Genomic DNA, 288,358 nt, shown 5'->3' with positions numbered 1-288,358 from the left:
TGGTGGCTAAGGAGCGTTTTGCAATATTAATTCACATGGCTATGACATTTGGTTGTTGGCTGAATTTATAATGTTTAAGTAGGTAGGCCTCCTTTTGCATGCTTGGCCTGGGCCCCACAAACATAAAGTGCAGGCCTGGACAATGGTACCCTAGTTACCAAGCAGAAGTGAACCGAAGGATCCATGTAAATTGGGCCACAGTTCTTGAAAACATTCCCACGATGGATCATTAGCCATGATGATAATCACAGCAGAGGTTCCGTGAATATACCAGGGGCACTAGTCCTGTACATTTTGCTCTCGTAATCAGCTCTTTGCCCTGTTCTGTGAAGTATCCCTGTATGCTGCAGAGCAAGTGCTGTGAGGAGCAGCCCTCGTGACTCGTCTTGGCAGCCCTCTAGTTGCAAAGGAAGGACCACTTCTTGTTCTACCCCAGCCCTTGCCCTCTCAATGCAGGGAATCTGTTCTCTCTGAAGGTCTACTCCCTGTAAACATCAGGGTGCCGTCTTTTGTGGGCTCTGGAGCCAAGCCTGAGAGAAGCTTCCAGACAGTCTCCTCACTCATCCTCGGCCACAGCAGTGCTGCCCCTTCTGCCCAATGTTCTTGTGAGGGCATCTCTCTGCTGGTGGCTGGGCTGAGCCCTGCCAGAGCCCTGTTGCAGGCCCCCCCACCTGAAGACCTGGCTCTCCCACTGGCCTTTTATTCCATGAGCAGGATCTCTCCTCCACTCCTGCTCCATGCATCTCCTTGGAGAGTTCCCAGGCTCCGCCCTTCTGCAGAGTGATGCTGGCTTCTCCTGGTTCCAGATATCCTCCAAGGACAGGGTCCTCTTGGGCATCCTCCATCTGGCTGTTCACCCTCACCTGACCCAATGCCTAGGATTCTCCTTGGCACACAACACCCTCAGCCCAGAGAGAAGAGGTCTTTCTCTTCCCACACCACCAGTGGGAGTACCGAGTGGTCTCTTTCAAAATAGACATTTAGTGTGCCCCTAATATAACTCTTTCAAAGTAGCCATTTTTCTCAGTTTTAAAGGAAAAGAAAGAAAAGGCCATGCTAATGTCTAATTCGACCGAATACTTTGTGACACATCTAACAAGCCACCTGACATCTTCTCAGCCCCAAAGTTCTCCATTTCCAACCTGCCCCTCACAGTTGGGCACACTCGGTAGGGGAGGTCAGAGGCAACACCCACCAGACCTCACACATCTCCGAGGGGAAGTCTTAGAGCCTAGCTCTGGAGCCTTCTTAAAGGAATGCAGGGCTGCCTTCACTTGTCCAGACTGTCAGAAATAGAGGACCATGCAGCTTGGTCCCCTAATTTTACAGGTGGGGAAATTGGGTGCATACAAGAGAAGCAACTGACCCAGGTCACTGTGGGAGTTGGTGGCAAGGCAAGAACTCTGACCCATGGCACTTTTCATCACAGAAAGGCTGTGGGTTCTGTTCACAGGAGACAAGCCCATGCTTCCCCCATAGATAGGAAGGGACTTCCAGGGTCTTTTTCATCACCCGGAAGGAGGATTGTGTCCAGGAAGTATAAGCAGAAGACCTTGAACAGTCACCAACTGAGATTCTGAGTAGAACAAGGATAAGGTGAGAAGATGCTCAGGAAAATAAAAGAAGGTGTTGGTAAGTAGGTGAGATACACATCTGATAGTGATACAGTGAGAGCACTTGCTACAGCTCCCCAAGGAGAAAGATCGACAGCCCCCAGGCTGGCTGTGCAGCACACTGGAGCAGTGGTTTTCAACCTTGGCAACATACTGAAATTACCTAAGGAGCTTTAAAAAATACAGATGCCTGGGCCCACTCCAGAGACTGATGGACTTTTTCACTACAGCCTAAGCATCAGGATTTGTAAAAGCTCTCTCGATATTCTAATACCTAACCAAGACTGAGACCCAGTTCTTAGAAGAAAAGGCCCTGGTCCATCTCATATTGGGTTCCCTGCTTCAAAAAGAAGCAAATAATGTTTAAATAGAAAATACTCAAATTCTTTTCCCATCCTATTCTCAGCCCACACAGCAGAAATTATAATTATTCTAGCCTGAACTGTCAGATTTTCTGTGGAGATCTCTTTCCTGTTTCCTCCATCCTGCTTTCACTTCTACAACCACTGTCAGATCTCCACACCTCAGATTCTACAAAGTCCTTTCCAGTTCCCAACGTCCCTTGGTATGTGGCTCTATGAAAAATATTTAGAGTCACTACTGCTGAGAATGTCATCTTTAAAAAAAGAAAAATCTTTCTCTTCTAGTCACGTTAGAGTAACCAGTACCAGACTTGTCTTCCCACTATAAAAAAATGAGAAAATTGGACAAAATATATGAAACAGCTGTTTTCAAGTACTGGACAATAAACAAGGCAGGACTATGATCGAGCCTTACAGTTGCCCTGGCTTTCTGCCAGGAGCCACTTTTCCAGACAGTGGCGTGGAAGAAAAAACACGAGCATAGCATTAAAATTTTGCCAAGTGAAGCCAAGATCAGAGTTCAGAGAGGCAGAAGCAGCTGGAATCTATGGGATAGAGTACTGGATAGGAAAGCACTATGCAGAGAAAGAATTCCAGAAATTCACATAGGGGTCTCCTTGATTCTATTGTTGTCAATTTCAGTGTATGCTCAGGGTAAAACTCCAAGAGGCTATGGAAGAAGCACTGGGAATCTGTGCAGAACAACCTCCAAAGTTTACACATGGCTGTGAGATAGCAGGGATCCAGCCAAAGAGGAGGGGTTTCATTGGACAGCTGGGGCGCTTAGTAAACTCGAAGGGTTACATCTTAGTAGTAGGGCTAAAATCTATAGTAGGGCTGCCTTAACAAGATTTGCCTTAACAAAGTTTAAAAGCAAACCTTCAAAAAACTGAGCTGATCCTAAGTTCCTTAAGTGATCCTAAGTTCCAAAACAAAGTACCATATTCTTTAAAGAGAAAAACAAAAACCATCCACTCAAAAAGGTAACTGTGACAATGCCTAAAACCCAATAAAAAATTACTAGGCATACAAAGATGCAGGAAAACATGATCCATAACTAGGAAAAAAATCAGTCAAATAGAAACATACCCAGAAATGACAGAGATTTTGAAACAAACAAATAGGCGTCTTAAAGCAGTATTATAAATATATTAATAGAAATAGAAATTCAGAGAAAAGAAACAGAAGATATAAAAGAAAACAGAAACTCTAGGGATAAAAAATACAGTATCTGAAATGAAAAGTTTAGTGGATGGAATTACCAGCAGAATAAACACGGCAGAAGAAAAGACAAATGAATTTGAAGATATAACAATAGAAATTTTCTAAATGGACATATAGAGAAAAAAAAGTGAAAAAAATTAATAGAACCTGGAATCATGGAAACCATGAGTGAACCACGGAAACATGTCAAGTAGCTGAGCATATGCATAAGGGCGTGGGGAGCAGAAACATACTTGGAGAAATAATGTCTGAAATGTTTCCAAATTTGATAAAATTTTCAAACCAGGTATCTAATAAACTCAACTAATCCCAAGAATGGTATACACAAATAAAACTACGTGAGGGCACATTGCTGAAAACCAAGGATAAGGAGAAAAACTTCAAGTTAGCAGACAAAAAAAAGAGACACACGTCATTAAGGAAACAAAATGAGAATTACCATAGATTTAGCATCAGGAAAAATGCGAGCAAGAACACAATGCAGTGGCATCTTTAAAATGCTGAAAGGTGCCTGGGTGGCTCAGGCAGTTAAGCCTCCAACTCTTTTTTTTTTTTTTTTAAAGATTTTATTTATTTATTAGACAGAGATAGAGACAGCCAGCGAGAGAGGGAACACAAGCAGGGGGAGTGGGAGAGAAAGAAGCAGGCTCATAGCGGAGGAGCCTGACATGGGGCTCCATCCCATAACGCCGGGATCACGCCCTGAGCCGAAGGCAGACTTTTAACCGCTGTGCCACCCAGGCGCCCCAAGCCTCCAACTCTTGACTTTGGCTCAGGTCATGATCTCAGGGTCATGAGACTGAGCCCCATGTAGGGGCCCCGGTCTGCTTCTCTCTCTCTCCCCTGGCCACTCACCCCAATCTCTCCCTCTAATAAATAAATAAATCTTTAAAAATAAAATAAAATGCTGAAAGGAAAAACAAATTAATCTAGAATTCTAGAAGAAATGAAAATATGCTTCAAAACTGAAAATGGAGTAAAGGTGTTTTTCAGACAACAAAGCTGAAAGAATTCATTATAGATAGACCTGTTCTACAAAATAATATTTCTTACAAATACAAATGGAAAAATTTTATAAATATAAATAGAACTTTTTCAAGCTGGAGAAAAAAGACTCTGATGGAATCTTGTACTTACATAAGGGAACAAAATGTGCTTTAAATAGTAAATATTTTAAATATTTAAATATTTTAAATAAAAAGAAGAAAATCAACCAATACAGGGGTGTCTGGGTGGTGCAGCTGGTTGAGCATCCAGCTCTTGGTTTAGGGTCCTGAGATTGAGCCCCTTGTTGGACTCCATGCTCAGCGGGGAGTCTGCTTGAGATTCTTTCCCCCCACCCCCCACCTCCCTCCTCCTCTGCCCCTCCCCCCGCAAAAAATCAACGAGTACAATTCACCATTTTAACAGCATAAAAGAGAAAAACTATATGATCATCTCAGGAAATGAAAAAAATGGAGAAAAAGGCAAAAAATAAAAAACATTTGACGAAATTCTACATGTATTCATGGTAGAAGCACTCAACTAAGAACAGAGAGGAATTCCTCAACTTATAAATGGCACCAATGAAAACCCTACAGCTAACTCCATAGCTAGTGGTAAAAGATGGACTGCTTTCTACCTGAGATCAGGGACAAGGCAAAAATGTCAGCTCTCGCCATTTCTGTCCAGCATTGTACAGGAGGTCGTAGCCAGTGACAGAACAAATAAAAGGCAGACAGATTGGAAAGTAAGAAGTAAAACTACATTGTTTAATGCTAGAGAGTTTCCGTTGAGCAAGATAGAAAAGTTCTGGAGATGGATGGTGGTAATGGTTGCACAGCAATGTGAATGTACTTAACGGCACAGGAATGCACACTTAATGATTAAAATGGTAAATTTTATGTTATATGTATTTTACCACAATACAAAATTCATAAAAAATTTTTAAAAGTAGAACTGTACTTATCTTCCGATGACATGTGTGCATAGAAAATCCCAGTGAGTCTACAAAATGCTCCTAGAAGTAATAAGTTCTAGATCACACAATTCAAAGTCAATATACAAAAATCAAATGTATTTCTATATTGTAGCAATAAATAATTAGAAAGGAAATTTTATAATACTATTTACAATACCATCAAAAAAGCATTATATATTTAGGGATAAATATAGCCCCCAAAATGTGCAAGACTTATGCACTGAGAATCACAAAACGTTAATGACAAAAATTAAAGAATAAATGGAGAGGGAGCACATGAATTGGAAGACTCAGTATTGTTAAGAATTCAACTCTCCCCAGATTGATCTACAGAGTCAGTGTGATTCTACAATTTAAACAAGACTGCAAAGGACCTGAAACAGTTAAGACAATCTTATAAACAACAAATGTGGAGTACTTACCCTACTGGATTTCAAGACTTACTAAATACTATAATTTATCAAGACACGGTGGTATTAGCATAAGGATAGAACATATAAATCAGTGGGACAAGACAGAGAATCCAGAAATGGATCCACACATACATGGCAATTGTTTTTTGATGGAAGTGAAAAGGTAATTCAATGGTGGAAGAAAAGTTTTTGGAAAAATGGTGCTGGAACATCTGGATATGATAGAGGAAGGAAGGAAGGAAGGAAGGAAGGAAGGAAGGAAGGAAGGAAGGAAGGAAGGAAGGAAGGAAGGAAGGAAGGAAGATTGGGAGGGAGGGAAGAAGGGAGGGAGGAAGGGAGGGAAAAAAGAAGAAGAAGGAAGGAGGGGAGGGAGAGAAGGAGGGTGGGCAAAAGAACCTTTGCTCTTATCTCATATGATACATAAAAACTGACTCAAAATGTATCATAGACCTAAGATAAAGAATAACTACAAAACTTCCAAAAGAAAACTTAGGAGCAAATTTTTGTAAACTTGGGGTAAGTGAAATTTCTTAGATAGGATACCAAAAGCAAAAACCATAAAAATTAAAGATATTAAATTGCACTTCATCAAAGTTAAAAATACTTCTATTTTTTAAAGACACTAGAAAATGACAAGGCAATCCACAGAATGGGAGAAAATATGTCTGATTAATACACACACACGGCTGACAAAGGACCTACATCCGGAATATATCTTAACACTCAATAATAAGGAAAGGCACGAATATGGGCAAACATTTGGACAGAAACCACAAAAGAAGACATACAAATGGTTGAAAGCCATGAAGTGATGCTCTTCATCATTATACCCAGGAAATGCAGAGTAAAACCGTAAGACCTGGAGCCTGCCCTTATAAATGGCTCAAATTAAGCAGACGGACCGTACAAGGCGCTAACAAAAATGTGGAGCGTCTGGGACTCATACCTCGCTGGTAGGAATGTTCAATGGAACAAACACTCAAGAAAACAATTTGAGAGTTTCTGGAAGTTAGCCATACACTTGTTCTACAACCCAGCCATCCCATCCTCAGGTAGTCGCCCAAGAGAAATGAAAACCTATGTCCACACAAAGACTTGTACACACGAGTTTATAACACCTTTGTTCATAATAGACAAATACTGTAACCAACCTAAATGTGCATCCGCAAGTGGACGGATAAAGTCCCGCGGTGTATCCACACAACAGACTACTCCTCGGTAATAAAAAAGGGACAGACTACTATTAACGCCCCCCCCCCCCCGCGCGAGTCGCAAGAGCACCATCCTAAAAGAAGTCACACTTGAAGGAGTACCTCATACTTTACAAGTCCATTTTATACGGAACTCTAAAAAAGGCTAATTTAACCTACAGCAGCAAAGCAGATCAGTGGTTGCCTGGGGTTGGGATGGTGAAAAGGAGTACTAGTAGCACAGGCTACGTAATTTTCGGGGCCCAGTGCAAAATGAAAACAGGGAGCCCCTTGTTCACAAAGTAAGAATTTCAAGGCAGCGGCAGCCGAGTGGTCAAGCAAGTGTGGGGCCCCACCGAGCACGAGTGCCCCGGGACCGCGCTGCTTGCACACCCGTGAAACCAACCCCGGCTACAAGGGGACTTTTTGTGGTGATGAAAATGTTCTGTATCTTGATTTTCATAGTGGTTACACATTTGTGTACATTTGTCAAAATGCATCGAACTGGGGTTAAAATGGCAGGAATTCCCAAGGCCACTGAGGAGAACAAAACTGCAGACGAACCAGCCAACAATTCCCTGTGATTTTCTGTATCCATTCATCTACCGAAAAGAGCCCTTTAGTGTTCAGATTTCAGCCATGCCCTCTCTAGAAACTTCCAGAACTTCCTCACCTTTGGCCATTGCTTATTCATCAAATCTCTGCTTATGGGCATTATACAAGGAGCTGGAGATACAAAGATTTTTTTAAAATACAGTGACAGCTCTCAAAGAATAGTCTAGTGCTGTGCTGGACAATATAGTGGACTTTGGCTGCATGCGGCTAAATTACACCAGTAAAAATTAACTAAAATAAAGAATTCAGTCCCTCAGTCACACTAGCCACATGGCAAGTGCTTAATAGCCACCTGTGGCTCATTGCTATTAGTCCGGATCGCAGAGAACATTTCCATCACTGCAGAAAGTTCTGTTGGATTGTGCTGGGCATGGAGACAGGCAGGGAGAGATAGACATAAACGAGATAGTTCCGCATTTCTCCTGGTTTTAAATACTTGCTGACACCGCAGTCTTTTGTAGTCTATCACCTACAACCCAGAAGCAGCCCCGCAACCCGGCGAGGTGGTTTCAGGTGCTCTGGAGACCTGCTTGCAAGGAGAACAGCCGCCTTAGAAAGTCTGCTTTTCGCCAACGTGAGCTCAGCTGGTGTTTCTGGGCTGAAATCCTCCTAGAAAGCTCTGGCTCAATATTTCTCTAGTCCATTACAGTTACCCAAGGATTTGTTGTTGCTCCCAGTACCCGAGGTGGGAGGGTCAGTCCAGAGGTCCTCAACCTGTCCTCCCCAAGAGCGGGAGGCACACGCTTGCCCACTGGCTTCCGCTACACTGGGTCTCAGATCTGAGGAGGGACAGAGCAGTGGCTCTGGAAGACAACAGTAATTTTCTGCCTCCTCCACCCTCAGATTTGGAATCTACCCCCCCCTTCCTGATGAGAATACCTTATCTGTTTTGATCCCCCATCTGCTGCGCGAAGCCCCTCTGCTGCGCGAAGCCCCTCTGCAGCATGCCTGTCAAGGAGTGGCCCCAGTAACGAGGAGCACCCCTGCCACAGCCCATTCTATCATTAGTGGCATTCTTTCTTCGGTGGAGTCAGACTGAAGGTGACTGTGGGGACTCCGCCCATTGCTCCCCGTCCTTGAGTCCTTTTTTTCAAAGTTCTTTGTATCTGTGAGGAGGACTCAGGTCCCCCACCCAGGCTTAGCCTTTCCTCCCTAACAGGTGCTGCCCTCAGTGGGAGACCTGGCAGGGCCAGCTCCTGCACTCTTTGTTATAGGAAGTGCTCGGAAATGAACGCTCACGGTGGCTCCACAGAATCCCTGATCTGGAGCCTCACCCAAGGTCTTCTGTTGTTGGTGACATCCGCAAAAAATCACTAAAAATCCACCTCTGTATCCGTGGCAAAACCATTATTAAAGATGCAAGTCACTTAGGGTTCTCTGCATAAATCGCACATGAGACATTCTTTTTAAATGAAGCTGTTTTTTAAAAATTGTCCCAGAAATGTTTGCTCCTTTATTATGAGAAGTCTGTGGGCACGTGTCCGGGTATTGGCTTATGTAGCCTAGCCCATCAGGCTGCTCTGAGGCTGTGAGCCAACAGGGCCCCCTGGCTTCACCCCTCCTCCGCAGCCGCCCCTTCTCTTACCTGGCGCTGCGTCCTGGGCGACACCAGCACGTCCGTGTGCTGCTGCTGCATCTTGTCTAGGGAAGCTCAGGGAGAGTGGGGACCCAGGAATCTCCTTAGGTCCATCCTCCCGGCTCCATTTCCTCCCACCTCAGCCCTCCTCTTCGTTGCTCCCCTGCAAGGGACTCTGCAGGGGCTACGGGACTGGGACCCGCCTGATAGAGACAAGAAAAGTGAGCCAACTGACAGCAAAGTCACACCCCAGGATTCTGAAATGTGTTTTGAAAAGAGGGGGAGTGGCTTTGCAGGTGGGCCTAATTGAATGGGTCCTTTACAAAGATTGCCATCAAAAATGTTTTCATTATTGGCTCTGTTTCAAAGTATCATTTCATCCAGGAGGATGGCTTTCCCTAGGGCTTCTCTCCTTCTTCATTCATTTCACATCCTAAGTCCAGTGGAACCAGCCTGGACGTGTAATCCCCACTCTCCCTCCCCAGGCATACTCCAGCTCCCCCCTCCCCAGGCATACCCAGCTCCCCCCTCCCCAGGCGTACCCTGGCTCCCCCTTCCCCAGGCATACCCCAGCCCCCCCTCCCCAGGCATACCCCAGCTCCCCCCTCCCCAGGCATACCCCAGCTCCCCCCTCCCCAGGCATACCCCAGCCCCCCCTCCCCAGGCATACCCCAGCCTCCCCTCCCCAGGCATACCCCAGCTCCCCCCTCCCCAGGCATACCCCAGCCCCCCCTCCCCAGGCATACCCCAGCCCCTCCTCCCCAGGCGTACCCCAGCCCCCCCTCCCCAGGCGTACCCCAGCTCCCCCCTCCCCAGGCGTACCCCAGCCCCCCCTCCCCAGGCGTACCCCAGCTCCCCCCTCCCCAGGCGTACCCCAGCCCCCCCCTCCCCAGGCATACCCAGCCCCCCCCCCCAGGCATACCCAGCCCCCCCCTCCCCAGGCATACCCACACAAAGAGCTGCAGCTTTCCTTGGAGCATCTGGGGCTCTTACTTGCACCTCTGCAGCACAGGCAGAGACTCACCATCAGGCAGCCTTCCGAACATTCATTTTCAATGGTCCCTGGGGGGGGGAGGGCAGACCGATGCCAAAACGCCAGGGGCCCAGTGTGTTTCAGAATCCTAAACGTTTTGGACTCTAGGTAGGCAATCAAGTGCACATTAGCCACGTTGTATAAGCCCCAGTGGAGTCGGCAGGCAGTACTCAGTAGTCAAATGCATCCGTGTTTCTGCACCAAAACATTTCCACTACGTGGGATAAAGATGACAAAGAACTTCAGGTCAACTCAGGTCAGGTTGTGCGGCCGCATGACTTTTTTAAAACCTTAAAGCTTTCAGGGGTGGCTGGCTGGCTCAATTGGGAGAGCATGCAACCACTGATCTCGGGGTTTTAAGTTCAAGCCCCACACTGGATGTAGAGATACTTACAAATAAGAACTTAACTTAAACGTTTTCAGAGCTCTTTTACCTTTTGCAATTGCAGGTAAGGGTCGATAGGTCTCCTTTCTCTTCTTTTTATTGCTTGAGATGTTTTCCAAGCTAATCTGCCGCAGAAAGATTCCAACTGTGTTTGTGGGCAAAGTTTGAAAGGCAGTTAATAAATAGTGATGAAATCCTTCTGCTCAGCTCAAATTTAAATAGAAAAAAAATCTGTTTCACCTGGGCAAACTCCTTTCACAATGACCCAGCATCTGCCCATCTGTCATCCTGTGGGTTCCCTAATTTGTCTTCAGAGGACCAAACCATCTGCCACTTTGCAGCCCGGCTACCTTGCACCTGCACTATCCAGATGGCCACCTTTTCTTCAAAAGCAATAGATCTCCTCCTTAAATCCCCTGCCGTCCAGAGTCCTTGTGTGTCAATCACAGAGTTAAGGGGTAGCTTCCTCCTTGGAAGAAAGATTATAGGGACCAATCATCTGAGGGCCACTCAGAGACTCCTCTTAAATATAATCGGTGTGGGGAAATCTCTTGATGAACTGCAGAGAAAGTTCCTGGAGGACTTCCCTCGAGATATACCCCACACTGCCTTCAAGCGGACCACAACACAGCTGTCCCTCTGCCCCACATCCACTTTTCACCGAGCCTTCCCTTACCAGACCCACACAATTCCCGCACCCCTCCCTCCAGCCTCCCTTAGCAGGTGGGGATATTATTTTAAAGAGAGCTGGACATAAGTGCTCATATTTCTGCTGCTTAGCATCTGGAAGTTGCCCACCCAGAGGGTCCTGCACCCCCAGCCATTGCAATGGCTCCAACACCTATCTTATGATGGTATCTTCCAGCGGCCTCGGGTCTCTTCCCTCTCTCCTGATCTACTGGCTCTAATTCCTGCTCCAGCTGAATTCCACCTCTCTCATCTCTTGCCTCTGAGTGTGGCCAGTGGCACCTTAAGTCAGATGTGGGACATAGCCCCCTTTCTTTGATCATCTCCAAACACCTGTCACATCTGGTGCTGCTAGCAAAACACCTTCCACTGAAGAGTCAGAGGTGGGTGGGTCTACACCGCAGGCCCAGCCATCAGAAAGCTTAAAAGACGCTATCTGCCCTGTTTAGAAGAGGCTTTGACCTCTTGGGTCCAGCTTCCTGCCTCTCCGCACACCATCCCTCTCTCCCTGGCCTCCCCCTCCATGCTCCATCTCAAAACCCTGCTCATTTGAATGTACAGAGCAATTTCGTTCCCTTGGCTGCGGTGAGGCTGAAATAACTCAGGTGAGCCCTACCACACAGGCCACCAGTGGGCTTCCCTTGGATGGGCATCTGCACATTCTGTCTGTGGGCAGACGTGGGGTATATGTGCCCCCGGGATCTGATCCGCTGGATCTGGGCATCTTTGTGTTCCCCTAGCTGTCTGTGCCCCTTGAGGATTTCCAGCTGTACTAGATCACAGCTGGCAGAAACCGAGTGCTCACTCTGGGCCAGGCAGCGTTCCACAGCCCACTGCCGGACAGATCAAGGCAGATGGGGTCCAGCCGCCGTACCGACAGACAAAAGGTAGGGTGTCCTAGCAGTGACAGCTTGACTCCCAAAGCACTGTTATAGCGCACTGATGGCAGATGAGGCTTCTCCTTTTTCAGAATACAAGTGAAATCCACCTCTCTAGGAAGGTTTAAACATTTCCTACCTCGGCCAAATACTGAAGCACGACTTCCGCTGTGCTGAACATCTCACAAACCCCATCAGTGATCCTGGTACAACAGGATGAGGGTAGCTTGTTGCAGTAGTTACAGATGAGCACATGAGGCTCACAGAGGCCAAGTGATTTGTCCAAAGCCACACAGCTAGTGGCAGATCCAGAGTGCACGTCCAAGTCTTTCTGTCTCCAAAGCCTGGACTCCTTCCACTGTATCACAGTATCTGTGAACTTCTTGATTCTTCTTTGGGATTTTCCCATTCCTAGCATAAGGTGCCATGTCACAATGAACAGGCTGCTATGTTACTGTGACCCCAGGGTTTTCTGGCTTGGGGGGGGGGCAGTGAGCAGCCTCCGTCTAGGCCTGGACTGTCCATTTAAAAAAGCAAAAGTCTCCCTGACAGGCACTACGATTGTTCATCCTTAGAAACAGTGAGGGGAAGAGAAAGCACCTGCCAGAGTCAGCCATGGTGGGTCTGGGCAGGATAACGCCTAGAAGCCAGCCTTCTAGAGCTCCCTGACCTTACGTGGTATGACTGCTGGTGGGGGGATCAGAACACTCCATGAGCAGAATCTCACAAGTCCTGCTGGGCGCCTGGGGACCAATCCTCCACCCATCTCTGCCTAAGAAGGGCTCTGAGGATAGAGCCCCGGATCGTCAACCCAGATCCCCAGCCCGGGCTGACCTGAATCCTGCCTCAGCCCATCACTCCCTACCCCGTCCTGCTCAGGTCACACTTACTACCCTGTTTCTCAAAGTCATCGAGCTCTCCACTTCCTCCAACCCCCCCCCGCTTGGAATGCTCTTCCCTGGTGAACTTCCCAGCTTCCCTGTCTCATCCTAACTGCACTGTCCTCACTGAAGTCCTCCCTGTCCCTCCAAGTCCTGTCAAGTCCTCTGTTAGGTGCATTCAGAGCCCCTGGACTAGGTTCAAATTGCAGGGAATCATTTGTGATTGTTTGGTATCTTCTGCCACCCTAGACTACAGGACACATGACAGCAGAGACCATCTGTGTCTCATTCACCACTGTGTCCCCAGTCCACGCTGCTTGGCACATAGTAGTTGTCTAGTAAATATTTGTGAGATGAATATAGACGTGCTGGGAGGAAGGCAGAAAGGCAGGAGGGAAGGAAGGGGAGGAGGAAAGAAGAACGGAAGGAAGGAAGGAAGGAAGGAAGGAAGGAAGGAAGGAAGGAAGGAAGGAAGGAAGGAAGGAAACAAGAAAGGGAGGGAGGGAGGGAGGGAGCGAGGGAGGGAGGGAGGGAGGGAGGAAGGAAGGAAGGAAGGGAGGGAGGGAGGGAGGAAGGGAGGGAGGGAGGGAGGGGGGAAGGAAGGAAGGAAGGAAGGAAGGAAGGAAGGAAGGAAGGAAGGAAGGAAGGAAGGGAGGGAGGGAGGAAGGAAGGAAGGAAGGAAGGAAGGAAGGGAGGAGAGGGAGACAGAAAGGAAAGGAGGGAAAGAGAGAAGGGCTGTCAGCCTCCGCAGCCCCCAGCCCCCACCCTTTGGAACTCTGAGACACACTAGCTCATTTTGCCATAGAAACGTCAACTGCAAAGCTGTCATTCCTTTGAGGTCACTCGGGGGAGAAAACCTATCAGAACCAGGCAGTAAGAGGAAGCCTTCCCCGGGAATGCAGAGACCTCTGTTCTGTGGTTCCCTGATTCACCTTCCAGACACGTCAGTGACGTTGTCTTTCCTCAAGGTGCTCATCACTCACAGGCATGACTACCCTGGACTCTGCCGTGCTGAGATGACTCAGTCTACACTCCAGCCAGACTTCCTGCCATCTCCTGCTGGCCATGCCAGCTGGGCTCCCAGGCCTGACACTACGCATGGTCAGGCTGAGGTCACCGCCCCTCCCCAACTGACCTTCACCACCACTGTCTCGGTCACAGGGCGCTGTCCTTTCTCTCCCTCACCAAGGATGGCTCATTTGTCACCTCTTTCTGGAAGGAGGAAATGGTAGGCTAGAGGGGAACCAGAAGGAGAAGGAAGGGAACCAAAGATGAACGCTGCCTGCTCCGACAGCCCTGCCCCTCTTCCAGTTCTAGAAGCTGGAAGATGTCCTTGCCAGTGACCCTGACACGGGCCCCCACTGGGCGAGGCAGACCCGCCCCTCCATGGTATAGTCTGAGCTTCACAGTGACTCTCACTTGCCCCAGAGGATTCTGGCGAAACGGGGAGAGGGTGTGAGAAAGGCCAGGATGAGGCCCCCTGTGAGGCAGCAGTGGAACGCCCGCTTGCTCATGGCTGCGGCCGCACCGGCAGAGGCTGGAACCCAGACGTGTCTGCCCACTAACCACGGGCCTGCAGAGAAGTCAGCTGGAGCCGCTCCGTGGGGGCGGCATGCGACCACAGGCCACAGGTCCGAGAGGGCGCTCAGACCCTCACCTCCCCGGGTGGTGTTCTCGTATCCCAAGCCTCGCTGATGTGAAAAGCCTTTAGAAGCCCACAGCTGGCTCTTCCCAGAAAGCTGCCTGAGGCAACCCAGCAGTGAAGGGCCCTGTGGCCCCGCCAGGGCAGGTGGCCCTGGGCCAGGTGCAATGCAGTGCCGCTCACCTCTCCCCCCCACACACCACCCCCACTCCCCACAGGCCTTCCCCGATTGGTCCTAGAGGCATCAGCAGCTGGCAAGCTTACTGTGCTTACCATTGTCCCCAGACCATCTCATGGGACTGCTGTCCATGGATAACGTTTGGGGGAACGCTGATCTGTGCCAGCCCCCGCAGTTTACAAATGGAGAAACTGAGGTCTGGGTCATACTGGTGGGAAAAGGCTGAGCTGGACCTGACAGTAGAGCTTTTGGTTGCAAGTCTCCCTGCGAACTCCCTGTCGCATGACCTCCAGAGGTCCCTCCATGACCTCCAGGGCCAGCTCCCAGCCTTGTTCAGAGGTGGACGGTAGGTGCCTGCCCCAGAGAGGGTGTTTGAGATGGGAGTTCTAGAGGGAAGAAAAAGGCAAAAAGGAGGCTTTGCGGTAGAAGGGAGGTTGGTTTAGACTCCTGTCCTTCTGAAACCTCAAGCAGAACTAATCAAGGACATGCCTGACCTAGAACTCCAAACAGACGAGACAAGCAACTCACAGCTGGAGCTGTTCATAATGAAGTGACAGAGTGCAATGAAACAAAGCACATATTTACAAGTAAAAAAAATATATAATTTTCTTACATTTTCTTTCCTTGTTGTTTTTTAAAGATTTTATTTATTTATGTGTCAGAGAGAGAGCACACAAGCAGGGGGAGCGGCAGGCAGAGGGAGAAGCAGGCTCCCCAGTGAGCAAGGTGGGGCTCGATCCCAGGACCCCAGGATCATGACCTGAGCCAAACGCAGCTGCTTAACTGACTGAGCCATCCAGGCATCCCTCCTTGTGATTTTTTAATAAAAAACTGTTTTTCTTGTCCTTGCTCTATATTTTGGAACTGCTTTTTTTACTCTTTGGTGGGTAAGAGAAATTAATGATGTTAAGTTTCATTATTACAAAGAAATTTGGGAATGAGGCTTGATCCTGGATCCTCAGTGTGGTATTTTCAGAGAAATTTTTTTTTCTAAATTGCAAGCTCTGTCCAGGAGGCGCTCCCCCTCCTGCAAAGACAAGGCCCCCACAAGGAGGCAGCTGCCCCACACCCAGGGGATGCCTCACAGTTGTGTTTTATATGCACCTCTCTCCTTGCCTTCCCTCTGCCGGGCTTCTTACTGCTGTTAATACCCTGCTATTGCTGGCCCGCAAGGCGTGGAACGTGAGGACAACACAGCATGGCCGGACAGACGGCCGAAGGACATGGCGAGCAATCTCAAAGAGGGGTCATGGGCACCCTGAGAGTAACGGGGAGCATGGAATTGTCTGAGGAAGGGGGCAATAAGAAATATAGACGAGAAGAGAAGGCAGTTAGCACTTCTCGAGCAACCTCTAAGTGCCAGGCAGTTTTTTGGTGCTGTATAATTTACCAAGTGCTTTCCTTCAATCAATCTCTCCTCTCTCTCTCTCTCTCATTTTTTATAGCCCTATCATTTCTGAATATTAGCTTATATATGTACCTATTGATTTGCTTATTAACTGTCTCCCCCAGTAGAATACAAGTCCCATGATGACAGATCCTGGATTTCTTATTTGTTCATTGTCATTTTCCTAGCATCTAGAACGGAGCTTGGCATACAGTTCATAATTTCATAAATGTTTGTTCAATGAATCCATGAATAAAATTATCAGGGTAGCAACCATTTCTGACAGGGATTATTATCCCCATTTTTTACGGATCAGTATGCTGAGGTCATGGAGGCTAATAGCTTTGTCCAAGGTCCGACACCGGCGGTGTGGGTACCCCAGACTGGGCCCCGTGCTAGCGGCCTGGCCAGCCCAGATGGGGCTGGGAGAAGTTCCGCAGTGTTAGGTGAGCACACGATGCTGGAACGTGAAGATCTGGGGGAGGCTGTGAGCCCCAATCTTCTTGTCTGTAAAATGAAGCCTTCAAGGGACGCCTGGGTGGCTCAGTCAGTTAAGCATCCAACTCTTGGTTTCGGCTCAGGTCATGACCTCAGGGTCATGAGATCAAGCCCCACGTCGGGCTCTGTGCTCAGCGAGGAATCTGCTTGAGATTCTTTCCCTCCCTCTACCCCTCCCCCAGCTCACTCTCTAAATAAATAAATAAATAAAATCTTAAAAAAAAAAAAAGAACTCTTCAAGTAGATGATGGCTCAAATCTCTTCTGGTTCTGCGGCGCTAAAACAGTGTCCTTCACAACAGCTGGACCTTATCTGGAGGGCATGGGCACCAAATTCTATCTTCCCCCATTGTCTGCATGAAGTGGCAGGAATATTCTGGTCCAAAGTCCAGCTCATCAGGATCTTTGTCACATGGGGCACTGTGGGCTTGGATAGGCTAAATCAGGGGCTGAGATTCATAAGAGCTAAGCAATGGAAACAACCTAAATATCCTCTGACAGATGAGTGGATAAAGAAAATGCGGCATATACGTACAATGGAATATTATTTGGCCTTAAAAGAAAAAAAAGAAGGAAATCCTGCCATTTGCAGCAACATGTATGGATGTAATGGTTACTTTTATGTGTCCACTTGACTGGGTTAAGGGATGCCCAGATGGTTGGTAAAACATTATTTCTGGATGTGCCTGTGAGAGGGTTTCCAGAAGAGATTAGCATTTGATTCAGTAGACTGGGTAAAGAGGTCAACCCTCACCCATGTGGGCAGGCATCATTCAATCCATCGAGGGCCCAGTTGGAACAAAAAGGTGAAGGAAAGGCCAATATGCTCTCTCTTCTTGAGCCGAGACATCCATCTTCTCCTGCCCTCAGACATGGGAGCTCCTGGTTCTCCGAGCTTACACCAGTGCTCCCCTGGTTCTCAGCCCTTTAGACTTGAACTGAATTACACCACCAGCTTTCCCAGTTTCTGCCTTGCAAATGGCAGATGTGGGACTTCTCAGCCTCCCTAACAGTGTGAGTCAGTTCCTATAATAAGTGTCCTCTTATCTCTCTCTCTCTCTCTCTCTCTCTCTCTCTCTATATATATATATATATATATATGTATATCACGTTGGTATATCTATAGATATAGATATACCATGTTGGTTCTGTTTCTCTGAAGAACCCTAACACAATGAACTTTGAGGTTATTATAACTGAAATAAGTCAAACACAAGAAGACAAATACTGCATGATCTCACTTCTATATAGAATCTAAAATAGTCAAACTCATAGAAGCAGAAAATCAAATGATGGTTGCCAAGGATGGGGGGGGGCAGAGGTAATGAGGAAGAGATGGTCAAAGGGTACAAAGTGTCAGGTATGCAAGATAAGTAAATTTTGGAGATGTACTGTATAGCATAGCACCTCCAGCTAACAATACTGTACTGCTTAAAACTTTTAAGAGGCAGATCTAATGTTAAGTGTTCTGACCACACACATAAGAGTAACAACAACAACAACAACAATAGTAGCAATAATAAAGAGGCAAGAGGAAACTTTGGAAGGTGATGGACATGTCTATGGCCTTGGTAAACTTACCCCCAGACTCACTGAGGTGTATATGTTAAATACATTAAATTACATGTCAATCACACCTCACTGAAGTGTTTCAAAGAAAATCAGGGACTGAGGGGTGGGACCACAGTGGGCAAGGGTGAGTGTCAAGGCAAGAGCACCTAGGGGGCATAGCAGGAACGAAGGGGCTGCAAACAGGAGGGAAGAGTCGTGGCCAGAGGGGCTCTGGGTGGCCAAGAGTGGCCTCCTGTCCTCTCTCAGGTTCTCTCCAAGTCCCTGCAGGGAGCTCTCCCACACGGTGCAATGCCTTCTTACTTATGTACCTTCTGGGAGGTGAGCCAGGGGTGAGCAGGGATACGTGAGGCTGGCGCCCTGCAAACACTGTCAGGACCCGCCCAGCAAGTGTCAAGAGCGGCTTTTTCACACTGTGGGTCGCCATTCCCTAGGTGTTCATCAAATCAACTGGAAGAATTTTCAAGCATTTTTCAAAAGGAAATAAGAGAACAAAATAGCCTAGAATAGAAAACAGCAAAGTGTTTTGCACATAATGAATGTAAGTTATGTCATTAAATTTTTGTATCAGGTGTGTGTGTGTGTGTCTAATTATACTACACTGGGTTACGATATAAAATGCTTTTTTTTTATTATTATTATTATAGATTGCGGTCAACAAGTTTGAAGAAACCAAACCACTGGTCTAGAGATCTTTCTTCGTTTATTATCTTTGCTTTTCAGAAATGTGGGAAAGTCCCAGCTGAACGTAAGCACATTTTATTCTATTAGTCAAGTGAGCATGCACCGAGCAGCTGTTACTGTCGGAGACTCAGAAGGGGCGCCTGCCCCTAAGGAGGTTATCCTGGGGCTGGACCAAGAACCAATGCAGAAGGCAATACGACAGAAGGGCTGCCACGTAGGGGGGCAAGAGTGGGGCGAGATGAGAAGCTGGATGTTTTAATGTGGCCACTGTGATGCCACCTTCTTGACACTTTTTAAAATCATCCATTTGCTAAACAGAATCTTATCACGCCTACTCCATTCCTGATTCTCCCCCCAGCCAAGGAGGCTCGGGAATAGGATAGGAATGTCTGTGTACTTGACTTTTTTTTTTTTTCTAAGCCTAAAGTTTAATGGCTGGGTTTTAGACGGAGTCAAAATGTCCCCACACCAAGACAACTGTATGCAACAGCTGGTGTTGTTGCCGTTAAGATGCCGCAGGAAAATTCCACGGACCTTCCCTGTGGGCCCCCCTCGCACAGACTCGCATTTCTCCACTCTGCCAATTTGAGGTCAGTATGCCTTAAAAAGGGTGGCATTTGTGTCAGCCAGTCCTGGCCTCCTGGGCGAGAGCTAAGTAAACAGGAGTCCTGGGGAAGACCATTTCTTCCCGAGGGCCCACGGTGGATTTTTCCAGGGGAATGAAAGGTTGCCTTTGTACAGAGGAGAGGGGAAACAGAATCTGCTATTTCACGGCTGCCCATTCTCCATGACCTCATCGGTGTTGACTTTCTCGCCATTTCATCTCTCTTGGAGCCACAGAGAAGGCAGGGAGGAGCCTGACGAACAGTGCCACCTTCACTATAGAGAGCGGTCGGGGGAGGTGGAGAAGTCACGGACAGCTGCCCCTCCCGCCAGGTGACATGGGCTGCAGGAAGGAGGGGGGCAGCCGGGAGTCCCTGAAACAAAGCTGCCTTGCCTCGGACAAGGTGTGTACAGGTTTCAAATGCTTACCAGCCAGACATCGATTTTTTGGCTTGCATTATTTTCCTCAGGAGGAAGCAACATGGAAATGACAGCTGCCCTGTAATTTGGGCACTTCCTGGAAAACCGTAATTACCCATCACATTATAATTACCCGCCACTGCTCTCTTCCATTTGGAACCCTTGCTTCCGTGAGTTCTATTCTTAAATTCCTTCCCCGCCCCGAGAGACAAGACAAAGCATTTGAAATGGTTTCTTGGTGCATATTTGTCTCCTCCTCGGACCTTTATATACTCCATGCTACCCCTTGAACATCTATTTTAATTTTCATATAAATGAGCCTATTTTTCTAAGTGACTGAAAGGAAAAGAGCAAGCGGTTATTTTCCACGACCAGCAAAGAATAGAACTGAACGTCATCTCCTGAGTTTGTTTCTTCTTGAAAACGTCTCGAGAGAATCCTGCTTCTCCCGGCAGAACAGCCTGGCGCGGCAGTAAGGACACACTACCACCCAGCTGCTTGACCTTGCACGGGGCACCCATCTTTCCAGTGGTCGGCTTTCCGGTGGGAGAAACGAGGTTTAGACTAAACCAGCACTTCTCAAGGGCTGCAGTTCCAACACAAGCTTTTTTAGGTGTTTAGGTGACACAAGAGCAGAGAATCAAAGGACATCGAAGCAGGCACTGAAAGAGTGCTTTCCTTTGCAGCGACCTCTTGGTTCTTTAATCCTGTAGAAGAGAAGGTCTCCATTTGGGGCTGGTGGGCCTTTAACGCTTCTCTAATGACTTTGATCTTCCTTTACGACAAAGTGAGCAGGTCTTGGGGCCGAGCCATCTGCTGGCAATGGCAGCGGGGATTTAATCACTTCATTTTGATTTGATTTAGTTTTCCTGCTACCTTCTACTTATTTTAACTATATCTAATTTTCTATTTATGGTGCGTGTATAGCTTCCTTTTAGTTTTTATTATCTTGTTGAAAAAGGGCTTCCCATTTTAACATGGGTGGGGGAAGCAGGGCTTGAGGTAGGGAGGTGCTTTAAGTAAACCTGTCAGGATTAAGCTCTCCAAATATTAGAAAAGACCAATGAAAAATATACAAAGAGGTTTGTTTTTTTTTTAAAGATTTTATTTATTTATGTTAGAGAGAGAGACAGAGAGTGCGAGTGTGGGGAAGGGCAGAGGGAGAGAATCTCAAGCAGGCTCCCTGGTGAGCGCAGAGCCCATGTGGGGCTCAATCCCACAACCCATGAGGTCCGAACCTGAGATGAAAACAAGAGTCAGACGCTCAACCGACTGAGCCATTCAGGCACCCCAGAAAGAGTTTTTATATACCTCTTGTCTCCCTAAACACACAGCCTCCCCCACTATCAACATCTGGCATGACAGTTCCATATTCGCTACAAGAGATGTACTTAAATTGACACATCATTGTCGTCCTAAGTCCATAGTTCACATTGGGGCTCACATTCTGTGGGCTTGGACAAATATATAATAACATGTATCCACCATTACAGTATCAGACAGAGTGGTTTCACTGCCCCCAAAATTCTCTGTGGTCCCCCTACTCATCCCACCCTCTCAACTCCCAACCCCTAGAAACTACTGATCTTTTACTATTTCCTATAATTTGCCTTTTCCAGAACGTCATACAGTCGGAATCATACAGTGCGTAGCCTTTTCCGATGGACTTCTTTCACTTAGTAATACACTGTAAGGTTCCTCCATATATTCTCACGGCTTGATGATTCATTTCTCTTGGGCACTGAGTAATATTTATTGTCTTCGTGCCCTGCAGTTTATTTTATCCATTCATCTACTAAAGGACATTGCGGTTGCTTCCAAGTTTTGGTAGTTACAAATAAAACTGCTACAAACATCCATGTGCAGCTTTTACGTGGACATAAATTTTCGGCTTGTTTGGGTAAATACCGAGGAGTTCAATGAGGATTATCTGGTAATAGTATGTTTAGTTTGCAAGAAACTGCCAAACTGTCTTCCAAAGTGGAGACACATCTTGTATGCGCTGTACACATTGCATTTTGCGGTATTGATTTTAGGGTCACAAAGAAAGTCCAGCAAGTAGGTGCATTTGCAAATATGGAATCCTAGGATAATGGGAATAGACTATTTTCTTCCCTCTTTTGCCTTTTCTTATTTTCGCTGGTTTCCAATTTTCCCTCTGTGAATTTGAAAGTGCTCTCTCCTTTTCCATCCCACTCTTTCCTGGGTCACTTACGTTTGGGGAGCATCTTTTCTAAAATACTTTCAGCAGATGGGATTAGCCTTAAATATATTTCTTTTTCCTTAACGGGTGAATCACTTCCTCAGGCACAGTCCTACGGAGCCTATTTCCTTAGCTTCTAGCTTCTAGTACTAGGTGGGAAGTGTAATGCCAACCTGATTCTTCTCTCTTTTCAGATAAATTGACGTATTTGCCTGGACCTTTAACATTTTCCTCTTTATCCTTATGGCTCAGAAATAGGCAGGTACTTTCTTGTCTGTTCAGCCTGAAATTTGGAAAATCCTTTCAGTCTTGCAGACTCAAGTCTTCCTTCTGCTCGGGGCAATATTTTTCTATGACATTTATTATTTCTTTCATCTATTCCCTTTTCTCCTTCTGGAAGTCCTGTTATTCATTCATATGTTAGGTCATTAGATCTGCCCTCCAAGACCCATTTTTTCCCTGATTTCCATCTCTATAATTTTGTTCTGTACTTGAAGCTATTTGCTGACCTTGATTTTCCAAGCTGCTTATCTGAATCTCAGTGGTGATCATTTTCTCCTTCAACTCATCAATTGAACTGTTAGATGGGAAATCATTTTTGGCTCCACAGTCCCTTTTTACTGTATTTAAATATCTGTAGGGCTTGTTATTTTTTAAATTTGTGTTACCATCTGCCTCTTTCAGCAGTTCTAGTTCATTGGATGTGTGTTCTGTTTGTCCTTCCTCTCTCTGCCAGCTCACTGAGGCTCAGGTCCAAGTGCTGGAGCTCCCTAAGGGGTGGGCATTCTGTCGGTGGGAAAGGGAGAAAGGACACTATCCTCATCAAGGCAGCTTAGATGTGGGCATGCTGCCCATCTGCAGAAGCATCTAGAAAATGCTTCCCTGGTCTGAGTTCCATGGAGTCTCAGGAACAAGGGAACTTAACCCCTACTGGTTTAACAACTTCTTACCTGCTGAGATGAAGTACAGGGGACCAGGTGCTTCTGTCTGGCCCAGTGTGAGCCTTCCCCTGAGGGGCCACGGGTCGGGGGCCGAGTTCCTCAGGCTCCACCTCTTCTGTATGAACTGATGGCTTTGAACAACTATCACTCGTTTGTTCCATTACAACTGTTTAGTAAAGGAGAGAGAGAAAGAAAAATTAAATATGAAGTGGATGGAAAGGGGACCACCGTCATGTAACCATGTCTCCAGAATCACCTCTAAAATACCCCTTAAAAATAAAAAGTTTTAAAAGATTTATTTATTTATTTTAAAGGTGAGGCGGGGCAGAGAGAGAGGAAGAGAGAGAATCCTCAAGCAGACTCCTTGCTGAGCACGGAGGCCTACACCAGCTCCATCTCAAGACCCTGAAATCATGACCTGAGTTGAAACCAAGAGTCCGCAGCCCAACCAACTGCACCACCCAGGCATCCCTCCATCAAAAATAAATTTAAGGTAAAAAAGCAAGAGGATTTATAGAAACATATTAAGTAAATAATATTATAGGTGGCAAATGATATGACAAAAGTCACAAAGGTGGTGTGTGAATGAAAAAACCTGAGAAATACTGCACGGAAAAAATGTTTAATTTCCTTTCCAACTCTGGTGTATTACTCTGTAGAGCAGAATTACTGAATGTTCTGGGGCGCCTGGGTGGCACAGCGGTTAAGCGTCTGCCTTCGGCTCAGGGCGTGATCCTGGCGTTATGGGATCGAGCCCCACATCGGGCTCCTCTGCTGTGAGCCTGCTTCTTCCTCTCCCACTCCCCCTGCCTGTGTTCCCTCTCTCGCTGGCTGTCTCTCTCTCTGTCAAATACATAAATAAAATCTTAAAAAAAAAAAAAAAAGAATTACTGAATGTTCTTCCAACAGGATTACGTACTGCTTCAAAGGAAAGAAAGGGAGCGATCCCAACCAAGACTGAACTAGTGAAATGACTTCTCCATGGTCAGGCGAGCCATATGTACATATGCACACATACCACACACACATATACACATACATGTACAGATATGTTTTTATATGTACACCACGTATGCACGATACCTACGTGTCATGGGTATGGCATATACATAGATCTCAGAATGGAGGCAGATAAGTAAAGAAAGCAAGGGGCAAGGATTGTGATGTTTTATATATAATCCAGTTGAATGATAGCAGCAAGGCCACAGAACGTTGGCCCTGTTAGAGAAAGGCAGGCCTGGAGTTGTGGCCACCCTAAGGGACTTCCTCTCACAGGGCACCCTCTCCATTTCCCGCGGGGAAGAATTTCTTTCCAACTCAGAGCCTCGTGTGTTTCCTTTGCTGTATGGTGTTCACTGTTACTCCTCCATGCTGTGTGGGGAAGTGGGGACGAGAAGGTCACTGTGGCACCTCTTAGAAGCCCTGAGGGCACACACCGCCCCCCAAAGCCACACATGCACACACGTGCCTGAAACAGTCAAACATCCACAGCCCCAGGTCCCACGGCTGCCTTTAGCTCCTCAACAACAAAAGGGGCCTGGCACATGGCCTGCGGGGACCTGCCTCCGTTTGAATAGACTCGCCCCATTTGTTCACTTCCCTAAGGACCCAACACTCTACTAAGCTCCCTGAAGTGCCTCCCTGACTTCGGGAAAACTTCAGGCCTGAGGGGATGGACAGAAAGGGCCGCTGTCCTGCCGCCTGCCTTGCCCGGTTCCGGTCAGTTTGCTTAAGGGGCATGAAGCACGGGGAGGGGACAGAGCCCGTAACAGCAGTTGCGGAGGCCTGCGGCCTTGCGGGGCGAACTGGGAGCTCTTGGGAAGATACTCGGCGGCCCGCGCACCCACTTGGCACCAACAAGCGGCAGAGCCAGGGCCAGGCTGCAGCCCTCCCAACTCGGATCCAGGACTCTCTATGTCGCTGCCCTGGCTGAGACCCCCCAGCCCCTTGACTTACGATATGGAGCTTGTCACTCCAAAGCCCCTTCTTTCTGAAGTCGGCCTCTGTGCCAGCAAAGAAAGCCCCTGAGCCCTCGGCGCGGGGCTCACCACACCTGTGACCTTTTCAAGGACTCCCTGGCCCCGAGCCCCGCGTGAGCGGAAGCACGTGAGTGTGCGTGCGTGTGTGCGTGCCCGAGCGCACGCGGGCTCTGGCTCGGCACACTGGCCCAGCCCGGGGGCTCCGGCGCACCGGGATGGGCGAGCCAGGCCCGCGACCGCACAATGGTCCGCTGGCCCGGCTGGCGCGTGGCCCAGCCCCGCGGGGGGCGGGGGGCGGCTGGAGAAATCGGTCATTGTTCGCGGGGCCGGCGGCAGCCGCTGCAGCCGGCGGGTTGCAATGCATTCAGCCAACAGACGGCGTCTCGCGCTGCGGCGGCGCGTCTGCCCCGCGCACCTGCCCGCGCCCCTCCCCTCCCGCCCGCCATCTGTCGTCTGAGCGCCATTGTAAGCAGCCGTGCCCGGCGTCCTGGAAGACACCCAAGGGGACCCGGGGCTTAGGCCGGGCGAGAGGCAAACAAGGAGAGTTTATTCCCAGTCCCGTTTGGAGGTGACCTTGGCAAAATAGCCAAGCGGGGGAGGGGGGCGGGGGGACACGACATCCGCCCACTCTCCCACCCTCCAGCTTTTGGCGCAGGGTTTCTTTGGGGGCCGCCCTTGGACCCGAACACCCAGGGGCCATGATCAGAGCGGGAGCCTCCCGCTTGAGCTTTCTGGGATGTTCTCTGGACCGGAGGAACCTGTCAGCTGGCAGATCCCACCCATCGCTTCCCTGAAGAGCCCCTGGGAGCCCGTTTCAAATGCAGATGCTGGTTTTGTCTGCAAGTCTGATCCTCCAAGTCTACCCCAATTGTCCAGGCCTCTTGGGATACTGGATTGAAAGAAGAGTTTCTCTTTTCTGCAACTGCAAATACAGCCTTTTCAAGTCGCACCAGCCATGCTGCTGTCCTGGCAGTCTTTTCTTCACCCACATTTGCTTAATATCTCACATCTATCTTCCTTTAATGTCACTGGAAGTTTCAAATGCTTTGATATATCCCGACCAAAAAGAAAACAAACACACCAAAACAAAACAAAACAAAGCTATGTTCTTTGTGGTCATTGTGAGCTTGCCTTTTCAGAGTAGGACTTTTGTCCCCCAAAGATTCTAATCCTCCCTCCCTCCTTGGTACCTCCCTAGCCCCAGCCTGAGGAGCTCACCCTCCCCTCACCCAACCCCACCCCACCCCACCCCACCGTCCTCAACCCCCTCCCCCCATCACTTCTTTTCATAGACCGGAAAGCAAAGGCAGAGAGAACAGGAGAGGCTGTGGATAGATGTGGACTTTAACTCTCCGGATTTACAACAAAAAGCACCCACACTCAATCGGGACTACTATTTCTAGCAGGCGTGTCCATGCAAAAGGGGTGTCAGAACTCAAGAGGGTTAGATGTAGGGCTTCTCGAGGCTGACATGTCAGTAGCTGTCTGTCTCTTGACCCCACTGCCAGGAAAAGGGAGCACTGGCACTCCAGAGGTTTCTGACCCCCAGGAAGCATGCTCACCACCCAAGGCAGGGCAGGATCCCATGCAGAGGTTCTCCTCCTCTAGCACTTTCAGTGCTTCCAACTGGTAATTCCCCATCCAAACGAAGGCCTGTAGGGAGAAATCAGAATTAGGAAGGGAGAAGCCTTGCTGGGATAATGCACCCCAGGCCTCCTCCCTTGGACAGAACTGGAAACAGAAAAATATACTTCTGTGAATCCCCTTTCCCATCCCCTTCAACTCACAGATGGATTCTGGAAGTGTGTTAATATGACGCATGATTCCTGGGCCGTGTGTGTGTGTGTGTGTGTGTGTGTGTGTGTGTGTGTGTAGGAAATACATGCACCCACAGAATTCAATAGGTTATTTGGTGAAAAACAAGTTTCCCTTCCACCCTGTACCCAGAATGTCAGTGTTTGGTTTTCTGTTTCTGCTTGGCTCCAAGAAGACTAGGCTACCCTCTGGGCCTCTGGGCTCCTGACTTTCCTCCAGCCGTGGGATCTAGTATAAGACTGTCCTTCCCCCTGACCCTCCACTGCCTCCCCAGTACAACAAGGGTAAGAACGCTCACCGCGTGAGGTCGTTAGGACCAATGAGCATGTATAAAATGTGTTCTAGGCCTGCTGAAGTATTGAGTTATCACTATTAGAAACAAAGCATCGTTCTCACACCCCTCCCCTTGTCTCCAAGATCCAAGAGAATAGGATTTGAAGGTCTGGGATAAGAAGAGGAAAGATCTGAGGAGGCCTGGGTGATTCAGTCAGTTAAGCGTCTGCCTTCGGCTCAGGTCATTATCCCAGGGTCCTGGGATCGAGCCCCGCATCAGGCTACTTGCTCAGCAGGGAGTCTGCTTCTCCCTCTGCCTGCAGCTGCCCCTGCTTGTGCTCTCTCTCTCTGTCAAATAAATAAAATATTAAAGAAGAAGAAGAAGAAGAAGAAGAAAGCTTTGGCAGCTGGGAGACTCTAGACTGTTACAATGTGGAGGACAGCAGGAGACAAGAAAAGATGGGAACAAGAGGCTGAAGGGAGGTGTGTCAGATTATGCCACATAACAAGCACAAACTGTATATGACAATAAGCGTTTCACTCTTGCTCAGCATTTGTGGGCCACCTGCAGCTCTGCTTGAGGTCACAGATTTGTGGGGTAACTGGAGTTCTTCCATTCCATGTGTCTTATTTAGGGGCTGGATTGAGGGGTCCAGTTCCCTAGGGGATATTCTTCCAGCAATAACTGAAGCATGAGGCACGAAGCCAAACTACACAGCATAATATCTGCTAACATCGTATTGGCCGAACTAAGTCACATGGCTAATCCAAAGTCCAGGGAGTGAGGTTCCCTCTACCCAGCACGAAACAGTGGCAAAGGTATGTATCGCCATGGAGCCAAGAATTGGGAGCAATCTTTCAATTCCTTCTCTCTGCATTCCCTGCCTAGATAACACCCATCCCCATAGCCTTAATACCACACATTTGCTAAGGATTCCCTCACTTACATTCCAGTCCTACAGCTGTTCCCCAAGTTCTAAACAACCTCCCCGCACCCAGTCTCCACTTGCAGATATCATGCACTCCTCCATGTGAAACTCCTGGTTCCCTGTCCCTACCCCAAAACAGACTCCAGCAGCGGTCCCTCCTTCCACCCCCTGCTCAAACAAGACACAAAGGATCACCTTTGACCTACCTTCTCCCTTACCCCCCAACCAAAGTCAACTCATCAACGCGATGCTGCCTCCATGGCGTGCGTTGCCCTGGTCCGAAGCCCCAGCAGCCCTCACCTGGATGACCGTCATAACTTCATCATTGCTCTCCCTGCTCTGCGCTTGCCTCTTCGGGCTTCTCTTAACACAGCAACCAGAGTGATACTCAGAAGCTCTAGATCTCCTGCTCCTTACCCCTGATGGTTCCCAGCTCAGAGAAGAACAAAATCCTTATAATGCTCTACAAAGCCCTACATAACCTGCCCCCACTCCTCCGCCTCTGGTGCTCTGGCCCTCACACCTTCTGCTCCGGCCACACCGCCCTCCTTACTGTTCTGCAAACACCAGGCATACACTGGCCTCTGAGCCTTTGCATTTGCTGGTCCCTCTACCGGGAAAGCTCTTCCCCCAAACTTCAACACTGCTAGTGCCCTTGCTTCACCTCCCCAGGAAAACTTCCCCTAACCACCTTATCCAAAACTTCACCCTTTACCCAAACTGTCAGGTCCCCTTCCTTACCATGGTTAAACCAATTACACAATTTACTTGTTTGTTTTGCTTATTTTCTAACTCTAGTAGGGGATAATCTATGCTCCATGGATAATGACCATCCCAGTTGGGGCATGGCTATCCCTATTCTAGCACTGAAATTACTGTGTCCCAGGAAATCCTTGGAAAACTGGAATGTAGGGCACCCAGAGGGCAGGGGTTTTCTCTATTTTGTTCACTACTCCTTTTTGTGGTGCCTAGAACATTGCCTGGTACTCAATAAGTAGTGGTTAAATGAATGAATGAACAGCCACAGTGATCACCTGAAAACTTCAATCAGACCATATCTCTCCCAGGCTAAAAATTTTTCAATGGCTCCACGTTGCACTTCAAACAAAATCTAAACTGCTTGCCCTGGCTACAAAACCTGCTTATGCTGGCGCTCGCCCACAGCATCTCGTACCTTCTCTTCCAACTCTCCCTGAGCCCGGGACAGTCTAACCCCCTTCCCACCTTCTCAGGTACCCCAGCCTTCCATGCCTCTAGATCTTTGCTGATTTTCTTGGCCTGGAATACACTTCCTTGGAGGCTCCTGCACATTCTTCAGTTCAGATGGGGTCCTCAGAGAAGCCTTCCCAGGCCGCCCTCTCTAAGAGCACCCTCCCAGCCCTCCAGCTCTGCACCCCGTTTATTTCCTGCACACCACTCATCACTAACTGTAATCACTCCTCTTTGCTTATTTGTCTGTTTATGGCCTGCTGCCCACGAGGGCAGGAGCTGTGTCTGTCTCATCCTCTGCCACAGCACCATTGTCTAGAACACACTGACTGCTCTTAATGTCTGCTGCAGCCATGCTCTGTGGTCAGGAAAGGAGTTGGCAAGACTTCCTGCCCAGAGAAAGGAGTTAATTTCACTGGGGACCAGATGGGCTTTTGGGCAATGAAGGAATTCTTTGGACCTTGTCAAGGAAGATGCTAACTATAATAAAAATAATATATACCATTTATTCAGCACTTAACACGGGCCAGGCACAGAGGTAAGCACCTTCTATGCATCACCTCATTTAACCCCACAATGATCTCATTATTATTTCCACTCTCAAGTAAGAGAACTAAGTGTAAAAGACACTGTCCATTCCCTGCCTAACACCTGTTCTCCACATCCTCTCTGCTCCTAGAACCTCTGCGTGGGATGAGAATGTGTCCAAGCCTGGGTGACAGATCACAAAAATTCGATTCCCTGCATTCCTGGACTCCCTTGCAGCTAGGGGTGGCCATGCTGACAATGTAAATAAGCAGGAGTCTACTGGGGGAGGAAGTATTCTGAGAAAGATTCTATTTCTCCCACATCCTTCTTTTTGCCTTAAAGTGTTGTTGGCGCCCTGGCAGCCAGCTTGTGGTCATGAGAAAACGAGCCCAAGAGTGAAAGCTGTAAGCATGGCAGATCAAAAAAGGAAGGTCTTTGGTATTCCGGTAAATCATCTGAACAAACACAAGCAACTGCCTACCTCCAGTCTTTGCCTTATGTGAGTAAAATAAACCCTATTTGTTTAAGCCACCATTAGCCAAATTCACTGTGACTTGCAACTGAATGCATTTTAACCAATAGACTGGAGGTCAGATAAATCTGGAGAGAATCAAACTTAGAGAGGAGGAGTCCAGTCGGGAGATTGGCTGTGGAAGCCCAGCAATGTAACAACTGGAACTTGAGCCTGGATTTTCTTGTGGTGATCGCAAGTAAACAGATCCTGAAGACATCGATTTTGAAGTCACTTAAAAGACAGGAGGCCAGGGTGCCTGAGTGGGGCAGTCAGGCATCCAGCTCTTGGTTTCGGCTCAGGTCGTGATCTCAGGGTCATGAGAGGGAGCCCTGCGATGGGCTCCACAATCAGCACTGAGTCTGCTGAAGACTCTCCTCCCTCTGCCCCCCCCCCCCACGCTCGCTCTCAAATAAATAAATAAATCTTAAAAAAAAGGAAATACAGAAGGCCAAAAAAGGGAGGGAGGGAGTGTCACATATATTGCCGACCAGGACGTCATGGTGAAATTTCCAAAAATGACAGAGGGAAATCTACAGGGAAGACTAGCGATCAAAGATGCAAGGTTTGTTAGGACAAGGTGTAAAGAACTAACAATTTTTAGTTTCTATCATGCTCCAGGTCCTGCGTCAGAAGTTTTACCGTACCAGCCCATAGGGACCTCCCAGTTGCCTTACAGTGCAGGAATCATCTCCACGATAAAGAGGAAATTGAGGCTCAGGGATGAAGTCAAGTGTCTAAGAGCTATAAATTCAAAGCAATCCCAATTAAAAGCTTGACAGGCATTTTTAAAATATAAATTGACAAGCTGATTCTAAAATTCATATGGAAATACAAATGACCTAGAATACCCAACACAACTCTGTGGAAAAGGTTAAACACGGAGGACCAACATCTGATTTCAGAAGTTATTATGAAGTATAGTAATAAAAACAATATAGTATTAAATAAAAAGCTTCTGCACAGTGAAGGGAACAATCAACAAAACTAAAAATCAACATACTGAATGGGAAAAGATATTTGCCAATGACATATCTGATAAACTATGTAAACTATATAAAGAATTTATATAGCTCAACACCCAAATTAAAACATGGGCAGAAGACATGAACAGACATTTCTCCAAAGAAGACACCAGATGCCCAACAGGCACATGAAAAGACGCTCAACATCACTCTTCATCACAGAAATGCAAATCAAAGCCACAATGAGATGTCACCTCCCCTGTCGGAATGGCTAAAACCAACAACACAAGAAACAAGTGTTGGTGAGGATGTGGAGAAAAAGGAACCCTTTGCACTGTTGGTGGGAATGCAAAGTGATACAGCCACTGTGGAGAACATTATGGAGGTTCCTCAAAAAGTTAAAAATAGAATTACCCTATGATCCAGTAACTGCACCACTGGATATTTACCCAAGAAATACAAAAACACTAATTCAAAGCGATACATGCACCTCTATGTATATTGCAGCATTATTTACAATAACCAAATTATGGAAGCAGCCCAAGTGTCCACTGACTGTGAATGGATAAATAATATATGAATATATATAAATGTGAGAATATGTAAATATATATATTTTTATATATTCTCACATACAATGGAATATTACTCAGCCATCAAAAAGAATGAAATCTTGCCATTTGCAACAACATGGATGGAGCTAGAGAGTATAATGCCAAGTGAAATAAGTCAGTCAGAGAAGGACAGATATCATATGATTTTCCTCATATGTGGAATTTTTTAAAAAGATTTAATTTATTTATTTTAAAGAGAGAGAGAAAGAGAGGGTTAGAGCAGGGGGAGGGACAGAGAGAGAAGAAGAGGGAATCTCCAGCAGGCTCAGTGCGCCAAGCCCAACACGGGTCTTGATCCCATGACCCCGAGATTATGAGCTGAGCCGAAATCAAGAGTTGGATGCTCAACCAACTGAGCCATTCAGGTGCCCCGCACACGTGGAATTTAAGAAATAAACCAGCAAAGGGAAAAAAGAGAGAGAGACAAATGAAGAAACAGATTCTTAATTATAGAGAACAAACTGATGATTACCAGAGGGGAGGTGAGTGGGGGGATGGGTGAAGTAGGTGATGGGGATTCAGGAGTGCACGTGTCATGATGAGCACCAGGTGTTGTATGGAAGTGTTAAATCACTATATTATACACCTGTAACGAATATTACACTGTATGTTAACTAGCTGAAATGTAAATAAAAACTTAAAAAAATTTAAAGTCCATATTTGATATAAGGTAGAAAGAAAGAAAGAAAGAAAGAAAGAAAGAAAGAAAGAAAGAAAGAAGACAGTATGTGCAAAGATAAATAAATCAACAGAATAGAATAGAGAATCCAGAAATAAAACCATGCATATAAAAACAACCAGTCTCTGATAAAGGCACAAAAGTCATGCCTTGGAGAAAGGACAGCATTTGCAACAAAGAGTGCTGGAGTAATTGGACGAAAGAACTTGGAGTGACTTCGTGCACCACTAATAAAAATTAACTCAAAATGGATCATGATCCTTAACGGAAGAGCCGATACCATACAGCTCTTAGAAAACACAGGAGTAAATCTTCATGACTTTGTGTCACTCATTATTCATAGCAGCTTTGTTTAGAATAGCCAAAACTGGGCAAAACGGGCAAATGTCCCTCAAAAGATGAGTAGATAAACAAATTATGGGACGAGCATACAACGGAATCCTACCTAGAATCAAAGAAAGCCAGCGACTGAGACAGACGACGGCGTGGATGAATCTCAAGGGAACTATGCTGAGTGAGGGAAGCCAGATGAAAGGAGGACCTACTGGATGATTCCACGTCCGTAAAAGGTTAGAAAAGGCAAACTCATATATAGGAACAGAAAGAAGATCAGTGGTTCCCTGGGGAGGGGAGGGGGAAGGAGGGGCGATAAAGGGGCACAGGAAGTTTTGGGGGTGATGAATATCTTCATTACCTTGATTGTGGTGACATTTTCATGGGTGTATATATTAAGCCCAAACTTAAGACATTGTTCAGTGTAGTTTATTATAGGCCAATGGTACCTCAAAAAGACTTTCTAAAAAACATCCGAAAGCATGTAGGAGCTCAGCAGAGAAGCCCTTGCCAGATGCCTAGGGCTCAAGAGCAGAGCTCACTCCACCACCACAGGCTGCCCCCAGATGGCCAAAGTCTGTTGGCAGGAGCTGTGTGTGTGAAAACTATGGCTGGAATAGCTGGAATTCTTCATATAAATTCCAGGAAATCCAGGGACTTCTGGGCACCATGTGAAAACACAGGAGGGAAAAAAATGGCTCATTTTCTGAGAAAAATGAAGCATATTTTATGGGGTCATGGAGCCTCTGAAACGCCAACAACCCTTCTTAGTGCTTGTTGGGCTGGGAGTGGGTGAGGAGAAGAGAAGACCCCAGTTCGGCCTGCCCTTTCCAGCCAGGCTCTCACGCAGAGGCAGGCCAGCATCGAGGCTGGCCGATGGAATTCCTGCAGGCATCCAGGGAGGTAGAGGCAGGCTGGTACAGAAGCCCCGAACTCAGAGATGTGGGAAGTCGAGCCGTTCAGCTTAGTCAAAGCAGGGGCGCCTGAGTGACCCCAGGGGAGGCTGTGTCACCTGCGGCCTTCCCTGTTGTCCAGACTGCAGTGAGGGCTGTTCCCAGCCAGGGCAAGCTCTTCTCTGGAGGTAGAGGTGCGCACAGACACTGCCGCGGCCGCCCTGGCAGGGGGCAAGGCAGCAAATCGCGGACCCCGTCTTCCTAACCAGATCAGACTCTATTAGCACCGTTTATCACCTTGGAGCAAGGCCTCTTCCGTTCAGCAGGTACCGGGCATTTCCTATGCCAGGCACTCATCTGGAAGCCCCAGCCCTCATGGAGCTGACACTGCAGTGGGGAAAACAGACCATATGCAAGACAGCTAAGTAAACACACAAAGTGTCAGGCGGCTGGAAATACAGTGCCAAAAAATAAAACAGAGACAGGAGATGAGGAGAAAAGGAGGGGGTGTGGATGCACCTAGGAGAGGAAAGGGGTGGAGTCACAAGGAGTTCTAGTGGGACCCTGTCTTTTCTCTCTGTGGTAGGTTTTTCCCTCAGAGCAGACCACGAAGAATCCAGGTGAACTTTGTTGTTCCCCTGGCAGCTATTACCAAGACCCACTTGTGTCTTTGAGAAGCTTCTGGCAGGAGGAAGACATCATGGCGCCCCCCCACCCCACGCACCCACACTGCCCCTGCCCCACCATAGGTATTCCTGGGGGCTATTCAGCCCTGGGCCCAGCGATAAGCTAACTACCCTCCAAAATTTAGTATTTTCTTCATTTCCCTTCCAAGACTAGTCTCACTAATCCCACCTTCTAACCTCAGGAAGGTTCTGCCCCTCAGAGTCTCATTACTTTGAGTTGTGATCACGTACGTACCTTCCATTTATTCAGGCCTATTTGTCTGCCCACGGTCATGCTGCACAATTCCCATTTCTGGGCCTTTCTCCTAGGCTGCTTCTTGCCTAGAATGCCCTCCAGTTCAAACACTTTTCATACTCAAAGGTGAAGCTCTAACCCACCTATCTCCAGAACCCGTCCCTGCCATGTCAGCCCTCTGAATCCCCTCTTTTTAATCTCCGGCAGCGCACACGTTGAGGCAGTGTTGTCCCCGTGCCTCCCTGTTATCCCCCCAGTGCTAGCCTGGTCCCTGCAGCCAGCGTGGGCGTCCCTCCTGCGTCTTTATGTCTCCGTACCCCTGAGGTGCAAGCTCATGTTAGAGCACACAAAAGCAACGCCACAGATAGAATTCATTTCTCCCTCAGAAACAAGACTTTGCTTTGTCCAAATTTCCTCCTCTCCATCTGAGAAATAGAAATGGTTTGGAAAATTCCAGCAGGGGAGTGTTCAGCCTTATTTGAGTTGTGCAAGTGGGAAAAAATGTGCTTTTCCCCAAATTAACAAATTCCCCAGCCTTTCCTCTGAAAGCAACTCACAGACCTCCCAGCCCAGTGTGTAAGCTTGCCAGAGTCTTCACCTCTCGGAGGAATGAACTGTCCTCCTGTCCATTTGTCTTGTGCACACATGCATTTGTGGCTGAATGAGGATGGAATCAGAGAAGCTGACTGATCTTGAAAATGAAGCATGTGACACGTGGAAGGAGGCAAGCCCTTTGATGCCCATGTCCCCTGGCTTTCCCATGTACTACAGAAACAATTTCTGAGCAGCAGTATGCCCCTACCTGTCCCTACTCTCCCTCTGTATGTATCCACATTCACTCATCCGTCCATTCGGCACATACTAATTGAAAGTCAAATATGGTTGGCAGTTTCTAAAATGGCTCCCGGTGAATCCGTTTCCTGGTACTTACATTCTTGTGTAATCCCCTCCCCTTGAGTGTGCCCTGGGCCTAATAACTTGCCTCTACTGACTAGGATACAGTCAAAGTGATGGGAAATCAAATTCAACATTAGTTTACAAAAGACAGCAGCTTCCATCTTGCTCAGACTCTCTCTGAGGGTCTTCTTGTTTACTCACCCTGATGAGGTCAGCTGCCACGTTGTGAGACGCTCTAAGGAGAAGCCCGAGTGCTGGGAAATGGAGGGAAGATTCTGGTCAACAGCCTGGCGAGGATCTGAGGTCCTCAGTCAGCAGATTGCAAGACAGCGAATGCTGCCAACAGCCCTGTGAGCTGGAAGCCAGTCCTCCCCAATTGAGTCTTCAGAGAATAGTACAACCACGGCAGCCCTTGTGAGAGAGGCTGAGTGGGGGCACCCAGTCCCCTGCCTCCATGTTCCTGACCCGCAGTCACTGTAAGATAATAAATGCTCTTGTCTCAAGCCTCTGCATTATGGAGTACTTTGTTATGAGGCAATACAGAATTCATACAGGAAGTACGTGCCAAGCACTCCTGTTGGCCCTGGGACATAGCAGAGGACAAAACACGGATCTTTGCCCTCATGCAGCTGAGAATCTAGTAAGGGGAGGCAGATGATAAATAACACAGAAAAGAATCAAGCAGTGAAGGGGAATGGGAAATTGCCACGGTTTCGGGGGCCAGTGAGGTGGTTGGGGGGAGTGGCAGGGACAGTGGTTGTAGCTTTTTAAATGGGGCGCTTGGAGAGGCCTGAGAAGGTGGCATTTGAGCAGAACCCCGCAGGGAGCGCACGAGCCATGGGCATCCGGGGGGAAAAGTGTTTCAGACAGAGGAACAATCTAGAAAGAGTTTTCATTTTGCTCAGCAAAATAAAATTTCGCAAAGGAAAGACTTTCAGCTTCTCTTTTTAGCCTGTAGAAAAATAACTAAACATAGGCAGCCCAGCAGAAATGCATTCCAACCCTCTTCCGGCTCCAGAGAAAGCTCAGAGTCCAGACAGAGGTAAGCTGTGTTTCTATTTTGTTTGTTTCCTGTGTCCTTGATAGAGGCAGTTACTCAGCTTGGCAGGTGGGGCTTTGTGATTTCCAGGGAGGAAGGAGTCTGTCTGATGCCTCTCCGCCCTGCCCCCCACCCTGGCGGGCTTTCTCGCTTGAGGTGAACTACACGGTGTGGGGGCTGGGCTGCTGAGACCCTAGCCCAGATAGACACCGCCTATAGAAGACATGAACTGCCCAATTCACTCGGGGATCCTCAGGGCCACCAGGTCACTTTGGGCCTGACCCTCTCAGGGTCTAAGAATTCCAGCGAGAGCCACTCTGGCTGCCGAACGTTGGTTGGAGCCGGGAGCACTGAACACCACTCACTTGAGTCTGCACAGGCCTTAGCCTAATCTGAGGAATTCATGGGGAGAGCAGTTTACAAAATGTTTTTTGAGTTGCCCTATGAAGAAAGCAGGCCCGATAAAGTTCTTCTGTGGTGTGGGAAAGTGGTTCTCCTTCCCACAGCACCTGCTCACAGGCAGGCTGGAGGCTGAGGCCCTGACCAGAGCTGCCCGATGGACAGCGCTGATTTGTCACAGGGGCTGCCAAAGGCAGCTCTCCTTCTAAAATCTGACCAGAGCCAGATCTGATCCCCTGGCCCCAGGCCGAATTGAATGACTGCCTCTGACTTCTGTCAGACACTGGCTTTACTCGATGCCTCTCACACCCAAGAAACAGGGTGTGAACTTTCCACCCAGCCCATGTTATCCAGAAGGGCAGCCTGGCTCTGCAGGGGCCTTACTTTGGCAGCCATCCAGACACAGAGGAAGGATGAAATAAAGACATTTCCAACCAATAAAAATGGGGAGCGTTGCCACTGGGCAAACCCTCATTCAAGGAACACTTACAGAGCAAAAGGAAAATGACCCCACGTGGGAGCGTGGAGATGAAGAAAGGAATGGAGAGCAATGACAAGGGTAAATATGTGGGTAAAACTAAATGAATATTGATGATATGTAAGAAAATCACAATAATGTCTTGTCAGGCTTAAAATACATGGAATGATGGGGCGCCTGGGTGGCTCAGTCGGTAGAGTCCTGACTCTTGGTTTCGGCTGAGGTCATGATCTCAGGGTCGTGGGATCAAGCCTGGTGTTGGGCTTGGCTCTCAGCGCTGAGTCTGCTTGAGATTCTATCTGCCCCCTCCCTCTACCCCTCCCCCTCCCCCTGCCTCAAATAAATAAATGAAATCTTTAAAAAATATATATACGTGGAATTAAAATTCATGACACAACGGTAGGAGGGCGGTCATGGAGTTAATGTGTTCCGAAGTCTTTGCCTTGTCCTGGAAATGGTAAAACTAGTAACTTATATTAAACTTCAGTAAGTCAAGGGGTCATATTGTATGAGCCCTGAAAGCAATAATAAAAGATTATATAACTAACAAGCCAAATGGAATGGAATAATAAAAAGTATTTACAAAGCAAGAAAGGAGGAAAAGGGAACATAAAACAAGTGAAACAAATAAAAGACAAACAGTGACATGGTGGATTTTTAGTAATTTCATTAAATATAAATAGGCTAAATGCTCCAATTAAAATCAAAGGTGGTTGGGGCGCCTGGGTGGCACAGCGGTTGGGCGTCTGCCTTCGGCTCAGGGCGTGATCCCGGCGTTGTGGGATCGAGCCCCACGTCAGGCTCCTCCGCTGGGAGCCTGCTTCTTCCTCTCCCACTCCCCCTGCTTGTGTTCCCTCTCTCGCTGGCTGTCTCTGTCAAATAAATAAATAAAATCTTTAAAAAAAAAATAAATAAAAATAAATAAAATCAAAGGTGGTCAACCTGGATTTTTTTTAAAGGAAGGCTGACTGGGGGGCATGCACCCTCTTGCCCGACTCCTCTTAGCCTTAACCCTTTTAATATTTGGGATGCTGACCTGATAGTTGGAGCTGCAGTGGTCATCTTGCAACCACGCAGCTCTCTCTAGAAGCTGTGGGCAAAGGATGAAGAAACAGAAAGATAAAAGGAGCCTGAGACACCAAAGATCCTGAGAGCCACCGTAACAACCTAGGTGACCCACCACCTCCGGATTTCATGTTTTGTGACAGAAAAGTAAATCCCTAACTTCTCCCACTCAGTAGGTTGCCTCTTCATTTTGTAGATGGTTTCCTTTGCTGTGCAAACCTCCTTATTTGGCTGTAGTCCCAATAGTTTATTTTTGCTCTTGTTTCCCTTGACTGAGGAGACAGAGCTAGAAAAATGTAACTAATGCCAATGTCCAGGAGATTACTGCCTATGTTTTATTCTAGGAGTTTTACGGTTTCAGGTCTCATATTTAGGTATTTAATCCATCTTGATTTTATTTTTGTGTGTGGGTGTAAGAAAGTGGTCCAATTTCATTCTTTTGCATGTGGCTGTCCAGTTTGCCCAACACCTTTTGTTGAAGAAACTGTCTTTTCCTCATTGTATATTCTTGCCTCCTTTGTCATAGATTCATTGACCATATATGCATGGGCTTATTTCTGGGGTCTCTATTCTGTTCAGTTGATCTATGTGTTTATTTTTGTGCCAGAAGAAAAAGGAACCCTCATGCACTCTTCGTTGGTGAGAATGTAAATTGGCACAGCCACTTTGGAAAACAGTATGGAGGTTCCTCAAAAATTAGAAGTACCATGTGATCCAGGAATTCCACTACTGGGTATTTACCCAAAGAAAACGAAAACACTAATTCGAAAAGATATATGCACCTTGTGTTTACCGTGGCATTTTAAAAAAAGATTTATACAATTTATTTATTTGAGAGTAAGAGAGCTTGTGTGCTCCTATGCATGCATAAGCAGTGGGGGGATAGGGGGCAGAGGGAGAAGCAGACCCACTGAGCAAGGAGCCCCATGCAGGGCTTGATCCCAGGACCCTGAGATCATAACCTGAGCCAAAGGCAGACACGTAACCTACTGAGCCACCCAGGTTCCCCCCGGCATTTTCTTTTACAATAGCCAAGTTATGGAAGCAACCCAAGTATCCATCCATAGATGAATGGATAAAGAAGATGTGATATACACACACAACGGAATATTACTCAGCCATAAAAAAGAATGAAATATTGCCCTTGTGACAACATGGATGGACCTAGAGGGTGTTATGCTAAGTGAAATAAGTAGATAAAGATAAATACCATACGATTTCACTTATATGTGGAATCTAAACAAACAACCAAAAACCAGAAACAGAAATAGAATCATAAAACAGAGGATAAACTGGTTGTTGACAGAGGGGAAGGGGTTAGGGGGATGGCTGAAATATGTGAAAGAAATTAAGAGGTGCAAACCTCCAGTTATAAAATAAATAACTCGAGAGGATGAAGAGTAGGGCATAGGGAATATAACCAAAGATAGTGTAGTAATGCTGTATGGTGACAGATGGACTGCACTTACCATGGGGAGCATAGGGCACCGTACAGAATCGTCAAGTCACTGTGAATGTCGTACACCTGAACCAATATAACACTGTATTTCAACTGTACTTCAATAAAAATAAAATAAAATAAATCCCTAACTTGTTTAAGCCACTCTTTGTGTGGTGTCTAACACTCACACCTAAGTACAATCCCTGATACACAAGGTTTAGGACATTACATCTGCAAAACTCACTCAATGTCAGATACTAACCTTAAACCAATTAAACCCACTGGACTGTGTACCATGTAAAGCCTCTAACGAGCACAGTGTGACCTCACTCTAAGAGCAGAGGCCACTTAGACCAATTAGACCTCAGGGGAGTTAAATGGACTGAAACCAGTCCCACAAATACCCCATAAGTGCTCATCTTACAACCAGAGGGATGTTGCTATCGTGCTTTATAAGCAACTGAAATGAGTTGCAGGGGGTGCGATTTCCTGTAGGCAGCCAACAATTATAAAACAATACGGATCTTGCCATGGCAAGAACAAACGTCCACGAGTTTATTCCATTCATTCAACAGTAGTTACACAGCACCCACCCTATGCCAAATGTGGCTCTAGCCATCAGGGATACAGCAAGGAACAAAACACGAAACTCCCCAGCCCAGCGCAGTTTGCATGCTAGTGAGGGAGACACACAATAAGCAAATACGTAAGAGAGATTAATTGCATGTAGAAAGGCAAAAAGTTAATGCAGGCAAAGTGGAAGGAAGAGAACAGGGAATGAGGTAGGTTGTGATTTAGATGATGATTCTTTAGTACGATCGGGGAAGGTCATACTGGAAGATGATATTTGATAAGAGACCTGAAGGGAGTGAGTGGGGGACAAATAACAAGGTAAAATATGTTTCAATCAGCTTGAGCCAAAGCAAGAGGAAAGATTCAGGAGGGATATAACTTGTCCTCATGAATGGCTTTGGCCCAGGGTGTTGTGGCTGCAGAACTGCCCTTGAGTCTTAGCGAGGGGGAAGGTGGCAGGTGGGAGGTCCCACTGCTACCTGGTGTGAGGTGAGAATTTAGAGAACTGCTCTGTGGAGAGGGTATTACTCCGTGCACATCCTGGATACCATTACAAAGAATGTTCTATTTCATGCTCCCAACAACCCTCTGTCCGAGTTAGGCTCTGTTGCGATGCTGGTTTTACAGAAGAGGAGAGGCAGGCTTGTCTTTTTGTCCAAGGTGGCAAAGCACGTGAGTGCAGGGGGAGGCTTGCTGAGTTGCTGCCATCAGCACTGCACGGGCGCACCCCTCCACCTCCAGGAAATGTCGTCAGGGTGACATGCAGGAAAAGCAGGGGCTGAAGGCAGCGTGGAAGGAAAGGAAAGGGAAAGGAGACCCAGAAGACTTGCCTCCCCCTCCCACGTTGGAAGGCCTGGGCTGAGCCTGTCCCTCATCTCCTGACTGTGGCATTGATAGGGGTTTGGGGGGCCCTGGGGGCAGTGGCAGCAGAGGTGCAAGGGACAACTGGCCAGGTCTCAGCATTAAGGGCTTCCCAGCTGCAGAGATCAGGGGCTTTGCTCTCAGCTCTGCCATATCCCACCCCTCCACCCCACTCCTCCATCTCTACCACTACGCTGGACCTTCCTCCCTTGGCCAGTTGTTCCTCACTGAGATGAGACAGCTTTCTTGGCAGCACCTTTATAGGACCCTGACCCCAAAGGAGGGGTCTGGAATGTACAGGGGACATTACCTCTCCTGGGGAGAATTTACGGGAGGTCTCTGTCTATCTTCCTGCCTTCTCCTTCCTGCGGCCAATGTACCTATGTTCCCTCTGGCCTCAGAGGAAACTCTCCTTGTGCCTCTCCAGGGTCACTCCTTTGTCCCAGTGCTGGTTTTCACGTCTCCTCCACCAGCAGCCACTCTGGATCTGGGCTGCGGTTAGAGAAGGGTTTACCAAAAGGATATGAAAAAGCAGACCAGGCAGCCAAGACCCACTGGGCTTCCAACAGAGTTTAAGCAAGGGCTAACCTAAATGTGGGCTGCGCTGCCCCTGTTTCCAGCTCTAGAGCTCTCTTATTTTCCACCAGGATGATAGACTCTATACTGTGATTTGCCCACGCCTGATACCTCCTAAGATCAGTCTCATTTCTTTTAGACTGTCTTTGCTTATATGGGTGCCTCAAACAAATACAGGGTTTCTTTCCTGCAGGGCTTTTTAGGCGCTTCATACGGGTTGCTGCCATTGTGAATCTCTAAGAGAAGAACCCTGTTTATGGAATCTCTCTAGCACATCTGACCACAGGTTTCGGGGAGCAGCTCACAGGGCAGCACCCACACAGCACACCATGAGAGCTTCTGCACAAAATAAGCCAGATAGTATGATGCCTTCCCAGTGACTCCAGTGCCCTGCGCAAACAACAGAACTGTTCAATGGGGCTGAAAGGTCATTGCTCTGCCCTCAGGAGGCAGTCAGGTTGGGCGTGGGAGAGGCGATGTTCTCCCGGCCATCCCCTTCTGTGAATGCACAGAGAGGAAAGGGGCAAGGGTGGAAGGGAGCCTTGTCCTTGTCCTGGATACCCAGGTTCGGTGAAGGTAGGGTGGCATCGAAATGGCGTACCACATGCCTCCTGGAGCCCCAGCTCAGCCCCTGGACCTCTAAATCCCCTCTTGTTGAAAGAGCCTCAAGTCTTCTTTGCAAGGTCTTGGTGGCAGCCCTGCGGTACCAGGGTAGCAGAGTACCATGTGTCCTCTAAAGGCCGGCCAGCCGTCACAGAAGCACCCGGACTCCAGGCTCACCCTGCGCCACTGTTTGGGAACCCAGCTCACAGCAGGGAAAGCAAGCCCTGAAGTCGTAGGACCAGTTGAACAACCCTGCGCTTGCCAGCTTCCTGCCCCCAAGTGCCCACACCAGTCCCGACAAGGTCTGGAATGAGCCTCCTCAGTGAGAAAAATCAAGAGGAGGCTGAGTCCAACCAAATGGGGAGGAGAGAGTGCGCCTTCACCCTGGCTCTGCTCCAAACCTGCCTACTGGGCAGGAAAGAGAGGGAAGGAGGAAACCTGACCACTCAGCAAAAGAAGTCAGGAGAGGAGAAAGCAGGAGAGGGATGTCAACAAAATTCTGGAAAATGGAATGCGGACAGATGAGGGTTTAGCTTTCTCCCCACAGTTGAGTGTTTGGGGAGGGGAAGAAGCAAGCTCAGCAGAGCCTCGGATAATCTTAGCAAATGGAGCCACTGGCCACATCCAAGTCCGGGGCGAGGGTGAGGCTGAAACCAGGTGGGCTGGTTGAAGGCTTTATGAAGAGGAGGTCCCCTCCCTTGCCACATGAGAAGATCAGCATCTTGTTCTGTACCGCTCTCCTCCCTCCACCTCTGCTGCCAAACCCAAGAGACCGAAGGTGGTGTGTTGGGGGGAGGGGTCTGGCGTAGCCCATTCCTCCCAACCCCCTTCTGCTTCCCCTCCCTGTTCTGCTCTCAAAACACTGGCTGCCAGGCAGGAGATTCCGAGGGTCCTTCATGGGAAACTGGCTGAGGGAAATGACCTACATAGTCTGCTATTTGGGGGTCCCCATCATCAAAGCCAGAACCTTATCCCATCCTTTTTTTGTGAGACTCTCCGAGAAACCAGCTCTGCATCCACAGATGCCTCCTTCTTAAATAGGACCAGACAGCCAAAAATCAAAGTCATTTGAGGGAAGCCTTAACTACGAGAAACAGAGACCAAAACAAACAAACAGAAAAAATGAACTCCAAGGAAACAGAGATAATGTGAAGATTGGAATAAGAAAACAATTTTCATTATAATTACTACTCCCAGAGAGATAGGAGAAGATAATTAATTCATGAAACAAGATGATATTATAAAAGGGAACACTGGATTAAAAAGAGCTCTTGAAAATTAAAAATGATAGCAAAAATATAGAAGGGTTGAAATTTCCCAGAAAAATAAAAGATAACGGGGGGGGGGGGATCACTTAAAATTTAGAGAATTGTTTTGGGAGTTCTAACATCCAAATAACTGGAGTTCCAAAAAAGAGAGCAGTTACGCTGGAGAACAGTAACAACAAAGCCATGGGGGAAACTACTCAGCACTTAGGGACATGAGGTGCCAGACTGCAGGGCCCACAAAGGGTGCAGGACAAAGGACAAAAACATATCAAGGCACAACACTGGGAAATTTCAGAACACCAGACATGCAGAAAAAAATCCTCAAAGCTGGGCACCTGGGTGGCTCAGTTGGTTAAGCATATGCCTTAGGCTCAGGTCATAATCTCAGGGTCCTGGGATCAAGCCCTGCATTGAGCCCCGCATCAGGCTCTCTGCTCAGCGGGGAGCCTGCTTCTCCCTCTCCCTCTGCCTGCCAGTCCCCCTGCTGGTGCATGCTTTCTCTCTCTCTCTCTCTGTCAAACAAATAAATAAAATCTTAAGAAAGAAAGAAAGAAAGAAAGAAAGAAAGAAAGAAAGAAAGAAAGAAAGAAAGAAAGAAAGAAAGAAAGAAAGAAAGAAAGAAAATCCTCAAAGCTTCCAGAGCAAGAGAAAAACAGTTTAAATCCAGGGATCAGCAATTAGAATCACATCATTGTTCTCAAGGGCAACAAGGGAAGCAAGAAGACAATGAAGCAACCCTTTCCAATACAGACAGAAATGATTTCTAACCCAGAGTTTTATACCCAGCCAAGTAACAATGCCGGATGAGGGTAGAATGAAAAGGTTTTAATACACGAAAGATTTTCCCCCTCCCACAAATCCGTTCTTAGGAAACTACTGGAAGATAAAGACAAGGAATCTGGGAAACAGGGAAGCAAACAGACGAGAAGTGGGAGAAGGGCCTGTGATGGAGATGAAGGGAAGTCTCAAGATGAAAGCTGTTCGGTGAGACCAGACAGCAACCCCTCCCAGCTCACCAGAAGGGAAGCCGGAGACCAAACGGCCCGGACGCAGCAGCCCACCACAGGCATGGAGTGGAATTTTAGGAGTCTGTCTATCCACTTGGGCACAAGTTAATGCTAAATATACAGCACACCAAGCAAATGAAGAAGAAGGCAGATATTTAACTCCAGTAAAAACAAAAGGTGTGTAAGGAGCATGGCACAGCATGTGTTCAGCTATTAATACTATTTAAATAGTCACAATAATAGAAACACTGAATAGTAATTCAACCAAAAAATGGCATGCGGCCACATCAAGAGAATGGAGGAAGAGGGGCACCTGGCTGGCTCAGTCAGTGAAGCATGTGACTCTTGATCTCTGGGTTGTGAGTTCGAGCCCCATGTTGGGCATAGAGGTTACTTAAAAATTAAATCTTTAAAAAAAATTTTTTTTTAAAAAGAGGGAATGGAGGAAGAGAAATGTGCATGTGTATAAGTGTGTGTATGTGTGTGTGTGTATGGAGTGTGGTGTGTAAGAGAGCTATATGCTAATCTTTCCTAGTAGGAAATAGTAGATAATACCTAAAACAGAAACACCATGAAATACAGGGCACTGCTTTTTACATTATACTGCTCTCTGACTTTTTAATTTTTTTCTTTTTTATTGAGGTATAGTTGCAATAATAAACTACACCTATTTAAAGTACACAATTTGATGTTTTGGCATATATACAGCACAAAGGGTCCCCTTGTGATCCCTCCTTCCCAGGATTACTCCTGGAGAAGGACATATGGGTGGCTGGAGCTCAGTGGCTCAACATTTCCTGCTTCTGTTTTAGTGAACGAGGGAGTCTGTGCTTCTAGTGCAAGTTCCCCATATGCCAGCCTGGGGAAGACACTCACAGTCCATCTTGGCCTTCAGCTCAAGAAGCACCTCCTCCAGGAAGCCTGCCATGACACCCTCCCTGTGTGTATAGTACCTTCTTTCAAGGTGGAGCTGTCCGCTCTCTAGTGTACTACCCTCCTTCTCCCCTGCACCCAGTGACCTGTGCATGTGCAAGCAGGGAGACCTCCTTCCATTCACAGGGCCTGGCTCAGAGCAGGTGCTCAGGAAATTGTAGAATGAATATATGAGATGCAAAAAAGAAATGCATGGAAAGATCAATAGGTGAGTAAATGCAAGGTATTTCCCCATCGTCGATGATTTAAGGTTGTTTTGTTAAAGATGGGTGGTATCTCCTTAAGGACCATGCAAAAGCCCAGGAGAGGCTGAAATAGGAGGAAAGCTCAGAAACACAACTGGAGCTATTCACCCATTCTTGGAGGAGCCTGGGAGACACCCGTCCCCTTTATGAAACCCTGTTCCAAACAACCCCCCATCGACCCTTCTCAAGTATCCAGGACTCACCTTGGGAGCCCTGGGAGGAGCTAACTGAAGAAGCTGGAGATGAGGTTCACTAGGGGGCACCCTTTCATCACACTGGCCCTGCCCCAAAGGCCACAGAAACTTGCCCTGGGCTCTTTTCTACAAGGACCCTGCAAGGCCGCGGGGCGGGGGTTTGGAGGAGGCTCTTTACGTGCCCTGCAGCCTCTTGCCAGTAACAGAGAGGGTCTTCCCAAGTAGCAGCAGCGCGTCCACCAAACCGGGACCCACTCAGTACAAGGCAGCTTTGCAGAAAAGGCAGGAATTTGGGGTCACATCAATGTTTCAGAAAGATCTTCCCTTCTTTACTGCCTTGAACGTGCCAGTTCTTAGATCCCCAGCCCCAGCATGACAGCTGCTCAGGTAAGAATAAACTGAAGGGTACACTCTTGTGGTTTATCTGCTTATTCACAGGACTGAGGACTGTGGAGATTCTGGGCTGTTATAGCCCCAGAGCAGGCGGAGGAAATGGGAGCAGTGTTCAGAGCTCCCTCCCCAGTGTGGGACCGCACCACCTGCAGGAATCATCCCAGCCTTGGGCTTGCGGGAACATCAGAAGTCGGGGGGGGGGGGGCACAAAGGAAGACTAGAAGACTAGGAAGAGCTCAAGTGATATGTGCAAAGCCTGGAAAGTCAGGGCTCCTTCATTTTTTAGGACAGCACTCTCTTACCTCAACCACTGTGGGGCTTAATTTCAACATTGCTCCTAGTCTGGAGGAATTACTTACCCAAACACACAGACTCCGTGAGGCAACCCATGCCTGATGGCGATTCTGGGCTGATACCTGGAGTGGAAGGGAAGGGAGTGGTAGGAGAGGATTGGGGAAAAAACCTGGATGGGGAGGGCACAGAGAAGGGGGAATGCGGAAGAACAAGGAGAAGAAGGCTCTTAGCTTGGCTCTTGGAACTGGAGCATTGGAACTCCCATCCCCATGTCTAGGTTCTTCCTGTGAATTTGCTACCCACTCCTGATTCTGGTGGGCTTCCTGTTTCCCATAACCTGCCCCAGTAAGTGTCCAGGGGAGGCTGGAAGGGAGAATTCACAACCAGCAGACTCTTCCTTTGATGTTGCCACCTGGACCTGGGAGCCCCTACTCCACCAATCAACGATTTGGGAAATGAGGAGACCATTGTCTTTCCAGCTCCACGGTGGTTACAGCCCAGCTCAAAACCCGCCTTCATATCCCTGTCGGGTACAGCAGGACACATTGCCAGACTGAGGCATATCACAGGCACAGACCCAAGCCTGCGCCCGGGTCTAGGCTAAGGAGGATCCCTTGCTGAGCCCCGTATACGCCCATGATGCAACCACACCCCTAGGAGCTGAACTCTCCAGAGCAAAGGCATCAAGACCGGCTTACCTGAGAACTGGGTCACCTCTGCATCTTTCCTGGGCAAGATTCCAGAACCAGTCAGCCACACTGTCATCTGGGAAGAATCATTACCAGCAGGGGGAGGGGTGTAAGAGCGAAGGGGACAAGATAGGAGGAGAGGGACAAAGCTGGGGGGAAGAAATCACCGGCTCACTAGCTGAGCCTCTCCTCCCCTCCTCTAAGTGAAGATGTATGTACTAGCTGGCTGGCCAACCCGGTGCCCACCAGCGCACACCTGCCTCTGGCACTCCTGAGCCGTGGTGACCCTTTCACCCAACCACCTTGCACAGCCGGTGTGGCAACCTGCTCAGGCAGACTTCACTGAGGCCCCTGGCTCTGCCCTGCCTGGGAGGCCCTGCCCTCCGTCCTTCTTACAGAGAGAAGGAGAAGAGAAGGAGAAGGAGAAAGAGAAGAGGAAGAAGAGGAAGAAGGAGAAGGTGAATGTGGAGGGGAGGAGGGGGAGGAGAAAGCAATGTGTATACATTTTCCACCCAGGTTTTGGGATTCCTCCCCCTTCCTGCTGCTCTGGGACACAGAGGTGAGTACTCACAGAGGCCCGTCCAGATCTGCAGCAGGGATGTACGTCCTTGACTCTAGCAGCCTTGAGTAGCCCCCCCTTTTTAAAAAGATTTTATTTATTTATTTGACAGAGATAGAGACAGCCAGCAAGAGAGGGAACACAGCAGGGGCACTGGGAGAGGAAGAAGCAGGCTCCTAGCGGAGGAGCCTGATGTGGGGCTTGATCCCAGAACGCCGGGATCACGCCCTGAGGCGAAGGCAGACAAAGACTGCGCCACCCAGGCGCCCCTGAGCAGCCCCTTTCTTCAACCATTTCGAGAATGTTTGTCAAGCATTTTGTCAGGTGCCCCCCCCCAAGTGTCCCTGAGAGATGGGACTGTACCATATGACCTTTCCCCTGATTTTGCAACCCCTGAGTGCACGTGTCCCTGCCTACTCTCAGACCTCCACCAAGTGTCTCCAAGAATGCTGTCCACAGGGTAAGGCCATCTGAGGACCTCTTCTTCTCTCTTCCTTTTCATTTCTAAAATTTCTACCAAGTGTATCTAGTTGGGACAGTGGCATATTGGCCTTAGCTTCTCTTTGTAAGATGGGCCTTGGATGGACAAATATCCCTTAGCTTGGCATAAATGACTTATTTTCTCATTTGTCTCAGAGCCAGTCATTATTTGTAATGCAATATTTGGCTAACGAGTAAATCACACACACATACACACATTTTTGGGGAGGGATTTATTAAAAATTAACAATGTCCCTGGCTAGCAAATAGCTCTTTGAACTTACAAAGTTTTCTTGTCCCTGGTCTCTCCAGCAAATCTGGGACTTGTGAACTCCATGGTGAGGGAAGGAGCAGAGGACCCTACTGAGGGGTAGGACTGAGCCTTGACTCTCCCAGTGGACAGGGGCATGAGTCCCCCACATGCAGATTTGGGAGGCCCGGTGTGGTCAGGGCTCTGGAACCGCACCTGGAACTGGGCATAGAGAAGAAAGGCGGGGGGGGGGGGCGGTAAGGGCAGGTGGGCACAGTGTGTCTGAAAAGGTGTGTGCCGGCACAGATGGACCAGCCCAGTGGATAGTGGGGGAGTTAAGGGTCCTAAGGAGAGAGGAAAGCACTTCATCCGATGAAGAAGAGCGCGAGCAACAGAGGTAGACGTCAGGGAAGGCCCCTGACCGGCAGGGGTGTAGGGGGAACAGAGAGACTGGAAGGGAGAGAGGAGGGTTCCCAGGGTCTGCCCCGTCACTCTACAGGGAGCCTGGATCCTGGTGGCAACGGAAGGGTTTTGAGAATGAAAAACTGAGCAGCCAATGGTTACCTGGCGTCATCACTTCTGCTCTGTGTGACCCTGGGGCAAGCTAATTAACCTCCCCGAGCCTTGGTTTCCTCATTTATAACACAGGGATGATAACAGAACTCCCTGGGAGGATGATCTGGGAGGGCTGACAGGAATGACGAGGCGAAAAGCGGGTGGTGGCTCACCGTGCGCTCTGCGGAAATTTAGGGGTGCCCATTAGTACCTTTTTCCGGAAGAGTCGGACAGAGCGCCTGGCGGCGGGTGATTCAGTTGCTTATAGGTGGATCAAATTAACCGGAAGATTTTCAACCCAGATTCACACTTCCTGTGGAGACAGGCCCTAAAAGAGCGGTCGAAGGTGTTTGTAAACAATACCAGGGCAATTCAAAGGTTGCCGTCGGCGGTGAAAGCAGTGGGGGTTAGGGAAGAGACTGGAGCTGGAAGCAGTCTCCTCTGCGCCCGGGGTAGGGTTCAAGCCAGGCTGGTGTGGACATCTTTGCAGTCTTCCTCCCCTTGTGTACACACACACACACACACACACACACACACACACACACACACACACACACCAGCCCCTCTCCCGCAGCAAACCCAGAACCCCTCAGGGACACACGATTGTCCATCTTCGGGTGTAGTCCCGCGGATAGGAATGAAGGAGTGAGTGGATGGAGGGGAAGGGTTTGGGGGACGGTAATGGCCGAGGGGATTCGTCCCCAGCAGCCCCGAAGGCAGAGCGTGGCGCTGGGGTAGGGAGGCGGGAGAGGCGCAGCGCGTCCTGGAGGGCTCCGAGCCGCCCGGGAACCGAGCTCAGGGGCCGGGTACCCGGCCCGCAGCGCCGCCTCCCGGGAGGAAGGCGGGGGCCGGGAGGAGGGAGCGGGAGGAGGCGGAGGGCGGCGGAGGGCGGAGGAGGGCGGCGCGCTGAGAGGTTATTTGTGGTTCGCTTTGATCCCGAGGGGGAACCTGAAACTCTCACATTCCTGGCATAGCAGCCGCCTCCGGCGCGGGCCGACCCTGGGGCTGCGCGCTGGGGCCCGAGCGGCCAGAGCGTCGGCGCCACCGCCGAGTGCACACCTCCGCCGCCGAGCTGAGCCGAGCCGGGCCGGGCCGGGTCGTCGGGTCTGACTACGCCGAGCACCCGCGGGCCGCCGCGGTAAGGAAGGCGGCTTGGGCGCTTCGAGGAGCGCGCGGGCCGGGAGAGACGCGTCCTGCCGGAGCCAGAGCCCCGCGCAGCCCGCCCTTTTCCGGGAGCGGGAGCCCGACGCACCAAGCGTCCTCAGGGTGAAGTGCGCCCTTTCGAGGAAGCCGCAACGGCGGCCCGGGGCAGTTCCTCGCTGCGGGCGCCGCGCGGTGCGCCTGGGTCGGGGGCTCTGGCTGGCGCGCCGGTCCCCTGGGGAGGGGGGAGGGGGCAGCCTCTGGGGAGAGCCGGGTCCTCTGTTTTGCGTCGTGGGCTGGGGAGAGGGGCGCGGAACAGGGCAGGAGGCGCCGCTTCGAGTTCAAGTTGCAGGGCCCTGGGGTTGAACTGGTTAAGTGGGGATTACAGGTGTCTTTGCCCCCAACTAGTCCAAGAATTCCTCTTTGTCTTCCTTGGAAAATCCTCTCTGGAGCCACGGAATGGCTCTCACTTAGAAAGAATGCAGCCGGCCGTCCAGCCCGGTGACGTCAGCGTTGGAGCATTTGGAAAACAAAGAGGGCTCGGGAGGCTGGGAGGGAGGCGGACCCGCGACGCTTAAGACCTCCGTGGGCTACCGGCTACCCTCGCCTGCTCGCTTTAGGCGCACCGGCGGCCTCTGGGTGTTCGTGGTCGGCTTGGAGTCCGGGTAGGGCGGGATCCCGGGCTGGCATGCAATCTGATTTAGAGACCTTTGCTTGGATTCCTTAGGCGAGCGTGAGCCCCAGCGAGAGCCGGAGTTGCGAGCTTACTTAGGAAGGGGTGGCGGTGGTTGCAGGGAGCCGGGTGCGCTGGTGCAGCAAAGGTGCATGGCCGGGGTGGTGGTCCCAGATTTTAGTAACGGCTCAGCCGAAACAATGTGCATCTGAGGGGTCTGACGAGGACAGAGAGGCCCCGGAGGTGTTCCCCGCTCCCAGGCGCATTGCTGCTGGAGGAGACCAGGAATCTGTCCAGAAAACTCTGCATTCCCACCCCCCCCAACTCCGTCGTTCTCAGCAGGAGTCAGCCCAGACGGATTATTTTAGGAAATTCCCCGCGGATGAAACTCTAGGGCGAACTGATTGCAGTTTGTTTTGCCTCTGGTAACTCTGGAGTCTTGCACCTCCACACCTACTCTGTGTAGGGAGAGAGGTGACAGGATTGGGTGTCAAGAAGGATGGGTACAGAGATGCCTTTCAGACGCATCTCCCTCTCCTCATTTCTGGGCAGCCAGGAGGAAGGAGGAGATTGCCAATGGCTGCTCTGCCAACCTTCTGAACCCGGAATGCAGCAGGGCCCTGGGGCTGGTTTTGTGGCAGAGGAGGGGCCACATTCTCCCCACTCCCCTCCCCCCTGACATGAGGACCTTTGGAGATGTGGGTTCTGTTTGGTTTTCCCTATATCTAGTTTGGAGGTTTGTGTTGGAGGAGGCGGTGGGAAGGAAGCCGGGTGAGGTGGGCAGCTTTCCAGGACATGAGCTGCTGAGAGCCCAAGCTCAGAAGGGAATACCTTCCTCGGGAGATAGGCCTGAACTTTAGGCTTCCAGCCCCCAGCCTCAGCTCCCTCTAGCCAAGAGCCTCTCCCTTGCTCCCTTCCTCCAGTTGGCTCAGATCTGTGTTACTGATGTCAAGATGCTGAGTGCCCAGCCCCTCTTTGGCAGAGGACCTTCGGGGTCTTTTCTAAGTAGCAAGTGTGTGTGTAGGAGGGACAGTCATACAATCAAAGACATGGTGCCATCCTCTGTTTTTCCTGGAGCACCCATGCAGTGGCCGTGAGCACACAGACACATAAACCTTGATGGGTGGCCTCTTTTTGCCTCATTTCACAAAACCATGGTTCTGTTGTAGCCTCTCTCCTCTCATCCCTTCTTCACTAAACCAGATGCATTTTTTCCTTCTTCCTGTTCACCTTGCAGAGTGACTGCCAAGGTCATTCCGTGACAGCGAGGATTCCGCATGGTGAAGGGGGTAGAGAGGGTGGTGAGTTAACTGTGCCAAGGCTAGGGCTCAGGCATGCTGCACTGCATTCGGGGCTGTTTGCCCGGGGTTTCTACTAGGCTGGACTCACTCTTTATCACCTGCCAATAAACTGGGGCCCTGTCTACCCCTGGGCTGGCCCGCTCAGTGGTTAGAGCTGAGCTACCCCTGCCCTGGAGTCCCTCATCAGCCTTTTCTATGGGAAGCTGACTGCAGAAGGCTGTGGTTCCTGGGTGGGTGATGACCTTCGAAGTCACTGGTGTCTTTCTTTAGGCCTAGTAAGGCTCCGTGACTATGACTGTAATGGCAATCCTTTGCCAAGGATTTACAGTGCCCCAGGAGCTCAGCGGCCATTGCCTTATTGAATTTTCAACTCCATGAGGCAAGCATTATTCTTTACATTTTTCCGATGGAGAAACCGTCTCACAGGTTAGGTAACGTGCCTTAATCAGTAGGTGGCAGCATTGGCAATTGAGCCCAGGCTTGTGTGATGCCCCCCCCCCCCCCAGCCTGGCTCTTTACCACTGTGCTTGGGACCACACTGTAATGGAAAGTACCCCCGGTCCTCTTTCCCATGTGCCCCCCCTCATTGAGCTTCTTTCTGTCCTCCCAGGTGCCCTGGGGGCAGGTGCCACCAGCCATTGTCCAGGCGGGTGTGTGCCAGCCAAGGAAGCATGAGGACGCTGGAAGACTCCTCTGGGACAGTCCTGCACCGTCTCATCCAGGAGCAGTTGCGCTATGGCAACCTGACTGAGACCCGCACGCTGCTGGCCATCCAACAGCAGGCCCTGCGGGGTGGGGCCGGGGTCGGGGGCACCGGGAGCCCCCAAGCCTCCGTGGAGATCCTGGCACCCGAGGACACTCAGGCGCTGCAGCAAGCCACAAGGCAGGAACCCCAGGGCCAGGAGCACCAGGGCGGTGAGACGCACCTGGCAGAGAACACCCTCTACCGGCTGTGCCCACAGCCCAGCAAGGGTGAGGAGCTGCCCACCTATGAAGAAGCGAAAGCCCACTCGCAGTACTATGCGGCCCAGCAGGTGGGGCCCCGGCCACATGTCGGGGACCGGGATCCCCGAGGGGCCCCAGGAGGCAATCGGAGTCAGGATGAGGCCCTGCGGGAGCTGAGGCATGGGCATGTGCGCTCCCTGAGTGAACGGCTCCTGCAGCTGTCCCTGGAGAGGAACGGTGCCCGGGCCCCCAGCCACATGAGCTCCTCCCACAGCTTCCCGCAGCTGGCCCGCAATCAGCAGGGCCCTGCATCCAGGGGTCCCCCAGCCGAGGGCCCAGAGCCCCGTGGACCTCCGCCTCAGTACCCACACGTTATGCTAGCTCATGAGACTGCCACTGCTGTCACCGATCCACGGTACCGCACCCGCGGGAGCCCACACTTCCAGCATGCCGAAGTCAGGTAACTGCCCACCCTGGTCTTTCAAGCTCTTGACTTTTCTTCCAGTAGGGTTTTCCCCCGGGGTGGAGACCCTCCAGACAAACCTTGCGCCAGGGCTGGTAAGCCCCAGAGAAAGGCCATTGATACCCCTCTCCTTCCCAAGAAGGAGGAGCTGATGCCTGGAGGAGAGCAGGACTTAGTCCACGTCACAGGAGAACTTACTGGTGTCTCTTGCTTTAATTTGGAGATGAATGCCACTGTGTGATTAGCTGTAGCAGTCAAGTAACTAGGGTTCCCAGGGGCTACCAGTTACAGTAGGGGGTTAAAGGTTAGGTTTTTGAAAGAACTTGCTAAAGACAAGGGTTGGGAATCATTGCCAAACTGTTTCCAAGCTAAGTAGGGAGAAGGTGGGACCTCCTTCTCTGGAGATTTTTAAGTCCAAGTGGACAGTCTGCTTTCTGTGATTAGTGGGAGGCAGTCCTAACTGGAGGCAGGAAGGACCAGATGGCCTCCTTAGAGACCTCTCCCTAACCTATACCAGGGCAGTAGCTGCCCTCTTGCTACTCTGCATTTCCTTTCCTGTTTTCCCATATGCTGCAGGTGGCTGGAGCCCCTAGTGGGAGAGGACTGGGGGTCCAGGCGAGCCCCTTTCTGGGGAGCCTTGGAAAAGGCTGCTGGGGAACATGGAGTTTGATTCTGAGTGTGAAGGAAAGCCTTTAGAGGATATGATTTGGCTGACCTCCTTAAAAAGGTCCCTCAGGCTGCAGGTAGAGAGAATAGATTCTGAGGAGCAAGAATGGAAGCAGGAGACCAGGAGGAGACAGAAAGCCGAAAGGGTTTGCAGAAATACTGGTTCCTAGAAATGCGGCTCTGCCCCAGGCTTCTCCCTTGGTCCGACCCCTTCTGAGAAGCGGACACACCGCTCAGTTCACACACCGCATCTCCCCATGTGCTGGTCCAGGAAACCCCACTAGAGGGGCCTGAGGATTTGCAGCCTCCTTTCCTCTGGAAGGCTCGAGGTCAGAGTCTGGTTCTCTTCATGCTTGCTGAGTCTTCATTTAGTCACCCGCTTTCCCACCATTGGGCCTTTTCCTGGGATAGATGCCTTTCCTTGCTCTCGAGAAACGAGTGACGCCATGGTGTTGGTATGGAGGAACCAGGGGATGGAGCCTTGTGGGTTTTCTCCAACCTCCACCTCTCGTGCCCCCTCCACCTTAGCTCCTTCCTCAGAGCTTGGTCAGGGAGAGTTTCGGAAGCTGAGTCGTGGGTTTCTTCTTTGGGAGCAGCCTTATTGAACCCTGTCAGGAAAAGATAATATCGTGGAAAGGAAGTAGACCACAGGAGAACAAAAAAGGGAGGGAGGGGAGGGGCAGAACAGGGGAAGGGAGAGCAAGTGTGAAGGGAAAGGAGACTCTATTCTTTCTCAGAGCTAAGTCATCCCCAAAGAATGCCAGTTGTGTCTGCCTGGACCGGTGCAGGGGGGAGAAAGTTCATGAAGCAACCCCGAGAATGCCACATTTAGCAGTGCAGGGAGAGTTCGCACATTCCAGTGGGGACCCTCTGCTCAGCCCTGGCTGGTAGCTCTGCCTTAGACAGTGAGAGCAATAGATCTGTCCAGCCTTTCGTTTCAGCTGATCACATAAGGATTGTTCATTGGGAACTTGGGGGAGGGACTTTTCTTTTAGCCTAGGGTCCTCGGGAGCAGGGGAGAGGAGACTATGGGGGAGGGCATAAGTGCTGAGGTGATGGACCCACGAGTGGAATTCAACTCTCATGGAGCTCCTGGGACTTGGAAAATTCCTGGCGTAACGGAGGCAGTCTGTTCTTTTACACTTGGAGTCACAAGGCCCCAGAAAGGCTCTGTGACCAGCCTCCACCCGTGTACCTCTTGCTCTTTGCTCTGTCCCTTAATGGGGCTCTGAGGGTGAGATTACAGCATCACTAGAGGCCAGTGGAACATTGTCCCTAAACTCGGGCTATTGCGGTGGTCCAGAGGTGGCCCCTGCGCCTAAGAAAACCCAGTGTGTGGGTCACATTTATTCCTTAAACAGACAGTAGGCTGCAGTTACCACTGGGAGAGGTAGAGGATGGGCCGCCGTTGTGGGAGCACGTGCTGTAGGCCCAGCATCCTGCCAGGCTTTGTGTAGGCCTGGCCAGCCCCTTGAGGCTGGAAATGCTGACCCTCCTGGAGCAGAGGCATGTCAGCACCCCGGGGATTTGAAAGCTGATTTTGTCAGGCTTTGGAGCTCAGACTCTTCCCCCGACATCTATGTCACCACTCTGCCCTTAGCCACACTACTCAAAAAATGTTTCTGCAACGGGTGACGGGGCCTGAAATAGGAGGGAGAAAAATGTGGGCGTGCTGCACTGGCAGGTGCTAGTGTAAGAGGCTTAGAACGGACACGGGGTAGCTGCTGGGGCCCAGCCACCAAGTGGCCCAGGGGCCTGGAAGGTTCTGTGCTCAGGCATGATTGATGTGGCCTCCAGACCCAAAAAGAACCTTCTGTGGATTAGAAAGGTCAAGCATGCATTGCTTAAGATGCCTTATTTAAGTACTGGTCGCTCCTAAGGTCCAGGACTACTCAGGCTGATCCCCAAGGCCTTGGCCACAGTGAGGCTGGGGGTGAAACAAGCATCCTGATGTTAACCCCTGCTAGCACCACGCCCTTGGCCCTTGAGAGTCTTGAGTACACACAGTGTGGAAAAGGCCTTCCCCACTGGTCACTGCCCCATGTTGTGTGGAGACTCCCCAGTATGCCAGGGGGCTGGGCCACTCAGGGCTGCTCAGGGGTGGGAGCCATGGGGATCTGTACAGGCTCTGAACACCGTCTGTTCTGTTCCCCAGGATTCTGCAGGCCCAGGTGCCCCCTGTGTTCCTCCAGCAGCAACAGCAGTACCAGTACTTACAGCAGGCCCAGGAGCACACCCTGCTGCCACACCCAGCTGCTCTCAGCCATGGCCCCCTAGGCTCCCTCAGTCCACCTGAGGGAGAGGGGCCAGCAAGCACCCAGGCCTCCTCTGCCACCTCGGGCAGTGCCCACCTGGCCCAGATGGAGACGGTGCTAAGGGAGAATGCCAGGCTGCAGAGGGACAATGAGAGGCTGCAGAGGGAGCTGGAGAGCTCAGCAGAGAAGGCTGGCCGCATTGAGAAGGTAGGCCCTGCTGGGGCCTCAGAGGGGCGGGGTGGGGGAGAGCTGCTGCCCACCCCCTCGTCCTTCCTGTGCCCTCCCTCACTGACTCTAGACAGCTGGGGAGCAGCCTCAAGGCCAGCAGAGCAGGCCTGGAGTGTGAGCAGTTGCTGGCCAGTGGTGATTAGAAAGAGCCCATTCACCAGCTCCTTGCACACCCTTCCCCTGCACACACACACACAGCCCCCCCGCAGACACCTCCCACAGAGAGGCCTTTGTGTCCCCCACACAACAGCAAGTCTGTTCTAGGCCAGCCCTGGCCAAAGAGAAAGCCCCTCCTCTTGGAAAAAACGAGCTACGTATTGGAATCATAGGCCAGCTCGGAGCACGTGCGGGACCTGCCAACAGCCAAGTGGGAGGGGCAGCTGGGGCCAGGCTGGCCCTCTGCAGTGGACGGCGATGGCCAGAGGAGGAAATACTCCAGCCAGAGGCAGCTCAGGCTGGGGGCTAGTGCCCCGTTCTTTTGTGAAGGTTTATCAGCTGTGTGTTCACAGCCATGGCAGGTGGCCTCGAGCCTCCTGTGGCGATCCTGTGTGTCCCAGATAGCTCAAACCCCCAGAACATGGCTGGAGTCTTTGTGCCCACTCCTGGCCCACTGGGCTCAGATTCTCAGTAGAAACTGGACAAAAGTAAAATGTTTCTTTCTGGACGCTGGGCGCAGGAAAGCTGTGTTGAGTCCCTCTGAGGCAGCTACTTCCAGAGTCCCTGGCCCTGGGTTCAGTCAGCATCGGGACCTTGGCACAACTGAGGGGACCCTTGCTTGCTGGTTCTAGTATCTGATTCATATTGGAGGCCACAAGCTTCTGACCGTCCCACTGTAGCCACCGGGATTTTTTGCTGTTGCCTTTATCCTCTCCTCTGTCACCCTTTCTGTTGGAGAGTAGCAGAGCAGCCTGGGCCTGTGGAGGGGACCCTGATGCCACACACTCTCTGGGATCTCTCCCCTTCCTTCAGCTCTCCTGTCTGCCTCTTGCAGCTGGAAAGTGAAATCCAGCGGCTCTCTGAGGCCCACGAGAGCCTGACGAGAGCCTCTTCCAAGCGGGAGGCCCTGGAGAAGACAATGCGGAACAAAATGGACAGTGAGATGAGGAGGCTGCAGGACTTCAACAGGGATCTTAGAGGTGAGAGAGGGCATGCAGGATGAGGGTGGTGAGCATCTGTGGAGGCCCTGATTCCTCTGGCCTAGGGAGGGACTCAGAACCTCTGCCCTCTGCAAAAATAAGTGTACATTGGCTCAACGGGGGCCAGTTTGAAACTCCTTGGGAGCCATCTTGACAGGGGGATGCTCGTGTCTGTTCTGCACCTTGGAGACTCTCGTGGAACCCTCACCCATGTGGCCCAGAATGTACCCAGGGCTTCCCTCTCAGCCCGGCCCTGGTTTGGAGGGTGCAGCCCCACAGACGGGACCCCAGGGGACACCCGGGCAGGCAGCTTCACCTGAGACTCACACATCTTTCCTTAAAACATTTTTCCTTCATTTGAAACAGAGAGATTGGAATCTGCAAACCGCCGTCTGGCAACCAAGACCCAAGAGGCCCAGGCAGGAAGTCAGGACATGGTGGCCAAGCTGCTGGCTCAGAGTGAGTAGGGCTTCCGCTCAGGTGCCCGGACAGTTGTGCGGGTGGGGAGACCTTGGCAGGGGCTGTGGACACGGAGGATTGGCCCTCCTACCTGTCAAAGCAGTGCTTTGAGCACGGGATTTCTGAATGCCTCCGATGTGCCCGGCACTGGACTGTCCTGGCTGGGAGGGGTGGCTTCTGAGGAATAAGAGCTGGTTCTGTATTTACTGGATAGATGAGTGGATACAAGAGGGACAGCTGGGGTGCAGTGATTTGCTGAGCTGTGCTGCTGAGTCCCTACAGTATCCTTCACAACTAGAGGTGCAGTGGGCCGTGGGGGAGGCCAGATAGCCCTGGAGGCAAATGGCAGCAGAGAGAAGTAGTTCCCCAGGGAGTTCCAGGCAGCAGAAAGGTGAGGGGGGCCCAGTTGGAATGTGAGAAGCTGGGGAGCATGATGCAACTGGGCCATAGCAAGGTGACCAAGTGGAGGTATCCACAGACAACCGGAAGTGGGTTCCTGGAGCTTAACCAGCAGTGCAGTCTGAAGAAGGGGTTTAGGAAGCTCCTCTCACAGGGGTGGTGGAAAGCTTCTGGAAGACAGTGGATGAATTCACTATTGACTAGTCTATTCAGTCATTTGTTCATTAGCAGAAGCATGCTAAGCTGCTGTCAGGAATTGGGCAGAGGGTGGAAGCAGGCCCAGGTACCAGGGTAGGGAGGTCAAGCAAGAGGGGTTGAGCTTGAGAAAGGAGCAGGGTCTTCCAGCCATGGATTCAAGGGAACAGAGGTGTCCCTGGCCTTGGAGGCTAGTGACTGGGAAGTCCCCGCTGGCCTGAGAGAGAGGCTCTGTGGGGAGGGCAGGGGCAGCGAGCTGCCCACAGGGAAAGAGGCAGTGGGATGGCTCAGGTGGAGGTGCGTGGAGTGGCACTAAAGGAAGCCCTGAGCTCGGCAGCAGGAAGAAGCTCTAGCAGTCAGAAGAGACAGGGAGGCAGTTAGTAAGTTCCTACTGTGCTGTAGTGGTGTTTGGGCACTTCCAGAGAAATGGGATGGGGGTGGCTAGTGTCCTGGTGAGGGTGGCTTGGAGGAAGCTTACTGTGTGTGAGGGGCCTGGAGAGTAGGGGCTGTCCAGAAGTCGGGGAGCAGCTTGAGGACTGAGCCCTGGCTGGCAGCACCTCCTCCTTCCCTAAGGAGGGCTCAGAGCGTTGGACAGGGCTGCCCAGGGCAACGACTGGGGGAACGCAACACTGGAGGGATTGGAGGTGGGGGCTGAGCTGGAGGTAGGCTAGGCCCTGCTGAACCAAGCGAGGTGGCAATGACTTTGGGTCCCTGGGAGGGAGGTGGTGGTGGGGGAGGACAGGGAGGGAGCAGCCCTTGGTGTAGCCCTTGGGAGTGTGGGCATGGGTTGCTGGCAGGAGGCAGAATGGGGGCATCCTGTAGGAGAGGGTAGGCTATGGGGGAGCAACGCTGTCTGCTGCAGAAAGGAAGTCACTAGGCAGGTTTCTGGGAGCCGGCAGAGGAGGAGCGAGGGGGGAGGCCGGCCTGGAGGCGTTTCCGCTCCCGGAGAGCGAGCGCTAGGCTGTTCTTGGCTCCTCACTGGAGCCATTAATCTCAAAGCGTCGGGTGACCTGGATGCCTGGCATTCCTGAGCTGCCGGGCTGTTCCGCTCCAGGCCCGCCCCCCGCCGCTCCCTCCCGTGCGCAGCCCAGAGCGACTGGGACAAAGGAACAGGGGCTGAGCTGGTGGGGCTGAGTCAGTGGCTTTTTTCAAGGCGGAAGACAGGCATATCCCCCTTCTTCCTGCACAGCTTGCCCGACCTTCCTGTCTGCCCTTGGCCCCCTCCCTGTCTCCCGGTTCGTCTCCCACCCCAGCCCAGGAGCTCTCCTCCCCAACAGACAAGACAAGGCTGTGGTTTCATCCTGGTGGCTGGGGATGGCCGAGGCTGAGGCCTTCCAGGCCCTGCCAGGGCCCTAGAGGTTGTGCAAGGCAGCAGGAAGCTGCGAAACAGAAGGCTGGGTCCCCCCACCCCTCCCCAAGGGCTGAGGAAAGCCAAGCAGCTCTTCCTTGTTCCTTAATACCCATGGAGAAAACACAAAATTCCCAGGGAAAATGTCTCTGGTTGACCTCACTTTTTTTCTGGGTTCAGTCAACAGTAGTAGGAACGTGTGATCATTGTCACCAATGCCACCTGCTTTTGGTACAGACCCCCCGCTTTGGCTGCTCTGGTCTGGCCCTGCCCTCCTTGGGGATCTGGCCTTGAACCCTGAGGCCTAGCTCTCTTAGCTCTCTGTCTCCCTTGGGAACCTGAGCCTCAGGTTCTGGGGCTAAAAGATGGGGCAGTCATGGTAAGGCTGGGATGAGAGGCTGCTGCCTGTAAGCTCTGTAAGCTCTGGGCTCTGTGAGCATGTACAGGAAGAGGTCATTGTCTCTAGGCCCAAATCCCTAATCTACTCTCTCTGCCAGCCCTAACGCTTATTAGATGCTAAGTCAGCCCACTGTGGATGCTTCAATTTCAATATTACTGAGCTTCCTCGTTTTTTCCCTCCACACCAAAGAGTAAGGCCAGCCTGACCCCAGCCTTGAAAAAAGCCAGATTGAGCCAGAGCTGACCTGGGTTCCCTGTGTCCTCCTCCTGCCCCCAGGGCCCTAAGTAAATGAATCCTCCCTTGGCCTACCCAGGTCCCAAGCCTTCACTCTTCTATTCCAGAACCTGTACTGTCCTATATGATAGGTACGTAGCTACATGTGGCCCAGAGCTTGATAGCCACGAGAGCCTCGTGGCTACTGCACAGGTTGGCACGGTATAGAACAATTTTATTACAGCAGAAAATTCCACTGTACCGTGACAGTGCTGCTCTAGAGACAGTGCCTTTGAGTTCATCAGACAGGGCCCAGAGCCCACCCCCTTCCACCGTCCAGTAAGGCAGGCAGCCAACACCCTCTGGAGGGCCAGGCTGCACTCTCAAAGGCAGGTGCATGGGAGGTGGAGTTCCACCTAGAGCAGCCGCTGGAGGATGGCATGGTCTGGCTTGGGCCTTGCTTGGCCCCACAGTGTGAAGTGGGTCCCTGAGCAGAGTTCTCCTGGCAAGCAAAAAAGGTGGTTTAAAAGTCGGGATAGTTAGGACCTTAGACAAAAATCTTTGGACCACAGTCATTTTCATTAGGCCGCAAAGTGCATTTCATTACGAGCCGTGTTACCTACATCTCAGTGCTCCCCCAGACCAGGGGAGGCAATGTAACACTACTCTGGGGGGCCCTGCGTCCACAGAATGAGTCCTGGAGCCCACTTTGAGAGGCCTCTGGGTGTGGGGGCCTCCCACCACAGCCAGAAGCAGCCTGGTCCTTTGGAGGCCAGGCTGACTTGGGTCCCCACTTCAGCAGCACCAGTCACCTGTGTTTCTTCCCCAATATGTTAGGGGTCACATATCCTACCTCGAGGGGCTGTTGAAGGCTTCAGGGGAATAAGACGTGTAAGTGCCTGGCTCGTGGTGCAGCCAATGTGCTTCTTTTCTTCCCGATTCTTCATCTTCTCACTTGAACGGATGGTCCTGCACAGTCCACCTGCGCCTTCTCATCTGTCTGGCCAGTCTCTAGTGTCGTCACGAGGCTCAAGGAATATTGTGAATGTGTTTTGGAAATGGTGACACCCGACACAAGTAGACAGTGTTTGGGGCTGCGCGTGTCCCAGCAGAGAGGAAGTGTAGCCCAGTTACTCCTGCAAGGGCCCTTTGTGATTTACACTGCACCTCCTCCATAAAATGGCAATGGTAATAATAGTGCCTGACTGCTGGGGCTGTGGCAAGGATGACACACAGTCATGCTCCTCTGTGGAGCCCAGCACGTGGTAGGCTCTTGGTGGCCGTCCCTGACCGAGCGCCCCCACTTCCCCACTGCAGGCTACGAGCAGCAGCAGGAGCAGGAGAAGCTGGAGCGGGAGATGGCCCTGCTGCGCGGCGCCATCGAGGACCAGCGGCGGCGCGCAGAGCTGCTGGAGCAGGCTCTGAGCAACGCGCAGGGCCGGGCCGCGCGAGCCGAGGAGGAGCTGCGCAAGAAGCAGGCCTACGTGGAGAAGGTGGAGCGGCTGCAGCAAGCCCTGGGACAGCTTCAGGCTGCCTGTGAGAAGCGGGAGCTGCTGGAGCTCCGTCTGCGGACGCGCCTAGAGCAGGAACTCAAGGCCCTGCGTGCACAGCAGGTGAGCTCAGAGACCCCTCGAGGGGGCAGGGGGTGGGCGGCAGCTGAGGAGGTCAGTTCTGAAGCCCTGGGAGGCCCTGCTGAGATCCAGGTGGAGGCGCTCTTGGAAAAGCAAGGGTAGTCCTGTTCCAGCCTTGCCCCAGCTCCTGCCAGCCACCAGCCTTAGAAGAGGCTTTGCCTCTGGGCTGGGTGCCGGCCTTGGGGACTCAAGACCTGGGCTTTGGTCCTCAGCAGCAGCAGGGGTTGGCATCCTTGGTCCCTAGAGCGAGCGGCCAGGAGCCTTGATGCGGGAGACTAGCCAGCTCTTAGGTGTCTCCCCGACATGGAGAGGGCAGATGGTAACCCAGGTCCTGAGTCTTCATCCTCACTTTGGGCTGTGTTAGTAACTCTGGTGTTTACAAACCAGGTAGAGTTCTGTCTCTGCTCTCCACTTTGCCCTTCCTGCAGAAGTAGAGTGACCACAAGCCCTGGTCTGCCCAGGCGGGTTCTGGTCTACACCAGTTGTCATGGTGTAATTGTTAAGAGCACCCCTTGCCCAATTTGGAGGATACTTTCTCGGGTCCCCTATGCAAAGGCAGGCCTGATCTTTCCTACCTCTTTGGCCATGGGGGTGTGGGGGCAGGTGTGCCAGGAATGGCGGCGGAAGGCCCTGTGCATAAGTGAGAGCCCTCGGGCAGGGGTGAGGACCTGTGGCTGCCACACCCCGACTCTCTGCCCCTGATCACCGTGCACCTTTCTCCACAGCGACAGGCAGGCACCCCCCCTGGTGCCGGTGGCAACAGTGGATCCCCGGAGCTCAGCGCCCTGCGGCTGTCAGAGCAACTGCGGGAGAAGGAGGAGCAAATCCTGGCGCTAGAGGCGGATATGACCAAGTGGGAGCAGAAGTATTTGGAGGAGCGTGCCATGAGGCAGTTTGCCATGGACGCAGCCGCCACGGCCGCCGCCCAGCGCGACACCACTCTCATCCGACACTCCCCCCAGCCCTCGCCCAGCAGCAGCTTCAACGAGGGCCTGCTCACCGGTGGCCACAGGCAGCAAGAGATGGAAAGCAGGTTGGGCATTGGCATTGCAGGCCCGGCCAGGCCACCTGAGGTGGGGGGGGTGGTGGCACTGTCCAATCCCTGTTGTGCCCTTAGTCCCTGATAAACACCCCTCTGCCCATGAGGCTCAGCAGTCCCTCATGCTTCTGGGCCAATCCCCACGTGTCTGGCACACCAGGCATCACGCACATGTTCTTTCCCAGAGTTCCCACCGAGTCCTTAGTCTGCCCAGGAGACCTTGGCTGTGGAGGTGTCGGATGCCATCCAAGGCTCTGGCCTCTACCTGCTCCCCCCACCCCCAGTCAGTCAGAGAATAAGACTTTCCAACGGAGTCCACACCATGTGCCACCCCAGAAGGAAGGTGGACTAGGTCCCTGGCTTGGGATAGCTAGTATTTTCTCTCCAAAAACCTCAGAGGTCCCATAGATTCTGTTCGACCTATGTCTGACTCAAAAGCACAAGCACATCAACTGAGCCCATTGGATGGTCAGCAGCTCTGGGATATCATCCCATGGGGCAAGGGTCGTGCCACTGCTGTCATCAGATGAATCCACCCCACCCCTTGACCTGCCTTTGGTGGCGTAAGAAGGGCCCTGTGCCTCATGCACTGGTATTTTCAGGGCTTCGGATTTCAGAACTGTGATGACATTTCTGAAGGCCCCCTCCTGGCCCCTGCTGCAAGGGCGAGAGAGTACAGCCTGGCTCCCAGGTGGGGAGGGGTGGAGGCCACTGGGTTTGCGGGTCTGACCATGTGGGCATGGCCTCTTGCCCCTCAGGTTGAAGGTGCTCCATGCCCAGATCCTGGAGAAGGATGCGGTGATCAAGGTCCTTCAGCAGCGCTCCAGGAAAGACCCGGGCAAGGCCATCCAGGGCTCCCTGAGGCCTGCCAAGTCTGTGCCATCTGTCTTCGTGGCTGCCGCGGCAGGGACCCAGGGCTGGCAAGCTCTTTCCTCTAGTGAGCGACAAGTGGATGCGCCTGCCCGGCTGGCTACAGGTGAGAGGAGGCGGCTGGGAGGCACAGATAGAGGGCTAGGTTGCTGTCAGGCCTTTGCTCCTACAACTGCGGCTCAGAGGAGTCACGGCTTCCTGACCCCTTGCCCAAGGGAGCCAGCTTACACGCTGGCTGTGGTGACCGACCAGCCCACAGCTGTCCTGCTGGCATGAGGGGGCATGCTCTAGTGCCCATCTCCATACATTCCGCACCCTGGATCCCAGCCACTTGCCGTTTAAGCAGAAATAGAGCTTCCTGTGCAGATGTCCCTTCCAGGCAAGCTCCTCCGCTCCTCTGAGCAGATGCCATAGAAATCCAAGAGTCCCCACTGGTTCTAAGATTTAATCCACTAAGAAGGGTTCTGCCATTTAAAGAGGTTTGGAAACCAATCCAACCTGATAGTTATTCCTATTTGGAAACAGGAGCACTGACTCTTCATTGAAGTTCTTGCAACTCAAGAGCAACCCGTACCACCTCATGCCCCCACTTAGTGCGGTTAATTTGAAGTGTCCTTCATGGGGCTCCCACTTGTGGATGAGGCAGTAACTGTCAGCCTCCTGCCTTTGCAGCAGACCGGGCCCCTGAGGAGGAGCCAGTGGCTGCAGCTCCCCTCCCTGCTCATGCCAAACACGGGAGCAGAGACGGGAGCACCCAGACCGACGGTCCCCCGGACAGCGCTGCCGTTTGCCTAGGACTGGATCCCGACAGCCTCCTGGGGTACAGCGGGGGCCAGAGGACAGCCTCACTGGGTAAGTCCCCCTTCCCTGGACTTCTGTGGCGTGCAGGGCTGCGGGCGCACTGGGGTGTGAGCTGGAGCACCAGGCCTTTTGTTCTCAGACCCCTCTGGCTCACTGCACTCCATGGGGAGCCGTGCACAGTGCCCGGCGAGCAGCTGTGTGGGCCACCTCTGTGTGGACGTGAGGGCTGGTTGGATGCACGGATGGGAGGAACTAAAAAGCCTGATTACAGACAGATTCCGAGTTCAGAAGGAAAGCGCCCGTGCGGGAGGCTCTTCGTCTCCTCTTTCGTGGCCTTCCTTACATATTTCATTGCCGATCTAAGCATCTAAGATCATGCAGCTTGGCAGGTGACCTGATGGCAATCTCAAGTTAGAAGAGTTTGTTTAAAAAGAGTCCAAGACAAAGATATTTGAGAAGATGCCTTTTAAATCTTTTCTTCCCTTTCACATTAGCCCTCGGGTGTGGGCCTACGCTTCACGGTCCCAGAAAACCACAGGCGCGGAAAGAATGCTGCAGCCTCCCTCCCTCCCTCGCTCAGCGCTCCCCCTCCCTCCGAGCCTCCAACCAGTTTAAAGTTATAAATACATATGTCTTCCGCATTGGACGTTGACTGTCTGGGTGGAGAGCTGGGGGCGCTGAGCCTTGTGCTTTGTTGGCCAAGGGGAGGTGGGGACCTGGGCACCTGGGCAGCTGAGGGAGGCAACGTTGGTGAAGGGAGATCCTATCTTAAAAATGTGCCAGGATTTAAAAGGACAATCTTGTAACACTTGCTGGCGTTCGCCTGTGCTCTTGTCTCTCTCCAGACTCTGTTGCTACATCCAGAGTCCAGGACTTGTCGGACATGGTGGAGATACTGATCTGAAGGAGGTAGTGCTCGGGGACTCTGAACCATTCCCTGTCTCCTCTGCCCTCTGCCATTCTCGGCCATTCCAGCAGCCCCTCCAACTGCTGTTGCCCCGCTTTCCCCAACCAGGCACTCATTCCCAGTGACCGTCTGGTGCCCGGGGCTTAAGAAGGATGCTGCAGGGGTGAGGGGAGCTGTGAGAACACCCGCATGCTGAAGACCCTGCTTCTCAGCCCCACTGGAAACCCAGAAGGGAGCTGAGCCCTCTCTGGCCCCCCAGCTGGCACTCAGGCAGGGAGGGAGGGGATATATGGGTTTAGGAGAATGATTTGCCAAGATGGCTGCCCATGGACACCAGGTGGGCTGGTTCAGTACAAAGTCGGCCGTGCTGTTCCCCTGTGGCTAAGTGTGGTCCCAGCCCACCTCATCTGCTCCTCAGCAACTCAGCACCTCACTGCCTCCCTGAGATCACTGAGACTTGCATCTCCGGGGGACTGTTGAGGGTGTTAGCCCTGCAGAAGCCACAGCCTTGCCCCCTCACTTGGAGTGGGTAGGGGCCGTTTGAGTGGACTGAGATAAGCTGTGCAGTTTGTATATAACCCCTTTCTTGTGGAACAGAAGATTGAAGCATGCCGCTTCAGATTTGTGCCCTCTCTGTTCCCCTGTCCCTGCCACCACGGTTCCTGTAACGGCTGACTAGCCTCCCAGCTCTCTCCCCCTCTCAAGTTCTTGGCCCATGGATTTTGATGCTGGTTGATCCACATGACGCTGGCTGTCTTTTCCTCCACCTTGAGTCTTGTTTTAAATGCCCGTGGGACCCCTATCACCAGCCTCTTGAAATGGCTCCACAGCTCCTGTCCCTGGGACATTCTGTCGGTTTGGTTATGAACCCTGAGCCAGACGAAATGAGCCTCCACACACAGACATCTGCCATGGAGGGCTTCCCAGCACCAATTCTCTTGAGGGAAACTGGAGAAGTTGCCTTGTTCCCATCAGAGTCTTTATTCCTACCTGGAGGGATTGGGAGAGGGAGCTCTGCTGGTGAAAACTGGTCAGTGAGCAACCAGGTGTGACTCAAATCATCCTATGAATGGAGCGCCCACGACAAAATGGCGCCCGTGAGGCTGGCTGCTCAAGCTGCTGGTGAGCAGTGCCCTGAAGCAGGGCCAGTGCTTTGGAATTAGAGCAAAGCATCCCGTGACAGCCTGCCAGCAGCAGTGACTTTGACTTCGGTCTTACAGAGTCCCCCAGCTCAGCCCCAGGACCGATTGGTGGGTTTTAGTAGTTTGTCTTGACTGTTTTTAGTTCTCCTTGAATCTTTGTTTTTGCCTTTACTGTTTTTAGGTTCGGTATGTGTTCTTTTATTCCCATGATTCCTCAAGTTTCCTTTTTAAACATTTGCATTTGCTGGACAATTGCATATTTTTGTAAAATCCCTCCACCCTTCTTTAAAGCTGAAAAATACATTTGGTTCATGTGCATTGTTTACAAAGCAAAAAGAAAAAAGAGGAAAAAAAAAGGCAAAAAAATATTGTGAAAGGAAAAAAACAACTTAATATATTTTGGATTAATATTTGGTATTTCTTTTAAAGTATTTTTTGTGCTGTGAACGTTTTCTGCCAAAGACCATGATGTGTGTCTGTATGTTTAAGTTATCGTAAATATTTAAAATGTAAACATGGCTGTTTTGTTATGCCACCCTGTACCAGGACTGCTGCTGCATTCCATTGGGTATAACAGTATTTTAATAAAAAAAAATAATAATTAAAAGCGGTGTCTTTGCCCAAGTGAGAGACTACACTGGGACAGAAGGAGGAAAAGGAAAGGGTTGAGGAGTTGGCGGGTTACCCGTGTTCTAGTCCCTGAGCACTCTTGGCTCTGAACTCTACCCTCACTCCCCCACCCTGTGCTCCTGATACCTTGGTCCTTAAACATTGGCCAGACCATACCCACAAGTGGCAGCTCAGGGGCACTGCTGCTTCTTGAACAATGTTTTTCTCAGTCTGGGAGGGTCTGGCAGATGGGCAGCCTCCCCACGGAGAGCTTTGTCCTAGCTGGTTTTGTTTGGACTCATGCTGTGGTTACTCCACAGTAGGATTGGGTGTCCAAAGGCGGCTTTATCCTTCCCCCAGCTCCGCCCAGCACAGGGAGTCCCAGAGCCATCCAAGAGCCTGGGCATCATGCTTGCCCTCTACCTGGACACAAGCGGAGGGTGTTTGCGTGCGTGGCACATTCTGGGGCCCTACCTTGTTACCTTGTTATGGTATCACCACTGTTGCCCTTTGTCCAAGAAAGCCTGTCACTCTGATCCATAAAAGAGAGACCCATTCTCAGTCTCAGATGTTAGGGTAGAAACAAAGTATCTGTGTCTGTGGGCCAGTCAGGACAATCAGGTTCCCAGTGAGGATGTGGGCTAGCAGTCAGGCTGACCACGAGGCAACAGGCAGCCCTACCGGCTGTGGACACTTGAGGGGAACAGTTAGCCGCCATGGCCGTGGGTAAAGTATTTTCAGGCAGGTATAGGGACTTGGAAGCAATGTCGATGAGTAACCCAGTAGGATCCTAGAGAACATGTCTTTCTGAGCCAGCCTACCTGCGCACAAGAAAGGGAATCAAACAAGTGCAAGAATTGGGAATATCCAAGGACTTTTTCCAGCAATTTTGCATCCCCAACTTTGATGGGCCCCAGCAGATGGGCAGGTCTCCATGCAGGATCCCCACCCAACACAAAGCCGGTGCAGCAATCCGCACGCTGTGGCCACACCAACACCGCAGCCCACTCCAGCCTGCCTCCCACCACCTGGACAGCGTCAATGCCTGTCTTCCTGTTACCAGCCCCTAGCTTAGAGTTTGCTGTGTGGACAGTTTGCTCTCCGAGGATGCAGGCCATGGAGCTCCTGTTCCCACAACTCTTCGCTCAACCACACCAGCCCACAGCTTCATTTGCTAAGACGTGGTGTCCCAACAAAATGGTGGTGCCCGTGGCAGGGCATTCCAAAGGATGCCCTTGGCAAAGACATTCCTGTTCACCTCCACCTGCCCCCAAAAGAGCTCTGGGAAGGCAGCCCACACCTGGGTACAATAAGCCCTGACAAGACTGCCATGCCATCCCCAGCACCTTTGGCCAGGGACTCAAAGCATCTGTGCCTCGTGTAGGAGCTAGTCTGGTAAGAGTCACTTTAGTATTTCCTTGGCACAGACCAGGAGGAACGTAGAAACCATCCCGTGTGCCCAGCACATGTGCATGCATGTGTATTGTTTATGTGTCTGTGCACATGTGTGCCTGAGCGTGTGTTACAGAAAAACATGTGAAGGGCACCAGTATCTTCTGGCTGGTGCCCTTGTAGGACAGTGGGGCCCTCTAGGTCATCAGTGGGTCTGAGGAGCCACTTCTTCTCAGGAAAGGGGTTGAGTAGGCTTCTCAGTCACTTAGAAATTCAGCCTAACAAAGTCGTGGAACTGGTGGAACTGCAGGCTGTGGTGGGGCTGAGCAGGCCCCTGGGGACAGGAGTATTTGCCCATGTGCCCAGGCACCTGTGATGAGGCAGCCTGGGTCCCACGGGTGGCTCTGCTGGGCCCTTTGGAGGCCAATTTCCTCTGCAAGAGACAGCCCTGCCCTGACCTCACCCAGCGTCTTCACTAACAGGGCTGGGGGTGTGGCTCAGAGGGGCCCCACACTGCCTGCCCTAGAAGGCTGGAAAGCCACCTGTCCCAGCCATCTCTCTCTCTCTCTCTCTCTCTCTCTCTCTCTCTCTCTCGCTCCCTCTCACCTCCCAGTTAATTATTAACCCTTCCCCTGGCCCAGGCATGTGTCAGGCTCAGAGGCCTTGGCAAAATGTGCCAAGTTAGGGGCAGTAAATTGGGGCCCAGTCATCCAGAAATGGTGGAAGCCACTTCACTGCCCCCAGGGACCCGAGCTGGAAAGGAAACTTGTTTGCAGTGCCACCATCTTGTTTCCTACTCAGTGAGGACGCAGCCAGACACAGTGGTCCCTGAACAGCCCTCGCTGTGTGTGACTGACAGCTCAAGAGGCAGCCTAGAAACCCTGGTACCAAGTAGCGCCTTTACTTACCCACCCTGCCTAGATCCAACGGAAGAGAAAAGCACCACGGCAACCAGGCTCTCCGCATCCCTTTTTCTTTTTTTCCTTTTTTTGAGATATAAATCACATATCATAAAACCCACCCTTTTAAAGTTTCCAATTCAGTGGTATTTTATATCACAGCATTCATTTTAAACCAGTGGTCAAACATGGGTGGTCAGCGAAGGCCCCACCAGTGGGCCATATGGACAGAATTAGAAGTGCTATTTGATCTGGTACATTCACACTTGTCGGCTCCTATTTCTCAGGATGACACTTCGACCTTCCCAGAGCTGACAGCCTCCTTCCACCCGGCCCAGATAAGTAGCTTCAGCTTACTGCTCTGGGCCGCAGAGAGGACACTCTGTGCTCTGCACCAGAACCCTCCCCCATCATACCCCCCTCCCCCCGGCTGCCAGGGCAGAGATTTGGGAAGGAGACCTGTGAGTCCTGTGAACCCTGACCCCTCAGGCATTCACCGTCTACTCGACGTTTTCCAGAATCAAGGAGCATTAGCAGGGATGGGTTCAGTTTTGTGAGGCCTGAAGCTTATATAATTTGGGGATTCCTTTTTAAGAAAAAGAATGCAAAATGGGCAAATACAAAATTAGGTCTAGGGTCTTGGAAGGGGCTTTCTCAAGCAAGCATCTTGAGGCATAAGCTCCATTAACTTCACAGTACATCTGCACCCAGGCATGGGCATTGTGTCTCCCCAAAGGAAAGATTCTCTGGGAGGCACCCATGGCTCCGGCTCAACCTTATCTCTCGCTGATGAGGCTAGAGGCTGGGGACCAGTGAAGCTCCAGTTTTTCCCCACCCAGGACAGATGAAGTGGTGCTTCCAGGTACCCGCCTTAACCAAACCCTCTCCCCAAGGGGCAGCGGTGCCCAAACAAGGGGACCTGGAGTCCAGCAGAGAGATATCACGGAGCCTGGACAATAGGGCTGACTAGCTTGCCAAGGACCGGGGCTGTGGCTGGCCCATGTCTACGCCCTGCTCTCACCAGCCAAGCAATCTCCAGCCCCTAGCCAGAGTTTGGCAGAGGGGAGACCTCTGCCAGTTAGCTCTCTAGGTGCCTGGGGAGCCATGCCACTCCATGGCAGCCCTGACATTCTCTACACATTCTTCACTCTGAGGGCCTGTCAGCTTTCGATTCTGACCTGCCACATGTCACAAACTGTCCTCAGATAAATGCCTCTTGCAAATCCAAAGGCTCCTACCTGGGGCCACATTCCAGATGGTTGGGCAACAGTGTGGACACCTCCCTGCACAGGTCTGCCTCTTCTTGCATTAATTTGGCTGCTTCTCCAGCTCCAGGAGGCCCTGCCCACTCTCTGCTTTGCAGCCTTTCCTTGCTCAACACAATGAGCTGTGGAAATCATCACAGCATGTTGCATCAGTGGCAAAAATGCCAAAATCTCAACCAGAGAGTGACTAACAGCACAAGCCACAGCTACGGTTTGCCCTGAAAATGACAGCAACCTTCTTTAATTTCAAAGAAGAAAAACAGCCTTCCTTCCCAGAGGCTTTTCTCTTAAGGTTCGGGTTCTCTGCCTCAGCAAGACTGACTTCTCTTTACTCCATCCTATTTCTCTGTAAGTAGGTGCCATCACTCTCTCACTCACTCATTCACTCACTGCCATCACAGATGTCTGCAGAGCGCCCACCTTGTTCCCAGCACTGTGGCAGGCACTGAGGGCGCACGATGACTAAAGCAACTATGTGTCCAAACATCTTATGTTCCTATCATCTGGTTCATCTTTACACCTTTGAGCTGAGGCCCGCACAGTGGTGCCCCTAAGTGTTGGCTAGCAGAGTAGTCTTTACAAGAACCGGCCCCCGTCTACTTTTCTGGCACCGGATGCCATCACCTTCCTGTGCACACCCGGCTGCACGGACGCGGGGAAAATGGCCCTGAGTGTACTGTTGTCTCTCTGACCACAGGCCTTTGCATGTGACGTCCCTTTTCTCTGGAAAGCCTTCCTCATCTCTCATCTCCATCTCTTGGTCTGTTTAATTTAAAACTTATGCATCAAAATGCAGCTGGAGCATCACTTCCTCCCGGCAGCTTCCCCTTTCAAATTCCCTGATGTTCCCCAGGACCACGAGGGGGACGTGAGGGGAGACTTGCAGACAGAGCAGACATTACTCTGTGGCTCTGTTTGCTTGACAGGGAGGAGGCGAGAAGGTATAACTGGCCTTTTTGATTATACAGAGGTGACTCCTTGTCCCCGTGCCGGGGTCGCAAGTGGCCCTGAACACTGTTCAGACAGTAGCCCCTTAGTATGTTTTGGGAGAGGGCCCACTGCCCTCCTTCTCGGCCAAACCCCCAGCATTCACTGGAGGTAGGGGAGGGTGAAAGGGACTCTGTGGGTGGAGTCTCAGGGTCAGAGAAGGAGAAGCAGAGCCCCAGGGCTTAGGCCAAGGTGGAAAGGAGGGGCTGGGCAGGCAGCTGTGGGTGTGTGAGCCCAGAACCGGCCCTGCAGGATGGTTGGCCCGTGAAGCAGGCCCCAGCACTGCCAACCACGTGGGGCCTGGGCAGCCCCAGCCGTGGGAACAGCTGGTGGAACCAAACTCCCTCCACCTCTAAGAGAGCCGCTCCTGCCTGGCTCCGCCAGCTCTGGGCTCCCTCCGGGAACAGGCCAGGGGCAGAAGTAGACGCAGAGTGGAACACTTTTTATCAGGAGGACATTCCCAGCCATGCCCTACGGTACTTGAGTCCCAAGAACAACTCCCAGGGTTCAGACCCAGAACAGCCTGGTAAGGACTGGGGACAGGGAACATTTGCTGCCATCCCACCCCATGTCAGCTGATGATGCTCACCTTCGCAGACCACCTCTTCCACATTCGCTCATTCAGCAAATACCCACTGAGCATGCACTGTGTGCCAGACACTGTTCTAGGTGCTGAGGAGGCATGAGGCAGACAAAATCCCTGCCCTTTGGAACTTGCACTCGAGCAGGGGTGGGGTGGGGGACGGCAACCAGGAAACCCAGTACCTTTGGCAGACTGTGTTAGAACAATGGTTCTTAAACCCATTGTGGCAAAAAGACAGTTTATTTTTTTTTCTAATCTACATTTGGATTTCCGGGCAACGCAAATCGCTATAAATTCTCTAGTATCTACAGATGCCACAGTACAGAAGATCCTAAATGCTCTCTCTCCATTTCTGCGCTCACATCCTCGTACGGCACTGGCACGTGCTGTGCGAGAAGGCGGTTACGAGCTTTGGGGGAAAGCAGAGGAGGGCGAGAGAGATGAGGTGGCAGGGCTAGGGCGAGAGCTGTAATGTTAAGGGTGGTTATTGAGAAGGTGACATTTGAGCAAAGATCTGAAGGAGGTGAGGGAGAACGCCACGCACGAGTGTAAAGAAGGTGCATTCAAGGTTTCATTAAAAGTAGAGGTTTTTTTACAACTGTGGATTTGAACGGCTGGAGGCCTTATTGCTAGGTGAGGGGCAGAGGGCAGGAAGTGAAGGAGCACTGTGAGAGGGGATGAAGTGGGGATCCCGGGGCAGGGGAGGCCCCACGGACAACCCCCCTGAGTCCCACAGAGGCTGAAGCTCCCTGAGGTGGCTCCTGTGCCCCGGGGTGGGCCTGGAGCGGTCCATAAACCCGCAGAGCTCCACGCGGCCTCCCCAGCCCAGGCAGGGCCTCCCTGGAGCCACTGTGATCCCGAAGGGGGCCACAGTTTCCCTGAACCTGGTCTCCTCTGCTTTCTGAACCTTCTTCCTTCACGAGCCAGCTCTCAGTGCCTGACAAGAGGGTCACCCAGAACACCAAAGACAGGCCATTCTCTTGGTAAAAAGACATTTTTTTGCCATGTTCAATGCATCTACCTCCAGCTTTGAATAGAAGAGGTCGTTGAGCCCAGGAGGTAATTTGAGGCCTGTTCCTGTGTCCACATAGGGACAGAACCTTGACTGTAGGGAAAGTTCCATCCATCTGATTGGTTTCTGCATCTCACCCCTGCGAATGCGGCACACTGGACACGTGGAGATTCCTTTCTCTTGTTGAACACACTTTCACACCCGCAAATGCATACTGAATCATATACACACATTTCCACACCAAACATACACCCAGACTCAAAATATACTCACGGGCTTGGCCACACCACATCTCCCCACAAACTTTCCTAAACTCCCCATCCTAAACTTTCGGGCACGCTAAAGTGGCCGTGCACACTTACACACACACACATGTACATGCTCTTATGGACCCACACCCACCAAACACGTACCCCCAGAAACGCACGCATGCTCCCTACACCTGGCGACTCCCCACCTAAGAGAGTTTCTATTTGGAGCAAACACACAGCTTCCGCGGTGAGGGGCAGATGTATGGGACAAAGTTCACTTAAGCGTCCAGTGTCTCCACCAACACAGCCCCAGAGGAGCAAACAGCAGGCTCGGCCCCTTCCACTAGGCCTTCAGGAGGGCAAGGCTCAGGTGGGGTCAGATTGGGGCAGGAGTACAGCGAGCTTCTGGCTGCTGACTCAAGGTCCAGAGCAGACAGCCTTGTGCATTCCCGACAAGTAGGTCACAGTGATGAGAAGGCTGGCCTACACGTCGGACCTCAGGTTAGTTGGAAAAGACCCGGGGAAAACCCAAGCCTCATGGGGCAGCAGTGTTCATCAGGTGCTGCCTTTCATTCCAGCCCTTCCCTACGCAGCCCTGGGAAGCAGGTGTCAGGGGCAAGCAGTCTTGCTGGGTGCAGTGTCTATTGAGGGGAAGAGGGCAATGGCTTCAGAGGGGCTGTAATACGGGATGCATGGGGGAGGCAGGGGGACAGAGCCCTAATATTGTTTGTATTGGCTGCAACTGTGTGTTGAGCACTGTATGGGTGTTCCCATGTAGGACCTTACAGGATACAGTTGTGCCCATTAGAGATTACTGCCTCCGTCTCACAGATGAGGAAGCTAAGCCTCAAGGGCTTACCTAACTGACTCCAGATCCCCAACTAATAAGGGCAGAAGGAGAATTGGAGTCCAGGTCTGTCTGACTCCAGAGCTCAGACTCTTTCTATATCCCCATGTTGAAGCTAAGACTTGCATTTCAAACTGTCACAAGCAAGAGGAGCCTAAGGAGATAGGACAACTAAATGTCCTGTGGTATCTTATATGGGATCCTGCAACAGGAAAAGGATATTAGGGAAAAACTGAGGCTATCTGAATAAGGTATGGACTTTAGTTAATGATAACGTGAGAATATTGGTTCATTCGTTGTAACAAACCGTACCCTACTAATTAAGAAGTTAAAAATAGAGAAAATGGGGTGCATGTACACAGGAATTCTTCATATTATCTTCCTAATAATTCTGCAAATCTGAAACTGTCCTAAAATAAAAAGTTGATTAAAAAAGACAAAAAAATGTTATTTGCCAGAAGCAGGAGGCCACAGGTAACTTACATTCCAAGGTGTAGCCTGTGCCCAAGGCCTAAAAAGGCAGGGCCTCTGCAAAGTGTCTCACCCCCTTGCCTCAAAATAAAAGGCCATTTTGGATGTTGTACCACTGAGTTCCCATCTCCTGCACCATCTGAAATACAGACATTCATTGCAGGGCTGTTATATCCAAGGCCACCTGAATCCCCTTCCTCAATGGCAGAAGGCCCCTTCCTCTGAAGGCAGGCAGAGCCAGGCAAAAGGGCACAGAGCTCTGGGGCTCTACAAACTGGCATGAATTGCTGGGGCTCAGCAGGGAGGTCTTGCCAGGTCGGCCTGCTCCCCCCTTGCAGTATGGCCTGGCCAAGCTGGTATTCCCATTTTCTCAACCGTTTCCATTGGAACATAGCTTTCGAGGTATAAGTCTTGCACTTCTTCTGTTAAATGTATTTCTAGTCATTTTATCCTTTTTGATATTATTATAAATGTTATTATTTTCTTGATCTTATTTTAGGGCTGTTTATTGTTAGCGTACAGAAATAAAATTGATTTTTGTATCTTGATTTTGTGTCTTGCCACCTTGCTGAACTTGTTTATTAGTCCTAATCATTTTTTAGTGGATTCCTTAGGATTTTTTAAAAGATTTTTTATTTATGTATTTGAAAGAGAGGGAGAGAGAGAGAGAGAGAGCACAAGCAGGGGAAGGGGGATGCAGAGAAGCAGGCTCCCCGCTGAGCAGGGAGCCCCACATGGGGCTCCGGCTCGATCCCAGCACCCTGACATCATGACCTGAGCCAAAGGCAGATGCTGAACTGACTGAGCCAGTCAGGCGCCCCCTTAGGATTTTCTATATATGAGATTTTGCCATCTACAAATACAGTTTTACTTCTTCCTTTCCATTCTGGATGCCTTATATTTAATTTTCTTGACTAATTGCTCTGACTATAACTCAAGCACATATGTTGAATAGAAGTGGTAAGAGCAGATATCCCCATCTCATTCCTGATCTTACGGGAAAAGCCTTTGGTTTTTCACCACTAAGTATGATGTTAGCTGTGGGGTTTTTGTAGACGCCCTTTATCAAGTTGAGGAAGTTCCCTTCTATTCTTGGTTTGTTGGTTGTTTTCATCATGAAAGAGTGTTGGATTTTACAAATGCTTTTTCTGTGACTATCAAAATGATCATGTGTTTTTATCATTAAATTTATTAAAATGGAGGATTACATTGATTTGTAGGTGCTAAACCAACTTTCCATTCCTAGGATAGATCCCACTTGGTCATGGGATATAATCTTTTTTATATGGATTCATTCTGCTAGCATTTCATTGAAGGTTTATCCAGAGGAATATAAGACTAGGAAGGCTGGGGCCACGTCTGTCCTGCTCACTGCAGGGTTCTTAGTCCCTGCAGCAGCGCTGGGTACAGCGGGTACTCAGTGAGCCCCAACAAACGAATGGAAAAATGAATCTGCAAAACGCAGGCTCTCAACAGCTTCCAAAGAGCTCACGTTAAAAATAGTGACCATTCCATTATCACAATGTCTGAGTGCTGATCCTTGTAAACCACAGGGGCAGGGAGATTATGAAACACCTGAGCTCAGAAGGAAGCCCTTCCCCAGGTGAGGGGAATTGCGCAGCTTGTCCCCCAGTCCAGAGTATCTCACCTGGGGCCCAGACTCCAGAGGGAGAGGCTTATGGGGACTTGGAGCCTTCCTTCCACATGCAGTTCCCCCCACGCTGGGGAAACATGGCAAGGTCTCAGGGTGGTGACATGTGCTCTAGGGATCCTGAGAGCAAACGAAAGACAGATACGTGCAGGTGTTAGAGACAGCAGGGTCTTGACTGCTGTGGTCCAGGACAGGGTGTTGGGGGGGGCGTTCTGGACACTGCATCAGCCAGGCCTGTCCCCACTGACAGGCCTGGCCTTAATACAACTTCTAAGCAGGTTTTTAAGCTCACCCTGAAACCAGGGCTATTAATCTGAACCCATGGGAGTTGGCATGAGGCTTAAATGAGATAATGTATGAAGAGCCCTTAGCATGATGCCTGGAATAGAGTAAGTGTGCAGTAAATCACTTTTTATCATTATTTTATACGTATCATTTTTATGTTTATTTTTATTATTTTTATTATTTTAAAAATTGTTCTAGGACTGGCTCAGTTGGTAGAGCATGTGACTCTTGATCTCAGGGTCATGAGCTCGAGCCCTGGATTGGGTGTAGAAATTACTTTAAAAAAATAGTATATAAAATTATGCTGTCCACTGACAGCCAGAGTCTCTTCATTTTATTTGTAACTTTAGAAATCCCCCAGTAGGTGCCGCTTGGACCAGTCCAAGACCCAGAGAACATGAGGTAGCTGCCACCCCCATTCCAGGAGCAGCCATTAAGGTTCCACCCTCACCTCCTATCTGGACACACATGAAACCTTCTTCAGGAGAGGCAGAAACATTTCCCCTTGTCTCCCTGAGTAGGAGTTTCAGGGCCAAGGAAAGCTGTCCTTCCTCTTGTCCCCTCCATCCCCCCCACCATGTGTCAGGTTGGCTTTTGACTCCCAGGGTAAGAACGGTCCAGTCACAGCACAAAGGCAGTGGAACAAGAGGGCACCATCAGAAGAAAGCTAGGCATGGCCAGAGAGCTGGGGCAATGCCTCTGCAGGCCCGCTCTAAGAGTAGATCCCAGCTTCTTCCTTCCCCACGTGGCGGGAATTCCTCTCTGGATTCTGGCATCAGGCCCGAGCTCCTTATCTCCTCCACACTAGCCTTATCTCAGCAATCCAGTGAATCCACCAAGAATGTATGTGCTGCCCTTCCAGCAAGCAGAGAGTCTGCAGAGCTGGCCTTGGGCCCTTCCTTTCCAGGAAGCAGATCCAGCCGAGTGAGCTGGGCTAGGGCTCTGGCTGAAATAGCCCCCAAGACCAGGACCAGCTGTGCCCCGTCAACCTACGTGAGAGTAGCTAAGCATCTTCTGCAGAACCACATTCCAGACCATTGCGCAGACGCTACCAGTGGTATGGATTGCGGTGTGGTTTTGGCCACAGTTCACTGAGACCTTGAAGGAAATGGAAAAAAAAAAAGTAGCAACAACAGAGGGACCAAGGCACCAAGGGACATGAGGCATGGAGGGTGATGGAGAGTGGGACCTGGCAGTGAGGAGGCCGTGAATGACTATTTGCAAATTTTCATGGCTAGAGAAGCTGTCAAAGTTGTTTGTACAAGGATGTTCTTTACAACATTGTTTATAACAGTGAATACTTGAAAATAAGTTCAAGGTCCCGCCACAGGAGAGAGATAACTAAATTATGATTCAGCCATGCACAGGTAAAATCTGACAGCAGAGGTGAAAGGGAAGGGAGGAGAGAAGGGATGTGTTGGCAGAATACATAGGATGTTTAGGGCAGGGAAACTATTTTGTAGGATACTATAGTGGTGGATATGTGTCATTACACATTTATCAAAACAGAATACACACCACCAAGACTGAACCGTGATGTTAGCTACAGACTTAGTGAATTTATGATGTGTTCATAGACGTTCATCAATTATAACAAATGTACCCCTGCGGAGGGGGATGTTGGTAAAGAGGCGGTTATGCATGGGGTAGGGCCAGGAGGCATATGGGAAATCTCTGCATTTTCTTCTCAATTTTGCCGTGAACCTAAAACTGCTCTAAAATAATAAAGTCTTGAGAAACAAAAACAAAAAACCCCTGACAACTCACAGGTTTTGTTTGGCTTTAAAGGAGAATGGGATTATTTGCCAACATTAAAAAGATTGAGAGATTTTGTGGGAAAAAAAATCCACATGTCCAGCTTCTCTTGAACACCAGAAACTCCGGCAATTCTAGGCCCTCACGTCTGCTTGGTAAAACTCTGACCAGAGTAAGAAGCAGCTGCCTGCTCCCTTTAAATCAGAAAGCCCTGCAGGTGGCTAAGGTTTCTACCTGGCCAAAGCCAACTGCGCAGTTTCACACAGTGTCTCTCAGATTTGGGTATAGATCTCCTGGTCATACTATTCTCTTACTTGAAATATTCACCTCGTTACCCCCAACCCTCTGCCAGGCTAATTTGTTTCGATCCTGTAGGAATTCTGTTAAATGTCACTTCTTCAGGGAAGACTTCCCTGACTACCGCAGACTAGGTTGGAGCATTCTGTTTTATGTTCTCGTTGCATCCTTGTAAAACTCTTCACTGCTGTCACGGAAGTATTTGTGGCCACTCTCCCTAACAGAATTATTCCCCTTCATAAACTTAGAGGAAATGAGGAAATACAAAATGACCATTAGAATACCAGATCTCTGCAGACAAGACCCACCCACAGATATTAAACTTAGTGGGCAGAATGGCTAAAATTAACAACTCAGGAAGCAACAAGGATGTAGAGAAAAGGGAACCCTCTTGTGCTGCTGGTGGGAATGCAAGCTGGTACAGCCACTCTGGAAGACAGTATGGAGGTTCCTCAAGAAGTTAAAAATAGAGCTACCCCATGATCCAACAATTTGCACTACTAGGTATTTACCCCAAAGATACAGACGTAGTAAAAAGAAGGGGCACATGCACCCCAATGTTCATAGCAGCAATGTCCACAATAGCCAAAATATGGAAAGAGCCCAGATGTCCATTGACAGATGAATGGATAAAGAAGATGTGCTATATCTCTACTATGGAATATTACTCAGCCATCAAAAAGAATGAAATCTTGCCATTTGCAAGATTTGCAATGTGGATGGAACTAGAGGTTATTAAGCTAAGCGAAATAAGTCAGTCAGAGAAAGACAAATATCACATGATTTCACTCATATGTGGAACTTAAGAAACAAAACAGATGAACATGGGGAAGGGAAGGAAGAATAAAATAAGAGGAGAACAGCGAGGGAGGCAAACCATAAGAGACTCTTAACTGTAGGAAACTGAGGATTGCTGTAAGGGAGACGGCTGGGGTGGGGTGGGGTAACTGGGTGATGGACATTAAGGAGGGCAACTGATGTAATGAGCACTGGGTGTTATTGCAACTGATGAATCACTAAACTCTATCTCTGAAACAAATAATACACTATATGTTAATTAATTGATTTTAAATAAAAGAAAAAGAAAAAAAATAAACTTAATGGGCAAAAGTTTAAGAGGAAACATGTCTCGAAGTGTTCTCCCCCAAACAAATTTTTATTAATGACAAGAGGGAAAATAGTAACTTCAGAGTGGAGAAACCTGACAGATTTCGTCTTAAGCTAAGTGACCAAGATAACATCTCCAGCAGTAAGACATACTGACATCATGTACCTCCTGGTATCATGCACCGAGAAGGGCATATCACTTCTGTGGCCTCCTTTCTGATAATGCATAACCTCAATCTAACGGTGAAAAAAACATCAGACAAACCCAAATTGGATCTTCTACAAAGTAACTGACCAGTAGTCTTAAAAAGTCTCAAGGTCACGAAAGACTGAAGAATCGTCACAAATTGGAGGACACTAGGGAAACATGACAACTAAATGTAATATGATACACTGGATTAGATCCTGGAGCAGGAGAAGGATACAAGTGGAAAAGGAAGTCCGTACTGAGTAGTACAGCACCATGTTAATTTCTTGGTTTTCAGAATTGGAATACAGTTGTGGGGGATGTTAATGTCCAGGGAAGTTGGGTGAAGGGTGTATGAGAACTCTGCATCATGTTTGCAACTCCTCAGTAAGTCAAAAATGGTCGCAAAGTAGAAAATCACAAAAGTGTTTCTGTAATTATTTGCTCGATGCCTGTGTCCCCTGATAAGCTCTAAACTTCACAAGGACAGAAACTATGACTACACTGTCTTTTCATCATTGCATTCTGGGGTTCCATAAAATGTCTGACATGTAGTGAATATTCAGTAAATACGTGCTGAGTAATACACTCATAGCTGTTGACACAGAAAAAGTCTGTGGCATAATTATTGAGCGGGAGACATAGGGCACAGGACGGCACATATAGTATGTCAATATTCATATAAAGTAAGAGACTGATGATTTACAAGCCAACGTTGACTGTAGTTGTCTCCGGAAGATAAAGTTACAGGTAATTTTTCTTTCTTCTTTTTACTTTGTTATATTTTCTGAGCATATTTAAAGGTTCACAAACTGATTTAATGGGCAGAAAACAAAGTGTGTGTGCACGCATACCTACAACCACATCTGCATTTCAAAGCCACAAGCATCATGCCTGGCAGCTGGGGAGCCAGACCTCCAGAGCTGCGGAGAAGCTGCGCAGATCTGAGCCCGGGGCAGTGGTGACAGCAGCTGGTGCCGGGAGAAGTGCCAGCAAGGTGGGCGCCCTCCCCTGTGCTTCTCAGCTTCTCCATTCTTCCAGCCAGCAAGCTCTGAGCAAAGCTTTTGAACTAGTATATTAATTTCCCAGGGCCGCTGTAACAAGATGCCACAAGCCAGGTGGCTTCCAACCACAGAAATGTATTCTCTCACTTTTCTGGAGGCTAGACGTCTGCAATCAGGGTCTCAGCAGGGCCATGCTCCCTCCAAGGGCAGTAGGAGACGATCCTTTTGCTTCTTCTTAGTTCCTGGTGGCTCCTGGCAATCCTTGCCATTCCTCGGTTTATAGCTGTATAACTCCCCTCCCTCAATCTCCGCTTCTGTTGTCACATGGCCTTCTTCCCTGTGTTCCCTCTGTGTCTCTGTAGCCAGATCTCCTTCTTCCTTCTCTTATTAAGACATCAGCCACTGGATTTAGGGCTCACTCTAACCCAATATGACCTTATCTTAATTTGATTCTATCAGCAAAGAGCCTATTTCCAAATAAGGTCACATTCACAGGTGCTGGGTATTAAGATTTGAACTTATCTTCTTGGGACACATAATTCCACCCACTATAGGAACTGGCCTGTACCCATTATCTATTACTGTGCAACACACCACCTCAAAACTCAGCTGCTTAAAACAGCAACCATTTTATCGGCTCACAATTCTGAGAGTCAGCAATTTGGGCTGGGCTCAGCTGGAAGATTCTTCTGCTCGTCTCCCCTGAGTCATTAGTGTGGCTACAGTCTTCAAGTGGCTCTGCTGGGGCAGGCAGGCCCCAGAGGACCTTATTCATGGCTGACTCCTGGTGCTGGCAGCAGTCAGGCTAGTAAACCCCGAGAAGGATGGCATGTATCTCTTCATGTGGTCTCTCGTGCTCCAGCAGGCTAGCCCAAGCGTGTTCATATGCAGCTTGGCAGACTCTAAGAGGACAAGAACAAAGGCCGCAGGGCCTCTTGAGGTCTAGGCTACTGCATCCTAGTGGTCAAAGCAAGCCCAGATTCAGGGGTGGGGAAATAGACTCCAGCCCTTCATGGAAGAAGCAGCAGAGTCACACTGTAAGGGGCATACACATAGGGATGGGAGGAGTTACTGAACCCATTTTGCAAAGAGCCTACCACAAGCCCCAAGTTCTGGGAGGAAAAGATGAATAGATGCAGGCCTTGCCCTTAAGAAACAAGTGTAATCCTGCTGACAATGCACTGGAGAAAGTCCTTGTGTGAGAACAAAGGTCGTGCACCCCCTGGCACATGTGTGGGGAGGGAGGAGGAGGTGATAACTGAGCAGCCCCCTGGCCCACGAAATCCCAGGTCAAGGACCCTCTCACCCTCATCTGCTTCTGAACAATGACCCCCATGCCCTGGGTCCTTAAAGCTCACCTCAAGCTCAGATAATCATTGCCAGGAATCATGGTCTAACCCCACATCAAGGATGGCATGATCTCAAATCCCCAATGAAGCAGCTATGTCCTCGTGGGCAAAGCTGACGGAAGCAAGAGAAGACTGTGCAACAAGAGGGTTGGTACAGAAATGGAGCAGAGCCTTGGCAGAGTCCCCTCTTCCCTCCCTCACAGGCCAACACTTGCCCTTTTCTCCAGACTGACCACGAGAGGTCTAGCTGCCCACATCTATGTGGGAGGAGAGCCTTCAAGGATACACATATCATATGCCATATGGAGGTGGAATCCTGGTGGCTTTTATTTACTGAGTGACTTTGAGCTTCTTTCCTCATCTGTGAAATGTGGGGTGATAGGGGTTTGGTAAGAGTTAAAGAGAATGATTTGCAAACACTCCAGAAGCTATACCATTGTCTACAAGGACATGTGCTGCTCTTGGCTCATTCATTCATTCATGCAATGTTTAACTTTGTTTTGTCTGCCCAGAGTGGCACCCTCCTCCTAGAATCTGCTCTTGACTTTTCTCCAACCGTGTGCTCTGAATGGGAACTGCCATCTTCCTAGATGCCCTCCTCCTAGCGACTGGTTCAAGGATGGGTGACTGGCTCAAGCTGGGCCAATCAGCATTCTTCCCTGGGGGTTTTTTAATGTGAGACTTAGTTCCCCCAAAAGTTTGGAGCTAGAAAGTTCTGGTGATATTGATGGACATGTCCCTCACCACAGGGAAGAAGTAGAAGAGGGACAGGAAATGCAAGTGAATCCTGGAGCTGTGTCCACTGCTGGTTCCAGTTCTCTCTGAGGCCCACCTACATCTTCCACTTCCTGCAGTTATGAGACTTTTCCCCAAAATACTTCTTTTTGTCTAAACTTGTAATCCAAAGAATCTTAACTAAGACAGTTGATTTGTTCAATGTTTATTGAGCAACTCCCTTTATCCAACCCTGGAGATACAACAGAAAAGACCTAATTCCTCTCCTCTGGGAGACCATAGTCTGATGGGGGGAGTGGGTACAGGAGACAACAGGCAGTGCCATGGGGGCTGCCTCAGAGCAGGCATGCTCCACTTTGCTTGGGGGAGATGCCTACCGCAGGCCTTAGGCCTGTTGGTAAGTCTCCCTGATGATGGAGGAGGGTGAGGAGAAGATGGGGGACATTTTAGACAAAACCTTAACATGGTGTACAAAGACACAGGATGTGGATCAACACAGCCCCACTGGGAAATAGAGGTGTTTCCTGGGGCTGGGGCTCAGGTGGAAAAGGAGGCAAGGTCAGATCTGAAGGGCCTGGTGGACCAGGCTGCAGAGCACAATGGAGAGGGCAGTTGCTAAGGAGCTGAGTGCCTCCAGGGTCATCCTTAGCTGGTGCGAGGTGCACCAAGTGAGGCCAGGGGCTGGCAGGACTGCTCACAGGGTGTTAGGGTGGTTACTCAGTTTCCACTTATAGCCTCCATTTCCCAGCTCATACACCTGGAGGTAGCCAGCAAGTGGGGAATGGAATTCGGCCACGCAGGCAAACTCAGCCTCCTCCTGTACCCTCACGCCTGGGCCCTGCTATCAGGACATGGGGGCCAGTCCTTCTGTACATCCTGCCCCCACACAGTAGCAGGCACCAGCCAGCAGTCACATCAAGGTGGGCTGGGTTTGCTGTAGGTACCGTGCCCTCTGCTCCCACAAAAGCTTGGAGCAGACTGCCCTGGCAACAAACACCTCTGCTCGCAACTTCAACAACAATAAGCGAGCCCTTTGCTTCACATGGAAGGGAGGCAGAGAATGCAGAGGGGAGGAGCTCTCTGGAGGACCCTCAGCGCACAGGACCAGAAAGGTGGTCTTCTGGGGACCCAAGCCTTTCCTTGTGTGTGCAACTCAGCATGCCAAGCAAAAAGGCCTTCACTCCACGGGCAACCAAGAGCTCAGCCCACGTGGAGCCCATGATGGGGTCATAAGAACAGGTGGTCAGCTCAGTCAACAGGACTGTCTGGACACACACGCCCAAAGTCGCGATCAGGGGTCGGTGAACATCACTGGGAGGAGATGGGAGGAGCAGGAGTAGGGCATAGGTCAAATGACCAGAGACTGTGAGGACTCAAATATACATCCTCTGGACCTTCTGCCACACAGAACCCCACTTGCCCCCCTAGCTCCCACAGCACCCCATTCAGCCTTCGGCAGTAACAGGTATGTCTGATGCTATAAGCTGCTTGTCCACCAGGCTATGAGAGCCCTGAGGACAGGGCCTGCCATTCACACTGCAGCGCTGGCTCTAGCCTAGGCTCGGCATGGGGCAGAGGCTGGGAGTGGGAGTTCTCAGTGAGTAATGGACACTTCAGAAGCTCTCACAAGAAACTTAGGAGAACCAGCAGCAGGTGCTGGGCCAGCACAGCCCCAGAGACTGGAGGGCAGAGTCTCAGACAAGAGAGACAGGACATGCAGTGGATTCAGACCCAGAGAGGTTGGTGGAAACTAGCTCTGGGAGGAAAGGGACGAGCAAGGCCAGTCTGCGCCCCAGCAGTGTCCCATCAGAAGACACCCAGAGCAGGGAGGACAGAGATGCAGGGAGGCGATCCTGTGGGAGGGGGCCCTGCAGAGGCAGAAGGGATCCACAGGTGAGGGGGCTGAGGGCAGAAAATAGGGACCCAGGGGCCTGGGCCCCCATAGAAGAGCCCTAATGTGACAACATGAAAGATGTCAGTCCTGGCCAGGACATTTCCCTAACACCCATGATGATCAAGGCTCTACATTCAGGCTCAGTGAACCCCAGGACCAGGGGTGGCTGGAACCCATACTTAGGAAGGCTGGGGAAGCTGGCTCCTGGTAGAGCCAGGTGTCCCTTGTGCTCAGATGGGTGAGCACACTGCGGGAGCCTGCAGGCTGAGGAGGGAGTTGCTGGGGGGGGGGGGCTGTTACCATGGGTCCTCAGTGACCTGGTTAAGAGTGTGACATGTGAGCCCACTCAGCAGTGCACTGAGCTGGCGGGGGGATGGGAGGGAGGCGGGAGCTGTGGGGCTGCAGGAAGGAACTGGATGGGGTCAGAGCCTCTCTGCTCCCAGAGCAAGTGGAGAATGAGCAGGATTTATGGGCTGCTGGGTGGCCTCTGAGTCCCAAGCACTGGAGCAGAGAGAAATAGAAAGTGAGTCACCAGAGGGGAAGAGTAAGAGGGAGGCCAGAGAAAGGGGATTGGGACCACATCCCAGAGGGCCTCCCAGGCCGAGGCCAGAGACCAGTGCCGTCCTGCTTGCCTGGAGGGCACCAGGGAAGGATTGGAAGCAGGCAGTGGTGCCGGCAGTTTTGCATTTTAGGAGGAGCTGAAGACTCACCTTATCAGCCCCCACCATCCCCATCCCAAGGCCCATAGCACTAGGCACCATGGTATTTCTTAGGGACTCTCACCTCAAGCTCCCAATAGGGACCTAGGGGAGGGCTAGGGGAGGTAGCCATGGCCTGGAGAAGGCAAGTTGCCCATGGACAGCTCAACCCCTGGGGGCACCCACCCCAGCAAATTCCCTACTGGGCAGTGACCATGGAAGGGATCAGGCCCAGGCTCACCCAGACCCTGGGCATGGGATGAAGCGTGACTGTCAGGCCCCGGGCCTCACCCAAAATGGAATCCCTTTTAACAGCCCATTGGCTTCTTGAGGCACTGGGCCCGGCCTGTAAGCCTACCCCATCCTGCCTGGCCCTTCCAGCCCTGGCTTCCCGTTGGGCTGGTCTGGCTGAGCTAGAAGGCCCCAGGGCCCCATTTCAGGCCCTGCCCTCACCTGTACCGCATTAGTCAATGCTGCTGCCTGCCTCCCACCTCAGGCTTAAGGAGCGGCCCGTGGGGCCTTGAATACCCACCGGCTACCCAGGGCTCCCTGATCCCATTACCTGTCAGGCAGTGTGAGCTGGGTTGTGCCTCTGAGTACCGTTCTCCCCCATCTCTACCACTGCTCAGCATCTGCCAGGGATGCCAAGCTCCCAGGACCCACCTCAGCTGAGGACCATACCACAGCCCCTTTGCACTGTCCCAGCTGACAGAAACCAAGAAGATGCTCAGGGCAGTGTAGGAAGGATCCCCAGCCTCTCCCCGTTACACAAGTATCTGCCCCCCACCCCACTTGCTCCCTATGACAAGGCCAAGCCATAGTCTGAGGCATTTCCTCCGTGCTCCTGGGAAGGGGATTTTCACCATGTGGGGCTGACGTGGGGACAGGTGATTCATCACTTTCAACAGCAAAAGGATGACACAGCCTACAGCTCCCTGCAGGAAGAAGGGAGGAAGGGAGAGAGACACCAGGAAAGAGTCCAGTGGGTGTGAGAGGGAACAGGGAATCACATGGCCAAGCTTCATTTTCGGTACTTCCTCTAATACTGAGCCAGGTGCGGGTGGTGCGGCAGCCCTGCCTTGGAGGAACTCAAGCCGGCAGGAGGCGGGTGATAAACACTCCCAGTGTGTGGAACAGGTGTTTCTGCAGTAGGACGAGGAGGTTCTATAGGAACTCAGAGCAGAGATCCCTGACCTGGGAGGAGCCAGAACACCTCATGCAGGAAGAGCATCTCAGTTCAGTCCTAGAGATTGAACTGGCCGGTTAATGATGGGGAGTGAGACTGGAAGGCAGATGGCCAGGGTGAAGGCACGGAGAGCAAGGCATGGGGAAGGACCAGGTGGACGTTCCATGTGCTAGGGAGAGTAGGGCCAAGACAGCATGAACCCCAGGAAACACCTGCAGCCTGGAAGGGGGCTCTTTGGTCAGATGGCCGTTGGGTAGTTTGAGGGGATGATTTCTGCCTGGGCTCCTGGCCATGCTCCCCGGGATCATGCCCTTTAGAGTACTCACTCCTATTTCTGTCCCACGAGCCCTGGACCATAACTCTAAGGCTAGAACCACAGGAGTGTCCTGTTACTTCTTCTGGGGACCCCCAGCCAAACCTGCATTTGCTTTCCTGGACCACATAAGGGACTAATTTTGCAAACAGGCACCCTGAAGTTTAGAACATCCAAGGAACTTGCCTGACGTTATGTAGCATATCAGGCACAGAGATGGTCCAAGCCTGTCCGATGTCAGAGCTCTGGGCAATGTTAATAGGTGTCCTACACTCGTGTCACACACATACACAACAGGTTCCCTGGTCATGTAAACTTGGGAGGCTGGGTTAAACTCAAACAAGGAAATTCGGGGTCTTGAATGTGCTAACCGGTGATATACAGCATGGAGAGATTGCCAAATGTGTTTGGCCATGGAATCCTTCTGCCCTTGCTGGAGCTGTTGTCTCCAAGCAACTCACCTAGGAGCCTGCTGGTCTGGACAGTAGAGTCAGAGACCGAACTTTGGAAGCTTCCCTGCTTATACTTTGTGCATACTCACCACATGCTGTTCTTGCATTTGGGAGGCTTGGTTTGCTGGGGGATTTTACATGAGCTTGGGTAGAGCAGAATGGAGAGGCCAGGCTCCCCTGACCCCAGCCTTCACAAGAGCCCTCTCCACTCTGTGGCCTTGGATCACCTGTCTGTGGGTCAGGAAGGGAAACCCCAGGCAAAAGAGCCATTCCAGGTCACCAAAGGCATCAGCATGTTTGGGGAATGCTTTCAGGAAGTGGCAACATTTTCTCTGTGAAGGATGAGTGGGAAAAGAGCAAAGGCACAAGGGAAGAAGCCACATTACAGGCAGCACCAAGGCCATTGGGACCAAGGCTGGGCGGGGCCAGGAAAGGGAGCTGGTGCTGGTAGTGGAATCTTTGAAAGCTATCCAAAAGAGATTTGGACTTGAATCTAGGGGTATCAGAACCACAGAAGTTGCCTGAATGACTTGATCAATCCATAAATAATTTCAGCCTAGAATCATTCCCAATCATTCCTTCCTCCCCGTGAGGTCTCAGGACCTGCCCCCACCTCCCCACCACATGACCTCAGTCACTGCCTATGACCTCCCAACTCACCCCTGCTGGAGGGTGCCAGCTCTGATCCAGCCCACGCCACTTCTAACCTCCTCCTCCTTCCCTGCTATCTCCTTGGCCTGGTGTCTCCCCTTGGTCCCCCACAGATGGCCTCGCATTGCCCTAACAGAGAACCTTGCACAGGCTGCTTCCAGGGTTCTTCCCTTCGGAGCAGACTCCTCAGGGGAGCCATCTGCAGCCACCATCTCCCTGCTCACCAACACAATGAAAGAAGTGTAGTGACTCTGGGGTACCAAGCAATGTCTAGGCATCAAGAAAATGCCGGTGGTGGCCCCCCTGCTCCAGGGAACACAGGATAGCACTCTCTCCTCGGCTCAGTCTGCTCTCCATCTCAGCTTTCCGGGAGCCTGTCCCTGGCTCTCTGAGAAAGGGACACATCAACCAGGCCAAGGACTGGCCCTCGTGGTCAGCCTACCCAGGATTTTGGACCCTTGTTTCGCCTGCAATTGGCAGATGCCAAAAGCCATCTGTGGGGTGAGGGTAGAGACAGAAGAAAGGGGTCTGACTGGGGGCATCAGACTGCATTGACCTGCTGCACCCACCTCACCCTTGGGATGTACGGTCCAGATGGCTGGGTTAAGACTGCTGTCCCCTCTGCCCTCGGGGCAGTACTGGGACAGGGCTGGATGCCTCCAGGGCTCTGACTGATACAACCTTTCTTTCATGGGTTAGTCCTTTGATGTAGTGTCCTCCTATTTCAGAGACGTGGCTATTCCAATCTCTACTGGGATCCTGGGGACAGGTTCCTTTTACACAAGCCACGCTCACACACACCCCCAGCACCAGACACCCGGAGCACTCTTTCCTTGGGATTCTCTTTCTTTGGCTTCCACGGCTTCCACGAAAGGTCAGAAGCCTTAGAATCTCTTCAATCTGCTGACTGATTCTCTGCTGGCATGTTAGGTATTTTTACAATTGTTCTAAAATCCCATTATCTCAGCCTTCTGAGCAGGCTCAGTGACTCATCCTGGCTGAATCAATGACCAGCCACCAACAGGTCCCCTGCTGCCCTCACTCACAGGTGTGACAGAGAGCCCGAGGGCTGTGGAAGAGATTTCTGGGTCTTGCACATACTCTCCCCTCCTGAGGCCCAGACCATGAGGAAAACACAAGGATAACAAAATTAGAAAGGAACAGTCTTGACCACATAGGATAATTGTAAACACTGAATGGCGTTTCAAAGAAAAGCAAAAGTAAAATTATAGGGTTGACAAGCTGGGAGGAGTCCAGAGATAATCTTGCTCATTCTCTCTAGCCAGCACTTGTCACATTAGTAATTTTACACTTCACTGTGTTATTATTTGCTTAATTCACTCAACAAATATTTACTGAGCACTCGCGACAGGCCAGGCACTATTGTAGCTGTAGCTTGGGCTACATTCGTGACAGAGCAAAGATGCTGCCCTCTGGGTGCGTACATTGCAGGGGAGGAGAGGTAGAGACAGACAACAGTGCGTGATAGTCATATCAAATGAAAGCACAGAAGACGTCAGAAGGTGCAAGTGCTAGGGAAAACATTCAGAAGAGCAGGGTAACATTCAGAAGAGCAGTGCTGGGCGGGGGGGGGGGGCAAGTTGTAGCTTTCAGTAGAGCTAGCAGAGGGGACCTCTGGGGGAGCATGGCAGTAGAAGGGGAAGCTGGAGTGAAGGCCTGCAGGAAGAAGAGGCAGGAGGCCAGCTGGCTAGAGCCCCGGGGAGCAGAGGGGAGAGCGGCGGGGCAGGGAAGGGATCATGCAGGGCCTGGTTCACTGTCACGACTCTGGTTTTTATGAAGATGAAATGCAGAGCACTGCAGAAGAGGGTAATGACATGATGGGACTTCACACTTGTCAGAGCCCCAGCAGGGCAGGGTCAGTCTGCAATCTCCTGCCTGGGGAAGGGCATGGTACCTGCCAAGAGCTCAATAAATATGAAATACCAGTGAAATGAGTGAATGAATGAATAAATCCAAGAGAGAGATTATGCCCATACCTTCCCAGAGAGATAGGACCCTGAATACTTCAGGACAAATATGTTTCCAATCTGGTCATTGTATTTGGATCAGAGATTCATGTCCTATATACCTCAGGAAGTTTTTCAAAGTTCTCATACCCAGACCCCTCCCCCCTAAATCCTGATTCCCAGGTGGGGTGGGGCCCAGCATGAGTATGTGAGTCTCACAAAAACCCAGCCCCAAGCGAGAAACATCAACGTAGACATTCCCAGATACTTCCAAATAGTCAGCACCCGGCATCGTATCCAGCCCCAGGGCACACATTAAATGAATGAATAAATGTTGACTGAATTCATGGGTGTCTTAAGTGCCTGAAGAGAGCTAATTAATTGCCCTTTTCCATTTTCAACTCAGATGTTTGGAATCCTGTAAATAAAGAGCTTTCCAGAGAATGAGAATCCAAAGGCCATTGCTGTCTGCTGTTCCTCCCACCATCCCCCAAAACGTGCCGTGCCCCTACCTCTTCTCTGGGGCTCTTCCCCTTCATTGGCTTCCACTTGATCTGTCCTAAGTGAGGGGGACCACGGGGCGGGGGGGGGGGGGAGTGCTATTCTGAGAGAGTCACAGGGATTCTGAAAGCTGATTGCCTTTCATAACCCAGTGTGTTTCTGAAGCACTTGGAGTGGGCGGGGCCTCTCCGTGGATGAGAGGGTTGCTAGGGAATGAGACTTTACTAGACAGCCCCAAGCTCCCAAAGGAAGAGGGTGCTGGGTGTGGGGAGTAGAGGTGTAGGGCCTGTGGAGGCTTGGAGCAAGGCAGCCATTCACTTCCCTTTCCTTGCACAAAGGGTCCACCCACATTCCAGGGACAGGCACAGATTCTTCCTGCAGGAAACGCTGGGGCTCTGAGGACAGTCCTGTCCGCCCCTGCCCTTCTTGCTTCTCCCCATCTTGGCCAGCTGCCTCCCTCTGGAGCCTGGGGCCTCCGCTCAGGGCGTCTGGGTCTCATAGATTCCTGGCCTCTTGCTTGCAGGTGTCGGCTGCCAGAGATTTTTGCATATAAACAGTAAAGGGCCCCTTATTATCTTGACATACTTGGAATAAGTACGGCCATTTTTTTTTTTCTCTTCCCAGAATTAAAAAAAGGCCAGAAATTCCACAAAGCTCTGACTCAACTCTATTTTCTCCTTCCTTTTGCTTTCCCACCTCTACCCTCATGACCTTGAAAGAGCAGCCCCAGGAGCCTGCACTCTGCCTCTGTCTGAGGTTGCTGCCACATGTGGTGGCCATAAGGCACCCCCTAACCCAACCACCCACTTCGCCCCACTGAGGCAGCAGCTCTGACCCACAGGAGAGTGGGTAGTGATTTGCTAAGGGCCTAGCACTAAAGTCAGGCAGCCTGCATTTGAATCCTGACTCCTCCACTTATCAGCGGTGTAGCAAATGAGTTCTGTCTCTGCACCCTAGCTTCCTCCGGTCTAAGATGGGTGTGTCAATAGTTTCTTTCTCTCAGGCGGACTGTGAGGATTAAGTGAGATAATGCACAAAGAACAAATCACAAACAATAGCTCTAACTCCTGTATTCTCATTAGCATTGAGCACCTGTCATATACCTACTACTGTAGAAGGTTCCAGGCCCTCAGAGACCGCCTCATGGAAGAAGTAGTTGAGAAAACAGAAGCTTTGGGCTATACAAGATAAAATGGTGTTCGAGACCAAGGAAAGGCAGGGCTAACACTTTGCAAAGAGATGGATTTCACAGAGCAAAGAGACCCTTGCAAAGGTTTTGAAGGTTGAAGAGGAGTCCTTTAGGTAGACAAAGGGGAAAGGACATCACAAGTAAAGGAGACAGCACATCCTAAGACTCAGAGGTCCAGCCAGCAAGCTGGGTTTGGAAGTCCAGAGTGCAGGAATCTAAAGGGGGAAGAGGACGAGGGTGACAGGGAAGCTCTCAAGACCAGCAGAGTCCCATCCTAGAAGGCCTTGGAGACCTTGCCAAGGAGAAGTCTAGACTTTTCCCTAGAGGCACTGCCCCATAGTTCAGGGTTTCCTTTTAGGAAACTCTCTGGCTGTAGTAGGAGGGGTCGGGGGCAGACTCTGGAAAAGACAGAGGCTGGGTCAGAGCTGGAAGATGGACGCAAGAGGGTAGGGCAGTGGCCCCCAAGCTTCAGTCAGTCCCAATCCCAACTATTATTTATGTAATATTTCCCTTTATGTTAGCTCATTCTTTAACTCTTTGTTATGTCTCTTCTGTTTTACCATTGTAACAACTGCTTCATTTTTTCCCTAACATATATGTAAATCCTACACTCTTAAAATGAAAAATGTATGTCCACTTGCCACTGGAAATCACTTCTTTGCCCAGCAGGGGCAACTGCCTCAGGCTTTGGGAGCCATCAATCCTGCTGGAGATCCTGCTAGAGGTAAGAGGACCTGAGGCTAGGCCATGGCAGAAGGAATGGGAGAAGGATCTGCTCTGTGTGTTGTCAGCCAGGCCGGCTTCCTAAACCCCTGCTTCAACCTTCAGGGCCTTTGTGACATTGCTCGGGGGCTAGAGAGTGCGCACCCCGGTTGCTGCTCTGAAAACAAAGACAAGACAAGCCTCCCTGCCCCTGCTAGCCCGTGGACTATGGTCGTTATTCACTCATGTGGGCTCCAGCTCAACCTGGAGCAAAAACAGGCAAACAGGCTTCCCTGAGAGTGAGAGAGATTTAAGCAGACCCAAGGATGACTCAGTTGTGGAAGCCTTTGTGGGCAACTGCTTTGTGCTGTATTAGTGAAAAATATGCAGGGGGAGGGAGAGAGAGGAGGAAGATAGGAAGGCAAGAAGGAATGCATCATCTGATTTATCCTTCCAAGAATCTTGTAAGGCAGGAATCATTGTACCCATTTTACAGATGAGGAACCAATCTCAGAGACATTAAGCTACTCTCCAAGGTCATTTCTAGTAAGAAATACAACTAAGCTACTAGTCCAGATCTGTCTGACTTTAAAGCCACCGCTTTCTTCTAAAAGCGTAAGGTTCAGAATCACACCACGGTAGCATAGCAACTGTTATTTTTCCAAAATCCCCATTCAGTCTTCTCTTGTTCATGTGTAAAAAATGTGCATATCTTCTTTTGTTCACCTGGCATTATATCATAAACATTTGTAATATTGCTAAATAGTCTTTACAAAAATCACTTTTACATAATATTCCGCCCTGTGCACATATCATGATTCACTGAGCCATCACTGAACATTTAGGTGGTTTCAACATCTCAGGATTATAAATCCTCCCCACCCCCACCCTTCCCAAGTCAGGCTCCCCTGGGATGAGTCAGGGCTCCCGCCTGCCCTACGTCTGGAAGGTTACATAGGTCACTGGAGCCTGATCATACCTGCAGTGGTGCAGCCAAGCACTCTAGTGTCTCTCGGAAGGTGAGATCTACTCAGAAAGTTGTGTCCTCTGCCCGCCGCTGACACTTTGCCAAGCAGGACATGGCCTTGCCCCTGCTACTGCCCCCCATCCACTCAGGTGACAAAACCAGAGCTAGTGTGGACTTGGGGCAGGAGCAAAGGCTGGTTGGGGTGAGTTCTTGCTACTGGTGAAGGCAGCCCCAGGCGCAGACATCTTAGGAGCCAAAAGGCACCCCCACGACCCCAGAATTGTCAGCAATGATCCTAGCACTGGGATAGGAGCCAGACCCCTGCTAAGGGTCTGGGGCATTGCTTGGTCCCCGTTCCCTTGAGAGGTCCCTTCCAGAGAGTTCTCAGCTCTCTGCCCCTCAGGGAACACAGCCACATGCCAAAGTTGGCTTCCCAGCCATTCTAAGATAGACTCCAAAAGCAGAAACGCTCCTGCCAGCAGGCATGCACAACCGCCTAAGGTGAATGGCCGAAGATCACATTTTCAGGATGCTTCTCTGTTTTATCTGTTTGCAAAGCAGATATTTGGGGAGGTTGGGCTCAGAATTGCTTCGCGGTTGCCAGTCCCAGGGGAAATGGTTCGAATTCTTCACATAGTTGGAGGGCCGTGAGGCAACAGAGAGGATCCTCAGAGGCCTCTCCCGACCCAGGAAGATGAGCCACCGCCTTGGCATCTTCTCTCCTTGGACTGCTTCTGGTGTGGGACACACTGGATGTTCTTTCCAAGAAGGCAGGGTGGTGGGAAGTCTCTAGGGGGGCTATTTGGAGGAGAGTCATTGCATTACTTATACAAGCCCAGGACAGAGAGTGCTTCCAGAGGTCATGTTCTCCATACCCCTGCCCAGGGCAGCACAGCCAGTGCCTGCAGAATTGGCCTTTGGAGATACTCACAAAGAGTTAGTGACAGTGGCTTTCTTGAGCCATCAGGATTTCTGTTTTTTTCCGAGTATGTTGCTGGTTTTTTTTTTCCTTTTAATGAAAGAACATGTATCCTTTTAAAAACAAAATCAATGAAGTTTTTTTTTAAATAAATGAAAAGGCCTCAGAGTCAGGGCATTTCATCTTTTGCCTTGACTGTGAGCCCTGGGGTGCAGCAATCTTTCTTGTCAGGAAATCATGTCACCCCGATCTACCCCTTCCTGTAGCTGTTCGCATACCCTGCCAAGCTGCCGAAAGGAAGTGGAGGTTGTAGCCTCCTCGGTCATCCTGTGGCTGGGGCACATTCTTCATGGGGCACACTGGCCAGCGGCCAGCAGCCACACCCACAGCATTCTCTGAGATGAGGAACAGCACTTCTGAGACCCCTCAACGGAGACAGCCTCAAAGGCTAGCTGGACTTGATTCAGGCGCCGCTCATGGCCCGGAAACGCAGGGAGAGAAAATCCCCTTCCGGCACCAGGTCCCCGCTCAGCTGGGAGGTGGAGATGCGTCCTCAGGAAGCTCGGCCCTGAGGCCCATTGCAAATGGCGCTGTCCTGGTTTATGGGCCTTTGAACGGCCATGACTTTCACTGCTTCCTTCAGAGCTCCCGGAAAGCACCAGAAGGGCGGCATTGACGGCAGAGGGAAGGCCAAGCAGCGTCGTGTGGCCTGGTTGACCACCCCGTGCTGCTTGACGAGAGACTGCAGGGAAACCCTCCCGGGAGGCTGATGCCAGGTGTGTGGGTGGGATTGAAGAGAGGCCCGGGGCCCCTCCCTGGGGTGGCTACTGTCCAGGAGGAGAGAATGAAAGGCATGCTTCAGAAGTGTCAGAGCCCAACAGGTGTGTGTGCCCGAGGGCTGACGGGCTGAGGGCTCTCACGCTGCCTGTCCTTCCCGTGGAGCAGAGGCTCTCAGCCCTGGCCGCATGTCACACGTCGCCTGGAGACCCTTGGAAACCCCCAGTGCCCAGGCTGTATTCCAGACCAAGTCAATCAAACTCTTTGGAGGTAGGACTCAGGGATCAGTGTTTCTTTAGAGCTTCCAGGGAACTAAAATATTCAGCCAGGATCAAGAACCAATGCTTTAAAGAGAGATCTCAGGTGTCCCAGGCTCATGAAACAAAATAAACAGAGCTCCTCCTGTGTGATTCATGGAGCTGCCTTCTCCCTAGAGGCCCTCCTTGCCCTCTAGTCTCTCAGATTGCTGCCCTTCTTCAAAACCCACCCCAAACCCCCCTTCCTGAGGCAAGTCCTCCCTGGCTGCGGCAGGCGCAGTGAGCATGTCCTCTGAGGTCCTGAGGTCCCCTGTCCCCTAGGACCTCTGTCGCTTAGCGTGCATGGCCATTGGTTGACCAGTATTTGCCTTGTTTACAAATGAGGTAACCTGTGCGTGGGGCAGGTGCTCTGTGGCAGGTTATGCTTCCTTGTGACCCACCGACCTATCACCTACTGCCACTCACTGCCTAGAGGAGCTGCTTAGTAAGTATTTTGGGGCTCATTTACATTCTATTGTAGTTCAACATTTCAGGCAATCTTGGTGAGAGAGTTGAAACAATGTCTGATACAAATCAGTGGTTTTAATGTTGATCAGTGATTGTGGTCACGCAGGTGAGTATTGTGGGCAGCAGCGGGTGGGAATGGCTGCAGGAAGAAAGGCCAAAAAAAATGCCTGTTAGGCTGTCTTCTAGGAATGTACGCATAAGGCTGTAACCAGCCCTCACCGTGGCCCCGTATCCGCACCAAGCATCTTCAAAGCCACGGCTTCCATAGGGTGCTGGGCAGGCATGGGGTGCTTTCTAATGAAGAGTCCTTGGAATATTTATTGCAGTTTCTTAAGGAAACTTGAAGAACTGAACCCACCCTTTTAATTTCCTCTCTACCTACCCCCCTCCCTGCCCCGTACATCACATCTGAGGAGCTGATATGCCATCTAGGACTTGAGGAGCAGAGAGAAATGCGAAGGGTGTTCCAGGCAGAGACACTAGCAGAGGGCTCAGTGCCCACTGGGTTCTCAGGATGGCCAGTGATGCTGTGAGTGTGGAAGGAAGAGAGTGAAGGATGGGGGTGGATAAAAAGAGGCTGAAAAGGAAGACCAGAGCCAGTGTAGGCAGGGTCTTGAATCACAGGCTGGGGGAGGACTCCAGGATTCACCATCCAAAGCATAAGACCAAGAGGTGGTATGGTGGGGGTCCCTCTGGTAACACATAAGGGTAGACATGAGTCAGGGCAGGACAGCAGATGTGGGCAAGGGCGGCACAATCAGGACCCCCTGTGGCTGCCAGGTAAGATCTTTCTGAGCCCCATGCCTTCAGGTGTGTTCTCAGGCCTGGGGCCAGCACTGGAGGTGCTCCCACATACCTTACCCAAGAGACCCTTCCAGAGGTCCCAGCCTGCCTGGCCAGTCACCTCCAGACTCAGACCGTCCACTCCACACAGCTCCTCCAGCCTCTGAGCTGAGATCAGAATTCCCCCAGATGTTGGCAGGGCCACCCTCAGCTGCCTTCACTCTCAGGCCAACATTTCTACTTATGTCCAAGACCAAGGACATTTATAGTCACCACCACATAGAAAACAAAGAAGCAAGTCTTTAGTTAGATTCAAACAATATGAAATCTATTTTAGTGACTATTTAAAACAGAGGAATGGCTCCTTAAAGTCAATTTTTACCAAAAGATTTTTGGAGTCTGGGCTGCTTGCATTTTCCAGGAAGCTGGTGCTGAGATGGAGTTAGGAATTCAAGTTACTTATGGGGGGAAGAGGTAAACCCTGCGAAAGAAGAGGGAAAAAACAGGGTTGAAGCCTACAGACTGCAATGAGGCCGGACATCTCTGCCAGTCCACCAGGGACTGCTAGAGGAGTCTGGTCATGGGTGGAAATGTAGAAACTGCTGAGCCCTTTGCTCAGTCACTGGCCAAGGCCACCCCAAGAAGAGCATAAATTTGGTCTGAAAGCTAAGTGGACCCTGCAGGAGCCCACAGCTGTAGGCTGTCAGTTGACCATGGCTTTGCTGCTGGGCAGTCCTTGCTTGGAGAGAAATCTTCCTGTCTGTCATGGAGCCTGTCCTCTCCCCGCCTCCAGTCTGAATGGGCCACACCTGGTGTGTGTGAACCCTTTGCTGCATGTCCCCTTCACTCTCTCCATCACCTTCCTTCCCTCCTGCCTCACTGGACAAAGGGCACCTCTCTCCAAGGATCCTGTCTGTCTTCTCCCTCCCTGTACTTCCCAACATGGAAGCCCTTCCCTTCATTTATCTCCTCACAGTATTCTGCCCAAAACTCTCCGCTACCTGGGAAAAGATCTGTATAACTTGAATCACCAAGACTCATCCTCCTAAGAGAGAAAAAGCTCAACATAAGTCACAGATGTAACCGAACAGAAAAATGAGCAAAAGATATGAATGGATGGCTTATGGAACAGGAAATACAAGTGGCCCTTAGATGCAGAGACGCTAAACCTGACTCACTGTAAAAGAAATTCAAGTGAAGACTACACAGAGATACCATTTTTCACCTATCAGATTGGCAAATATTAAAAAGTTTGATTCAGCACAGTGTTGGCAGGGAAACAAGCACACTCACAGGTGGGAATGTGAATTTGGTAAAGCTGGACAGAAGGCAACTTAGCGATAGCCCTCTCAGTTACAAATTCCCATGACCTTCAAAAGGCAGTAAAATGGAATGGCTCAGAGAACAGACTGGAGCGAAAACATGCTGTGGTCCAAACCCCAGCTGTCCAGGTCACCTGACTGCTTCCTGCCTCAGTTTTTCTCATGGAATGATAGTAGTACCAACCTCTGGAAATTCTTTTGAGGATTCAAATACATTAATTATTGTGACGCACTTACCGCAGTTCCCAGCTCTTAGTAAATACCATGCAAATGTTAACTATCATTATTATTAGTTGACCCAGCGATGTCACTGCTAGGAATGTATCCTACAGATACACTTGCACATGTGCTAAATGAGCGTACCCTGTTATTCATTGCAGCACTGATGCGACTGGGGAAAACTGGAAATAGTCCAACTATCCATAAACAGGCTAAATTAATTATGTTGCATATGTGTAATGCAATACTAGGTGGATGCAAAACAATAGCAAAGAAGTTCTGTAGAACTGATCTAGTGGGTACAGAATACTACCGTAAGTTTTTAAATAAGGAATGGTATAAACACAAGCCCACATTGCCTTACCACAATTAGGAAATTCTCTATTTTCAATTTTCTTTTCAATTATGAAAATCTCTAAAAAAAAAAAGAAAAGAAAAACAGAAGTGGTTTTTAAAAAAATAAATTTGGCACAAACACATTTGGTAGCAAAACCTGAACTGAACTGAAGTCACTTAAGGCTGATTATGGCTTTATTTAACCTACTTGGTGTAGAAATATTAGCATGTTTTATTACAGACTCTGTTGGGGTTTGACACACACTACCTTTGTATACTCCTTGACTTCTGAATTCCCAAAAACACCTGCCCCAAAGGGTTCCAGATAAGGAAGTATGGACCTTTATTCACCTTTTCTTTTTCATTAAAATATCTCTTGATGCACAAGAAACTAGTGCCAGTTGCATCTAATAAAAGGAGCTGCCTGGCTGTGCAACAGGAACGTGAGGGGCAATTTTACTGTATTTGAATCCAAGAATTTAAAGAGTCTGTGGACATCTTACTTATTCAACAAATAAATCAATACCACGAAGACCTCCTCAGCCCAGGCCACCAGGTCATCTTAAAGCCTGAACACCCTCTTACTGGCATCTCTGTGGCAGGCTGCCTGGGAAACAGGACTGGAGGGTGGGGGCAGGTGGGACCAGAGCCTCCTTTCTGACTCACCACGCTGCCCCGGGTGCGGTGGCAAGGTCTCCTCCCTACAAAAGTAGAGATAATGAGAGTGACTCAATGGCGGGCACTCCGATGGGCCGACTGGCGGGGAAGCCATGTCCTCTGGCCGGCATCTTCCTGCACGCCTTTCCTTCTGGAAGGGCAGGAGCCACCCTCCAGACTCCTCCTCTGTACCACTCCCAGCAGAGACCCCATGCCAGGGCATCCCCATGGATGAGGGTCAGGGTGGAACGCAGGGTGCATGAAACATCAATCCCACAGAGGATGCACAAGAAGTTCTCCCAGCAACCCTATTTTCAAGGGTGAAAATTCAGAACAAGCCCCATGTCAGTGTGATAGGGGGATAGTTAAATAAGTCCAGGGAGTGGATAGACCTGAATGTGCTGGTACAGAATAATGCCATAACCTAGTGTTGAGTGAAGAAAGCAAATTGCAGAATAATATATATATATTATATCATAATATATATAATTAATAAATTATAACACATATGTATGATGACACAAAATTACATATATAATCCAACAAGGACACTTAGCCAGCAGAAAGAGGGAGGAGAAACTAACAGATGAATGGTGTTCATGCATAATAAAAGAAGAAAAGTAGTGGCAGATGGGCAAGCCGAATGCCAAGTGCCAGTCTAGTGGGGCTGCCCAAAAGAAGCCTGCCTGTCACACCCAGGAGACTCAGGAATCAGGACACGGGTGCTGTGGAAGGAGTTAGAGTGGAAAGCAGGAGCAATTACACCCTGCCTCCCTCCCCAGCTGGGCAGCAGCCTAGCTCATCTCCGTCATCCAGAGGAGATTGTCAAGAAGTTAAACCCAAGGGATGCTGGATATAGGAGCAACAGGCACAACAGGGTGGGGAGGGGGACGACTCAGCACTGAAAACCAGGGATTGAGTGAGAGTCGACTTGTGAAGGGCAAACCTACCAACCCCTTTCCCCCACACCCCCAACCACTGCCAGCCAGTCACCCAATGACGCCTGTCCTACCCACATGGACCAGGGGGCCATACAGTCCTCAGAAGAAACTAGATGACTTCAGAGAAACAGACCCCCCCCCCCCCAAAACCAAGCCCTGGGTCTTCCTACCACCCTGCAGTGAAGCACAACTCTACCTAAGCACACAGAGTTTCCAGTTAGACTTCCTTAGCACCCCTCTTGACTTATGAACAGATATGTCAGAATCACCCATTCTGGAGAAAACCCCCAACACAAAAGACAGAAACCACAACAAGGAAACAGAATAAAAGTCGACAATGGATAATGCACAGAGTAAAAGAAAACGTCAAGAACGACAATAATATCTTCAGAGAGGTGAGAAAATGGCTTCCATGAAACTAGATCAGAATTGTATCTTTTTTAAGGCAGAGGAGAAAAACTCTTAGAAATGAAACATGTGATTCCAAAATAAAAACGGACAAGACTTAATGGAAAGATTCGGTGGTGAGAAAAATCATCCAGAGAGAAGAATAAAAAGAGAAAGGACAGGAGCGAAAAGATGCAAAAACCAGGCGCTTAAACAGAAGGCCCTCTGCATGGAAAGCAAGCACAGAGGGGAGGAGCAGGAGGAAATGATATATAAAAATATCACAGGAAAATGGCCCTGGACCAAAGGACATCAGCTAAGTGCCTGTCAAGTAGCTAGAACAATAAAGGAGGAAAGACCCACGGCAAGACAAGTGGTGGTGAGATTCCAGAACTCCTGGCGTGAAGAAGGGGCTTAAAGGGCTCTGGCAGGAAGACAACAGGGCATGTATAGACCAGTGGGAATCAGGGCGGGGAAATCTGTGGAAGAGTGGGGCTGGGTCAGTGCAGGGCTGGGGGAGACTCGGGAATTCATTCTTCGGCTGTTTACTATTGAGATGCTTCTTCAGAGGTATAAGCAGTTGAATGTAAGAGTCTGGAATTTTAGGGGGGGTTAGTGCAAAGTTTTCTTCTTTTCTGTGTGTGTGTGTGTGTGTGTGTAGGAAGCCTCCCCAACCCCTTACCCATGTAACAACCTAGTGCATATCCTTCCATATACTTGTCTCCATGCCTATATATATATACACACACACGTATGCAAACAGATATACACATATACACACTTATATCTATATACAGACACACACACATATAAGCACACCCATATGTGTGACTACATAGCAGCACCAGAATGCAATTCTTGGACCTCTGTCTGTAGTGTTTGCACTGAGTCCAGGCTTCCCCAGACAGTGACTGAGCGGGGCAGGGACAGGAAGGCAGGCCTGTACCCAGGCCACAGGACTCCAAGAACCTGGGACTTGTGCTCAAGGACTCCCCATCCAGGGGCGCCTGGGTGGCTCAGTCGTTAAGCGTCTTCAGCTCAGGGCGTGATCCCGGCTTTCTGGGATTGAGCCCCACATCAGGCTCCTCTGCTGGGAGCCTGCTTCTTCCTCTCCCACCCCCCTGCTTGTGTTCCCTCTCTCACTGGCTGTCTGTCTCTCTGTCAAATAAATAAATAAAATCTTAAAAAAAAAAAAAAAGAAAGAAAAAGGACTCCCCATCCAAGTTGAAGAAACTTTTTTAAAACAGCACTGTGGTTCTCGGCCTGACTCTCTCACAGCCTCCTCTAGCAAACTCCCCATTGTTTACTCATGGGAATTTTTCCCAATAAACCTCTTGCAAGTCGGATCCCATTCTGGTGACTGATTCTTGGAGGACCCAAACCAACAAAATATATATATATACACAAATAGGTTTTTAAATAGTCATTTTACCTATATATATTTTTCTTCATCTTGCTTTTCTTACTCATCAATAGCTAATGAAAATTTACCACTGATATATCTCTGGTTCTTTCTAATGGCTGTCTAATATTCCTAGAAATGGAAATATGCACTATAACTTATTCAGCGATTTGCTTATGAGTGGACATACACTTGGATTCCGAGTTTGGACACTGTGGACAATGCTGCAATAATTATCATTATCTTGTATAGATATCTGAGGACAGATGATAAAGAAAGGATTGGTGATCAAAATATACTCACAGATAATTTATACAAGTTATGATATATAAAATTATTAACCTTATATAATAATTTTCATTGATGTTGCCAGATTGATTTTTTAAGGGCTATAAAAATGCACATTTCTATCACCAATGTTTGTGAATATCTCTTTCTCTGCAGGCCCATTAGCAATAAGTATTACCAATCCTTTCCATTGTTTTCAAGCGGACTTAACCATTTCACTACTAGTGATTCCTTGTGTTTTTTGGCTCTTTCGAATTGCTCTCCCATAAATTGCCAGTATTTCTATTGGGTCATTTATCTTTTTCTTGTCATTCTGTAGAAGTTCTTTGCACCCTCTGTACTGCTTTGTAAATACAGTTTCCACTTCTCTTTATCTGTCGTCTTTGTGTTATATTCTACCACAAAAAATTTAAAATTTTAATCTAGTTAAATGTGCTCATCTTTTCTTTCATAGCATCTGGGTTTCCGGTTATTTGTCAGAGCTTCTCTCCCCACCCCCCCAAGTCTTCATGATCCAAGAAGGCTGCTAGAGCTCTAGCCATCATCTGTATTACAGGCAGCAGGATGGAGAAGGGGACAAGAAGGGCACTCCACCTCCCTTTGAAAGAAACTTCCCAGAAATTTCCACATGCTGATTCCACTTACATGTCATTGGCCATGACTTAGTTACACAGCCATAGCTAGCTGCAAGGAAAATATTGTCAGGGCTGTCTTTGGGAAATGCAGTCTGCCACACCCACACTTAGAAAGAAGGGCACTCTTGCTTTGTGGCATTCAACAGACAAGCAGAGACCACACGCTGCTAAGGGTGGGCTGGAGCCTGGGAACCCACCTCTTAGCAGAGAAAAGGTCTCTCTCTTGGTCCCCACAGGCATGATGCTTAAGACGGTAGGCCTACTAAGTCACAGAGAGAGCACTGAGGAGGGTCTCAGTTCTGAGGCTTGCGTGAGCATCATCCCAGAGTGGCCACAGCTTCCAGAGGCAGCAACTCCGCCTGGAACACTCTATTCTCAGTGCCTTCCCCAGGGGACGGGCAACAGGTTTGTGGCTGGGTGGGGAATAGCTAAGCCTACTGGCATGCAAGGCCAATGGCTTCTGAACTCTGGGAAATACCACTAGGCACTTCCAGGCAGATGGGGGCTTTAGAGAATTGCTTATGATTCATGCCAGTCTGCCTGGGGCAGGGCGGGGGGAGGTCAGAGAGAAAAACATAATATTGGAAATGCTTTCTCATTCCTTCACTCAGTCACTCACAAGGCCACTTGTCATTTGCTAAGGGCCCAGACAGGGGCCAGTCACATCTACCCAGATATTTCTTGCGCGTTTTCTTCCTATTTTTCTGCTCTGTAGAAAGAGAAAATCACCCACGGAAGAGGTAGGTCAATGGACAGCAGCTGGCCACAAAAAATAGAGAGTGAGAAGTTCAGCCTGGAAGGAGCTGAGAAGCAAGATGCCAGCATGCCATGCTCAGGGTGAGGAGGATTCTAGCACACAGACTGCAGGCAAAAGCTGGTTCCATCTTGCCCCAAATGGGTCCTCTTCTCGGAGTCCCCTCACCTCACTAGGCTTTGCCTTTCTCATCTATAAAGTAGGAGGGGTAGTCCTGGGCCTTCCCCCTCGCCAGCCTTGAGAAGGGGTTGATCCAGGCAGTCCTTCAGTCTCTCACAAGTCAGAAAGCCCGTGATTAGCTATGCTGTTCAGACTAGCATGCTGTGCTATAATTCTCTTGGTTTTTTTTTTAAATGTCTTTAAGAAAAGTATACAGTACTATAGATTCACTGTTAAAATAACCAGGAAACACAGACAAAAAGTAGGCCATAAAAGAGAGAAAAGAGCCATTCACGTCTCAGGTTATGCTCTTACGACTTCCAAAATCTGAACATATTTTTAATAGGACCATAGTTTATATATGGTTCTGTAATCGCCTGTTTTTCACTAAACAATATATGCCATGAGCTTCTTTCTATGCCAATAAGCTAGCCTCCATGACACGTTTTCATGCTTGTCTGACAGTCTGTCGATGCTGTATTCAATTCCGAACACAGGATCCGTATAGCACTGATGTTTGCTTTCCCTCTGACCCAACAGGCCTAGTGCAGAACTGTGACGGATCCTCTCTTTATTTAAAATGTCACTCTTTTGTTCACCATGGACTGATTTTATCTGTTAAAATACCATGTCTCTTGACTCTGGTGGGTTTTGGCACCCGTTATGTTCTGCACCCAAGGCAAGAACCTCACTGGCTTCCCCCTAGTCCCAGTCCTATGTCACATGATGAGCAGTCCATACTTTGTATCCCTAATTGTTGGGATCCTAAGATTGTTCTGATGCTTTCAGTTTATTTGTCTGTATCTGCAGCATCCAGCCCAGTGCCTGACACCTGATAGGCACTCAGTCTGTATTTGTTGATGAGTGAATGCACGAATGAACTGGTGGAGGAAGGAAACACCACAATGATCATTCTTGTGGGGAAGGCCAAGAGAGGAGTGTGAGAGGTACAAGCCCTGATGAAAAGGAAAGCACACGTGTCCACCACACAGAGGCCAGGAGAGGAGGTGGACCAAGTCACGTGGGTGTGGGACAGCCATGTGGTGGGCCAGGGAGTTCTCTCAGTGAATGCACTGCACAGGCCCACTTAGAGCCCCCTTTGGAGGTCCCCACCATTTCCCAATGGAGCCATCACTACTCTGGCCTGGCCCTGGCCCAGACAGCTGGAACCAAAACACTGCCACGTCCCCACTGTGGGACTAGCACATGGTCACGCAGAGGCACCCACACCCAGCCCCAAGAGCCTCCTTCACACAGGCTGACTCAGGAGCTCACTTGGACACTGGGCTGCAAGCCCACTGGCTGGGCCACTTCTCTTGGGGCACCAGGACTGTGCTCCAGTGTAGAGCTGCCTCTCCACAGCAACGGCAATAAGGGATTTTCCCAGCCCTAAACCAATGCACGGAACTCTAAAATAACAAAGCCTGAATCCAAGAGAGGAAATTCTAAGAACATGAAATAAGTCAGAGCAGCAGAGGTGGTTATTTATTTTCCATGGTCTGCCTGGTTCTCTGCCTCCCTGCCCCCACCCCAAAGGCTGGGGAAGAGGTCCGGATTCAGATGTCAGCATCACAAAGCTAAAGGAAACCCATCTTCCTGTGTTTGCCAAGGAACAATGCTGGAGAGGCCATTCCAAGGCCTGCACTTTTCCTCTGTACAGAAGAATTTAGGTCCCAGGGCAATCCTGGGAGGGGGGCCTGATAAGGAATTTCTGCAAGTAAACATTCCTGTTCTATCACTCAGGGATGTTTGGGACATATAGGCTATGATCCCGTGCAGCCTCCCATGTGCACGCAGATCCGCCCTGACCCACCCCAGGTAAAGATCTAGCAGTGGATTTGGAGCCCTGGGCCACCCTGTAGCCGAGGAACTGAGAGTCAGGTCTCATCCGCCTCATCAGTTTCTATCTCCCAATGCTGCTTTCTGTCCTCCCCCTTCAGCTCCTATCAGGCTTTATCACTCCTTCCCTGGACTACTGTCCAAGCCCAGCCTTCCTGATCCTGACCCTTCTTGCTTTGTTCATCCTATCTTCAGCCAAGGGTCACCTTTCCACACTGCACCTCCCGGGGTGGTCCTTCTCCGCTCCAACCCTCCACACCTACAGCACCAGGTTCCCCAGATATATTCTGGGGCCTTCATCATGGCCAGTCACACCTGTCTTCTCTCCTGCATACTCCCCCTCCTCAATCGGGGAAGGACAAGAAAACAGGAAGTTCCCTGACCAGACCTATATCGTCCACCCATTGGTCAGGCACCTCCACAGAGATGAAGGGCTGGAGGACTGCTGCCCTTTTCGAGGCAGAAATGTTTGCCTTAAAGGGAACAGAAGGAGTCAGTAAATCAACTAAGGTGTTGAAAGACCAGCCAATGTTTATTGAGCACCTACTAGGTACTAGGCTTCGTGCCAGGTGCTTTAGGGGCCTTATCTCTGTCTCCATGATACTCCAAGGCAGCATGCCGCGTCCCAATTCTCTTTACACTCCTCACAGGCAAACTACTGGGCCTCCTGCAGAATGGGGCTCCATAAACCAACAAATATTCTGAAAACTGAGGTGGACACTCTGATCCTTGGTGTGACTCAGCTAGCCATCTGGCAGGCACTTTCAGGGAAGGCAAGCCCAGACTCTGCTGGGGAGCCACTTTGTTCCCTTGGTCTCCGCATACAAGATTCCCTGTGTCTAGAACACCCTTCACCCTCTTTGGGTCTAACTCCTATTGGACTTTCAGGTCCTTTTGCAGCTTCCCCTGGGAAGACCTCCTGGATCTCCACCCTAATCTGGGTTATTCCTGTGTTCCCTTCGGTGTTTCAGCAACTATCTCCAGGATCAGAATGTCAGCTCCTCAAGGTCAGGACATGCCTAATTCACCTCTGTGTCCACAGAATTTAGCTCAGGGACAAGCACAGAGCAGAGGCTCACTAAATATTTGTTGAATGAACGAAATGCTTACTCTTGGGTATTCAGTCATTGCCAGATTGGATCGCCTTTTTCCTTGCTCTCTCCAGGCCTTGCCATCGGCAATATGCCCTAAAGACATCCTAGAGTCTGAATTCCGGGCACCTTAAGGCTGGTGGCAGAGAGGGTCGGTCCCGTCTTCTTCTCGGTGCCTCAGTAAAAGGCTTGTGGTTTCCCTCCTTTCCTAAATCTCACTTGGTCTCAAAGTACCCCTGCCCAGGGCCTGGAGCTGAGTCCGCTCTGGCCTGACAGCCCTCAGGGCCCTGTCCTCCACCCGGACGTGCTGCTGGTTCAGTGCGGTGGCAGAGAGGGGGCCTCTCCCCAGGAGCCGCTGCTTGGCGTTCTCGCCGGGAGGGGACCGAACTTGTGCGTTCAGGGCGCGTAGTGAACACGCTGTTCACATTCCAGCGCCGGCCGGAATGCGGACAGGGGACGAGCCAAAGGCCGCATTCCTCCGGCCGCTATGGGAGCGCCGCCAGGGCTCCCGCCCCACCCCGCCCGCCCCCGGTCCCGCCTCCAGGCCCCGCCTCCGGGCCCCGCCCGTCGGCACGCGTGGCCCCAGCCCGTGCGAGCGCCCACTGGCGGCGGGGCAGCCGGAGGCGAGCAGGCGTCCCGACCCTCCACTCCCCGCCGCCTGTTCCGGCGCTCCGCACTTCTTCCCCCGCTCTCCAGCGGCACGCAGCCGGACTTAATGGGTCTGAGAATGCCCTCCTTTCTCTTCCCTGGGAAGCTTCCACCTTCCGGGCACTATATTACGACTCCAGGGCGCCTTTTGTTGCTTGCATTTCAGCAACCTCCCTACTCCACTATGGTTTTGGGGTTTTACTTGTTGCCAGTCAAATCGGGTGAAAACCAGTGGCTCTCCAGGGCCCTAATAGCAAAATCCCAACTCCAAGGCTACTTCCTCTCCTGGCTTCCCACCCTATACCCAGGTTGCTGGCCTTGACCTTCTCCAGTGTTCTGGCACCTCTGCAGGAACCCTCCACCCTTTCGTGTCATGTCCTACTCACAGACACCTTGGGGCCAGAGACCTAGATAAAGGAGCTGCAGGCCTCATCCTGGGCCAGTCACCCAGGGCCCACACAGTGACTTTCCCTGCAGCTCCTAGGAGGGCTTAGGGGAAGCAAGTGCAGCCCGTCCCTAGTCCCTGTGGCTTTAGGTGGACACTGTGAAAATTGGACCAAGCAGGTCTGTAGGTCTGCACACTGGCCCCCACTGGAGAAAAGCAGCATTGTCCCTTAGCGGGGGTCACTGCTACTGATGGCAGTTGAAGCCCAAGAAAACTGAAAGCCCCCAGAGGTGATGGTTTCCAGCATGGTGTAGAAACCACTCACATCACAGCATTCACACAACTGCACCAACATAAACACCACTGACACGAGTAACTAAAGAAGTGCTTTAACCCAAGACCAGGGCTGGGCTGTACCGTCTAAGTCACTTCCACCCTCCAGGTACTCGAAGGACAGGAGTGTGTACTGTTTACTTACTTCTGCAGAGGGGACAGGCAGCTAGCTCCCCAGATACCTGCTGACTGGGAATGTTGGACAGTGCTGGGAAGGCATGGGTTTTCACCCATTTTCTCAGTTTGTTGACATGTATCTTTCCTAGTGGGAAAGAAGTTGCAATCTGACATTGTTTGCCTACAGAAATTTGCATGTTTATCATCCCTCCACCAGTTAGGGACTCACCCTGATGTTCAATTGACACCTGGGAAGGCAGCAATGAAGCAAGGCATGCCTGGAACTTTCATTGCTCACCATCAGGGAGGGTTGTGAATGTTGCCAGGAAAGGTGGGAAAGCAGAAGCCAAACTCTCATTGGTCTCAGCTGCAGGAAAGGGTGGGGAGTCAGGAGAGCTGGACTGGTGGCCAGGTTTGAGAGCTAGCCAACCTTGCTCGGTTGGTTTCTCAGACTTTAAGAGGAGGAAAAGAGAGCCGTCCCTTCCTACCTGGCAGGGTACTCAAGCTAGCTGCAAGAGAAGCCCCCAGTAATGAGCATATTCATTTTAGAGACAGTTACTGAACCCAGGCCCTAGCCTCCCCGAGACACTGCCCACTGGGGGAGGCAGACGCCCAACCTGGCCTATGTAATGCCGTGTGATAAGCAACAAGATAGAGACAGGGCCAGGGTGCTGTGAGAGGACTGGGAGGGGTGCCGGGCCAGGCTGGGGCAGAGTGTGGGCATGATGGGTCTTCTGGAAGGGGCCATTCTCCGGTGAAGTCCTGAAAGAGCGGGGACTGGCCAGAGGATGTGGGGGCAGGGGGAAGGCTCTACTGGAAGAGGGAGCTCTAACTATTGCCTCTACTCCAGAGTCCTCTTTAGTATTCTGAGATCAACATGCCATTGTGCTGACTTTTTGCTAAAAAAAATCTCCATGGATTGTGCTAGATTGCGGTTAGATTGGTTTGCCTTTAAGCCTTGAGTTCTGAGGTCACTTGGTAAAGATGAGTGGGGTTATAATTTCCACTGGGCCCAAGCAGGGAGCTGGTCTCAGGGATGAATTTGCTTCAGAAACGTACCCCCTTTCCATGGAGCTGTTGTAGGCCAAGGCCCTCTTCACTGATGTGTGGACTATCATCTCACCCCCCACAACCTATGTATCCAGCATGTGTGGCAGCTCTGGGCAGGGACGGCCAGCTCCCACCTGCTGTAAATGCTCTGCTACACTTAGGTGAGTGGCTGACCCCTCTCTGAGTCTCACTCCATTTTTGTGCTTAAAATCAACAGAAGGCTACCAGGCCCTACCTATCCCATATTAAGAAAAATGAGTTGAAGTAATAACTCTTTGAAAAACTATGGTTTCCCAAAGTATTGGTATATAGAGTAATAGTTATTAAATGTGAGTGTGCTTCAGAATCACCAGTTGGTGGGGTTTGGGGGGAAGAGTTTGTTTAAAATGGATTTCATTCACAGATTCTGAGTGGGGAGGTCTCAAGTAAGGCCCAGGAGTCTGCATGTTTAAAATCTATCCTAAGGAATCCTAATGCCATTGCTCTTTGGGCTGCCCTTGGACAAGAAATGATACAGGCGAACTAACATCTGTTCTCAGTAAGTCCACTTAGAATGAATTCTCCCTCTGTCAAGGTTTGGACAAATCCCATAAGATTTTCTTTTTTAATCTGCCCCTGAAAGGAAGCATGCAGGGAGTGGAGCTGGGAGGGACACCCCTTTATCACACAAGATGGGGACATGTGCAGTAAACCTTGGGAGTCCCACAAAGTAGACATTGTCCAGTGAGCACAGAGGAAGGCCACATAACAAAGGGCTACCACCTCCCCCTCTCCCCCTCTTCTTCCTCCTCCTGTTACAGGAATTGGACACACATGAAGCAGACCAAAAGCAAACAAAAACCACCCGATTTAAAACGCCTCCACTGGAATCCGAACCAAATTGCAAAGGGTCATAGTTCCAATGTCTGGCACCTGAGCAGTGTCAGCAATAATCTTCACCGAACCCAGCGCTCAGGCCCTTACCTAAGAACTGTCAGGACAGGAATGCTGTCCTGTGGGTGGCCACACACACTGGCGATCGCCAAGCTCTTCCCATCTGCACCTTAGCCTCCAAACCTGTTTTTGCTTGCACCCCTATATATCATATAGTTGCCCTCCTATCACTAGCTACTATTGATACCAGGCAGTTCTTTTTGATATTGTAGCAAGGCTCATCATAAATGATAATAGATATAACTTGAAATCGTTTTGACAGGCTTGAAATTAGGAGACTTGTGTCATGTCAGATCTGTTGAGACTGTCATTGTTTTTATGTCACCATGCAGCTAAGAGCTTAGAGGAGAGGAAGTGACAGCTCAGTCACTGATCTGTCTCTGGCTCACTCATGCAGGTACTGTTAGTATTAACTCCGAACCTTGGTTTCTTCAGACAAATCTGTGAAAACTACTTGTCTGTGCCAAAGGGGTTACTTCAGTTAAATTATGTAATACACTCCATAAGTCCAGTCCACCAGGAACATATAAACCATACCGGGTCCTGGATGGTGCCCTACTCTTTCTTTGGAGCACAACTCATTCTTTGCTAATACAGGGCTACTGCACATATGACCCCATGAGGGAGCCAAGGCAGCACCAGTCTGGATATCAAATATTAGTGAAACTGTTTTCTTATTTTCAGATTAAAAATATAAATACATAAATAAAAGTTCTAGCATTTTCCTCCTGCACCTCCAACATCATCTTGCATACTCCAGGTTGGAGACCACTGACCTAACTGGATCCTGCCAGCCCAGGGGCCCACCCTGAGAGCCAGCCTTCCTCTCTCAGGAAGAGGACACAGCTGTTAGCCAAGCCCCTGAAAACCAGGCAGGCAGACCCCTACAACTGGAAGACATTCTGGCAGGCAGAACAATCTCATGTTCCAGTTTAAACCTCTACTTGGCATCTGCAACTGACAACCTCCTCGTGCTGCCTTGTTGGATTGGGGTTTTGGCAGCCTAAAGATTGTGCTGAGGACCATGATAAGGTGGGGAGGGCCCATAGAATTTGGGGGACTCCCTTAGGCTCTCTGGTCCAAGCTTCGACTGTATTCTGCAGGTCTGTGGGGGACAGCAGCCAGGTTCCTGGCGCGAGCGTGGGGAAACAGCAGCCCCTGGTGGCTAGGACACGCCATGCCCCAGAACCTCAGCATCCCTCCTACTTTAAGATTCACCAGACCCTCACCTTGATAGTCAAGTATCATGGTTATTTGCACAGACCTGGGTAGGAAAGACCTGGGTTTCTAGCTGGGCTCATCTCTGTGACCCCAGGCAAATTAACTTCTGTGAGTCTTAGTGTTCTCAGTGTTAAATGGGATAAACGGACCTACTCCTTAGAGCTGTTGCTAGGGGGTAAGTGAGATGATGAATGAAAACTAGTACACAGTGCCCAGTACATAGTAAGGACTTGTGCTATCATGGTGGTCATGATGATTGATGCTGATGCCTCTAGACATCTAAAAGCACCTGGAAAATGTCTCTAGGCACAGCCCTGAAGGGAGAGTGGGAGATCCTAAGGAGGAACTCATGGGTTTCTGTGCTAATAGATATGGATGAGCAGTGAATGTGTCCAAAACAGGTGTGGGCAGCATGAGTGTGTGCCCGGAGGTATGTGTAGATGCACAGCACGGTCACAATAGAAAGGCAGTGAGCTTCGGGGGATGCTCAGTGCATATCGCAGAAGGGAGCAGTGGTGACAAAGGGGAAGCCAGTGTCACTTAGTCCTGTAATCACACTGCAGAATTAAACTCTGAGAGAGGATAAGAGTTTATTAACTCAAACAACAATTACCTATCGATCATCTACAATGTGCTGGGCAGAGTTAACAAAATTGAACAAATACCCATCACAAGACATTTTCAAATAGAGATAGACCAGTGCTGGTTCTTACCCAGTGGGGATGGTGGGCGCCAGTCTAGACTAGTGGTCTGCAGACTGATCATTATATCCCCTGCAGTCACCAGGACAAAATAATTGGAAGTGCACAAACCCAGGCCCTGGCAGAGTAAGGATTCTTCTACTCAGGTGGCCTGCCAGAGGTGTGGCATAATTCAGCTCTTTGGAATGTGCTTGGGCCTGCATGGTCCAGAACAAGCCAGAAAAAATGTATGAAGGGCACTGTCTCAACCCCTGCTTCATCACTGGGACTCCCTTCAACTGAAATCCAGTTCTATGAAAAGCTAGCAACCTCTGAGAGTTCCCCAGCTTTCTCCTCACCACCTTCAGAAGGGGATGTGGGCCTCGCCTAGGTTTGCTAATGGAGGAGGAGAGAGGAGCTGGTGGCCCAGAGAGGTACACAGGATCTGCCAACCCTGGTAGGGCCCCTATGGGACTCTTAGTCCTTCCACAGTCTGGAAGAACTTACACATTTGTCCAGATGAACTGAAAGATCAAAAGGCATGGACCATTTGTTCCTGTGCTCCGCATCCTGCCCCTAAATTACCTCTGATTTACAGATATTCATCTTAACACCCTTGAGAGGCACACTGAGCTTACAGTACTTCCTGCTTAAAGTACTTTTTTTTTTTTAAGAGTTTATTTATTTATTTGACAGAGATAGAGACAGCCAGCGAGAGAGGGAACACAAGCAGGGGGAGTGGGAGAGGAAGAAGCAGGACCATAGTGGAGGAGCCTGATGTGGGGCTCAATCCCAGAACACCGGGATCACGCCCTGAGCCGAAGGCAGACGCTTTAACCGCTGTGCCACCCAGGCGCCCCGCTTAAAGTACTTCTTAAACACCTACTATGTGTTGGGCAGGGTTAACAAAATTAGGGTCAGAGAAGGATGGGTGCTGAGGTCGGGGAATCTCCTGCCCAGGCTGAAGCTTCCTCTTCTCTTGACTTGGGCTTTTTTTTCTCTCCCACCCATCTTACCCCATTTGCCCTGCCAGCAGCACTGAGGGCCTGCCTTTGGCCAGCTTTTGCCTTCTTCAAGCAGGAACCATCACATATTCTCTCTGCCCCTAGCATCACCATTCAAGATAAATGCAAAATTATTGGTGCTTCAATGTTTCTGCTTTCTTGCTAGTTTGAAAACTAACACTGCTACAGAATTATACTTCTCCTGCAAAGGTCCAAGATAGCTGTTCAGCTTGGAGATGGGCTCGGGTGGGAGACAGGCTGGGAACCATGTACTATTGAAAACGTTTCTATAGAGATGTTCTGAGGTCAAACAACAAAGTCCTAACGCTCCAAGTCCAGGATTGCTGTGGATCTGTTTTTCTGTTCCCAGGCCCCCAGCCTTTTCTTGCCTCTTTTCTCTCCCTAACATGCTGGTCCTGTCTTTCTTGGCTCTGTTCTCAAACCTCAAGAAGGAGAGAAACAAAGGAAGAAGCCAATCCATGGAAAAGGGCTCTTCCAAATTCAAGTCTTTTATAATTCCTTTTGGAGGGTTTAGAAGGCTTTAGTTGAAGGTACATATAAAACTAAGCCAAATCTTTTTTTAAGGTAATTATTAACTTCAGGAAAAAAAGAGACGAAGAAAACATAACCATAATGAACTCTTTGGCTCAGCCATAAACTATACTCATATTTATCCCCCCAAAAGTAAAATAATGTAACAAAAAATTTGGTCATAGCAATCACAGCAGGATGGAGAGAACGACGGTCTGGGCAAGGAGGTGGTATTAGTGCTAATCATTTACCTTCTATAATACGAAGTCAAAAGATAATGTCTAGAGTTGAGAAATACAGAAGTACGTACCAGAAAAAAATAGCTAAAAGGTTTAGGAAAGGGTATCAGGAGCAAGAAACTGCAAGACAGTGCTATCTGTAAACCGTAAAGCCATATTTTATTTATAAAATAACCTTCAAGCACTGCTTCGATTTTTGAAAATAATGGAAAAATTTTAAACACAAGCTGAATGTGGCAAGATAAAGTTGAAAAACATTTCCTTTAAAACAGAGTAAAAACCAACAGATGGAACATATGAGATAAAAATGACACAAGAACAAATCTAGATGTCTGGATGCAGGATAAAGACAGAGAAGACAGCGGGAGGAGACAGTTGAGGAAGTAACCAAAGGACATTCTCCTGACGCAAAGAAAAACACAAATCATCTGAGCAAGGGTCCACAGAGGCCAGGAACATGAATGGGGAGTTAAGGAAAAGAAATTCAGATGGCCAATAAACACAGGAAACAATACTAAACCAAACATTCAGCTAAAAAAATACATAGGAAAACACTGATGTTTTTGTTTATCCCAACTGGCGATACTTAGAAATCCTGATAATACGTAGTACTAGTAAGTGAATGAGAATTGGATGTTATTTAGAATGCAAACGTTTTTTATCGGGGAAACTGGCAAAATATGATCAAAATTTAAAATCTCCTTACTCAGGGTGCCTGGGTGGCTCAGTAGGTTAGGTGTCTGACTGTTGATTTCAGCTCAGGTCATGATCTCAGGTTCGTTGAATCTGGCTCCACGCTCAGTGGGGAGTTTGCTTGTCCCTCTCCCTTTAGTCTTGCTATTAAATAAATAAATAAATAAATAAATAAATAAATAAATAAATAAATAAAATCTTTTAAAATAAATAAATAAAATGTCCTTGCTCACTATTCCAGCAATGTCACTACTAGGAATTTCTTCCTCGCATATACTCACTAAAGCATGTCAAGATATTGATAATGGTTCTAAGTTGTTTAACTGCAGTATTGTTTACAGCAATGTAAAACTTGAAATGATCTAAATTTCCATCAACAAGGTACTGGTTAGGTGAATGATGATACAGCTACGAGTGGAATGAGGGAAAGCTGACTATGTGAAGTGAAAAAGAACTGTTTTCACTCTTTGCATGATATTGTATTATTTTATGCTTTAAAAAATGTTAACTGGAGTCATCTGGTATTATTGCCATCTTTGTTTTCCTCGTGATACATTTTGGCATTAAATCAAATACATGTATTGTTTTGGTTTTGTGTTGTTTTAAGGGACACACAGAGGGCCAATGAGTGAGTATACTAAAAAAATATCACATTTAAGTGCACTTGGATAAAACTTCAGAACTGAAAGCATAAAAAGAAAAATCATATAAACTTCCAGAAAGAAAAACCAGCTTACATATGAAGAAACAGCCATCAGATCTTGCAGGGAAATTAATTTGAATCTGGAATTCTACAGCCAGCCAAATTACTACCCAAGTGAAGATACAATAAAGACATTTTCAAAAATCCAGGGAGTCAGAAAATTTACCATTCATGCATAGTCTATGAAGAAATCACTCAGGAAGATGTCCCACTAAAACAAAGTAATTAAAAAAATATGTGAAATTTGTTTAAAAAAGTGGATGCTGAGTATAAGAAGAAACATAAAGATAGAAAGAAAATGAACTCATACTAGCTTGAACTTTGATGCCTGGAACGTTCTCCTTTGACCTACAAACATTTAGTAATCTAAGGCTGTTTCATTCTTAAGAGCTCCAGTCACAGGGCTTGATTCTGCAGCAAACAATATTTACACAATTATAACATTGTAATTATATGTTACAATAATGTGATTTATATGGGGTTTAATATCTTAGACTCAATCTGTAGACAAAACATGCAACGAAATGAACAGAACAGAATGTAAATATTATAAACCTTGACAAAGTAGAAGGGAAAATCTGCTGAAAGCCAGGAAACTAAATTCTCTAAATTCCTTTAGCTGCAATTAGTATGGCAAAAGCCAGGCCTGGCTGATTAGAGTTTAGGGTTCCATTAAATGCAAAACTGGGGTAAGAGCCCAGGCCAGATGTAAAGGAAGTGGCTCCAGTGACATACTGAAACTGTCTTTAACTGCTCCCTAGAGCTGATTGTCTTCCTTTCTCTCCAACTCCTCATTGGTGTTGTGTTGTTAGCTTGAAATTAGCCATACTGGGAATATTTACACCACAGATATGGTCACACTCTATACATGAGGGCTTTTTGTCCTCCCAGAGAGCCCATTGTTAAATATTTACCAGCATACCGGTTGGAAAGCCTGAGTCTCTGGCCTGAGGATTGTAAGAGGAAAAAGAGGAGGAAGGTGGTGAAACCCTCAGGGTTAGATGGACCGTGGGGGAAACCAGTGGCATTCTTAGACAGTGAAATCTTCCAAGGCCAAAAGTAACTACTATCTTGGAACTATTCAACTCTGCTAGTACAGCCCCAAAGCAGCCATAGACAATATCTACATGAATAAGTGTGGCTGTGCTCTAATAAAACTTTTATTTTTGAGAGAGAGAGAGAGAGCACACTCAAGAGCATGTGCGAGTGGACGGAGGGGAGGGGTGGAGGGAGAAGGAGAGAATCTTAAGCAGTCTCCCCACACGGCCAGAGCCCCATGCAGATCTCCACCTCACAACCCTGAGATCATGACCTGAGCCGAAATCAAGAGTCAGATGCGTAACTAACTGAGCCACCCAGGTACCCCTAAAATTTCTATTTATGAGACAGGTGGCTAGCCCATGGGCCATATAGTTTGACAACCTGTCATCCAAGACAAACCCCACAGGAGGGCACTTCAGACATGGCACAGAAAAATGGCTCAGCAGTCACAGTTGGAGTTAGCTGGATAGCTGGATATTTGAGCCAGAGGTCACGTCTCTGGCTCCTCATGGCTTCCAAGTGGCTTGCAAGGGATCCAGAAGTTCCTGTATCCCAGGTGAAGGGACACAAAGGTGCTCTATCAGATAGGATTAGGTTTGGCTTCATAGTAGTCTAAAAATGCACAATTTAATCATGGCTTAGAACACACACACAGGAGGTGCCTGGGTGGCTCAGTTGGTTAAGCGTCTGCCTTCAGCTCAGGTCATGATCCCGGGGTCCTGGGACTGAGTCCCGTGTCAGGCTCCCTGCTCAGTGGGGATCCTGCTTTTCCCTCTCCCCACTCCCTGCTCATGCTCTCTTTTGCTATCTCTATCTCAAATAAATAAATAAAATCTTTAAAGAAAAAAAAAAAAGAACACACACACACACACACACACACACACACACACACACACCCAGATTTATTCTGCCATGTAAAAGCCTGCAGGTTGGCTATCCAGGGCTGGTAAAGTGTGAGAAACCCAGGTCCATCCCATCTTTTCTCTCTGCTATTCCTAGATGTGGCCCTCATCCACATGGGCCAAGGTGGCTGCTGAAGCTGAACCATTCTATCCACCACACCCAGCGGGCAGGGAACAGAAGTAGGCAGCCCTCCCCATGCCCATCTTCATGGACATGCGACCTGTGCAATTGCCTAAATCCCCTCATTCAGAAGAGTCCACACTTATTTTATGACTGTCACCACCTTAAAATTCTGAATAATGTTATCTTTGAACTTGTGTTTTGTAAGTGAAATCCAATGGGTCAACGGAGTGTATACATGAGCAGAGAAGATATGTGTGATATGTGTGTCATTGGTCCTTGCAGACCTTGTTCTAAAACAACTCAGGTCATGCCTGCTATACATCTTCCATAAAATGCTTATCGTGTGCTCGGATTCACACAATTTTCTGATAGGGCCTCCATGCAAGCATTGATTTAATTCTTTGCTATTCCTGTTTTCAATTTTTTTTTAAGATTTTATTTATTTATTTGACAGAGATAGAGATAGCCAGCGAGAGAGGGAACACAAGCAGGGGGAGTGGGAGAGGAAGAAGCAGGCTCATAGCGGAGGAGCCTGATGTGGGGCTCGATCCCATAATGCCGGGATCACGCCCTGAGCCGAAGGCAGACGCCCAACCGCTGTGCCACCCAGGCGCCCCCCTGTTTTCAATTTTTAATTGATTTTATGGAGGATGTGCAATATGTGAGCCTCCTGTTCCTTGCCACCCATTTGCATATGTATATAGTGTTTGCAATGTACTGGGAGCACAGATTTCCAGTGGACCCACAATGTGTGGGATTTTGGCAAGATTCCAAGCAAGCACAAGGTAAGCATGTTATGTCCATGTCTTAGTAAGCAGGAGCTGACAGCTCTAAGAAGACATGCTTTCCATTGGAACCAGAACTTGTTTGATATGCAGAAAGAAGGGAGTGGCATTCTAAGAAACACAAATGACCAAGGACCTATTGTATCCTTATTTACTTGTGTTACTTCCTTGTATTAGTCAATTACTCATTTGAAAATGATGACAGATAAAAGATAGGGCAACCCATAGTTTATTGACATTCAGCCCCTCTTTACTAGACAGTAAGGTGAAGGTAGAGAATGTTGGTACAATGTGAACACATCAAGAGGTAAAATTAAAGTGCTGGCTTTATACAATGTTTCCACTCTTGGGTATGAGTAAAATACAAATGCCTGCCCAATCTACAAAATACAAATTGTATAATTCCTGTGATTTTGCATATGAGTTAAATGCTTTTAAATTTTGCATTTAAAACTGGTATTGCACAATATAAAGACGAATGGTAAAGGTCATAGTAATAGTATGAAATTTTAATTTTGCTTTATTTAAAATGTCATTAAATAGCAAATAAAAAACACCATGACAAATAAAGAGAGAGACCTCAAAAGAAAAAGGAAAACTTTAAAATTTTAGTACCTGTACTAGTACTTTTCCCCTGCTTTTTGGACAAGGGGATCATGTGTTTTTATTTTTCCCTGAGTCCTGCAAATTATGTAGCTGGCCCTGGCAGCACATTGCCCCAGGATGCCATATGGGACCAGTCTCATCTCTCATGTTAACTGACAGGAGTGATGCCCCTCTCCTCACAGAAATCAGCAGAGGTCCAGAAGATCTGAGGGTACTGAGGGTCCCCACTTCAGGGGATATGCTAAAGGTCCTTATTAACCCAGATAGCCAGACGACATCTTGAGGAGAGGAAGGGAAAGGGACAGAGTTCAGAGTGTTTTCCAAGAGTCTATGGAAACCAGCCACATGAGGGAGTTCAACTCCAAGGAGATTGAATACTCAGATTGAAAAGAGACTGTTGAATGGGAAGAGACAGTCTATTGTTAAAAGGCAAGCCCAGGCTTCCTCACTACACAACAGGGTGGGTCTGCTAGGGAAGATCCCAATTTTCTTTGCAGAACTGATTGGGTAGTATACACGTGAAAGCCTGCTACCCTCTGGATCCAAGGCACTTTGTCTGAAATACCCTCCTTCCTGTTTCCCCTTTCCTCCTTCCATCCTCTAGTCCTGGGACCCTCGGATACAGGCTAACTTCTCACCTCTCTGCACTCAGCTCAGGGGTCTCCTCCTTCCGGAAGCCTTGTCTTACATCCGCCCTCACTCTCCTCTCTTCCAGCCCTCACTGCAACCTGCATATGCCTAGTTTCAGAGGAGCAGTTTGAGGGACGGCAGGCATGGCACTCACCATAGGGCCCACAGACCCAGAGGAGAGGCTTCCTGCTGCACACTTACCCTCTTTGAGCCTGTTTCTCCATATGGAAAATGAGGGGTATAACACTAGACCCACTGACCTTCCAGGGTTTTTAGAACTTAGTTTTTGAAAAGGTACTACACATACGCCTAGTACACAATTCAAATAAGTGTATACGATGAAAAGTCACTCTCCTTCCCCAGTCTCTCCTCCAGACTCCCAGTTGTCTTCTCCAAAGACAATCCCTGACACTAGTTTCTTTTTTTTTTTTTTTATTTGACAGAGATAGAGACAGCCAGCAAGAGAGGGAACACAAGCAGGGGGAATGGGAGAGGAAGAAGCAGGCTCGTAGCGGAGGAGCCTGATGTGGGGCTCGATCCCAGAACACCGGGATCACGCCCTGAGCCGAAGGCAGATGCTTAACCGCTGTGCCACCCAGGCGCCCCTGACACTAGTTTCTTTAGCTTCCCTCCACAGATACTCCATGTGCTTTAGCAGAAATATATTGTATGTCATCACCTATACAGGGTTCTGGGGGAGATGCATAACCAGACTATAAGGAAGCATCAGATAAACCCAAAATATTGCTTTTAAAAAGTGGTGGTTACCAAGCACCAATATCACAACACACAAAGAAAGGTTTTTAAATGTGTTCCAGAGTTAAGAAGGCTGGTAGATAAAAGCACTGTATTCATGTTAAAGTTATCAAAGTTGGTATAAGTGTACTGTGACTATGCAAGAGAATTCCTTATTAGAAAATACACACTGCCATATTTAGGGGTAAAGGGCCATTATGTATATAACTTACTCTCACATGACTCAGGAAAAAAAATGTGTGTGTGTGTGTGTGTTTGTATATGAGAGGGGACAGAGGGCATAAATCATAAAGCAAATGGGGTAAAATGTTAACAATAGGTGAATCTGGGTAAAGTACCGATGAATATTCTTATATTATTTTCATTTTTGCAATGTATAAGCTTGAGATTATTTTCCCTAAAAAGTTGACGTTCATATTCGCAGGTTCCATATTTGCAAATTCAACTACTTGCTAAATTTTAACCCCGACAGCAATATTCTAGCACGTCCACAGTCATCTGCAGACTTTTACAGAGATGCGAAGACTTGAGTTGCCCAACACACATGATCCCAGCTGAGGTCAAAGGAGATGGTGTTCTGCCTCCTGATTTCGGCTCTCATGCTATAAATAACTGTCCTTTTTGCAGCCTATTCAGTGCCACATTTTTCACATTTTTGTGCTTTTTGTTGATGATTTCACTGTTTAAAGTGGCCTCCAATCTCAGTGCTAAAGTGTCGTCTAGTGTTCCTAGAGCAGGAAGGCTATGATGTGTCTTCTGGAGAAAATACATGTGCTGGATGAACTTCCAGGAGTGAGTCATAGTGCTGCTGCTGGCCGAGAGTTCAATGTTTATAAATCAACAATATATATTAAATAAAATGTCCTTAAACAAAAACACACATAAAATCAGGTTATATATGTATTGATCAGTCGATGCTGGCAGGAACCTAACCCTGTATTTCCCCTGGGAGCAACAGTTTAGTATCTGCTAATTCAGTGTTTGTGGCAACTTTATAGAATGTAACTACCATGAATAACAAGAATCAACTGTTTATATATATGTATTTCCTGCACAAATGATAATATACAATGCACAGGGTTCTTTTTTTTTTTTTTTAAGATTTTATTTATTTACTTGTCAGAGAGAGTGAGAGCATAAGCAGGGGGAGCGGCAGGCAGAGGGAGAAGCAGGCTCCCCGCTAGCAAGGAGCCTGATGTGGGACTCAGTCCCAGGACCCTGTGATCATGACCTGAGTCAAAGACAGACGCTTAACTGACTGAGCCACCCAGGTGTCCCACAATGCAGTGTTGTGTATTTCATATATATTTTTTAAAGATTTTATTTATTTATTCGACAGAGATAGAGACAGCCAGCGAGAGAGGGAACACAAGCAGGGGGAGTGGGAGAGGAAGAAGCAGGCTCATAGCAGAGGAGCCTGATGTGGGGCTCGATCCCATAACGCCGGGATCACGCCCTGAGCCGAAGGCAGATGCTTAACCGCTGTGCCACCCAGGCGCCCCTGTATTTCATATTTTTAAACCATATTTTTAGAGATCATGCTATTATATTCATTCTTTTGAACAGATGCCTGGTATTCCCTACATGGATGTATCCTAACTGATCTAACCCGTTCTCCAGTTACAGACATTTGGGTTTTATCTTTTCAAAATGGAAAGCTGATCATGTCACAGTCCTGTGTAAAGTACTTCCATGGCATCTCCTGGCTCTTGGGATAAAAACTGAAGTCCTTAATCATGACCTGCTGGACACCCTCCCACAGCATCCCTCATCTGCCTGTGTCCACTCCAGCCTTCCTCCACCCCCTGCTATTATCCACCCTCCCTCCTGCCACACAGCATTGGCACTAGCTTTCCTCATGCAACAATTCCCCCATCTCTCACCTCTGACCTGAGGAACTACCCTCTTCCTTCAAACTTCAACTTCACAGATGGGTTTTTGTTTACCAATGAATCCTTGGGCCTCGCATAGAACTGGCATATAGAAGTTGCTCAATATACTTTTGCTGAACAATGGAAGGAATGAAGCAGGAGGCAGGCAGGGAGGGAAGCCAGCTGGTAAGGATTATGTTTATGTGGGTCTCTTATTGACCAAACACTTGGTCTGAAACTCTTCGTGGAATAGAAACTGTACAGCTGCCATATCTTCTCCTCTCAAGCTCTCAGTTCATCAGCACTGAAGTGATTTTTGTTGGCTTCTATAAGTAATGATGATGGGAAATTGGTGAGTCCTGCAAAGTGCCCCTGGGGGGGTTGCTGAACCTTTCTGTGCCAGTTCCTCACCAGGAAAAGAAGGTGATAATGTCTGGCTCTGGCTTGCGGTGAGTAACACACCTAGCACTTAGCACACATTGTAGGGGCCCTCCCCCCGCCAACTCCAACAATCCAGAAGAGGTTGGCCTGTTCTCTAAGAAAGTCCTCAGCATATTGGCTCAGAACAACAGATCTGAGTACAGAACAAAAATACTGAATAAAAAAAGATCCACTTACTGTCACCATTCCCCCACAGGCCATCTTCTACTCTTCTTCCAGCCAAGAGGTGTCTGCTAGAGCCAAGCTAAGGAGAAGAAACCAAAAAGGAAGTGTCATGTCAGTGTGTTTTCTTACCTCCCCAGGGGCTGATCACCATGGCCCTGAGTAGGGAGGGAAGGAGCTCTTTCAGGACTGTCACTGGCCTTTGGCTCCTTTCTACCTTTGAGTGACTAATTCTATTTTCATGGATTCTCTAAAACTATATGAAACTTGTGGTTAAACCCACATCCTTCCCCTATGGCAGAAGGCCCCCAACCACATCCTCCCAAGTTTTGGTTGCAAAATGAATCAAACTAGTTCACAGAAAAGGCCTGAGAAAGAGAGAGAAAGAGAGAGAGAGAGAGAGAGAGAATACACGGGGGACCCTATATACTAGAATTCAACCAAAACTTCTCACCATCACCACCCCTCACCCCAGTCTGAACCACTCTCATCTTTTGCCTGGTTTATTGCAACACCCAAGCTGATCCAGCTTTCACCTCTTGCCCTAATCTTTCTCCGTGTATAGGATTGCTAGATAAAATACAGGACACTGTTAAATTTGCATTTCAGACAAACAACAAGTCATTTTTTAGTATAAAGATGTCACAGATACTATATGGGATATATTTCTACTTAGAAATTATTCATTTATCTGAAATGCAAATTTAACTGGACATGATTAAATTTTATTTGCTAAATCTGGCAATCCTATCCATGTAGCAACCATAGTCATCTTTTTAAAATATAAATTAGCTCAATTCTAGAAGCGAACACAGACAGTAACTTCTCTGACATCAACCATAGCAACATTTTTCTAGATAGGTCTTCTCAGGCAAGGGATATAAAATAAAAATAAACTATTGGGACCATATCAAAATAAAAAGCTTCTGCACTGAGAAGAAAACAATCAACAAAACTAAAAGGGAACCTACTGAATAGGAGAAGATATTTGCAAATGACATATCCGATAAAGGTCTAGTATCCAAAATATATAAAGAACTGATAAAACCCAAAACCCAAAAAACAAATAAACCAATTAAAAACAGGCAGAAGACATGAACAGACATTCTCCAAAGAAGACATACAGATGCCCAACAGACACATGGAAAGATGCTCAATATCGCTCATTGGGGAAATGCAAGTCAAAACTACAATGAGATGTCATCTCATACCTGTCAGAATGGCAAAAATTAACACAGGAAACAACAGGTTTTGGTGAGGATGCAGAGAAAGGGGAATCCTCTTGCAGTGGTGGGAATGCAAATTGGTGCAGCCACTGTGGAGAACAGTATGGAGGTTCCTCAAAAAGTTAATAATAGAACTATTCTATGACCTATTAATTGCATTACCAGGTATTCACTCAAAAAATACAAAAACACTAATTCAAAGGGATACATGTACCCCTATGTTTATAGAAGCATTATTTACAATAGCCAAATTATGGAAGCAGCCCAAGTGTCCATCAATAAATGAATGGATAAAGAAGTTGTAGTACATGTGTGTGTGTGTGTATATATATATATATATCCATATCTATAATGGAATATTATTCAGCCATAAAAAATGAAAACTTGCCATTTGCAACAATAAGGATGGAGCTAGAGAGTATAATGCCAAGTGAAATAAGTCAGTCAGAGAAAAACAAATACCAGTGTTTCACTCATGTGGAATTTAAGAAACAAAACAAATGAGCAAAGGGGGAAAAAAGAGAGAGAGAGAGACAAAGCAAGAAACAGACTCCTAACTATAGAAAACAATCTGATGGTTACCAGAAGGGAGGTGGGTACAGGGAGAGGTGAAACAGGTGATGGGGATTGAAGAGTGCACTTGTGATGAGCACCGGGTGTTACATGGAAGTGTTGAATCACTATATTGTACACCTGAAATGAATACTACACTGTATGTTAACTAACCGGAATTAAAATGAAACAAAATGAATAAAATAATAAAACGTAAATTAGCTCATAACATCCATCTGCTCAAAATCCAACAATAGCTTCTCATCTCTGAGCAAAGTCCTTACCTTGATCTGCCTTCCCTGGTTCTTCTTGAATCTCATCCCCTACCGCCCTCTTCCTCTGCCACTCAACCCAGCCACACTGGCTTCCTTGTTGTGGCTCACACTTCTCTCAGATAGCCACATTGCTAGCTCCTTCACTTTCTTTAGGTTTTTGTTCAGATGGGATTACCTTCTCATTGAAGCCTTCTCTGACCACCCTTTAAAAACTGGAGCCGTCCTATCCTCTATCACCTCCCCCTGCTTTTTCTCCATCACGTGTCATCTTTAACATACCACATTTACACATATCTGTTGGGTTGTTCTCCAGCTGCCCAATAAAACGTATGGTCTACGAGGGCAGGCATTGTGTTTTGTTCAAGCTGGATATCCAGTCCCAGAACTCTGCTTGGCACATCAATAAATATTTGTCAAACCAATGATGAAACCAAGGGCAAGAAGCACAGCCAAGAAAGCCCAGAAACAAGGGGGTTTTGTTTTGTTTTTCTTTCTCTGCAGGCTTGCTCTAATCTTTCCCCACTTACTTATCTTGCTCAACGCCCCCTTTGGCTGCCTTCCCACATCTCACCAGGACTTTTCAGGGGCATCATCAAAAGACTGGAATGGTCTGATTGGCTCAGCTCACCCTCCCTTCCTCTCTCTTTCTTTCTATCCCTGCTTCCCTCCTCCCCCCCTTCTCTATCTCTCTGTGCCACTTATGTTTTTAATATTTTCAATGAATGAGTAATAGTTCTAAAAACACACTTTATGTTCTTCATATGCCAAACAGGAGTAATTTGGAGGCTCTCATGGCCAAGAGCAAATGCCATGAAACATCTTCCTTGTGTCCTTTCCCATGCTCAGATTCTCTGCAGAGAATCAATCACCCACGCCCTAGTCTATATCCAGGAGGGGAGAGGCTTTCCTTTGGCAGCAAACAGCCTCAAAATCTTGTCAACATGAAATAGAATTTACCTTTTGCTCATGATACATGTCCAAAATCAATTGGCAGGGTCTATATACTGAGTCTCAGAGAGCCAGACCAATGGAGTCTTCTGAATTGTAGCTGGGCCATCTGGTCACCCTCTTCAGAGCAAGGGAAGAGAGAGATGGAGGACACATGCTAGTTCTTAAGTGCATCAGCCTAGAAGTGGGGGGCATCATTTCCACCCACAACCCTTTGTCTGAAATCAGTCACATGGCTCCACATAATTGCAGGAGGGCTAGGAAATGTGGGAGAGCATATAGTTATTAGATAAGAAGTAGATGTCTCTTCCTAGAGACAATCTTGGGGAAGGAGGGTGAGAAACACAAGTGGATGAAGGGTTTGCTCAAACACAGATACTCATCTCGTCATCCACTTCACGTCTCAGGGAACTTAAACGAGCCCTGGCTATGCAGGAGGAAGAGATCAAATGTGAGCCAGCTCTGAGCACCTGAACCAGACCAGATAGCAGTGAGGGAAATAAGATCGTTTTCTAGTTAATGCAGGCACCAGCTATGTCTCCTCCTTCTCCATGTCCTGATCCCATATCTGCTATGGAAAATAACAACATTACCGTTCATTTCTCTGGCACTAACACTTTTTAAAGAACTTTTCTATGTGGATTTCACAAGAAGTAGGCAGAGATTATGACATTCTTATAAAGGAGAAACCAGAGGCTCAGAAATGTGAAGAGAATTGCCTAAGGTCGTAGAGCTCATAAGAGGCATAACTGGGACTTCAGCAGCTCTGTTTGCCTCTACCTGGTGCAAATCTCATTGTCACATCACACTTCCTTTGACAGGGCCTTGGGGAGAGGAAGAACACAACCGGTTCCACATGGATCTCTGCAGCCACACCACAGACAATAGGAAACCATTACTGCTGCCTCTCTGTTGTTCACAAACAGATTAAGATACAAACATTAGGTAAAAGTTAGCTCTGCTAAGGAAACAGAAAGCAGGCTATCATGTGGGAGGTAGGGAAGAAAGTGCAGTGGATTTTCGAGGCAGAAAGATAAGGGAAGCTTCCAAAAGTTATACTTTTTCCGGGTCTACCAGTCAGCTAAGTTGTAGAGATGGACAGGCTGGTTACAAGGAAGGTTGCCCTGGATTTGAATCCTGGATCTGCCACTAACTTAATACGTAACCTTGAGCAAGCGACAACTTTGCTGAATTTACTTACTGAATTACTTACACAATTTCCACACTGGTAAAATGATCATTGTAGCAGCAACTTTATAAATTTTTTTTTTAAGATTTATTTTTTTTATTTTTAGAGAGAGAGAGAGAGCGAGCAAAAGTGGGAGGGGGAGAGGGAGAAGGAGAGAGAATCTCAAGCAGACTCCATCTTGAGCACGGAGCCCAACATGGGGCTTGATCTCACGATCCCAAGACCATGATGACCTCAGCTGATATCAAGAGTTGTACACACAACTGACTGTGCCACCCAGGCACCCTACTTTATAGACTTCTGTGTAGACATAATGTATATAAGCTTTGATAGTGTTCACACATAGCTGTTATCACATAAAAGCTGTCTGTGTAGAGCTGCTAGATGGTTCAGAGGAAGCCAATGGCACCCTGGGGCTCAGAGATGAGAGAGAGGGAGCAGGGGCTTCCCAATTTCTTTTCCTTTCTTCCTCTCTTCCTTCTTCCTTCACATTACTTTATTTTTAGTTATAAAGACAGTAGAGCAACAATAAAAAAAAAAGTTTAGGAGTGAAGAAGAAAAATGCAAAGGTAACACTCATAACCTCAGTATGGTAACAGAAACATCTTGCTTTGTCCATACTTAAAAGTCAGTTTGCATTCTCTAAATATTGTGTCTTGGAACATTTTCTGTGTTGCCTCTTAGGTATAGGATAGGTTATGCTTCAGTATCAAACAATACCCAAATCTCAGAAACTTAACATAATAAGGGTTTATTCCTTGTTTGCCCAATTTCCCCTATGGACCTTAGTGACTCTCGTGCAGCTATCCACCATGTGGTGACTTAGAGATGAAGCCACCTTGAACCTTATGGCACTTCCATCTGAACACACACTCTTCTCCTTAATTGGGATGGAGACTCACACATGGGCTCTTAATGCTTGAGCCCAGAAGAATATTTATCACTTCCTAGTCATTACTTCCCATATCTTACAGCAAGGCAGAGTGTGGGGAGGGAGGCCTGGAAAATGTAGCCTTCCATGTGTCCAGGAAGAAGAAAATTGAGAGTACCGTTGAGCCATCTTTAATGCAAATTTATGTTTGCATAACTTTTTGTTAATTGCACATTCCATAATGTATGGTTAGACATTTAGATTGTTTCCAGTACTTCAGTATTATAAATATAAGCAGAACTTCCCAGTTTCACTATGTTCATAGTTGTAGCCACACTGGCACTGATACTGCCATATTGTCAGATCCGGACCTCCACCTACTCATGCACTGCCTCAGCTCTCATCCCCACCCAATCAGATCAGCCTCAGCTCCTTCTCAGCATCCTCAGGGGGGTGATGGATACTCCAATTCTTTTACTCATTCAGGAATATACACTGAGTGCTTGCTGTATGTGAGGCACTATGCCTGACACACATATGGGGACATACTACCTCTGCCGCCCAGAGCCGTGTGGAATACTTGCTAAGAACTGCTTCCTGACAGTCTGTTGGTCTATGGCAGAGGGAAGAGGGTAGGAGAATACTCCCGTCCTTGCTCCACATGGCACTCAGCCGTTTAGGCCCTGAAGCTGCACTGCTTGGACGTGGAGTCTCACATAGTCCTTTGTTAATTCGTTTTCCACTTCTCTCAGTCTTACGGTGGTAGAGATTCAAAACCTCTTATTCCCCATGGTCTTCATCTTTATCCTCCCTAGAAAACACTTACTCATTCTTCAACCAAAATGTCAAAGCTGCCATGTACATCACCTGATGCAAACACATGCTTATAGAGAGAAGCATCTCCTAATGCCACCCACCGGGAGCATTGTATATTCAGGGCCAGGTCCTCCAGAACCCCTCACATGTCAGTGACACTCAGTGGACATCACCAAAAAAAAGTTTCTTTCTTCTTTTAGATTATTTCCCTGGGATAAATTCCCAGATGTGAGATAATTGGGTCAAAGTATTGAAATATATTTTATGGCTCTTAGTTCAAGTTGACAAATTGTTTCCCAAGATTTGCATGGTGGAGAAGCACTATGTACAATAATATCAGCTCCTCGCACTGTCACCAGGATTAGGAATAATCATTGTTGTAAATTTTATCACTGTAATGGACAAAAATCATACTTTCCCCTTGTTGTAATTTGCATTTCTGTGATTACCACAGGCTTTAATCTTTTGCCGTATTTGTTTCTAGGAATTTTTTCACTTGTATGATTTATTAGCACAGCTGTTGGTTTATTTATTTATTCAAAACATTTTTTATAAGTTCTTTATATAACAAAGATGTTAGTCTTCTGGCCATGGTAGTTGCAACTTAGAGCCTCCACTCCACCCTACCACCCCTGTTCTGGTCTATTTGCCTTTTTATTTTGGTTATTTTATTTTTATTGTTTTGTTGCAGTACAGAAGTTTAAAATTGTTTTTTATTCAAAGTTGTCCGTCTCTTCCTTTGTGGTTTCCTCTTTCTTTTTTATTTTCATTTCATTTCATTCATTTTGCTTTGTTTTCATTTCAAAGCTTGCAAATGTATTACCTGTCCATCAATAGGGGACTGGGTAAAAAGTAATCAGAAATATCAATATATTCTGCTTTATTGTAAAGCAATCTCTGGGATATATTGTTAAGTCAAAAAAGTGGAAAAGTGTGTATAGTTTGCTACCTTTACTTTAAGAAAAAGGCAGGAGAAATATGGAGATATATATCTATATCTATCTATCTACATTGATAGATAGATTTGATTGTATATTTTCTTTTATTTTAATATATTTTTAAAAAAATTTTATTTATTTATTTGACAGAGAGAGAGACAGCCAGTGGGAGAGAGAACACAGGCAGGGGGAGTGGGAGAGGAAGAAGCAGGCTCCCAGTGGAGGAGCCCGATGCGGGGCTCGATCCCAGAACACTGGGATCACGCCCTGAGCCGAAGGCAGACACTTAACAACTGAGCCACCCAGGCGCCCCTGATTGTATATTTTCTAAAAAGGAAAAAAAAAATGGAATAATAAACCAAAAACTAAAAGGAATCAGGGCCTTTGGAGAAATGGCTAGGGCAGGAAATTACAAGACAAGCCTGGAATATCTTGTATACCAGAAAATAAGTAAATTATCAGAGACTACTGGGTTTGTGCCAAAAGCACACAATAGCTAACAGGAAGGACTTTCCACTAAATCAAAAATGGAAGAATTTGAATATTAAAAATAAACAAGTTTGAGAAAATAATGATATATGTGTGTACTTGATTAAAACACCATAAACATATAAAAATCATGAGTCCATAATGATATTAAAAAATAATTCATTGGTCAGGTAAGTGGATGTTAGGGCATTAACTCATTATTTTGAAAAGTAGTAAAGAAAAGAAAAGAATAAAGAATTTATTTTGCCTCTTTTATAAAAACTGTATTTCAGAGTAACTGAGTAGTTGATGAAGATGAGTTTTCCATTACAGATTTCCAGCTAATACATGCAAAAGAATGTGGTAGCCAGTCTCCAAGATGGCCCCCAAAGATCCTGACTCTGGGTACTCACACCTTGTGTAGTCCCCTCCTACACTGTACCAGGGCTGACCTGTTGGCCAGCAGCACATAGAAATAATGGTATTTAATAACTAAATATTAAATACCATAAATAATTAAATTTAATTAATAATTTAATTTAATAATCACCTCTGAGATTAGATTATAAAAGACTTTGGCTTCCATCTTGTTCTCTCATTCTCTTCTCTCTCTCCTTTTCTCTCTCTCTCTCATTACTCATTCTGGGGAAGCTGCCATATTGTGAGACATTTAAACAGTGTATAGAGAACCTCACTAGGTGAGGAACTGAGTTATCCAGCTAAAAGCCAGTGAGAACTAAGGCCTGCCAACAACCATGTGAGTGAACTTGGAGACAGATCCTCCAGCCCCAAATGACCGAAGTCCCAGTTAGTAGATCAATTGCAATGTCATGAGACACTGTGAAACAGAACCACCCAGCTAAGCCACTCTCAGATTCCTGACCCACAGAAGCTATGAGATAATGCTCATTGTTTTAAGCTACTTAATTTTGGAGTAATTTGTTATGCAGAAATTGCTAACCAATACGAGGCATGATAGAGTTAGAATATCATAGATTGGTACTGACAAATAATTGGATGTGAACAATGCTCATCAATGACTGCTAAAACCATAAGGCACAAGGCTAAGGGGGAACTTTATAACCAATGGGTCTGCAGGCTGACAATATCGGAATTTAGTAATCAGATTAAAAAAATTTTTTCATACTCACAGTTATGGTTTATCATGATGAAGAGTACAGAGCAAATTCAACAAAGGGTGAAGTCCAGAGGAAACCAAGTACAGACGTCCAAGAGTCTCTTCCAGTGGAGTCACCCAGCACACAATTTCTCCAGCAACAAATCGTGACAATGCCTGCAAAGTGCTGTCAGTCAGGAAAACCTGATTGAATCTAGGAGTCCAGTGTCAGTTACCCAAACTTACAGTGTCTGTGTGACCAAATGTATCACTGGAGCTGCAGACCCCAAGAAAGAAACTGTTTTCATAAACTATCTACACAAACTGGTACAGTGTGAGTAATCAAATTTTAAAAACAACTTTTTTATGTACAATTTCAAACATATAAAAAGTATAGACACTAATAGGCTGGATTCCATATGCCCTTCACTCAAGGATTAACAATTATCAGCTCGTGGCCAATCCTATTGCATCCATAACAGCACCCAACTCCTCTCACTCCATCACCACGCTGGATACTTTGAAGTAAATCCCAGACACCACATCATTTCATCCACTGATCCATCTTAACATCACAAAAAGAGAGACAAATAGACATTATGTGTCTTCTGATGTGATGCAATTAGAAGTCTCCAACATCATCTATGAAGTATTATTGCTAAAAAAAGAAAAGAAAAGAAAAGGAAAGGAAAAGACCTGAACTTGAAATCAAGTCCCAATTCCAAGTTTACAGGAAATACAGAGGATATGTAGGATACCCTACATATAAGTGACTTGATTTCTTCAAAACACAAATGGCTTGAAAAAGTGCACAAATAAAATTAGGAGATATATCAACCCCAGTGATGTGTAGACTATATTCGTCAGGGTTCTTCACAGAAACAGAACCAATAGGATGTATATAAGAGAAGCTTTATTATTGGCATTGGCTCACACGGTTATGGAGACTGACAGGTCCCATGATCTGTGTCTGACATCTGCAGACCCAGGAGAACTGGTGATAAAATTTAGTCTAAGTCTAGAGGCCTAAGAATTGGGGATGCCAATGGCATAAGTCCTAGTCTGAGTATGAATGCTCTAGAGCCACGAGCAAAAATGTCTGGGAGCAGGAGATGATGGACGTCTCTGTCCAAGCAGAGAGAGCAAATTTGCCCTTCCTCTATCTTTTTGTTCAATGCAGGCCCTCAATGGTTAGATGATTCCCACTCTGAACTGTTGAGGGTGACCTTCTTACTCCTACTGATTTAAATGCTAATGTCTTCTGGAGACAACCTCACAGACACACCCAAAAATAACATTTTACCAGCCATCTGAGCATCCCCTAACCCAGCCAAGTTGATACACAACATTAACTGTCACATGAACCCTATTTGGAAATCAATTCAAACAAGCCATCTGTAAAAGACATTGTGAGACAATCAAGGAAAAAGGAGCATGAACTAGATATAAAAGGATATTAAGGAATTATTATTGATTTCATTAGGTGTGATAATGGAATTGTATTGCTTTTTCATTGTTGTTCTTATCTATAAGGATACATATTGAAGAATTTATGGGTAAAATTAAACTGTACGATGCTGGAATTTGCTTTGCTCATCATGATTTTTTTTGCATTTTGACTTTCTAAAATATTATATTAAAATATTACTTATCTTGATTACGGAGTTTTCCTTTAGTTTTGGGCCCAAGGCAAGTGTCTCACTCAACTCACATTAGTCCTGGCCCTGAGGAGACTAAATGTAAACACAGAGGTCAAGAGGTAAGCAATGCAATAGCAGAATGGGATGAACACTATAAAAAGAAGAGTGGTAGAGAATTGGTAGGGAGTGAGGAGAGAGAGATTAGGGGAAAGTGTGTGAGCATGTGGATAGTGGTAGATAGCGGAGGCAGGGTGGGGAATCAGGGAGCTTTCCAAGGAGTTGCTGAAACTAGAGAGAAGTAGAGGGAATTCAGGATAGGTTTTCAGGATGGAAAAGATGTGACTTGCTAATGGCTTAGAAAAAGGAGGGGAGTGAAAGGTAGGAGATTGGATTCGGCTTCAGTAATGGTGAACAGGGGTACCTTTAACTGAGGTGAGCAATATTGGGGAAGAACAGTATTCAAGGGAAACCAAGTTTGACTTTGAACCGTATTAAGTGCGACCGGCTTATAAAAGACACACATAGAGCTGAAAAAGCCACTCACAAAGACAGGTATAAAGAGACGAGCAAGAGACACAAATTTGGATGAGATCACTTATGGAAACAGTGTCAAGAGAAAAATGGACTGGACACAGATCCGACCTCTGGGGCCACCAATACTCAAAGGTCAGGTAAGAAGGGGGAGCCAGGAAATGAGGCTAAGAAGTAGCCATTGGTGAGGTAGGAAGAGAATAAGGAAAACATTTCCTAAAGAAGAACCGTGTGAAATACTGCTGAGAAGTGAAGTAAACTGAAAAAAGAGAAAGAACCATTGGGTGTGGTAACAGGCAACCAAGACTTGGGCAGTTTCCATTGAGTAGGGAGATGGAAGCCAGATTGGAATGAATTGGCAAATGTGTTTGAGAGAGGCAAGGACATGAAGATAGCGAATCTGATAATGCATTTAAGCAGTTCTTCAAGGATGGAGAACAGAGACGTGCCTTGGAAGAATCAAGTTGGGGCATAATCCACAAACCTCAGCTCTACTATTTACCTGCAGTACTTTGTACTGAGTACAGCTCTGGTTCAGGAAGCTGTGGAGACTGATTTCATGAGTATGGAGTACTTTGTGAGAAGATTATAAAAAGGAAGTAATCTGTTTTACATTTTTTTGTATTATAAAAAATATTTTTTGTATATTAGCTTTTAACCAGCTATGACAATGGCAGAGAAGGACATTAGCTAAAAACATTAGGTCTAAATCAGGGGCTGAGTTTTTAAAAGCAAGAATCATTTCTTGGGGCACCTGGGTGGCTTAGTCGGTTAAGTGTCTGACTCTTGATTTTGGCTCAGGTCATGATCTCAGGGTCATGAGATCAAGCTCCGTGTCAGACTGCACTGGGCATGGAGCCTGCTTAAAATTCTCTCCCTACCTCTCCCTCTGCTCCCGCCCACCCACACGCTCTCTCTAAAGGAAAAAAAAAATCATTTCTTAAGGCAGGGATGTAGGGTACAGGTAAGGGAGGGGCAAGGGAAATTGAGCCCCATTCCTGAGCAGAGCATCTGATAGCTGAGATGGGGTCCATTTGGGTCCCAAGGTGTCGGCAAAGCTGTGACCCTTTCTAGAGGCTCTAGAGGAGAATCCAGGTTTCGCCTCTTCCAGCTGCTAGAGGCTGCCACATTCCTTGGTTCTTGGCTCCCTGCCACCTTCAGAGCCAGCAAGCACATCACTCCGACCTCTGCTTTCTTCCCTGTATCTCCTTATCTGACTCCATCTGTTCTGTCGTCTCCCTCTTCCACATTTAAGGACCTTTTTAATATCCTGGCCCTGCCCTTATAATCCTGGATATTCCCCTATCTTCAGCTGGTTAGCAACCTCAATGCCATCTGCAAGCTTATTTCCCCGTTGCCATATAACAGAACACAGAAACAGTTTCTGGGGATTAATGATATGGACCCTTTTGGGAGGTCATTATTTGTCTGCCACAAAGTTCAAAGGCCAGTGTGGCTGGTGGTAGCTTGTGGGGGAATGTTCTCTTCTTCCTGTAGCCAAAGACTATACAGGAGACATGTTGTGCTGGGCCCTAAACTCAACTAAGTGAGTGGCTAAGGGCTTAGCTAAAGTCTCCCTCCAAGTTGAGCATCATGTAACACTTCCTCACTTTTGGCTCTGCTGCAATCCTTGTCCTTTACCCCATGTTAGGGTGGTTGGCAAGGATTGGTAGTAAGTGATTTTCAGAAGAAATACAAATAAGCAAACACTTGATCTCTAAACCAGAGACATTTTCTCTCCGTGACCACGTCCATCCTCTCCTGGAAACCTCTTGGCTCACAAACACTGAACCATCCAGATTTTGGTGGACATCTTGGCATTTGAACATCTACCCCATCCCAGGTTAATGCCAGACTAACATTAAATTCTTCTCATTGACTCCAGGAGGAGGGGAAGCACTGTCTCCCTGAAGCTCTGATTTGTAGATGAGGAAATACAGGATGACCACTAGTTTTGATCTGGGAGTGACCATCACTCCAGATTCCAGGTTTACACAGTATGATAAGATAGTCTCCACGGACGGCTGTCATTAATTCCTTATCTCCCTGAATGTACCTGCTGCTTCTCACATCAAGATGTGGAGTCTAATTCCTCTGCCTGGGCTGGCCCTCGTGTCTTGCTTAACCAAACAGAATGTGATGAGAGTGATATTCTGGGTCTTTTGTGGCTAAGTCACAAGGGTTTTGCTCGATCCTCTTGGAATCCAGCTTATAATTATGAGGGCCCATGTCACATGGAGAAGGCAAATGTGGGCTCTCTGGTTAATAGAACCTGCTGACTTCCCAGCTGAGAGCAGCATCAACTGCAAGCCACAGAAGTGAGCTGTCTTGAATACCTAGCCCAGCCAGGACTTCAGCTGACTCCAGCCCCACTTGTTATCTGAATGCAAAAGCATTCAAGGCCTTAAGTGTGAACCATGCAACTGAGACCAGCCAACTCTCAGAACTGTGAACAATAAAAACAGTTATTTTAATCCACTAAGTTTTGAGGTAGGTTTGTTACAAAGCAATAGACATTTGGGGGTATACCTATACTCTTGGGGGATCCCAGAACACATCTAGACAGTGTGATGCTGGGGAGGCTCCTGAAAAGTGCCAGATATTTATAGAAAAGATATAAAATGTGTGATCAATAAATAATAAAGACTAAGTTCCAGAGGATTTTGGAAGAGGAAGATATCACTTCTGGGGAGCTGATCAAGGAAGGGTCCCTGGAGAAAATGAGATTTAATCTGAGTCTTGAATCCTGGGTAGGCTTTAACAGGTAGAGAGTAGGGATAAGAGAGCATATATACTTGAAAGAAGTAATGTGAACAAAAATGGCCAATCAAAAGAATTAAGGGTAGATGAGAAATTCAGGTAGATTTGCTGAAAACACTCATCTTTCAAGATTCAGTGCAAGGGTGCTCTCTCCCAGGCAGCCTCCTCCACCTTCTCTAATTTTCCTACCTTCTGCCTTTCTTGAACGGAGTTTTCTGCTTTTGTCATAGCATCAGGAATACTTTGGGTTATACTTTTTTTTTAACACTCCTATTATGGTTAGGCTAAGGATTAAGTGTCTATAACAAAGAGTTCCCCAAATACAGTGGCTTAAATCCTGTGGATATTTATTTTTCTCTCCCATATAACAGTTTTCAGAGGAGACCTGCCCCTCATGGTCATTCAAGGACACAGGTCCTTCTAAGTCATTGCTCTGCTATTCCCTTAGGCTATGTCACTAACTTGCAGGGTCGAAACTTGGTCACCAAGCACATCCAGGCTCCGGCCAGTCTGAAAGTGGGAAGAGATAGAGAGAGGAAGCAGGCCTGACATTCCCAATCCAGAAGTGTTATATACCACTTCCTTCACATGCTTTTGTCAAGAACTTGGTCACATGGCCTCACCTAAGCCCAAGGGAGGCTGGGGAAGTATGGTCCAGCTGGACAGCCACATGGAACAGTAATTCTATCACTAGGGAAGAAAGGGATTCGGGGTGGGCAGTAGCAGTCTGTGCCACAGGTGCTCATCTTCCTCTGAGTCTAGGAGCTCCTTGAGCACAAGGAACCACATTTTCTTCATCTCTGGTCTCTGCACCGAGCCTCCTGCCTGACCCAGAGGACTATTCAATCCCTACCTGCTGAATGGATAAAGCTATCACAGTGAATGGCCTAGGCTGGATATGATAAAGGTGCAAGGCAGTGTGGGGACCTGGGAAAGAGAGGACAGATGTGGAAGTATTTAATAGGGAAATGCACAGGGCTTGATGAAGCTTGCCAGAACAGAGAGCTTTTAATGTTATGATCTTTTGTGATCTGAGTTGACAGCTCTTTGGCACAGGTTTAAAGAACTTGAACTGAATACCTCACTTAACAGACATTTATTGAACCCATTCCAAATTTAAGAAATTCCTCAACTGCTTCAAAATCACTTTAGGAAGACGCGTGCCTCGAGCTTGAAGACTTTCAGGGTTCTCTCTCAGTACTAGCCTCTGCTACCGTTACCGGGTTCGAGCACCTAACCACACAGCAGGGTTTTTACCTGGCAACCATTCCACACCATCGAGCATACCTTCCTGCTCCGACCCCACCTCTCTGGAGTGCTCACAGACCCCCAGAAAGTGAATGTGTGCACTCACCCACAGATGTCCAGACACTGTCTCCTTTCTAGAAAACCCGGCTATGTGGCTGAGTGCAGTCTAAACATTATGCTTCAACGCCAGCCCAGGTCTTGGAATCAGCACAGACTGAGTCTGAATTCTGGCTCTGCCCTTTACTACCTATGCTGGTAGTAGGTTCCAGTTACTTCATCTGTTTAAATCACAGCTCCTTCACCTGTAAAATGGGGATTGGAACGGGGCTATGTACTGGATGTGTGAGGATTTAATGAGGTTCTGGGTATAAAGCACTTGGCCCTTAGTATTGCACTCAATAAAGAATAACTCTTCCACTATGATGACAACCAGGTCTTCAGGCCTCCATGGCTTCTCACATCAAAGGCTATAAACAGGTGTAACAGAAAAAATAGTCAGTTATGGCTGTGTAAAAAACTCAAGGGTGCCAATTGGAACCTTAGTAATTTCTTGACCTGGCCTTAATTTCTGACCCCGTGGCTCTGTCCTAGCCTCCAGAGGACAATCCGATTCTGGTGCATGCAGTCCCACCCCAAGATTTCTTGGCCACGTTTGGGATGATTATCAAATTGGAGCTCAGAGCTCCATTTTTACTTTTTTTACATTTTACACTCCTCCCTGATACAGCACAATCCAACAACTTTACTCATCAGCACAGTCACCCTGCAGAGGGAGAGCTGCGTCCCTTGTTTGTCTTCTATGCTTCTGGGACTCATGCTTTTTGTCAGCTACTGCTGTCCTGTGGTTGTGGTGTTCTCTCAGAGATGACGACTCTGAGAGAGGTGGCAGCTCTAGTCAGTGGCACAGTCCGTTTCATCCCATGGATCAGGCCTGTCCCTCTTACCTCCTGGGACCAGCTGAGTTCACTCTCCATACCCTGCCAGGCTAGCTTGTCTCTCTCACTCCTAGCTAACTTGTGGCTCACCACAAGCTCACAGAAGCCCTCTAAGCCATACTTGGTCCTGTGAAAAACTGGCTCCCTCTCATGTACCAATGGACAATGCCATTATCCCTCTTGCTTCCTATTATCAGACGTGCAAGACCCACCTGAGCAACTGCAGCTGGGAACCTGAACCCATACATCTTCCTTCCTGTTAGATCCCCTTGCCCTTGAGGACAGTGCTCCGTCTTCCCCTTCTCCTTTTCCTCTCATGAGAACTCATGCTGAGAGGAGGGTCCCACCCCTTATCAACTTGTTCTTCTTTTATAGCTCTGCGCCTCCGTCTGTCCTCCCCAGCACAAAGCTCCTTTTATGCAGGTGAAAGGGACTTATACACGTGCGCAAACACACACACACACACACACACACACACACACACACACACACACATACACACACACACACACAGTAGAGACCAGTTTTCTGTGTTTGTGCATACTTTCCAGACTGTTTCCCATCTGCCAGGGAACAGAATTGCTTTGAAATGATAAGCTAAGGAGTCTGCCATTCCTGTTAGTAGGTTTTTTGTTTTTGTGGTGGCCAAGACGAGTGAACATGCCATTTGATGTCTCAGCTATCAGTCTGCCATAAATTAATACTTCATGTTTTATCCTGCCTCGTGAGTTACACAGGTTTTTACCAGGTTATTGCAGTTGCAAAGGAGGTCTACCAGCCTGCTCAGTTCCCAGAGTGGGCAGAATCCCCTTCATGGTGCTCCCATTGGCCCTTCTATTTCCCATTCCAATCTTTTCATTTAACTTTTATCAAATCAAAGTTATACATATAATTTTAAAAGTCAGATAATCCTCTAGAACATTAGAAAGGCAGCAGACTTCCGGGCTCCTCTCCTGTCCTCCATTCCATTCTCTCTTTAGTCCTTAGGCTGGTTCTTTTGATGTTTGCCTCTATATTGCTAAAATAGGATCACATTGCTACTGCTCGATTTATAAGCATTATTTACGGATTTCGAAGTAGGGAGATGAAGATAGCACTTCTTCTAAAGACTCCCACACATACTAATTTGCCATCCCTCTACCAATAGTTAGGGTTTACTTTATTTTGACAACATAAATACTAATCACTGGTGAGCTGGATGGTATAGTTTAATTGCCTTTCCCTTCTCAAACAACGTTTTGTTTTCCCTGGAGCTCATAAATGTCCTTTTCCTCCTCCGCTTAGTTTTCTGTGTACTTACATCTAAATTCCTGTCCTCTCCTTGGGGACTTTGCTCCCAGATCCTTCCACCTAACACTCTGGACCACAGCCTTCTTGGCCTATAGCATAGCTCCCATCTCTTATTTATTCTCTCATCTTCTCTATCTTATTTTCTACCTCTAGATGTTTGTTCTACTTCCTGGGATATTTCTTTGGCTTTTTATTTCAACTTTGCTATTGTCTTATACGTTTTTTAATTGTCATCATTTATTTTCTGAGTGCTTTACTTTCTTTCTTTACTTACTTTCTTTACTGACTTTTTTAAAAAAAGCAACCTATTCCTATTTCACAGATTCTATATTATCTTTAATTTCTTTGGGAATATGATTAATTATCATATTTAAAATATTTTCTTCATTCTTGGCATTGTCTCTATTAATACGGAGTCCTTTCCCCCCCCGCCCCCCCCCCCCCCCGTTTATTTTGCTCTTTGCCTTTCATGCTGAAGAACTGCTGCAAATGTCTAGTGGTCCTCACCTTTTCTTTCCTGTTTGGGAGTGCAGTGCTAAAAATCTGATGTTGACTGGTGATCTTGACCTGGAGTAAAGGGGGAGGAAGCAGCAGGTGTCAGTATCTTTTGATGTTTTTTTCTGGACTGCTCAGATTCCCTGCGGAAAGCTCTCCAATCTCCAGCCAGCATCATGGGAGCTGAGTATAGGAAGAGGGCTGGAGAGGAGAGCAGATGGGGGAGGGGGCCGTCTTTTCTGGTCAGTATACAGACTTTATCTTCCTGTTTTTAGTATGGTATCTCAGCTCTCATCAGTGCCTCATGTCTTCTAGTCCAAGACCTCTGTTTTATCCTTCCCAGATCATAAACTTTTAGTTTGTGCTCAAACCGGGGAGAAGACCCTATATGCTCTTCAATCAGTCCTCCTGTTCTTAGCTCACCCTGCATTTCCCTCTTTCTGAGCTAGCTGATGTCTCAACTCCTGACTTAGGTTTTAGCGAAATCGATTGCCATTGATCACCCTCTTTCAGCTTCCAAAATGTAGTTGACCTACCACCACTTCCTTTGTTATTTGGGTTTATACCCTTAAGAAAAAAACGCTTTCCTGCCATTTTAGTAGCGTTTGGGGAGAGTGAAGAGATAAAAACTGTGTTCAATCTGCCATCTTTAAGCAGAAGTGTCTCATTCTATTTTAGTTCTTTCTGGTTTCACTTGGGAACCATCCAAGCTAGATGCTATGATCTAGCATTTTAAACATCCTCTACAACCCAGCTTTTTCCTTCCACTGCTCTGGATCTGCATCCAAATGGGGATTATTCCACAGGCCATCTTCTTTCCTCTTGCAAACAGACTGCTCAACACACAGATCAGTATGACCTCAGACACCACACTCCTCAGTTTCAGCCTCACTCTCAACAGTGCCCAGAAAAGCTTGAAGATCCTTGGTCAAAACCATCTTCCATCCACCTCCCCAGCAATTGCAGACATTCAGCCCTTATACCAATCCCCCAAATCTACCCTACTCCTCTGTGCTTTAATCCAGGAATGACTTTCCTTCATATTTCAAGAAAAAATGGAAGCAACCAAATATGGATTTCCTTAACTTTCTTCCCCTATTTGTCTACCCCATGAAGGAATCTGTGCCTGAAGCCATCGGGAGCCCCTCTTCACCAGAGCAGGGGGCCAGCACAGTAACAGGCTCTGCTTCTGAAGCTGCCAGAGGCGCTCCTCCCACTGTGTTGACCACACTGTGGCTTTCAGAACCAGCTCCTCCTGCCTTTTTGGGACTTATCTCCTCCTGTTCTTTGCATCTTTGACCTCTCTCCTTGTTTTGGCACATTCCTTTCAGCTTAGAAACGACTAAAATGTTTCCACCTCAGAAGCAGCTCTGTAAATCCCATTTAGATATTGTGCTCTCTTTCTCTCCTTACTCTTCCACTGGGCTTCTTGATAACATTGGTGATCATTATCTCCACTTCCTTGCCTTTCCTTACTGCTTTGACCTTTGCACTCAGCCTTCCGCCCACCAGTCTCCCTCACCGATGCCCCCTTGGTGGAAACATGTGTTGGGCATGCTGCAGCTCTTGGCTTACTTGGCACCATTTAGAACGCTGGACCACTGCCTCCCTGACGCACCACTTTTCCTGAATTGCACTACTGCTCTCCTGGTTCTGCTCACTCTCTGGCCACTCCTCCTCTGCTGTAGTTTCTCTTCCTCTCCTGTTCTTGATGTTCATGTGCCCAGCGTTCCATCCCAGCCCTCTTTCCTCCTCCTTCTCCATAAGCTTCTCCCGTTCATCCCATACTAACTACCTGGTCTCTCTTGCCACCTCTGTGTGGATGGCTGTATCTCTACCCCAGTTTTTCTGCTGAGCTCAGACCTGCATTTCCATCTGCTGGCAGGACATTTCTGCCAGGATATTCCACAGGAACCTTGAATTTAGCGTGCCCCAAGCCGAAATCACCATTTCAGAACCTAAACCTGCACAAAGTGCTTTTTGCAATCTGCGAAATCTTGGGGGAAGTTACTGCATTCTCACCTGGGAAACCGGATGATAATACATTCTGTACAGGATTGAATGGTCTCGTTATGTCTCATGACGTATGTCTAGCATTGATCAGAGTGTCTGACATACTGTCCACGCTCAACAATGGCCCCATCATTAGTAGTAGCAGAAGGAGGAGGAGGGTGAGGAGGGTTAGGCACCACCATTACCTGTTCCCACTCCAAACACCTGGGATTCATCCCAGGCCCCTGCCCCCAACCCACACCTCCACCTCCCTGCCCCCTGCCAACCTTACTCAATCTATCAACAAGCCTACTGATCCTATCCCATAAATATCTCTCTTATCAGGTTCCCTGTTCCCATCCTCACTGTCCTGCCCTCCCTGTTTAGTCACAATCCTCTCTCACCTAGGTGTAGAAAAATCATGCTGTCTGGTTTTTCCAGCCTCTGCTGTTACCATTTTCCCTCCAGTCCATCCTCTAAATCTTCACCAAAATGATACATCTAGCATGACTGTCTGACTGTCACATCTCTCCTAAGCATATTTCAGTATAATTGTAATTATAGCAAAGAGGGAGGGAAGCGAAATATTTAAAATCATAACCGACTCCGGCTGCATCATCCCCTAAGGCATGCATTCCTCCTGAGCACAGGGCTCTGTTTGGTAAAACACCTGAGTGGATGCAGAAGGTGAAAAGTTGAGAATATAACAGAAAGAGATAGCTAAACTCTTCTGCAGAGGAAATAAACTGGAATTAGGGGTTTGGAAGGCATCTAGAAAGGAAAGAAAGTTGAGGAAAGCCTTGGGGATGGGGAGATTCCAGCTCCTTATCTCAGTGGGTGGCTGGAGAGAATTAGGTTGTGGTGGAGTGGGGCTGTCCCATAAAGATTAGAGGTGTCTAATATCTCCTCTCAAGATCTGGACTGTTCTGTGCTGCTCTAGAAACCCTCCCATTCTGCCTTCAACCCCACTGCCCTTTACTCGGCCTGGAGGAAAAGTTTTGGATGGCATGCCTGGGAATGGGGAGTTGGGGTGGAGATTGGTGTGTCTGGGGCTCAGCTTTCAGCAAGCAGGGCCAAGAGTCTGCTTAACAAGGGAAGGACTGAGCAAATAAGCAGATACATTGTGGGTAATGGGAGTCAGGTCTCTTACTGTCAGAGAAGAGAGTGGAGGAATGGTGTGGGATTGGAATCAGGAGTATTCATATGAACTCATAGATTTTACAGATCTATATGTGTATGTAGGCATGTAAGTACACAGAATGTACACACATAAATGTGTTTATTTCCATACTCTGTCTCCTGAGAGGGCCTAGAATCAATTATATTGTAGTAGCAATTTAAGCACACCTAGCTCCCAAATCTTGGTTTCTAAATACCATTCTCCACTAAAAGGAACTGGCACTCCTATGAAAAACGGCTGATTCCAAGCTGGGGCAGAAATGTATAAGAGAATACAGGAATATTTTGTTGTTTCATAATGTAAGGAAATGTTCAATGAATGCTAGAGACCTAGCAAAAGAACACAGGAATGAGCTGAAGAAATTCCCACTAGCCAAATCTCAAATATCCCCAAATACATTTTGAGGATGAACATATATAATGATAGTAGCAGATTATAATCCATTGAATAAAATAAGAATCCATACTGATATAAATAAATGAAAAAATAAGTTGGAGAAAAGAGAAAAGCCTCCCTATGGTTAAATGCCAAATAAATATGAAAGGAATAGTTAAGTTAGAAAATCATCAGTGGGTGATCAAACAAGTGGATAAAAGTTTGCAGAGGAACCAGAAATTTACATAATCTCAAAGTATCTCCCCCCAAATTTCTTATTAATCACAAAGAGAAAAATAGTAACTTTAGAGCAAGGAAATGTATCAGACAACACATTAACCAAGTGGTCAAAGATAATATCACCAGAGTGACATCATGTGCCTTCTTCTTCTTCTTCTTCTTCTTCTTCTTCTTTTTTTTTTAAGGTTTTACTTATTTATTTGAGAAAGAGAGAGCGCATGGGGAGGAGGGGCAGAGGGAGAGGGAGACAGAGTTTTAAGCAGACTCCACACTGAGTGTGGAGCCCAATGCAGGGCTCAATCTAATGACCCTGAGATCATGCCCCTGAGATGAGGACCTGAAGTGAAATCAAAGTCAGATGCTTAACCGACTACATTACCTAGACGCCCCAACATCATGTGCCTTCTGATATGATATACTGAGTATACATCATTTCAGTGATATTCCTTTTGAAAATGCATAACCTGAATCTAATCATGAGGAAATACCAGGCAACACCAATTGAGGGACATTTCACAAAATAACTGGTTAAGGTGAAGAACTTCAGGCAAAAGAAAGGTCGAGGAACTTTTAAAAGAGATGGAAAAAAATACCTAAAAAGACATGACAAATAAATGCAATGTGTGATTCTGGATTGGATCCTGGACCAGGAAAAAATAGTTATAAAAGACTTATTGAGACAACTGATAAAATTTGAATATGGGCCATGGATTAGAAAATAGTATTGTATCAATGTGAAATGTCTGTATTTTGAAAATTGCACTGTGGTTATTAAAGAGAAAGTCCTTTTTCTTAGAAAATGCACAGTGAAGCATTTGGGGGAAGGGGGCATTATGTTTCCAACCTATTCTCAAACGGCTCAGAAAAATGCATATCTATCTATCTACCCACCTAACTATTAATGATAAAGGAAATGGAACTGAGGATTTCCTGGAATTTTCAAAAGACATCAGATTCAGGAATCTCCATAAATTTCAAGCAAAGTAAATGGAAAGATAGCCACACTCATATATATCAATAAAATTGCAGAACATCATAAAAAAAAAAAACGAACTTAAACCAGCCATAGAGAATAGACAGATAACGTGTCTAAGTGGCAGTTAGACTTACAACTGACTTTCCAATGGAAATAATGGAAACCAGAAGACAGGTAAGGAACAGTATGTCTGGAATACATGAGATCCCTCAGGGGTCTCTTAGTTTATCATGCCCTGTGAGTAAGGTTAATGGCAAACTATGGCAATTCAATCCAGGAAGGATCAGTAATGGCCAGACCCTTTAGGAAAGAAGATTTGGGTCACCCTCACCAGGTTAAGAACTAGGACCAGCTCCGGAAGTATATAATGGTGTTTAGGAGGGCAATTCAAGAATCTATCAACATTACAAAGTAACGCCCTTTGATTCAGCAATTCCACTTCTGAGAATCTACCCTTCTAAATATATACAATATGCATAAAGATGCATGTGCAAGGATGTGTGGTCTATCATCAGATCCATGAAATCTATCATGGTCCATCCCAACCAAAAGAATACCATGGATAAACCTCTGTATGCTCTGTCATGCAAGCATCCTTAATACCTCAACTTACTTTGATCAGTGAAAATAGCAAATCATGCAGACCGATACCTTTTGTACAATTTCATGTCTATAAAACTGAAAGCATGCATAAACACACAGTTGTGTGTCTGAACACATATACAGACACACGTGTGTGTGTGTGTGTGCGCGTGCAAATATCGAGAGAAAGGGCTATAAGAACATACACCAAACTGGGAGTTGGGTGAGAGAGATGATGGTTTGTATCAAGGAGGATGTTATCTTACTCCATGTACTTCGGTGATGCTTGAGTCTTTCACAACACAATGGGTTAATATATTACTTGTGGATGGAGAACTTTGAAAAGTAAACTGCTCTAAAGTAGACACAGCAGCATTCCCAACTGCTCCTTGCAAAGAAAGGGGACACTTTCAAAACTTAGAGGCACCCCTTTTTACAGCCCTCCCCTAGCTGAGTGAACTTGAGGCCGGGGTGAGGAATTGTTCTCAGGGCTCTGTGGGCAGGCATCTATCCTCTTGGACATGAGCTGGGACTCTGAGTGGAGCATCAGACTGCATGTATGGAACATCCCAGTCATTCCCATTATCTGGGAGGCCTCATCCCAGCACTGCCCCCATGCAGGCTGCCCCAGGGCTCCATTCACCCACCCTGCTGCATCTCTAGCCCAAGGCTAGCCTTTTTTAGGAATAGCAGAAGCAGCCCTGATGATGGTGTTTTCCAGGCCTCTGAAATTTGTCTCCTGAAGTAGAATAAGGTCAACTACAAACAAAACCAAGAACAAGGCAGTGTGTAGAGTATGGTGATGATTGAGGGTTTTCATTTCCTCTAGGCAGAGAAACCTCAGGAGGCTGAGGTCAGGGCTTCCCAGCATTTTTACCGAGACTTATTGGGAAATTTCAAAAGTTTATCCCCACACCTTGTTGGGGGACGGTGGGGGGCAGACGATTCCTTCTCCAGGGATGGGATGGGGATTGCAGGAAGAAGTTTGTGTAAGACCAAGTACCCTGTAGAGACAGGAGAGACTGGGAATTGGTTTGTTCTCTGGGGAGTTAAAGTGTTCGGATGGTCACATTTTTAATCTTATTTAGAAGTTAACATTTGAATATAGATTTGAAGAGGAAAGGAATGAAGCCATGTGAAAGTCAGAAGTAAGAGTGTTGTTCCAGGTACAGAGAGCAGCAGGGCAAAGGCCCCAAAGTAGGATTGTGTCTGGTGTGTTACACAACAGAGCAGTCATTGTGTGAGCGAGAGTAAGAGATAAGATCAGAAAGGAAGCAAGGAAGATAGAGAATGAGAACTGCCTTGATAGCTTGTTAAGGACTTTGCCTTTTATTCTAAATGAATTAGGGAACCCTTAGTAGTCTAAGAGCCAAGTAGCAACATGATTTGGTTGTGTATAATAGAATAGTTCTGGCTGCTATGTTGAGAACAGACTAAATGAATAAAGGAGTAAGGGGAAAGCAGGGAGGCCAGTGAGGCAGCAGCTACAACAGTTCAAAGGGGAGCTGATAGAGTTGAGATTTTCTTGACAGAACGGCCAGCATCACCTGGAGGGCCTGTGATACTGTTTGGGGGACAGGGACTTTAGAACAAATAATGAAATGTATATACCACTTCTCTGTTTCTACCCCCTGAGGTTGAAACCCCTACTTTTATTAGTCTGGGGTGGGGCCAAGGAATTCGCATTTCTACAAGTTGCCAGGTGATAGTATTGCTGGTCTGGGAGCCATACTTTGAGAACCACCAACTTCTTCACAGCACTGATGAAAATGCACAATGAACGTGCGTTTATCACCCGTCCTCAAGGAAGCACCTTGCTTACCCCTGTGTGCTAGTGCCAAGCATGATGCCCTGAGCTCAGCTCTGGGCCAGGCATGGTGCTGTACTGAATGAAGTTCTTGAGCGTCTCTGGTTTGAATGGTTTGGAGGTAACTGGTGATTAAACTTTTCAGGAAACGGTCATTATAGGGAAGGGATTCATTATAATTGTAATAACAATAACAATGGGTCTGACACTCTGCCTGGGCGTTTTACTCCCATCTTCTCCAATTAAATCCTGTGAAAGGCCCATGAGTCTGGCATTAACACCCCTATTTTATGAATGAGGAAACCGAGGCTTGGGGTTTAATTTCCCACCATTAACAAGTACCACAGCCCAGCCAGGCCTGACTGACCGCTCTGCTGTGTTTACATCACCGACTACGTCAAGAAGTCACTGATAGGAGATTGCCTTGAAGGCAGGAGCTTCCTCACTTGGGGACTGGGAGCCATATTGAAAACTGCAGGGAATATGCCATCCTTTAAAAAAAAAGCACCTCCTGTCTGAATTGAGAGCCCTGTTCACACCGCACATTTCCAGCCCCAAGCTCTTCTGCCAGAGCGCTGGTCCCCTAATAGATAGTAGCGGCTGCCCCCAACATAAGGAGTTTTTGCTGACCTTTGTGGTGGAGCACTTTTCCTCAGCTCTCATCTTCTTCTCAGCCTCCTCCCGTAGGATGATGGACACAACTCCGGGGCTGAAGCTTGACACATCGAGGCTAGCCTATCTCTAAATGGAATCCATTGCTCTCACTAGAGAAGGAGAAAATCAAAGTTGAGGACTTCCCGCCTCATCAGTCGCTCTCTTCCCCCACCCTCCCCGGAGGATAAAAATAGCCGCCTCCCGCGGCCTCCCAGCGGGAGCAGCAACTGCGCACGGAAACCCGGCCTGCCCCGCAGCAGCTGCGCAGTGAGGCGCGGGGTCGGCGGGCGGCCAGGGTCAGAGCGCGGACCCTCCCGCAGAGCCGAGGTGAACTGCGGGGAGGGGACGCTTGGAAGTCTCAACCGAGAGAGGGGGCACTTGGAGCAAGTTTGAGCGCGATGGTGGGTGCTCACATAAATGCACCCGAGACCCGGAGGTCCGCGCACGGGCTCGTTCGAGGTGTAGGCACGATTCTTAACCTCTTCAGGGGGCCGGGACTCGCTAGAACAAATGATGAAACGTACACAGCACTTCTCTGTGTGCCCAAGCGCACACTGAGAAACACAGACACACACTTCTGCACACCACAGGTTAACAACCCCAGATGAGGGTTGACAATGGGGACGCAGAACGATAATAAAAAATAAAATTTCGTAACGTGTAAGGATAAGGTTACTAAAGTTTGCTGAGCAGGATTTTTTGGAGAATAAATGCATACAGTATTTATCCATGGGAAGTGACACAGAAATGTTAATGTTGACCTCCGATGGTGGGATAAAAGGTGCTTTCTATTTTTCACCATTTTCTCAGTAAGAAAAAGCAGGTTTCTCTTTTGCTACCAGAGCGGCCGCATCCAGGCATTATCCTGGACCTGGGGAGCCCACTCCGGGGCAGCCGCAGCCCGGGCCTGCCTGCCTGGACTCTGTGTCGCGGCGAGCGGGAGAGTTACAGACAAGAGACAAGCTAACATCAGGATGGTGACAACGTGGGACGGGGACGGGCTCCTTTTAAAGGGTGCCCAGGGAGCCCTCAGCTGACCACAGCACTTGAAAACCAAAGCGCTCCCAGCCCCGCAGCCGCCAGCACGGAGCGGACGGTGCGTGCGTGCGCGATCCCGGGACGGCGGCGGCGCGCACGGGCGCGCCTCCGCGTCCAGCCCCCTGCAGTGGACGATGCCGCCGAGAAGGCGGCGGCGGCGGCGCGCTCCGGCGGTCTGAAGCGGCGTCCGGCTGCCACGGGCCGGCGGCGCGATGAGCTGGGCGGCCGCCCCCGGCTCGGGGCTGTGAGGGGCTCGGGGCCGGGGGTGGGTGGCGGCGGCCCGGCGGGCGGCCAGCGCTCCTCCTCGGCGGCGGCGGCGGCGGCGGCGGCGGCCATGCGCGGGGCGGCGCGGCCAGGGCCGCGGGGCTGGGGCCGCCTCCCCGGGACCCGCGGCCTCAGGGCCCCGCCGCCGCCGCTGCTGCTCCTGCTCGCGCTGCTGCCTCTGCTATCCGCGCCCGACGCCGCCGCCGCCCCGGCCCAGCGGCCTCCCGTACTGTCGCCGGCGGCCGCGGGGCCCAGCGTGAGCCTCTACCTGAGCGAGGACGAGGTGCGCCGGCTCATCGGTGAGTGGGGCCGTCTGCGTCGGGGTGGGCAGGTCGGGCCCGACCCCGGCTGCTTCCGGCCGCCCGCGGCCCAGTCGGAGAGCGGGGGACCGCGGCCAGGTCGCGTCCCAGTGCCCGGGGTCGTCTCGGGGCCCCGGCCTTTGCCTGCCTTGCTGGCCGGGAGGTGTGGTCCCTGCCCGGCCCCCGCCTCGGGTCAGCCTTCCGGCCTACCCCCTAAGTCCTCGCTGTCCCGCCGTGAAAGACCGGGGATCCACCCCATTCCGCCTACCCCACTGCCTCTTCGGTTTTCGCCCTATTCCTTATTCATAGCTTCCAAACTTTTCTTCCCTGATGCACCAAGTTTCTTTGACCCATCCTAGGCGTGTCATTGTAGGGCCCTGGATTTTGGATATCTCGAAGTCCATGTTTTATTTCGACCAGACCTGGCTGTGGTTTTGATGCCCCAGTAGAGGCCACAATACTGTGGTCTTACTTTCTGGTTATCATACTTCTTTTTAAAAATGAGGTGGGGGGGGGGAGGGAGAGGTTAGAAGAGCACTGCATGTTCGTGGCAGCCTCCAAATCTTGTGACGTTTAAGCATATTTTTAAATGGGGAGTGAATCTCTGGGTAGCAGACCTGTTAGCTTCTTCAGTATCATTTTGGTTCTTGTCTTGGATGTGTTGGACTGTGGACTGATCTGTATTTCAGGGCCACTCTTTTACTCTGAATACCTTGTAGGAAAAGGAGAACTTAGCTTTGGGTCAGTTCTGTTCCACCTAATTAGCTTTGTCGTTTGGGGAATTAATTTGAAAAATAATGGTGTTTTTGTGCTGAGACTGTGGATTCTGGAAATGAGCCCTTAGAGGAAGGTTTGATAAAAATGGCCCCAAATGGGAAGTCTTTGGTAGTTAAGGATGCCTAGACATTCTTTGTGTGTTAGACTTTCTTTTGTGTATTGTGGCACAAAATAACATTTCCCCCCTCTTTATTTAATCTCAGGTTTGTGGTATATCTGAGTGATAGGGGGGAATTATTTTTTTAATCATCCATTATCTATCAGTTTTATTTTTATTTTTTTAAATTTGTAAGACTTTCTTGAAGTGGACTCAATGTTGAAACGGTATTGCTTTTAGCAGTCTGTTTAGACATTGTTACATATATGGGTTTGTAGTCTTTAATCAAACAAGAATGCTGTGTTTTTGTAATGTCCTGTCCTTCTTAATCCTCTTTTTGGTCTAGTTGAATTAGCTAAATTTAGTTGAGATTAATTAAAACTGCCAATTAGGTTAGTACTTGGAGCATAAGACTAAGGTTTAGGAAAAATAATGAAAGCTTACAAATGGACTCATATCACATAATTATTTTTAAAATATTAATGCATTCTGTATGGTTTTTAAAGGTTTTTTGGTTAAAAGCTTGCGTATAATTTGTGACTTTGTTTACATGTAAGAGTACATGTTAGAAACCAGCCAGGTGGGGGTAGGGGATAGGGAACAACCAGAGGCTGACAGTGATTGAGTGCCTGCCACTTACCGGCCCCTACATGTTTTACACACATCATTTCCTCTAATTTTCTTGTGACCCAGTTAAATAGATACCATTACTCCCATTTTAGAATTGAAGAAATTGAGGCTTTAACCTTTTCAAGGTCACACAATTTATAATCATTAAAAAAAATTAAACATAGTGTTGACATAGGCGACGAAGTTTTATTAAATTTAATAAAGATATCATTTATATAGAAGTTTCGTTATGGCATGGTGGGAAAAAAGTCATTGCTAATTAATACTTGAAATAATGTATATGTATTTGTCCCCTGACTGATGAGCCTCCAGCTTTATGCCCATTGGGAGGCTGGGAGGGAGGATCCCTCTACTGATCATCAACCTCTGGGGCAAGAGGGACCTCCAGTGGTATTTTTTCTAATGCAAATAGAATTGACCTGTTACATTTTGACTCTCTTTGCCAGATCTAGGTTCATCTCCCTCATCCACTCTACCTTTAAAGTATTCATTCCTTGGCTGCTTCTGGGTGGGGAAGAACGAGTGGGTAAGACTCAGATGTGTACCAGGCATCTTGAGTTCTCAGACTGCAGTTTCTCACAGAAAGTCTTATGGTGTTTAAGACTACTTGAAATAATAGTTCGTGGTATATTTTTGTATCATTATGGGTTAAATGCCTCTGAAAGCTGACTTGGGAAACTAATCATCATTTTATAATATTTGTAAGACAATGAGTTTGGAATTCCAAGTAAGAAACTTAAAAGTGAACTTGATAGTGACAACTTTATAAATTGAACTAATTGCCTTTGTTATGAGAGTAAGTTGTTGTTTCAATCCAATTAATATGTTTAAAAGTCACAGTTTAAAAATCAAATAGTGCTAAAAGGCTTAACATAAAACACAGCAGTGTCCTACCCTTCGCCTTTTTATCCTTCAGGTCCTACTTTCCAGTGGAAGCTACCATCTCATACTTGTTCTATTTGTTTATTTATTTTCCTGTTCTTTACTTGCATATTTTGAAATTAATAGAATAAACATTTAGTTTCCTAGTATCATAATTGAGCACTTGCCCTGTTCTCTGCCCCAGTTCCTCGGTACAGCTAAATAACAATTTTTGGTAAAACCAATAATCAGTATTTACATTATTGCATATATATTTATTGCTCACTTCTGAGTTAAATAGTGATGCCAGATTATGGCTTTTTTTCTATATTTTTATGTTTTCCCTAGAGCAAATAATTGCCTTCAACTTTTTGATTTTTTTTTTTCATATATCTATGACTGCATTCCTCAGATACCCCAAGAAAAATATGTTCAGTGCCTTTTGATATTTTTTTCCAGGTAGCACAAATCATCTCTCAGTTCTACTTGGTTTCCTCTTAGAGACTCCCTGGTTGGGAGCCTTCCATCCTCTTGTTCCAGTCTAACAGTAGGATTGTTTTTCTTGTGATTTCTGTTCCCTTCTCTCCTGCCTTAGAGCCTGTTTCCTGGATCACTTGTTTTCTTTTTCTTGGTTTGCTTCGTTCTGCTAAAGGGTATCCTCAGTAGCTTCCTAAGAAGGGATGCATAGGAGATAAATTATTTGAGGCCTTGTATGTCTTAAGGTGTCTACCCTAGATGCTTTATAGGTGATTTATAGGTCCTTTATAGATGGTTTGGCTACATTTAGAATAGTAGGCTGAAAAAAAAAATATTTTTTCCCCATAATTTTGATGGCATTTTCACACTGTTTCTGGATGTAAGGCTTTCTGATGAAAAAATTCAAAGCCATCTGATTTTTGTTTTTATTTTTCTGTTTTTATTGAAGCTCAGGGTCTTTTTCTCTGGCATTCTGAAATTTATTTTTTAAAAGGTTTTATTTATTTATTTATTTAGTTAGTTATTTGAGAGAGAGAGGGAGATCCCAGAGGGAGAGGGAGAAGCAGACTCCCTGCTCAGCAGAGAGCCCAACAAGGCTCAATCCCGCGATTCTGAGATTATGACCTGAGCTGAAGGCAGACGCTTAACTGACTGAGCCACCCAGGCATCCCCTGGCATTATGAAATTATATAAGCTTTTGTGTGGGTCCTTTGTTCACCTGTTGGCTCTCGTTTTAGTAGGCCCTTTGGATCTAAGACTCATATTCTTCAGTTTTCAAAAATGTCTGTTACTTTGATAATTTCCTACCCTTTGTTTTTATTTTTCTTTCTGAGACATCTATTGGTTTGATTATTGAATCTCCTGGAATTGATCTTCAGATACTCTTAATTTATGTTGCCTCTTGTTTATATCTTTGTTTGTGGAGGTGGAAAGTGTGTGTGGGTGGGAATCTTCTCAATTTTGTCTTCTAAACTTTTATTTTAAAAATTTTAATGATGTTTTTAAGTTTCAGAAGCTCTTTTTGTTCTCTGTTTTCATTTCATTTAATTTCATTTTCTGTTTCCATTTTATTCTTCATAAATATATTATCTTTGATGTATTTGTATATGTATTTTTCATTTTTTCCATATGTTTAATGTTTTTAATATTTCTTCTGCTTCCTCCAGTGTGCTTGTTCATTTCAGGGTACTTTTTATGGTTGTTTAGATCACAAACACCTGGTCATCCTTGGCTGTCCACAATTAAGAGTAAGATGCTGGAAGGTTGATTAGGAGAGAATGTGTGCTGGTGGTCTAGTGACTTCCTTTGAAGTACAGGTAGAGTTTTCATTGCACATCCACTCCACATAGCAGCACCTTCACATCTTCTTTGAGAACAGTCAGTGTCTGCAGAGAAGACCGTCAAATAGCCTGCCTCTGATGTGTTTGGTAATACACTGACTGCCTGGGTTTGGGTTATCTGGTTGAGGTGGGATGGAATGGGGATAAAGGCCACCGTTCAAGCTGTAGACTTTGACTTCTCTTTACAGTTCTCCTGCCCCTGTGGTTCAGTTTCTTCAGAAAAACTTAGGGTCTCCTGCTGGATCTGGGGGCCCACCCCTTTTAAAGTTTCCCCCTTTGTCAAGCCTGAGCCTCAGGCTGGTCTTTGGTGCCTCAGGGGTCCTGAGGAACAGTGACCACTTCTTCATCTGGCTCCCCTCTTGGAAAAGTTTATCGAAATGTATGTCGTGTTGTTGTCTTCTTTCCCTTTCTGTTTCTTTGTGGTTTAATGTCTTTGTGATTTCATTAGTATCATTCAGAGGAGTTCAGGTTGAAATGGGGATAAAGGCCAGTGGTCATTCCAGAATATGTAAATGACAGTTAAGGTTGGGCTTTGACTATTGAAGAGCTGTTGATGTGTAACAGGTTTTTTTGTTTTTTTTTGTAATAATATTTAGAAGAGTAGTAGTTGCCACTTTTTAGAATGATGCTGACATGCACAAAGGTAATTCCTGTTTCAAGTATACACTGTTATTTCCATTTTATAGGATAAGAAAACAGACTTGGGCAGTTCCTTGGTTGTGGGGCATATAGTCCTGATGGAAGTCTGCCTGTACAGAAACTCGAAAAGCCTCAGGAGCTTTTACTCTGCATGTGGCATCGCTGTGTCCCCAAGCCCAGTTTCATTGTTCTCATTTACTCTTCTTAACAGGCTGCATTGTAGACACTCATTTCCCCATTTTTACTGATGAGGACTTTGATTTAGGGTCCTTTGGGCAGTGAGTAAAAGGTCCAGTCTTGATTCGGTCTTGCTTGAATCCAGAATCCATCTTGCCTCTTTGTCAGCTCTGGAGGAGCTGTGATTAACCAAAAACACTCAAGAAGTAGAATCTGAAAGCCTGCTACCACATGTTTGTGCTCTTGACTATTATCTGCATCCTCCCGTGTTCTCTTTCTAATTGTATTAGATAATAATACATAATTCTGTTATCCTAATCATAATTCTAATAGAATTAAGTTCCCTGGAAATCCAGGACTTGTGAAACTATTATGTGGCTGGGGCAGTGCTAGGAGTTTGCTCCTAGCAAAATGCTGAGGGGTGAGGGCTATTGTATGAACAGGTTATGGCAGCAGTGGTGGTAGTGATAGGGACTCTGTAAGGGTCAGAGGTCTTCTGAGAATAGATTCTGCCTCCCACCAATTAGAAATTCACTTTGGGTAACTTGCTATTCTGTTAAAGTAAATACCCTCTGGAAGAGTTAAGCATTGTTCACATCTTATTTAAAATCAGTTAAATATAAGTTGAGATCAATGCTCCCCAGACCAGTTTAATAAAAATTTTTGAAGCCCAACCAAGTACCATATACTGTGGTAGAAAATGATGACTCAAAATTATTAAATTCCTTTTTTTGAGGAACTGAGAATTTCGGAGGGGAGACTAACCATTATATTGAGGACCGTTACACTGAGATAAGAGTCATACTGTTGATATGACTAAGTTACTGTAGGAGTGATTACTCTTGACTGTAGAAGGGGGAAGGGGAGAGAGCCTTAGAGAGTTTAGGGAAAGTGTTCCAGGAATGGAGACATTTGAGCCCCATCTTGAGGAGGAGTTTGATGGGCAGAAAAGAGGAACAGTTCTTGCCAGGTGAGAAAACAGCATGAAAAAGCTATAGATGTACAGAAGTAGATGGGTGTGAAATCAGGAAGTAGGAAAAATCTAATGTGGATAAAATGAGAAAAATTGGCAAAGCCACGGAGTGGCAGAATATAAAGCTGGGAGGTAGGTTGAGATTGAATTAGGAATTTAATTTCATCTCGTAGGTAATGAGGAGCTGTTGAAGAATTTAGGAAAGGAGAGTGCACGAACAGGACTGGGTTACAGAAAAGATGACTTTTGGCCCCAGTGGAAAGGGGCTTGGAGAAAGACAAGGTGGATTTGGGAAATGGGACAGAGTCAGCTTGTGCTGGTAAGAGGGATCAACTAGGGTAGTTGAAGGAGTGGGATGGATTTGTGAGGACTGTGCAGGGAGTTTGGAAAAGACTTAGTGGAGGAGACTTGACAGTTAAAGAGAGGAGTCAGAGAGGACTCCAGGGTTTCAGATTTGGGGTGCTGAACTGAGGGACTCTCTCCATTTGGGAGGTGGTTGAGGGAAAGGAAAATAAGATGAGCCATGTGTTCCTCTCCTCCCAGCACCTCTCCTTCCTCTTAACTCTCAGGTCAAGCGCTTGGGGGGGAGGGCAGTGAGAGTGTCCTCCCTGCTGATGTGTCTGGCATAATCTGAGAGGTGTGGGGTGCTTGCTGGTGGAGTTGGTTAGCACCCTGAGCAGACTCTTAACCCTGGGCATTTTGGGTGGGGTGGTGGCATTGATGCAGCATTAATTTGAATCCATGTGTTCTTCATTGGGAGAGCAAGGCTGAGGCATTGTGCAATTGTGGGTTTTGAGTTTTTTTTTCCCTTCCTCATGCTCCACGTGTGGGAGAACTCTGTCCAATTATGGCTAAACCTGTCCACTATGAGTCACATCCTGAGTTGACTAGTCAGTTCTGAAGGTGCTGCCTAAAATACTGTTTGGATTTTAAGGGTCACTTTAGAAACAAATGAAATCTGAGGGTATTTTTTTTTGAGCATCCTGAATTGTGAAGTTTCATAGCATTACTTTTGTGGTTTTAATGCATTATGCCAGTGTTGTGAAAAAACTTGCCAGCTATACATAACAAAACAAAAAACAAAATAAAACAAAAACTCGGACATGAAACAAAGCATTTAGGTACTCTGAAATTATATTACACTTAAAAGTGCTTTTTTTGTGTCATCCTTGTTGGTGCAGATCAAGTACAGTATTTTCTGATTAAAATGTTATTAAACAACTTTCATTTATGTGGGACCTCTTAAGATATGATGTGCCAAAACAAGTGTGTGTATATTGCTGAGTTACCTAATAAATACTTAGTGAACGGTTCTTTTTACTGTGCAAGTGTTACTGCTGAGTGGTAGAATATTTCTGAAAAGTAATTTCATAGGTCTCATGCTTGTATATGAGATAAGTATGTTATGTCTTATTTATAAATAAATATGTTTTTATATAAATATGTGTGTTTTAGTATACCTCTTGCTATATGCTAAGTACTTCACATGTGTTCTTTTTTTGTTATATCAACCATATAAAGTAGGTGGCATTGACATTTTTTTTTTTTTAATAGATAAAGCTGAGGCTCTGGGAAATTACAGAATTCACGGGAGGTCACGGAAATGTCTGGGGCTTTGTGACTCCAGAGTGCATACTTTTTTCTCTGTGCAGCCTCTGAAGGTTAACCGTTTACTTAGTCTTTAACCGGAATAATCTGAGGGGCTTTAAACAAAATATGGATTCCTGAACCTATCCTGAGCAATTTATTTAGGAGATCAGAGATGGGGCCCAACTCATGAACTTTTGAATGCCATGTTTCATTGATTATAAGATGTACAGTTTTCCCACCTTTGAACATCTCTGAAATTGAAACCACTTTACAACCAATGGTGAGTCATCAGTTAATTGACAGTTCTTTTTTATCTTTCTTAGTGGCACGAAAAATAATGGTGCAGTTTAGATTAAATGAAATATGGTATTGTAAAAGGATTGCCACCTTTCCTTTTTTTAGGGGGTGGGGGAGATACCTCTCACAACTCTCTTTCAGAGTTGTAAAATTCACTGGTGATATTTATTATTTGCTTGTGGTAATGCTGTGTAGTAATGTCCTTGCAAGGAAAGCGAATGATGGCAGTGAGATATTACCATTAGGTTTATAAGCCATAGTAACTCATTTATCACCTGGGAAGTTGCTAGTAAAAGAAATATCAGTTGTTCTCAACCTTATTTTGTGAAAGTCTTCTGGCCCTTCCCTAGACAAAGGCATGGCTATCCAACCATATTAAGTTTTGTGTACTGTGCTGACTTAGACTTTGGGGGCTTTGTAGGGACCTCTGATGAAACCTTATAGTTGCATCTTGTGTCCCACAAAAGCTGGTCTGGAAGGGGGCATATTACCTTCTGTATTTCATCCTGGTATTCCCTGACCTCCTACCTGAATTTTTAAAGATTTGTATACATTAAGGATCACTTAATTGTGTTATATGAGTTTTGACAGATGTATAGTGTCATGTATCCACCATCGTATCATACAGAATAAGTTTACCATCCCCCCAAAATTCCGATTTATTTTAAATAAGTTTGCTTTTAAAAATGTATTTATTATGGAAAAGTTCAAACATTCAGAAATAGAATAATATAATGAACCTATGTGTAGCCATCATCCAGCTTCAATAATTATCAACTAATGGCCTTTTTTTGGGGGGGGGTGTTTATATCTCTCCACTCCCCAATCTACTCTTTTGCCCTCACTGTCCTGATTCCCCACTTGGATTATTTGAGGCAAACTCAGACACATAATTTTGTAAAAACTTTTTCGTATGTATCTCTAAAAGATAGGGACCTAAAAATTTATAATAACTTATCACACCTAAGAAATTAACAGTTCATAAATATCAAGTATCTATGCTGTTCAAATCTTTCTGATGTACAGATAAATGTTTATATGGAGACTCTTGCCTGCCACCTCTTTCCTCTTTTATCCTTCTTCACCTCCCATGTGTTTAGCTCCTCTGTTGCCAAGCTCTTTCTCATCCTAGGGTCTGCATTTGATGGTTGCTTTGTCTCACATACTTTCCCCAGATCTTTACAGGACTGGAGACTTACAGATCTCAACTTAAAATGTCACTGCCTCAGAAAGCCTTGCCTTCCTAGGGTTGACCCCCCAGTGCCACTCTGTTCTTATCACCCTGTTTTATTTTAAGCATGTGATACTTTTGTTGTTTTTGTCTCCCCCTATACGAAAGTTAGTTCTGTTTGAGTAAAGACCTTTTGTACCGTTCCACTCTATATCCCCAGCACTTAAAAACAATACCTGGCATGTAGTAGATGTTCAGTAAAACTTCAATGAATAAATAAGTCATACTTCTTGTAGGGGAGATTCACTATCTTATGCCATATGGGAGTCATCATTCTCTTTATCATTTCCCATTGCCTGCTGAGTTATTATCCAAGAAGGGAGTTGGGCTGGGCTTACTTATATTTATGAATGGTAGTTTAAATAAATTAGTTTTTAATACCTTATTTTCTTTGAGGTTGCCTAATTTTCCCATCTCTGTTCCTTGTACCCCTCTCTCTGGGTAAGGTGTCCTCCATCTTGGCTTCCATAGCTCTGCACTCTGTACAAACAAATCAATATCACTATACCCATCACATTCTGTCTTTCCCATATACTGCACTAAGGCCACCCCAAGGCTTGACTAGCAACTCCCAGCAGGCTGTTGGTCTGCCGGGCAGTTGAAAGATGGAAAGTATTCAAGAGAGATTCTGGCAAAAGCCTTTTTCCAATTATTAAGACCTGAGAAGTGCAATTTCTCATCTTTTCTTCTGAAATGCTTTAAGCTACTGTTAATTCTATCCAGTGCATTTTTTCATCATATGCATTGTAGTTTTCACCTCTAAAAAATTGATTTGTGTCTTTTTGTATCTTCCATGTCTCTGCTTAACTTTTGACCATGGGAAATACAGTTACAGTAGTTGTTTAAATGTTCTTGTCTAGGGGCGCCTGGGTGGCTCAGTCGTTAAAGCGTCTGCCTTCGGTCAGGGCGTGATCCCGGCGTTCCCGGATCGAGCCCCACATCAGGCTCCTCCGCTGGGAGCCTGCTTCTTCCTCTCTCACTCCCCTGCTGTGTTCCCTCTCTCGCTGACTGTCTCTCTGTCACATAAATAAATAAAATCTTTAAAAAAAAAAAAATAAATGTTCTTGTCTACTAAGTCTCATGTTCTCGTCTACTAAGTCTAACATCTGTGCCATTTCTGGATTGGTTTCAATTATTTATCACTTATTTATTTATTTTCCCTTTTTTCGTGGGGGGGGGCATGCCTGGTTCATGAGCAAACGACAAGCATTGTGAATTTTACTCTGGTAGGTGCTGAATATTTTTGTATTCCTATTAATATTCTTAGGTTTTGTTCTGGGATTCAGTTAAGTTACTTGGCAGCAGTTTGATCCTTCTGATCTTGTTTTTTGGACTTGTTAGGACAGGAGCAATGCTCAGTGTAGGGCTAATTTTTCCCCACTACTGAGTTAAGACCCCTTTGTGTACTTTCTCTGGCGACCTGTGTGAATCGTGAGGTTTTCCAGTCTCGCTAGTGGGAATAGGCGATATTCCAGATCCTATATAAGTAGGATTGTACATTTTATCCTTTCTCTGTCCTTGTGCAGCTTCCTTATCCATCCTCTGATCAGTAGTTAGCCAAAGACTGGAGGGCAACCGTCTGCAGATCTTGGAAGTTTTCAGTGCTGCTTTCTCCTCTGTGGTACTTCATCTTGCATACTCTAGCTGTCTTTGTCTTTCTGAACTCTCTTGTATGGTTCTTGGCTATCTCAGACAAGAGAGTCTGGTCCTATTATTCTATCTTGTCTAGAAGTGGAAATAGTCAAGGATTATCTTTATAATTGTTTGCATCTTTTCTAACACATTAGTTGTCAAAGGAGAGAATTTAGTCCAATTTAAAGAAAAAAGTTTTACGGTTTGTATATGTGCGCATGCACATGTACACAAATGTGGGAATATAGCAGATAATGTGATGTGGCACAGTACTGAATTCTGCATTTTTGAGTTTTAATTTCACCTTATTCATATGTGTTTAATTAATGTGAGTGTTGGTTTCTTCATATATAAGATGAGATGCTTTTCAACTACAACAGGATGTCTGTTACCACTGTTGGTATAATGTATGTGAAAATGCTACATAATCCTCAAAACAATTTGTTTTAGTTATTGGTGGGAGATTTGCATGGTTTTCGATGAAAACTAAAATCACAGAATGTTTGAAAGAGAGGTCACTTAGATATTAACCTGGTTGATTGATTGTCTTTATTAGCAACACTTAAAACTCACGCTCCAAACAATTATTTACTGAATGTTTACTAGGCCTTATTTTAAGGGATTAATATATTTTAATAATTAGATAATATTTTACTAAAAGAGATGAATATCCCTGCCTTCATGGAACTGACTTCTAGCAGAGAGCTAAGTGACTTGCCTGAGAAGAGAATTCATTTGGCTTTGGAACTGGACTTCACGTTAGCACTTCGCAATGCAAGTTGCTGGCAGGGAGAAGTGATGTTTGAGAGTTCTCCATTGTGCTGAGCCCCTGGACATAAGAGTCAGCTCTAAGTTATTAATGGCCTCCATGGCTGACTGAGTTCAGAGACCATGCTCCTATTAGGAGTTGGCTATGAAGTAAGTTGAATGATGATCACGTCAAATCGTAATTTATTCCCTCTCTGTTACAGAGCTGTACCTGCAATGCGTGTTTGAGCTGGGCAGATTATTTTCTTTTTCGAACAGGACAGGAGCCAATGACAAATTATTTTCCAGAGTATCTTTTGACCAGATACTCGAACATTATAGCAGTATGACAGGGCATGCTTCATGTGTTATGCTCTAGTGCTGGAGATATGGGTTGTTTTTGTCACTTGTTTTCCTTGAATAGGATTTGGGAAGCACTTTTATCATCTCTGCAGTTGTGGCACAAAGCACATCATTGGGGACATTCTTTTATGGATTTTTTTAAGGTGACAAATATGTTGATTAGACCCCAAGTCCTGTTCCTTCATCTTCTATTTTAGTGTCTAGCTCTCTTTACAATTTCTTATCCATCTACTATATAGTATTTTCAGATGGGGGAGGTGACAGTCACCATTTGAGTCATCCATTTGAAATCAAAAGTGACCTTACTCTACCTTTGATTCCACACAGGTGATATCATCACAGGTACTAGAGAGATAAACCTAAGACAGTATTTATGATGGATAGCTTTGGGCTTCCATTTTCAGAGATCATGGAATTACATTGAAAGCTACTTTCTGAAATGTAATCTCTGGAGGATAGGGGAGGAGAGATGCTCAGTAAATGGATCTTTGCACCCTGTAGCCTCCTGATCTGTTAAATCAGTGGCAACAAATAGCCACTTCAGTGGATTGTTTTTAAGTAAACTATTGATTTTGACCACATTATCATGTTTTCTTCCTGAAGTGGCAAAGTAAGGAAAGATGCTCTGTGATTGTAGATGCCTTGCTTTTCCTTGGGAGGACCAGGATTTCCTCCCTTGAAGTTGACTCCTTAGCTATACCTCTCAGGGACCAAGAGGGTGTCCCTGCTTGCCTTTCCTTCGAGGAGGCCAGTTTTAGGCAGGAGACGAGGCCGCCTGGAGGAAGGGAGTGGAGGAAGGGGGCATATTTATTATTGTCTTCTATTGACAGGCATACCGTTTTTCTCTTCAAAGCTCAGTTTTATTCTTTTTATACTGTCTGTGTGTACATGTATATGCTCTCAATTGAGTTCTATGGAGATGCTTAAGGTTGTAGGAGAAAGACTGGAGGAAAATGGCGAATTGGTAGAGGATTACATGAAAAATCTTGTTTAATCTGTAAGATTATGGTTTAAACAGTTACAGAGATTGAAGATTTATGTACTTTTTCTTTTATAATTATGAGGAAAGGATGCCCCTTTCCTATAGTCTTAATATTTGTAAATTCCTTTTCTTATGATGTACTTAAATATTAGGTCTCAGCTAATTTTCTTAGTTATAATTTGACTATAGCTAGATTTATTAGATCCTGATGGACAAATTATTTTATTGTGTCTATTTCAGCTTATTAGTTTCCATAAACCTGGAATATTTGAAATAAGATCGCCTTATTTATTTTCTTTTAGCATTGATTAAAATACAGAGTATTTAGTGGTTTTATACATAGTAAGTGATGTTGGCTTTTTTTCCTCTGGCTCATGTACTACACTGTACTCAGATTATCTTGACTAAATAAATTTTTTACTTAAGTTTTGACTAGCATTTAGAAACTGGATGATATCATAGAATATAATAGAGGTTTGGCTGACATTTGGAAATCATAGATGATATCATAGAATAATAGATATTTGTGGCTGGGGAGGGACATTAACATCATCTGGTTTAACTCTCTTGTTTTATAGTTGAGAAAATTGATGCCTAGAGAAAGTGGTTAAATAATTGATTGCCAAAGTTCATTCAGTTACTTACTTGTAAAATCTCTGCTTTAATTCTGTTTCCGTGACATCACTTTTGTTTTCCTGCCTTAAGTGATTCCTGACGTTTTTCTTTAAAATACCATTTCCCTTAAGATTCATCTTTGATGTAGTTGATTTTTATCAACAGGCTGCCATTCATGCATCTAACATTTGAATAGCTACAAATATTCTAAGACCCCAGCCCTGCTTGTGAGGTATACAGGGTAATATGAAAGACGGATGCGTGAACAGCTCCCTGGAATGTATTTTGCTAAGTGCTATTAAAGGTAGCTCTTTTTATAAAGGGAGGTGGTTTCCTCATTGGCACTATTCAGCTGTTGTTGTGGCCTTGAGAAACCAGTAGTTAACTTTTAAAATCATTTGGAAAATTTTTTGAACTATTGAATTATTTGAACTTGAGCTAGACAGGCCAGATCACATAGGACACAGACCTTGAATTAAAGTTTGGACTTAAGGGATGCCTGGGTGGCTCAGTCGGTTAAGCGTCTGCCTTTGGCTCAGGTCATGATTCCAGGGTCCTGGGATGGAGTCCGGCATTGGGCTCCTTGCTCAGCGGGGCGCCTGCTTCTCCCTCTGCCTGCCACTCCCCCTGCTTGTGCTCTATCTCTCTTTGACAAATCTTAAAAAAAAAAAAAAAAGTTTGGACTTAAGGTTATATAGGGAAAAATAAAATTTTCTTGATGAGAGTTGAGTTTTGGGGAACAACTTTGGTATCTTGGCTTAGAATTTGGGTTGCTTTAAAATTATGAACAAATGTCATAATTTCTTTTTTTTTTTAAAGATTTTATTTATTTATTCAACAGCGATAGAGACAGCCAGCGAGAGAGGGAACACAAGCAGGGGGAGTGGGAGAGGAAGAAGCAGGCTCATAGCGGAGGAGCCTGATGTGGGGCTCGATCCCATAACGCTGGGATCACGCCCTGAGCCGAAGGCAGACGCTTAACCGCTGTGCCACCCAGGCGCCCCAAATGTCATAATTTCTAATAAGAGCAACATTCCTACTTTGCTGGAATTGGCAGTGAAAAATTTAAGTCTGGTTATTGTAATCGAACAACTGAAATGTTTTTCGTTCTTTGTTAGAACAGAAAAATTATACTTATTCAAATAACAAAATGCTGTCTCTTCAGTCTATGGCTGTCCACTCTTGCTTCTGTCCACCTGCCAGCAGAGCCCCCTGTATCCCTCCACCCACTCTACTTTGCCTGCTCTGTTCTCTTTTCTGCTGGCCCTTTCACTTTATCTTGCAGGGTTACAGTTTGGTTTTGAGGTCCTCTCTGACTCTTTTCATAATCTCTTTATCTCTTCAGCTTAACTGAGACCTGATTTTCTCTTTTAAGTGATAGTTTCCTCATATTTCTTTCTAGGCACTGAAAGCCAATTTTATTATACTCCCTCCCCATTTATGGGGGCAGAGGCCAGCTCTTTCTCTTTTCTTTTTTAAAAATAATAATTTGTTGAAGTGAAATTCATATAACGTAAAACTAACCATTTAAAAGTGAACAATTCAGTGACATTTAGTACATGTACTACGTTGTGCAACCACCATTTCTTATTCCAAAACATTTCTATTACTCCAAAGTAAAAACTCCTGACTCATTAAGCACTCTTCTTCTTCACCTCCCTGTAGCCCCTGGGAACCACCAGTTTGCATTCTCTCTCTATGGATTTATTTATTCTGGATATTTCGTATAAATGGAATCATACAATGTGAGATTTTTGTGTCTGGCTTCTTTTATTTAGCATAATGTTTTGGAGGTTCATCCACATTATAGCATGTATCAGTACTTCATTCCTTTCTGTGCCTGAATAATATTCCATTCTATGTAGATATCAAAATTCATTTATCCATTTATCTGTTGATGGACATTTGGGCTGTTTTCACATTTTTACTATTATGAATAATGCTGCTATGAACATGTATAAATGTACTTCACTAAGTGTCTTCAATTTTGGATATATACCTAGAAGTGGTATTGTGGGCTATATGGTAGTTCTATGTTTAACCTTTTTTTTTTTTTTTTTTTTTTGAGTAAGCTCTGTGCCCAGCATGGATCTTGAACTCACAACCCTGAGATCAAGAGTTGCATGCTGTACTCACTGAGCCAGCCTGAGGAACCACCAAACTGTTTCTCACAGTTTGTGAGATGAACCATTTTGCATTTCCACCAGCAATGTATTAAAGTTTCAGTTCTCCACATCTTTGCTAACACTTCCTATTTCTGTTTGCTTTTTTTTTTTTTTAAAGATTTTATTTATTTATTTGACAGAGATAGAGACAGCCAGTGAGAGAGGGAACACAAGCAGGGGGAGTGGGAGAGGAAGAAGCAGGCTCATAGCGGAAGAGCCTGATGTGGGGCTCGATCCCAGAACGCCGGGATCACGCCCTGAGCTGAAGGCAGACGCTTAACCGCTGTGCCACCCAGGCGCCCCTGTTTTTTCTTTTTTTAACTAAAGCTTTCCCAGTGGGTGTGAAATGATACCTCATTGTGGTTTCGATCTGCATTTCCCTAATGATTAATGATGTTGAGGATCTTTTTATATGTTTGTTGGCCATTTGTGTATCTTCTTTGAAGAAATGTTTACTCAAGTCCCTTGCCTATTAATTTTGAGTTGTCTTTTTTTTGTTGTTGAGTTGCAAATCCTTTATATATTATGGATACTAGACCTTTATCAGGCACATAATTTGCAGTATTTTCCTCCATTCTGTAGGTTATCTTCACCTTCTTGATAATGTCTTTTGATGCACAGAAGTTCTAAATTTTTATGAAGCCTAGTTTATCTATTTCTGTTGCTCACGCTTTTAGTGACATATTGAAGAATCCATTGACAAATTCAAGATCATAAAGATTTACCCGTATGTTTTCTTCTAAGAGTTTTATAGTTTTAGGTCTTATATTGCTGCTGATCTGTTTTGAATTGTTTTTATGTATGGTATGAGGTAGGAGTCTAATTTCATTCTGTTGTGTGTGGTTATCTAGTTGTCCCAGCATAATCTATTGAAGAGGCTGTTCCTTCCTCATTAAATGGTCTTGGCATCCTTGTAAAAAATCAGTTGGCTAGAAATATATAGGTTTATTTCTGGATTCTCAGTTCTATTCCATGGGTCTGCATGTCTGTTGTTATGTTGGTACCATACTGTTTTGGTTTCTGTGGCTTTGTGGTGAGTTTTGAAATCAGAAACTGAATTCTTCAGCTATGTTCTTTTTCAAGATTGTTTTGGCTGTTGGGAGCTATGTGCAATTAATTTGAGAATTTGCTTTTCCATTTCTGCAAAAAAAAAAAAAAGGTAGTTATAATTTTGGTAGAGTTTGTACTGGTAGATCCCTTTGGGTAGTATTACCACCTTAACAATAGTGAGTCTTCCAATCCGTGAAAATGGGATGACTTTCCATTTATTTAGGTCTAATTTAATTTCTTTCAGCAGTGTTTTATAGTTTTCATTGTTAAGCCTTTATTCGTATTTATAGTAAGGTACTTCATTCTTTTGGATGCTCTTGTAAATGGAATTGTTTTCTTAATTTCCTTTTTTGGATTGTTTTTAAGGGACCAGTTTTTATCATGCATTACATCCTTCCTTTCCTATTTTGATTGTTTTGCCCCAAGACAGTGACTCCTCATCCTCTTCCTTTTCGATGTCAGTGATATTTCCTTATATGATCTTTGACCCATTAGGGTTGTTGGAATCACCTGACTTCCATAAGATGATCCTTCATAACTTCATACCCTGACTTTTTATTTCCCTCCCTTTATCCCAAAGGATATTAAAACCTGCCCTGATTTTTTTCTCAGCTATTACTCCTTTGACCATGCTGGTGTTCTAGTTCCCAGGTCTCTTTTCCAAATAAGACACTTAACTGAAATGGCCATTTTAGACTTGGTCCACTTCGTAGCCCTTGGAACTTCCTTTTTTCTCACCAGGGCACACCAGCCTTCTTTGTCAATCACTCCCTTCTGCTGAAACTGGGCTCTGTGTCCTAGTCTCCTAAAGAGTTATATATTTCCTGGGTTTCTGCAGAGTGTCTCAATAAAGCATTACTGAATAGATTGTTTCCCTTGTTGCCTATCTAACCATTCCCCTTTGCCTACTTCACGTCTGTGGAGCCTATCACATCACTTGCAGACAAAAATAACACCTGTCATCTGCTACTCCTACTTTGAGACTGCATTTAATTGGCTATTGTCGTATTTGACAAACTAATAATTGGTAGCAATTAGAAAAGAGAGAATTATCTAGATCCCATCCTCATTTTTTTTTTTTTTAAGATTTTATTTATTTATTTGAGAGAGAGAGAGAGAGCATGCACAAGAGAGAGCACAAGCGGTGGAGAGGGAGAAGCAGGCTGCCCATCGAGCAGGGAGCCCGATGTGGGTCCCAGGACCTGAGGCGAAGGCAGATGTTTAACCAACTAAGCCACCCAGGCACCCCTGTCTTTTACTTTTTCTTTAAAAAATTTTTTTTGTGAGGGGTGCCTGGGTGGCTCAGTCCTTTATCCCTTTATCCTTTGGGATAAAGGGAGGAAAAAAAAAAGTCAGGGTATGAAGTTATGAAGGAGCATCTTATAGAAGTCAGGTGATTCCAACAACCCTAATGGGTTAGTTAAACATCTCCCTTTGGCTCAGGTCGTGATCTCAGGTTCTGGGATGGAACCCTGCATCAGGCTCTTTGCTCCATGGGGAGTCTCCTTCTCCCTCTTCCTCTATTCTTGCTCTTGCTCTCTCTCAAATAAATTAAAAAAAAAATTTAAAAAAATGTTTGTGAGCATATGGTGGAGAAGGAAAGAGAAAGAGTATATTAAAAAATAAAGCATGGTGTTCTCCACAGATTTTATCTTTTCCAAAGAATCAGCTTGTTGAAAATTCTTTTTACTTTATTAATTGTAGTTTCTGATTATCAGGGTAAAAACGTACTTATTTAGGTTATTTAGAAAGTGTATAAGACCATAAAGAAGAAAAATATACATTATTTAACCATGCCATGGTAATCTTTGGTAAATAACTTTCCAATATTTTTTCCACATTCTCATTTTTTTTAATGTAGTTGAACTCCTTTTTTTTTTTTTTTTTTTTTTAAAGATTTTACTTATTTATTGACAGAGAGAGAGAGAGGGAACACAAGCAGGGGGAGTGAGAGAGGAAGAAGCAGGCTCCCAGTGGAGCAGGGAGCCCTATGTGGGGCTTGATCCCAGGACCCTGGGATCACACCCTGAGCCTAAGGCAGACGCTTAACAACTGAGCCAGCCAGGCGCCCCTGTAGTTGAACTCTTATGTAATGGTTAAGAATATAGGTAACTTTTTGAGGTAGAGAATACTTCGAAATTTGTAGTGTTAAGTTTTCCCTCCCTCCCTGCCTCCTTCCCTTTGCCCTGTGGTCAGATTGTGGCCTATGCACTTTCTGTTTTAAAAAACTGATTGCGCTTTTCTTATGGCTGATCACTTTTTGTAAATCTCTAACAGATGCTTTGAAAGAATTGAATTTCCTGTAAAGTGCTATCTTGATGTGTCTATATATCATATTTTAAAAAATTTTTTAAAGATTTTATTTATTTATTTGACAGAGCGAGAGAGCACAAGCAGGGGGAGCAGCAGAGGGAGAGGGAGAAGCCGGCTCCCTGCTAGTCAGGGAGCCCAACGTGGGGCTCGATCCCAGGACCCTGAGATCATGACCTGAGCTGAAGGCAGATGCTTAACCAGCTGAGCCACCCAGGCGCACCTATATCTATCATATTAATTATAGCTATATATATATATATATATGTATATATAAATTATGTACTCCACATCTAATATCAGTCATAGACTAATAGTCTTGTACCATGATTATACTTATATTGGGTTCTCTCCATATTTCTAATATTTGGGGAATGTTCTCTTTGTATTTCTAATATTTGGGGATTTTGGAACTCTTGACATTTTGATTTGGAGCTGTGAAAATTCAGGATTATAATACTTTTGTCATGAGTTATACCTCTTCTCAGTATACAATGCTTCTTTATCTCCTGTTAAAAATAAAACTGTTATTAATGTCTCAGAATGTTTTAGAGTAACTTTTGGGGGGAAGAATATATAATTGGTCTATTTTCTGAGGCCTTCTCAGAATCTGTTGTCTTTACATATGATGAACATTTGTCTGGGAGTAGAATTCCTGGCCTGCTTGCTATTCCCCTGAAAAATATTGCTTTATTGCATTCCCTGTCATGTTCAGAGTTTCCCCGTATTATTGTCATTCAGATAGTGAGCATGGGTATTCCAAGAATTTTCTTCTCATTTCAGCCCCATTGTTAGTGTTGCATGTGAAAATTCTTTGATTTTCTCTTTCCAGTTCTTAGTGCTTTGCCAGATCTTACCCTTTGGTATACCTGGGTGTTTTAAGGGAAGGTTAGAGGAAGGTGTTTTAGTCACTAGTAATGTGTCATTACTAATGCTAATATTACTATATCAAAGATGTTATCTTTGCCAATGTGTTTTTTGTTGAATTTCATTGCTTGAGGGCTTTCTCTCTAGCTCTTACTAGCCTTCATGGATCACTTTAGGCAGTAACTAGATTTTTGTTCAGTGAATTGGTGCAGATATATGTGCATTTCTTTAAACATTTTTTGAAAACCAGTTTTTTTTTCCAGTTTAACTTTCATAGGAAATTTAAGAAAAGAAAAAGAATGAAAGCATACAATAAAAAAAATCCATAATCCACCATTTATAATCAACCACTATTAATACTTATTGATATTTCCCTTCTTTTCTGAGAAATGGGGTGCCCACATTATTCATATACATATACATTTAACTTTAGTTCTCTGAACATTTATTGAACACTTCTTACATGGACGATGTATTCTAGATGCCAGACATTGTTAAAAATGTGCTGTATATGGTTTGTATCTTTCCTGTTTTTATTTTATGTTGCAGTCTAAGCAAAACCCAGTTTATTAAAATGTAACAGTGTTGTTCATGACTTCCTGGTGTTTTTTAGTCACTAAAACCTGTCCTCAAAGGGGAAGCTCAATATTATCACATAGATGAACAGGGGGAGATTTGATTGAAGGGGTGTAATGGCTTGGGGTACCACCTCTTTCCTTCTCCAAAGAAATAGAAAGTCTTGAAAATTATTTTCTGTTATTGATGTACAGTATTATAGTTTATTGATTCCTGCTCTATTGCTGGTCATTTATTTTTTTTCTTCAATTTTAAATATTATTTTGATTAATATCTTTATACATAAAAAATTGTATCTATATTTGATTTCCTTAGGGTGGATTCTCAGAAGTGGAATGACTGGGACAAAGAATATAAATATTTGTAAAACTTTGATATGTATTCACAAATTGTTTGCTTGCTATACATACCTAACATTCAGTATTAGTTAAAGAATATAAACATTTCTGTTATAACATCAAATGCATTCCTAAGAAAAAAAAACCCTTCAGGATTGCCTGTTCACTAAAAATAATAGGACTTATGGGAAAAATAATGTTAAAGGCAGACCACTCAAGACCTCTGCAGTTTTCAAACCAAGTACTAACAAAAGCGCAATTGGTACCTTATGAGATAACTTGGACAGCCCAGTCAAACCACTTAGCACAGCTGAGGCTGCCTCAGAGGAAAGTTAAAAGATATTAAAATGTAATAGGATGGAAATCGCTGGCCTGCATGGTCTTGAGATAGTGCAGATGTAAGGAGATTTCTAAGCCGGTGGTGCTGCCTTAGAGGTGGGCACCAGAGAAGTACAGCTTGCTGTGTTCCAGGAACTGTGTAGGCTGGCTGTGCTCCTCTGAGCGGGAAGCCCTGGGTGCAGGTGTTCATTTTTAGTTTTCTTAAAATAGGGCAGAGAGGGCTCCTGCCTGGCAGTAGCTGAGCCCAAGTGAGGGTCTTTTTCTTTTCCACAGAAAGTTATAATTTTTACTTCCTGACTCAGTTCCCTTTGGGAAAATTCAAATGTGAACCATCATAACTTTTGTGTTATAGTGGCATTGTTATTTTATTTACTAACTACTAAAAAGCTAACTGGTGTTATAGGAACCTGTCTTATGACAAAACAGACTCAAAAATTTGAATCTCATTTTAATGGTTTCTTCAAAAAAGTTAAAAATCTTTCAAACTAGGGATAACTACCTTGGTTAATAAAGAATGTCTATTTCAAAACAAATGTTTTCAAAATCTATAGTCGCAGAACATCAACTCTGTTTAAGGATCACATTAGAATTTAAATACCTTAATCTAGAGTAGTAAATTTCAGATTTCCAATTTATTTTTGTGGCCATTTGGTGTTTATAGATATGGATCACAGGACTCCAAACTGTCAGTAGCTTATGGATATTAATTTATTTGTTGAGGGGAGAAGACGGGGTTTTGTAGTGACTCTCATTTGTGAGAATGGCTTCATCCAGGGTTATACAGCATTCAGTTACAGCACCAGAGAAGACAGAAGGTAGGGGAGTCAAGTCAGTTCAAGACTGGCTGTTTTCTAGGGTTGGGTATGCATGTCTTACATAGGCTGGTTGGGAGAAAGTTGAGGGTACTAGTAAGAAAGTAATTGAAGTAATTGGGGTTGAGGCCAGTAAGAATAAAATGAGGAAGTGATTGGTATAATAAAATGGGAGAAACAAGAGGATTTTGGATGCTGGAGATCTTATGAGCTCAGAAAACAGCTGTTGTAACAATAAGGGGAAGGAACTAAGGAGCTACTAGTTATTGAGATATTACAGTTCAAGATTTTGGAGGTGGAACAATTTACATATTGCTGCTGTCCATAGAAATGGGTTGCTTTGGTATAGGTGAAGGTTGTTGGGAGTTGAGGAAGAAAAGGAACATTGAAGGACAGGTTGAAGAGTGCGTTGGTCTCAAGGACATTGGGAACCAGCCATAATAAGTCAGAGAATAAGGATGCATAGAAATTTTATAAAATGGTTCCAGAGTCCTTAAGTGAATGAGGTAGCTAAAATACTGGGAAGACTAGAAGGTAGCATAGTTTGATGGTATACATCCAAAAGGAAACAGGACTTTTGATAAGGATACTTAAGTAATCATCTGAAGTGGTTATAGAGATTCAGGGCAATGCCCACTGAGGGTGGGAGAATGGGTCCTTCAAGGCTCTACAGGGCCAGCTATGATTCAAGGGGTGGAAGTTGGTGAAAGTTACAGTGGTTTTAGGGGATGACGGTATAGAAAAGAGTCATTGAAGAGAGGGGGGTCATGGATGGAGGGTAATAGGCATGCCAGCACAAGTTGAGGTCCAAATAGGTTTTAGAAGCTTGAGAAAGTTAGCACGACTCCAATTGTTGTTCATCCTTTTATTAGAGTGTTGTGGAGAAATTGCTCTGGTGTCTTCAAAGAGAATGTTTTCCAGTTAGGAACTTTAGTTTCTGTCTAGAGTTTGAATTGTAGAACTGGAGAGACCTTGAACAATTTGGGGAGAACAGATGACCCTAGGATGTTGGAAGGGGAATTGGCCATATCCTTCAGTCTCGTCTTATAAGAGGTAAGAACTCAGAGAATTTTTAGTAGGACTAAAATCACAAATTATTAAAGACTGCGTGGATGGCTTGAGGATGTGTTTGCTTTATTGTTTTTTATTTCTTTTCTGCTTTTATAGCTGTTTTTCATCTGGCTTTATAGGGAGTTGAATTTACAGAACCCATAGATGTTTTTGATACTTTGAACTGTGTCTGGAAAACTTAAATATTTATACATCATCATCATCATCATTATTATTATTATTATTATTATTATTAATTATTGTTATTACTACTACTACCAGTAATAGCATTATAACTGTTACTTATTAGTAACAGAGTTCTTTATTTCCCTGTGAAAGATGTTTTAAGTTTAAATTCGGAAGTTGTTGATCACTTAAGATTATTTTTTTCTAAAACTTTTTACCTTAGTGCTAGTGACACTATGGTATGCACGCTTTCTGAGATTAGAAAAAAGAGGTAAGACCTGTTGACTTTTTTCTCCCTCTCTTGAAAATTTTAGGTTAACTTTACATACAATGAAATGTGCATATTTTAAATGTACAATCCATTGAATTTTGAGAAATGCATACACCTATGTAAACACTACCCCAGTTAGATATAGAACATTTTTATTACCTGGAAGTTCCCTGGTGCCCCTTTGCAATCAATTCACCAATCTTTTTCCCACCCCCTTTCCCAGGCAGCCACACTGATCTGATTTCTATCACCATAAATTAGTTCTGTCTGCTTTAGAATTTTATATAAATGAAATTATATAGTATGTAGTCTTTCATGTATAGCTTCTTTTGCTCATGTAGTCAGTGAGATTCATCCCTTTTGTTACAAAGTCTCAACGGTTTATTTTCATTGCTCTATAGTATTCTATTGTATGAATATACCACAGTTGGTTGTTCATTCATCTGGTGATGGACTTTTGTATTATTTCCAGCTTTGGCTCTTCTGAATAAAAGTGCTATCAACATGCACATATAAATTTTTTTGTGGACATATGTTTTCGTTTCCTTTGGGCAATGACCTAGGAATGGAACTACAGGTTCATAGGGTCTGTGTATGTTAACTTTATACAAAACTGCCAGTTTTCCAAAGTAATTTAGCATTTTCATACTCCCAGGAAAATGTGAGAGATACAGTTGCTCCAACATGCTTGCCAACCTTTAGTAATTCTTATAGGTGGAAATGATACCTTGTTGTTTTAACTTGTACTTCTCTGATAACTAATGATGTTTGGCATCTTTTCATATACTTATTTTCCATTTTCATATATTTTCTTATGAGATGTCTGTTCACATCTTTTGCCCAATTTATTGTATTATCTCTTTATTTTTGATTTGTAGAAGATCTTTATATATTCTAGAAACAAGTCTTTTTTTTAAGAAGTCATGCTGTGAATATCTTCTCCTAGTTTTTGACTTGAATTTCGTTTTCTTAACAATGTCTTTTGAGGAGCAGAAGTTTTTAATTTTGATGAAGACCAATTCATCTGTTCTTTTCTCTTTTGGCTCATGTTTTGTGTGACCAGTCTAAGAAATCTTTATTTTCCATAGGTTGTGTGGATATTTACTACATTTTCTTTTAGAAACTTTATAGTGTTATTTTTTACATTTAGGTTTATAATCTATCCCAAATCCGTTTTTGTGTGATGTGTAAGATAAGGGTCAAGATTTTTCTCCCTTTACTTTTATCAGTTGCCTTAGCATCACATTAATTAAATTGCCTTAGTACATTTGTTGAAATTCCATTGGACCTATATTTGCAGGGGTTTTTTTGGATTCTGTTCTGTTCCATTCATACGTCTGTCTTTTTATTAGTACCACACCGTCTTGATTACTGTAGTTCTTAATCATGTTGTAAAATCAGGTCATGCGAGTCTTCTAACATTGTTTTTTTCTTTTTCAAGGTCGTTTTGGCATTTCAATTTCATTTTATTTTTTTATTTTTTATTTATTTATTTTTTTTAAGATTTTATTTATTTATTCGACAGAGATAGAGACAGCCAGCGAGAGAGGGAACACAAGCAGGGGGAGTGGAAGAGGAAGAAGCAGGCTCATAGCGGAGGAGCCTGATGTGGGGCTCAATCCCATAACGCCGGGATCACGCCCTGAGCCAAAGGCAGATGTTTAACCGCTGTGCCACCCAGGCGCCCCTCAATTTCATTTTAGAATTAATTTGTTTTTTCAAAAAGTCTGTTGGGATTTTGACTAGATTACTTTAAATCTGTAGATCAATTTGAGAAACTTGACGTCTTAAGACTATTGAGACTTATCTAAAAGAATGCTATCTCTACTTATTTAGGTCATCTTTAATTTTTCTTAGCCATGTTTGTTTTTAGTGTAGAGTAGAGGTCTTATGTATCTTTAGTTAGATCTATTTCTAGGTACTGGTGTTTTTTGTTATGGTATTGATTTTAAATTATATTTTCCAGTTGTGGCTAATATTTAGAAATACAATTCTTTTTTTTTTTTATAATGGCCTTGTGTTCTGAGACTTTGCTAAATTCACTGATTGGTTTTAGTAGTATTTTAATAGACTTTATAGTATTTTTTACACATATAATCCTATCTGTCAGTTTTAGTTCATCCACTCCAACTTTTATGCTTTTTATCTTATTCTTACACATTGGTTAGGACCTCCAGTTCAAGGTTGAATAGAAGTGATGGAAGTAGACATCCTTGCCTTGTTTCTGATCTTAGAAATAAGAATTTAATAATTCACCAATGAGTATGATGTTAGCTGTAGGGTTTTTTATGGATGCTCTTTACCAGACTGAGAAAGTTTATGTTTATTCCTAGTTTGTAGACAGTTTTTATCATTAATTTTTACCAAGTGCTTTTTCTGCATCTACTGAGATGATCTAGGTTTTTATCTTTTATTCCTTTAATGTGGTGAATTAGTGATTTTTTTAAAATTAGTGACTTTTTAATGTTAACGTTTCATATACATTTAGTCATGATGTAATTATCCTTTTTGTATATTGCTGGATTCAGTTTGCTAATGTTTTATGGGGAATTTTAGGTCTATGTTAATGAGGGATGTCAATCTGTAATTTTCTTACCATGTTTCTGTCAGGTTTTTATATCATTGTGATGCTGACTTTATAAAATGAGTTAGGAAGTGTTTCTTTCACTATTTTCTGAAAGTTTATGCAAGATTGGTATTTTATCTTCCTTAAATGTTTGATAGAATTCACCTGGACCCAGAGCTTTGGGGGGAGATTTTTATTATTTGGATTTTTAACTTCTTGTCAGTTTTGGTAAATTGTGTTTTACAAGGATTTTACTATTTTATCTGACTTCTTGAATTTATTGTCATAGAGTTGTTCATACTAAGATTCTATTTTTTTAACATCTGTAGGATTTGTAGCAGTGTTTCCTCTTCATTCTTAATATTGATAGTGTTTTCTCTCTTTTTTCTTAATCAGTTTTCCAAAGGGTTTAACTTAATCTTTTCAAATAATTATCCTTTGGCTTTGTCCTTATGTTATGTATAAGTTAATTTATTTATTAGAATATTTGATTGAGAAGGTAGCCTGTATTATGTCTAGTTAGAATCCATTTTTTTAAAAATGTGTGGTCTAACTCATGATTAACACCCCCATGAATCTTCATCGGATGGGGGGGCCACCAACTGTTCCTAATTGAGTGGGGGCTGGTGGGGGAGGGGTGGTGTCACTGAAAGAATTCACCCAAGGCAGAACAAAAGAGATAGAAGTTTATTGAGTACACTGCAAGGGAACGGTGGGGCAGGACCGCAGAAGAGAAACTATCTGCCTCTAGGCAGTGGTGAGGGGCCACAGTGGTGAGGGCAGAGTAAGGGAGTGTGGGGACAAATGGAATTTTCCCTTTTTGGTAATCTGAGGAACTGTACCCGTTTGTAATTGGTCAGTTAGGGCCTATGGCTATTTCGAGGTGGGTTGCTTAATAGCCTGTGTGCTTTCAGCTGCGTGGTCTCTGTGAGCCCTTTTGCCTTGCCCAACTTTCCATTCCTCAAACCTGTTGCTTAGAAGAGCCTCTACAACCCCCTTGTTTCATGTCCCATAATTATATTGTTCAAAGAGTATCGTAACCAAAGTAACTTGAGTTCGCACCTTGGTGAGGGAGAGACTACACCAGGTGGAGCTGTCACATAAAGGAAACTTGCAGCAAACAAGGATCACTGGGAATAACTTCCAAAGCTGGGTTTCCCCAAGCAAGAGTGAATGGGTTCCTTTTATTTAGGGTTAGGGTGAATAGTAAGAAGGGGGATCTTTGTCATTCTATGTAGAGGTGAGCATAAAGTTGTGCAAGCGCCTTAAGGAAACAGGCCTGTACGTACATTGCATATTATGTTAATGAGGCTTGTGCTCCTCCTGGGGGGAAGATTTTAGCATTATAATGAGGTAAAAGTAACTGTCACTCAGTGGTCTGTCTGTGCAGGTGTGAGTTGGGGTTTGAGCTCAAACAGGTCTGGGTGGTCTGGGCCTGCCAGAGCTTCGTCTGGGCTGTTATTTTTGCTTGAGAGGTATTTTTGGTTTCCATCTTGGAATGCTGTGCCCATAGGGTTCTTTGCTTGAGTTAAAAGATAAGCTGGAAAGAAGAGCTTAAAAATGTGGATAAAGATCGATAGGTACATGCAGGTGGGCAGTAAAGGTCATGTTTTTGGAGTCCAGCTGATTACAGAATATCCACACTAAATTTTTATCTGTTTTGATCTTTTGTTTTTGAAATGATATTAGTCTCCAACTATGTTTGTGACATCTCCATCTTGATCTCTGCATACCGTAAGGTTTCAGGCTCACAGTATAGACTCAGTAAATATGAGATTTACATTTTGTTAGGTCTCCCAGTACCCTTTCCCTCCAATATGTGAAATATATATATCATGCATTACTAGAGGGACACCTAGACACAACTTTAAATAACAGCAGATCAATTGAGAGAAAGTAACCCTGCTTTTTTTTTTAATAATTTTTATTTTGTTTTATTAGTCACCATGCAGTACATCCCCAGTTTTTGATGCAATGTTCCATGATTCATTATATGCGTATAACACCCAGTGCACCATGCAATATGTGCCCTCCTAAATACCCATCACCGGCCTATCCCAATCCCCCACCCCCCTCCCCTCTGAAGCCCTCAGTTTGTTTCCCAGAGGCCACAGTCTCTCATGGTTCATTCCCCCTTCTGTTTACCCCCCTTCATTCTTCCCTTCCTTCTCCAACCGATCTTCCTATTTCTTATGTTCCATAAATGAGTGAAACCATATGATAATTGTCTTTCTCTGCTTGACTTATTTCACTTAGCATAATCTCCTCCAGTCCCATCCATGTTGCTGCAAATGTTGCATAATCGTTCTTTCTGATGGCTGAGTAATATTCCATTGTATATATGGACCACATCTTCTTAATCCAGTCATCTGATGAAGGGCATCTCGGCTCCTTCCACAATTTAGCTATTGTGGACAATGCTGCTATGAACATTGGGGTGCATATGGCCCTTCTCTTCACTACGTCTGTATCTTTGGGGTAAATACCCAGTAGTGCAATGGCTGGATCATAGGGTAGCTCAATTTTTAACTTTTTAAGGGACTTCCACACTGTTTTCCAAAGTGGCTGTACCAACTTGCATTCCCACCAACAGTGTAAGAGGGATCCCCTTTCTCCACATCCTCTCCAACATTTGTTGTTTCCTGCCTTGTCAATTTTTGCCATTCTAACTGGTGTAAGGTGGTATCTCCATGTGGTTTTGATTTGAATTTCCCTGATGGCTAATGATTTTGAACATTTTTTCATGTGTCTGTTAGCCATTTGTATGTCTTCATTGGAAAAGTGTATCATATCTTCTATCCATTTTTTTATTTGATTATTTGTTTCCCATGTATTGAGTTTGAGAAGTTCTTTGTAGATCTTAGGTACTAGACTTTTATCTGTAGTGTCATTTGCAAATATCTTCTCCCATTCTGTGTGCTGCCTCTTAGGTTTTTTGACTGTTTCCTTGGCTGTGCAGAAGCTTTTGATCTTGATGAAGTCCTACAAGTTCATTTTTTCTTTTGTTTCTCTTGCCTTTGGAGATGTGTCATGAAAAAAGTTGTGGCTGATGTCAAAGAGGTTGCAGCCTATGTTCTCCTCTAGGATTTTGATGGATTCCTGTCTCACATCGAGGTCTTTTAACTATTTGGAGTTTATCTTTGTGTATGGTGTGAGAGAGTGGTCAGGTTTCATTCTTTTGCATGTAGCTGTCCAATTTCCCCACCACCATTTATTGAAGAGACTGTCTTTTTTCCACTGGATGTTTTTTCCTGCTTTGTCAAAGATTAGTTGCCCAAAGAGCCGAGGGTCCATTTCTGGGTTCTCTATTCTGTTCCATTGGTCTATGTGTCTGTTTTTGTGCCAGTACCATGCTGTCTTTGTGATCACAGCTTTGTAGTATAGCTTGAAATCCGGCAACGTGATGCCCTCAGCTTTGTTTTTCCTTTTCAACAATTTCTTGGCGATTCGGGTTCTTTTCTGGTTCCACACAAATTTAAGGGCTGTTTGTTTCAGTTCTTTGAAAAATGTCATTGGTATTTTGATCGGGTTAGTAACCCTACTTTTATTCATTCAGTTCTTTTGGATTATCATAGAGAAAGCATCTTTTTTTTTTTTATAGCATGGTGTTTTATGGTTTAGTTTTTTCCTTTTTTCTTTTTTTATTTTTATTATGTTCAATTAGCCAACATATAGTACATCATTAGGTTTTTTTTAAATAATAATTTTTTATTATGTTATATTAGTCACCATACAGTACATCCCTAGTTTTGGATGTAGTGTTCCGTGATTCATTGTTTGCGTATAACACCCAGTGCTCCATGCAGTATGTGCCCTTCTTAATACCTGTCACTGGCCTATTCCAATCCCCCACCCCCTCCCCTCTGAAGCCGCCAGTTTGTTTCCCAGAGTCCATAGTCTCTCGTGGTTCATTCCCCCTCATAGAGAAAGCTTCTATTTGATTCTTTACTTATATCAAATACTTGCTAATACCCCCCTCCCTTTTTTTTCTAAGTAGTGAGCTGGGCTCAGTCAAGCTCACTCACTGCCTTGCTAGGCACCAGTATTTAGCTAGAATTTAGCAATACTTTGTTTTCCTTTTAAGTGACTTTTTTTGCTACCGTGTATTTTTTTTCACAATAATTACTAATTTTCCACTCAAGATAGTGATTAAATTTTGTCTTTAAAATTTTTGTTTTAAAAAATTCAATCAATTTTAAAGAAAAATGTTAAGTACAGGTAGGATGAAGGGGAATGACAGAATTGGAGAATGTGGTCTGTGTTGGAGGTTGGGTGTGGCCCTGATGGAAAAGGTGATATGGGAGTAAGTGAAACTTGGGAGTTGCTTCTCCACCATTTCTCAGGTAGTCTCAGTTATTTCTGCTTTATCTGCAGAACTGACTTGTTTAATAGGTGTTTACTGAGCATCTGCTTTGTGCAGAGACGTGTCCTGAGAACATGAGGAGAAATCTGGTGTTCTCCACCTTTGTAGTCTAGGTAGGGGAGAGGACATGTGTTGATGTGGCAGCTAATGTGAGTGTATGATGGTAAATACTGTCAGAGCGAGTGGCCAGGATGTCTTTGCCAATGAGGAAGGGGAGGTCATCCCTGGCTCGGGTCTTGTGGCCTTAGCTCAAACTAGTGTTTTCACAAAACTGCATGTCTTTCTCCCTTCTATTTTGAATCTCTCTTCCTAAATCTCCATCAATTTATAGGGGAGAAGGGGCCCTTGTTTGTAGGCATTACTCTGAGAAGGACTGTGTCCAAAGGGAAGTCACGTTGGTCCTCAGAAGACCACTCAGAAGGGTGGCTCCAGAGTTCTGGATCTAGCATACCTGTGTTTAGTTGGATAACTACTTAATTATTTTGAGTCCTGGGTTGTTCTTCTTTACTGATGATAGTGAAGCCCAGTGTCCTACCTGCTTCATTAGACAGCATATGTGAGAGACATTTATGATGTACATTTGTACATCCATATTATTTTCACTCTTACTAGTATTTGAAATACTGATGGTTAATGATTTTGAGTGCATTTTAGGTGTTTAATTCTTTTTTCTCTTTTTTTCTAGGTCTTGATGCAGAACTTTATTATGTGAGAAATGACCTTATTAGTCACTATGCTCTATCCTTTAACCTGTTAGTACCCAGTGAGACAAATTTCCTGCACTTCACTTGGCATGCAAAGTCCAAGGTAAGAGAGTGGTCAACCAGAGATGCCAAGACAGGACCACTCAGGCCCAGAGGCCGATGCAAGGGCTATATCTGAGGGATGGGCTGCCGTCTGTATAAAAGGGTCTGTGCGTGGTGGGCTTGTAGCAGTGCTGGGTCTTTCAGATTTATGTTTTAAATCTTTAGCTTATTCTCTCTCTCTCTCTCTCTCTCTCTCTCTCTTTTTAAGATTTTATTTATTTGTTTGACAGAGAACAAGAGAGAACAAGCAGGGGGAGCAGCAGAGGGAGAGGGAGAAGCAGGCTTCCCTCTGAGCAGGGAGCCTGATGTGGGGCTCAATCCCAGGACTCTGGGATCATGACCTGAGCCGAAGGCAGATGTTTAATCAACTGAGCCACCCAGGTGCCCCTCTTTAGCCTATTCTGTTGTTAGACTTTCTCAAGTCCTTTAAAATGAAGGTAGCCATCATTTATGTGACTAGCTAATGACAGAACACGTACATCCTTTCAGGCTTTTCAAGCAGGGATGTAGATCTAGTTTGGAGAGGGGACAGTTGGATCTGCTAATGACTGCTGTTCCTGTGAACTGGTAGGAGTGGAGGATGGGGAAATTGATGAGATAGGAGTTTTGGACATGTTTGATGGAATGGGTACAGTTCTGCCATTTATGGAGAAATGGTAAAAGTGGAATACAACAGACGCAGGCACCCATGTGTGCTGTGGCTAAGCTTCTTTAATTGTAAGGGACTAATTGCCTGGCTTACTTGTTGCTAAATTCTTCACATTTTCTCTGACTGACTGGACGTCCGTGAACATGGTAAGTTTTCTCATAGATCAAAGAGTGGGGGCTGATCTCCTCCAATCAACTTTAATTTCTTTTATTAGCATTATAATAAACTGAATAGGATTTTATTTGGGAAATAAAAATAGTTTTGCTACTGAAATCTCTTCGAGTTTTTTTTTTTTAAGTATTACAAAATGGTGTCTGTTCTGATATTTGTTGCAAAGTCATTTAAATTTGATGACTTTAATATAGATCTTTTTATCTACTTAGAAAACAGTAATGAGTATTAGGAAGGTTCAAGTATTAATAGAATTATTTTTAAAACTATTGAGACTTTGTAGATCTACACCCCAAAGTAATCATTGTTTATAGTTTGATATACTTCAAACTCATTTTTTAAAAATCTTTTTAAACAAAAAGGATATTTTATCATACCTCTATTGTATAATATTTTCCCCCTTGATACTGTATTTTGGCATCTTTCCATTTCTCTATTTATAGATTTAACTCATTCTCCTTAATGGCTTTATAGCATGATATTGTATGGATATATGATATATGATTATTTCTTAAGTGCCTCATTTACGCATGGATTTTTGATAGCATTTCAAACAATGCTTCCTTTCACTGTTAGAGATAGTTTCCTTCACTTCATCTGCCAGGCAAAATCTATGGTACAGGGATAGTAAAAACAATTGGCAGTTCATCTTTTCTTGCTGTTTCTACTTTGTTATTGATGACTGTGGAAACAAAAAATATGTGTGTGAATGTGTACTTGGGTGTATGTATGTGTGTGTATGTATATATAGGTATATGTGTATACATATACATACATTGAGAAATTTTTGTGCACTTGTATTATTTTTGGGTAGTAAGTTATCACTGAGTAGTGAAATGCCAGGGTCAGAGTGTGCATGTTTAAAATTTTGGTTGACATTGCCAAATTATTTCTCCCTTCCCTCTCCCAAGATGGTACCAATGAACCAGCATTCCTTACCAAGTGAATAGGGGTGCTTATTTCTTTAATTCACTTATTAACAGTAAATATTTTAAGCATAGTTGTTTGCTAATCAGATGAGTAAAAAGGATTATATAACCATCCATATATTCATATTATTATTGCAGTTGACCCTTGAATAACGTGGGGGTTATGGGGTACTGATGTCCCCCCGTAGTCGAAAATCCATGTATAACTTTTGACTCCCCCCCAAACTTAATTACTAATGGTCAATTAATGCATATTTTATATGTTATATATATTATATACTGTAATTCTTACGATAAAGTAAGCTAGATAAAAAAAATGTTAAAATCATAAGTGAAAATCCATTTGTGATATTGTACTATAAAACAAAAATCCATGTAATTAGACCTGTGCAGTTCAAACCGGTATTATTCAAGGATCAGCTATATATATATTCAAGCATACGTCACAGAAACATTATACACATTATACACACATATACATACGGGCATTAAAATACAGCTGCAGTAATGCAATTCAAATTGACTTAGCTTCGATTCTGGGTAAAACATATGTGCCTTGTCGTCTGGAGCACCTCAACTATCCAACATTGTTGCCTTGGGGTTTCCAAATATGGGCCTGCTTTTTTAGTGGTGGATTGATCTCTTTAGGGTAAAAACTGCAAAAACAGAGGTCAAGAGAGAAAATTCACGTGAAACAATTAAGAACATTTAGTAAATGGTAACCTGGCTATACTGAAGTGTCAGAAGGTACAGATAATTCAGAAAAGGTTCACATGAGACATTTTCTTTTTTTTAAGATTTTATTTATTTCTTTGACAGAGAGAGAGACAGCCAGCGAGAGAGGGAACACAAGCAGGGGGAGTGGGAGAGGAAGAAGCAGGCTCCCAGCAGAGGAGCCTGATGTGGGGCTCGATCCCATAACGCTGGGATCACCCCCTGAGCAGAAGGCAGACTCTTAATGACTGCGCCACCCAGGCGCCCCCACATGAGACATTTTAATCTGAGATACGTCAGTTTCTATGAGTAGGCACCTGAACTCTTTTAAGGAAATTGCGCTAACACATTTTCCAGTATTCTTACATAACATTGTGTGACTGTATTATTTAGGGGTGGGGATAACTTTTAATTTTGATATAATTTCCAACATAAAAATTACAAGAATAGTACAAAGAATTCTCCTATATCGTTTATCCAGATTCACTGATTGTTACTGGTTTGCTTCATTTGCTTACTCTGTCATTCATTCTTTCTCCCCACTCTCATGCACACACACTTTTTTTCTTGAACTGTATGAAAGTGAATTGCAAGCATCCTGTCCATTTAGCCTTAAATACATCAATGTATATTTCCTAAGAATAAGGGCATCCTTTATATAACCAGAATACAGTGATCAAATCAGGAAACTTAACATTGATACAATAATATTATCTAATGTACAGTATTCACATTTCATCAGTTATCCTGATGATCTTCTTTATATATAGTTCTTTTTTTATCTGATTCAGGATCATGCATGCAATTGGTTGATGTACCTTTAGTCGTCTATTAATCTGGAACATTTCTTTGGCCTTTCTCTGTGTGTCTTTACTTTGACATTTTTGAAACACACAGACCAGTTATTTTGTAGAATGTCCCTCAATTTGAGTTGCCTGAGGTTTCCTCATTATTAGATTCAGGAATGTTTCTTTGCTAGTAACACCACAAAAATGCTGTCCTTCACAGTGCACATGATGTCAACTTGTCCTATTACTAGTGATCTCTGATCACTCAGTTCAGTAGATTTCTGCACTGTAAAGTTTTTTCCTTTATAATGAATAAGTAATCGTGGGGAGATTTTATGAAATTATATTTAAAACATTCCATTCCTTATGCTTTTAACTGCTAGTTTCTGCATCTGTGTTTAGAATTAGTTTTCACTTTTTAGCCAGTGCTGTCGAAGAGATTAATATGTTTCCTGTCACTGGAAGAGGTCAGATCCACATTTGGTAAATATTTGGTGGGAGTGTTGTAGAGGGAATGGGAATTTAAGCATTTGTGGAGGAGCTGGTCTTGAATTTTATGTTGCCTTGCTACTCTGAGATCCAGTGTTTCTGTGAACATCTTTCAGGCAGAGAAGCTTCTTATATTCTCCAAAAAATTGATACTTAATCCTTTGTTACTTTTCCTACTTTTAATGTTGATGAATATAAAAACAAATAATACATATATTTTGCAGTAGTGAAAAATCTAATGAAATAGAGAATCTACTATTCTACTGACCTTGAATAGGGTGTGATTATTTCTGGGCCCACTTAGGAAAAAATAATGATGTATCATGAGAATGGTTCCTGGGCAAGTATATGGGTAGTGACTTGTGAATAAAAAGTCAGTGTGGCATGTGGCAGTTAGAATTAAACCTTCTCTTAATCATTCCTTTTTAAAAATACACGTACATTGGATGTTTTTATTTGGAGTGAGTTTCAGGGATCTGATATTGCCGATAGTGGATGTCTGAGGAATTTTAGGAGCCTGTCACAAGAGGAAGTTGAAGTGGAGGAGAGTAGAGAGGGGAGAGGGTTAAGATAAATATACATAGTTGAAAGGATTTAGATGAATATATATATTTGTACTGGCCTGGGCACAGGTTGGGTCAGGAGGCACCCTGGTGTAGCTATGTGGTCCTTCTAAATTCTTCATGAATAATTTCTAAACTTCTTCTGTGGCGGGTTTTAAATACCATCATTAGTGCACATTTGAGCTACTATTGATGGTATGATATTCCTGGGAAGACAGAGAGAAGTTCCCTGACTTGTTGGAGGGCGTCACCCCCTGTTTACACATCTAGCCAGAACCCTAGAAGGGGCCCTATACTACTTCTCCTACACCTACCAAGTCCAGTTGATTGTCTCTCATAATTATACCTTAAATTCATCTCCTACCTCTTTCTGGACCTGATGCCCATCTGTAGTTTGGATCTTCATTGTTTCTTAACAAGAGATGGAAATAGTTCTCTAACTGGTCTCCTTGCCTCTGGACTGACTTCTTGCTGTACTGCTGCTGCACTCGCCTACCCTCTGCCCCCCAAAACTACTCTAGGGCTCTCAGTTGCCACCAGAATAAAGTTCTGATTTCTTAGGAAGCCTTCGTGATCTTGTTTCTGCCTTTCTTTCCTACTTCCTCCTCAGCTAGTTGTTTTTTGAATGCCCTGGACTCTGTTACATTGCTGTTGTTTGCACTGCTAGAAATGCCCTTTCCCCATTCTTTACCTCATGAACTCCTGTTCATCTCATAAAAACTCAGACCTGGTGTCACCTCTCGTTTGGCTGTGTCTGGTGCTCCTTTCTGCACCCACAGCCCTTCTCTTTCCTCCCTCATAGTGCTTGTCATACTCTAAGAATATTGTAATGATTGATCTTCTTTTCTATCTCCCTCATAGATGTAAAGCACTTCAAAGGGAGGGACTCCTTTTTATCTCTGTGTTCCTCGTGCCTGGTATATAGCACCTGGGGCTTAGTTACAGGTGCTCTTTTACGGACCACAGAAGAGATGCACAGATAGAGGCCACAGGGCACAGCTCAACAAACAGGGATCTTCTGAGTGCTTAGAGCTTTTTAAAGTTGGAATGTATTAGGAATGGTGAACTTCCTGTTTCTAGAAGTGTGAAACATAGGCTGGGTACACTTGACACCAGTTGTCCACCTGAGATTTGTCAGGTATTTCACTGTGAGTAAAGTTATAAATTTGGAGACATGAATGGAATTCATAGATTGAATATATAGCTAAACTAATTTCACAAGTTCATCTGCGACAGGATTTAGAATTTAGGGGAAAGTAATCATCTTCTATCTTAAAATATTTTATAATAAAAATCTAAGGAGTATGTTTGTGTTAATCCAGTTTTAGGCTTTGGCCACCATTGCAACCCCTAATTCCAGCTTTAGGTCATAATCTTTTTGGTAATGTTAGCACAGTTGAGTAATTGAACTTTGTTTATTTTAAAAATTCATCTTTTGAGTAATAATGTATGCATATGATATAAAATTCAAAAGACATAAGGAGTATACAGTGAAAAATAAATCCCCATCCCCAACCAATCTATACCAAGTTGCCCTTCCATTGGCAGCCTCTGTTACCTGATTCCTGTCTCCCATTCTAAAGATAGTCTGTACACAGATAAGCAGGTGTGTGTGTGTGTGTGTGTGTGTGTGTGTGTATTTTAACAAGTAACATACTGCATACTTTCTGCAGTTTGCAAAGCACTGAGCAACGTATCCTGGTAAATTTTCTCTGTCACTACATATAGAGTGGAATGTTTTTTCTTTCAAATCACCAAAAAATACATTATATGGTTACAGTTTGGTTTATTGATCAGTTACTATGAGAAAAAAAATAAGACCCAGATTTGGGAAGGGTCTTGCTTAAGGTAGTAGAAGCAGAAGACATGGGAGGTAGAGGTGACTTGAAATGGGAAGGTCACACAAGGGGGCAAGAGAGATGTGGCTTCTTCACTTGAGAAGACACAGAGCGTTTTTCATCTGATCATGTTGGCTCTGGGATGCAATCATGAACTTTCTGGAGGAAGGCCACAGATCCTATGGTCTAACACTTAATCAGAAATTCTCAGTTCTTGCTTTTTAAGGTGTGCCAGGAGGTAAAATATTTCTTCCAAGGCTCTCCAGGCTCTCCTTGATACATCTCTTCACACTGTAGATATTTTAACATTAGTTTTCACACATCAAAGCTTTTTGCTAATAGTGTTGTTTTTCAGTGTTTACTTGGTTGTTTTGTCTTCCCAAACAGACTATGGTCTTCTCAGAGGCTGAAGCTGTATCTTATTCTTGACATCTGTGTCACATAGCCTTAGTGGGTGGTTGTTAAATACCATTGGTTAATTGCATTTGCAGGTGGGATGAGAACTCTGGTATTTCTTCTCTTTCACAAGACCAAGTGGTCAAAAAAAGCAAAGACTACTAGGTGGTTTTAACAAATAATTAGTTTTCTTCTATATTCCAGAACATTCTCTAATATCTGGGAAAAAAGCATGCCACTGCATCTGTTAAATGTCAGTAGATATTTTAGGTAGCTGGAAGGCAAAAATATACCAAAATATAGCAGAACATTCCCCCAACTCACATCCACTCTGTAGCTGTTCTCTGGTTTCAGGAATTCTTCATCCTTGTCAGGAGGGTCTTCAGGGAACTTGTCCAGAGTTCCTACAGCAGCCCCAGGGGCCAGCTGGCAGTATCTCCTACAGAGTGGGATTTCTATGAAAAAGGCAGCACTTCTGGTAAATTCAGAGAAATTAAAAGGCTATATGGCTATAGGCAAATGTATTCACTTTAAATCTGTACTGTGTTCCAGAAGGAAATGGCTTTACTCATCAGCTGCCTATTTGCAATTGCCATTTGTTTCCAAGTAAGGGAAGATTACCCAAAATGTTTATTTTTTAGCTTATTCAAATATTTACATTTTCTCTAGCTTCTTTTCTGAAATATTTTGGCTCACTCTTTTTTTCTAATAAACAACTGCTGTTCAGATATCCTTTGTTCCAGTAGATTATGAATCTGTTTCTTCAAAGGATCATGGGCAAGTGATATTCCTCATAGATTGATCCATGGCAAAGTAAAGAAAATAGGACAGTGATAATTGGCAGTTTGTTCTGGACTCCATAAACTGCAATTTAAAAATTAATATCATAAGGGTTTCGGAGAGAGAAGAGAACTGCCTTGTGAATGTCTGCCATGTTTAGATAGTCCCCCAGAAAGGGAGCCAGCAAAGGGCAGGCTTCTGTGCTTTCATACTCCTTATTCCCCTAGGCTGCTTTTCTAGCCAAAGGGTCAGCCTTCTCAAACCTCCTACCGAGCTCCACTCACTAGCTCATTTCCCTCCCCCTTGCCTCTTTGAGATACTCGAGTGCTAATCTTGTCCCCTGCCCTCTGCATTGGCATTAGGCCCTTTGACCCCGTTTGCCATTCTCTGCTTTCCTAGAAGTTCTGGTCCCTGGTTAGCTGTGCCTCTGCTTACAGTAACTGACACCTGGAATAAAAGAGACAGCAAATGTGGGGATACATACATTTGGCTTTGAATCTGTTAAGTTTGAGAGCTGTAAGATTATTTTATATATATATATATATATAAACCTAGTAGGTAATTGGGCATATGGGAGAGATTGAAGGTATAAGAGAGTGAGAGACCAGTGGATGATACGAGATCCCATTGGTGGTGAAATGGACTAGAACCTAGTATACGAGGAGAAGCGAGTTCATTATTTGGAGAGGAGGATATATGTTTCCTTGGGACTCAACAAAGGTTGAGTTCTCTAACAGATCTCCCTGGTGCTGAAAAGATTGACAGGAGGTTCCTGTGGGCTGGCCAAGGGAGATGAGGACATTGTCTGAAGAGTGAAGAAGTGAGGGTAGCAGGTAGCGAAGTGGTGAGGTCCTGTGGCAATTGGAATGAATAGACTAGGGAGGGAGAGGAGTCTGTGAAGAAGGGCTTGCTGACAGGATTAAGGGCCTACCTTGAGCCTGGAGGCCATCTTTGTGTAGAAGCACCCTTCTCTCCTGGGATGTGATTTCCTATAGCATTGCTGGGCAGCAATGGAGTTAGAGATTGTTGGGGTGCTGGTGCAGCCCTCTGAGGTATGAGGATGCCAAAATGACTGTGTGAGTAACACAGTCGTCTTTGGAACACAAGCTCTGGGAAGGTGAAACCAAGTCATTGGCTGGGCTGGAGAGGAGGGCAATAGCTTAATTGGCTATTGCATTCCAGCTCTGCACACAGCCCTTGGCTTACAAATGTGCTTCATAAATGTTGGCTGAATCAGAGTGGTGGAAACAACTGGTTTTGTAGGAATCTGAAATAGTGGTGGGATCTTTGATTGGGTGGGATTTGTGCATTTGTTTTGGTTTGGAGTAATTCTTTATTTTGTAGCAATACTGAATACTTAATATTGAGGCCACCTATGGCAGGAGACTAAGTGAGCCAAGGGCCAAGGCCTCTGCAAAGTTTTTGTCTGTTGTTGATGTTGATGGTATGAGAAATAGCCATCTTGAGTAGAATTTGTGAGCTTCAGGATATAGGGGATTTTGCACAAGGGAGGAATGTCTAGAAAGGACCTGATGATCCTAAAAGAATGATGACCCTACTGTCTAGGCCCTGAGGGTCAGATATTGTTAAGAACAGAACGATAGGGGAATAGATGACTTCTGAGGAAAGCCAGGTTGCAGGAGAAGGTGGGGAAGACAATTGTGAAAAGCCTAAGAGTGTAAGAGGCTGTTTTGGAATAGTGGGGGTCCCAAGATGGAAGACAGAACAGAAGGGCTGCAGCAGTGTTCTTGGCAGAGCACAGGAGGCTTGTGTCAGAATCTCTGGGGTCAATAGTAAGCTGTGCTTATGGGGAAGTGCAGTGGGGCAGTAGGGTAGCTACTCTGGAATGACTGCTGATGCCACTGGGGTTTGCATTTATTGGGAGGACCTGTGCCAGACTGACGGGCGTGATGTATTAATTATCCAATTTGATCCTCATAATGTGTCGTAGTACCCTCATTTTACAAAAACTGAAATTCAGAGAAGTTAATAATTTACGTAAGGGTCACACAGTCTCATGGTTCCAGTGCAATTCTTGCTTAATTTCTTTTGTGTACTTGGCCTTCATGTATTGTCCTGTTCAAAGATAGCATGGATACAGGGATATAGCCAATGCATTCTCTTAGTGAGTGAGTATTGCTGGAAAGCCTGCTCCTTGGCCCAAACTCAGCCAGGGTGTAGCTGGCTCTCTAGCGCCCCCTGGTGGCAGTGACAGTATTGTGGCGTGCTAAGGTAAGCGTGGAGACTGACTAGCTCAGGGTACCATGAAGTCAGTGATAATGCAGCAGCAAGAACATTTTCTTTGTTGTGAACATGGCACTTACCAAATACAGCCTTTAACAATTGTTTGTATATGTATCTTAACTGCAAAGTAATAGCATGATATTTGTATACCCCTACAGTGTTCAGGGACATTCAATTATGAAAGTGTGAAAAGAGACCCATTCATGGGGGGGAGTTAAATTCATTGGCATGAACGCTTCTTATCCATGGATAGGCACCCTTTGCGCTGGCCAGTGCCTTTCCGTATAAGCTAGGATGATACTCTTTTCCTGTTTCTTTTCATCTTTATTATGTCCCATTCCATTTGCTTTTTTCATTAGCATATAGACACGTTTTAGTACCTCCCATTAAAGAAAGAAAAGCCTCAAAATCTGTCCTCACCTCCCCCCCCCAACCTGGTTCCATTTTTCCTAGTTAAGTTTCTTAAAGAATGGTATCGTAAACCTCTTTCTTATGACTCTTTCTTTCCCCAACCCATTGCTCCTTGGCTTCTGCCAGTTCTAGCTCTTCACCAAAACTACCCTTGTGACCACTGAATGGGAGAGGGGTACCATTCTTATCAAGACGCCAATGGGCTGTACAAAAAATAATGTGAAATATAAGACCTCATTGAAGGTCTTAAAGTTGGCAGCTGTTCCGAATTTCAGCTGTTGTTTTGCAGTTTGAGCTGTTTTTTCCATGACCATCAGTCTAGCAATAGGGCTGTATTTGTTGTTGCTAGTAGGTTATATTTTTTCCTAAAGATTTTATTTATTTATTTGACAGAGAGAGAGGGGGAGAGAGAGAGCGCACAAGCAGGAGTAGCTGTAGGCAGAGGGAGAGGCAGAGGGAGAAGCAGGTTCTCCACTGAGCAGGGAGCCCGATGCAGGACTCAATCCCAGGACTCCAGGATCATGACCTGAGCCGAAGGCAGACGCTTAACCAATTGAGCCACCCAGGCGCCCCAGATGCTGGTTGGTTATGTTAAGCCACCTATGTAGGCCAGGCATTGATAGTTAATATTGGTGTTCCAGTGATATCTTCGTAATCACCTCTTTTCCTTTCTGGATTCTGAATTAATTGAGAAATAGATTCAGAGATTAGATGGGTATCCAAACATAACCTCTATGGTGAAAGCTGAGATATTCTATGAGAAACTTGTGCTTTGTAATCTGCTTGTGGAGTGAGTGGATCTGCAGAGTAGACTTTCACCACCAGCCACATGGAAGCCCTCAGGGCCTGGCATTTATCAATCAGCGAAGACATTGCTAAATAGTTAGTGATCTGTAAATTACACATCTCAACAGCTTGGCTCGTCATGTCTGTCTCTCCAGGACCTCTGTCAGTGGCTGTGTAGTCCTCAGCAAGATTTCTGAATCCTAGAATGCAGCTTTTACAGGAGAGTGGTAGTACTGTTCTGGACATGATATATAGGGTGGCTTACTGGGCTGAGTTTTCATCTAATTGAAAATTCCTAGGACTGTTTGTGACGATTAGGATTTTGTTATAGCTAGATTATTTGTACATATGAAAGACTCATGCATTTGCTAGTTCATGAGCTAATCAGTGAAGTCAGACTGTTAGTGTCCTTTCCATTATCACAGATTCAGTTTATTCATTTCTACATTTTACAGGTTGAATATAAGCTGGGATTCCAAGTAGATAATTTTGTGGCTATGGACATGCCCCAGGTCAACATTTCTGCTCAGGGGGAAGTTCCACGCACTTTATCAGGTGAGTCTGAAAGAGTTAACAGACTGTGTTCAATTGCATCCTTCATATCTCAAAAATAACAGTTTAATAATTGATAGGTAGTGTATCTTACTTGATAGGCTTTTAGACTTAAGATGTATAAGTACTTTGAAAAGTAATATTTGAAAATCCTGATTATTTGCACTGTGTTTTAAACCATTCCCTCTTTTCCATCCGTTCCAGAACTGTCTATGCTCACTTCTTCCTTGTCTCCTTTTCTGCATTGCTGGCTTTGGCCTCCACATGGGTCTCTGTGTCTGGTCTTGTTCCTCTTCGACTAATTCCCACACCATGGCCTGGATCATCACTGAACACTCGTATCCGACCAGATGACATCAGGCCCATCAGGGCCCCTACCCTTGTCAACTGAGTACACTGTAGACTCTCCCACCAGTGTGCTGTACGTTTATCCTCTGCCCCTGCCCCCCTGTCTGGCCCTGTCTCTGCATTTGCCCCAGCATTCCTGTGGCACCATACTACACGCAGTTTTGACATCCTTGCCTTTGCATATGCCAGTCTGTGTATTTGGAACCACCTTTTCCTCTTCTCTGCTTATTAAACTCTTACTTATACTAAATATTCTTCAAGACTCAAAATCTGCACTGCCCTTTTCCTGCTTCCTTCTCTCCCTCCAGTTCTTATTAACTCTTTCTTCTGTTCTTCCTACCCTGTCGGATCTTGTAATTTGCCTATTTTTGAACTGATCACATTATCTTGTAATTCTTTGTGCTTGTCTCTCCTTGCTGGCCTATGGCTACCGTGAGGGCAGGAGCTGTCTTTTTCAGCTGTCTGCCCTTGGTGCCTAGCGCTGCATCTGCACAGAATAGTCACGTAGTACGTGGCTGACTAAATGATTTAAGTGTCATATATACCCCAGTTTAACTACTGTTGAGCCAACCTTTTGAGAAAGGCTCCTGAGGATTTGAGATTTTAAGAAATGCAAAGCAAACCTCTTTAAACTTGAAAGTGTAAGCCATGTACTTTCCACAGTATAGCCGTATCATGGACCTTATCCATTGTTATCAGTGACACACATTAAGCTTTAGGAAAGTGTAGGGAGACTTGCTCATATTTATGGATCAGTTTCTGTTTAGATGATTAAAGCCAGTTTCTGTTTAGAAAGGTTTTTTAAAAAAATTCGTAGTTGATTAATTTATCAGGTTTATCAGTTTACAGGTTTATATTTAATCTCTTCATTAAGAGCAATACGCCATTGCACTTTGGTGGTAAATTGTCTTTCTTTTTTATCAAGTAATTGTTTCTGTTGCTGATGTGACTGGTAAGGTAGCAGGGTTTGCCTTATTTTGTAGATTTATTAGAATAAGGACTTATGAAACAAAGTGATCTGTTAAAAATCATGACCAAAGTTGAAAATAGTGATCTCTTCCTTTATGTCTTGGCTTGTTCTTTAATGCTAACTTTTATATCTATAACGAATGAAGAAATAATGTCTGAAGCTGTGTAGTCTGAAGGTTAAGTTCTCTGAAAATTTCTGTTTAGTATTATGTAAATGTGTTATTTTTAGTTTTATGCAACAAAAATAAAGAATTCTAAAATACTAGGTATGATGTTGATTTTTAGAAAAGTGAAATATCTTCTTTTTTGCTTTTTAAACAGTGTTTCGGGTCGAGCTTTCCTGTACTGGCAAAGTAGATTCTGAGGTTATGATACTAATGCAGCTCAACTTGACAGTAAATTCTTCAAAAAACTTTACAGTCTTAAACTTCAAACGAAGGAAAATGTGCTACAAAAGTAAGGAATTTATTTACCAAAGCGTGTGTTTTATATAGATGTGATAAGGTCAAAAATACATTTTGTTGTCTCTTTACAGATTTGTGACCAAATCTTGATGTTAGTTGCAAGTGAAAAAAGAAAGAGCACTGACAGATGAAATTCTGAGATAATCACCAGGTAGCTTATTGCCAGGAATCTCCCTCGGGCCCTGCGTTCTCAAAAATCTTTTATCAGGATTGCTAATTTTCCAGTAGGGATGTGAAATAGTACTCAAGTGGCTGGTCACATAATTGTGATAGGGGCCCCTGAGTTACTGAGTGTTCACTGTGTTTTCCTTATAGAGGTGCTGTTGCGCAGAAGCATTGCCTGGGGTCAGAAGGACTGGGCCTGAGATGGTTAAGTTTTAGTTTTTTCATTTGTAAACTGGGCGTAATAACCTGTTTCATAAGTTATTCTTTTTTATTTCTTTTAGATTAATTGAATCAAACCTAAATCTTAGAATACCATATGTGGGTACTTAACAGATGTTAGTAGCTTCAGTTTTGAATAATCGGTTACTCAAGAAATAACAGTGGCTGTGAGAATTCCCAGCACATAGGCTGTAGATGAAAGAATTTTAGAGTTTCTCCTTAAAGGTCATCTAGTCCAGCCCAATTACTTTAAGTTGCACAGAGGTAAGGTGACCTAAATTTGCACGATCACTTAGGTTACTATCTAAGGGAAAGTAAAACCCTCTAAACTTATTGAGTGCCTACTGTGTGACAGGTGCTTTACTTCCATGGAACCTAGTTAATCGTTACAATGACCCTAGGCAGTGGTTCTCTCATTACCTCCATTTTCTCAGGAGGAAGCTGAGGCTCAGAGCATCTGACCAACTTGCCAAGGTCAGACAGCTAAGTGGTGCAGCTGGATGCAGACTCGAGCTCTTAGCTCCATTATTAAACTCTCTCTTAACACATTTCCTAATTGAAGTTAGCGCTGAGTGTTATGAAAGTACCTAAGGCCAGCAAGTGAGTTACAATGGCTGATGTCCAGATACATGCCAATAAAAAAGCTCTCCTGCACTGGAATGGGCATTTTTTAAATGGAAAGTTAGCAGGCACCTTTTAGCTTCAGTGTTTTGAGACATTTTTCAGTTCTAATATTTCCAGTTATGTACCTACTTTCATGTAATTTTAAAGCCAAGGTGGACTTTAGAGTCTCTCTAGTTCAGTCTAGTCATTATATAATTGATATGAGGAGACGGGGCCCTAGAGCGACTGCTTGAGCTCATACAGCCAGTCAGTGAGGAGTATAGAAGGCCTGGTTCCTGATCCCTAGGGAGGGGGGGTATGACTGTACCATGGTGCTTCGCCTAATGTCAAAGGCAGGATGATGGCCAAATGTGATGTGATCTGTGGAGCCCACCACTTAGTAGCCACGAGGTGAAGGATCAGCCGACATTCAGAATGCTCCCATACTTTCTCCATTTTCTTTAATGTGGTACATGAAAATTAACATTAAAATACAGTTGGTGTAATTTTCTGCTCTGTTTTAGACTTAAGTTTAATATAGTCACCTCCTTTTCATTTGGTCATCATACTCTGGCCACCCCACTTATCCAGTTTATGACTCCTATTTAATATGTGATCCTAAGGGTTTTCTACCCTACTACATTTAAAAAATTGCAACAGAAAATATATCTGTACTATATTGAATGCTAATGGGTATTACTGGCAAGAAAATGTTCCTTTTTTATGTGAGGGTGGGGACTGCTTGATCAGGTAAGTTTCATTACTTAAGAACTCCTCAGAGCCTTTATACTTTGCTAATGTGAATTATGCACCTCCACAGAGGTTAAAATATGTTTTCCCCCAAACGTCTTAACCGTAGAAACCCTTTCTCATTGAGCATCCATAAGTAGTACCCATAGACTGGGGATTGGTGATTATAGTGATGATCATCAGAATAGTTAATGTAGCATTTATTATCTTGCAATAAATCCCTCGTTGCTTAATTCAGGCAGTGTTCTAATAGAACACAAAACTGTGTTAGAGAAAAACTCAAAAAACGTAATTAAAGTATTTAAGGATTTTCATGGAAAAGGAAGAATTTCTAAAGCGTCTTTTATCTTTTTTTTTTAAATTCAGAACTTGAAGAAGTAAAAACTTCAGCCTTGGACAAAAACACTAGCAGAACTATTTGTAAGTGTTACTGTATGACCTTTCTCCATCACGAGGGAAGAGAAATGGCTGACTGCAGATGCGCATGATTGTGTGAAGCTCAGAGGCTTTATAGAGTCCAGTTTGTCAAAAGATACATGAGGCCTTGCTGTTTATTTCACTGATGTTTTGTAGATTGGTATATAGTCAGGTAAAATGATTAGAATACTGACATTTTTGTGAAGCAAAATTCGTACGTATTTTATAGCAGATGATCTATAAGCAAGAATTTTTATCACATCATTTCGAATGGTTATAATTAAAGTATGAACATAAAAACATGGATAAGATCCTCATCTCAATAGCAGAAGGTTAGAACATCTGACTTGCGACCTGGACCGGTTAACCCTCAGCTAATTGCACCCAGGTGAAAATGCAAGCTTAAGGATACTTAAAGATGCTTATTTAAACCTAGAGAGCAAAAACTCAAGTAGATCTTTATTTTTTGGTAATGGTTGTGTTTAGGTGGTATAACTTTTAGACGTCTTTTTTCCTTTTCTGAAGTGGACACATCATTAAGTCTTACACTTCCTGAGATAGTTTTAATAGCACTATCTTAAAAGGATACTAGATTCTGTTCATAGAAGTAAACTGAAAAAAAGATTTGTGGTGGGGAGGAATTTCAAATATGCAGAAGTTGAGAGAATGCTCTGATGAACCTGCATGTGACCATTACCCTACTTTCAGTAATGATGGATGTTTTGCCAGGGTTGTTCCATTGATTTTCTCCTCCTTTTCTGGATGGGTAAGTGGGTGGGGGAGGAGTAGAATATTTTAAAGCACAATTCAGGCATCATATCATTTCATCCATAAATATTCCAGCATGGATTTCTTTTAAAAAAGGTAATTAAAGGCCGCCTGGGTGGCTCAGCCGGTTAAGCATCTGCCTTCAGCTCAGGTCCTGATCTCAGAGTCCTGGGATGGAATCCCGCATCGGGCTCCCTGCTCAGCAGGGAATCTGCTTCTCCCTCTGCCCCTCCCCCTGCTTGTGTGCTCTCTCTCTCAAATAAATAAATAAAATCTTTTTTTTTAAGGTAATTAAAAAAAATAACCCACAATCCCCAATGCCTATTTACTTGTATTTGATTTATCACATTTAACAAAATTAACAAAATTAATAATAATTCCTTAATAAATTCCAATAGCGGACAATCACCTGATTGTCTCAAAAATATCTTTTTAGCGTGTTGCCTCCACATCAGGATCCAAATGAAGTCCACACACTTATTTTGTTGACACATATTTTATATTAATCAGAAATCACCCACCCCCTCCTTATATTACTTTTCTGTTGATGAAATTGAGTAATTTATCCCATCGAATTTCTTGTGTCTGATCTTTGTGGTGCAGATATTTTTCTTTCTCCTATAAACTGGTAATTAGATTGTACTTGATTAGATTTAGGACCAGTTCTTGGCAAATAGAGTTCATGGATGGTAGTATGTGCTTCCTGTTTTATCTTTTTCTTACCTCAGGAGGCAAAGAGTATCTAGGTATCCCAAAGTAGACTTTTTTTTTTTTAAGAGATTTTATTTTATTTATTTTAGAGGGAGAGAGAGTCTTAAGCAGACTCTGCACTGAGCGCAGAGCCTGACACAGGGCTCGAACTCACAACCCTGAGATCATGACCTGAGCCAAAACCAAGAGTTGAACACTTAACTGACTGAGCCACTGGCAGGTGCCCTGCAAAGTAGGCCGTTTTTTGAGGGTAAAATAATACACGTTAACTACTCTTTTAGAATATTTCATTTGGATTTATCTCTAAGAAGAAAGAAAAACTATTTAAAAAAAAAATCACTGCTCCCCAAATTTACTTTGAAAGTTCTGGTGACTTTACCCATTTCTTTTATGCTAGTAGGATGTTATTTCACACAGAGAGACTAGAATATTGCATATTCTTGGTCTCTGGCTGTCTTTGCTTCAATATCTCTCTCCTTCCCTCCCTTTCTGTCCATTCAGCATCTCTTGAGAGTCAGTGATGTGCCAGGTGGTACAATTAAAGCAGAGGATTAAACTGAGCAAAACAGACCCTGCTCTTAAGGGCTTATACTGTAGTGGATGAGATGGACAAGGCACTAACGCAATCATAATAACATAGTGTGGCAAGCTATGATAAGGCAAGTGCGAGGTGCTTTGGGAACCCTGCGGAGGGGCATATAATCTCCGAGGGAGTGAGGGACAGCTTCCTGAGGAAAGGAGGCATCTCGTCTGAGACTTGAAGGGTTGACCAGGTGGTGGCAGGTGAAATGTCAAAATGAGGGAATGGGAGCCGTGCATACACAAGCCTGGAATTTGGAGGTAAACAAGCAGCATACATTCGGGGGGGGGGGTGGTATCTGCCCAGCAGTATCCTCTTCTCTACCCCGTGTGTGCTTGGATAGGTACTGCCCGCACCAGCCTTTGGGACCTCCCTTTTCTGCCTCTCCCAAGATTGAACAATCCGTGGCATCCTTGAGGAAAGTCAGGCCTTCATTTAGGCTGTGTAAAGTGTAGCTGCCCTAGAAGCTGTTTGGTCTCTTTGCTTTAATCTATTCTGATTTATTGTTTGTTGATTCAGTTTAAATTTTAGAAAGCAGTGTTACACGTTTTTGAAAGCTATAGCTTTTATCTTTTGTCCTTACCTATCCCCAGAACTCCACATTTGTATTTCTGTCAACTTTGACCTCTCCGTGTAGATGTGTACTGGGTACTCAACAAAACTCTTGATTATCTCTCTTTCTTCCCCCAACCTGCCTTTTCCCCCCAATCTTTGTAAAGGTACCATTATCCACCTAATTCTTTAAGCCAAAGTTTTGATTTCTCTTTTTCTTTTTAACCCCAATATCATTCATTAGCAGGGTCTGTTGACTGTGCTTTCAGTCTATTAATTTATCTTCAGTAACACTCTTGCCCACACCACTACTGTCTCTTTTTTGGACTACCGTAGTAACTTTCTAACTCGTTCCCTGCCCTTGTTCTTGCTCATTCCGCAAACCATTCTTTACACAGTGTGCAGTTAGCTTGGTTTTTTTCTTTTTCTTTTTCTTTTTTTTTTTTTTAAGATTTTATTTATTTATTTGACAGAGAGAGACAGGCAGCGAGAGAGGGAACACAAGCAGGGGGAGTGGGAGAGGAAGAAACAGGCTCATAGCGGAGGAGCCTGATGCGGGGCTCGATCCCAGAACGCCGGGATCACGCCCTGAGCCGAAGGCAGTTGCTTAATGACTGAGCCACCCAGGTGCCCCAGCTTGGTTTTTTTTTTTTTCAAGTCTCATTGTGTGTATCATTCCTTCACTTAATAACGATTTCCTGTCTTATGTAGGGTAAAACCCAGATTCCTTAGGTTTTATTCAATAGAATTATGATGTGAGTACTCATCATCAAAACTTACTTGATGCCTTGGTTACACCAGTTCTGCTTCTATTTCTCTGTCCTCTCCTGTGCTGGATCAGATCACATGTATCTCTGTCTCTCTGCATCTCTTCCTCAGTTTGTGTGTGTGTGTGTGTCTGTCTGTCTTTGAGTTATTTCCCCCATTGCCAAAGTTTGCTTTCTCTTTCCCTCTCTGTTTTGAATAATACAAAGTTGAACACTATTTCATGAGTGGGGTCTTACTATCCTGCCCTTATCTTTGAAAATAAATAAGCAAAATCATCTGTTACTCTTATAAGAGAAAAAGACCAAAATTTTATTGTTTTTTTAAAATGTGTGGGTCACTCTGTTGTATATTCCTTCTGTGAGTCAGTGGTTGGCAAAAAGATGTCTGATCTTTCCACTCTAGATGTCACCGTTGAAGAGATATGAAGGGTATATAGATCTGTGCTGTCCATTATGGTGACTGCTAGTCACATGTGACTTTTTAACTTTAAAGTAACTAAAATGAAATAAAATTAAAACTTCAGTTCCTCAGTAGTACTGGCTACATTTCAAGGGCTTCGTAGCCACCGGTGACCAGTGGCTGTTGTATTGGATAGCATTTCCATCACTGCAGAGAGTTCTGTTGGACAGCGCTGCCAATCATACATGTAAAACTTGGGACTTTTGTACTCATTAATGAAAAGCTTTGTTTAAAACCCTTTTTAAAAGCTCCTTCAACAACACTAAAAAAGTTTTAAAAATTGTGAGAACTTATATCAACACACCACCGGTAACTGATCTTACCAAGGAGTGGGCACATGAAATGAAATTTTTTTTTTTTTTTACAAAGAACAGGATACTCATTGTTTATATTGGGTCATAGAGCAATTGATAATATTTGCTTAAAAAGCTTAATGTGCTTTTCGTTTTTATTTCAGATGATCCTGTACACGCAGCTCCAACTACTTCTACACGTGTGTTTTATATCAGCGTGGGGGTTTGCTGTGCAGTAATATTTCTTGTAGCAATAATATTAGCTGTTTTGCACCTTCATAGTATGAAAAGAATTGAACTGGATGACAGGTATTCTACCTATTTTGGGAAAGGAAAAAATTAAAGCGGGTATTTGCATTTACATAGGAGCCCACACACGCGCATGCATTTGTGGTGCACAGGGGAAGGAGGGCGGATGATCAGGTCTTGCCAGAAGAAATACTGCTGTCTTTGTGATTCCTGTCATTGTGTTTTTCTGAGACTATTTAAAAAACTTTTTTTGAAGACAGAAATTATAGTTTATTAGTTGCTGGGTAAGAAGTGAGGATCACATTTTTGTTCCCATCCGTTTAACGTGACTCTATTCCAGACTCCTAGTACTTTTTTAAGATAGCCCTGTTTCTTCCTCCCAGTTCATCCTTCTAACGTTATGCATCCATCCAGTAAATGTTTATGGAGAACCTGCTGTGATTTAAACCGTTGGTTCTCACCCTGGTTGCACTTTATAGTCGTGGGTGAGCTTTTAAAACAAAGGTCCCACCTTCCAGAGATTCTGATGTATTTAGTCTGAGGTGGTGTTGGGGCACCAGTATTTTTCTTAAAGCTTCCTGGATGGTTCTAATGTGTACCCTTGGAGATACGCTGGATTAAATAATGTTAAGTGCTGGGAATATAAAAAAAATTGATGATGATATACCTTATAGCTTCAAGTATTCCTCTTTGACATTAATCTATAATTATAAGTTTATAAATTTGATGATTATGATTTGTGTAGTACAGTGTGAGAATAGAAAAGGTGCTTGTCCCAGCCTGGGTGGATCAGAGATGACAGAGAAGACTTTATAGCCAGGATAGGGTGAGAGGTAAAGATGGAATGACAGCTTTATTTTCCCAGTGCATAATTCTTATTTTCCTCCTCATGATTCCCATTTGGTGATTGAAAGATTTCCAGCTTCATGACTTGGCTTTCAAAGCCCTCCTTTATGTGGAGAGGTAATTCCCATACTCGTTGAACTTTCCTTTCTTTCTTACTGTACCCCTACTTATGCTGTAGTCATATGATTATGTGTTCCACACTTTGGCCCTATATTTTGCCCTTTAGGACTTTAGTTCGTGTGTTCCTTTTGCCCACAGGGGTCCCTGCATTTTCCACCAGTCCACACCTGTTCCTTCTTCAGCTTTCAACTCCCCATTGCCATTTCTTTCATGAAGTCTTTTCTAAGCCTCCCAACTGCCCTTTCTCCCTCCTCTGTTTCTCTCTCTCCTGCCTCTCCTTCTCCCTGTCTCCCTCTCTGTCTTTCCTTGGTAGCAGTTACTGTACTTTTTTCTCCTGTAATTTTTTGTGTACTTGTCTCTCCCACTAGACTGTAAGCTTTGTCCTATTAGGGAGCATATGTCTGACTCAGTGCTGAATCCCCAGGCCGACACAGTGTCATACACACAGTGGATAGGCATATTGGTGGCATAAACAAAACACAAGGGGACAGGGAACTGGTTGGATTCAATACCTGCCCCTAACTACTCTCTGTCCCCTCTGTTTTACTTGCTTTATCCGAGTAGAGAAGGAAGAGGAAGGAGGTAAGAATGAGAAGAGAAATACATAGGTGACGTGTTGCACAGTAGGTTTTGTGTATATGGTGTGGTGGTGAAGTTAGAATTGGGGTTTACAGAAGAAGAAATGGCATTTGGAAGCTTCTGAGTGGGAAGTAAGGTAGCAGGAACTTTTAGATAGGACTTTGAGTTAGAGTTTAGGGAGCCACTGAGGAGCATGGCATTTAGGAGTCTTGATACACACATTTTCCTTGAATGCTTACATGTGTGCTAGGGCTTTGAACACACAGTGACCAGAGTTATGCAAAAGCTGTCAGATTATGGGGCATATACCTCAGCCTGCTGAAATAATCAGTTACCACTCATGTATTGGGTGTTCCAGTTCTTTCTGTTTTCAGGCAAAGGTTTCCAGACATTGTCTGAATAAAAGCAACTTATGTTATTGCTTGTTTTCAGAGTGTAACCTAGTGGTTAAGACCATAGACTCTGGAGCCAAAGTATCTCTGAATTCTGGCTGTTCTACTTAACAAACTTTATGACTAGTAACGTACTCAACGTCTTTGAAGGCTTTTCACAAATTCTGAGGTGGTACAGGAGTGCCACCTACTGTTCAGTTACTGGAAAGAAACAACCAGTAAATAATTTTGAGTGTGGCCATTTATTTAACCGTCAGGGTATGTTGGTTGCAGGTATTGTATAAGTAGTAGTTCCACTTACTCTATACAACTGGAACCTCACAAAAATCCTGGGAGGTAGCTTTGCTTAATCCCATTTTATGGGTAAGTAAATTGAGGTCCTTTATTTTCCCCTCTTTGGGGATGGTAATGTTTCTCTTCCCTCCTCTGGACTTTTAACAACATTGATTTTAGTCTGATCTTGGAGTAGTACTTAGAACTCCAAAAACAGGTGCTCTGTGGTTACCCACCGAAAAGACAGAAGTACAAGCTTGAGAGGTATTAATTTGTAGTAATCTTGAGTACAGGGTTAGCAGTTACTTGAGCCTGCCACCTTCTGGATCTCCCATATTATTTAAAGGATGTGGCGTAATGGAATGCTTCAAGTACTAGAGAATTCCGAAAAGTTCCATAAATTCTAAAAAGGTGGGATTGAGGAAGAAGGAAAATGTATGTGATTCAGTAAATGATATGATACCCCTTCCCAAGCCTTGAGCATGTTGGTATATTTGATTTGCTTTGATATTCCTCATTTGATAGATGCCATTTGATTTTGGACCATTAGTGAAATAGGTCTGTCATTCTACTCCTTTTTTAAAAAGCAATCTAAGTAAATGGCATGGGCTCTTTTTCTAAGAGATGACCCATGTGTCCCTAACATGTCTTTGTGTGAGGTTCAGGACTGCTATCTATGGTGTCTGAGGACTAATACCTGCATTTCTGAATGACTGATAACATGAACCTGCTTGAGATTGTAGAGATAGAAAAGAAAAATACCTCTGCATTATGAGATTAAAATTTCAACATGGGATGCTTGTGATGGACATCCATGCATTATTGTGATTGCCATGAGGATTTCAAGCTGGTTATAATGGCTGCATGCATTTTTGTATATATAGAAAAAGGAAATTCCTCATTGAAGCTGACTTACCAGTTATTTCTCTCTTAAAAATTGTTTGCAGCATCAGTGCCAGCAGTAGTTCCCAAGGGCTGTCTCAGCCATCTACCCAGACGACTCAATATCTGAGAGCCGACACACCCAACAATGCAACTCCTATCACCAGTAAGAGTTAATTTAATTCTAAAGATGATTTACTGAAGTTGTCTGTGGTCTGTCTGCCAGTGGTGCCTGTGTGCTTAGTTATTTGTGGGGCATGTGTACCATCCTATACATAGTATCTAACGTGCACAGAGTTAGGCTTGATTTTCAACCTCTGCTTTCTAGAGCATTGAGTGAAATATTCTAAAATTGGAGTAGTAAAAATAATTTTTAAAAAATTTAAGTTTAATTGCTGGAATTAATTTTGGGGGAGATTGCCATAGATTAATTATTTCAAAAAGAATACTGAATCACTTATATAGAAATTCAGAAGGAATATTTTAGGTAGTTAGATAAAATAAGCCATTGAGCTGTATGAAAACAGTCTTAGATTTTAATGAATTGTTTGATAATCTTAAGGACTGTGGACTTTACTTTTTTTTTTTTTTTTTAAAGATTTTATTTGTTTGAGAGAGAGAGAGAGCACTTGGCGGGGAGGGAGGCGCAGAGGGGTCAGGAGAGGGACAAGCAGACTCTGTGCCTCTGCACTGAGTGCAGAGCCAGTCCCAGGACCCTGAGATCATGACCTGAGCTGAAACCAAAAGTCCAATGCTTAACCAACTGAGCCAGCCAGGCACATTGTTTTTTAATCATGATAGGAAGCTAGCTGCCATTAGAATTGCAAACATGGAATCTGATTTCCTTTTTCTTTAAACAGGATTTTGATGAAAGTTTTTATACTGTAACATATTGATGTTGGGGAAAATAATCATTCTTAGAATATAATTTAGACATAATGAGAAATCGGTCTCCACACAAATAAGAAACAACATAATCATCAGAATAAACAGTAGACCACAAATCAGGCTCAATTCAGTAGTACTATTGGTTAATTAGGTTCTTACAGGCCTGTCGTGGTCTTTCAATACTGTTTCCCATTAAAAAGAACTAGGATTCTTTAGGGAAGTGGATGATTTCAGGACTGCATAAGGAATGGACAAGATAAACTGGGACATGTTGAAATGGGACATTTGAGCAACAAAAAGAATGACTACAGTGAATTGAAACATTGAGTATCTGAAAAGCCATGAGTTTGTAAATTTTTTGAAAATGTTGATCACACATGAGAGGTAACTAAGGTACAAATAATGCCTCATTCTGATGACTGGCTGTATGAACTGTGTTTCATATTTCAGCAGTTTCAGAGTAACCATTTAGTGCTGGTTGGTGAGGGAAAATGCTTCTTTACAGAAGAATCCTACCTAATAAATGTGGAAGGAGTGATAGAATTAGAAAATCATATTTGCAACCTCTGTTAAAATATTTGATTCAGGAAAAGGTCATCAATGTTTAAAACTTTGTGAACAAAGGGAAATGGGATCATTTGAGGGATCAGACTGTCACAGCCTGACTCCACTAATGAAACTTTGCATCACTAACAGGACAACTAGATATTTTGTACTCCCCACATGTGATATACCACCCATGGAATATTTTTGTCTCCCCTCCCCACTCCAAGAGTTAACCTGGACCTGATTATAGGTGTGGAACTGACTGGCAGTTTACAAGAAATATAGGGATAGAGGAACAAGTTAAATGATACTGGAAGAAGCAGATGCCAGATATTCTCCAGGATAACTGAGCTGGTTTCTTTAATAGGAGTGTCAAGAAAAAGAAAAGGGGGAAGAGGGAATGCTCAACATTAAATGAAATTTAAAAGAAATCATGACAGTAGTTATCACTGCCAGTGAAAGAAAGAATTATATGCCCTTCAGAAGATATAATTATGAAAAAAGTTCAAATTATTCAGAAGAAACACATCATTGCTTTTAATGTTTAGACGTTAAGCTTTGCTCATTAGTCAATTGATTGTGACCATAACGTTGAAGAAGTAGAGATTCGATTATTATATGCTAAAAGCAAAATACTTTTTAAAAGTCAGTCGAAATTATTTATTAAAAATATTTTTGGTTACTATTGATAAGAAATGCACTTGTTTTTATGGACATTATCTTAAGGAGATAGATGGTTCATATATTATGTATGGTAAAAACACTTCTAAAAAATACAGTGGAAATTCATTTGTGTATAAATAAAAAAGACAAATGAGTAAAAAAATATTTGAAGACATAATGGCCAAGAATTTTCCAAAATAACAAAACACAACAGACCACAGATCCAAGAAACTCCTAAGAACTCCAGGTAGGATTAAACATATATAAATACAGACACCTACACACCTGCGTATATCCTGTTCAGACTGCTGATGAGTGGAATCAGGTGTTGTCAGCCTAATCTTTTGGTCACAGAGCTCCCAAGCCTATCATCTAGATCTTGTAGCAGCCGTCGGTGACTGTCATCTAGGTCTGCTAGCTCTTCAGGGAGTCTTCTTCCCATGTGTTTACCGAAGCACATAAATCTTAGAGATACCATTCCAGCTTTTACTTGTTGACACTGAATCCTTCTCTTATTCTAATATTTTTTTCTTGGAATGGAAAGTTTAAGTTATGGCCAGGTAATTTTGTTCTTGCTGCCATCGTAGTAAGAATGGGAAATACGGGAGCTGAAAAACAGATGTATCTCACAGTGATATGACTAGGCTATATAAAACAAGATTGATGAAATTGATCAGATGTCTTGTTAGAAAAGATAGTTTTACAAACACCCCTTCATTCGAAAAGTTTTTTTGTCAGGAGACTTTATTAGAAAATCTTTGGAAAAAAACAGTCCACGAAAGGGATTAAATTAAATACTGTGAGTCAAAGCTTATTTCATTTGGCTGAAAGGCAATTGATATGGTGGTAATGGTAATATTCATTTTAGTGTTTCTTTTTAATTACTTATTTTAAGATTTTGGGGTAGGTGTAAAGTGTTTCTTTAAAATTTAGTATGACCTTTATAAGCAATTTTTCCCTGTTCATGTGCATGCCTTTTTCCTTTATGATTCTTAGATTTATTTATTCCTGTGACTTGAGTCCTGAGGTGTTGACTGAATTAGTTGACCCTGATGGCATAGTAAGGGTATTTATATTTCTTGGTCTGGCTTTGTTGGCTCCTCAGGTTATCCTACCTTGCGGATAGAGAAGAATGACCTGAGAAGTGTCACTCTTTTGGAGGCCAAAGCTAAGGTCAAGGATATAGCAATATCCAGGGAGAGGATAACTTTAAAAGATGTACTCCAAGAAGGTATGTATTATCTTAAAATCAGTTTCTCAAGGAAGATTTAATGTTAGCACCATAAAATATTTTTTATTTCAAATTTTAAGAATTTCATCTCTTTGTGTCTAGGGATAGATAGAAGTGCACAATTTATTTCCTTTATAAAACTGATTTTCATTTTCTCTTTCTTTAGCTCTTTAATTTTTCTTAATACAGCTTTGGCATAATTCTTAATTTTCAAGTACATTAAAGCGTATATCATATATTAGCGTTTGTTGCCTTTAAATGTATTTTCGTTCTTGTTTAAAGATGATATCACCACCTAGCAAGCCCGTTTGCTGTGACAGATAATATGGGGACTCTAGCAGGCAGAGCAAGCATGGGCTTTGGAATTACATTGCTCTTAATGTTTAGACTGGGATTGGAATTACAACTTCCAATCCCAGTCTCACGATTTATCACCTGTGTGACCTTGGAGAAATCATTTCATGTCTTCCACATCTAATTTCCTCTTCTGTGAATTGGGACTACACTGTCTGTTCTTGAACTGGTTGTGAAGATCAGATGAAATGATGTACATTAAGTGAACTAACACACAATAGATATTTTATGGATATTATCCTTTCCTTCCCCACTTGTTGGTCCTTGTTTTCTTTCTTGAGTTTTAGGGTATTAATTAGGGAGATGCTGACAGAAGAATATAGAAATTAATAATAAAGTACTTCATTGAGCCCCTCAGGTTCTCAGCAGAGATTCTCAATAGGGAATTACCTTTTTCTTTCCCCCTTTCACAATCCAGTTTGGAATGTCTTGAATACAGATAAGTCATTCTGAATTCATCTCTTGGTTGAGTTGCTTTTAGGTCAATCACAGCTAAGAGAGAGGTTTGAACTACCCCCAGTGACAAATAGTAATTAAAAGAAGCAAATTTTGGGGGTCTGTTTTTGTATGAGGGGAATCCATTTTTCTCCTTTGTTATTATTCTGAAGCTAAGCCTAGAAACTCATAAATGCCTCCACGGGTACCCCATTACTGAGTTCCAGTATTCCTGGCTATATCTTTAGTTTATTTAGGATAATTCAGAAAGAATTCTCATATACTTAGTTTAAATATGGCATTTCTAAAAGCACGTTAAAATATTTCTTAGTTACAAAGAATTTTTTTTTCTTTAAAAATTTATTATTTTTTTTAAAGATCTTTATTTATTTGAGAGAGAGAGAGGGAGAGGGAGGGAGAAAGAAAGCCTGAGCAGGAGGGAGGGGCAGAGGGAGAGAGACAAGCAGACTCCCTGCTGAGCAGGGAGCCCAGTGCAGGGGATGATTAATGATCTCATTAATTATTATTTTTCCTTTAGGTACTTTTGGGCGTATTTTCCATGGGATTTTAGTAGATGAAAAAGATCCAAATAAAGAAAAACAAGCATTTGTAAAAACAGTTAAAGGTAGGATTTTTTCCCATACTTTTCTAAAATGCTTTCCTGAGGTGGATCATGTCAGTGAAATTCTGTCTCAAATTCTCAGTCTGTGCCAGACCTTTAAATCAGTCCATGTTAATTTAGCTCATATGAGATTAACTTTTGAGGAAATTTGGGCTGTTCTCATAAGGTATAGAAAATAGAGGTCTAATAATTTAAGACGTTAAAACACTAGGTATTACCCAGGTTTGTAGTTAAACTACATCCATTTGACTTCGTTGTTGCTCTATCTAATCTTGTGTTTTTCTTAGGTAAAAATTTTGTTTTTTCTCTCTTAAAAACATTGTTATTAGTTTTTCTTCCTTTCATCCTTCCCACTCCCAATACTGCAGTCTATAAAGAATAAAATGACCCCCAGACTCAAAGTACTTTATGTGAATAGCCTTGTTCACTATCCTCCCACTCCCCCTGCCTTTCTTCTACTATTTTGTATAATGCTGCAGAAATTATCCACGTGCGTATGTCTACTTCTTGGCTTAGTTTTATACGTATAGCTGTAGTTGGCATCGCTGCCCCAAGAGGTGTTTACATTTAAAATATTGATAGATATTGTCTGATTCTTTGCTAAAGGGTAGCACTATTTTAGGTTACCATGAACAGAATACCGATATTCACATAATCTGCTTTTGGAGAAATTTGATGCTTAATTTTTCACTTTATAATTGGTATTTATAAAACCTTAAACCTTAGTTAAATCTGTTTGGTCATTTTAAGAGAAAGAAAAATGTGGTAGTGTATAGGGTGCCTAATGTCTGACAGTGTCTGATATAGACTGAGATGACAAGATGTTAATTTTGAAAAAAAAAATTTAGCATTTTAGTGCAGAAATAGAGGGAAAAATTAAATTCAGTTTTATACGTAGGAGGTGACAATTTTATGAAGTTTTCAAAGTTAATGTATTAGAACTTATGTTTCTAAATCTTCTTAAATGAATTCATGGAAAGTATGAAGGATTTATGTTTACTATTTCTAAAAAGCTGTACCAACCTAACAAAAAAAAATGTGGAATTTGATTTGTTTTAATTTAGCAAAATTGCTTGTTTAAGGATCCTGCAAGTACATACACAGACACACAAACACACACACACATTTTATGTTTTCTAAACAAGTGGTTTAACTTACTGTACTATCATTCAGTATGTATTTTATCTACCTATCTCTCCTAGCCCAAAAGCATTTCTTTTTTTTTTTTTTTTTTTAATATTTTATTTATTTATTCGACAGAGATAGAGACAGCCAGCGAGAGAGGGAACACAAGCAGGGGGAGCGGGAGAGGAAGAAGCAGGCTCATAGCTGAAGAGCCTGATGTGGGGCTCGATCCCATAACGCCGGGATCACGCCCTGAGCCAAAGGCAGATGCTTAACCGCTGTGCCACCCAGGCGCCCCCAAAAGCATTTCTAAAGGGTAATATTTAAGTTAGGTCCGTTAGATTTTCTGACTAGTTTTGAAGGATATTTTACATATTACTCTCTGTAAATGTAAAATTTGAACCCTAAGTTTAATAACTGTTGACTTTTGTTACATTTTCTCCATTTTTAAGGAAATATTTCTCTAATTTTAATATTTCTTCTGGAGTTTATACATAACCTGTGGGCAGTTTACAACTGGGCTGTTACTAATTTGTTCTGAATGAATCTTGAATTAGCAAAAGGGCTTTCTATATAGAATTGGATTGATTTGGGGTTGGAAGCGGGGAAGAAAGGAAATAATAGTGATAAGAAAACACAATGCAGATACTGGGACTGTTTCACAAGATAAGATTTCTCCCTCCGGATGCGCTTGAAATTGTAGTCACTTGGTTGTTTCTACGTCTTACCACTGTAATTATAATGTTCCTTCTGAGCTTGCCGGAAACAAGAGAAAGCACAGTGAGTCCTTAGCCAAGATGTGGTCATGGTTTGCATGAAAAACAAAGAGGAAGTGCGTTGACCACAGTCCTTGCCTCAAAATTATTAGATAACTCCACTTGATTGTGTATCTCTGAGATTTACTCTTTTGGAATGTTATTATTTTTTTAATTGAAGCTGTGTAGAGCTGACCAAGTTCTTTCACAAATCCGTATGCTTTGTTACATGCCAAACAATTAGAAGTGCAGCTTAAAATGTAAGAAGTAAGTTTTTAAAAGATTATTGCCCTTTGCCTTTAGTCATAAGCAAGAAATTGCATTTTGGCTTCTTAAAAAATTCATAAATTTGCACAGAGACTTAACGGACATTCTAATATAAATTTACAGAGATTGAAATTAGGAATCTGAATTTCACACAATAAATATTGTGAAATTGAATTCCATAGAATTAATTAATTTGAGGTTATTGGTGTTAGGGTCTTGTTTTGTTTTATAGCTGCTAATATTTTACAATTTAGAAATAAGTTTTATCATTTTGTTTTTTCTTGTAATTTTTTGGAATGTAAGTATTTTAGAGTATTTTTTTTTAAATGTATACATCTTAAAATAGACTTTCCAGTATTTAAAATTAAAAGACTTGGACTAGATTGGGAAAGGAATCCAGGAAAATGATTTTTTCTTCCCAAATGGATAAAATTATTTTTTCCCCAACTCTCAAAGTGTCCCTTGTTTGATAGAGTATGCTTATTAAAGTTAGGAATTTGAAAATTATTATGTATAAAATGACATGCCCTGAAAAATTAACTTCTACTTGGGTCTTCATACCCTTGACAGGAAAGTAAACAATTACTAACCAGGTGCAGACCTCCAACTGTTATTCATTTACAATCTGAAAAAGACCGTGCTGATCCCCAAGTTGTCCTGGCCATAATTTAATTAAAATTTATTTAGATTACATAGAAATAAAGGCACATTCTGCCATTCCTAGATGATCCTAAATTTTGAGCAGTTTTTAGACAACTAGAGTTTATTCCAGCAGTCATTGGTGTGAAGCACCTTTTCCAAAGAAGTACCAGGTGTTTCATGTTCTTGGCTATTTTTCCCCCCATTTTACATTCCTACAAAGTTTTTAAACTAAGTGAAACTCTCTGGAAAAGTGGAAACAACTAGCAAGTGTGGAAGAGGGAGTGATTCTGGTTAGTTTTAGAAGAAAATGAAGTTGTGATTTCTTAGTTTTGACAGCTCTACTTTTAAGGAGCGAATGTGACACAGACTCATAGTGCCTGAGTTCTGTGTTCTGGATTTTACTCTTGGTTCGGTATTTTACTAGGTAGAGCAGACATTTGGATCCTGTTTTTGCCAATCTTTCTTTTTCTCTCTCTCGTTGTATTGATCAGAAACTTTATAAATTATTACTACTATTTTTACTGTTAATATATAAATTAGTCTTTTTCTTTATATAGATCAAGCTTCTGAAATTCAGGTGACAATGATGCTCACTGAGAGTTGTAAGCTACGAGGCCTTCATCACAGGTGAGAGAAGAAACCACCCAGCATTGAAGTGTTAAGCGTGGTAACATCGTGTGCTACATTTTTATGTTAAGAATTTTGTGGTATGTTCTGAATTGAAAGCTTTTTGGAATAGCTTTTTTTTTTTTTAGAATATTAAAGTGAAATGCATGCCCAGTGCACAAAATTTAAAAATGCAATAAAGTATAAAGAAGAAAATAAAGCAGAGTATATAAGTCCACATCTGAATAAACATAGCTAAACTTTCAGGAGAGTTTTTACATATTTGTGTGCATATTTTCCTTTATAAAATAGATTAGTGATATATATATATATACACACACACACACATATATACACACACACATACACATATGCTAAAAAATATCCGCTGTGAAATTTTTTAACAAAGAATACCAAAGACAAGCATAATGAACACCTGTAATCCCATCTCCTAAACTCAGTGATAGTTAACATTTTGCCCTTTTTGTTTGGTGTATGTGTATATGTCTCTTATTTATCCAGATGATATATAGATATTTATGAGTGTAGAAATATTTTAAAGTACACTGGCTATCTCAACACTTTCAATTCATTTCCAGCATGCAATTCCACCCCCCCAATGAGGATGTTTTCTTAAATAATTGTAACACCATTATTATCTTAAATAAGGTTAACAGGCTCTTTGCTATAACAAAACAATGTACCTAACTCTTCATATAAGTAACTATAAATTCATGTCCACGTTTAAAAAAGATATGTAGCAGCTCATTGAATGGATGTACTGTGTTTTATTTAACCAGTGTCTTGTTGTTAGGTCATTGTATGATTTAAAAAAAAATACTTATAGTTCTATATAAGACCTTTTTTTTTTTTTTAAAGCTTGATTATCAGTCCTCTTCACAGAGCTATAACGAAAGCTTCTACCTTCTGAGACAAAAAGGGCTTAAATATAGTATGCACTGTGCAGCAGTATCAGTATTGGGGCAAGGTTTTTTATTTTATTTTATTTTTTTAAACAGCATGTAAAGTCAGCTTTGTTTGTATGCCTCTTGCAGATTTGGTTGTGTATGTTTACAAAAATGGGACAGTGACCATCCCTGTTGGAAGATATTTATGGACTTCTGGGGGAAGAAATACATGAAAGAGATGCATGCAAAAGGCAGCATGCATTTTAATTTCTGGGTACTTTGAGCAGTTATTTGGGTTCTGCCAAAAAATAAGATGACTATATAGAGTTTTATTTTTGAATGTCATTTATACTTTGGGTCATATTTGAAAGAATTTGAGAACCTAAACAGAAGGCAGCAGTATATCAATATCAATATTGATTGAATCAATAAAATGGTAATGAAAATCAAACTGAGTTTTATGGCATTGTGATGGTGGAAGAGAAAACAAATAAGCCAACAATAAAGATACAAATATTTTTGCTGTGATTGAACATAAGAGATGTTTATCTCTTAGCTTCTGGGCAGCCAAGCTTGAGGAACCATTAAAAGTTGATAAATCTCAGTATTAGAAGAGAAAGAAACATAAATGTTCCTTGGGGGAGGAAAACGGTTTTCTAGTTTCAAATTCTGAGGCAGCTGCCCATTAAGCTTATCATACACTTGGGGCATTGATTAATACAACGGACAGATAAACTTTGTAGTTTCACTGAGTATAAAAAATCCCAGGGACCTTTGAAAGAATTGAACATACAGTACTGAGGGACTGAAGATGTCCCATTGAAGGGTTAAAGTCAAGTGGTTGAAGAATGTTATCTTCCATTGGCCTGATTCAGTCCAAGTGTAGAACTTACTTACAGAGGAATGGATGGATAGCTCATTCGTGAGACTGTGTTTTCCAAAAAACACATTTTGTTTCCTCTGAGTAACAAAACAAGAATTGGGTAATGGTCATTTGAAAATGTCCTTCTTGGCAATATTGGAAGTGCTTGATGTTCTCTTCTACTTGTAGTTTGGCTCCCCATTGGCTCAAAGTTGCCTTATGGCCACCTTCTTAACACTGAGCGCCTCCCAGCTCTCAACTCTGCAAGCACACTGGGCAAGACTGAGAACCGTATACAGTTCTTGTCTCATGTCCCCACAAAACCTTCCCTTCCTCTGCCTTGTTCTTATCTACAGCACCAGTTTCGGCTCTCATCCACTCTTCATCTAGGTCCCAAATCTTCTTCTCTATCTTCCTTTCCTTTATAAAATGGGCAGAATGAAGACTAGCCATTTGTACTTTAATAAAACATGTTCATTCAGCTTGTTACCTCTTCTGGAGGGCTTTTAATGATTTCATCTCAAACAGCACTAAAATAACCTTTAACTCTGCTCAGTGAATTTCAGACATGAGTAGAGGAGCAGAGGAGTAATTTTGGGGAGGGGGGTTTTGAGAGATCAGTACCTCTTCACAGTACTTCTAAAATCATGGTGTGCTCAGTTAAACCTGAATGCAGACCTGTTGTAGTCATTTTAGTGTGCATGCGACTTGGTATGAAAAGAGGCTCAGTCACTTCCTATGTCTTCCTTCTTGCTCTCCTGGGACGGCATATCCAGTGGTTCAGGGGAAAGCACAAGGGTTTCTGGAATCAGATGAAGCTTTGAATTTTTTTTCTCCATGCACTTGCTGTTTGTCCTTGACAGATCACCTAACCTCTGGGTACAGGTTTCCTCACAAAGTGGGACTAATCATCACTGGCACTGTTAGACTGTAATGCAAGCTGAAGCTGTACTAAAAAGATGTAGGTTTACTCATTTCTGAGTCCTCATTTTCCAGCTCTTTGGGGTCAGTGCTTTTCTTTTTAGTAACTCCTGTGCCGCATGAAGGGAGCCCATAGCTTTCACCTGTGTACTGTTGGGCCAGAATTGTGTGACTGTGGTTTTAAAAGAGGCACATGCCCAATTGAGACAATGTAGAAAATCCAGAAAAGGCAAGGTAGCAAACAAGGTAGAAATGATCAAAGACAACAACTTTTAATTCTTGTCATATTTTTGTGCAGAGTTTTATTATTTTTTTTCTATGTTTGGAATTATCCTGCAAACTTATGTAAATGTATCTTGCTTTCCTATAAGGTAAACATTTACTCCTCTTAACATCTCTTTGTGACCATTTAATTGTTATATACTATCCTACTATTTGGGTGTACTCTTTCCTTACATTTGCACATTGAAGTTGTTTGCAACTTTGTGTGATTAATATTGCATTAACTATCCTTGTTCATGTAGCTTTTTAATGTTTAATATTATTTCCTTATTAAGTATCCTTAGAGGCAGAATTTGCTAAGTTAAGGAATAGGAATGTTTTTAAGGCTATGTTACTTGCATTGTCAAATATTTATTAAATGCTTATTTTCTGTGGCACAGAATACAGAGCATTGTGTGTAAAAATAAGAGTTCATATTAGTTTTTGCCTTCTAGAAATTTTCGGCATAGTGGGGAAAATGAGATAATTATGTAAAACATTACATAACCTTGGAGAAAATTAAATTATTTCCAGATACCAGTGGAAAGAGGTATCATTAGGCAATAGGATGAAAGTATTTATATGTGCCAGGGAAAATTAAAGAGAAACAAGACTGTTACTACATGCTTTGGCTTTTAACAGCATTTTATGGTTGGTATGATGCCATGTTAGAGGTATGGAAACTAAGGCTGGGAGAGATGGTTGCATAGACTATCTATAAATGGTAAATTTAGGATTTAGAAACCAGATTCTAAGTCCCATGTGACCAGCTAAGGACATCTTGGCTTTTGTGGCAATTGCAGCCTCTTTGAGGTCTTCTTGATTATCATATTCTGGCCAATAGTCTGCATGGAGTCTTTTTTTTTCTTTAATGTGTTGATGGACTAACGGGGATGTTATAATACACTCATAATGCATCAAGTCGTTTTTTAAATGTCTCTGATTACCCCTTAAGAGCAAAGATTTAGTGTGGCTAGAGTGTCTCTTCAGAGAATCTAGTCCATAGGAGACAGCTTCGAGTTTACAGCTTTTCCCTATCAAAGTGCATATGTGAAAAATACTGAAGTCTAGTTTCAAAGGGCATTTATTAATTTTATGACATTTTTAATAGTAATCTTGTTTTTAAGTATGTTTGAAATTTTCTTGTTTTGTTTTGGGTAACCTTAATACTTTTTATTAAAAATAAGCCCTTGAGGTTTTAGATTTCACTTGTCTTTTTCTTGATTTCTTATTATTTTGTAGAAATCTTCTTCCTATTACGCATGTGTGTATAGAAGAAGGAGAAAAGCCCATGGTGATACTGCCTTACATGAATTGGGGGAATCTTAAGTTGTTTTTACGGCAGTGCAAATTAGTAGAGGCCAATAACCCACAGGTGAGAAAAATTTGCCCAAATATCCAGTTATTTACTAGGAACTTCTGATGGTATCTTTGAAAGTAGATGTTAACTTTCTTATGTATAAACTGTGTAAAAGCCTGCAAAAAGAAACTCAAAATGAGCCGGAAGATATTTATAACCTGTTGATTTAGAGGAAGATGGTTTATAATTCCTGTCTTGAAGGTTGCACTTTACTGATGCTGAAGTTTTTCCTTTTTATCCATTGTGTGTTTATTTATAATCACCTCAGACTCTCTCTCCAACACCATTTCAGTCGTTTTCCTGATAACTCTTTGAAGGCACTGGTACTAGATCTCCCTTCTAGGAATGGAAACACACTTGACTGAGTCATTTGGTCCATATCGTACCAAAAGCTGGTGGCGACTGGAAGTCTGGATTATGGAGATAATTGAATCTATTTTTAATATTCTTGGCTATAAGATGTCAGTCATCTACGAGTGTCCTTCTCTTCACTGCTTGTGCACATAGCTGTGAAGCATTTGGTTACATTCCAGACACATGATGGTAGTTGTGCTAAATAGCCTAGCTGGTGTTTTGTTGCCTACTGTAACTTGTAGCCACATTAAGTTTGCTTTAGGACTTATAATAATGTACTTACTACAGGTGCCAAGAGAAAGTGGATTCAAAGGCTGCACTGAGTATTTGACCTAATATGTCAGTATACTTTGTAAATTGACAGGATTAAAGCCAGGGTTCCAACAAGTTGTTGGAGGCTGTAGCCCATCAGCGTCACCTGAGGAAGAACTTCATTCCTCAGCCCACCAGACTGGCATACTGGCTCTAGAGGAGCACATCAGTAGCGAGAGCCGCTGACTTCTATTAGCTTGAAAATGGTCCCCAGGGACCATCTCCTAATAAAAACTATGAGTTTTAAAGAAAAGAACAGGTTATTGAATAATAAGCATTTGAAATTTTACCTTGAGAATCTGGCATTCGTGGACCAGATATTTATTGAGCAGCTACTGTATGCGCTGGATGTTGGGGAACTATACCTGACAGATGAGAGAGGCAGTAAAGTAAATGGTAAGTTACATGACAGAATGGCAAGACTACAGTAGATACAAATATTAGGGAGGTATGGGAACGTATTCTTGGTCAAGAAGTAGCTTTTTAAAACTCCATGTGTAGGTGTAAAGAGGTATATTGGGATAGAGTAGGATTGTGAAATAAAATAAGCAGCTGACTGCCATCATCATTTTTGTGCTAACTGCAAACAACGTCATTTTTTTTTTTTTTTTTTTTACCACAGGCAATTTCTCAACAAGACCTGGTACACATGGCTATTCAGATTGCCTGTGGAATGAGCTATCTGGCCAGAAGGGAAGTTATCCACAAAGACCTGGCTGCTAGGAACTGTGTGTAGGTGCCATGAGCTCATCACTGACATTTCATGTTTAGTTTTCTCCAGATTTGGGGTTCTCTCCAGGAATCCCAGTGGTCATTGTATGGTATTTAAAAGTAACTGTGATCCATTTGTTTTAAATATGCTGATTGTATTTGATGTTCATGTCTTTATTTTTCAGCATTGATGACACACTCCAAGTTAAGATCACAGACAATGCCCTCTCCAGAGACTTGTTCCCCATGGACTATCACTGTCTGGGGGACAATGAAAACAGGCCAGTTCGGTGGATGGCTCTGGAAAGTCTGGTTAATAATGAGTTCTCCAGTGCAAGTGATGTGGTAAGTGCTGGGACTCCTGGATATCAACAGGCTTTATGTTTTAATTTTTTTCTTTTTTTCTTTTTTTTTTAATCTAGTAATTGTTCCCTGAAATGTTTCACTGAGAAAGCAAGCGTAGTTAGCTCCATTCAGCCAGTTTATGGAAAGAAGCTGTGACCCAAACCATGGTCTATCACTATGTGTAATCCCATTTCATCCTCAGGTAGCCCCGTGAGGGGGCTGTTAACACTATGAAATAGCTGGACACTAATATCCCAGTTTTAAAGGTGGATATTATTAATGCTTAGAGAGGTTTCCATAAGCTGATTATTTTTCTTTTCTTATGTAAGTTTCAGAATGACCAGTTGGTTGCCAGATCATAAAGATTTATTGTTTTCTTCTTTTCAAACAACCTCTTCCAGCATTATGACCTGTGTTATTTATAATTCCCCAGAGGTCACTCTCTTCCCTTTTGTCAGTTTCTGAGTAGTTTTGCCCTCCAGAGCAGATCATAGAGTGGGATCCTTTATACTTAGTGATGAACAGTTTCAGAAGCCATGTTTACTTGTGGGTATTTTGCAGGTATTTTAGGTTGCTTTTAATTTCTCACTTTTTAGGCTGATTTAAAAGATGGATTTGTTTTCCTGTCTCTTGCTTATTGCAGTTTATTATTGTAGCTGAATAGCTAGAGATTAGGTAAAACTTCTGCTTATAAGGTCCCCCTCTATGACCACTCATCGATTGTTAGTGTTGCATATAAAATCGTATAGAATTGTTTGCTACAAAGTTTCAACTGTAAAAATTGGACTTACTAGATCATTGTATCTTGTGTCTCATCAATATATTTTATTTATGGTATAGGGTTACCCTTTCACTTCTAAGTTTGTATGCTTTTAGGATTACTCTTTTAATACACTCATTTCGTCAGTGTATTAGTGTCCTCTGGATGCTGTAACAAAGTATTGCAACCTTAGTGGTAAAACAACAGAGATTTATTCTCACAATTGAGTTCTGGAGGCCAGATGTCTGATATCAAGGTGTAGGCACGGCCGTGCTCCCTCCAGAGGCCCTATGGGGGACCCTTTCTTGCTTCTTCCAGCTTTGGGTGGCTCTTGGCATCCTTCATGGCTGCATCTCTCTGCTTCATGTTCGTATCACCTTCTCCTCTGTGTATGTCTGTCTCATAAAACTCCTTCTGCCTCTCTCTTATAGAGATACATATGATTGCATTTAGGACCCACCTATACAATCGAGGATAAGCTTTTTTGAGATGAGGGAAAGGTTGCATTTTTGCTTTTGCTTTTGCTTTTTAAATAATATGAAAAGAGAAAGTAGGGTTTGATTTTAGGCTAGCACACAGCTGCTGTATTAAATATCATTAAGGACCAATTATACTCTTACTGATATGGTACTAGTTTTGGGGGTTGCCAGATCTTTATTTAGAAGTTCTGAATTATAGCTGGAATTCTTTACTAGCTTCTCCATTAAGCAAAGCTGTTTTCATGGGGGTGCAAATGAGTTTAACTTTGGTTTTAGCACATAGCTTTAAAACATAGTATCAGTTAAACTAGAACTATATGGATTTCAAATCTACCCTTTTAGTAGAAAAGCTTACATCTGAATGTTTTTGAATGCAGAAAAGTAAAAGGAACTTTGTTCAATCTTTTCTTTAAAAGTCTTACTCCATTGTTGATTTAAAATATTAAGTCACTCATCTCTTTGGGATCTTAATATTTTTTTCAGTGGTTGGTTTTTGAAATTTATGATTTTGTTACTCATTGAAATATAGCATAATTGCCTTAGCAGAAATGAAGGGGCAGTTGTGGTGAACCCAAAACTAGTCTAATGGGCAGGAAATAGATGTTTCTTAAATGACAAGTATGCCATGTAACTTGAAGAGGTGGGGATTATTTGCTTATTCTCTTAGAAAAAAGGAGTATTGATTGATAGCTAATATTTCAAGGGGATATACAAGATGGCCAGTAGTGTTATTTGCTTACACATGGAAGCCCCCAAAATGCATTGCTTAATTTAATGTATTTGTTTATTTCTGTGTAGGCATTCCATTGTATATTTAAGCAGTAATAGGAATTTTTTTTACAACATTTATGATTAAATATTTCACAGGAACACCGAAGTGAAAATTCAGTAGGATAATACAGTTTCAGCCAGTGAGACTGTAGTTAACAATAGATCCCTAAGTAATATGATTTACATCTCTTCGGCCAGGTACACTGTCCTGTGTTAGCTGGTAAAGTCTAAGTTGAGGATGCATGATTTAGTTAAGCAAATATTTCAAAATTAGAATTAGTTACTTTTATGGTTATGGTATTTTAGAAATTTTGCAACAGTTCACATATTTTATGTCAGAATTTGTCTTCTGTCAGAATTTAGTTATACTAGATATCTTGTTGCTGCTTGAGCACTTGACAGCTTTATTTTTAAAAATCTCTGTGAACTTAATGGTGAGCAACTTAACAGGAGACTTACTTTAAAATCATAATTATTTTTAGTGTGTCTTGGCATAAACTTACTTGAAATGTCTGTGTGACCCAAATTCTTCAGGCTGTACTTAGAATGTGATAGTGAGAGTACCCACTGATTTACATTTAACATGGTTAACCCCTAAAATGCTCAGATTTTTTTTCTTCAGAAAAAATTCTTCAGCCTGTACTTAGAATGTGATAGTGAGAGTACCCACTGATTTACATTTAACATGGTTAACCCCTAAAATGCTCAGATTTTTTTTCTTTAGATTCTTAGTAATTCATTTCTTTTAAAATATGTGTGTGTGTGTGTATATATATATGTATATATATATATTTTTCCCCCCACCTAAATATCTTTTGCCTTGGATAATTAAAATTAAAAGGAATAGGAACACTGGTCTGTTTCCTCTGACTCTGATACAAGTACTAGTGTAAAAATCTGTTTTCAGTTTTCTGGGATTGAATAGTTTTTGAATTCTTTTTTTTTTTTTTTTTTAAGATTTTATTTATTTGAGAGAGAGAGGGAGAGCACAGAGGGTGAGTGAGAGGGAGAAGCAGACTCCCCACTGAGCAGAGAGCCCTACATGGGGCTCGGGGCTTGATCCCAGGACCCTGAGATCATGACCTGAGCGAAAGGCAGATGCTTAACCAACTGAGCCATCCAGGCACCCCTACTTTTTGAATTCTTATATTAAAACACAAATGTTAAAGATTGCTTTTTAACATTTGTATTGAAAATTTGTACATATAATCATTATTCTCTGTTCCTGCTTTTCCTTTATAGATGGAGTTGGGGGTTCAAAGGCTACATTTAATGTGGTACTTTGTGGCTGAAAAACTTTATACATAGTCATATGCAAAATATGCAAAATAAGTAATGTAACCCCCCAGAGTCTCTACACATGTAAAATACATATTTCAGATGTAAATGTAGCACCTGAGAGATGGTATTACTGCCTTGGAGAGGGCATTTTCTTTGTCCTTTAAAAGGTCCTTAACATTTTTGCATTTTTTTTATAGTTGAAAGCTCTATGTGATTTGTTTGATCCTAAAAAAAATACATTGCATCTCTTGCTTGTGTTTTCACAATTTTTACTGGAAGGATTCAATACTTCAGTATGTCAAGATTCTTATCATCTTAATACCAGCTTTTAACTGTTGAACTTAGGAAATACGCACAACTAGATTTTGACTAGTTATAAATCTCTTTTATTATTCCAAGATATGACATCATCTTAGGCATTCATAAGAATTTCTGGATATTGTTTTTATTCTGTTTTCATCAGATGTAGATACCACCATAGATTTTTTTCTGTAACTTTCTTTTCCTTTATTTGAAAATAGATTTCTTGATTTATATCTTCTTTCAATTGGTTATTATAGTAGCTAACATAATTCTGCTGTTAAGAGACTACATCCTACTAAGAGACTAAATGCAATCAGGAATGCACAATTACATTTCTTTCTTGGTGCTTTTTGGTCTTTACAGTATTACATTGTATTTAAAAAACATTTTCTTGGGAAAAACAAGTCAAGGAAATGATTTCCATGCTAATCTTATCAGCATGGCTTATAGCAATGAGGAGACTCTTTAAGGTATTTGAACAGTTTTTAGGGTGTAAATTAAAATGTGTTCCTGTGCCTTTACAATATTTATTTTGTGAACATTAAAGATGACCTAGAGGAAGCAGGGAAATCTGCAAAGTTATCCAGATAGTATATCTACAGCAGAGTGCTTCTTATTGCTCTTGTTTGCCCAGTGTCATGGAAAGTCATTGCCACACCCTGAGCAGACTTGAGCAGGAGAAACTCACATTCATAATATACCCATGAAGAGTGGTCTTCTGAACTACTGTGGTATCAAAGAGAAAGGTACAGTTTTCAGAGAATGCTTATTGTTTTTAAAAGTATGGAAAATTTTCTGTTTTATATTGTTTCTTTATCACTAATTTTAGAATAATGCTTAGATTCCCAGTATTTATTTGTTTCCATTATGGTTGCAGATTTTACACATCAACCACCTTAGACTTATTTAAACATAAAATTCACATTTTAAGAGGAATAGCATTGTGTGGTGGTGACAGACTGTAGCTGACACTTGTGAGCATAGCATAATGTATAAACTTGTTGAATCACCGTGTTGTACACCTGAAACTAATGCAACATGTGTGGCAACTATACTTCAATAAAAAATAACTAAATAAATATAAGTTAGCATTAAGAGGAATTGATATAAAGACATTAAGGAAAAGCTGGAGAGGTGAAAGGATCATTCAGATATTAGGAAATAAAGATTTGAAGTTTAATATTATTAACATTAAGAGAATATTTTTTAGTTGTATTTAATTATATTATTTTAATAGTCCTAGTATTTTCTGGAAAAGAGGAATAAATGGATTTACTTTAGAAATAGTTGTTATACTTTCAGAGGTGACCGGTTGCTGTCTTGTGATCAAGTATTGCCCTTGATGTATTTTCTGTATTAGACTCTCCCTAAGAATAGATATTTTCTTCAAGAGATCTTGTGAACATCCCTTTCCCTTTCCTTGTCCTTATCATTCTATTGAACATTACCTTCAAATAGCCTGTGTTCTGATGGAGGAATGTCTAAGCATCTAGTGCAATAGAGCGAAGTCTCGTAAGTAGCAGATATATGTGATGGCCTGGTAGCTATCCAATATTGGTTATTCTCCTTTTCCTAATCACGGATTCTAGGGCAGATTCATAGCAGAAGTGGTCTCTTTTCAATCATGTATGATACTCTGTGCCTAAAGATTGCTGATTTTTCGAGGTTGACTTAGCAACATGTACTAAATTTGATACCTGATATAGTCAGTGCACTTTATATATAGTCATTGTATATCTGGGTTCATTTGAAGCTGGGATAATTTGCTGCAGTGATAAATCTGGATGAGTGTTAAGATTATTAGGTGATAGTTAACCTTGCAAAATTGCTGAAAGCTCCACTTTAAGAGTTATTTATATAAATCTATTAATGATATCTTTAATTTTAAATAGTAAAGCTTTTTTAAAGTAATGTACTCCTTCCTATAGATGTGTATTTCAGTTATGGTTATTGAAAAGGCCTAGAAACTATGTCTGAAAATTTAAAATTCATAGGCTAATAAAAGCTTCAAAAATTGGATATTTAGGAAGGGATATATTCTAATAAAGCCTGTACCTTGTGCACAGTGGATGTCAGTTTTGAAAACTTGTGAAAATCAATTAATGTTAGCTTACTAACTAAGTTAAGTGAACTCAAGCTTTCACTGCTAGGAGTATTCATGATATTTTGATCTTCAAATTGAACTCTTTTTTAAAAAAAAAAAATTCAATTTAAGGGGTTTCTGGGTAGCTCATTCGGCAAGTGTCTGCCTTCAGCTCAGATAATGAACCCAGGGTCCTGGGATCAAGCCCTGAGTCAGGCTCCCCGCTTGGCAGGGAGTCTGCTTCTCCCTGTCCTTCTGCCCCTTCCGCAGTTTGTGCATTCTCTCTCTTTCTTGCTCACTCTCTCTCAAATAAATAAAATCTCTAAAAAATTTCAATTCCGTTAACATGTACTGTATTACTAGGTTTAGAGGTGGAATTTAGTGATTCATCAGTTGCATACAACATCCAGTGCTCATTATTTCACGTGCCCTCCTTAATGCCCATCACCCAGTTACCCCATCCCCTCACCCACCCGCTTTTCCAGCAATCCTGTTTGTTTCCTGTAGTTAAGAGTCTCTAATGATTTGTCTCCCTCTCTGTTTTCATCTTATTTTATTCTTCCTTCCCTTCACCTATTTCATCTGTTTTGTTTCTTAAATTCCACATAATGAGTGAAATCGTATGGTATTTGTCTTTCTCTGACTGACTGACTTCGTTTAGCATAATTCTCTGTATTTCCATCCATGTTGTTGCAAATGGCAAGATTTCATTCCTTTTGATGGCTGAGTAATATCCTATTACACACACACACACACACACACACACACACACACACACATACACATACACCCCATATCTTCTTTATCCATTCATCTGTCAGTGGGTATCTGGGTTCTTTCCATATTTTGGCTATTGTGGACATTGCTGCTATAAACATTCGGGTGCATGTGCCCCTTTGAATCACTGTGTTTGTATCCTTTGGATAAATACCTCCTAGTGGAATTGCTGGGTTGTAGGATAGTCCTGTTTTAAACTTTTCGAGGAACCTCCATACTGTTTTCCAGAGTGAGTGGCTGTAGTAGTTTGCATTCCCCCTACAGTGTAAGAGTGTTCCCCTTTCTCCGCATCCTTGCCAACATCTGTTGTTTCCTGAGTTGTTAATTTTCAAAGTGAACTCTTAATTACAGGGAGTTGGTAAAGAAAGATCCATACTTCTTCCCCTGGTTTTCAGAGCTTTCTGTTTCTTGCCTTATTTTCCCTTTTTAGTTTTATATTTTCCATTGTATATTTCCTTGCATTTTGCATTTCATCCAATCTGGAATTCCTGTTGGGTCCAAAGACACAACGTACTTTTATGCCCTTTGATTTGGTCTTCTTTGGACCCCCAGAGAATTTCATACTGACATGGTGGTACCTACCACTGCTGCCTTGTATTTTTATGCATAAGTCATTCTTCCCAGAATGGGCAGTGGAAACTCTGCTTTACTTATTTTCTTTTAGCAGGTGTTCCATAGTTACACAATTGAAATTGATGTACATATGTATACCTTTTGGGTCATTTATTTTAAAAACATTCACAGCCAGCTATGTTAATCTTATCTCTGGATAGCTGTGTACTTGAATGTGTAAAAGAATTCTGAGTGGCTCACATAGACTTACCCTCTTTATTTCTATGCTGAATCTCACATTTCTCCTTGTCTCACTCTCAGAGACTTTACTTCAGAGATTCCATCTCTTTTGACTACAGTTGTTATTTATGAGTACATTTATTAATTGACCTTTGTGCACTGAGGCTCCCCTCTTAACTATCAGATATATTGCATAGATGTCTACTCTGCCTTCCTACCTGGGCCCCATGTTTCTGAAAACTTTAGTGCAGTCTTTCATCTGTACTTTTCTTCAGTTCTGCTGTTGGAGTAAATCTTAAGTCAGTGTGAAGATATAACACAGTTGAAGACAGCAGGTGGAATATCTGGTTTTTGGAAAAAGGCTTTATTTTGTTACTTTTCCATTTTGTTTTTAAAATTTTTTTATTTATTTATTTTTTATTGGGTCCGTTTGGTTTGGTTTTTAGGCCAGGGAGAAGGAGATTAGACATGTGGTTGTTGGAGGGGAGGTCCAAGAGATGATAGGTGAATGGGCTCAGGAGGCCAGGTTAAAGATGTAGTCTTGGCATGGGAGGAGGAATACTTTTCTTCTGAGATGGGATTAAAGCAGGAGATAGAAGGAGAGAGAAGATACAGGAAATTGTTGAAGAAGGAGCTCATATTGGGATAGCTTCACATTCCTGAATATATTTGTAATTGGGGTTCATAGAGTGAAAGGGAGGAACAGACAGAGTAAGAAATAAAGACTGAAATATTTCCACGTTTGGTGGAAACTATAAACCCACAGATCTAAGAACTGAACAAACCCCAAATTCAAGAAGCAAGAAGAAACTAAACCATAGTGCATTATAATCAAATTGCTCAAAACTAGTGATAAAGAGAAAATCTTAAAAGCAGCCAGAAAAAAAAAACCATGTTAATACACAAAGGAACCAAGAAAAGGATGGCAACAAATTTCTCATTGGAAGCAGTGCAAGGGAAAAGACAGTTAAACATTTTTAAAGTACTGTAAGAAAAAACCCTGTAAATATAGAATTCTATACCCAGTGAAAATATCTTTCAAAAATGAAGCAGAAATAAAGACTTTTTTAGAAATACCAAAGCTGAAATAATTGCCATCAGCAAACCCATATTACAAAAAAGGTTAAAAAAGCCCTTTAGGAACCAATAAATAATACCAGATGGAAATATGGATCTATACAAAGGAACAGAGAGCACTAGAAGTGGTAACGATATGCATAAATATATGTTTTTTTATATTATTTAAATCTCTTTAAAAGATAATTGAACGTATTTTAGTGCCCTCTCTCTCGTTGATAACATAGAAAATCATTAAGGATTTAGATTTGAATGACAGTATCAACCAACTTGATCTAAATGACAACTACAGAACATTCCACCCAACGACAGCAGAATCCATATTCTTTTCAAGTGTACGTGGAATATTTACTAAGATAGACCATATTCTGGGCCATAAAACAAGTCAGTAAATATAAAAAGATTCAATTCATACACAATAGGGTTTTATGAACATAGTGAAATTAAATTAGAAATAAAAAATAGGAATCTAGAAAATTCCCAAATTATTTAGAAACTAAATAATACACTTCCAAATAACCCATGTGTTAAAAGAAGAAATCAAAAGAGAAATTATGAAGTATTTAGAATTAAATGAAAAAAAATACAATATTGCAAAGTTTGGGGGATGCTTCTCAAAGGGGAATATATATACTAGTAAACATCAATATTAGAAAAGTCTCAAATTAGTGACCTTAGTTTTTACCTTAAGAAACTAGAAAAAGAGCAAATTAAACCACAAGTAGGTAGATGAAATAATATAGACAGAAGTCAGTGAAATATGGAACAGAAAAATGAGGGAAAATCAGTGAAACCAGTACTTAATTGTGAGAAAACTATTTATGATAAATCTCTCACCAGACTCATCAGGAAAAAAGAAATATGTTGCAAATTAACAATAATGTAGTGAATGAAAAAGGTGATAGCATTACAGATTCTCACAGGTATTTGGTAGTAAGAAGATTATGAACAACTTTTTCCCAGTAAATTCACACACTTAGGTGAAATGGACAAATTCTTTGGAGAACAACTTTCAGAGCTCATTCAAGAAGTAGATGATCTGAATAGCCCTCTATCTATTAAAGAAATGGAATGTTAAGTTAAATACCTGCCTGAAAGAGAAAACTCTGGGTCCAGAGTGAATTTTAGGGTCCTGGCATTCCGAACATTTAAGGAAGAAATAATACAAATTCTATACACTCTTTCAGAAAATTGAGGAAAGAATACTTTCTAATTCATTCTGTGAGGTCAGCACTACTTTGAAATAACACCAGACAGAGAGAAGAAGAAAAGAAAACTATAGATCATTATTCCTCATGATCATTGATGCAAAAATTCTAAACAAAAGTTTAGCAAATAGAAACCAAAGTATATTTTTAAAATCATATTATGGCCACATAGTCTTTATCCCAAGAATACAAGTTTGTTTTACCATTTGAAAATCAAGCAGTGCAATTTACTATATTAACATACTAAAAAAGAAAAAGTATATGATCATCTCTGTAGATGCAGAAGAAGTATTAGGAAAGCATCTTAAATTCATTCGTAATAAAAATTCTCAGCAGTGTAGGAATAGAAGAGAACTTTCTGATAAAGGGCATCTACCAAAACCAAAAGTACCTATTGCTAACATTATACGTAATGCTGAAAGACTGAATTATTTTACCTAAAAACAGGAACAAGGCAAGGATGCCCACTCTCTATCACTTCTCTTCAGTGTTGTGCTTGTGGTTCTAGCCAGAGCACTAAGGGCAAGAAAAGGAAAACACACACACACACACACACACACACACACACAAATATTGGATAGGAAAAAGGAATTATTTGTGGACAACATGATCATCTATGAAGAAAATCTAGTGTGATAACAAAATAGTAAAACTAATAAGTTTAAAAAGATTATAGGATATCCAAGATCTACAAAGAACTTCTCAAACTCAATACGCGAGAAACAAATAAACAAATCATAAAATGGGCAGAAGCTATGAACAGACACTTTTCCAATGATGACATACAAATGACTAACAGATACATGAAAAAATGTTCAAAATCATTAGCCATCAGGGAAATTCAAATCAAAACCACACTAAGATACCACCTTACGCCAGTTAGAATGGCAAAAATTGACAAGGCAAGAAACAACAATTGCTGGAGAGGATGTGGAGAAAGGGGATCCCTCCTACATTGTTGGTGGGAATGCAAGTAGGTACAGCCACTCTGGAAAACAGTGTGGAGGTCCCTTAAAAAGTTAAAAATTGAGCTACCCTATGACCCAGCCATTGCACTACTGGGTGTTTACCCCAAAGATACAGACGTAGTGAAGAGAAGGGCTATATGCACCCCAATGTTCATAGCAGCATTGTCCACAATAGCCAAATCGTGGAAGGAACCGAGATGCCCTTCAACAGATGACTGGATTAAGAAGTTGTGGTCCATATATACAATGGAATATGACCCAGCTATCAGAAAGAACGATTTCTCAGCATTTGCTGCAACATGGACGGCACTGGAGGAGATAATGCTAAGTGAAATAAGTCAAGCAGAGAAAGACAATTATCATATGATTTCTCTCATCTATGGAACGTAAGAACTAGCAGGATTGGTGGGGGAAGAAAGGAATGAAGAAGGGGGGGTAATCAGAAGGGGAAATGAAGCATGAGAGACTATGGACTCTGAGAAACAAACTGAGGGCCTCAGAGGGGAGGGGGGGTGGGGGAATGGGATAGACTGGTGATGGGTAGTAAGGAGGGCACGTATTGCATGGTGTACTGGGTGTTATACGCAACTGATGAATCATCGAACTTTACATCAGAAACCAGGGATGTACTGTATGGTGACTAACATAATATAATAAAAAAAATTTTAAAAAAAGATTATAGGATATGAGATCAATGTATAAAGATTAGTTTATATTTCTATATACAAATAATGAAAAATCAGAAATTAAAAGAGTTTTTGGATCATTCTTAATTTATTGCATATATTTGACATATAACATTGTAAATTTAAGGTTACAACATGTTACTTGGATACATTTATATATTGTAATGATTGCTGTAATGATTGTAATGTTATTATTACATAATATCACATTATGTAATTGCAGTACAATATTATCATCTATATTATACTATGCATTAGATCACTGTGGCTTATTTATTACTCATTGCAAGTTTGTACCCTTAAACAACATCAGTTTTATCCTCTCACCCCTCATCTCTTGGTAACCACCATTTTACTTTCTGTTTTTCATGAGCTTGACTTTTTTAGATTCCACATATAAATGATATCATATATTACTTGTCTTTCTCTGTCTGACTTCTCACGAGCATAATATATTCAAGGTCCATCCATACTGTTGCAAATGGCAGGATATCCTTCCTCATGGCTGAATAATATTCTGTTGTGTATATCTGTGTTATGCATTCATTGGTAGATGGGCATTTAGGTTGTTTCCATATCTTGGCTATTGTGAATAATGCTGCAGTCAACATAGGGGTGCCTTTATCTCTTCAAAATACTGTTTTCATTTCTTTTGGTTACCTAGTAGTGGAATTACAGATCGTATGTAGATCTATGTTTAATTTTTTGAGGAATCTCTATATTGTTTTATTTCCCTAAGTTTTTTAAAAACATCAAAGTGTCCAAAAATATGAAATTCTTAGGAATATATCTGACAAAAATGTGAAATATCTACACAATGAAAACTATAAAACATTGAGAGAAATTAAAAACCTGCAATAAATGGAGAGCTATACCATTATTTCTTGATCAGAAATCTCAATATTAAGATGTTAGTTTTCCCCAAGTTGATCTATAGATTTTAACATAGTCCCAAAGAAAATTTTTGCAGCCTTTTAATTTTTGAAGTAGAAATTGATAGATTGATTCTAAAATTGATATGGAAATTCAGAGGACCTATAATAGCCAAAACAGCTTTGAGAAAAAGAAAAGTTGGAGGTCTGATTTAAAATTGCACTAATCAAGACAGTGTAATGTTGGCATGAAGGTAGACTGATTAAATAGAATAGAATACCTAAAAGTTGACCCACATATGTATGGACAATTAATTTGCAAAAAAATACAAAGGCAATTTGGTGGAGAAAAGATTATCTTTTAAACAGTCCTGGAGCAGTTGGACATCCAGCTACCAAAAAAGTGAACTTTGATCCAAACCTTGCTCCACATATACAAAAATTAACTCAAAATAGAGATATGAATGTAAAATAAAAACTATAGCACTTTTAGAAGAGAACAAAGAAGAAAATCATTTGGAAATTTGTGTTAAGCAAAGATTTCTTAGGACACCAAATCAAGATCCCTGGAAGAACAAATCAGGCTATCAAAATTTAAAAGTTGTGCTCTTTGAAATACAGTATTCGGAGAATGAAAAGATAAGTCACACTCAGAGAAAATATTTGCAAGTCATACACATCTTGATAAAGGAAATACATGCAAAATATATAAAGAATTTTTAAAACTCAGTAACAGAAATTGCAAAATATTTGAAGAGATGCTTCACCAATGAAGATATACAAATGGCAAATAAGCACATGAAAATATCAAATTCATTAGTCATTAGGAGAATGGAAAGTAAAACCACAGTGAGATAGCATTACACACCCATTTGTATGGCTAAAATTAAAGACTGAAGTGTTTGCAAGGATATGGAGGAACTGTAGCTTTCTTATGCTGCTGCTGCTATTACATATGGTATGTTCACCTTGGAAAACAGTTCGGCAATTTCTTAAAAAGTTAAACATGCCTGGAGCACCTGGGTGGCTCATCCATTTAAGCGTCTTGATTCTTGATTTTGGCTAGGGTCGTGATCTCAGGGTTGTGAGGCCCAGCATGGAGCCTACTTAGATTCTCTCTCTCCCTTCCCTTCTGCCCCTCGCCGCTCCCCAAAAGTTAGATGTATCTACCATATCGAGTCATTTTGCTTCTAGATAAATGAAAGCATATATCCTTGCCAGTACTTGTACACAGATGTTTGTAACAGCTCTCAGTAACTAAACCTGGAGATGATCAAATATCCATCAACAGGTAAATGGATAAACAAGCTGCTGTATTCATATAATAGACTACTATTCACCAATGAAAGGGATGAATTGTCAGTACATGCTGTGTCATAGATGAATGCCAGAATCATTATTCTAAATGAAAGAAGCTAGGAAAAGAAATGCACTGTTTGAATGATTCCATTTATATAAAATTCTAGAAAATGCGAACTAGTGACAGAAAGCAGATTAATGGTTACTTGGGCATGGTAGGGGTGGCGGTGGTGAGGTGCAGGAGCAAAGGGTTCTAGAGCAGGAAGAATCTTTTGGAGGTGATGGATATGTTCACTATCGTGATTGTGGCAGTGCTTGTACGAGGTATACATATATCAGAACTTACCAAATTGAGCCCTTCATGTGCATTTTATTGAATGTCAGCCATGCTAAAATAAAAATAAAGACTCTTTGTTATCTGACACTACTGCTAACACATCTAAGATTAATTTCTAAATTTGCTAGATCTTAAGACTAAACAAAGACTCTTGTTTAAAATACTGAGTTCCAGGCTTCAGAATTACTGGGATAGGACTGAGGAATCTGTACTTGTAGCAGACACCCTAGATGATTCTTCTCATTTGTCAAGCTTGGAAAGTACTTGACCCAGATTAAATTAATTGCACTTTGGTCATCTGAATCCCATTTCCTATGTGAGAATGGGATGTTACGTTTCTAGTATTAACAGAAAGGCCAGTCATAAAACACCTGATTGTGCTGCTTTTGTTGTGGTCAGATGAGACCCTTTAGAAATGGACAAAATTCTTTTCTCAGCAGTATATAGTATACTGAGGTCAGCCTTGCCTTATAAATTCCTGAAGTGACAGAATGGAAATCTTTTAATAGCCCCAGCATTAGTTAATATTACATTAAAGAGTAAAAAGGATCTTATTTTTATACTTTTACAGCTCACATCAGTGTATGTTGTTAGTGAAAAAAAGTTTCATATCCTATATATTTAGAAGCTATAAAATAACACAGATTGGGAGAAGAGGAATAAGATGAATAAAAGAACATTGTTATTCTCTAAATGTTCTTTAAACGGATGTAGCAGCAGCCTTTCATAAAACTCTGGAAAAAACAGCTTGACCTTCTTATTTCTCCCTTTCCAACGACGTCAAACAAAAGGAAATTATAGAATAAGTCTGTCTAAATTTTAAATGGCTTAGTTATCAGAAGACTTTAGAGAGCAGTTTTTCCACAAATCATCCTTGTCCTATTTGGTCTTGGTTTTTTTTAAAGATTTGGTGAGCCAACACGTAATTAATCACTTTTGTTGGCTTTTAAGGAAATGAAACTGCAGTGTACCCTTTGGCTTTATTGTTCTTCATTTTGGTGTTTTTTGGTGTTGCAATATGTAATATGAGAACCTTACATGGATGCTTAGTGTTAATAATGTGGACAAAACAATGTGAAATAAGTAATTTTTTAAAATCAGCTTATACAGATTATACTGTTTTCATACGTGTGTACCTTCCATATCTCGGATACCAGCAGCAATAACTGTGAAGGTCCCTTACAGTTGGAAGTTTTAGAGTGTACCACCCTTGTCAGTGGATACGGTTAGTCCCTGTGTTCAAAATGGCAGTGTTCACTTGTTACTAATTCCCATTGTTTCTTCCTCCGAAATCTAGTTTGGATTGATTATTCCTTTTCTACAGCTGCTGCCACAATCAGTGAATAAGAACAGATCCATCTCATTTCATGAAGAAGGGGTGGGAACACCCAACCAGTTTTACTTTTTTGGGCTCTGTTCCATCAGAGTAGTGAACTGCCTTCCATATGGAAATTAGACATGATTTTTAAAATTAAGCATTACTAATCGTTGTCATTATTAAAAGTTTACCTAGAGGACACTTTTAAGATAGATACCTGGATGTATGCTGGCACCTTCCTTTAACTTTTGTTAGTTTGAAGTAGTTTTTCCATTTTTAAACCAGTAGTTGTTTTAGTTTGTTTTTTTAAGATTTATTTATTTATTTATTTGACACAGAGAGAGAGAGAGAGAGCACAAGCAGGGGGAGCGGCAGAGGGAGAGGGAGTAGCAGGCTCTCCGCTGAGCAGGGAGCCCGACGAGGGGCTCAGTCCCAGGATCCTGAGATCATGACCTGTGCCAAAGGCAGACGCTTAACCGACTGAGCCGCTCAGGTGCCCCTTAAACCAGTAGTTTTAAGGAAAATTCCAGTAGGCTCTGTTTCTATAGAGATTTTTTTTTTTAAGATTTATTTAATTTTGTCAGAGAAAGAAAGTGCGAGCACAAGCAGGAGGGGCAGAGGGAGAGAGAACCCCAAGCAGACTCCACACTGAGTGAAGAGCCCGACCTGGGGCTTGATCACATGACCCCAAGATCACAACCTGAGCCAAAACCAAGAGTCAGACGCTTAACAGACTTTGCCACCCGGGCGCCCCTCTGTGGGGATTTTAAAACTATACATCCATCCTCATCTATTCTTCCCTTCCTCTCCTCCCCTCACCCCCTTCAAAAACACAGACCTCTGGGATGAGTATTGCTCCACCGTAATGATCTATTAATGAAAAAGATACTAAGTTCCAAAGACTTAACTTTTTGGTTTGGGTATTTAAGGGAATGCTGGCCTCAAAATGAGTTGGGAAATAGTCCCCTTCCTCTGTTTTTTTTTTTAAATTTATACTAATTTTTTATTACGTCATGTTAGTCACCATATAGTACATCCTTAGTTTTCGATGTAGTGTTTTGAAAGAGTTTGTGTAGGATTGTGTTGTAGGTTAAATTGTGCCCTCCTAAAAAATAGGTTGAAGTCCTAACCCCCAGTACCTTAGAATGACATTATTTGGAACTAAGGTCATTACAGATATAATATTAAGATGAGGTCATACTCAATTAGGGTGCACCTTAATTCAGCATGACTAGTATCCTTATAAGAAGAGATACAGACAAGTGAGGTGAGAACGTCCATGAACACGGAGGCAGAGCGTGAATGGCTGCATGTGCAAGCCAGGGAGCACCAAGGACTTCTGGCCACCACCAGAAGCTGGGCGTGAGCAAGGAAGGATCCTTCCCCATGAGTTTCAGAGGGCACGAAGCCCTGGTGACACCTTGATTTTGAACTTCTAGACTCCAGAACTGTGGGATAATAGATACTGTTTTTTAAGCCATCTAGTCTGTGGTACTTCATTATGGCAACCCTAGGAGACTAATACGAATTTGTCCTATTTTTTTTTCTTTCAAGTTTGATGGAATTCACCCAGTGAAACAATATGCAGTTTTCTTCATGAAAAAAAATCTTTTTAAAAAATATTTTTATTTATTTATTTGACAGAGAGAGACAACAAGAGAGGGAACACAAGCAGGGGGAGTGGGAGAGGGAGAAGCAGGCTTCCCATTGAGCAGGGAGCCTGATGCGGGACTTGATCCCAGGACACCGGGATCATGACCTGAGCTGAAGGCAGGCACTTAACGACTGAGCCAACCTTTGTGCAAAGATTTTTAACTATGAGTTCAATTTCTTTTTTCTTCTTCTTCTTTTTTTTTAACAAATATTTTATTTATTTATTTATTTGAGAGCACGAGTGGAGGGGCAGAGGGAGAGGGAGAACAAGAAGCAGGCTCCCCGCTGAGCAGGGCTCCATCCCGCAACCCTGAAATCATGACCTGAGCCAAAGGCAGATGCTCAACCGACTGAGCCACCCAGGCACCCCAAATTCAGTTCGATAGATAAAAGATACATAAGTTTTCTAATTATTCTTACATCTGTCAGTAATTTGTGTCTTTTGAGGAATTTGTTCATTTTTTCTAAGTTACTGAACTTGTTGTAAAGTTGAGTTTGTATTTTTTGATGTAATGATGGTCCCTCTTTCATTTCTGATATCAGTAATTTGTGTCCTTTATTTTCTTTGATTAGTCTAGCTGAGTGGTTCTCAAGTGGGGGCAGTTTTGTGCTTCTCAGCTGGGGGCAATTTTGCCCTCCCCACCAGGGGACATTTGGTAATACCTGGAGGTATTTTCAGTTATCACACTTGGGCATCTAGTGAGTAGACACCAGGGGTATTGCTAAACATCCCATAAGGTATGGATGGGATAGCCTCTCACAACAAGGAAGTATGCAGCCCACAATATACATAGTGCTGAAGTTGAGAAACCTGTCCTAGCATTTACAGTGTACACCTTCTACTTTCAAATAATATTATACCATTCGTGTTTAATGTAAGCATTTATTTCCACTTACCATCTTCCATCCTTTATGCTACTGTGGGCATGCATTTTACTACTATATCCATTATAAACCGCACAATACATTGTTAATTTTTTTGCTTTAAACAATCTATTAAAGAACTTGAAAATAAGAAAAAAATCTAATTGTTACTCATGTTTTTAATACTGTTTATTTCTTTGTTGGTCCAGAGTTCCATCTCAGCTTTTGTTTGTCTAAAAAAATCTGTATTTTTGCCTTCATTTTTAAAGTATATTTTGGTTTGGTATAGAATTCTCCATTTTTAATATCCTAAAAGATATCTTTCCACTGTTTTTTTGTTTTGTTTTGTTTTCATAGATTATATTAAGAAATAAAGCTATGGTTCACTAACAAAAGGTTTTTAAAAAACAACCTGTATATTCTAGGGAGTATTTCTGGATTTCGACATTACTGAAAAATAATTATTAAAATTTAATGCACTATGCCCAGATCTTGTAAACAGACTTGTTTTTGACTTGTGTTTTTTCTTTTTCTCTATTTCTTTCTCCTTCACTCATTAAAAAATTTTGTTTTTTGGGCCAGTTACTTCTCTGAGCCTCAGTTTTCTTACCTGTAAAATTGGGCTACCAGTGCTTCTTACAGGTTTGTTTTGAAAATTAGATGGAGATAAAGGCTTCAAAATGTCTAGAACAGAAGGGACTCATAAAAATGATACCTTCCTCCTCATCCAGCTTCAGCTGTTCTGACCTCAGAGTTCATGAGTGGCCGCGGATCAGCAGGAGTCCCTGCTCTGAGTCCTTTCTGGCTGCATGGCAGTAACTCTGTGTGGACACATTGCCTGCCCTCTGCACAATACCTATGAGCCAGTGTAACCACAGCTGGGCCAAAATGGGGAGCTTTGGTTGGACCATGAATGAACGCTCTCATCACTGCTTATGATTTCTGTTCCTGCCAATAGTTCACATGTTGATTTTAAATAAATCTGATCTTTTACTCAAGCAAGGTTAGAAGATATTTTTTCAGGATACTTTTATCTGTTACATTACTGAATATAGTAAAAATCTATGACATCTTATATTTTACATAGCTTACATATTTAACATACTCAGAATGCTCTTCCCTCCAGTTAGGCTAATGTCATATTCATTTTCCACTTCTCAGTTATACAGACTAGCTATAGTTATTTAATGTAACAGATTTTTCATATTAGGAAAATCCTAGACTAATTAGCAGTTTGGGATGGTTGATCTTGGAATCAACAGTAAAAACCTTTCTTTACAAGGAATCTAATTACCTTAGAATTTGTAATAATGATATTTCTATTAAGGGGTGCACTCATTAAAATGCTCTTTTCTGTCCCAGCAAGAGAAACTAACTAGCTATGGTAGACTTCTTTTTGTAGATAATATTTTGCTTTCCTTAAGAGTTGGGTGCTATCTTTGGTCCATACCTGGGCATGGGCAGCAGCACTCTGACAACTGTTCTAAATATTCCCTCATTGTGTTTCTCCTTCTCTCCTCAGTGGGCCTTTGGAGTGACGCTGTGGGAGCTCATGACTCTGGGCCAGACGCCCTATGTGGACATTGATCCCTTCGAGATGGCTGCATACCTGAAAGATGGTTACCGAATAGCCCAGCCAATCAACTGTCCTGATGAGCTGTGAGTTTCTCTGAGCTTGAAGACGTGGGTTTCATTCCGTTTATGATACTGGGATCAAAGAAGAAGAGCAGGTGTCCGTATTCATACAGAGACTTCCCTTTGGAGAGTAATGACTCTTTGGACTTGAATTAGACTCATAGAGAACCAGAGTCAGCCAGACTCATTCACTCTTTAATACATTTCACATCAGAACATTTTGTAGTTCTTATATTTATAGTGCTTAGTCTAATCTGAGAGACCAATAATGTACATAGTAAGAAAATACTGAATCCTGTGTCCGTTATTCTATATAGTGTGAGTATCCGACTTTTATTTATACAGCCTTAGTTATAGAAAACCTTTCTCATTGTCATCCTGCCTTGCCATTTGGTGTCAACTGATATTTAAGGGGAGTGTTCCAGGCTGAGATAGTTCCTGCTTCCTGCCTTCACCGTGTAGGAAATCTTCCCATATGTAGGGAGCACGGTGAGCAGGAGGCTGTTCACGGGGGATCGAGCGCACAGATGACTGTGGTCTTGGTTCCTGACTCTCCTGAAGGTTTCTATACCATGGTGAGGTGGCAACTTCTGCACTGATTTTACTGTCGATCCAGGGTTCTTAGAGCTTAGATTAACCTTCCCCTTCCTCCAAGTTCTTTCTCTCAGAAAACACAGGTTATTATTTTGTCTGTGTTTTAGGGATTTGCATGAAATCTCTATATTTGCTGTTGTATTTTGATACGACATCATGAAGAATTGAAATCCGCATAAAACCCAGATAACTCGGTTTAGTTTCTTTTCATTTTAGAACTGCCAACATACAGTAATATCCATTGATTTTTAGTTTGTCATTCTCCCCATGCCCACCTGTAGACAAAAAACAACGGGCATCGAATTGGCCAAAAGATTAGGAGTACTGTTTCGTCATTAGCCGAATTTCCCATTTTTGTCACTCTGCAGATTTGCTGTGATGGCTTGTTGCTGGGCCTTAGACCCGGAGGAGAGGCCCAAGTTCCAGCAGCTGGTACAGTGTCTCACGGAGTTCCACGCAGCCCTGGGGGCCTATGTGTGACTCTTCTCTCACAGTCCCACGGCATCAGGAGCACGGTGCCTGTTGGGGCTCCCTTGGAACCAGTCATGGATGCTTCGTACATCACGCAACACCAGCAGAAGCACATATGTCTTCCGGAACACCGTGCCTTAGGAATGCTTTAGAATCTGAACTTTTAAAGACAGACTTAATAATGTGGAATATTTTCTAGATACCATTTTTATTAGGTTAAACGGAAAAGGTTTTTGTAAATTTTTGGCCCAAAATTTTTTAAAACATAGTTACTTTGGACTAGGGGTACATTCTTACAAAATAAATAAACAGTTTTAAAAATTGTTTAAGCACAGATACTTGGAATAGCTATCTTAGTGCCAACTGCTTTTTTATTTTTCTACTTCATCAAGGTAAATGTAAGTGATTTCACCTTTAAAGTTTTGTTTTTGTTTTTTTTTTTAAAATATTTATCACTAGTCTTGTCTTCAAGGTACATTACTTTTTCTTAGGAAAAGGAAAGCAGCATAAAAAGATGTCTGGTTTGCCTTGTATAGGAAAAGGCAATATTGGAGGAAGAAAACTTAGAAGCTAAGGGAAAAAATTAAAAAAAAAACCCAAAACTTAGAAACAGAAACTGTCCTTTTGTGGGAAACTGTTTCTTTTTTATTTTTTTAATGAAAATTATTTCTGCTTTCTTATTTTGGGGGAAGTAAAAGCTGAGTTCATTGAAACACTTAAATTTGACAGGAATTAGCATTTCCATGAGCCAGAAGTAGGCTTGGGGCAGGTCAGTCAGTAGTAAACGATGGCAATTTTATTTATTTTTACTCTCTGGAAAAGGAGATAATACTATTCCAGAAAGTGAAATCTTGTTTCTAAGGTTAAGAATCCCTTTTATTGCACCTAAAATAGTGCTGTGCACAGAGAGGGTGCTTCAGGTGTTCTGGATAGTGTAAAAAAACAAAAAAAAGTAAACTGGTAAATTTTGCGCTTCAAGTCTGGCTTAAGTATAAAGTTGTTTCTTAAAACACTTGAAAAATTAAAGGATTTGTTTTCTATTTTTGTAGTATTGAAAATATTGTTCATAATGAATGATTGGTTGTTTGGTAAGTCTTTGAACACGTACCAGCTAGATAGATACCCATGTAATCAGGCTTCTGAGCCCTCACACAGTTATAGCTGACTCTACTCAACCTCCAAGTTTTAATAAGTTGGGATCATTATTACTAGGAAGTATTAGAACATTGAAACTTTTCTCCAGAGCCATTAAATAAGGGGTATGTGTGTATTTATGCTTGGTTGTAGTTGGCCTAAGGTATAATTGAATGAACCTCCTAACTAGTTCGGCCTACAGGTACCTGCCTCTACTCCCATCCTCATAGGTATATTAGGGAGAAGTCTTAGCAGTTGGAGGCTTTTGCCACTGTTAAAGAAGTTTCATGAATCACCGCATCTGGAAGTATAGCTCACACAACACATGCTCTGCCAAAAGCAAGCAAAGAGCATGATTTTTCTGAGTACCATTTATTAGTAACACTGGTTGTTTGGTTTTATGAAATACTCAGCCCTCTGAATGTCCAGTTTTTTAAAAGCTCTTTGAACTCTTTGTAAGTTACAAATGTTTTTGTTCACAACCTGTAATCTTAGAAGGCATTTAATCAACAAATATTTATTTAGTTCTTATATGTATTATGCACATAGAATGGTTCAACTCTAGCATCCTTTCCAACATTCAGTGCATTCTATTTTGTGTTCAAGTTATTGCATTGTTTAGAAATCACAGTTCTTTGTACAAGATCAGTTCAAAAGAAAAAGTGCTGACATCTTTTATCCCAAATTAGCAGTTGCTCTCAGAGGTGCTCTCAGTTTGCTGGGATGTGTGATGCCTTTAACTTTATCTTTTTGTGTTTGTAAGCTGTTTTATTTTATGTATGTGCATTTGTTTTAGTAGGTGGTTTAAGACTTCAAATAGATTTTTCTTGCTGAGCTGCTTGGAGTCATTGACTTCGATGAAAAGAGCAGTTATAAGATGTCTGTGGCTGGTCTTCTTCCAATTGTTTTGTTGTAGGGTGTGAATATTACTGAAGAGATTTTGCAGAAAATATACTTTTTATAGGAAAGAAGCAAATTAACAAAGCACTGATGTGGTATTATAAGCTGGCTCTAATGACCTAGAGCTCTATTACAGTCTGTCCTTTCTTACAACACCCCCATTGTAAGAAAATTTTATTTGTAGAAGCAAGGAGGATTGGGTTATTCATTCAATACATGTATATTTATTGAGTGCACACTGTATGTCTGGCTCTCAAAATATTCAGGGAATAGGACAGATGAGGTTCCTCCCTTTTTAGGTTTTACATTTTGGTTGGGAGAAGCAGATAATGAACGTAAGTAAGATTTTGGTAAGTGCTATGAAAAACAGAAAGAACAGTATCATAGAGAAGAACTTTAGGTGTAATATTTAGCCAGGCTTCTCTGAGCAGGTGGCATTTGAGCTGAGATCTGAATGACGAAAAGCCAGCTATGAGAAGATCCAGGCTGAAGGGACATAATTGCAGAGGCCTTAAAGCAGGAACAAGCTATCCTCTAGACTTGGTAAAGCAGGAACAAGCTATCCTCTAGACTTGGCCCTACCTGCTCATCTTCCAGCTGCTGCTGCTGGAAGAAGAGGACAGAGGCTGGTGTGGCTAGAATGTAGTTAGGGATGGGAGGGTACCAGATGAGGTCTGGGAGACACAGGAACAGAGAGCAGCAGGGCCTTGTAAGCCATGAGCGCACATATTTTATTCTAAATGGAATTCTTCATTCAAGGATATTTTTAAATAAGCAAGTGACATGATCTGATTTGTCATTTAAAAAATGTTATGCCAGGTCTTTTGTAAAGATTGAATTGTAGGGAGGCAAGGGGGAAAGTAATAAGACTTTTTAAGAAACTGTTGCATAGTTTAGGAAAGAAGAGACAGTGGTTTTGGATCAATTTGGGTAGTATGGGCGGTTGGAAGGGGCAGATTGGAGACACGTTTTGAAGGTAACAGACAGAACCTGGATCCTTTGGATGTTGGAGGGTTGGGTAGAGAATGAAAGAGAGTAATCAGGGATGACTAGTTGGTTTGAGGCTTGGGCCTCTGGTTGTATGGCCAAACTATATGCTGAGATGGAAAAACTTTAGAAGGAACAGGATTTTGCTTTGGCAGATGGAATGAATCAATTATCTGTTGTAGGCCATGTTTGAGGTGCCAGTTGGTTATCTAATAGACAGATGAGAGTCTGCAGCTCCGGGAAGAGTTCTCATTGAGCATATTAATGTAGGAGTGTGACATGTAGACTATATTTAGAGTCATGGTACTGGATAAACTTACCTCTGGAGAGAGTTTAGATGGAAGGAGGTTTTGGGACTGAGTCTTACAACTCTCAACATTTAACACTCCAGTGAAGGAAGAAGAGATACCAAAGAAAGGACTGAGAAGAAGCCACTGTAGCTGGAAACAGCAACAACAAAAACAGGAAAATGAGGTGTCATGGAAGCCCAGGAAAGTAAGTATTTCAAAATGGAGAAGGAAGCTCCTATGAGATTTGGTATTATGAAGGTTATTGACAAAAGTAGTAGGGACTGGAGCAAGCTGAAGTATGAATACAATGTGGGAAAGTGGAGACCCTACTGTAGTCAGCACTATTGAAGAGTGTGAAGGGAAATGGAGTTAACTACAAGGAGATCAAAGAAGTATTTGGGGCACGGGTTGGAGGACTGGGAGGAGGGCATGTTTGTTTTCCAGGTGAAGATATAGTCCTGCAAAATGTTCCACAGGCTAATGGGAGTGATCCAATAAAGGGAAGAAATTCCTTCGGGGTATGGGACACTCTTTTTTTCTTGTCATTTGGTCTACAAGTATGAAAGACTCTCCACTCCAGCCCCCAGTCCCTTGGGTTGTGGTAAAGGCTGTGTTTTTATTGGGGAAAAAGTGTGAAGGGGCGGGGAAGTAGTACACAAAACTTTAGATGTTTCCATTATATGAAAATCAGCTTCTGTTGAGTTCACGTCCTTAGGACTTCAGACCCAACATGGTCATTTTGCTTGCCGCCATCATCTTTTGCCCCATCGCCTCTGTAACTTCTGGACTGGCCTTGGCCCTTAACCCCCCACCCAGCCAGTTACTGCTAGAGTAATGCTTCCTAGCATTGAGCTGCTGTCCCTACTTACAACCTTCAGCACTTTCCCAAAGCCTTCGGAATAGAGTTCCCAACTCCCAGGTACACAAAGTCAACCATTCTTCTCTGCAGTTTCACCTCTTGCTTCTTTACCAACTCATTGCTTCCTGCCTGCATGCATTGTGTCATTTCATGTGTCCTTTCCTTTGCATATGCTGCTCCTCTTAGCGTGCCACACTCCACTCCAGATCGCCCAGGCGCCCAGGAGACTGCTTTGACACCTTACCCTGCTCCTCCAGGCTTAGTAGTTGCTTTTCAGCCTTGTTCCTGGGTTTGCACTCTGACAAAGGTAAGATGCAGGCTTATTTTTACCACTTGGCTGTGCATTCCTTGAGGATAGCAATTTGTATGTCACTCACGTCTGAATCTCATTTGCTTAACTAATGCTTGACACATTGGCAGGGTTGAATATTTAATGAATGGAGTAAAAATATCTACTTGCACGAGAGCAATTTGGTTTAAAAAAAGTCTGCCGATTCTTTAAAAGCATTATCTCTTATTTAAAATACTGTGTTATGTTATCAATGTGATGTTTATATTCAACTTTGAAGAGTTTAAGTTTTATGTAATATAAACCAATACAGCATGAAATAAAGAGACAGATTGGTAGGGAAGACTATATTCCACCCCAGTGGTGGCTTAAAAGCACCTTCTTCCCCAATCCTTAGCCAGCTTTTCACTTCATTTTCCCTGCTTTTTCTTTGGTCACAGGAATAATTAGCCCAGTGGCATATTGTTTCACACGTCCACAAGGCCAACTTTATTTGGAATTGTAGAATAATTACCCCAAGTGAAGTAATTCATTGCTTTAGTGGGAGAATGTTTTCCTGGTCTGCCCCTTACCCTCACCTCATGCAATAAAAAAAGAGGTGATATAATTTATGGGACTGGAAAGGAAAAATACAGACAGTTGCTTATTAAATTAGTAATTTTTGTTTCTACATTCATTTTTGTGCTTAGAATAACATATTAGAATAACATTGAACTTAATTCTTTGGGACACATGAACATCCTACATAAGTGTATCGAATACATACATTTTATATATAAGTAAACTGCATCTGCAGGCCTGTTTGCTCTCTGAGTGCTGTTCTTTAAGGGCTTAATGGGAAATGTCTCTTAACCCTTCAAAGAACAGATGTTAAAAACTTATTTAAAAAAAAAAGAAATGGGAATTGATATTTGAAATTATTCTTTGAGCAAATAATAGTATGCCATTTGTTCATACTTGGTTTATCCCACATTTCAAAACTAAAGCATTTCTTAGTGATGTATTTTTAAAGAGGGATAAGCATTCCTCTGGGGCTATATCAAGCTTGAGGAAAATGTATAGTTTGAAAATAAAATAACTATTTACCTTTAAAAAAAAGAAATTAAAGCTGACTTCGTGGTGCCTGAATGTTACATTTGGAATCAACTTTTTTGCATCTTTCTAAGTCTACTTTTTTTCCCTTTTGCCTTCTTGGCTTCAAGCATAAGCACAGGCTAGTATTAGATAGGCATGCATCATGAGAGATAGCATTTGGCTAGAAGAGATAGAAATCTAACTGTAATCACTTAACCAAATAACAGGTTTATTTTTCTCCCATTACAAATCCAGTGAGAGGTAAAGCAGGGCTGGTATAGTGATTCCAGGGTATCATCCATTACCTGCTCTCCTCCATTTTTGCTGCTCTGCCATCTTTAGCATGCTTTTGCTTTCAAGGACCCCCCAAGACCTAGACCTAGGAAGAGAGGGGAAAAGGATGAAAGGCAAAAGGCATGAGTTAGCTGAGTCCTTTTTAGGAGACTATTAACTTTCCCATAGTATATTTCTACCAGCATCTTCCTGGCCAGAACTATAGCACATGGGCAGCTGTTAGGCATTGTGGGAAATCAGATTTTATTGGTTTTTTTTTTAACAGCTTTATTGAGCGATAATTCACATATCACACATTTAAAATATACAGTTTAATGATTTTCACCATGTTCACAATCAAATTCATTTTTACCATTCCAAAAAGAAACCCCATATCCATTAGCATCTCCCACTCCCAGCCCTAGATAGCTACTAATCTGCTTTCTATCTCTACATTTGGCTATTCTGGACCTCTTATCTAAATGGAATCGTAAAATATGTGGCCTTTTGTCTATAATTTCTTTTCCTTAACATAGTGTTTTTGAGGTTCATGTCACAGCATGTATTAGTACTTCATTCCTTTTTATTGCCACATAATATTCCATCGTATGGATATGTTCTATTCGTCATTGTATGGATATATACTATTCATTCATGAGTTTATGCATATTTGAGGAAATTGTTTTTTTAGTTGGGCATATTCTTACCCTGGGCAAAACTGGGTTGCATTAGTAAGGAAGTACCACCTAGCTGTTGATGGGCAGCTAGCAATGTCTGTCTCTGTGAAGAAATGGAGTAATGGACTGGAATCTGGTCTCCTACAGCAATATAGTTAACGCTTCAGAAGTTCTGTCAAGTATGAGAGGAAGTACGGTGATTGTGAAGTTTTAATGAGTGGAGGGAATGCCCAGTCAGCTTCTTTTAAGGTTGGCAAGTCTGCTGTGTTTGCAGAGAAAGCCTAATGGAGTATTACCTAAACTTTTAGTCTCTAAGTCTATGTCCTGAAAACCTATTCCCTGGTGATTGCTGTTCCTTTGGTCTCTGGCCCTGCTGTTTTCCACCAGTCCATAATTCTGCCACCACTTTATAGATTTGAGTTTGCAAGGGTATTTATTTCTCCTCAGTGTCTGGCCTGCAGTATCTCCTACCAAGTGCCTTTCCTTAGCTTCATGGTCTGATTACCTAGGGCCTTGGGAAGTAAGCCAGATATTGGCTATATGTTTCCATAGAAATTCTTATTAAAAGAGCTTAAATAAACATTTATTTATTTAATGCTATATCACCTGAATCTATTGAACTATATTTTATATGCCTTTCTTTAGCATATTTGCATCCATATAAGGTTTGTTAATTTTTGAGGTTAAACTATTTGGCCACCACATTACTTAATATACATCTAAAGAATGCCTTAGAAGTTGTCTGTATAAGTCAGGGAACAGGATACTCTGGATACTCTGATAGACTTGAGGAATTGGTCATAGGCGCTGGCTCCAGAAAAGCACTAGAATTAGTATTTTGAATAAAGTTCCTTTAACTCTGACTTTGCTCAGAATGGGTTTGACTTGACCATAATCTCTTCCATCAGGAAATGCAATGTCTTGATAGACCTGTGTTTTAAGTTTTGTGTTGGAATCTCTAGGCAGTGCCCCTCTGCCCTTTGCTCTTTTTGTTCCCCCAGAAATACCTACAGATGACTTAGCTGAAGGAAGGGCAGGTTTATTTGACCTGACAAGCATTCTTGGTCAGCTAAGCAGGCTCTTGTCTTGTGATAAGTACTCCCTAGGGTTCTTCTCGTTCTTCTGGGAAGGCAGGAAAAGGAAGAGACAGGAGGCTGCAGCCTGGTGCTGCCAGGCTTTGTGCAAACCTGGGCCTGGCTCCTCCCTGAGGACCTTCCCCTGTCTCCACTGTCCTTTCTGGCCACTTTTTACCTCTTTCCATTTCCGGCACCCCTTTGTTAGCCAGCCTCACCGTCCGGCTCTTGTACCATCCGCCCCTCTCAAAAGAGCCCCATTCCCTTTCCACAGGATGCAGCATTTCAAGTACATGTAAACAATATAATAAGATTTAAAAATAGGTATAAAGATTGCTTTTTCCCACAGCCATTTTAGGATAGCATGATATTTTAGAGCTAAAAAGAGGGAACCTAACTATATTATTTTACAAGGAAGGAAACTGAATTCATTATCATTTCCTAGATACCAGATGAAAAATAGACTTTCATGTTGGTGATTGTTAGGGAGGTGGATGTTCTTTTTCAGGAAGGGGAATTAATTTATTAGAGTGGTCATTAATACTGCAAAGGTGGGCATGATATATATATAGATAGATAGATAGATAGATAGATTGATTGATATATATATAGATATATACATATAATATATATATATATATCTGTCAAATGAGTAAACATTGATTTTATTTTATTTTTTAGACCTGTGGGCAGTTTGGTATTGGAACATAGTGTTCAAGACGGAGTAGGGGCACCTGGGTGGCTCAGTTGGTTGAGCGTCCGACTCTTGATTTTGGCTCAGGTCATGATCTCACGGGTCATGAGATCAAGCCCCATGTTGGGCTCCGTGCTGGGCGTGAAGTCTGCTTGAAATTCTCTTTTCCGCTGCTCCCCCCACACCCCGCTCACACTCTCTCTAAAAAAAAAAAGAGAGAGAGTGGCAAGAGAGAAGACTCAAGGGGTAAATGGCTGATGTTGCATGAAGGGCCTCACATTGAGAGGTTTGGATTTTGTTCTGTAGGTGATGGAGATTGAGTGAAGGGCTTCCATGAGGTAGTAATGTGGTCACCTTTGTTTTAGCAGTATTAGTAGCAGGTGGCCTTCGCTTACTGTATACCAGGCATTGTGTTAGTTCCTTTATGTGCATTATTTCATTTACTCTTCACCATCCTGTCAGGTAGTATGACATCATCTCCATTTTACTGCTGAGGAAAGGGAGACTGAACTAGGTTGCACAGATAGCATATAGTGGAGCTGTGATTTTAATCCAGGGAGTCTAACCAGAGCACAGAGAGAAGGACACCTCTACCATTGGGGTAAGAGTAGAGGATCGCAGGGGGGCTGGGACATGGTGGGAGACCCTGTTCGGTGGTCTTAGCATCTGTAGTGCCATAAGAGACAGTATTGTTGATTGAAAATGAGAGGTTGGACAGAGGCCTGGTAAGTATCGTGAGAACTTGTAGCCTTCACTGGGTGAATTTGCAAGGTTGCTGACCAATATCAAGTGAAAGTAGAACTCGGCTGAGGTTGGGAGACAGGGGATTTAGGGTGATACTGTCCTGATTAGTGATAGCATTTTTCTCCACATATTTGACTATAGCAGAATCTGCTGTAACAAGGAGTGGATTAAATAAATGTTTGTTTCTCTCTCACATTACAGTCCAAAGGGAGGAAAGTGGCCCAGGCTAGTGGAACGACTCATCTTCTAGATCCACTCAGTGTTCTAGATCCCTTCTATCTTGTTCTGCCATTCTATAGTCTGTGCTCATATGGCTGCATGGCCAAAGCTAGGTCTCTGTCACTTCAGTGTTCCAGCTCCTAAAAGGGGCTGACAGCAGAAGTGGAAAGCAATAGTTTCTTTTTAGATAGGTGAAAGAGAAGCTGTGCACATTACTTCTGCTCTCATTCTATTGGTAAGAATTTAGGCACTGCAAGGAAGTCTGGGAAATGGGTCTAGCTAGGTAGCCATGTTCCCAACTAAAACTCTGTTACTGTGGAAGAAGACAACAGATTTAGGGGGGCAGATAAGAGAAGGCTGGGTGTAAGGTTGATAAGGTTATTGGAGTTTTTCTGGACAGGCGGAAGAAAGACTTTAGGGTCTTTCTTTAGGGTGTTGATGAGATGTAGTTCAGGTGGTCATTTGAGCTCTAGCTGGGCATGGTAGTTAGGCCAGTACATTGAGGCCCTGGAGTCCATGAGTCTAGGAGGTTGCAGAACAGACGTGAGACTACTGGAGGGAGTGGTTGGAATAGGAGTTCATGGTCTAGTTAGAATGGGATCTGGGTTTGGGCCTAAAGGTGGCTTAGTTCTGGGAGATAACAGGACCTGCGGTAGAGCCAGGGGTTTGGGAGGTTGACAGGGTGAGATGGAGATTTCCAGATCTGAGATGGTCTCAGAGTATGTTTGGTGTTCCCTGCACAGTGCTTGGACTTCCCATCTTAGCACACAGTACCCTTCACCATCTGGCCCTTCGTTCTCTCTCCCCCACACACCTTCTTTCTACCCAAGAATCTGTTTTTGGAAAACAAATATTCCATTTCCCAGAGGTAAAAAACAAAAATGCCCATCTTGTGGAAAGCTATATCATTTTATATCAAAGGTGATTCTTCTCACATTCATGAAAAGAGTCTGGCCAGACCCCCAGGCCCAGGCTGCCATGACTGTACCCGGGCTAGGAGGTGAGAGAGGTTGAGGATTCAGATCTGAAGTGGTCCTATCATACTTGACCTCCCACTGCCTTCCCAGAGCTGGCTTAGAGACTTTGGCTCTGGGTCTTTCACGGAAGTCCCTGTAGATGCAGGCCATGAGAAGTGGCCCTCTCATGCTCCCATCCAGAGACCCTGCCCACCCTCCACCCCCTCTCAGGAAAATGGTACACTTCCTCTCAGGAAGTGGTATACTTGGAAGTCTGCTGTTCAGATGAGAACATTCAGTGCCACTCAGTATGAGACCAGCCTTGGTTCCTCTGTTCCTCACCCCCATACTCTACCCACTCCTTCTAAATATGTCCCTGCACCCCCTACTTCACTTTCCTCCATCACCAGCCCTTTGGTCCAGGCTTCCATCACTCCTCCTGGACAACTATGACCCCTTTCTAATGGCGCTGCCTTCTAGCTTCCCCAGTCCATTCTCACAGCTGCCTGAGCCATCCTGTGACGGGAAAATCCTCCCAACCAAGGGCCTGTCTACATCCTCATAGTGGACAAGTATGGCATGGATTGATTCTCCAGAACAGCTGGAAACCCTATAAGCCTGGACAGGAATTCCAGAAGGAATTGTGCTAGAAGCATTGCCTCCCTCCCCTGGAAGCTGTGGGTGAGGGGAGGAAACTTTCAGAAACAAACCAAGGCCAAGGTGGTCCCAGACAGAAGGACTTCCTAGGCTGGGGGTGTGGATAATGTTCCCAGAAGAGAAGCCACTGCTGGTAGGGTGGTTACCTATAGACATTTAGTTCCCTGGGGCTCAGGAAAAAGGAGGACTAACCCCAACATAACCTTGGGCTTATTTTCCCTGCAGCAGACTAGGCCAGGGGCCCTCTAAGAAGCAATGCTGTTTGTTTGTCCCAGTTGACTTCATGCTGTGGCCTGGCCAGTTTGTATCCCACAGACTGTCTTCACTCCTCTCTCTTACTCTGGCCCTTCTGTCCCCTTTGTCCTTATCTTTAGCCCTCTCCTGACTCAGCCCTATTCAGCAGCTCCTCTTTCTTTCTCAGATGCATCCTGGGCTCCTGGGACAATCCTCCTGTCTTTCAGAGGAGCTGTCTCATCTTACTGTCCCTCTTGGCAACACTACTATCTCCTCCCACTCTGGATCCCCTAGGCTGTGTTCTATTTATGGCCTTCTTTACCTCTTATTTTCCCATCCTTGGTGGCTTCCTCCTCTGTCTATGTGAACTGGACCATGACTTCCCTCTTCTCTCCGTTCACTCTCTCCCCTGCCTGGTGCCATCATACTGCCTGGAAGAGCTTATGGTTTGACCTCCCCGGTCTATCTCTTGGCTTGCCTAGGGTGTCAGCACCCCCCAGCCTTGGACCAGTATGCTTTCTTTACTTTGTGTGTTTACTTTCCGGGGCTGCTCCCTCTGCAGGTCCTAAGACTCCCAGGGCTGCCAGATTCAGTGGCCTTTTCTGAGCCCTCATTCTCCTGACCCTACCAACCACATCACCCTGCTTGAAAGCCTCTTCTATCAACACGTCTCTCCTGGGACTATTCTTGCTCTTACCCTCTACACAGGCTTAACACTTTTCCCCATTCCCCTAAATGTGGGGCATTCATAAGGTTCCTATCCCAGTCTTCTTTCTCCATGTTGCCCCTCAGTGATTCCATCTATGCTCAGATAACTGCTCTGTGCCCAGCACCCACACATCTAGATCTCTGGTCCAGGCCTTTTTGAATATCTCTTTCTGGATATCTCCACCAGTTTATCTTACAGCCATTTCAACCCCAACATAACCAGTACAAAACTCATCCCTTCTTAGCCTTCTCCCACGGCCTCCCCAGGAAGCTACCTTCACTCCTGTTGTGATTCTTACTGAGTTCTTTAGGGGAAGAACTTTGGTTGTCTGACAAGGCTTCTCCAGCCCCCCCATCCTCCTGAGAGTGTCTGCAGGATAGGCTGGGCCAGACTCTGCTGCCCCCATTTTCTTCCCAGTAATACCCTGACTGCCAGAGATACCTTCTTCTTTTTTGAAAATCACTCAAGCATTTATTGCAGACATTGAAAAATTGTTGGGAGAAATGCTTTCCTTCAACATGTTTGGATGCATAGAATCATGTGAATATGAAAGATGTGTATTTTTTCTATCTGTTCCATTGTAAGCCTCTTAAGCAAAGAAGGACCATTCCACCCCCTCTTTTGCAATTTCTTATAGCACTTAGGATTTATTAAATGTAATGATTTCTTAGAGCAAAGAGTAATTTTACTGACAAATAAAGGTAATCCTTCCATTTCCCACTGAAAAATAAGCACATATGGAATTCATTATTCTAAGAGTTCCTTTGGGCAGAAAAAACCTAAATGTATTCAAAAGGCTTTGAGAAAGTTATGCCAAAGACAGGGTTACTTTCTAAGACACACGTTCCTGAAAGAAACAGAGAGGTGGACTTAATTGTTAATGTTGGTCTTCAGGGTAAGATGGCCATGTATAGGGAGTTTTTACATGAACCTCACTGATGGGCTGCCTTTCCCACAGCTCTGTCCCCATGGTATTGCTTAGTGTCTAGCTCACATGTTCATGTATACAGTCAACCTACATTTATGCATGTACATGATCCAGCTAAAGTCCCTGGAGTCGCTTTCAGCAGTGGTAACAACTTTGGCCCAATGGACCTCTAGATCCAGACCTGAGACCACAGGGCACCTACTGGAGTTGGGCTGCCGCCTGTGACTGGGAGCCACTGAGGAAATGACCCATGACCTAGACATCACCAACTCCCTGCTCTAATTTACCAGCACAAACATCACCTAGAATCTCATTCGGAAGAGTTGACACCGTTGGCTGACCTACCATGAAAGGGAGGCCCCAGCAACTGCCGTGGTGACTATGACAAATGGCCTTCCCTCACTCCTTCCTGCCCCAGGAATTTAGGTCCTTGATCAATTTTTTTTTCATTGTTATGCAGTGGAATTAGAAAGTACACAGTACTTTTGTTACAAATATACTTTCTCATTTATGCACAGGATACTAGCAAGTGGCCTTGAAATTATTTTTGCAGATCTAGGAAAATATATTTTTATAACAAGTATACTTGCTAGATAGATCAGCTTTTTGTTCTCTGGGAGAAAATGCCAAGTGATGGGTTATAGAGCTAGGGTTTGTAGTTGGGTTAAGTAAACCCTAAAATGAGAGGGAGAAAAACGGTCTTTTTTTTTTTTTTTTTTTAAGATTTATTTATTTATTTGAGAGAGAGTGCATGGGGCAGGGGAGCGCAGAGGGAAAGGGAGAATCTTAAGCAGACTCCATGCTGAGCATGGAACCTGACTCGGAGCTTGATCTCATCACCCTGAGATCATGACCTGAGCCAAAATCAAGAGTCGGTCACTTAACCAACTGCACCACCCAGGCACCCTGAAAAACGGTCTTTTTGAGGGCTGATGTTGCCTCTTCCTTTTCCATCTTCCATGTCTCTTAATCTTTTTACTTTTTTCCCTTAATTTTAACTTTCTGTACTGCATTCTGGGTAATTTTTTAACTTCCCTTCTGATTCGCTAACTCTTCTTTAGTTGTGGTTCTGCTGCGTAATGGATTTGGGTTTTAAGTTCAATGAATGTATTTTTTTAATTCTAAAATCTTTCTTTTTTCTTATAAAAAGAATATATCTCTTTTTACCTAAGCAGTTGCTAATATTTTTTATTGTATCTTTTGTTTCTGTAACCATTGTACACATGCCTTTTTAATAAGCTAGACCATTAGTTCCACTTCTTGAAGTTTTTGGCAGTCTAAAGCTGCTAGTCCTTTACTGACTCTCATTTATCATGTCTTCTATTTTCATATAGTCCGTAAGTTTGGGTTGTGACTTCATGTTCTGCTTGGCTTTCTTTGTCAAAATCCCATGAGACAGTAAGATGCGAACAAGAATTAATATTGGGGGGGCAAAGATTATAATTATTTACAGATGATATCATAATGTACCTAGAAAGTACAGGAGATTTAATGACAATTAGAATTAATAAAACTTGTAGACAAACTTAGAATTAATTAAAAAGCTAAAACAAAGGAAAGAGGCTTAGTACAGAAAAACTTACCAAAATCACTCACCTTCCAATAAGCTAATAATAACCAAAATGTCCAAGGATATGAACAGAAAACTTACAGAAGAGAACATATAAATGGTCAGCAAACACAAGAAAGAAGTCACCCCACCTGAAGTCAGATGCAGTGAAATGTAGCAAAAAGGCTCTTTTATTTTTACCAACATTTATCAAGAATTAAACTTACAATATCAAGTATTGATGAGGGAAATTGGTATCTTCACACACTGTTGGTAGGACTGAAACTTAGTATAGCATTATTTATAATTTAAGTTTAAAATTATTTAAAATAACTAAAAAGCTGTGAACAAGAGGCAGGTGAAGTATGGATGCTATGTAGTAGTTAAAGCAGATCTAGAGGAAATAACGGGAGTACTTCCTGTTAAATACAAAACTAAGTTGGAAACCACATGTACAGTAAGGTGAACTTTATGAAAAAAACCACAAACGAGACTGTATTTATACAGGTGTAGAGAAAGGTCTGGAAGGATACATGCCAAACAAAACAGTGATGAGGGTAATTAACAGTTAACAGAGTGCTTGCCTTGGGCTGTGAGAGGTTACAGACTTTTTACATCTATTAGCTTGAATCCGCCCAGCAATTCTGAGGGGATAAAACTGAGGCTCCTCCATCTAAAGGTTTTTTTTTCTTAAGTTGAAGGACATTTTTTGAAATTCATAGTTAATTATGTACTCCCCATAAGTCTCTGTCTTCCCTTTCCATAGCTCTTCCTCAGCTGGTTCTCTAGGTCCTTTAATTTTTCTCTCATGTTTCTCACCTCTTTGTATTTTTGTTTTATGTTTTAAGTCAGTGGTTCTCACACTTGAGGTGCATCCCAGTCTCCTAGAAGCCTGGTGAAAATGCAGATTGCTGGGCCCCACCCCCAATATAAAATTTAGTAATTTCAGGCTGGAACCCAGAAATTCTCACTTTAAAGTTCCCAAGGGATGCTAATGTTGTTGGTTGGGGATAACATTTTGAGAACCAGTGTTCTCAGGTATGTCTTTCATTTATTTGCATCTTTTTTGTTTGACAGTTGCATTTCTTAATTTCCAAGAACATTTTCTATTCTCTCTTTTCCAGTGACTTTTTTTTTCCTTTCTGTCTATGGAAGAAAAACCTCCTAGAATCTCACTGAGGACACTAAGTAGATTTTTTAAAAAGTTATTTCCTAATCTCCAAACTATCTTTATTTCTGCTGGGTTTATTGTTCTGTTTATCTTCGTTCCTTTGTGGGCTGTTTTACTCAAACATCTAGGAGTCATTTGCTATCCATTTATATCTGTGAATAAAGGATTTATAGTTTAACATAAGTGATTGGTCCTGGTCTTCAGTACCATCATGTGGCTCTGTTTCTTTAACAGCCCTCTCCTTCAAGTGGGAGCCTTAGGTGTGTTGACTAGGCGGGATGCCATTTAGGAGTCATGGCCAGGATACTATCTATCCCTTGCCCTGATAAAATGAGAAAGCCTTTTCTTGTGATGCCAACACAGGCACTGAGAGCCTCAGCCTTCCCAGAGATCCTCTCTGATTTCTTTTAGAGAGTACCCTCTGGTTCAGGCTGGGGTAGATACCATCTTGGTCTATCGTTCTGCCTACACAAGGCAGGCGAGCATATGGTGGATGTGCTCTTGGACACAGCTCTTCCTAGGTAGACCTAGGACTCTCCCTACCATGTCTTACCCTCTGTGCCTGTACCTTCTGACCACAAGGTCTTCCCAGACCCCCCATGAGCAGTGGCACTCATTTCCTAGGCATCTACCTCCATGGCGACCTGCTCTGCTCTTCTTTGCCCATCAGGATAGTTGCACCTGATTTTATTCCAGCTCTACTGGTGGCCCCCTCTCCCTTGCTTAGTGCTGTGATTTTTATTTCCTTTTGCCATTTTTAAACTAGTGTGGTCAGTGTTAAAATGGGACTCTTTTTGTCTCATTCAGTTTGAGCAAATCCCCAGTGTGAATAGATTCCTAGCAAGACTAGGAATGCAGAGTTTATAAAGAAAATGTGCAGGGCGTGTTCCATTTCAAGAATATGAGGGAAGAAAAAGGAAGAAAGCATTTGAGAGAGTTTCTTTTTAGATAGTCTTGTTCAGAATCCTAACCCACTTGCCTATAGGCCAGCCCTAGAAGGACTGGGGCCACAGTGCGCAAGAGGAGGAGTGAGGAGCAGAGAAGGAGAAGCCGACCAGCCTTCCAACCCCACTCCCTCTTTTTTCCTCGTACTGTTGGTAGGAGGCTCGGGAAGCAGCTGACTCCCAGCCACTCTGCTTTGCATTCTCTCATGGGAAGGCTGTGAATCTGGGGAGCTTGCCCTTCACCTTCTGTCCTCCACAAACCTGCTCTGTTTCTGGATCTCAACTCTCTCTCTCCCACCCTGCTTCTTCCATTTCCCACTTGGGTTCCTTGCCTCTCCCCTCTCTTACTTACTGCAGATAATGCCAGCCTCACATTGGTGAATTCTCATGGCCATTTATAAAGGACCGTTATATTCCTTTCTCTTTCTGCTTTTTTCAACAAACAGCATTGCAGAATGTGATGGTGGATCTCAGGGAACAATAAGGACACACAAACACGAACAGTGTGGTCAAGCTCCAAGAGAGAACAGCATGAATGATGGACTCCAAATTCAGCACAGAGGTGTCAGGAGGGCTTCCCAGGAGCTAAGCTGTGAGGAAGAGTAGAGTTGGTCAGGGGAAGGGGATTCGGGAGGAGTTTTCAGGCGAGAGAGAGCATTGTATGCAGAGTTTAGGGACACACTACAGGGCCACACATTCAGGAAGTGACAGCCCCTATCACTTTAACCCCCTTACTTTACATCTCAACCCTGTGAGATGAGCACTGCAGTATAAAATACCTCTATTTTAGGATCAGGAAATCAAGGCTCAGAGAATCCATTCCACAGCACTTTTAGAACACCACAGTTTGCTACACAGCGCAGAAGCTGACAATAAAGAGAAGGATTTGATTATCGCACTAGATTGGTCATATTAATTATAGGATTCTTGAGACTAGAAGTTTTTTGTTCTCTGAGAGTGGTCAAAAAGCCATGGGGCCTGTTGGAGGTTTCGTGGAGGGACAGGAATAAGGTGTTTCCTGCTTATACACTCTGTAGTCCCACTTGTTAAAAGTAAAGGAGAAATTCATTACAGTGGATAAAAAAATCCGTTGAAAAGTATGCAGTGCTCTGAGGACAAAAAACTGGAATCACCCCACCCATGTCAGTGCCAGAATGTCTGGGGACTACATTCTGGGTGGAGGGAACTGGGGCACTTGTGAAGCTGGGTTCACATGGCAGGTGCTCTTTTCTTTGTTTGATCTCACAGGTCCACAAAATAGCCAAGTTTTCTAAAGGCATTTGGAGTCCTACCATACAAAATACTGAGATAACCTCCATTGTCATATGATTATCTTGTTGGGGTGGATTGGGATTGTTTGTGGACGTGAGGAACTTGAGGGCTTCTACCCTCAGCACTGTCATGGCTCATCTGTGACCTGGAAAGGAGATGCCAGAATAGCGGGTGTGCCAGTTCATGAGCCAGATGTGGGGCCCGACCGTGGGTGGCACTGGGGCCCGCTCTGCTGGAAGGCTGGCTGGGCTGGGAGCCACACACACTCATGATTCCTGATAGCTCTGGGACCTTGGGCAAATTCTGTGGCTACCCCAAGTGTGCCCTGAGAGTGGGTATAGTGGTGCTGATATAGTGGGTCTGGGGTTTTGATAGGCTTCAATGTGATGATGTCTAACAACACTCTTGCACTCTTCCAGGGGTGCACCTGAGTACCCAGTGGAGTGAGGGTCCTTAGAAAGCATGGGAATTCTCAGTCTCCTGCTCTATCGAAATTCAAGGAAGTTTGTTTTTGCTTTATATTACATCTGGGCTTAACATTAAAAAAAATTATTTTACCTAACTTTACCTCCAATCGAATCTTTGAGCAAAAACTGATGTCAGAATGCCCTGGGCACAGAGATGGAGCAGGGGCACAGGGCCCTGGGGAGTGGGCAGCTCAGTCTAGGAAGCCGAGTGATGGGAGAGCCTTGCTTGGTAAGCCACGAAACACCAGACGCCTGTTGCCAACTGGTTTATTACTACAACCCAGAAGAGAGAAGGTGTGAGAGTGAGAGACTTATCAGGGTTCGCTGAGAACGTGTAACAGGTGCCCAGATGGGTGGATCAGTTAGGCTTCCTAGAGAGTATGGTCAGACCTTAGGGGATCGTGCAGATCTCCTTTTTTGCCCACCCAGGATTCCCAGCCCTCCTAGGGCTGATATGGCCTCCCTGTGCTGGGCCTGCAGAGCAGCCTGGCAGTTTCACTTCCTGTTGATGAGAATTGTCACATCTGCCAGCCACCAGGCCCTGGGACCAAACTCATGCTGCTCCTTTCAGCTGCAGTGGTGTGTTCATGTGAGAGAGGCAGGCTGGCTCTGTGTGGCCTAGGAGGGCTGAGTTAGGTTCCTGGGAGCCATGCATGGAGGCTGATTTGAGTTACCATAAAGTATATTTGCCCCAAGGGGTAATGGCCTTATGGGGCAGGGCCTAGTCAGACCCTAGAATCTCCACCTGGCTTCCTCCCAGGCCCTGTAGGCTATGAGGTCTGTAACTCGTGGTGGGACACAGAAGAGGCACGAGGTAGTCACGAGTTTCTTCCCCAGGCAAGTACCTATGATCTCAGTGCAAAGAGTTCCTTTCCTTCTCCAGATCTTTTATAAGCCTCCTGGCTAAGAGAGCTGGGTTTCTAGCTGCAGAAAACTGCAGATTGGAAGACAGTGGACCGTGTTAGTGGAGCCTGCCACAGGGAGCCGGGTACCAGTGTGAGCAGTGATGGAGCCTAAAGTGAGACAGAGAGAAGGCATGAGGAGGGAGCATCTGCAGGGTGTGGGGTGGATTGGATGAGGGAGGAAAGAGGGCTGGTGTTGGAAAACCTCTCTTGTTCATTCACTCTTGCCCAGAGGGTTTTCATAGTAATCCTGAGGACATTGCACATTAGTTCTACTTTCATGTTCTTTTAAAACCTGATGAGAATAATTAACTGTAACTAGCAGTGTACAACTTGTGCCTTTACTTGGAACCAAACTTCCCATCCTGTGCTTGACTCCCTGGATGTGGCAGGGTACTGTAGGTCTTTCTGGGCTTCTTTGTCCCAGCTGTCATAGCCTTGATGGCCCAGCTACATTCTTTCCATAGAGGGTCAAGGACTTTTCATCACCGTCAGTGCTACTACTACCACCATCACCAACCGCCTGCTCTCCCTGGCCTCCTCTCCCCTAACCTGCTCCACTCTCCCACCATCTTTGCCATCAATACTGTCTCCTCTGCTAGCACCATTAACCATCACTATTATCAGTTCTACCACCACCCACCACATCACCCCCATCCTCGGGGCCATGGCACTATCATTATCACTGCTCATTTCACCCTATGCTGTGGGAAGCTCTTTCTAACCCATGCCTTAGTTGGCATTTCTCTGTTCTCTTACCTATTCTAGAATTCTGGGCCTCCTATTGGTCCAAATCCCTGCCAGGAAGCCCACATTTGTTCTTTGCTTCCAAAAGTAGGAAACTTCTCAGAGTATTTGTTTCCCCCCACTTTTAGGAAGAGATAAGAATGCTCCAAATGCATGACAAGTTGCTTATTTGACCGGATTAAAATGCAAAACAACTGGTTCCACTAGTTCCTTTACAAATTGCTTGGCATAACTAAAGGAACCATAGCCAGCCCTTCTCTCATATTTCAGTTAGCAACAATCATTAATTCATCACACATATTGAACAGGAGTTTTTATTAACTGGTTTTCACACTCATAAAAGGCTACCTTGTCCTATCTGCCTTCCGCTGTGAAAGGCCCATCTCAGTGCCTGGGGCAAAGGAGGAAAACTTCTCTGGTACCTATGTCAGGGGCACTTTTTATACCCTTCATCAAGACTGAATCAATGGGAGGGAATTTCAGGCTCTTCACCTTAGCCTTCAGCTGTTGTTCCCAAGAACTGGACCAGTTCCTTGAAGTGCTGTTTACATTTGAATTTGCATTCACGTGGGATAACTCTGCAGTTGTTAGGCAGACTGGCTGTGAGCCAATGAGTTATTCTGGCATGGCCTTGATATTTCCCATCATAGGTTATCACTGTTTATTTGTTTAATATGTATTTTGTTTTGCAACTTGACCTTTTCATATTCTGCTGTGCACTGGTGATCTTTCTATCTCACTGGTCTTGTGAAACTTTTACATTTCAGCCAGTCAGATGGAAGTATAATGGTATCTCATTGTGGTGATTACTAATGAGGTTGAACACCTTTCTAACTATTGGTCATTTGGGTATCCTTTTCTGAATACCTGTTCAGCCTTTATGCTCATTTTTCGATTATTTGTCTGCCTTTTTCTTTATGAATTTTAAGAATTCTTTATCTAGTGGATATATATCTCTGTCAGTTACATTTTTTATAAATAATTTCTCATACTCTGTGCTTGCCACTTCACTGCCTTGATGGCATCTTTTGATGAACAAATTATTTTCCTTAATGTAGTCAAATGTATTAATCTTTGTCTTTGTGGTAGTGGTTTTATGCCTTATTTTTTTTTTTAAGTTTTTATTTATTTATATGAGAGAGAGAGGGAGCATGAGCAGGAAGCCCAGCATGGGGCTGGATTCCAAGACTCTGAGATCATGACCTGAGCCAAAGGCAGACGCTTAACTGACTAAGCCACCCAGATGCCCCTTTATGCCTTATTTTAAAATAAAATCTTTATCTTTCAGTTAAAAGATATTCTATACAATAGGGCGACTATTGTCTTATAAGTGTTAATGAATTCTGTATTCCCACTGTCTGTACTACAATAGCTTTTCAGTGTCTTAATATCTGATAGGGCAAGCTTTTCTACTTAAGAGAACTTGGCTGTTAGACCTTTGTATTTCTCTGTATATTTTAGAATCAGCTTATCAAGTTCCACAAAGAAAATTAAAAGAAAAACATATTGTATGTTTTGATTGGGAATACATAAATCTAGAGATCAAATTAGAGAGAATGGACATCCTTTTACTTCAGATATTTCTTCTGTTTTTTTTCCTTCTGGTATTCTCATTACATGCATGTTACACCCTTCATGACTGCCCCGTAATTCTTGATATTGTAGGATGCTTTATTGTTTATTTTTTTTACTTTTTGCTTTTTAGTTTAAGAAGTTTCATTAACATATTTTCAAGCTCACTGATTCTTTCCTTGGTCATGTCCAGTCTACTGATGAATCCATCAAAGGCATTCTTCATTTCTGTTAGAATGTTTTTGATTTCTTGCATTTCCCTTTGATTCTATCTTAGAGTTTCCATCTCTCTGCTTACATTACCCATCTTTTCTAACATGTTGTCCTTTTTTTCCATTAGAGCCTTCAGCATAGTAATCATTGTTATTTTAAATTTCCAGCCTGATAATCTCAAAATCTCTACCGTATCTGAGTCTGGTTCTGATGTTTTCTTTGTCTTTTCAGACTGTGTTTTTTGCCTTGTACCATGACTTGGAATTGTTTTTGAAAGCCGGACGTGATGCATTGTGTAAAAGGAACTGATAGAGCATTAGTATGAGGTGTTATGTTTATCTGGCCAAGAGTTAGGCTGTATTTACTGCTTGCTCTACTTGCGGTGTCAGAGGCTAAAATTTCTTCTAGTGTTCTTGTTTTTGTCTCCCCTGTTGTCTTTGGGTTTCCCTAGAGATTCCTTCAAGAGGATCTGAGGCTTGCAGTCTTTTAGCTGTAATCCTGTTACTGTATAGAAGTTCTGTTGATGTGGTGGTAAGGTGTGGGGAAAGGGAGAACACTTCATAGTCCTGTGATTAGCTCTCAGTCTTTCAGTGGGTCTGTGGTCCTGGGCTTCACAAGTGCGTCTTAGCTCCCTTACACCTTAAGTGAGACAGGGAGGGTAGAGGGACTGGCTTTGGGTATTTCCCTTTCCCCACATCAGTTAGGCTTTGGCAAAACTCAAGTCATTAGGCTCTAGCAAAATAGTTTCCCTTAAGGGCAGACCATTTTAAGGAGAACAGAGAACTCTGGGCATATTCCAGAATGGTTACTTTTGCCCTTCCCACTGCCAGAAGCACAAGGGGACCCTTCTCCAATGTTCATAGTGAGAGCCTGTTAAGTTCCTAGGGGTAAAGCTCATGAAAGTGTTGTGTGGGGATCCCAAGACTGCCCGCTCCAGAGTTCTTAACTCTCCAGCTTGTCTATGCTGAGCTTCCAGCAATTTGTCAATTATTGTTGAAGTGTTCCTACCAGTACTGGCTCCAGCTGTGAACTTTTGCTGCTGGGATTCTTCTGATAAGCTATGGTTCTCTGTATCTGTTTCTCCATTTTTCAGGGCAGCCGTTTACCCTATGACCTCAGTTCTCTGTGGATCTAAGAACAGTTGTTGATTTTCAGCTTGTTCAACTTTTTTCTTGTGTGAAGATGGGATGATGATTTCTATACTCTTTGTATGCCAAACCAGAAACTGGAAGTCCATCCTTTCAATAGAAGTTTTTAGCCAGTGATCATGACATTTCTTTTTAGGTCTTTTGATAGTCTCTTAACAAATTTTTGTTATTTTCTATAGAGAGGTCTTGCAAATACTCTGTTAGATTTATTCCTAGGCACTTGATATTTGTTCATGTTATTGTAAATGTATCTTCTCTTAAAATTTAATTTTCTAACTATTCTGGTATAGAGAAATATTGATTTTTTTAAACAACTTTATTGAGATATTGAGATATTTATCTGTTTAAATAATGAACATTATAACAGTTCAAAGATTTTGTGCAGCCATTACCATAATCTAATTTTAGAACATATCCATAGTCCCGGAAAGAAACCTTGTACCCATTAACACTCATTCCCCAGTCTCTCTCCTGTCCACATAGGCAACCACTCATTTACTTTTGCCTCTATAGATTTATCTCCTCTTGACATTTGATATAAATAGGATCATACAACATGTGGTCTTTTGTGACTGGCTTCTGTCACATAACATGTTTTCAAGGTTCATACATGTATCATGTATCAGTATTTCATTCCTTTTTATAGCTGAATAGTATTTCATTGTATGGATATATCATATTTTGTTTTTTCAGTCATCTTTTGGTGGACATATTGTAAATAGTGTTGCCACAAGCATTTGTGTGCAAATTTTTCTGTGGCCATTTTATTTCTCTTGGGTATATACACAAGGAGTGGAATTGCTGGGTCATGTGGTAACTCTTTGTTCAGCATCTTGGAGAACTTCCAAACTGTTTTCCGAAGTTACTCCATCATGTCACATTCCCACTAGCAAAATTCCAGTTTCTTCGTATCCTTGTTATTATCTTTCTTTTTGCCATTACTTTATTTTTTAAATTTTATTTTATGTTAGTTTCAGGTGTACAATATAGCAATTCATCAATTCTATACGTTACTTAGTGCTCATCATGAAAAGTGTACTCTTAATCCTTATTACCTATTTCACCCATCCCCTCACCCCCTCCCCTCTGGTAACTATCAGTTTGTTCTCTATAGTTAACAGTCTTTTTTTGCTTTGTCTCTTTTTTTCCTTGTTTATTTGTTTTGTCCCAAATTCCACATATGAGTAAAATCATATGGTCTTTGTCTTTCTCTGATTGACTTATTTCGCTTAGTATTATACTCTGTAGATCCATCCATGTTGTTGCAAATGGCAAGATTTTATTCTTTTTTATGGCTAAATAATATTCCATTGTGAGTGTGTGTGTGTGTGTGTGTGTGTGTGTGTGTGTGTACCACATCTTCTTTATCTTTTCATCTATCAGTGGACGCTTGGGCTGTTCCCATAATTTGGCTATTGTAAATAATGCTGCAGTAAACACAGGAGTACATACATCTTTTTGAATTAGTGTTTTTTTATTCTTTGGGTAAATACCAGTAGTGGAATTAGTGGATCATGTGATAATTCAATTTTTAATTTTTGAGCAACCTCTATACTGTTATCCACGGTGGCTGCACCAGTTTGCGTTCCCACCAACAGTGCATGAGGACTCCTTTTTCTCCTCATCCTTACCAACACTTATGCTTCTGATTTTATCCATTCTGACAGGTGTGAGGTGGTTTGATTTGCATTTCCCTGATGATGAGTGATGTCAAGCATCTTTTCATGTGTCTTTTGGCCATCTGTTTGTCTTCTTTGGAGAAATGTTCATTCATGTTTTCTGCCTATTTTTAATTAGATTATTTGTTTCTGGGGTATTGGGCTGTAGGAGTTCTTTATATATTCTGCATCCTCACCGATACTTGTTATTTTCTGGGTTTTTTTTTTTCTTTTTTTGATAGTCATCATTTTAACGGCTGTGAGGTGATATCTCACTGTGGTTTTGATTTGCATTTCTCTGATGATTAATGATGTTGAACATCTTTTCATATGCTTGTTGGCCTTTGTGCATTATCTCTAGAGAAATGTCTATTCAGGTTCTTTTCCCATTTTTTAACTGGGTTATTTGATTTTTTTCATGTTGAATTATAGGAGTTCTTTATATATTCTGGATACTAGACCCTTATCAAATAATATGATTTGCAAATATTTTCTTCCATTCTGTAGGTTGTCTTTTCATTCTGTTGATTATGTCCTTTGATGCATAGAAGTTTTAAACTTGGAGGTAATCCCATTTGTCTATTTTTCCTTTTGTTGCCTGTTCTTTTGATGTCATATTTAAGAAATCATTGCTGAGTCGAATGTCATGAAGCTTGTCCCTAATGTTTCCTTCTAGAATTTTTATAGTTTTAGGTCTTATATTTAGGTCTTTAATCTATTTTGAGTTAATTTTTTATCTGACATAAGATAAAGGTTCAACTTTATTTTTTTGCATGTGGAGATTCAGTTTTTCCACCACCATTTGTTGAATAAACTGTCCCTTGCCCACTGTCTGGTCTTGGCACCCTTGTCTAAGATCACTTGACCATACATATGAGCACTTATTTCTGGGATCTCTATTCTATTCATTAATTTATGTATCTGACTTTATGCCAGTATCACACTTTTGATTACTGTAGTTTTGTAATATGTTTTGAAATCAGGAAGTGTGAGAGCTCCAACTTTGTTTTTCTTTTTCAAAATTGTTAAGCTATTCATGGTCTCTTGAGATTACATATGAGTTTTAGGGTGTATTTTTCTATTTCTCCAAAAATGCTGCTGGGATTTTGGTAAGGATTACATTGGATTAGATTGCTTTGAGTAGTATGAACATCTTAACCAGATTAAGTTTTCTAATTCATGAACATGGGATGTCTTTCCATTTGTTTATGTCATGTTTAATTTTTTCATTAGTGTTTCATTGTACAAGTCTTTCACTTCCTTGGTTAGGTTTATTACTAGATATTTTATTCTTTTTGATGCTACTGTAAAGGGAATTGTTTTTTACATTTCTTTTGGCATTGCTCATTAGTATATAGAAATGCAACTGATTTTTGTGTGTTGGGGTTTGTATTCTGCAACTTTGCTAATAAATATGTTTTTTCTAACTTTTGGGGGGAATGTGTATGGAATATTTACGATTATAAGTATATATAAGAACTACATATAAGAACATACATATCATCTGAGAACAAAGATAATTTTACTTCTTTCTTTCCAATTTCGATGCCTCTTATCTCTTTTTCTGACTAAAGACTTTCAATACAATGTTGAACAGATGTGGTCAGAGTGGGCATGCTTGCTTTGTTCCTGATCTTAGAGGAAAGACTTTAAGCTTTTCACCATTCAGTACGATGTTTGCTGCGGGCCTATTATAAATGGCCTTCGTTATGTTGCAGTAATTTCTTTCTATTCCTGGTTTGCAGTGTATTTTTTTTTATCATGAAAAGGTGTCAAACTTGTCCAGTGTTTTTTCTGTATCAGTTGAGATACCAACTGATACCTTGCTTCGGCCAGCCTTGGGTTTAGTTGTTTTTGTCCTTCATTTTGTTAATGTGGTGTATTACATTGATCGATTTTTGTATGTTGAACCATCCTTGCATTTAAGGCATAAATCCTGTTTGGTTGTGGTATATAATGCTCTTAATGTGCTGTTGAATTCAGTTTGCTAGTGTTTTGTTGATCAGGGATATTAGTCTGTACTTTTCTTATAGTGTGTTTGTCTGGCTTTGGCATCATGGTAATGCTGGCTTCGTAGAATGAACTTGGAAGTGTTCCCTCCTATTCAGTTGTTTGGAAGAGTTTCAGGAGAACTGGTGTTAAGTTTCCCATAAATATTTGGTAGAATTCTTCAGTGAGCCATCTGGTGCTTTGCTTTGCTTTTTGAAAAGGTTTTTGATTACTGATTTAATCTTTTTGCTTGTTACTGTTCTGCTCAGATATTCTGTTTCTTCATGATTCAGACTTGATATGTTGTATGTTTCTGGGAATTAATCTATTTCTTCTAAGTTATCCAATTTATTGGTATATAATTGTTCATAGTATTTTTTATATATCCTTTTTATTTCTGTGGCATCATTTGTAATATCCCCCTTTTCATTTCTTTTTTTAGTTATTTGAGTCTTCTCTCTTTTTTTCTTAGTTAATCCAGCTAAGATTTTGTCAATTTTGTTACTCTTTCAAAGAACCAACTCTTAATTTCATTGACTTTTAAATTACTTTTCTATTCTCTATTTCATTTATCTCTTCTCTAATCTTTATTATTTTCTTGCTTCTGCTCGCTTTGGGTTTAGTTGTGGGGTTGGTTTGTTTACTTTCTTTAGGTGTAAATTTAGGATGTTGAATTGAAATCTTTTATTTCTTTTTAAAGATTTTATTTATATATTTGTCAGAGAGAGCACAAGCGGGGGAAGCAGCAGGCAGAGTAGGGAGAGGGAGAAGCAGGCTCCCCGCTGAGCAAGGAGCCCGATGCGGGACTTGATCCCAGGACCCTGGGATTATGACCTGAGCCAAAGGCAGACACTTAACCAGCTGAGCCACCCAGGCATCCCTGAAATCTTTTATAATGTACGCATTTTAACGTTTAAAACTATATAACTTCCCCCTTTTAGCACTGCTTTCACTGTATCCTGTACATTTTGTTATGTTGTGTTTGCATTTTTATTTATGTCAAGGTATTTTCTAATTTCTCTTGTGGCTTATTCTTCAGTAGTTTAAGATTGTGTTAATTTCCACACATTTTTTAAGTTTGCTGTTTCCCCTGTGCTCTTGATTTTTAGTTTGATTCTATTTGTGATTGGAAAAGTTATTTGTATAATTTCAATCTTGAATTTGTTAAGACTTATTTTGTGGCCTGATATGTGGTCTGTTGTGAGCATGTTTTACATGCACTTGAGAAGAATGTACATTCTCTTGTCATCAGGTGAAATGTTCTGTGTATGTTAAGTCTAATTGGTCTATAGTGTGGTTCAAATTCTTTGTTTTCTTTTTGACCTCTTTATGTCATTGCTTTTTATTTTAAGCCACATGATCTGCCAATTTCTAAGAAATTTGAGACAAACCAATGAATATTTCTGGGACTTTTATATCAACCAGTTTTCTTTTTAATAAGAGGTATTATCCTCATATCATACCTCTTATCAAATATCTTTCTCTGTCCCAGTTTGTGATTTTTACTTTGAACTCTGTTTTGACTGATACCTATACTGTATACCTACTTTCTTCTTATAAGCATTTGCATTATTTTACTTCCTGCAATGTTTTAGTATGCTATATTTTTAAAAAGAGTGTCATTTTTTAAAAGTATAATCTGACAAGCTTTTTAAAATAGGTGAATTTATCCCCGTTACATTTATTGTGATTATTGAGAACTCATCACAGTTATGATTCCTACCAGCCAAAGACCACCAGAAACACTTTTGTGGTCAAACAAAGTTGTGTTTATTGGTACTTGTTGCAATAAGGCCAGTGCCTCAAAGGTTCCCCATGATGTGTAGTCTCCCTTGTCGCAACAGACCAATAATCTTTGTTCAACTAGCAGTATGTTCCTGGTGGTCTTTGACATCAACCTAGTAAAGAGCCATGTGTCCGTGTATCTTTCTGTCCTGTCTCTATCCCTATTTCTGTCTGTGTCCCAAATCATGCTGTCTCTCCAAATGTGTCTTGCTACCTGGCTGCCTTGAGTCTGTTTCAATTTCCCTGTCTCTATCCCTATAACTCTCTGTTTGTCTCTGTGTCTCTCTGTCTCTGTTATGCACGCACACATACACACACACACACACACACACACACACACACACACACTTAACTTGACTCTCCCACATTTACTTCAGCCAGATTTACTGGCCAGAACAATGACTGCCCTCTGAGCTTGGGACTGGGGGGTGAGCAAAGATGTTTCAAGAGTTTTGCTAACGTGAAAGTAAAGAATGGTCACAAGTGCCATCTCCCATCTTGATTGTTTCTGATAGTTGATGACCCTGTAACAAAATGGGTTTCATCACATGCTTATTGCTTGGATTTGATTAATCTGTGTAATTAGAATAAAAACAATACTGTTTGTACTTTCTTTCCCATCTTCTCTTCCTTCTACAGCTCTAGACCTCATGTGTTACAGAGCCAGCACTTTGTCTTGTGATCTTTGAAACACCCTTTGCATGTAGGTAGTCAAGAGTCAGACTGGAAGGTAGAGTGTGGGGATTTGGGGGAAATGAGACGAGGCCTTGGACCAGAAACCAACATGGAGTGGCTTTACTAAGCTCTCCCACCCACATCCAGTCATCATTAAAAATGCCTTCCATCTACACTGTGCACTCACAAATACTGTCTCTCGCTTATTGAAACAACCCTGTGAGGTAGATAGGGAAATGTCCATGTATCCATTTTATTGGTTAGAGAATTGTGATTGGATGTACGCCTTGTGCATTCACTATGCATGTCTACTGTGTGCCTCATTATGTGCCAAGCATTAGTGTTCAGGGGTGAATTGAGCATACTGGCTGTCGGGAGGAGGCAGGTGTGGTGAGGGAGGCAGACTGTCAGAGGTCCACAGGGATGATCAGGGCTCGCGCAGATGGCGGGTGATGCTGGGAGTAGGGGGTAATGGTGGAGGACAGGAGGGTGGGCAGAGATCCAGGAGGATTGTGAGCAGGAACTTAAAGGGTGATATAGCGTCACAGGAGAAAAGGAGGATGGGCAGGAAAGTGTTTAGGCCTCAGGGCACAACAAATGTAGGATGGGACAGGAGGTGGATCCAGGTGCTACTGGAAATGGTGGGGGGCAAGGCAAAGAGAGGCTGAGGTCACCAAACTGGTGAACTATATAGCTAGTGCTGGAGCTCAGGGCTCCAGCATAGTTCCCTGACTTGTGCACTCTGGTAGTCTGTCTTTAGGTGTGTTCAGGAAGATTCCAACTGTATTCTTCACTCAATTTCTATCCCGCTTCCTGTGCTCGCTCCCCCTGTCCTAGTGCTCTCCCCTAGTTCTAGAGTGCCCCTTGACATCTTGGGTTAATATATAATAAAGTTCCTTGGATTATTTAAGCCCCCTGAGTCAGGTTTTTGTTTGTCTTTGTCACTTGCTACCAAAAGAGTCCCAAGAAACCTCTGGACAAGTACCTGATACCCTCTATTGCAAGCTATTTTGAGAGCATCTATATGGAGAAGGAGGCTTAGGCCTCAAGGTCCAAGTGGATCTAAGATGTCTGGGCATGCAGAGCAGGCCCAGGTAAGTCTCCAGCCCCACTGCAGGGGTAGAAGAGGTGAAACAGAAAGCACGGTGTGGCCAGACCCACCTGAGGAGGAACAGATGCCTACGTTTGCATGAGGGAGTGGAGTGTGGAGAGTGCAGCCAAAATTGACTTTGAAGACCAATGACTATTCTGAATTCTGACCAGTCAGAATGATAAGTCTGTCTCTTTTTGAAGGGCTAATAATTAGGGAGGAGAGGCAGAGGGTTTTAAAAAAAAAAAAAAAAAAAACTCAGAAAAGTTCCCCAATCAGAATTTGTTTTGAGGGAAGGGAAGTTGAGGGGTTGCCTGGCTGGCTCAGTAGGTGAAGGGTGTAACTCTTCACCTTAGGGTCCTGAGTTGAAGCCCCACATTGGGTGTGGAGCCTACTTAAAATATAAAAAATAAAATAAAATAAAATAAAATATGTTTGGGGAAAGGAGGTTGGACCAGAGAGGCTGAGGGGTGGGTAGATCTGGGTTCTGTGAGCACCAGGGCCAAGCCTTCCAGAGAATACCTCTTTAAACAGAGACCTCGGGCCCCTTTGCCCTGGCTGTGGCCCTGTTGCTCACCAGTGGCATTTGGCTAAGCTCAAGGAAGGCCCCGTGTAGTCCTGTCTTTGGAGGGAGGCCATGCTATACTCCTAGCGGCCTGCTTTGCTGTCTCTTAGGCTTGTTACTCAGTGTAGTTTGCAGTGTGGCAGCATCAGCATAACCTAAGAGTTCCTGAATTAGAATCTGCATTTTAACAAGAGCCGCAAGTGATTTGTCTGCATGTTAAAATTCAGAATGCATTACCCTGGAAGACTTTTGGGTTTTGTAGCATGTGGCCCTGTTTTTGTCTTTTTGGGTTTTTTGTTTGGTTTGTTTGTTTTAGCTCAGGTTTCCCATGGGTACCTTTTCTCAGAAGGCTAAGATAGAGTCAATCAGTCTCCTCTGTGTGTGCAGGAAGGTGTCTTTTCAGGGGCATCAGGCTTTGAGGTGGGCCTTTGGAGGGGAGCAACAGATGCTTGCACCAGAATGAAACTGAGAGAGGCCAGAGGTGGGTAAGGAAGGATGGTTGTGGGGAAAAGTCCATGTTCCCAGGTGCCAGAGTGATAGGCAGCCTCCCAGCTGCCACCTGCTCCCCCAGGAGTACCCTGGGTCCAGTCAAGGACAGTCCCACCACACCCCAGGGGGACTTTTTCAAACACAACTCCTTACCCTTGTTCAAGGTGTTGGTCAGGCTTGGGTGCCATGTAAGAGACAGAAGACAGAAGCCAGTCCAGCTTCAAGTTTCATGAAGAGATTTGACTGGTGTCCACCACGTAACAGTAGTAAAGCTGTAGTAAAACTCTCCTCTCAGGGGAGACCCCAGAGCTCAAAGATTTATCAATATGACAAAGTCCCTCTGCCACTGAATCGTGTTGAAGACAGTTTTACCTCCATCCTCATCACCACATCCCATGGGTATTACTGGGGAAATCTGTTAGTTCAGGTGCACAAGAGCCACAGCTCCATGTGCCAGAGGAGAGATGGGAACGCCAGCTGTCCCTGTGATGGTGGCCACCCGGTTGGAGAAGTTTGCTCTCAGGTGGTTCTTGTGACCTCTTGGCATCTTGTACACAACCCAAGCAGTGAGAAGTTTCCAGGTTGGTCTACTCATGGCGCTGAGGTACTTACAGGTCAGACACTAGAGAATTACCCTGGTGACTTCTTGGCTGTGCCCTTAACATTGGAAAACTTAGAGAAGAATGTGTTTCTTTGGGGCCTCCCAAAGGGATAAGTACACACTTGGAGTCCAGAGTATGATGCCAAGCAGTTTTCATCTTTCTGGAGTTGCCTTTGCCCATCCAAGGCATTTCGAGAACAGCTGGGGAGTAAGTTGGTTATGCCCATCCATGCTCTTCTTAAATGCATTTCTGAGACTCTCTATGTTCTCACTATTCCCATAGTCCCCTCTGTGCTTCCCTCAGGCCCACCTATTCTCATTGCCTTTTTGCTCCAGCCATCAGGCCACCAGATCCTTCAGGTTTTCCCTCTGATGGACTCATGAATGGATGGCCTGGGGAGGGGCTGTAGTCTTGCACAAGGAAGTGGGAGATGAAGGGCCCACCACCTTCCTGGGCCAGACTCATAGAGATGCATCCACAAGACAAGTTTTCATCCTCCCACAGCATCCCCCAGGTATGTTCCTTCTGAACTGGTCCCCACCCTGTCTTCTGAGATGGAGGCCTCATTGGTGCAGCTCTGGCCTTGGGCCACATGATTCAAGAGAGATGATAAGCAGGACTGATGAGTGACAGGTACATTTTATTGTTCCCTTTATCCTACCGTACTCAAGAATACCTCCTATTATCTCATTAGCCTAGTTTGCTAATGGACAGGGTGCCAGTAGGTTTGACCCCTGACCCAGGAAAGGGTTGAAAAGGAAGAAAGCTGGGAAACTCTGCCCTGCCTGTCCACATAAAAATCCTGATTTGTCACTAAAGATAAAGCTGAAGGTGAAACATTCTTGGACAGACGGTTTTGCAGGTTACTACACTGTAGACAGACGGCTAATTACTTGTTGGCCAATTAGCTGGAAGGTCCATGAGGGTAGGGCCTCTGCAGATTGTGTTGAATCCTCTGTGCCCAACACAGTGCCTGGCATATAGTAGGTGCTCAGTAAATTTGACAATGGTTTAGTAGTCAAGGAACTGCTGGTTAAGAGAGGACTCTATGTCAGAGCTACAAAGGGAAAAAGTATTAATTAGAGTAGTTCTTCCTCTAGACCTCTCTGCTTGGGCAGGGCCCATGAGGCTTTTCTCAGTTGCAGCTGAAGCCCGGGCTCCACACAGTGCCTTGCAGAACTTGGCGTAGGGAGCTGCCTTCCTTTTCCACATTGTCTCCTCCCACTCAGACATGTTCTGCTCTCTCCACACTTTTAAGGGCTGGAGACAGGCAACTTCCACAGATAAGGAATGGAGGCCCTGTCTGTGAGGGTGTCCTCATTCATTGATTGAGTCACATTTTTTTTGATCAACATTCATTTATTGAGCATGCACCCAGTGCCAGACCCTTTACTAGGTAACTGGAGGTAGAGGGACAGTAAGGCCTGTCTCTGCCCCCAGGGGTCTCAGAGTCTGGAGAATGAGATGGACACAGAAGCTGTCAGCCACAGGACTGTGCCACAGTGCTGACATTGCCCTGGCAGGATCCAGAAGCACCATGAAACTGACTGTAGCAGCCTCCAATGTTAGCATGTTGTTGACTTGTATTGGATGAAGTGGGGAAGCAGGAGGCCTGGAACAGGGCGGTCAGTTCTCAGAATAGTGCGAATGTGACAACTAGAGAAGTCCAAGTGTTCTAGTCAGGGCTGTCCGGGATGCGATGAGCAGAGGCCCACTTGCATGGAGGAGCCTGGCTATGGACTTCTACACGGGGGAGGGGATGCCCAGCTCCGTTTCAGACTAGAGTGGGCACCTGGGAGGCCAAGGTCAGAGGTTCTTCCTTCTGGCCCTGAGGATCTAAACAACTTCCCTCCTCTCTGCTTTGCTCTGTGCTCTGGCTTGGCAACAGAACACATCTAGTACTAAGAGGGGATGAAAGGCCTGGTTCTGCATCAGCTAAACACTTCCCCACTTGTGACTTGGGAGCCACACCTTCTGTTTGAGACTCATTTTCCTTCTGTGACATGGGAAAAAACCGTGTACATAGGAATGAGAAACACAGGGCAGGACTATATGGTACAAGGGGTAGGAGAGAGGGGACCACAAAGAGTCAGAGACTTGGAGAGGAAAGGCTTCCTGGCTCAGGGGCAGCCAAGCTTGTCACAGAGCACTGGGGCACACCTGGCCACCACCCTATTCCAGCCTTTGAGGTGGTCAGTACTCTGGATGAGTAGATAGTCGTAGGGAGGTGGGAAAGCAGGGAAGTAGTGAATGTAAAGGTGGACACTTGGACAGTGCTGAGAAGTCAGCAAGCCACTTACTCTTCCTCACAGACACTCGGGAAGACTGCATTTCGCTGCGCCCCTGCTTTTGGATGGGGCCATATGATTAGTTCTGGCCAATGGAAGGTCGCTTTCCTGGCCCAGCTCCTAGGATCTCTCATGAACTCCTCAGCTTCTCTCCTTACCTGCAAAGCAGGTCTGCCTGCCTCATCTGAATGCAGAGAACCCAGCAGAGGCCTGCACAGGGAGGAGGGAGCTACAAAACGGAAGGGCCACCAACCAGGAACATTCGTTTTGTTTCTGTGCATAGGGGGAAAGGCTTTGTTGTATTAAGCCCCTGAGATTAGGTTTGTCAAAGCTATTGGTCCATCCTGACAGATACAGATATTGGGACAGGAAGAGGGGTGTTGCTGAAATAAAATAGTACAATATGTGGCATTGGCTTAGAGTAGGTGTTAAGCAGTGAGGAAGCTATATTGAGGGCTGGAGAAGGAGAGATCCATGTTGTTAGAGAAAAACCATTTGATAAGACGATGGCTTTTTGAAATGTGAGAGGAAGACCACACACCTAAGAGTCCTCAGTACGAGGGCAAAGGATGGGGAGTGGAGTCTTAGTTTGTGTGGATGTTATTGTCTGTGATGACATGCTATTCCAAGAATCATGTGTGTTCAGGAAAGGCTCAGCTGGTGTAAAAGTAGAAATGAAAAGAAATTTGAGAGATTCCAGAAATTTGGTACCTTAAAAGGGAAAACCCAGTATTTTGAGGCCCCAACTAGGAAGAGAGAAGATTTTTGAAAGTTTTAACCAATAAAGGCTCAGTAGAACTTAGTTGGATAAAGCACTCAGGGAAAACATCTTAATTTTGGCCTTTTTGTTCAAGCTGGTAGCTGGTAGGCTGGTAACTGCCTTTACATCAAGAGAGAAAGGCAAGGGAGGGGGTGAAAAAACACTTTGAGATTTGAGTACTATGACCAGGAAAGAACTTTGGTGATGATTAATACCTGGAACTGAAAGCAAATAGATTAGCAAGGTAGTAAGTGTCTGAAGGAATTAAATTTTGTAAGCTACAGCAAGCTTAGACCAAAACCAGTTTGACTGTTCAAGACTTAAACCTTGGTCAGAGTGGCAGTGGTGCTGTGGCGGGAGGCAAGCCGGACACCGTGTTCCTCCACACACCAGACATCCTGGGAACTTGTCTTCTCTGTCAGCAGCCAAGCCATTTGCAAGTTCCAAGAAAATGGACACAGTGAACTAAACAAGTTGGATGACTAATAGACATTTCAGATTTACAATAGCAAAAGGCAAACATTTGCAACTTCTGATTCTGACCAAAGTGGATTAATGGACCAGATTTACTTCTACGCAAAACAACTAAAAAATTAGACAAATATATAAAGCAATGTCATTAAGTGATTGGATATTAGGCAGTGAAGAAAGGTGATCCCTGATGGATGGGAAGCAAATTAGATGCATCCTGTGATGGCCCCAACCTAATGCTTAGCACTCTCCTCAAGTTAAGGTGATAGAGCTGGGAGGCCCAGTGCTTGACTTTGCCAGGCAGATCATCAGAAAGGAGAAGTTGCACAGAGAACTCTAGAAATCTAGAGAAGGTCCCTGGAGTATTCAGCTGAGTACTGGCCATGCACATGTATGAGGAAATTTCATAAGGCAGGGGAAAGTATCTCCCGAAAAGGGCCAAAGGAAAAAATCCCTGTAGCGCACACGGGGACACACTGAATGTCTGTTTCCACCACCCAGAGAGGAAAATTTCATCATTCACAGGGTATCAGATAGAACATTAAGGAGAGTTTGCTTCAGTAGTGGGGAAAAAGTAGCCCCAGACTATACACTACCTATCTAACAAAGCTCAAAACCAAGACCTAAAAGAATTAAACTGGTCCCAAGTAACCTAATCGTGCCCAACAAGAATCAAACATCTTTATAGGGTACCCTAACAGGATAAAATTCCAAGTGTCAGGCATACACTCAAAGACTGCCAGGTCTGCAAAGCAGCAGAAAGGTATGATCCATAATGAAGAGAATAATCAATCAATAGAAACTAACCTAGAGATTACATAGATAATAGAATCAGAAAGTCGGGATCTTAAAACAGTTATTGGAACTATGGTCCATATACACAGGAAGATAGATGAAAGATTGAACATATTAAGTAAACATGGAAGATAAAAAGAATACTCAAATAGAACTTCTAGCCGTGAAAACTACAATGCCTGAGATGTAAAAAATATACCCGGTGTTACACAAGGCAGATATTGGGGGAGGTGAGATTAGTGAATTTGAAGACAGAGCAATAGAAACAACCCAAAATAAAACACAAGGAGGAGAAATACTCCAAACAAAGCATCAGTGGGCTGTGGGACAGCATCAGGCATCCTAATATACGTGTAACTGGAGTCCCTGAAGGAGAGGAGAGAGGAGAGAAGAGGTGAAAAACATTTTTTTTCAGCTTATTCAGATATAGTTAACATATAACATTGTATAAGTTTAATGTAGCTGTTTACAATGTGTTGTTTTGATACACATCAGTGTATCACGTAAGTGTATGCACAAAAATGTATATTGCAAATTATTACCACCAGAGTATTAGCTAATACCTCCATCACATCATATGATTACTGTTTCGTTTTTTGTGCTGAGAACATTTAAGATCTGCTGTCTTAGTAACTTTCAAGTATATAATACAGTATTGTCAACTATAACCACCATGCTGTACATTAGATCCCCAGGACTTATCTTGAAACTAGAAGTTTGTACCCTTCAGCCAACATCTCCCCATTCCCCCACCCACCAGCCTCTGGTAACCACCATTCTGGCTTTTTTTAGATTCCATATAGGAAAGGTCATACAGTATTTGTCTTTCTCTGCCTGACTTATTTCACTTAGCATAATGCCTTCAAGGTTGTCACAAACGGAAGGATTTCCTTCTATATCATGGCTGAATAATATTCCACTGTGTGTGTATATATACCCAGAAGTAGGATTGCTGGATCATATGGTAGTTCTGCTTTTTTTTTCTTTTTTGGCCTTTTATTTTACCAAACTAGATAAAAACAATGAACTCAGATATTCAAGAAACTCAGCAAACCCCATGCAGAAGAAAACTGAAGAAAAGTACAGTGGGGTATTCCTTAAATTGCTTAAAACAAGAGATAAAGAGAAAATCTTTAAAGTGGCAAGAGGGGGAAAAATGGTTGTATATTTTTTGTTGAAATAAAATGCAAACCAGAAATAATCTAACACATCTTTAAAGTACTGAAAAATAAGAATTGTCACCCTAGAATTTTTTACCTAGTGAAAATATCTTGGTGTGGTATGACATCATTCGAAAGTAGACTGTGACAAGTATTATGTATATGCTATAAACTCTAAAGCAACAACTAAAACAGCATAGAGTTATTGCTTATATGCCAACAAAGGAGAAGGAGATAAAAACTTCTAAATTGATCCAAAAGTAGGCAAACAGAGAGAAAGAGAACAAAGGACAGATGAGATTTTGTACTGTTAGAGCAGATACCCTATTCTGAATAATACAGGTGGAAAAGTAGGCAGATAGGTGGGTATGATATAGATGGTGGGGTGGATGGTAGGTACACAGATGGGTAGGTGATAAGTTGAAGGTCGTGGAGTGCATACGCTTATCCCCAGGTCTTAGATTCGTTCAGAGCTCAGGCCCTGGTCTTGGGGCCTCATACCTTGCCTGACTAATGACTGCTTAATTTCAGCTCAGTTTCTTCCTTAGAGAAAACCTGTAAGGAGATGTACCATGAAGAATGGATAAAATTTAGACACATAGAGAAGGGGATGGTTTTTCAGGAAAAGATAAAGCATAAACAGAGATAGTGCAGGAAAAAAAAATTGGTCAGAGACAGCTAGAATACCAATTAGGGATTGAATGAAGTTATAGGATCAGGAGGCTATGAAAGCAAAAAAAGCTGAATGACTAATCCTAGTACAGTTACTGCAATGACTGCTATTACTGTTTATTGAGCAGTTACTATGTTCCAGGAGCTATGCTAGAGGGTGTACCTATTTTGTGGTACCCTCTAAAGTTGATATCATTACCCTAATGTTATATTGGCAAAGAGAGATTGATTAACATGGCTATGGACACAGAGTGGGTGAATGTCTCAGCTGAAATTCAAACCAGGCCAGGATGACCCCAATCTGGGCCTTCTATTGCCTCATGGAAACAGCCTTCTCCCTGGGTGGACCATCTAGTAGTTTGAGAGGTCTTACTGTCTTCATAGGCCCTCTGCCTGGGGATGCTCTATTTTCTTCAGGACTTGAGATCCTTTAGAAGGTAAGTCCAAAAAAGTGGGGTTGACCTGAGGTGGTCCCCCATAGTACTGGGCCTCAGAAACTGAGGAAGCAGAGAGTGGGTACCTCAAAGGGGGCACTGCTTTCTCTCGTCAGTCTGTGATCCTCACCCTGAGCAAGAGTCCCCCTTCCTCCTAGGGACTCTGGAGACTGGGGGAGAGCCTTCTGTATTGGCTTTGAATCCCAGGCCTCACCAGATGGATGACCCCAGACTAATCCCTTCATCATTCTGAGCCTCAGTTTCTTTATTTGTAAAAGGGGAGTATAGTTCTTAGCCCTTGGATGAGCAGGTACAGCAAACACTCCACCAAGCTGGGTCATTTCAACCTTAAAACAAAACAGAACAGTGAGAGGCTGGGGAGGGTGGCTGGCATCACAGAGGGAATGGCCCTGGTTGCACTGAACTCGGCTCCAAGATGCAGTGAGAGGAGGCTGGACAGGGGCAGCCTTTAACCTCAGACGGCAGAGGGTTCTGTTCCCTGCTCTGCCACCTACTGGCTGTACTTGCACTTTGTACAAGTTCTGAACATTTCTGAGATTTGGTTTCCTCATCTCTGAAGGGGGATCTTTGTGGGACCCACCTCAAATGGGGTATCAGGACTCAGTGAACAAGTATCTATTGGGGCCTAGCCTGGAGCTGGGGACAGAGCTCCTCTACTGTTATTTTTCGCACAATAACACAAGGGTCCTGATGCCAGGTGAGGGGTGGGTTCCTGGCATATAGGGCAAGAAGCTCCTCTCCTTGCTCCTGCCAGCCGAGGGTTTGGCTAAGCAACTCCAGGGTTGGCAACTAGAGATAGAAGCATGAGGGTAAGGCCTTTTTCTTTTGTGGCTAAAACTTGTTTACTAGAGAACAGCCAGGAGTGCCAAGGGTCAGGTTTCCATAGCCCTGGGAAATGCTATGGGGGTTCTTGGAGGGAGCCCTGAAATTAGCAGTGCCTGACAGGGTCTGAGCCCCTCCCGTGACCTTTGACCAGCTCAGCCCCGCTTCTTGTGCCCTCTTTGCCTCCTGTCTCCATGGATCAGGGTTCCTAGGTGCTGCTGTTTTTGCTACTAAGAATCTTACTTATTAAAACTTTTGTGGGACCCCAGAAGGGCTCTGTTTCCTCATCTGTCAGATGGAGTGTTGGTATATCAATGTTCTGTAAATTTCAGTTATTTGCATATTATCTGTGTGTTGGGCTATATTTGTATAGAATCTGTTCCATTATTTACTTAATGCTTCTTTAAAAATACATATTAAAAAACCCTTAAGTGCAGTTGTTTTAAAAGGCAACTTCAGATATGCCTATGATAAATGGAAAACCTGACATGAATAGGAAGTGTCCATAAAAATCAATACATATGTTTAGAACAACAGTGTGTGTCCTATCCTACCTCCAGTGATCCCACATATCACACTTTGAAAATGCAGGGCTAGATCCTATGGCTCCTCCCAGCTCCATGCTTCCCTGACTTCTGCCTCTTCCTCCTTTCCGGGAACAGAGGCGAGGTGGGGGACACACCCCCACAGTCATTATTCTTTGCCCTGCTGTTATCTCTGTGGACCAGCAAATCATCCTTGTGGTTTTGCAGGGTAAGGGACAGAGGTCTGGAGCTTCTGTGTCCAGAGAGGCCTCTGATGTTGGGACAAACAGTATAATCCAAAGAGGAAGTCCCCTTTGTTATTTAGTCCCATCTAAAGAATCTCAGAGGTTCTCTGAGAAGAATAGCAGCAGAGATTACATCAGCAGCCTGTCCTCAGGCCCCATGAGACACAGGCATCCCCCGTTCCTGTCCCCTGGGCAGCCATAAAGAGACAGCACACTAACAGCTGCCCTCACTCTCTGAGGCCTAAGAATGTCAGGAATAGCAGGGCAGGAAGGCAGAAGCCAGGGACTTGTGTGTGCTTACTAAGTCACGCCCAGAGCAGAGGGGGGCCCGCAGAGCTATGGGGTGTTTCTTTGTTGCAAGTATAACATCTAATATGAAGTGAGGCCTGGGATATGTCTCAGCCCTTGTCATGAATGATCTCACCGGGCTCTATCTCTTTCACAGAGAAGGAGGAGAGCTGCTGAGGGGCAGAGGGACTCCAACCCAGGACTGTTGGAACAGCAGCGCTGCTACCTTGCTTTTCTGAGCAGTGTCTCTGGGTGACCTCTCTCTTACCATCATCACTTCCTGCTAATCCTTCCTTCTCCATCCCCTCTTCATTTATTAAAATAATGACTGACTATTGTATGCCAAGCACTGGACTTTGCATGAACAGAGAACTTCTCCCACTCTATGCTGTCTCTAGTGCTCCTAGTCTCTCTTAATTTTTAAAAATCGTTTATATTAGAGTATTTTTAAAATACTGTAGGTTTACATACAATAAAATATACTCCTTTTAAGTGTATACACAAATGGATTTTTAAAAAATGTATATGCCTGGGTAGCCACAACCCAGATCAACATGTAGAACGTGTGCGTCAGCCCCAGAATTTCCTTCAGGTCCCTTTGCAAGCCAGTCCCTCCCGTACCCTGGGAAAGTACCATTTATTTCCGTCCTTATAGATCAGTTCTGCCTTTTCTAGGATTTCATATAAATGAAATCACACAGTATATATTCTTTTATGCCCGGCTTCGTTTGCCTAGCATAATGTTTTAGGAATCTGGCCCATTTTTATTGCAGAGTAATATTCCATGGTGTGCATATACCACAATTTGTTTACCCATCCATCTGTCGAGGGTATCTGGGTGGTTTTCAGTTTGGGGCCTATTATGAATACAGCTGTCATGAATATTTGTGTACAGGTTTTTTTTGTGGACATATGTTTTTATTTCTCTTAAAACCTAGGAGTGGAATTGCTAGGTCATACGGGAAGTATGTGTTTTACATTAAAAGAAACTGTAAAACTGTGTGTTTTTTTTTAATCATTTTACATTCCTGTGATGTATGAGCAATGTCTGAGAGTTTTAGTTGTTCCACATTCTCACCAATATTTTGTGTTGTCAGTTTTTAAATTTTAATCATTCTTTTGGGTCATTGCATATATAGTGGTTTCTCATTGTTGTTTTAATCCATTATTCACTGATTACTAATGGCTTGAGCATCCTTTCATGTGCTTATTGGCCATTCATAAGTTTTCTTTTATAAAGTATCTGTTTAAATCTTTTGCCCATTTAAAAAAAATTGGGTTGTCTTTTTTTTTTTTTTTTTTTTTTGAGAGAGAGAGAGCGTGTGTGAGTGAGGGAAGGGGCAGAGGGAGAGAAAGAATCCCAAGCAGCCCCCTGCCCAGTGCAGAACCCAGTGGGGGGCCTGATCCCACAACCCCAAGGTCATGATCCAAGCTGAAATCAAGAGTCAGATGCTCAAGTGACTGAGCCACCCAGGCACCCTTGTTTGTCATCTTACTATTGAGTTGTGAGAGTTCTTTATATATTCTAGATACAAATTCTTTTTCTAATATATGTATTATGAATATTTTCTCTTGGTTTGTAGCTTGTTTTTTCATTTTCTCAATAGTATCTGTTGAAGAGCAGAAGTTCTTAATTTTTATGAAATCTAAGTGATCACTTTTTCTTTTATGGTTAGTGTTTGTGTATCCTGTTGAAGAAATCTTTGCTGGGGCGCCTGGGTGGCTCAGTCGGTTAAGTGTCTGGCTTCAGCTCAGGTCATGATCCCAGGGTCCTGGGATGGAGGCCCACGTCGGGCTCCCTCACTCATCAGGGAGTCTGCTTCTCCCTCTCCCTCTGCCTCTTCCCCTGCTGTTCTCTCTCTCTCAAAAATAAATAAATAAAATCTTAAAAAAAAGAAATCTTTGCTTGTCCCTAGGTCACAAAGGTTTAATCCTATATTTTATTCTAAAATTTTTATAGTTTTGGCTTTTACATTTAGGTCCATGTTCTGGTTAACATTAATTTTTGTATATGATGTAAGGTTAGAATCGAGGTTTTTTTTTTTTCCCCCTTTACCAATATTCAGTTGTTCCAGCATCCTTTGTTGAAAAGATGATATCCCTTGTGGAATATCAGTTGACCATATATGTATGCATGGGATTATTTCTATACTATCTAATCTGTTCCACTGATCTTACACCAATACCACACTTTCTTGATTACTATAGCTTTCTAGTATATCTGAAAATCAAGTATAAGTGCTCCAAATTTGTTCTTCTCTTTCAAGATTATTTTAACTTTTTACATCCTTAGTATTTCCATATAAATTTTAGTATCAGTTTGTCTATTTCTGTCAGAACAACCTGCTGGAATTTTGATTGGAATAGTTTGAGTCTGTAGTTCAAATTGAAGGAGAATTGACATCTTAACAATGTAGGGTCTTCCAACCCATGAACATGGTATATCTCTTTGTTTTTTAAAGGTTTTCTTTAGTTTCTCTTTTTAAAAATTTTTTTTTATTATGTTGTGTTAGTCACCATATAGTACATCATTAGTTTTTGATGTAGTGTTCCATGATTCATTGTTTGTGTATAACACCCAGTGCTCCATGCAATACATGCCCTCCTTTAGTTTCTCTTAATAATATTTTGTGATTTTTAGTGAATAGGATGTGTTCATACTTTGTGAAATTTATCTCTATTTCATATGTTTTGATACTATTATAATTGGATTTTTAATTTCATTTTCAATTCATTTCAATTCTATATTGGTATATAGAAATAAGAATTGATTTTTATATATTGACCTTGTGTCCTGCAACCTTTCTAAATTCTCTTATTGCTTTTAACTTCTTTTGGTAAATTCCTTAAGATTTTTAACATATGGGGCGCCTGGGTGGCTCAGTTGGTTAAGCGCCTGCCTTCAGCTTACGTCATGATCCCACGGTCCTGGGATCAAGCCTTGCATTGGGCTCCCTGCTCAGTGGGGAACCTGTTTCTCCTGCTCCTTCTGCCTGCTGCTCCCCTTGCTTATACTCTCTCTTTCTCTCTCTTGGTCAAATAAATAAATAAAATCTTAAAAAAATTTTTTTTAATTTAAAAAAAGATTTTTAACATATATGAGCATATTGTCTACAAAATAAAGACAGTTTTGCTTCTTCCTTTCCAATCCTTATACTTTTATTTCTTTTTCTTGCCTTATTACCTAGGCCAGTACCGCCAGCATTATGTTGAATAGAAGTGGTAAATACATCTTCAGATCATTCTTGGTTTCTTTCTTGATTTCCCACATAATGCCATTATTAGATCTTATGATTCTTCCTTTGGAATACATCCAAAGTCAGATGACCTCCTACATACTCTACATAGTGAACTAGTTAAAATCATGGACTCCAGAGCCAAAATGCCTGTGTTCAAATCTTGACTTTACCAGTTACTTAACTATGTATGTTTGGGCAGTTACCTAACCTCTTCGTCTCAGTTTTCTGATTGATATAAAGAGCATGATTATAATTATACCCACTTCATAGTTTGTTTTTTGGGGTTTCTTGTGTTTTGCTTTGTTTCTTTGTGTAAGGATTAAGCCTTGGCTCATGGGAAGTGCACACTGAATGTCAGTATCAAGTAGTTCTGTAAGTGATCTCACACTTTCAGCTCTGCTCCTGCTTCAGGCTATTCAGAAGCCAGATGGATCCTGTTAAAAGGTAATTCAGAGCGTATCACTCTCAGGTTCAAAACCATCTAGTGGTTCCCGTTTCATTCAGACTAAAAGTCAAAGACCTAACAATAGCCTGATAGTCCAGGCTGAGGAGGCTTAATGAAACCCCACACCTCACTGTTCAGACACTCCCCTCTTCAGGGAGTGGACTACAGGAAGCATAGTAGTTCAACCGGAAGTTGCGGAAGTTGCGTGAGTTATTGGGGGGTAGGTAAGGGTAGCTGCCCACTCCCATTGTGGGGTTGCCCTGCCCTCCAGGAAGTGTGTTCTTGCCCAGCCCAAACTCCTGTTCCCTCCCTAAGATAACAGGGACTTGCCACTGCACACAGGCCGATCTCAAAGGCCAGACCAGTGAGCTAGAGAGGCTGGGGAGACCTAGCAAGGGCAGCCTACCCAAGTTGGCTGATTTCTTTCTTTTTTTTAAATATCTATATATTTCTGTTGGGGGGGGAGGGGCAGAGAGAGAATCTCAAGCAGACTCCCTGCTGAGTGCAGAGGCTGACCTGGGGCTCAATCTCACAACCCTGAGATCATGACCTGAGCCAGAATCAGAGTCAGACACTTAACTGACTGAGCCACCCAGGCACCCCAAGTTGGCTGATTTCTTAAGGAGCCATGTATCGTGTCTAGATGGTCCTGGAGTCAGAGTAGGCCAACTATAGCCTCTTTGGCTTCTGAGAGGGAAGGGTATCTCTCTGTGCCATCTGGAAGACAGAGTCCAGTCTGGTGTTTGAATTTTCTTGTTTGCGGCCCAGAGGTGGCATTGGAAGGACCCTGTCCTGGGTACCAGTGATTCAGTGATGAACAAGACCCAGCCCTGCCCTCACAGCGCTCATCATCTGGTGGGGAGACAGACATATAAATGGCCAGTGGGGCAAGCATTGGAGCTACAGGAACTGTGAGGAGGTACCCACACAACCCTGGGGGCATGACAGGCAGCCCGAGAAGGCTTCCAGGAAAGACCACAACCTAATTTCTCAGGAATAAAAGTCTTCACTGATTTCTTTAGGGATGAAAACTCAGAGGATTTCCTTTCCAACAGTTCTGATAAGGCAAGCACTGTCACCCACTTCTTACCACACCTGCACCAGTGTCACCCAGCCATCCTGTGTGAGTCAGTATCCTTGGCTGGAAGCCAGGCCCAGAGTTGTGGTTGTCTCATCCCCGGCGGAAGGGGATTTGGAAAGGGGTCCTGATCAGTGTTGAGCATCCATTGTGTGCCCCAAGCTGTGCTGGGCACATTGTATGCATGATCCCTTGTTGTTTTCAGCACTGCTCTGTGAGGTCAGTATCATTACTTCCATTTTAGAGATGAACAAACTGAGGCTCAGAGGGATTCAGTTCTGTCTCAGCCATGCAGCTAAGAGGCTAAACCTGGATTTGCACACAGACCTGTTGGCCTTCAAGCGTGAGTCCTTGCCACAGAACTCAGGATTTACCTTCATGCCCTCTGACACTCCTGAGCCAGGGTAGAGTGACATTTGCAGTGTTTCTCTCACAGCCTTCAAGCATCGGAAGTGTAGAAGCCAGGGCTATGACTCAGTGGGTTCTGTAACCGCCCCCAAACTTCACCTCACTCAGACAGACTTCTTACTCAGCCTCAAAGGGAGTCTTGGGCTGGGCCGTTCCCATGACAAGTAAAACATTCCCCTCACCACCTGCCTAACAAGAACCAGCACTCTGGTTGCCCAGTCACAGGGAGACAGACTGACCAACACCCCCTCCCTAAAGATGGCTCCCCTTCTACTTCAGGTAACATGTTAGGCCCATATTGATGTTAATGACACTCCTGGTATCAAACCGTCTCTGGGTGCCAGGCGAAGTTGGGGGCTCTTCTTATATCCCTCACCTCAAATCTCAGAGGCTGTCAGAATTTCCATCTTCATTTTATAGGACAAGTATTTTATAGGCTCAGAGAGGCTAAGTTATTTTTTCAAGGTCAATATCGGATTTGAAACCAAACTGACCCAAAGTCAGTCCCCACTCTGCCCTAGAGAAACCAGACGTAGAAGGTAGGGAGAGGGTCAGAGATACACTAGGAGTTCACGTGGGGTTCTAAGTGTCCCTGAGAGAGAGGTATGGGGTAGCTGGACTTACAGGGGCTCTCTCTTGGGGACCTGGTGCTCCTCAAGATCTTATGCTCCCTGCCTATGCTTCCACTTTGGGGGTATTGCCACTTTGGGGGTGGCTGTGGAAGGGTCAAGTATCAGAGCCTCTCCAGGGCAGAGCTCTGCCAACTTTTCCACTCAGTCCCTCATCTGGGAGGATTTCCTATTCAATGGTTCCTCCTCTCTGCAGGGGCACAGCTGGCCCAGCTGTTTGCCATAGGCAAGAGTCCTAGGGAAGCCCTTTGTTTCTTCTCACCTGGCCTGATATCACCATACTTCCAGCCAAACTTTCTGAGACAGGAGCTTGATTGCTGGGAGAGGGGTCTATGGCCTTGTTATCAAGGTTTAGAAACCTTGAAACACTGACAGGTGGCTTCCTGTAAACTATGGAACTCATGGGGCCAGCCCTGAGGAGCCCTGAGCTCTGATGAGGATACCCAAGGCCCTGAGCCCCGATGAAGGTCCCCCAGCCCTGAGCCATGATGAGGGTCCCTCAGGCATCAAGCTCTGTAACATCTTCTAAATAGGGAGGCTTTAGTTGTAGGACTCTATCCCAGGCACTGCGACTCAGCCAGGGTCTCTGATAACATCCACTTCCTGAATAATGAATCAGTAACTGACTGGCTCTCTTCCCCCAAGTTGTCCCTCCTCCTTCTTAGTCCAGGATCCCTACCTCCCTGCCCCGCATCCTTGCCCTAGCACACGAATAGTCTCTGAGTGAGGGTCTGCTGACCATCTTTCTGCTCATTTTCTTCTGGACTCATCATTTACTCTTTGAGTACTAGCAGACTGTGCCCTTCTAAGAGGCCTTTAAGCCCATCCTTCTCCTCTACCACATGCTGTCTTTCACTGACCCTCTTCTCCGTCCCTTCCCATTCCATGTGCAATTCTTCATTCTTTCTTCATCAGGAGCAGAGCCTGAAGAGCTCTGGGAGGGCTCAGGTGGCTCCAGCCTGGCCAGCTTCCTAGGAGGGCTGTTGTGGGCTTGCTGTTGGACCCTTGGGAACACACAGGAGGCTGCCTTTCTGCATAGGGGTGGTGAAGGAAGGCCTCTCTGTAGACTCCAAGGAGGAAAAGTAAGGGTAGGAAGGAGGATCCGTGGGGAGGAAGAGGTAAAAAATCAGAGTCCATCCCTGTAGTCTGGGAGGACTGGGACTGCCTTCTTGTGGGCAGATTTACATTAGGCCCAGGGGGCTTTACCCTTCTTTGTCACATACCAAAGACTGCAGGCTTGGACACAAGAGTTAGAGAGCCACGGGCAAACAGAGACAGAAGGAAGAAGGAGCAACGGGAGCAAGCTGGGCCCAGAAGGGCCCAACGGCAGGTTTATGCCACAGCCTGAGAGACAGAGTAAGCAAACCTAGTGGATTCAGGGATGGAATGGGAGGCTGGGGTGGAGAAAGCTGGAACAACATCTGCGAGGGGATGTTCCTGCCTACTCCCAGTCCAGTGGGTTCCAAGCTTTCCAAATGTGTGGACCCCTTTTTGATATCCAGAAATCTGATGTCTTTAACATGATTGATAGTATTTTTACTTTTTCGTGCTAATAATTTCCAGAAAATAAATTTAAAGCAGACTGTCTACTAAGGTATGGGCTTGGGACAAAATCTTGCTGCATGCTGTTTAGGATTCTGCTCACAACCTTTAGAAAAGCAGCTTCATTTCAATTGGATGAGTTCCTTCTCAGTTTCAATGTACTGTTCTAATTCTGTCAAATACATAATTATTATGTATTTGGATTTCATTAGTTGCATTATTTAAGAAGCCCAAGAATAGTACCATTTTGCTTAAAAATACTTTTTTACTGTGGGAATTTTCAATCACAAAACTAAAGAAAATGGTAAAACAAATCCCCATGTGCCCATGACCTGCTTTAATAATGAACACATGACAAATCTTGTTTCATCTCCAACCCCTCCCTCCCTCCTCCCCCTGCCTCTGGCCACTGTATTATTTTAAAGCAAATTCCAGACTCATAACATTTCATCTGTGAATACTTCAGTCTCTAAGAAGAACTCCTAACACCTAGAAGTTAACAATTATTTCTTAATATCATCAAATATCCCATCTTGTTTAAATTCCCCAGTTGTCTCATGAATGGCTTTTTACAGATGGTTAGTTTAAATCAGGATCCAGAGTTCGCACATTTGCATTTGGTTCACATGTCTCTTAAGTCCTGCAATATCTAGCAGTTCTACCTCTTTTTTTTTTTTTCCTGGTCATTTAATTATTGGAAAAACCAACGCATCTGTTCTATAGAGTTTGCAATATTCTATACTTTGTTGTTTGCACCCTCTTGGTATCATTCACATGTTTCTCTATTCCCTGTCTTTCCTGTAAAAGGTAGTTAGGTCTGAAGGTTAAATCAGACTCATGGGCGATTTTCTACAAGAACATTTCATAAATGGCATAATTTCTTATTTTATCATAGAAAGAGTCACATAATGTCTGTTACCTCTGTTTCTGTGAGACATTCATTATAGATTGGTGCACTGTAGGTTTTCTATCAACATTCTAGCCAATGATTTTAAAAGGCACCTATTAATGAACATTGCCTAAATACATTATTGCTTTAGGGTATGCAAAATGGTGATTTTCAAATTCTGTCCACCTCTTCTGAATTTATTAGCTAAAATTCTCTGATAAAGAACTTTCCTACAGCAACTATTTAGTTACCCTGGAATATGGTTTGTGTAGGAGCTACACTTTCTTTTCACCAATTTTCAAAATAATGAGCTGGTGTCCTAATAGCTGCCAAAGGTGACCAGTGAGATGGATGTCTAAGATCTTATCTCATGAAAACTCACCAAGTTAGCCTGCCACAGTCTTATGGATGTCAGCTTAAGACTGCAACTGCTGGGTCAGAGACAAAGGACTTTATTACTCATGGTATGATAAGCAACATAACTTCAGTTCCCTTGTCCCAAGTCCCATGGGATGACACAGAGTGACCCAAGTGGATGCTGTCCATTCAGGGGGGTTGTATTACAGTAAGGAGTCACCTTTGTCCTAGAGGGAGGACTACTCATCCCCCTAAAGTTACTCACTGCTCACATAACCCTGAAAGATCAGGGTCTGGCATTCTTTGCATGTCCAGCAAGAACATGCAGGGATGCTCAGGGCCATGGCTGTGTGGGATAGTGTTTTTGTTTTTGTATTATTATGCATGGGTTCAGTTATTTTTAATATATATGATGTATTTCATTCCATTGCAGTCATTATTTCTTTTGATGCTTCAATTTGTCCCATCTCTGGCCAGTGGTACTTTACTCCGGTGATCTTTTGGCATGACCCCAGTACTCTTGGGTAGCATCCTTGCTTTCTAGTTTGACAGAGTGATTCAGGCTCACCTCATAAATTTCCTGCTTCAGACCTTGAGACATTTCTCCAAGAAGTTCTTCATTGGGAGATTATAATTAGAGACCATAATAGGAGTGCTAGAAGTGCTCATTGCTACTGGATGCGTCATTGCTTCTAGGCCTTTGCAAAGGACAGAAACAAACAGGTATTTGTTTTAATTAAACAAATAGATATTTGTTTTAATAAAAATAAATAACGAGCCAATATTAATATTTCAGATTAAACTTTTAGATTACAGAATTTGACTTAAAGCTAAAACTTTGTATTTGTAGCTCTTTTACACTGAAAATTTTGATTC

General features: G+C 44.1%; 2 protein-coding genes and 2 long non-coding RNA genes across 12 annotated transcripts; 2 read left to right on the top strand and 2 right to left on the bottom strand.

Moving 5' to 3' along the window:
* Positions 1–19,176: 19,176 nt before the first annotated feature.
* Positions 19,177–25,267, bottom strand: LOC123788396 (uncharacterized). 2 transcript variants are annotated; one of them, XR_015727875.1, is made up of 3 exons: positions 24,898–25,254; positions 22,951–23,107; positions 19,177–21,035 (listed from the first exon to the last, which is right to left on the bottom strand). It is a non-coding gene; the product is annotated as an uncharacterized LOC123788396 (long non-coding RNA). The 2 variants fall into 2 exon arrangements; XR_015727876.1 differs by lacking the exon at positions 19,177–21,035 and adding an exon at positions 21,042–22,786 and having other exon boundaries at positions 24,898–25,267.
* Positions 25,268–50,323: 25,056 nt separating this feature from the next.
* On the top strand, positions 50,324–68,211 carry AMOTL2 (angiomotin like 2). 4 transcript variants are annotated; one of them, XM_045791803.2, is made up of 10 exons: positions 50,324–50,527; positions 53,114–53,908; positions 56,733–57,039; positions 58,052–58,196; positions 58,563–58,655; positions 62,528–62,823; positions 63,567–63,874; positions 64,639–64,856; positions 65,426–65,602; positions 66,397–68,211. In XM_045791803.2, exons 2-10 carry the CDS (start codon positions 53,175–53,177, stop codon positions 66,453–66,455), a joined length of 2,337 nt encoding a protein of 778 aa, XP_045647759.1. In that variant the 5' UTR covers positions 50,324–50,527; positions 53,114–53,174; the 3' UTR covers positions 66,456–68,211. The 4 variants fall into 4 exon arrangements, with proteins under 4 accessions (XP_045647759.1, XP_045647757.1, XP_045647758.1 ...); XM_045791801.2 differs by having other exon boundaries at positions 50,325–50,527; positions 65,423–65,602; XM_045791802.2 differs by lacking the exon at positions 50,324–50,527 and adding an exon at positions 50,811–51,194 and having other exon boundaries at positions 65,423–65,602.
* On the bottom strand, positions 54,032–150,859 carry LOC123788394 (uncharacterized). 4 transcript variants are annotated; one of them, XR_015727874.1, is made up of 7 exons: positions 150,610–150,859; positions 149,016–149,149; positions 132,369–132,511; positions 125,146–125,249; positions 123,950–124,016; positions 115,927–116,057; positions 54,032–55,185 (listed from the first exon to the last, which is right to left on the bottom strand). It is a non-coding gene; the product is annotated as an uncharacterized LOC123788394 (long non-coding RNA). The 4 variants fall into 4 exon arrangements; XR_015727873.1 differs by lacking the exon at positions 54,032–55,185 and having other exon boundaries at positions 115,203–116,057; positions 132,369–132,521; XR_015727872.1 differs by lacking the exon at positions 54,032–55,185 and having other exon boundaries at positions 115,203–116,057.
* RYK (receptor like tyrosine kinase) lies at positions 150,199–240,896 on the top strand. Of its 2 annotated transcripts, none has more exons than XM_045791799.2 (15): positions 150,199–150,640; positions 181,647–181,768; positions 192,981–193,080; positions 194,716–194,850; positions 196,962–197,015; positions 201,308–201,452; positions 204,550–204,650; positions 207,687–207,812; positions 209,140–209,226; positions 212,570–212,639; positions 216,813–216,945; positions 218,219–218,328; positions 218,493–218,652; positions 237,703–237,839; positions 238,778–240,896. In XM_045791799.2, exons 1-15 carry the CDS (start codon positions 150,412–150,414, stop codon positions 238,887–238,889), a joined length of 1,821 nt encoding a protein of 606 aa, XP_045647755.2. In that variant the 5' UTR covers positions 150,199–150,411; the 3' UTR covers positions 238,890–240,896. The 2 variants fall into 2 exon arrangements, with proteins under 2 accessions (XP_045647755.2, XP_087726337.1); XM_087870211.1 differs by having other exon boundaries at positions 204,550–204,651; positions 207,679–207,812.
* The last annotated feature ends 47,462 nt before the right edge of the window (positions 240,897–288,358 follow it).

Source organism: Ursus americanus, chromosome 20 (genome assembly GCF_024610735.1).
Source record: "Ursus americanus isolate L20-20 chromosome 20, mUrsAme1.1.p, whole genome shotgun sequence".
Taxonomy (NCBI): Eukaryota; Metazoa; Chordata; class Mammalia; order Carnivora; family Ursidae; genus Ursus; species Ursus americanus.
The sequence above is the reverse complement of the archived record's forward strand: the minus strand, read 5'-3'. Positions and strand labels throughout refer to the sequence as shown.

Excerpts from the sequence above, each read along its gene's own strand:
- AMOTL2 (XM_045791801.2), top strand. The coding sequence starts at position 53,175 with ATGAGGACGCTGGAAGACTCCTCTGGGACAGTCCTGCACCGTCTCATC. Across the intron at positions 53,909-56,732 it reads TTCCAGCATGCCGAAGTCAG|GATTCTGCAGGCCCAGGTGC; the intron begins GTAACTGCCCAC and ends TCTGTTCCCCAG. Across the intron at positions 63,875-64,638 it reads CAGCAAGAGATGGAAAGCAG|GTTGAAGGTGCTCCATGCCC; the intron begins GTTGGGCATTGG and ends CTTGCCCCTCAG.
- RYK (XM_087870211.1), top strand. The coding sequence starts at position 150,412 with ATGCGCGGGGCGGCGCGGCCAGGGCCGCGGGGCTGGGGCCGCCTCCCC. Across the intron at positions 197,016-201,307 it reads AAACACTAGCAGAACTATTT|ATGATCCTGTACACGCAGCT; the intron begins GTAAGTGTTACT and ends TTTTTATTTCAG. Across the intron at positions 237,840-238,777 it reads ATCAACTGTCCTGATGAGCT|ATTTGCTGTGATGGCTTGTT; the intron begins GTGAGTTTCTCT and ends GTCACTCTGCAG.